The 216,907-nt window shown below is 45.2% G+C and overlaps 1 protein-coding gene across 6 annotated transcripts; it reads right to left on the minus strand.

The window, feature by feature from the left end:
- Window positions 1-1,558: 1,558 nt before the first annotated feature.
- Window positions 1,559-183,406, minus strand: Kif13a (kinesin family member 13A). 6 transcript variants are annotated; one of them, XM_057787259.1, is made up of 41 exons: window positions 183,174-183,406; window positions 182,816-182,906; window positions 109,491-109,503; window positions 93,046-93,106; window positions 81,546-81,638; window positions 79,842-80,022; window positions 76,441-76,528; window positions 74,403-74,537; window positions 72,977-73,089; window positions 67,531-67,642; window positions 66,801-67,013; window positions 65,879-65,989; window positions 64,589-64,723; window positions 61,375-61,505; window positions 59,640-59,726; window positions 59,371-59,537; window positions 53,589-53,802; window positions 52,296-52,458; window positions 50,391-50,531; window positions 48,794-48,943; window positions 46,639-46,800; window positions 44,516-44,689; window positions 41,457-41,608; window positions 39,307-39,439; window positions 38,994-39,140; window positions 36,092-36,130; window positions 34,425-34,524; window positions 32,961-33,087; window positions 30,130-30,185; window positions 29,258-29,382; window positions 28,868-29,044; window positions 26,734-26,826; window positions 26,443-26,595; window positions 24,547-24,624; window positions 20,553-20,600; window positions 19,132-19,237; window positions 16,592-16,743; window positions 15,965-16,069; window positions 15,590-15,631; window positions 7,470-8,258; window positions 1,559-3,108 (listed from the first exon to the last, which is right to left on the minus strand). In XM_057787259.1, the coding sequence occupies exons 1-41, from the start codon at window positions 183,226-183,228 to the stop codon at window positions 3,088-3,090; spliced, it is 5,433 nt and encodes a 1,810-aa protein (XP_057643242.1). In that variant the 5' UTR covers window positions 183,229-183,406; the 3' UTR covers window positions 1,559-3,087. The 6 variants fall into 6 exon arrangements, with proteins under 6 accessions (XP_057643242.1, XP_057643243.1, XP_057643245.1 ...); XM_057787260.1 differs by lacking the exon at window positions 36,092-36,130; XM_057787262.1 differs by lacking the exon at window positions 15,965-16,069.
- Window positions 183,407-216,907: the final 33,501 nt, after the last annotated feature.

Genomic DNA, 216,907 nt, shown 5'->3' on the forward strand with positions numbered 1-216,907 from the left:
TGGAAGCAATGACAAAAGGTTCTCAAACCTGTATCCTTTTCCTTCCCCTCAGAGGATTAGACAAATGACAAGCAGGTTAAGTTTAGACTTTGGGCTTTCATTTTCACTCATATCCAGACTCTGAAAAAGGGCAGATCTTGCTCTTGCTCTCCCCGGCATCTTCTGGTTTCACCTCCCCATGGGAAATGGGGCAGAGAGCTTCAGGACTTCTGCTGAAGAGGCTGTTGCTGTTGGAACTGGCAGTCTCTCTTTAGGCTAGAGAAAACCTGACATGAATTGCAGTACATTACAGATTTAGTGGTTTTTTGTTGTTGCTATTATTATTATTTGAGATGTGGTCTTACTATGCAGCCCTGGCTGACTCTGAACTTGCTGTGGTCCTCCTGCCTCTGCTTCTCAAGTGCTGGGATCATATGCATGTGTCACCATGCCTGTCTTTGCTTTTCTCATTTTTGGTTTTTAATCTGGGACACAAGCAGCACATTACAGAAAGAAGAGTGTCGCTAACACTGTAGGAAGTTTGGGATGAATGAATAAAAAAGCTTTCTATCCAACTGGGTCCCAACTCTTGCTGGTGTTTGCTCCAAACGACAGTAAGGACTCTTGTTCCACCACATCTTTCAAGATCCTTCCATTACACAACTGAAAAGCTTGACTTTTCATTAATTTACTTAATTTTTTTTTATGTGCACTGGTATTTTACTTATATGTATGTCTGTGTGAGGGTGTCAGATCACCTGGAAGTGGAGTCACAGACAGTTGTGAGTTGCCTTGTGGGTGCTTAGAATTGAACCTAGATCCTCTGGAAGAGCAGTCAGTACTCTTAACCATTAAACTATCTCTCCAGCCCCTCAGTTTGACTTTTTAAATAAAGTTTAATCACATAAATAGGTAACTAGTTGGCTCCTCAGTGTTCTAAAGCTCAAATAGCATCTTTTAAAATAAGTATTGCTTGGGAAGTATAATTTAGAAGATAATATCTGTCTGTCATTAATGAATCTTTTTCTAAATTTTATTTATTATTCATACAATGTGCTGCTACAGGAATGCCTACATGCCAGAAGAGGACACCAGATCTCATTATAAATGGTTGTGAGCCACCATGTGGTTGCTGGGAATTGAACTTTTTTTTTTTGGTTTTTCGAGACAGGGTTTCTCTGTAGCTTTGGAGCCTGTCCTGGAACTAGCTCTTGTAGACCAGGCTGGCCTCGAACTCCCAGAGATCCACCTGCCTCTGCCTCCCGAGTGCTGGGATTAAAGGCGTGCACCACCACCACCCGGCTTCCAACTTGCTTCTTGAGGCAGAATCTCTCACTGGTCTGGGATTCACTGATTAGACTAAGCTGGGTGGTAGGTGAGCCCAAGGGATCCACCTATCTCTGCCTCCCCAGGACTGAGATTACAAGCATGCACCACCATGCCCAGCTTTTTTTCTTTAAAATGTGGGTTCTGGGTATTGAACTCAGGTCCCCACACTTGCACAGGCAACACTTTATCCACTAAACTCTGACCCCACCCCATGGCAATCTTATTAAGAACAGACACTCAGTGCTTTAAAATCTGAATTAGACAGTTTGTATTCTAAAACACACACAAATCTGTACCAATTAAATACAATAAAGTTGAAAGGGAATATAAATTACAGCTTTTCTTTTTGTTTTTAACAGAAGATAGTGAAACACTACAGTCAGCTCACTATACACACAAAACAGCAGCTTTTCAATAAAATCTCCCGTATCGCCCTCACCAACGCTAAGGATTTAACAAAAGTACAGCAGGCCGCACACATGCCTCCCTTTCTCTCACAACACACATGTAGCTGTACACGGAGGTCCACTGCACAGGCATCTGCAGAATAAGTACATAAAATATTTTTGTAAAAATTTCCACACGCAATCCTACAATGTCTCTGCTTGCAGGAGAGTTTGAAAATGAAAAATACAACAACGGAGTGGTCCGTATCCAATCCCCCTTCAATCGAGGTGACGTGCAAACCTATGAATTTGATAGCTCAGTCCATCTCGTCATCATTTTCCAGAAGCAAGCAACATGGCAAAACCACACCACGATGGAATTTACCAATCTGAAACAAAGTGATAATGAGAAGCCCCAAACCAAGACTCCTCCCCCAGCGCCCCTCCTCCACTCTTGGTACAGCTTTGGGTTTGCTTGTTGTAATACTGCCCTGTGCATTCCGCCTGCTTGGATGGGCTGCACAGGGTATAGGAAAGCTAGGCTAGAGCAGGAGCCCCAGCCATTGTCAACGGTCGATATCAAGTCAGCAGGTATCAGGCTGGGTGGAAGACCAAAGGTTATAGCTGTGAGATTTCTCAGTGTGCTTAGGAAATGGGACAGGGGACAGGGCAGCACATGGCTGGGTAGCCAAGGGTAGTATGGCACCAGACTGGAAGTGAGTATATACTCACACAAAACAGAGTGGACAGCAAAGACGTTCAGTCTCATAGGAGTTCTTTGGTTATAAAGAACAGCGCCGGCAACCTTCTCTATAAAGAGGGATTTAGAACCTCATTCTTAGATAATAAAATAGTTTTTTTTTCATCTGCTCGTGTCAAAGCAGTCATCAGGTCGCTTTGTAACAAAGTCCAGTACCTTGTGATTTTTGACAAATCACTTATCTGCATTTCAATGTGCAGATATGTCTCTGAACAGACATACCATAGATACACAATTCACATACATAATATATATTATTTATAAAAAGACAAATCAGAGCATTGACTCCAGAAGAAGTAAGAACTGATTAAAAATGTACAAGAATAAAGTTTGAGTCCGTGGAGGTCTTTACACAGTGGGGGCATGTAGGAAGTGCAAACGACAATACTGCCACACAGGTAAGCCGAGATTTCGGTTCTCTTCCTTTCTGGAAAGAGCATAGGCTGTGATTCGCCATGGGACAAAGTGCTGCTTCTCCCACTGGGGAGGGGAAGTGCCAGGCTCCCCCAATGCTGGTCTGAGGTCGTGCTGAGTCACAGCTGTCCCGTGCTGGGTCACACAGGGGGCGTGTACTGTCCCAGGGCGGGAGTGGGGAAGCTGCCGAGCTGTGGCCTGCAGATGCATGGCTGTCTCCTACCATGTGGCCATGGTTTCCTGGAATACAGAGGGTGATGAGTCCAAGCTCCTTGTCCCCATTTCCCTACCCCCACACAGGGCCATCCTCTCAGGGGCTTTCTGACTGAATTTATTATGGAATCTCAGAATCGGGTGAAGCATCTGTAGGAAGTGATCCATGTTCTTAGTAATTTCATCATTTAAACAAACAAAAAAAATTTAGAGAAAAAAGGTTCCCAAATAGACTTTTGGTTTTCTTTTATATCACTTAAGTACTTGAGAGTTGATTTTTTTTTTTCCTCCCAAGACAGGGTTTCTCTGTGTAACAGCCCTAGCTGTCCTGGAACTAGCTCTGTAGACCAACCAGGCTGGCATCAAGCTCACAGAGATCCACCTGCCTCTGCCTCCCAATTACTAGGATTAAATACGTGTGCTGCCACCACGTAAGTACTTGGAGTTGAACCTAGGACCTCACGCATACTCAGTAAACACTATGCCATCAAGCTACACTCTCAGCCTTTTAAACAGCTGTTGCTGTATATGTGTATTTATGATATGTGCACACACATGTGTACTTCATGTGCCTATGCATGATGAAGCCAGAGAATACTGAGTGTCTTATTCTATCACTCTGATTTATTCCCCCACCACCACCCCACAGGTCTTAACAGGTGAATCTGAAATCAATTCAGACAGGCCAGCTAGCCAGCAACTCTAGGACCCGCGTGTCTCTGCCCCTCAATATCAGGATTATAGATGTATACAGCCATGCCTAGCTTTTATATGGGTTCTGGGGACTCAAGCTCCAACACTTACACTAGCATATCTAGTATGGTTTTTTTTGTTTTTTTTTTTTGGTACCCTCTGAGCCATGTCTCCAGCTCTTCAACGACTCATGTTGTCAGATTAGTATACAAACAGGGGTTGTAGCTCATGGGTAGAGCAGCTGCCAAGCATTCAAGAGCTTCTAGACCCAGTTCACACTGCAATCATAACCAACTCCAACATAGAAGAAGCCCTAGTGTCAAGTACTTTTTGTCCTTTGTGTGGTATTTGCACGTGCACTTGTACACGGGTGTGTGTGGAGGCAAGAGTTTAGTGTCCGGTGTTCCTCAGTAGGATTTCACCCTATTTATTTATTTATTTATTTATTTATTTATTTGGTTTTTTTTCGAGACAGGGTTTCTCTGTGGTTTTGGAGCCTGTCCTGGAACTAGCTCTTGTAGACCAGGCTGGTCTCGAACTCACAGAGATCCGCCTGCCTCTGCCTCTCAAGTGCTGGGATTAAAGGCGTGCGCCACCACCGCCCAGCTCACCCTATTTATTGAGACCTGGAACTCATTATGTAGACCTGGCTGGCCTCCAGTTCACAGGAGCAATGCTGCCTCTGTCTCCAGAGTGCGAGAATTACAGGTATGCTCCTCCAGGTCCGACCTGGTAAGTGGGCACTGGGTTTCCAAAGTCAATTCTTTATGCGTATGCAGTAGGCATTTTTACCAGCTGAGCCATCTCCTCAGACACACAGAATTCTTTCTGAAATAAAGGAATGGCCAGTCGAGTGTGGTAGAATGTACTTTTAGTTCCAGAGCTTGGGAGCTGGAGAAGGAGGATCTCTTTGTGAGCTGGAAGCCAACCAGGTCAATGTAGTAAGTTCCAAGACAGCTGGGAGAGAGGCCCTATCAAGAGAGAGAGAGAGAGAGAGAGAGAGAGAGAGAGAGAGAGAGAGAGAGAGAGAGAGAGAGAGAGAGAGAGAGAGAGAGAGAGAGAGAGAGAGAGCGCTCTTCAGCAAGAACTCAATTTTCTGGGATGTTTCACAATGAAACTCTTCTTGTTGTGTTCTGATCCATTGGGGCAATGAAACAGCAAAGACTACATCCCCTCTTTCCTTTTCAACAGCCCAGGCTTCTCACAATGGGACCTCGGACATCCTATCTCTTTGGATGTTACCCCTGGGGTCTGAGCAAACTTTATGTCCCCCGCCCCACCCCTTACAAAGTAGAGCCTTGTGGGTGGAGCAATTCCTGAGGGTTTCATCTATGAGGACTTCTCCATAGTCCTCTAGTGAGTATTTAGGATTGAGAAGAAAACCTAATTCAGGCCGGGCGATGGTGGCGCACGCCTTTAATCCCAGCACTCGGGAGGCAGAGGCAGGCGGATCTCTGTGAGTTCGAGACCAGCCTGGTCTACGAAGCTAGTTCCAGGACAGGCTCCAAAGCCACAGAGAAACCCTGTCTCGAAAAACCAAAAAAAAAAAAAAAAAAAAAAAAAAGAAAACCTAATTCAGATCTAACAAACTGAGCAAAACAAACCAGGCTGGTGATGCAGCACAGCTGGTAGAGGGATCACCTAGCTCGCATGAAGCCCTGGGTTCCATCTCTAGCATAGTGTAAATGGTAGGTGGTCGTGCATGCCTGTAATCCCAGCATGGGACAGGTGGAGGCAGGACAAAGAGAAGTGTGAGGTCATCTTTGCATCCAGGGAATTGAAGACCAGCCTGGGCTAGAGACCCTGTCTCAAAAACAGTACAAAACAAAACAAAGAAACACAACAACAACAAATGAAACAGAGAAGAAGAAAAAAATCAGATGGGCTTTAAGATCAATGTGAAGGACATGGAGGACTTGGTGCAAAGTCACACCGGCTAGCAGTAACAAAGATGAAAAATGAGCTTCTCCAGCTATGTTCCCTGCTACTAGCATTCTTACACACGGGAAGACCTTTTCGGACTTTAACAGACTTCCCTTACCCAGGCATGGGGTTTCTAGATTATACTCTAGCATTCTGGAGGCAGAGGCAGATAGTCTCTGAACTCCAGGCCAGTAGGAGCCACAGAACTGCTGAGTGGACTGTTTGGAGCATTGCTCCAGAAGGCACAGAGAAAAGCACTGACAGGGACAGGGTCTCAGCAAAACCAGGAGTGGCACCATGGGTGTGGCTGTCCTATCTTCCCTCACCAGGCATCGGTGCCTCTCTCCTGTCTGGCAAACTGTTTTGCTGAGCCTGTAGTTTACACAGGCGTGGAATGCAAAAGGAACCGTGAGTGGGAAGAAATGGCAGTCCTTAGGAACAGAACACTTAGCAGCTGAAAATCTATTGCTGTAATCTACTTTTCCTTAAGGAAACCCAGTTTGCTCCAGTATAAAAATTAAACAATGCTGAAATCATCCAAAGCCCAAAGTTCAACTAACTGCTCTGGAAGCAGCGCCTTTCCACCTAAGGGCACCAAGGTATAAAAGGCCAATTCCAAAGCTGGGCGATGGTGGCACACGCCTTTAATCCCAGGCAGAGGCAGGCGGATCTCTGTGAGTTCGAGACCAGCCTGGTCTACAGAGCTAGTTCCAGGACAGGCTCCAAAGCCACAGAGAAACCCTGTCTCGAAAAACCAAAAAAAAAAAAAAAAAAAAAAAAAAAAAAAAGGCCAATTCCACTCTGAAAACTGGTGGGTTTTCATTCATATTGTAACATCACTGAAAGTGTGTGTTTCTCACAGTTACTGATAATGTTTTCTGGGACACAACTCAAAGCCTTGAACATCCCTGAACTATACTAATCCAGCCCACTGTTCTCTTGTGAGTGTGTGTATTTGTGTATGTACATGCACACCAATGAATGCCACATGGAAGGTGGAGGTCATGTGTCTTCCTCTATCCCCACCCTTGACCTCATTTTGTTTGCTCGTTTTATGACAGGATCTTATTATGTAGCCCTGGCTGTTCTGGAACTTCATATGTAAATCAGGCTGCCCTTGAATTTATGGAGTTCCACTTGTCTCTGCCTCCAGAGTGCTGAGATTAATGACATGTAGCTAACCACCTTAATTTTTGAGACAGGACCTCAGTGAACTAGGAACTTGATGTTTTGACCAGCCAGCAAGACCCCATGATCCATCTCCCTGTTCAACCTCGCTGTGAAGAACTGGAGCTACAGAGGAAAACCACTCTGCTTGGCTTTTCCATGGGTTCTGCACATCTGACCTAAGGTCCTCAGGATCCAATACTAATGGAGACTGACACCCAAAGGAATCACAGAACTGATGAACTATGGTAGTGCTACCAGATTGTCTTGAGTTAACCAATAAATACCCGAGGGACCAAACATGAAGATTACCTCTCGAGTCTGATATGGCCCATCCGCCAATCTACCATTTTCCAATTAAAGAACAATAGTAACAACAAAACCCAACAGCTATTGTGATGCTTTGGTTCCCAAACCAGAGCTGTGGTTACACAGCAGGCGAGCAGGACAAGTTGGGAGCTTGCTCTGCAGTGGGCCCATCTTCCGAATCAGAGGGCAGATGAAGCTCTCCTGGAAATCTCACTGTGGTGGACAGCTTTAGTGAGCTGGTGGCCAGTAAGCTGAGTTCACTGAGAACCCAAAGGGCCACCTCTGGGAATGGTTACCTGCTCCTTATCTATCTTGGAATGCAGCTGGTCAGCATCTGGGGGTCCATCTGGGACACTTTTATGGTCTGTTTCGTCTGGTAGATCTGTTCTACCAGAGGGCTCTCCAACAGAGCAACCTGTCAAACCATCGAAGTCTCTGCCATCAGACACACCCATGAACTCTGTGAAGGAATGGTCCTCCAGTATGTTTGTAGTGTGTTCTACAGTCACCTCTCCTGGGCAGAATTCTCTAGCTAGTTGGCCATTTTTGCTGGGGCCAGCATCCAGTTCTGAACATGAAGCAGTCCTGCACGGCATTCTGGAATTTATCTCAGGGATGCTCTGGGGTGACGCATTCCCCTTGGGTAAGGCACTGTTTTCCTCGCGTGGCATGGTGATTGTCTGATCCTTCCCCAAGCCTCTTTCTACTTCGGTAGGCTCTTTATTTGAAGCTGGTCTGAAGTCAGGCATAAGTGCTGGTCCAGAGTGCTCACTACACTCAGAATCCTTTGTGGAGATGGCTAGCTGGTCCGAGCTGTCGCTGGAAGGGACTGCCATGTCAGACAGAGTGGCATTGGAGGCACTATGGGAGAAGTAGCCACTGGTGAGGCTGCTGGTGGTTGGGCTCCGAGACACCGCTTTCTCCAAGACACTTGAGTCTGTCAGGCCTGCTTTAGAAGACCACTCCCTGTTCTCCAAGCTGGCATTGTAAACACTGAAGTCAGCAAACTCCACAGGCACGTAAGGCTGTGGGTGCATCAGCTTCCTGTTAATAGCTTCCAGCTCATTTTCCTCCTCTTCGGAGTCCTACAGAAAGGAAGCCAAAACCAGTTGTTAGCTCCTTATAGCAACTGTCTGATTGAGACATACATCCCCATCCCCATGATCCTTCCCTCCCTCCCTTCATTCCACATTTTTCACATCATTGAGACTGGCCTTGACTGCTCAATCCTCTTCCCTCTCCCTCAGGGAGGAGGGAACTATGGGTATGGATCCCCCACCGGACCTAGCCTCTCTTTCTTAAGTATAGTCAAATCTTGTCATCTATGGCAGTATCTTATTCTCAGAGACTTGTGAATATAAACCCACTGTTGCCTAGCAGGAATATGCATTTATTTCTTCTGCGTCTACTCAATGCTCATTGGAAGGCCATCTGCCTCTGGTTTAAGGAAAGGACCTGGATGGAGGGCAAATGTTAGCTGTGTCATTTCCCCTCTTCTCAGTCAGTGAGCAGAGGCATAGTCTGCCTGGGGCAGAGGAGTGGGCTCCTTTGTTTGGTCTGAGAATCTTCATTCCAGGGAAGCAGAGTGAAGGAGATTCAGGCCCTCTGGGGAAGTTTCTGAACTCATTTACGAGGTCTGTGCAAAGCTGAGAACCCTGCACTCCATATTTCACTAAATGCTTTGACACAGAAACATGCTAACAGTTCATCAATTAATGATTTCCTGGGTCTGTGAGATGCAGAGAGAGGCTTGGCTAGAAAGCAAGGGAGGCAGAGAGTGAATGCAAGAGAATTCTCCAGCATTGAGTAGTTTGGGAACTGGCAAAGATAGTCAGAATACAAAAGGGAGTACAACTCAGTCTCTGTCCAACAAATGATACATTTATTTTGTTTTAAAAATTCTGTAAGGGGCTGGAGAGATAGCTCAGTGGTTAAGAGCATTGCCTGCTCTTCCAAAGGTCCTGAGTTCAATTCCCAGCAACCACATGGTGGCTCACAACCATCTGTAATGAGGTCTGGTGCCCTCTCCTGGCCTGCAGGCATACACACAGACAGAACATTGTATACATAATAAATAAATAAATATAATAAAAAAAAATAAAAATTCTGTAAGTATTTAAATTTGTTTGCCTATTTATTTTATATATGTGAGTGTTATGTATGTCTGCAAGTACATCCGTGTACCATGTGAGTGCCTGACGCCTGAGGAGGTCAGAAGAGGCCACCGAAGAACTATCTGGCAAGCTCTCCCTGCATGCCTTCTGCTGTCCCGAGGGCTGGGAACACAGATGCTGAGAAGGGACATGGTCCCTCCTTCAGTAAGGTATACCTGTGAGTCCTTATTCCAAGACTAGTCCTGAGCTCCACTAACTTAGAAATCACAGAAGCAGCTTTATTTTCCCCATTACCCAGAACATCTGTAGAAACCCAGATGCAAACATCTGCCTTCCTCACTAAGGATGCATAGGGGGTGGGTATATTATTTAGACGAGAAAAAGGGGAGGTCACCAAAATGTGGCAGGTGGCTATTCAAATACAGATATAAATTTCATCTGTTGAATTTTATAGTAATATTTTCTTTTGTATCTCATAAACATATGAGATTTAAATACCCCCAAATAGAGTTGACTAGGGCTGGGGGCATAGTTCAGCTGGTAATCATCCCTGCCTAGCATGCGTCTGATCTCCAGCACTGCATAAACCAGGTGTGGCGGCACAGACTTAGACTCAAGCACTCAGAAGTTCGGAGCTGGAAGATCGGAAGTCAAAGGTCATCTTCAGCTACATAGTGACTCTGAGACCAGCCTGGGCTATATAGTGACTTTGAGACAAGTCTGGGCTATATAGTGACTCTGAAAGCAGCCTGGGCTACTTGTGACTTTGGGATCAGTCTGGGCTATATAGTGACTTTGAGACCAGCCTGGACTAAATAGTGACACTGAGGCCAGCCTGGGCTACATAGTGATTTTGTGATCTTCCTGGGCTACATAGTGACTTTGAGGCCAGCCTGGGCTACATGAGACTCTGGTTTAATTAAAAAAAAAAAAGTTTTTTTTGTATTTTTTTTTTTTTTTTTTTTTTAGTTTTTCGAGACAGGGTTTCTCTGTAGCTTTGGAGCCCGGCCTGGCACTAGCTCTGTAGACCAGGCTGGCCTCGAACTCACAGAGATCCGCCTGCCTCGGCCTCCCGAGTGCTGGGATTAAAGGCGTGCGCCACCATCGCCCGGCCTGGCACTAGCTCTTGTAGACCAGGCTGGCCTCTGTATTTTTTTTTTTTTGTCACTTCAACGTAAAAGTTAATTTTCAAAGTTTTAAACTGTTAACTGAGAACTGGAGGCACATTTGGTGGCACATGATTAGGGCATGCAAGGCCGTGGGTTCAATCCTTAGAACTCTTCCAAAGTGGCTGGGGGGGTGGGTGGGGGTGGGGGTGGGGTGTTGGGGTATAAATTAGTTGAAGAAATCAGCAACCTCAATTCCTTGGCTACTAAAAGGTAAGTATTAAATACCAATGATAAAGTTTTTGAAATTAACAAAACAAAATCTTTGGAATCTTTGGCAACCTTTGTATCTCTTGTTTTGTTCTGAGCCAGGTTTCCCTGTGCAGCCCTGGGTGGCCTGCAAGTTGCTACATAAACCAGGCCAGCTTTAGATTCACAGAGATCAGCCTGCCTCTAATACCCCAGGGATGAGGGTAAAGGTGTGTGCCATCAGGTTCAGTTAGGATACAAGTGCTCTTGTATCCTAATCTTTAGATGCTTTTAAATTAACTCTTGGGCTGGAGAGATGACTCAGAGGTCAAGAGAACTGACTACTGTTCTGGAGGTCCTGAGTTCAATTCCCAGCAACCACATGATGGCTCACACCCATCTATAATGAGATCTGGTGCACAGAATATATATATAAAAAAAAAGAAAGTTAAAAAAATTAACTAAGAGCCGGGTGGTGGTGGCGCACGCCTGTAATCCCAGCACTCGGGAGGCAGAGGCAGGCGGATCTCTGTGAGTTTGAGACCAGCCTGGTCTATAAGAGCTAGTTCCAGGACAGGCTCCAAAACCACAGAGAAACCCTGTCTCGAAAAAAACAAACAAACAAACAAACAAACAAACAAACAAAAAAATTAACTAAGGGGCTGAAGAGATGGCTCAGCAGTTAAGAGCACTGGCTGCTCTTCCAGAGGTCCTGAGTTCAATTCCCAGCAACCACATGGCTCACAGTCAGCTGTAGCAAGATCTGGTGCCCTCTTTTGGCCTGCAGGCACACACGCAGACAGAACACTGTATACATAATGAATAAATAAATCTTTTTTTTTTTTGTTTTGTTTTGTTTGTCGAGACAGGGTTTCTCTGTGGCTTTGGAGTCTGTCCTGGAACTAGCTCTGTAGATCAGGCTGGTCTCGAACTCACAGAGAATAAATAAATCTTAAAAAAAAAAATTAACTAACTCTTTTCTTTTAAAGTAGGGCAGTGAGATGGCCCAGTGGGTAAAGGTGCTTACCACCAAGCTGGTGGACCCGAGTTCAATCCCCAGGACTCACAAGGTGAAAATAGATAACCAATTCCTACATGTTGCCCTCTGACCTCCACACATGTGCTGTGGCATGGGCACATCCACACATATGCATGCATGTACAACTAAATAAATGTAATAAAATTGTATTTTAAAAGCTGGGGGGGGCAGTGCTGTAGTTTGAATGAGAATGGCTCCCATAGGCTCTATGATTGACTACTTGGTCCTCAGTTGGTGGAACTGCTTGGGAAGGGCTGTGGGTGTGGTTTTGTGGAGGAGGTGGGTCACCAGGGGCCAGCTTAGGGTCTGAGACTTAAGCTCTGAGCTCTTCCTGCCATATGTCTTCATGCTGCCATCTCTCTAAAACTGCCAGCCCAGTTACATGCTTTCTATCCTAAATTGCTTTGGTCATGGCAACAGAAAAGTAACTAAAAGTAACTAATGCAGGCTGGGAGGAGTGTAGCTCTCTTGGTAAAGGACTCACCACCATATGCAAGGCACTGAGTTTAACCACTAGCATTAGGAAAAGAAAGGAAAGGATCTCCACCCCCTGGCCAAATGTATATGGGATGGGATGGGACGTTCTTTCCCTGTGTGGTGGTGTTGATCAAAGAATAGAGTCCGAACAGACTAACGGTCTTGTTCATCAGCCCTTTCCTGTATTTTTAGATTCTGGATTCACATATTTAGACTGAAAATTGAATTTCAAGTTTTACTCTTCTTTATTTGTTTAATGTAAGCTAGCAAAAATAATGCAATTCTCTAAGCCCAAGAGTAGCCAGTACAATTAGCCACTAACAAACGATTTATTGTGCAAGGAGAGGCAACTCTCAGCCAAGGATTAGCGGCTTGAGGACTTTCATCTTTCTGAAATACCGTTTGCTGGATGGCATAAGCAGCCATTATTTTAATGAGTAGAACTGTATCAAACTCATTAAGATAAGGATTATTCCTAAAGAATGAGAGTGACCCGGGGAAACCTGAGAATCCATCGACTCTAGGGGAAGAAGTTCAACTAGGAAACAGGCTAAAGATAGAAAAATAACACATGCCAGAAAACAAACCCAAAAACCTCAGTAGGGATTAAATGGTTTACAACATTTAAGAAAGACTGAAAGTTTGCTGAAGAAATGTCTTTTTTTTTTTTTTTTTTTTTTTTTTTTTTTTTGGTTTTTCGAGACAGGGTTTCTCTATGGCTTTGGAGCCTGTCCTGGAACTAGCTCTTGTAGACCAGGCTGGTCTCGAACTCACTGAGATTCACCTGCCTCTGCCTCCCAAGTGCTGGGATTAAAGGCTTGTGCCACCACCGCCCGGCCGAAGAAATGCCTTCAAAAAAGAAAAGGATTTTCTGGCTTACAATGCATGTTGTGGAACTTTAGCTAGATAGGATATGCCAAAGTGTCATTTTCCACTGAATCATGAGGGACACTGAACTGTACCTGCCTACTTAAAAGCAAAAGGAGGGGGGCTGGAGAGATGGCTCAGCGGTTAAGAGCATTGCCTGCTCTTCCAAAGGTCCTGAGTTCAATTTCCAGCAACCACATAGTGGCTCACAACCACCCATAAAGAGATCTGGTGCTCTCTTCTGACCTGCAGGCATACATGCAGGTAGAACAGTGCATGCATAATAATAATAATAATGATGATGATGATGACGACGACAAGTTCAAAGCTGGTCATACTGGTGCGCATGTCTTATCATAGCTACTTGGGAAGCTGAGGCAAGAGGATCGCAAGTTGGAGGCCTTCCTGGGCTACACAGTGAGACCAAAGCCAGCTGGAAAACTTAGCAAGACCTTATTTCAAAATAATAAAAAATAGAGCCGGGCGGTGGTGGCGCACGCCTTTAATCCCAGCACTTGGGAGGCAGAGGCAGGCGGATCTCTGTGAGTTCGAGACCAGCCTGGTCTACAAGAGCTAGTTCCAGGACAGGTTCCAAAACCACAGAGAAACCCTGTCTCAAAAAAAAAATAATAATAAATAATAAAAAATAAAGGGCAGGGATATGACTCAGTAACAGACTGCTTGCCTGACCCAAGCCCTGGTTCTGATACCCTGTACCACAATAAGGGATAAAAATAATGTGATGTTGTTGTTTTTTTTAAATCTTATTTATACAGGTTGAGGCATACACCTGCATATTTTTCTAAGTGATCAGACATCCAAGTTACAAGAGTCAGACATAGCCAGCTATGGTGGCATAAACCTACAATCCTATGCTCTAAAGGCCAAAGTAGGAGGATTGTGAGTTCAAGGTCATTGTAGGCTCCATAATGAGACCCTGTCTCAAAATCAAACAAACAAAACAACAGAGGAAGGAGATAGCTCGTGTCCATTTCTAAGACAGGAAATAAAATGAAAGTTTCCCAAAGAAAATAAAAATCTCAACTCAAACAAGCAAGGCACTCAGACTTTACCAAAACACCCCGGAAAATTGGCAAATGGAACAAAGTAGTGGAACAGCTCTCAGAGACAGTGCATGCACAGCAGCTTCTCCACGGACAGCAGAGGCAGCTTTCTCAAGCCAGATCCCAGCAACAGAAAGGGTACTAGGTACTACTCAACCCTGCGTAGCATCCACACGTGATGCATTTGGTCACACAGAGACGAAGGGCTGCTTGAGGTATCTTGGGTCAAGAGAATCTGGGGCCACTCTCCACTCTGCCTGCGGGGATGGGCTTTCTTTTAAGTTCATTAAAGGAAAGCCAGGGAAGTAACCATGGCAAGCTGTGTGAACCGCACATCTGTGTTAACTGCACATCTGTGGGAACCGCACATCTGTGGGAACCACACATCTGTGGGAACCACACATCTGTGGGAACCGCACATTTGTGTGCCAGGCAGCACCAGAAGGGGCACCTGGCAGTCTCTGGTGGGTGCTGGACCAAAATAAACGGTTTTAATTTTGTGTCTCTACAACCCAGGGGTGAGATTCCTGCCAGCCCACAGACAGACCCAGGCAGACACACAGCCAGACAGGGTAAGGCAGAGCCATCGGCCCTTTGAGTGCACCCAGCAGTTCTCAGTAAGACAGTGGACAGTGAGGCAAGTGGGGACGGCTCTTTGAGACCCATGGTCGTGAAGGAACAGTCTCTGGCATGGACCCTCTGTGCCATCAGAAGCTGGGACAGATGAACAGAACTCAGAAACGGGTGTGTAAGAAAGGGTATGCCTTTTTCCTTCTCCCCTGTGTTAGCAGAGGAGGCATTGCTTTATGACCCAAGCAGCAGCTGAGCATGCAGATGAGAGACCCGCCGCAGGACCCACTGAAGATGCAGTTAGTGTTTGTACAGTGTGGCCGCGGCTAATGGATCTTACACTGATGCACCCATGAAAGGGTCTGACCCTGCTTAGCTGGGAGTGAGACTCCTTGCACGGCTCAACATAGCAGCTCACAGGCAGCAGTGGATGTCAAACAGTCTCCTGTTGCCCCAGGCTGGTGTCCCATCCAGTCCCCACCCCAGGCTAGGAAGCCACAGCAGAGTAAAAGCAGAGTTTCCAGGTTTACAAACCTTCAGGTTAAAAAAAAATGGTTTTAAATGAGGTATAACTTATGATTAAAAGTACCGGGGATAATGGTACTTGAAAAATGACATTTCAAATGTTTATTTTTATTCATTTACTCAGAGACAGGAGCTGGCTCTACAGTCCAGGCGGGCCTTGAACTTTCCATTTCAGGTGTGAGCTGTCCCTTCCAGTCCTTTGAAAACCACTCTAAAAGTCAGGCTGAGAACAAGCAAGTTGGACTTTATTTTGCCAGGTAGGTAACAAAAGCTACGGGGCCTGGAGCGATGGGGATGTGGCTGATGATGATGGCGACAGAGCGGCTACAAGCTACACAGTTATCTTGGTAGCAGCAACACAAGACGCTTTCAAACACACCCACAGCTAAATGCAGGATTACTTACGCCAAGTAAATGCAATTCCTCTAGGTAGATTAACTTCAGAATCTGGGCAGTACGCACAGACACATCAGAGAATTTTGGTATTAGTTCAACTGATTGTGTTACGCTTTCCTTTATAATGACTAGAATCCTCAAAGGTGCCTACCCCCGTTAGCTAAGGAAACTTAACTGATGTAAAAACAAGCTAAATAAACATTTAGAGGAAAATCACAGGTCAAGGTTACATTCATGCAAACGTCATTATCAAGAGTCACATTTCATTTGGAAAGGCAAGGCTCCACACATGTCTTAATTTCTTCGACAACATTTGGAAGGCAGATTGCAAAAGGGTTTCCAACCCACCACCAGGCAATATGACGGAAACATTCCAGAACTTACAATCTTCTCCTCAGGTTTGCTATTGTGTTCTACTGGCATGCTGCTGCCATTGCTTCCTGGGGGTACAATGCAGCCAGGGTTATGTGCCTGAGATGGAGACATGCTCTGCAAAGGTTAAGACACACAGATGCATCACACACAAGAGACGATCACAGCCAAAATATCTACTAAGTACGTGCATGTTAGAAAGAGCAACGACACCACTGTCATTACGTGTGAGTAACGCGGCAGCCAATGTTACGGATCAGAGTTAAACTACTGGTGAAATAGGACCAGAACGCACATATTCTGCAGCAAGATACATCATTAGTTTTATCAACAAGTAAATACATAAAGACCCGTTGAGTTTTCAAAATATCTACTGGGCACCTCTTTCTCTCTTGAAAGATATAAAATACTGAAACACCGTTGATGCAGAGAAGTAAAACCGTGGTAGTAATCATCAAAACCTCCTGCCACCACCCAGCATGCTTGAGAGAAAGGCTTCTGAGAATGGGCTCCACAGAGTGACGTCGTAACCCATGCATATCTGCATGCAGCGTCCAACACGTGACTGCAAACCACTGTTCTCTGAAGGCAGCACCATTCTGTTCGGTTTGGCACAGGACAGAGAAGTCAAGCATTTACCTCTTGGCTTAGGAGAGGTCTCGCTTCAAGGGCTATCCTTTTCTTATGCTCCTCTTTTACAGGCATTAGGGGTTTGAAAAACTTTGGTGGCTGAGGAGAGAACGCTTTAAAAGGGCTGACTGTTAAGGCATGTGGATTCTCAGATGGATAACCTGAGGAATACAAAAAGGACATGAGTTTATGGATAGCCGAGCACGGTCACAGGCACACAGGAAGCCAGGCCATACCCTGCTCAAGGATGTGTTGAGAAATGATTGGATCACAACGGTGTCAGCCTCATCAATGGAGATGCACACTGATGAGAACAGCTGAATGGACCGAGCTGGAGGAAGCAGGGTCACGGGTGGGGGATGGGGGGTGGGGTATGCCTCTGAAGGGTATGGTTTCTGGCTCCTGGTTTTTCTTTCTCTCCCTTGTTTCTTTCTTTTTTTTTTTTTTTTTGGTTTTTTTCGAGACAGGGTTTCTCTGTGGTTTTGGAGCCTGTCCTGGAACTAGCTCTTGTAGACCAGGTTGGCCTTGAACTCACAGAGATCCGCCTGCCTCTGCCTCCCGAGTGCTGGGATTAAAGGCGTGCGCCACCACCGCCGGGCTCTCCCTTGTTTCTTAGGGTGAGAAGTAGCCACCATCATAGCCTCCTCCTGCTCTGATGCTCTGCTCTTCCCTGCTTTAAAGCATCAAGCAAGGTGTTCCTGGAGCACTTTGACGGAACCACTTCGAAACCATGAGCCCAAAGAAACCTTCCTTCCTTAAGTTAGTTTTTCTCAGGTAGCTTGTCACAGCAATGGAAAGTTAATACCCCCATCAGATATATATTCATATATATATCTGATATAATAGCAAAAATAATATGCCAATAATTAGTCCAGCATTCCAATGGATGGAGGCAAGTACAGGGATAAATTAGGCTAGTGAGACAGCTCAGTAGTCAAAAACGCTTGCCGTCAAACCGCTCACCTGAGTTCAATCCCTGGGACCCCCATGGTGGAAAGAGAAAGTTGACTCCCCCAAGCTTTCCTGTGATGTGTGTGCTGTGACACACTCCCACTCCCAACTTGTGCAATACAGGGAAATAATTGTAGTAACAATAAAATAGAATAAAGTTAAGTCTATGAAGTTACAAAGAATTATTAAAAGGCTGATCAGTGACAAAATGAGAAAAAATTCAAATCTTTTCTTTTAAAAACCATCATTATTATTAATTATTATCGTTATTAGTTATTTTATGCATATGGGTATTTTATTTGCACGTACGTTTGTGAACCACATGCATGCCTGGTGCCCAGGGAGGTCAGAAAAGGGCCTCAGATCCCCTAGGATTAGACTTTCAAATGGCTTTAAGCGGCCATGTGGGTGCTGGGAATCAAACCTGGGTCTTCTGCAATAGAGCCAGTGTTCTTCACCATGCAGCCATCTCTCCAGCCCCTTAACTCTTTTCAAGATCTGGCTTCAGTTCCACTTATTAGACCAATTCTGGCTCCCCAAGGTCTCTGGTGTGTATTCTGACATTTATCACTGATTGTTGTATTTGCTATATATAGTTTTTCCTTCAAGATAGGGTTTTCTCTGTGTAGCCCTGGAGACCAGGCTGACCTTGCCTCTGCCTCCTGGGTGCTGGGATTAAAGGCATGTGCCATCACCGCTTGGCTTCTATGGTTATATTTTAAGGACAAACAGAAGCTCACTAGGTATACTCAGGAATGAATATACATTTTCTTGTATATGTTCTTTTTGCCTCAGGCTACCTGGCTCTGTGGGACTACACTGATTTTTTTTTCAACCTTGTCTGGCTTTTGTCTTTTTCCATTTTCTTTCCAGTTCCTGCTACACTGATTCTTGATCTTTGGTAGTTAAAATATAAGATAGAAACTAATAGCAGATTTACATTTCCATAGACTGTTGGTCTCTTCAAGGCACTAGGAGACTGTGAACTTTTTTTTTTTTTTTTTTTTTTTTCCGAGACAGGGTTTCTCTGTGGTTTTGGAGTCTGTCCTGGAACTAGCTCTTGTAGACCAGGCTGGTCTTGAACTCACAGAGATCCGCCTGCCTCTGCCTCCCAAGTGCTGGAATTAAAGGCGTGCGCCACCACCGCCCGGCCGGAGACTGTGAACTTACATGATAATATTGCCACTGACCAAATTAATATCTGCTATCATTTATGAACCTGTGTTAGGTATTAGAGTTGGGTTTCCATAACATTTGAGGGCTACATAAAAGAATGAGAGGTAAATACTCTTTTGGTTAAGAAAACTGAATTATGTGTGTCTCAAAACAAGGTCAGAACAGGATGGATTGAAAAAAGATTTAGAGAATTTGAAAATACAAAAAGGTATTCTCTTAGGCTGGAGAGTGCCTGCCGAGCATGCACGAGGTTCTTGGTTCCATCCCCAGCACTCTGTTTGTACATGCACAACTATTATTTTGCTATATAGAACACACAGCAAAAAGAAACCCAGTAAGGGAATGTGGAATATTCTGGCTAAGAAGACGGGCTTTGAACATCTGCTTGAGGGGATTGTCACCGGAGGCAGTGCCACCACTACCTTCTTTGCTCCTGCGAGGTGAGTCCCTGGGTAAAGTCCCATAGCACGCGACATCCTGGTAACTGGAGCTGTACTCAGACACGTCTAACTGGTTCTCGGGCCAGCCCTGCAAAGTAAAGATATAGGTCACCTGCGATGAAGTTACTCTGGAAAAACGGAAAGGCAGCCGGTATTTCAGTTTCTGTTTCTTTTCTTTCTTTCCTCCCCTCTCCTGCTTACCCTCCGCATTTTTTGTTTTTTGAGACAGGGTCTGACTATGTAGAACTTGTTGGTCTCAAACTCACAGAGATCCATATGCCTTTGCTTCCCAAGTGCCGGGATGAAAGGCATGCACCACTATATCTAACTCTTGCAAATTTTTGTTTGTTTGGTTTTTTAAGACTGGGTTTCTCTCTGTATAGCCCTGGATATTCTGGAACTTGCTTTGTAGACCAGAGAGGCCTCAAATTCACAGAGATCTGTATTTGCCTCCATTTCCCAAGTGCTGGAATTAAAGGCTTGCACCAAAAAAAAAAAAAAAAAAAATTAGTCTGGCTGTAATTTTTTAAAAAATAGTTTCAGTATGTGTTTTCACTTTTATTGCAATTTTTTAAAACATATATGCTAATGCTTAAACATAATTAAAACAAATACTACCGAGTAAGCAAATGTCAGTATATTTTATATTTTAAGATTTAATAAAATCATTACAAATACAATGAAAAAAATTAGGACATAGGCTCTCACTATGTAGCCCTGGCTGACCTCAGACTCATAGAGATCTGCCTGTATCTGCCTCTGGAGTGCTGGGATTAAAGAAGCGACCACCATGCCCTCCATGAAACGACCTTTGAAAGCCTATGTAGCCCCATCCACCTCCCTCCCTCCCCAGAGGCAATTACTTGTATTTATCTGAGCCCTTCTATTCATAATTCTGCACATCCCGAGCTGAGGCTGTCTGAGGTAACTAAAAGGTATGGTTATTTAACCTAAGCCTGAGATGATAAACTACGAACAGACACAGCTGCTGGTGGGCTAACAGGAAACTCACACATCATACGAGCTCATTTCATCTTAGGACTTGCTGCCTTTAAGGAATAAAGTTTATGTTTCTCAAATATGTAAACCAAACCTATAAGCACAGGTGCTGGAGAGATGGTTCAGTGGTTAAAAGCACTTCCTGCTCATCAGAGGACCTGGGTTGTGCTCCCTGCACCCACAAGTGACTCACAACTATTTTGTCTCTCCAGGTCTAGGGAGCTCTAGTGCCCTCTTCTGGTGTCTGTGGGCACTTCATGCAAATAGTGCACTGACATAAGCGTAGGCAAAAACATACATGAAAAAAATCTTTAACACATGCACACACACACACACGTCCACACATAGTATGTTCTCAAGAACTTAGGAGGTGTTGATACTCTAGCTCACTGTAATATACATACCTTATCATCTTCATCAAAGCCAGAGAGATCTGGCCGACTAGAGGAGACCTGTAAGAGATGTACATTTTTACCAATATGATTCATATATTTAATAGTCATCTCTTTTTGAGACGGGGTTTTATAATGGCTCTTGCCAGCCTGGTACTTGCAGAGTTTTCTTGTCTCTGCTTCTTGAGTGCTGGGGTTACAGGCACGTATTCTTAATTTTCTTTTTATTTATAAATATATCTCCCACCAGGCATCTTTTCACACATATTTCTATAATTACATGTACACATATGTTCATAAATAATAAATAGTATTACTTAGCATATTTTATACTATTGTAAGTGCTGTATTACTAGGCATGGTGCTTTATAGTGAGTTTTGGCCCCATTCTTCTACAGATGGCTACTTAGGCTGCTTCTAATAAATTTCTAATATTTAAAATAGAAATTTAGTATTTGTGTATGTCTGTGTGTGCCATGGCATGCACACACAAGCCAGAGGTCATATTTCAGGAATGAGTTCTCTCCTTCCTCACTCTGGGTCTTGGGATTGATCTTGGGTCACCAGGCTTGGTGGCAGGTGCCCTCATCTGATGTCCTGCTTCTTACTTAGTTTTTCATTTACAAAGTATGAAGTAGGTGAGGTGGTACGTACCTATAATCCTAGTGCTTAGGAGGGTTGAGGCAGGAGGATTATGAATCTGAGGCTAGCCTGGGTCACTCAGTGAGACTGATTTGAACCCCAAGCAAAGCACGCTGGCACAGACCTTCCACCGGCTCTGTCCACTACATCTGTGTCCTTATGCCCTGGCTTCCGTACTCCTCACTTTCTCTTTGTTCTGTTGCTGTTTTATGAGACAGTGTCTCACTAAGGGAGTTCAGGCTAGCCTCAAGATGCCAGCCTCCTGCCTTAACCATGTGCCGCCACCATGGCTGGCTCAGTATCAGTTAGTTCTGCATACAGTGTGTCTGTGAGCATCTCCTCACCAGACTTCTGGAGCACAGACTCTGGGCTGCACCAATGAGGCACAGCTAGCAACTCCACTTTTCCAAAGGACAATCTTATAAAATCATGTTGTTTGTTTGTTTGAAGTTCATTTGCTAGACTCTATGCCAGCTGCTTTTTCTGGTGACATTGTTCTTATAAAGTTTCCCATATTTTGGACTTTTTTAAAATTGAATCTCTACATTCTCATTTATTATTATTATTGGTATTCTCTTTAAATATTATTATCTAAATCTAGAGCCTTGATCAGATACAGAACCAACACTTTAATAAATAGCTTTACAATTGTTTTTTTATTTTTTTACGTTAAGCTTTGAATAAATGTCATACCATTGATCAGGATGGCCCCTTCTCTTTTTTTCCCCCTTTAAGATTCTACACAGCATCCGGGCGATGGTGGCGCACGCCTTTAATCCCAGCACTCGGGAGGCAGAGGCAGGCGGATCTCTGTGAGTTCGAGACCAGCCTGGTCTACAGAGTTAGTTCCAGGACAGACTCCAAAGCCACAGAGAAACCCTGTCTCGAAAAAAAAAACAAAAAAAAAACAAAAAAACCAAAACAAAACAAAAAAAAAGATTCTACACAGCACTGGCTGGTTATGTGTGTGGTACAGATGTGTGGTACAGGTGTATGGCACAGATGTGTGGTACAGGTATGTGCCACTGTATGTGCCACTATATCCAGCTCGATTTTTAAACTCTTCTTAATATAAATTTCTTTTTCTTTTCTTTCCTTCTTTTTTTTTTAATGTTTTTTGTTTTTGTGATAGTGTTTCCCTGTGTAACAGTTTTCTGGCTGTCCTAGAAGTCACTTTATAGACCAGGTTGGCCTCAAAGTCACAAAGATCTGTCCACCTCTGCCTCTGAGTGCTGGTATTAAAGGGGTACACCACCACTGGCTGACGAAAGTCATATAAATTTCTTAAAATTTTTACTACATTTACTTATTGTGTGTGTGTAAGAACAGAAGACAATTAGCAGGAGTTGGTATTCTATTTCACCATGTAGGTCCCAGGAATTGAACTCAGGTGGTTATTAGGTGGCAAGTGTTTTTCCTGCTGACCATCTCACAAGTCCTCGATACCTTCCATCCCTTCTTCCTTTTTTTTTTTTTTAATGATTTACTTTTCTGTGCACTGGTACATGTGTGTCTGTGTAAGTTTCCAGATACCCTGGAACTGGAGTTACAGACAATTGTGAGCTGTGATGTGGGTGCTGGGAATTGAACCTGGGTTCTCTGGAAGAGCAGCCAGTGCTCTTAACAATTGAGCCTTCTCTCTCCTTCCTTCCTTCCTTCCTTCCTTCCTTCCTTCCTTCCTTCCTTCCTTCCTTCCTTCCTTCCTTCCTTCTTTTCTTTTTTGAGACAAGTTTTCTCTGTGTAACAGCTCTAGCTGTCCTGGAACTCACTTTGTAGACCAGGTTGGTCTCAAATTCACAGAGATCTGCCCATCTCTGCCTCCTGAGTGCTGGAATTATAGGCATGGGCTACTAATGCCCTCCTCGCCCTTACATTTCTTAATAATAGTTCTTGTTCTTTCATTTTTCTATCCTGTCTAGAATTCTTACTGGCAAGGGGTGAAGTAGGCATTTTAGGGCTCAAGATTTCCATGTAAGTACCACTTTACATTCCGCAAGTACTGGTTTGTGAATGTTTTTATTATCAGTTAGTTCTATATGTTTTAATTTATATTATGACCTCTTTCTTGATAAATAAATTAACTAAGAGAGTGTCTTTTAAAAAATTTAATTAGCTAGACACAGTGGTATACACCCTTAGTCCTAGTGCTTAGGTAGTAAAGGCAGGTGACCGCGGTGAGTTTGAGACCACCCAGGGCTGCATAATGGGACCCTATTTCAACACAAAACATCCAAAAGATAAAACTGTGTACACACACGCATTTCTTCTTTTCTTCTTCTTTTTTTTTTTTTTTTTTTTTTTTTTTTGGTTTTTCGAGACAGGGTTTCTCTGTGGTTTTGGAGCCTGTCCTGGAACTAGCTCTTGTAGACCAGGCTGGTCTCGAACTCACAGAGATCCGCCTGCCTCTGCCTCCCAAGTGCTGGGATTAAAGGCGTGCGCCACCACCGCCCGGCTCTTCTTTTCTTCTTTTGTAGTAATGAGGATTGAATCTGGGACATTGGATCTGCTAGGCAAGTACTCTACCACTGACCTATATCCCCAGCCTCGGAGAGTGCTTTCAATTTGTAACTTGTGAGTCTCTCATTCTCTATTAGGTGTGCGTGTTTAAGTGTGGTGTGAATGTGTATGTACATGTGCGCCTGTCTATGCTCACACATGAAGCGGGCAGAGTCTGACTTCGGGTATCTTTTTCTGTTGCTTTCTACCTTACATTTTTGAGACGGGGTCTTGAATTCACAACTTGCCACTTTTGGCTAGCCTGGCTTTCCCGCACACACCAGGGATCCAGGGTTTGGAGAGCACACCCCCATGCCTGGCTTTTAATGAATCCTAGAGATCCAAACTCAAGTCCTCATGCTTGTGTGGCAAGCACTCTCCTACAAAGGCAGCTCCCACCCCTATTATCTATTTCTAGTGCTTGCACTGTGTCCGCAGTAACCTGCACAGCAGTGAGTACGGATATTTGCTCTGTGGCCTTTCTAAGACAGTTGCTGAGATCAGGAAGGAGGAATTAGGTTTTCCATGGAAATACTACAGTGCCTTCTGTTGCTGGGAAGTGACCACTTTGAAGGGGTCTTTATACTAACCTGCCCTTGCTTCCCTGCTGCTAGAAGCCATCTGTCAAGGGAATTTTCTACACGAATTGGTTGAGAGAGAAGATCACTACAGGCAAATATCTATGGGATCCTGGCTGTCTGGGGTGCACCCCGGTACGGAAAGTCAAGCTCAGCACTTTGGAGTGCCCACTCCAGGACTGTGTGCCCTGTTCCCACCATCCCAAGGATCTTGTGTTGTCCCAGATCCTCCGTCCCCAAATCCCAGATTAAGTCACATGAACATGAGTTCCCTGTAGGTACGTACTCACATTGTGAACGTTTGGTGTACTGAGGCTTCTCCGAATGTGCCGAGCTTTGGTGGAAAGCGCTTCCTTGACTGTGACAGCCTGTAGAGACAGCAACACAAAGATAACAACAGGAATTGTGTCGTCAGATTATAAATGGAGCATGTGTTTATTTTAGAAGATTCAGAAAACACAAGCGTAAAAACCACAGGTGTACACAAAAACAAATCCATACTTATAAGGCTGGTACCCCAACTACATGTGTTTAAAGCAACAACAACAAAACCTGACCTATCAAAAACGTAAAAAACTTAAAGCACAAACCACGAAAGCTGCTAAGCAGCAGACACGCTATAAACTGATGCAAGTGTGCAGAAAAACGAAACGAAGAAACCTAAGAGGAGATGCTGTGGGGTTCTGCTTGCGTCACATTTTGGTGTTTTACAGAAAAGGGAGACTGCTTTGACAAACATGAATCCATCTCCTTGGTCACCCAACATCCTGTCTTCAAAGCCAACTTCTACTCCAAGGAAATGCGCACATGTTACATAACAGTTCATGGTGGCACTGCTGAATGTAGTGTCTTATTAGTGTTATTTATTATATATTTTTTGATATGGAGGCTCTCATGTAGCCTAGAATGGATAATCTTGAACTCACTATGTAGCCAAAGACAGCCAAATTTCAGTGCCTCCTGCCTCTACTTTGCGAATGCTGACATTACGAGCGTGCACACCACTACCATGCCCAGTTTACCCAGTGCTGGAATTTGAATGCAGGGGTTCAAGCTAAGCGCTCCACCAACTCTGAGTTCACTATTTTATATCAATGTCCCACCGACAACTTAGAAGTCTGAATATTGGGAATAAAATGACAAAATGTGGTTCAGCATAAGGTCTCTGGAGTCAGTCTACTTGGGCTCAAATGGCCTTGCTGCGTAGCTTCTCCTGGCCCAGATTTTCTCTTTGGAGAGTGATTTACACTAGTACTTTGGTCCACTGGTGATCTCGACAATTAACCCACACACTACACTTCCATCATTTGAACACGATGCTTGAGGACTGCGTGGTGGCACCCATCTGTAGTTCCAGCACTTGAAAGGCAGAGGCAGGAGGACAGCCACGAGTTGCAGACTGGGCTAGTGTTACACAGTATTTATTTACACGTCTGACAATATGTCACTGTGATTGGTTTAATAGAGAGCTGAATGGCCAGTAACTAGGCAGGAAAGAACAGGCAGGACTTCTGGGCAGAGAGAGAAACTCGGAATGAATCTGGACCCAGGAGAGGTCAGCAAGACACTGAAGTTGGACATACAGTACAGAGGACAGGTAGCAAAGCCACTGACAGAGCATAGATGAACAGAAACAGGTCCATTTAAGTTATAAGAGCTAGTTGGAAAAAAGCCTAAGCTAAGGTCAAGCTTTCATAATTGATAATAAGTCTTGTGAGCTGGCAGTCCAAAGGAAAGTCCAACTACAGGCTAGATTACATACTGAGTTCTAAGCCAGGCAGGCTTCCAGACCAAGACCCTATATCAAAACGAACAAGTGTACACACACACACCCACCCACATACATCACCCACGCCACACATGTGCTTGCAAACCACATACATTACCCACACCCACACCACACTCACATGATCACATCACACACACCATACAAATACACAACACACATCACACATGTACATATACACACACCACACATACACACAAATACACAAATATACATGCACACATCACACATGTAACACATACACACACTCAAACTCTTGTCAGAGTTCTTTCACTAGGGAAATGGCTACCCAAGCAGTCCTCCGCTGACATATTTTGAGAGGTGTGTGCGTCATCTCTGCCCACTGCTGGGGAAGGCTGGTGACGGCATCCTCAGGACTAGGCAGTCAGGTACCACTCACCTGCCGGAGCCGCTCCAGACTCAGAATGTTCTCGACTTGCAGCACCCCACGTGTGTACTTCTCGATATATGTCTCCCCATCTAAGGTGCCCTCGTTCTCACTCCGTGCTGCCAGGAGAGCCAGTGTTTCCCGGTCCTCAATCTCCTCAGTCGCCTAAAGGCACAGAAAGGAGGCGACTGTTTTTTTGTGAATGGCGTTTCCCTAAGTGTTGTGATGTGCTTTCAAAGCACAGTGAACCAACACTCCCCCTCCGCTCTTACATCCGACATCTGCAGAAGCAGCACGTGTTACCTTTGGTATGTTGGACACTATTTCATAGGTCACTCCACAAGAGTAAAATATATTTATCAGAGATATCCTTCTCTTGAGACTCTGGGTGAAACTCTGGTAGGGAAGGAAAGGAAAGCAGGATTAAACTGTGTGACGAATCTAAGACAAACCAATTTCGCATTTTCCAAATTGGAAAATTATTATAAATGATTCTAGTAGTATAGATATATTCAACAAAACAGAAAGGGAACAAAACAAAGGAGGTGGGTATGGTGTCTCACATCTAAAATCTCCATACTTGGGAGTCTGAGGCAGGAGGATTTCTTATCCGTTTCAAAGCCAGTCTGGGTAGCACAGTGAATATAACAGGCTTGAGGCCAGTCCGAGCTACTGAATGAGACCTTGTTTCAAGCAACTAACCAAAATAAATAAATAAATAAATAAATAAATAAAGAAAGAAAGAAAGAAAGAAAGAAAAGAAAAAGAGCAGAAAACAACAAAATCCAACGAGAAACTAAGCCTAAAAATCTTGTCTCTGATTGGCAAGATGGCTCTGTGAGTAAAGGTATTTGTCTCCATGCGTGAGGTCCCGAGTCTGATCCCCAGGACCCACATGAGGGAAAGCATATACTGAGTCCTGCAAGTTGTCCTCCAACCTCCATGCATACTTTGTAGCACGCAAGCCGGCACACACACATACACTAAGTAAATATACATATGTAATAAAACCCACTTTCTGAAACTTCTCGTCTCAGGCTGGGATCTTTAATCCCAGTACTCAGGAGGCAGAGACAGGAGATCGTTGTGAGCTCAAGGCTCTACATCTCTGCGGGCCTGGTCTACACAGGTAGTTCCAACCAAAGCTACGAGCCTGGTCCACACAGGCAGTTTTTTTTTTTTTTGGTTTTTCGAGACAGGGTTTCTCTGTGGCTTTGGAGCCTGTCCTGGAACTAGCTCTTGTAGACCAGGCTGGTCTTGAACTCACAGAGATCCGCCTACCTCTGCCTCCCAAGTGCTGGGATTAAAGGCGTGCGCCACCACGGCCCGGCCACACAGGCAGTTCTAACCCAAGCTGCACAGCAAGAGCATTAAGAGCTAAATGCAGCTCTGATTGGGGTCAGTCTGGCAGAGGTGGGACATCCCTGGGATTCTCATTTTCATTGCTTCCCTTGTGCTAACTGCCCTTCATCTCTTCAGGGGTTAGCCAGCTTTCCTAGAACAATCTGAGGAACCCTGGGGGTCGGTTTTCTTGACAGTACCTCTGACATGGGTTTTAGCAAAGCAGCAGAAGTCTGCTCGGTCCCAGTGTTTTCACTAACATGCCAGGGCCTGCTGTGGAACAATCCTCTTGTACACTGTAAAGATTTGTCACTTGAATTGGTTTAATAAGATGCCAATTGGCCGGTAGCCAGGCAGGGAGAGTAAGTGGGGCGACCAAACTAAGGATGATGGGAAGGAATCACCAGCTAGATGCAGAGGAAGATGAACGTACCATGCTAATAAAGGACCCACCATGTGATAGAGCATAAATAAGGAATAAGGATTAACTTAAAATATAAGAGCTAGTTAGTAATAAGCCTGAGCTATTGGCTGAGCGTTTATAATTAATATAAGCCTCTATGTGGTAATTTGGGAAGTGGCTGCGGGGTATTTGGGAACAGGTGGTGAGGACAGGAAACATCCGTTTGTCTCTGCTGTTGCTAAGACAGTGGCAGCTGCTGCCTACAAATATTACAGGCTCTTCTTTTAAAGAAAAAGTTTATTTCATTTGTGTATGTGTGTATCTCTGTGTGTGAATACATGCACATGTGTGGGGGTGCCCAAGGAGAACAGAAGAGTATGTCAGATCCCCTGGAGCGGGAGTTACAGTCAGATGTCAGACACCTGACAAACTCAAATTCTCTAGATGGGCAAAAAGTGCTCCTAACTGCTGAGCCATGTCTTCAGTTCCAAAGATTATGGATATCCTAACCAGTGAACATGGAAAAAGTTAATGAGTCTTGCATTGACATTTCCTTCTGAAGTCTTCACCTGGCCACTACTACTATGGGCTCCATAACACCCAAGCTGTTTACGAGTGTTACAAAATAGGGTGTGACACAGAGGAGATCATTTTGCCCTTGTACACGCGACGGTAAGTCAGTTCTGCCGCTACCTGTTTGTTATAAATATTGGCTGCAATCCGCTTCCGTAACACTAGCTCCATAGCTGCCGGGTGGCTGAGTTGAACTGTGGTCTTCACAATCAGGTAGATCCTTTCATTCTGTGGCGTGACCCGATTCAGGTGAACAGAGTCGTGGACCGAGGAGTCCCAGGAAGCTGTGGCTGAAACCTGGGAGGAGCAGAATGTTGGGGGACAGACAAGACATCCCAGAGAAAGAAAATCAATTCTACTTGCTGTGACCAAGTAGACTTCTTCCTTCAACTACTCTGAATGGTGACCCAGCCGGCATTTGATCAAAGCCCTCAGGGTCTCTACCTGGGTTTATCAGGCTGATAGGGCTTGTGTGCGTGTGAAGACCCCGAGAGCCCTGGGGTAAATTACCTCATCACCACTGTGCTTTATGATGGGCAGGTAGAAGAACTGACTGCCATGCTCCTTGGGCAGGATGGAGTTCACACCCGATGCGTGGGGGCCCACCAGCTGCTCATTGGCACTAAGGTCATCCGCTGAGCAAGTTCGAGGGGCAAGATGAAAACAGAGCAAAGAAAGTCAGCTTTTAAGCAAACACCAGCATTTAAAAATATGCCTTTAAAATTATTTTTTCCATACTTTTTTTTTTCTTTTTTTCTTTTTTCTTTTTAAGACAGGGTTTCTCTGTGTAGCTTTGTAACCTGTCCTGGAACATGATCTATAGACCATGCTGGCCTTGAACTCACAGAGATCCACCTGCTTCTGCCTCCCAAGTGCTGGCATTAAGGCATGAGCCATCATCTGACTTATTTTATAAGTATTATTTTATACTTTTATTAAAAGTCATGGGTTTCATGAGAGCATTTTCTCCTGCTGCCATGTTACATGAAGTCTGTTACCTTCTCTTTTTTTCCCCACCTTAAGGGCTGAGGGCACAGGGTACCAGTCAGAAATGCAGTTCCTCAGCCCTGGCCAAGCCTAACACAGAATCTTCAGGGGCCATGCCTTTTGCAGGTGATGTCAATCATTCATATCTCAGAGCACATGCTTTGAGTTCTTGTTTGCAGTTTGCAATGCCCTGGTGCTTTGTGGGCAATCAGACCCCCACAGCTCTCCTCCAATGACCGGATGCCATGCTAATGCATATGCCCAGAGCCACACTGTCACCTCATGTGCCATATCAGTAATTATGGGAGTGATTTAGGCACCCAAAAGAACACAAGTCTGAGGAGATGATCTTAGTCAGCATTGATAATCCCGAGATGGGTTAAATACTTACTTACCATTCAGATCTAGGAAGAGAACCGGTATGTGTGTTTCCATTCCAGGAGGCGGGACCCTAAATTCAACAACAAAATTTAACTGTAAGAACAGGTGTGTTTTGGGGGCTGGAGAGATGGCTCAGTGGTTAAGAGCATTGCCTGCTCTTCCAAAGGTCATGAGTTCAATTCCCGGCAACCACATGGTGGCTCACAACCATCTGTAACGAGGTCTGCTGCCCTCTTCTGGTCTGCAAACACACACAGACAGAATATTGCATACATAATAAATAAATAAATAAATAAATAAATAAATATTTAAAAAAAAAGCCGGACGGTGGTGGCACACGCCTTTAATCCCAGCACTGTATTTTTTAATTACGAAAACACTGCAGAGCCATGGAAACAGAAAGACCCCCACTGTGGGGTTGTGACGCCTACTCATGTCACCCCATCGCATCTCTTTGTTATGTTTGTCTTATTGTGTATGTGTCTCTCTGTGTGCGGGGGCACATGTGCCACGGCAGAGGGCAACTTGCAGGAGTCCAGGGATTAAATCCAGGTTGTCAGGCTTGACAGCAAGCAGCACTAAGCCGTATCTCCAGACTCCACCATTTTTAATTTCTTAAAGTAAATTGCTATAAAGACACACCATTTTTTGACTCCCATGTTGACACATGACATGGCAATCACTGTGACATACAAATAAACTACCAGACACAGGTATGAGATGTGAGTAACTAAAACAAAGTTGATTTGAAGCCTTTCAAAAAACAGTTCCGGGGGCCAAAGAGATGGCTCAACGTTTCAGAGAACTTTCTCCTCTCTCAGAGGACTCGGGTTCAGTTCCCAGCACCCCACTGTGACCCACAGCCCTCTATAACTCTAGTTCCAGGGGACCTGACACCCTCTCCTGGCCTCTTCAGACACCAGGCACACATATGGTGTGTATAAAATGCATACAGGTAAAACATTCATACACCTAAGAATAAGAAATGAATGAAATATTTTTGAAGAAAAGAAACAATTCCAGGCACAGGGACAAGGGACCAGGGTGCTGTCAGATGGAAGGGGGTGGATTAGAACCTAGAGGAAGTAAACAAAAAGGACGGGAACCCAGAAAACTCCAAAGGAGTGCGCACAGTCTGTGCAAGGAGGTGGTGTGTACAGCACAGACCAGGCAAACACATTGCTCAAACTGGCCCACATTAGAATCACCTCAGAGGGCTCTTCGAGAGCTCTGGTCATACGCTTCCTCATCTGAAGCAGACCTAGGATGGGACCCAGGGTGACATTTTAGGAACACTCAAGATGATGTGGGGCTGGAAAACATCACATAACGAGGCTGAGGTGAGGACGTTTTACTAGGGAGGGCTTTGAAGACCAGCAAGGTCTGCACAAGCTGACTCCTCGCAGGGAGCACCCTGCAGAGACACTGCACACTACAGACAGGATTCCAACACACAGGCAGAGGCTGCGAGGGGAAGCAGCAGGCACAGCACTTCCTCAGGAAGACCATGAAACTGATGTCACTTCCATGATCCAGAGATATGGGAACATCACTAGCATGTCTATCTGTCCAGAGCAGATCTGGACATGTATACGGTGTTCAAAGGGGATGCTGGGTTTTCTCCTAGCCACTCAGAACAGAGGCTGAGGATGTAGCTCAGGGGTAGAATGGAGGCCCTGAGTTTGATCCTAGCACTACAAAAACAAAACACAAGCAATGACAACAAAGAGGCAGAACCCCCAAACAAAACAACAACAACAAAAACCCAAACAACAAGAACAATGTATAAGTAAATTTCTAAGACATGGCTTAGTAGTAAGAATGAGAATTAGAATCAACAGAGCAGTTGGGCGGTGGTGGCTCACGCCTTTAATTCCGGCACTCTGGAGGCAGAGGCAGGTGGATCTCTGTGAGTTCGAGGCCAGCCTGGTCTGCGGAGGGAGTTTCAGGACAGCCAGGGCCACAGAGAGAAACCCAGTCTCTAAAAATAAAAAAATTAAAAAAGCCAAAACAAAATGAAAAACAAAAAGTCAAAGAGCTACCTTTAAATAAATATACACAAAAGGAATTTTATATACATAATATGCATTATAATAAATAAGCTACATTCAAATGAACAAAGCCTCTTTTTATGTCTGTAAGTCTTACAACAGAACTAAAAACACCATTCTACTCGCATATCAGGAATAAACGCAAGAAGTAGTTCAAGAAATACAAAGAGACTGTGGCTAAGTTGGCAGGAGCACTGGTCTAGAACACATAAAGGCCTGGGTTCAGTGCCCAGCACTGTATTGAAATGAGTGCAGTGGCACAGACCTATAACTCCAGCACTGGGAGGTGGAGGCAGGAGGATCGGAAGCTTACAATTCATGAAAGCAGCAGAACCACAGTTATGAAGTGGCAGGGAAGATTGTTTTATGGTTGGGGTCACCACAACATAAGGAAATATATTAAAGGGTTGCAGCATCAGGAAGGTTGAGGACCACTGCTCTATCCATTAATACCGGCCAAAGTAAGCACGTGCCAGGGCAAATAAGATCTATTTTCTGTGCTCTTTTAGTATATTTTGAAGCCACCTTCTAGCCCAGTACACTTTGAAACCTTCTTCTTAGTCTAGAGGGAAGAAACAGGATCCAAGTTGCTCATTCAGAGGAAGAGGGGAATGCAGCATTTACGCCCAGTCAGGTCACCTCTGGAAGAAGCTGGCTCTGGTGGGGAAGTTACAGAGAAGATGGCATGCTGAAGCTGGGTGGCCCTTCCCTCCGCTGCAGCTAGCTGATACCGAAAGCTATCTGCACGGTGCTTGTCGCAGGTCAAGCCTGGCCTGCATAAAGGGTGGCCTTACCAATCAGCCGGTGCCCCGGGGATCCCACTGCCGGGGGCAGGCACCAGCACTGCGTTCCTCTCTTCCGTCAGCCCCACCCACTGCTCCACCAGCCTGGCTTCCCGCTCCATGTCGTCTTCTGATTTCTCTGTGGAACATCAGGAGGACATGAGTGACAGCAAAAGAGAAGGGACAGTAGCTAAGGGTAACACAACCAGTGTTTACACTCTGGGGCATCCAACATGGTTTATACGGCTACCATACTCCAGAGAAGGAACCGTGGCCCTGAAGATCAAGCATGAACACCAGACAGAGGCAGGATATGACGTCAACTTCAGGTAGAAGCCAGATGAAATACACAGAGCCGGGAGAGTGGCCAGGAAGGGGTTTGTATTACTGGTGCACCATCTGGGGGCAGGGGTTAGGAATATATGCCGTATCTACTTTATACACTTGCTGGAATGAGCCAGTTTATTAATGGGTGTGATGTGGTTTATAAACTGACAAGCCATGTTACAAAGGTAGGGTATTTAAAAGCATTGTATACCTCGCTCCACAAAACATTTTTCTTCAGGCTCACGGTGAAAAGGATTTTACTGGACATATTTTTCTATCTTCATGGTCCAAACTCAATTCTGGGCTTCCCTGGGTATACTCACTGGGTAGACAAACCTACACCATACACTCAGCTGAGATGGTTAACCAAGGTGAATTTTGTTGACACAAAATGGAGCAAAATCCACATGGACTAGCAAAGCATTAAGTACTATGAGTGACTGTGAAGTCAAGTTGAAAGCGTAAGGTTATTTATCCATCCATCCATCCATCCATCCATCCATCCATCCATCCATCCATTCATCCATCCACCCATCCATCCACCCGACCATTTATTTGAGACAGGGGTTCACTATGTAGCCCTGGCTGGTCTGGAATTCACTATGTAGATCACATTTGCCTTGAGCTCATAGAGCTCCACCTGCCTCTGTCTCTCAAGAGCTGGGATTAAAGGTGTGGTTCACACGGATTAGTTGTTGTTGTTATTACCACTGTACAATACTGAAAAAGCTACTCCTGGGAGAGTTTAATCCCATGTACTTTTTTTACATTTATTTATTTTGTGTGTGGGATGGGACAAGCGTGTCGCAGTACATGTGGACACGGGAGGACAGCTTGTGAATGTCGGTTCTCTCTTATCATGAGGGCTCTGGGGACTGAACCTGTGTCATCAGGCTTGGTGGCAAGTGCCTTTATCTGCTGAGCCATCTCCTGCCTGCCCCCCACATACCTTTTTTTTTTAAATATTTATTTATTTATTATGTATACAATATTCTTTCTGAGTGTATGCCTGAAGTCCAGAAGAGGGCACCAGACCTCATTACAGATGGTTGTGAGCCACCATGTGGTTGCTGGGAATTGAACTCAGGACCTTTGGAAGAGCAGGCAATGCTCTTAACCGCTGAGCCATCTCTCCAGCCCCCCACATACCTTTTTTATTGCTGACTTTTTTAATCTGTTCGTCTAAGTATTCCCGCCGTTTAATGAGTGCATCTGACCATCTCTCTCTTACGCAGTTCAAGTCTTCTTCCTGACAAGAGAGGGAAGCTTTTTATTTCTCTATAGAAAGTGTAGACAATGATTCCTTTTGTTTAAAAAAGATATTTAAGTAGATTGGGGGAGCTTTTCATCAGGAAAGGCCATTGCATGTCTCAGTGATTAATTAATAGGTAAGAAAGCAGAGGCCACAGAATACTCCATGCTGACCAAGGATGCTGGTACCCAGAAATCAGAGATCAGGATAGTTACACTAAAAGGCAAGCTTGAATGATGCCAGAGCAGGATGATCTTTATGCTGCAAGGTGATTTTATGTTGCAGGTGTACACACCCACATCTGTGTACATTTGCACGACAGTCACTGAAAGACGTGTGATCTCAAGCAGAAGGCTACCAAAAGCCAAGCTCGAAGCACAGGGCATCAAATGGTAGGGAGAACGACAGATATTTATGTAGTTCAGAGTTCAATGGCCTTGCTATTAATTAATTAATACCAGATTTTTTTTTCTGAAATGCAAAGAATAGGTCAGCAGAAAACTTCCTAAATTTGCTGCGAAGATTTTAACAGCCAACCATCACCGCAAGGATAACCAAACATCTCCCATGCAAAAACTCCACATGCAGTCAGCCATGCTAGAAGAACTCCCAGAAGCAGATGCTGGACTCCACTGTGTGCATGGCAGGAAGCACGCCCAAAGCCACAAGTTAGTTGATGGCACAGCTGAGACCTGAGGGGATCCTGACCTCCTCCCGAGGTCTGTTGTGGTTCAGTTTCATCCTTTCTTAGTAGGGAAGGAAAAACCATCACTTCTACCCCAGACGCTTCTGGGTCTAACTCTCCTAGCGATGATGACCTGATACTAAGAGTGGGAACCTGGAAGCTTCTCCTACAATGTCCCCACAACTGACATCCAGGAAAGCAGTGCAAAGACTGGGAACTCACGCCTGAAACTTTCATCTTGGCTGACTACTCTGACCACGACCCCACCATCATCCGTGGTTGTAAGGCTAGTCGAGGCTGACTGGGTATCTATGGCACATCCACTCATCCCCTCTCCTCCATTTCCAACAAGAGAACGCCACTATTTAAATTCTCAACATGATGAACTAAGGTTGACTCTAATGAGAGGGCCACTGGTTAAATAAAACAAAAGAAAGGTCTATGCTCAGTCTCTAAGCTTGTTGTTCAATAAAAATGGCACTTAGGGTGACAGAAATCTTCCAGAAGTGAGAGGCAAAGTGCAGTTTAGTAGGGGAAAGACGAGACTGGACCAGGGAACTGAACGGAGAGCAGTGTGTTTTTTGAGATCGTTCATCTTTTTACAGCCATCGTGGTCTCGCTCAGCAAGGCTTTGCTAGCTGGTCGCTGGAGCCGGCAGAGCAAACAGTGCAGTGTCTGGTTACAGATTTGGAATCAACAGGAAAATCGCGAGAAATAGTACTGTGACCTTGCTCACATACAAAGCAAACCAAAAGCAAGTGAGAAACTGCACATTCTCACTCCGTGGCCCTGTATCCACCTCCCTGGGCCCTGCTTTGCGAAGGCTGGCGATTAGCGAGAGCTGTGCCCCATGCACAGGGTTGACAGTGGCAGCAATACCTGATAACTATCCATATCATCGCCATCCTCCTCATCTCTCTGGTGGGGAGAAAATAAACATAAAGGACATGCATTTCGTTTTCTCAAACAGCACACAGGGAAAGATAATTTAACACGTTACAATGGACGCCTCGTACAACATTGGCACCGTAAAACATTTCACTGAATCCCAAAAGATAGGAAGGATTAAATTCATCTGTCTGTCTGTCTGTCCATCTGTCTGTCTGTGTGTGTGAGAGAGAGAGAGAGAGACAGACAGACAGACAGACAGACAGAAGACAACTTCTAAGAATCATTTCTCTTCTTCCTCATGTGGGTTCTGGGGTTGTCAGACTTGGAGGCAAGTGCCTTTCCCACTGAGTCATTTTAATACCCCAATAATTTTTTTTTGAAGTAGGAAAATCAAATATTTTTCAAGAGAATTCTCTTAGATAAGGATGGAAAACAACATCCCTGGGCCAGGCCTTGTGCCATTGTCACTGGTGACATGCATTCTGGTGGGCTGTCTGAAGTTTGGGATGATCTTAGCCAGACAGAAGGCTAACCTATGAAGGAGTTAGAGATTCTCTTCTCACAGAGACCCTAGAGGATGGAGGGTTAATCCAAGGTTCACACAGATGGTGGCTGCTCAGGACAGAAGCCGGACCTCCTGTCTCTATCCCCAGCAATCGTTCTTTGGAGAGCATCACTCAGAGGGATGACGTTGCCACAGGAATGCCTGGGGACCCAGGTTAAGGGCATGTAAGGTTCTGTGCTGGTTACTGCAGGGGAAGCCAAGCCGCTGGACTGCATGGGCTACCTGTGTTCTCTATGTATGGACCACAAGTAACCCAAAGGCATGGCTGCATTTTGCAATAGTTACACAAGGTAACAATGTTGGTTAAAAAAAACTTTAGGCAAGAGAAAGAATCAAGCTGAAAACAAGAGTTTAGGTAGAGACAATTTTCCTTAAAAATGAGACTACAGCACCCTCAAGTTATCATTATCACAGCCATTATTGTCACTTTAGAGACAGGGTCTCACTCTGCAGTCCTGGTTGGTCTGGAACTCACTACGTAGACCAGGCCGTCCTTGAACCTACAGTGGTCCTCTTGCCTCTGCCTCCCGAATTCTAGGATTACAGGAATGTTCCACTATCCCCGGTGAATTCTTTTATTTAAACTTATAACAATCTTTTTTAATGACATGAGAGAATATTATAATCATTTTAATTTTGGAAGTCACAACTTAAGCTACATGAACTCCATGTCTTATGCTGAAGATTGATTTTATCATATATCATAACATAGATATATCATATATCATAACATAGTTTTATTCCAGAAAGAAACTGAGAATTGTTGCATCTATTTCATCATTTTGGAAAAGAAAGAAAGAATCTGGTGTTTAAGTGAACCAGGAAATGAATGGGGAACCGGGGTCTCCTGTCTGTAAGTCTTGTGCTACCAAGTAACTTCTGTGGCCGCCCTGGAAGTTACTGGCTCACAAGGGCCTGGCCTGGAGTAAGGATATGCATTCGATTCCTTACTCACAGGCTCTCAACACACAAGTGTGCTAGAGAAGCACCCAGACCACGTGCCCTATCTCCTTGTCCTTTGCTCTCGTTCTCAAGGAAGCACACATACCCTGAGCAGCAGGGAAGTTTGGTCAGACCAGAGGAGGGCAGTGCCGGGCAAAGCCCAGAACTCTGCATTCATCTCCAACTTTCAGAAAAGTCTGCGCCAACACCATGAAACCAAAGAGAAACTGCGGTAGAAGATGAACCGTTTCTCAGGATTGGCTGGGCTCATACCCAGACTCCTCAGAGAAATGGAGGGAAATATTTTCTCTCTGGCAAGGCAGAGAGATCCTCTCTACCACATCTGACAATAGGGGACCCTGGTTCAACTGTGTCCAGTCCCTTGAAACACATACATTATTCCAAGGCACAGTAGGAGGACAGTTATTGAAGTTTATTCTCCTAGGGCACAGAGTAGCTTTCTGTACTGCCCGCCCTCCACAGTGTCTCATGTAGCCCAGGCTAGCCTCAAACTCATTATGCAGCTAAAGCTGAGGATGATCCTGAACTCCAATTCTCCTGCCTCCACATTCTAAGTGCTGGGCCGACAGACTTGTATCATCACAGCCAGCATCCTTTTTATTTCTTAATGAGAACAATGGGCTTGGAGGATGGAGATTTAATGGACAAAATGATCAAGGGCATAGGTTTTTATAATAACAAAGAAGAACAGTACAGACTGGTTTAAAGTGAGGGTATAGAGGAGCAATTTTCTGATAACACTGCAAGTGGACTGGGGCAGCAGTAATGTTCACATCTATTGCACTGGCTATAAAATAAAAGCAGCCCAGAGCAGGCAACCACTAGCGCTTTAAGAAGTAAGCATTACTAAGTAACACTAAGCAAACACAGCATTTTATATTTAGAAGAAAGGCAACAGACGGGGATGTGACTTGGAAGAGATGCAGTTGGTAACTGCTGCTGAATTTCCAAGTAAGATTTCCACTGTACATCAATTTCCTTACTTACACAGTAACTGATTTTTAAATTTCTTCTTTTTAATGAAAATATCTCCTTTTAATTGTGTGTGTGTGTGATCTGAGTGTGGGTATGTGCACATGAGCACAGGTGCCCTCAGAGGCCACTGGATCCCCTGGAGATGGAGTTACAGGTGTTTTGAGCTCTCTCGCATGGGTGCTAGGAATTGCATTTGAGTTCTCTGTAAGAGCAGTATGCATTCTTAATTGATGAGCCAATTCTGCAATCCCTTGATCTTTTTAAAATTAAAATTTAAAAGAAAAAATTGAAGTACTGGGTATTTCTGAGGAAGCTTGGTAAGTGTCCTCCAACGAAGCTACTACATCTCCAGTCCTAGGTACCAATGACCCCAGACCCATGTCTTACCTGGTAACTGTCCAGCCCCCTTTGCAGCTTGGTGGACCTTGCAGTCACGCAGCCAATGGATACCGACAGGATGGCTTCCACCATGAGTGGCAGCGTCCCTGAATGCTGCACAGGTTTTACTGTGACCTGCACTCTACGCGAGTGCCCCTGCGGAGGTGAAGGCAGTGAAGATGCCAGAAATGGGGGTGGGGTTGGGGGAGGAAACAAGGGGAGATAATTTGAGAACAGAAACACAAAATAACTAGGGCATGCCTAGAAACTCTGAGAGTGGAGTAGGGAGGAGATGATAAGCAAACAAATGAAACCTTTCTACCTGTCTGAGTTGAAAGACGCCCCCAGTGTTGACGTCTTTCGCCTGGTGAAGTTCCACGGCGGTGTATTCCCCCAGCTCATTCAGTTCCAATATGGAGACCCACATTTCTATTCTTCGAGTGACTTCATTCCACCTGCAAAAAACCACATCCCGACAAGCCAAGCATCAGCCAGGGCCACTGGTAGCAAACGGTAATAAACGTCCATCTCTGAGCACCTTTGGGCACTGTGCCGGCGGTGTCTCACAGGTTACCTCCTCAATGACCGCTCACACAATCCTGCGGTATGGACTCGCAGGCTGTTTAACTGACCCACACCTTCCATTTAGAGGCATACACAGCTCAGGTGCAGAATTCCAGGGGGGCTGACAAACCCAAGTTAGCTCTGCCTGTTTTAAAATGTCATAAAAATGGAACCACGTGGCGTGGACTCTTGAGTCATTTGGCACAATGGATGGATGATCCTTTCTTTCTTTGACAGGGTCTCTCTCTATAGCCCTAGATGACTTTGAACTCACAGAGACCTGTCTGCCTGTCTCCCAAGTGCTGGGATTTAAGGCATATGTTACCATGCCTGGCCCCAGTGCTTTTAGATTTTAATGCTGACTAAGCTGCTCTTGAATGACTAACCCAGTAATTTGTTTATTCACCTGCTGAAAATACCTGGGTTCATTGCGACACTGGTGTATTGGTAAAGCCCCACGAACACTACTTGTGGACCTAAGTTTTCATTTCTCTCAAGTAAGTCCCCAGGTATGGGGTTGCCGGGCCACAGAAGAGGCAAATGATCAACTTTATAAGAAATTGCCAATTTGCCGGGCGGTGGTGGCGCACGCCTTTAATCCCAGCACTTGGGAGGCAGAGGCAGGCGGATCTCTGTGAGTTCGAGACCAGCCTGGTCTACAAGAGCTAGTTCCAGGACAGGCTCCAAAACCACAGAGAAACCCTGTCTCGAAAAACCAAAAAAAAAAAAAGAAATTGCCAATTTTAGGGCTGAAGCTGAATGGCAGAGTGCTTGCCTGGCATGTGGAAAGAGCTACGTTCTGTTTCTGGAAATGCTATAGTAAGAAAAAAAAAAAGACATTAGGAGCTTTCTCTTAGATCATGGTTGCTTGGTCATTTTCATCGTTCTCTGCCTCCCCAGTGCTGGGATTAAGGGTGTGCGCCACCACCACCTGGCTGTTTATCTTCATGGTTATACCTTTAATGTAGAATTAACTCCAACCTGGAAGTTTTCCCTCCTATGGTTATTGTGGCCTGAGGACCTGTGACCATGTCAAAGTTGTAAAGATGCTATCCCCCTCCAGGCAGCATGGAACAGACCAGTAAAACTAGCACTTGCTGAGGCAGGAGGATTGCGAATCTGAGAGCAGGTGGGTTTTACAGTGAGCACTTGCTTACAATGATACCATCAACAATGACAATGATGAACACTCAGGGCATGGTGGCTCACATCAGCAATTTCAACACTTGGTAGGTCGAGACAGGAGACTACCACAAGTGTGAGGCCAGCCAAACCATATCAACCTCACAAATGTGAGGCCAGCCAAACCATTACAACCAAACCATATCTCAAAAAAAAAAAAAAAAAACCTATAAAGCAATAAAAATTGGTAAAAAGATATTCTACTATTTTCTTCTACCAGATTTATAGATTTTTCTTTGCATTTAAATTTATGATTTGGGTCAACAAGGTAGCCTAGTAGGTAAAAGAGCTTGCCTTCAAACCAGATGACCTGAGTTCAATCCCTGGGAACCACGAGGTGGAAATTGGTAACTGACTCCTGCAAGCTGTCCTCCGACCTCTCTTGGCGCGCACATGCGTGCACGCACAGACACATACACACACACTAATGTAATAAAGACTTTAAAAATAAACATAATTTTTGTGCTTGATGTTAAGTAAACCAAGGATTTTTCCCACATCAGTACAGCAATTACTCCAGTCCGGCTGGTTTCGGTGACTCACTATCCACAGTGTGTTTCGATGTTGGTGGCTTCAAGTGGTGGCTTCTTCTAGTACTACAAAGGAGGAAATGGGCTCAAAGGCTGAGCAACTTCTTCGAAGCCCCAGGGTTTGAAGCCTCAATGCTCACTTAAGGTCATGAGCTGCTCCTGACCCCTGCAGCTAATGCTTGCAGCAAGAACAAACCTGTCATGCAATGTTCTTGTCTTCGCATGGAGGGAGTCGACCTCCCAGATGGAGCGTCCGTTCCCAGCGCACCGGTGGCCCCACACTTCAATCGCCAGCGCGCCATCGGAAATGAACTCTAGGAATTCTTCTGTGACAGTCACCACAAAGTCCTGGGACAAGCAGAAGGCAGGACAGCACACTGAGAGTCTGGTATAATGGCACCCAATTATCTGCTCTCAACCTTAAACCCCATCTCTTCTGTTCTGCAGGAAAGCATCCAGGTTCACAGGATGCCGTATCTGGAAGAAATCTAGGAGGTAACTCAGTTCTAGCAAACAAAGCCGAACTCAAAACTCTGACTTTAGGTGCAGAGCTGGCATCTGCATTCCCTTACTTTGGCTCATGGCCAGCTCCAGTGAACCACTCTGACCTCCGGATAACCCTAGCTGCACTTCGAGACTTACCCCATAAGGGACTTGAACTATCTGATTCCTTCCTGGCCTGGGCTCTTGCTCGTGAGTGTGTCTCTCTTCAATTCCTCACTCTAAATGACAAGCCCACGACTGTAGAAATGTATAGAGTTCCCTGAGAGCTGTAGCTGGTCACCTAGGACACTGAGCAGGCCTAATGCCAAGCCACTTTCCTTCCTATCAGCCTCCTCGGGAGCCCGAGCAGAGACTCAGAGGCAGTTATTCATAGACTCATTGCCAGAAACAGCTACTAAGGAGACTGAGCCTTATTCTATCTACTTCCTATTTCATCTGGAGACAGACCCAGAAAGTTAGGAGGAAAAGAAACACAGTGGTCAGTGAGTCCAATCTATGTTCTTTAGGACTGAAAACCAAAATAAAACAAACAACAAATAAACTAACAACCTCTAAAGTCACACTGTGAACCCAGGGATTTGGGGATCCGTATGTATTTAAACAGTTGTTAAATAGTACACACTGAAAATCCAGCCTTTGTCTTCCTGATATAAACAGCCCTGTGGATCCAGGATGGGGAATATTTAGAAGACGATTAGAAAAACAGTAACAACAAGAACAACAAAATGGGGGGGGGGAATGCTACTTAGGAGGAGAAGAAGCCAGTGTGTGGGGAGGGGATGGGAGAGGACAGCAGCAGAAGGAGATGAGTTAGAACAAGGCATAGAATTCATATGGATGAAAATGCCATAATAAGGCTGCATGTATGTCTGTGTGAGGGTGTCAGATCCCCTGAAACAGGATTTACAGACAGTTGTGAGCTGCCATGTGGGTGCTGGGAATTGAACCCAGGTCCTCTGGAAGAGCAGCCAGTGCTCTTAACCACTGAGCCATATCTCCAGCCCTACTAGCATATTTCTTTCTTTCTTTCTTTCTTTTTTTTTTTTTTGGTTTTTTGAGAGGGTTTCTCTGTGGTTTTGGAGCCTGTCCTGGAACTAGCTCTTGTAGACCAGGCTGGTCTCGAACTCACAGAGATCCGCCTGTCTCTGCCTCCCAAGTGCTGGGATTAAAGGCGTGCGCCACCACCGCCCAGCTACCAGCATATTTCTTAAAAAGAAACATGGCTATACGCTTGTAGAATAAAACTCCAAGCGGAGACGGTTCAGATTTCATTTTATATATTCCCTAATTATTTGAATTTATAATGAGTACATTGGAACTTTACAAAGTCCAATAAAATATTTTGTTCAATTAAAAAGAAAGAAAGAAAGAAAAAAAGGAAGGAAGGAAGGAAGGAAGGAAGGAAGGAAGGAAGGAAGAAAGAAAGAAAGAAAGAAAGAAAGAAAGAAAGAAAGAAAGAAAGAAAGAAACTAACTCACAGGGAAAACTCTTCTGAGAGAGAATCTCCTGTCCTGGAACATGGGATCTTACTGCTTCAGCCTCCTGTGTTCCAGGATTACAGGCATGCGCCACCACATACGGGGAGAACTTCTGAGTCATAAGAAGATTTTAGCCATGCCTAGGGACTCCTGCCTGTAATCCCAGCACTTGGAAGGCAGATGCAGAAGGGTGGCCATGAACTGGAGGGCAGAATAGGCCACATACTGAGTCCTAGGCCTGCTTGAGCTACACAGCAGGACCCTTTTGTGATTTAACAGATTTGGGGGAGAGGGGTATTATTTTCTTTAGGGGTGTGGCCAACAATAAGTTGCCGATATCCAGCCTATAAGCTCCCTCCTATACTTAGGCGAGAAACTCTTAACTCCACCAGTGACACAGGAAGAGGAGAACGAAAGGAGGAGGGGACTTGTGGGAAGAAGAGGTTTCAGTGCAGTAAGGAGATGAGAAAAGGGAACTGAGCATGAAAATGACTAAAACTCTAAAACTGCCAGACAACAATAAAAACATTTTAAAAAAATTAATAAGGGGGGCTGGAGAGATGGCTCAGCGGTTAAAAGCACTGAGTGCTCTTGCAGGGAACTCAAGTTCAATTCCCAGCACCCACATGGCGGCTCACAACTCTCTGTAACTTCAAGATCTGACACCCTCACACAGACATACATACAGGCAAACACCAATGTACATAAAATAAAAAGAAATAAATTATTTTTTTTTAAATTTTATTTATTTATTATGTATACAATATTCTGTCTGTATGTATGCCTGCAGGCCAGAAGAGGGCACCAGACCCCATTACAGATGGTTGTGAGCCACCATGTGGTTGCTGGGAATTGAACTCAGGACCTCTGGAAGAGCACGCAGTGCTCTTAACCGCTGAGCCATCTCTCCAACCCCAAAAAGAAATAAATTATTTTAAAAAATTAATAAGGGAACCTTGGTCCTTAAAACAAGGAAGGAAGGAAGGGAGGGAGGGAGGAAACAAGGAAGGAAGGAAGAAAAGAAGGCAGAAAGGAAAAAAGAAGCTCCACACAGTTGGAAAGTGTCCCGTTCCAAACACCAGAATTGTATGTAATGTTGCAGAGTAAGTACATGGTAATTTTAAAAGTGTGTTCCCAATTCCATTCCCCACTGTGCAGCTGATGCTGATTCTGTTGTGGCCATTCTGCTGGCGGGAACTGACCCAGATCAAGCTCACACTTCACCACAGAGTGTCACCCCGGGCCTGGTACCACTTTGTAACTGCATCCGTACCTTGCGGTGAGAGAAGGTCACAGTGTACTGGGCATCCCTGGACTGCGGAGAAGGCACGTCTGGGTCTACCACTGGGGCTGCCACCGTGGACTCACACTGGTCCCAGAACGTATACTGACAGAAGACGAAATTTGAGAGGCTTAAGGGGAGCCCAGTTGCCTCTTTAATTATCACCTGAAGAGATTTAAAAAAATAAATTATAGTTCTCATAAAAGAAACACTAAAGAATATGTCCTTCCACAGTTCAGTCATCTCTAAGAGAGGATGAAATCAGTCAGTCATCCATTGGAGAATATTTAAGACCATTCATTGCGAGCCAGCCATCTATCTATCTATCTATCTATCTATCTATCTATCTATCTATCTATCTATCGACTGATTGATTGATTGATCTATCATTCACCCATCTATCCACCTATCTATCGCCTATCTTTAGCAGTGAATTTAGGGCCTCACACAGACCGAGCTATATTCCTAGTTCATCCTTTTATAAATCTATAAAGCATGGAGGTCTCAAACTCAGAGATCGGCCTGCTTCTGCTCCTAAGTGTTGGGATTAAAGACATGCACCATCATGTCTAACACATGGACTCATCTTCAAATTTTAAGAAAAATTATATTTACTTATTTGTGAGGAAAAAAGGCACATTCCTGTATAATCTTACTCATGACTGAGTTTCTGATACAGAAGTAACTTTTATTAGGAGAACACAATTCAATAATATATTCTCCATACTGCGACAGACATGACCCTGTCTTTCTGTAGATTTGCCATCTGTGGTTTAGTCAATAGATCAGATATACTCCAGACACTAAATCATACAGACATGTGTAGACTTTATCTTGTCTTATTCTCTAAGCAACTGTTACACGCGGTAAAAACCATGACTAAAAGCAACTTAGGGGAGGAACAGGTTAATTTCAGTTTACAGGGCAAAGAACATCACTGAGGGTAGCCCAGGCAGGAATTTGAAGCAGAAACCATAGAGGAATGTCGCTTACTGGCTGGCTCGTGCTTACCTAGCTTTCTTATACAGCTCAGGACAACCTGCCAAGGGAATGGTGCCTCCCATAGTGGGCTGGACTGTCTTATATCAATTAACAACCAAGACAACCCCCACAGACAGGCCAGGCCCATCAACAATTTCACCAACGCAATTCCTCTCTCAGGTGACTCTAGGCTGTGTCAAATAGAAAATTAAAGCCAACTAGTGCCTGGTGTGGCGGTGAGCAGTTTTAATTCTAGCACTCAGTGAGTTGGAGGCCAGCCTGGTCTACGAAGTGAATCCTAGAACATCCAGGGCTACATAATTGAGAGACCCTGCCTCAAAAAAGTATTACAGAAAACAAATAAATAAAATAAACCTTTAAAAATAAGGCTAACTAGAACTGATATAACTACTACACATCATTTGGACTGCACTTCATGTTATTTTATTGGCAGTTATTAAAAGTGTATAGAATGATGTGCATAGATTATATGCAAACACAGTCCACTGTTGGTGTGGGAAGTCCTTCAGTCTGTGTTTTGCTTTTATTGGTTAATGAATAAAGCTGTTTTGGCCAGTGGCTTAGCAGAATAGGGCTATGTGGGAGTTCCAAGCAGACAGAGGAGGAGGGAGTAGTGGAGTCAGGTAGAAGCCATGTAGTTGCCGCCAGAGACAGACTTCTCTGCTGGAGTCCACTGAAACTTTGCCGGTAGGCCACAACCTTGTGGTGATGCACAGATTAATGGAGATGGGTTAGTTTAGGATATAGGAGCTCGCTAGAAATATGCTTAAGCTATTGGCCAAATAGTATTGCAAATAATATGGTTTCTGTGTGGTTATTTCTGAACTAGCAGCCTCCGCCAACACACTGTGTGGAAGGGACTTGCATACATGTGGATTTGAGTCTGTGGAGGGCTTCACAAAACCAGTTTTGCCTAGACACTGAAGGTAGAGGGTACATGTTTGGGGAATTCCACACACTTGTTCCAAGAGAATTATTCTAGAAGTGCTGCCTACTGCATCTCTCGTCAGACAGTTTAGCTTCTACTGTGCTGGATGGAAAACTCACAGCATTTTGTGCGCACAGTTTGGCATTGCCAGGGTCTATGTGAGCCCCCATCATTGTCCTCTCACCCGGCACGTCAGCTTCTTGACTCGGTGAATGACTTCGCCGCTGCTGTCCACGACTTCAAGACTTCCGCTTTCACTAGAGTTCTCGGAAGAGTCATCCTCTGATACACGCTCCGGAACAGTCCCAGTGACACGCATGACCTCCACGTGGAGACGCCCAGCAACCTGGATCATGGGACAAGAGCATCTCAGAGCTCAGGGCATACCCAGGCAACACTAGCCTGAGAAACAAGTTTACTCTCAGCCCCGGCTGACCATCTCTGGCAGTGTGAGACCCTCCCTCCCAAGCCATTCCCATGAGGGAGACCCAAAACCCACCCTCCGACAGCCAGCCGTGCCCTGCACTGTTCCTTTCTTACTCTGAGTCAAATTTGTCCCTTCACGACTTGTTTTCTAGAACTATCCTTAGGTATACCCATTTTCCTCAGCTCAGGCAAGGAACAGCTTCAAGGGAGCAATCATCGTCTATTGGAATCTTTGATCTTGCAATTGTTTACATAGTTACATATGCATTCATTTGATCATGTACTTGGTTAACCTATTCACCCCACAAAGACCTACTGGAACGCCAAGAAAAGAAGTGGGCTCTGCTGCCAGTGAGCTCATGGCCAGAAAGCAGAGAAGGCAGAACCCAGGAGCAACAGGAAAAGGATCTGACACAGAGGTGTTGGGAGTGTGTAGGGTAAATGTATGCACGTGCATGTGGCAAGTGTTTACTGGGAACAGACGGGGGCAGGACTGTGTTGAGCACTGTGCTTCCAACAGAACACCAGGCAGACCCGGCCCCTAGCTCAGGGAGGATGGATGGTATGTGACATGGAGCTGCATGAAAAAGGGTTCAGTGGGGTGGCAGTGAGCTCTTACTCCAGAAGGAATCACATGAACAAAGCCAGATGGGTATGGGAAGGCAATTCTTCTGTTTGCTTGCTTTTGTAAGTAAGGTTTTGATTTGTTGCGATAGGACTCGCTACATAACCCAGGCTGACCTCACTCACTGCACAATCCTCCTGCCTCAGCCTCCCGAGTGCTTCCATGACAGGTGTGCAACCCCACTCTTAGCTCTGGATAACAATTCTTTTGTTCCACCTATTTTATTTTTTAATTATGTATATGTGTATGGGTCCATGCCCTTGAGTGCTGGTGTCCAAAGAGGTCAAGGGTATAGGATCTCCCTGGAGCTGAAGTCACAGGTAGTTGGGAGCTATCTGATGGGAGAGCTGGGGCTCGAACTTGGGCTCTCTCCAAGAGCAGCAAGCCACTCTTAGCTGCTGAGTCATTCCTCCAGCCTCTAAATAACTGTGCTTTTCAGGCCATTTTTTTATTAGAACATTTCTATTTCCGAGTGCGGAAGTGTTTTGCTGGAGTGGGTCCAGGTTGGCAGTATTCCATTCTCCTTTCTGAGATGGCTCAGGCTGCTCAAATTCTGCCTCAGCTTCTGAATGCTGGGACTGCAGGGACGAGCCACCACACCAGGCTAAGTAAGGAGGATGCCTAATGCTCAGATTCAATCTCCACATAGCATTGGCGCTGGAGACAAGGATCTGAGAGAAGTCAGATGACGGTATCCGAGAAGTGAGGCACACGGGAGGAGCGACCAAGGGAAAGAAGGGTGAAGACACAGCAGTGCAGTGTGTCATATGATGCTTGTTTGGGAACTGAATGCACCTGCATTAATCTGTGTGTGTGTGTGTGTGTGTGTGTGTGTATGCAATAGCACACATGTGACGGTCAGAGGAAAGCATTTGGAAGCCTCTTCTCTCCTTCCTCTCTGAACTTGAACTCAGAGCATTTGGTTCGCATGGCAAGTGCTTGAGGGCTGAGCCTTGAGTGTGTTTTTAATATATCAGATACCCAGAGCCTGCCAGGGACTCGAGACTAAGAGACTCTGAGCGAGGGCCTCAGCCACTGGATCCACTGGCCACTTAAGTTGTATTTTTAGCATGGGGAGAAGCATTGGTGGTCACCAGAGCATAATTATCCCAGGAAGGTACCAGATCCTACACACACACACACACACACACACACACACACACACACACACACACACACACACTCATACACTCACACACGCATGCACACAGAGCATCTTGATCTTCCTCAAGGCAGAGATTAACAAAATTTCACACCTGTCATTTTCTAGGGACTGGTGTGTCCTTACCTCCCCCTGCTGGCTGATGATGGGTACTGCATATTGAAGTTTAACATCACAGAAGAGACATTCCAAGAACACATTAGCCACACCGATGAGGTTGTGATTCTCCTGAGCTTCGTAAAAAGGGTCACCTCGCTTCCCATAGAGCCTCTTGGCCTGAGAAGCAGAACAGGTAATTGAGTGAGGGGTCATAAAAAAAAGCATCAACTGAAATCATGTTATTTCGAACCAGCACTAAACATACTTTTAGAGGAAGCATTCACTGAAATAAACAAGAAATTAGAATCATGCTGACAGATCAGCTCAGCACATGAATGGGGCATGTCTGCTGGGGGCTGTCATGCAGAGGAGCCTCGCCTTCACTCACCTAACACCTACAGCCTGTTTCATGTCATGCCCTGGAACTGGCATCAAATTTTTCTTTCTATTGCTAATGTGAAATGTTAGAAACAAAACAAAACATTACATGCACTACAATTATGTTTAGAAATCTACCCATCCGTGAGCACAGCTGGGGTACACACAGCTAGGGGCACATGAGCTAGGGGCACACACAGATGGGGCACACACAAATAGGGGCACACACAGCTAGGGCACATGCAGATAGGGGTACACGCAGCTGGGGGCACACGCAGCTAGGGGCACACACAGCTAGGGCACATGCAGATAGGGGCACACGCAGCTGGGGGCACATGCAGCTAGGGGTACACACAGATAGGGGCACACACAGATGGGGCACATACAAATAGGGGCACACACAGATGAGGCACACACAAATAGGGGCACACACAGCTAGGGCACATGCAGATGGGGCACACACAGCTGGGGGCACACGCAGCTAGGGGCACACGAGCTAGGGGCACACACATGGGGCACACACAGCTAGGGCACATGCAGATAGGGGCACATGCAGCTGGGGGCACACACAGATGGGGCACACACAGATAGGGACACACACAGCTAGGGGCACACACAGCTAGGGGCACACACAGATGGGGCACACACAGCTAGGGGCACACACAGATGGGGCACAGATAGCTAGGGGCACACACAGATGGGGCACACACAGCTAGGGGCACACACAGATAGGGACACACACAGCTAGGGGCACACACAGATGGGGCACACACAGCTAGGGGCACACACAGATGGGGCACACACAAATAGGGGCACACACAGCTAGGGGCACACACAGATGGGGCACACACAGCTAGGGGCATACACAGATGGGGCACACACAGATGGGGCACACACAGCTAGGGGCACACACAGATGGGGCACACACAAATAGGGGCACACACAGCTAGGGGCACACACAGATGGGGCACACACAGATGGGGCACATGCGCAGATGGGGATGAAGATGAAGTCCACACTGGCTCCAGCCGGCCTGGTTTACCAGGACACAGACCAGCAGCACAGAGAGACTTCTTTCCTCCTCCTTTAACGTGAGAGGCAGTGAAGACAAAACAAGAGCCGCTGGGTGTCCCCTTCACCTGTCTGAATTAAGTGCTCCTGGAGGATCACATTTATCTCCCTAGTGTAAACACCAGAGCATTTTATCTGCGGTTTTAATGCAGCCACATCTCCTTGTTCCTCTTACCTCAGGGACATTTTCTTTCCATTCTTGGTAAAGGTCTCTCATATCAATTAATTTATTCTCCAGCTTCTCGATGGTCCAAATCTGGGTGCTCTTTCCTTTTCTCCTCGCTTGAATGGCAGGCTCACTCACTATCGCCCCTCTCTGTACAATGAAGAGAAACCAAGCAGACGTGGTTTTGACTTCCTTTCTGACAGTTAAAGATTGTCTACATTACAGTGAGGCTGGAGGTTTACACAAGAAGGTCAAATATTACCACCTAGGAAATATTCTGGTCACTTTCTTTTAGATATTCCTGTGCACACACTTATATTTTAAATCACAAACCCATGTAAACACATAGTCACACATCCCAGTCTCCAGTTTTTACATCATGATCAATTCCTTTCATTGACTACTCTTTGCAAACTTGTTTCATAGTAGCATAGAAATTCATCATACAGATTTATCCCATTCTTAATTATTATTCAGTTGCAAGCGTACATGTTTTTGTTATATAAAGGCCACTGTGAGGTAGCTTAGTTGCTAGAGTGCTTGTCTAGCCCTTGGTTATAGCTGGGTGGTGGTAGTACATGCCTATAATCCTAGCACTTGGGAGGCAGAGGCACGCAGGTCTCTGTGAGTTCAAGGCCAACCTATATACAAAAACAAGTTCCAGGAGAGTCAGGGCTCTTACACAGAGAAACCCTGTCTCAGAAAACAAACAACAAACAAGCAAGCAAGCAAAAAGCCCTAGCACCACCTAAAACAGATGTGGTCAGTGTACGCCTGTAATGACAGCATTCAGGAGGCAAAGACAGGTGCAAGGTCATCCTTAGCTACAAATTGAGTTTGAGGCCAGCATGGGATTGTGAGACCCTTCCTCAATCAATCAATCAATCAATCAATCAATCAATCATTCAATATTAAAGAATAAAAGGACTATCAGAGAACCCTTGTGCATAGCCTGAAGGTATGTCCATGCCTATATCTGTGGACTTAGAACTCCAATAACCAGCCGGGTGGTGGTGGCACACTCCTTTAATCCCAGCACTTGGGAGGCAGAGACAGGCGGATCTCTGTGAGTTCAAGACCAACCTGGTCTACAAGAGCTAGTTCCAGGATAGGCTCCAAAACCACAGAGAAACCCTGTCTCGAAAAAAACAAAAAAAAAAACAAAAAAAACAAAAAAAGAAAAAGAAAAAGAACTCCAATAACCAATCAAATCCTTCCTAATTCGCTTTCTTAAATTTATGAAAAAAATTATTTTATGTATATGTGTGTTTTGCCCCCGTGTATGCATGTGTACCACGTGTGTGCCTGGTGCCCCCAGAGGCAGAAGAGGATACTGCACACAATGAAGTAGAGTTACAGATAATTGCGAGCCACTCTGTGTGTGCTAGGAAGCAAACCCTAGTCCTCTGGCAGAGCAGCCAATGGTTAACCGAGCGAGCCCTCTCTCCACTCACCACACTCAACTGCCTTTCTAGCTGTTGGCCGGGTTGAGAAAAAAAGATGAAAATTTATTGTCTTCCAGGTTTCTCTCTTAGAGCAAAACTTCGTTAAGTTTAAGTGATAGGTGTCTTTCAGAAGGCTGCGAGGAGTTCCATACATGCATAGGTTTCAAAGATATTTTCTCCTCAGAGAATTCACTCATAGAAAGGCAATACAACTAGGCATACATACATATTCATTGCATCGGGGCATTTGTGTGAGGAGAAGCAGGCATAATTACCACTTGACCTTCTTCCATTCTAAGGACGCTGCTTACAGCGTATACTCACCCAGGGGGTATAGACCAACTCGAAGGCGTTCAGAGTCAACACCTGGTTCCCCACAGGACCTGCTCACAGAGATGAGCTCTGGACTCCAGTCTGCAGGATCTACAAGCCTACATCCTGCTCTCCCAATCCCTAGGGCCGTGCCTACCTTCCTGTTGGCACTGAGGTTGGCCGCGGGGATCTGAAGAGTCACTTGGTAGTCAGTGAGCTTGTTCATTTCCTCAGCTAGGAAGTTGGCTTCCCTCACCAGAGTGTTCGCTTTCACCAGCTGCTCTCGAAGCTTGGCCAGGCTCTGCCTGAACAGTTCATCCCTGGGGTGTTGAAGAAGAGAGAGCACACACAGGTAAAGTAAACTAGAGTTCCGTTCCTGTCACAAAGTGGTGACAATCTCCATCCACAGCAGCAGCACTCCTTTTAGGAAGTTTTCCCTCCTGTCCACAGAGAGGAGGACCCTGAGAACCACTGCTGGGGACAAAACTGAGGGGTTGAGGATTGATATTAGACAAAGCAACAAACCAACAAACATACCCAGGCACCGCTCAAGCAGAGGCAGGCAGAACTTTGTGAGTTCAAGGCCAGCCTGGTCTACAACAATCCGTTCCACGACAGTCAGGGTGGCCACAATCTTTCATTCCTCTTCACTTCTATTCCTTCATTTTTTCATCCATCCACTCACTCACCTACCCACCCATTCACCCATCCATCCTTCATCTAGCCATCATCTATCTATTTATTTATTATTAAGATCCAGTGGCTATATGATAGTCCTTATAAACACCTGCCTTCCTTAGGCCACTCCTGGGTTCAAGTCTAGCAGGGGAACTGCTTCTTTCAGAGGACAAACCCCAAGCATCCCAGGTTGCCGTCTCTCACGTGCGCTGGGTTGTTGTCTCGCTCATGCCCAGTCTAATGCTTACAGATTGAATTCTTTCGCCTCCTCTATAAGTCACCTCCAGACTCAACCAGACAGCTTGCTCACATGCTTCCAAACACTCCCTGCTCTTCTCTGCTTTGTTCCTGCCAAGCCACCCAGATACAGCCTGGGGCTGGGTGTGTTTTCAGGGGCATGATTAGCATGGGGAAAGCATGGCTCTGAGCACCAAAACCTTCTAAAAGGAAAAAAAAAATCTCCCTACATTCTGTCTGCACATTCAACTGCTGTTGTTAAATAATCATCCAAACTTCTGCCATCTCAAGACCTGCCAATCTAAGTCTTCTACTTTGGCACTATCTGTATTGAAGGATTAGTGATCTGGGGAGGAGGTGGTTTATGGTGGCTGACATTACTGTGACATTATTGGGACATAACTCTCAGATGAAACACCAATGCCCAAACTAGAAGTGGGCCTGCACTCTCCTTTTTCCAGGCGTGTCCTCCCTCCACAGGCCTCTCCAGTTCCACAGCCCCCATTCCTCACTCAGGGTCTGGCCCCATCCTTACCTCTCCTCAGCCCACTGGGTCACCTTCTGCTGGGCTGTCTGGCTGCTGTAAGCCAGGCGGTCGGAGGCACTGCTCGGCGGCTGCCTCTCGGGGGAGAGCTGCTGGCGTAGCTGCTCCAGCTCCCGTTCATACATGAGCCGCTGCTCCTCCAGGGCGGTCCTCTTCTCTTCCAGGTACTGCTTTTCCAGGACCTGAACCACATTCTGAACTGGATCTGGTGAGCCGAGAGAAGAGGCAAAGGGTTGGAAGGAGCTGTTAAAGACAGGAGTCCACACCGGTGCCAGTCAGGGCTACTCTCAGCAAGAAACATCTCCTGCCTCAGACCTGATCTAGCCTGGTCCTGTGCTCTCTGTGGAGCCTGAGGGCTCACAGAGGAAATCCTCCTGGTTTGGTTTGCTTTCGGATAACACTTCAGCTAACTGCTAATTACAAACCTTCACTGTTACCTTCTTCCATGGGATGAGCACATCCTCATGACTAGCTGTGTGTTATCACAAACTTCCTGGTATTTAATGGGGAGGAACTGGATGTGAAACCATTGTGTTATCCAAGACAGCACACAGCTAGGAGCTTGCACGAGTTGATTTTTATAGCACATGCCTTCCACACTCATGTAGCATGGCTTTGTGTGTGACAAACAGGCTTCTGATTGCTCACCACAAACTTCCCTTCTCTTGATGGAGAGGAAATAATCATAACATATGTTTGAAAATATTGATTAGGTATATGACATGGCAATTTCTCAGGTGTTAATTTCTAAGAGGGCAATTAACTTTCATAAAAAAAGAAAAGTAAAAGAAAAGCATGTGTTTGGCAATTTAGTGCTCCAGGAATCTAAAACTTGCAATTGGGCAAGCAGGTACAGACATATCAACAGATGGAGCCTCCATGGATGGCTGCGGTGTGGGTGGGACCTGACTCTGAGGAGCCAATTGACTGGACAGGGCACCAATGTGGTGATAACCAATGAGCTGTATACCAGGTCCAGACAATGGCCCATGAGTAAAGTCACAACACAAATGAGTAGCCTGCAAAGATTCAGTATGCTGACAGCCACACGGTGCAGGGGAGGACTGCCCATCACAGTGTGCATCTTCCAGAAGTCCACGGGACTGTGGGGAGATGCATCTTTAGACCAGTGAGATGTAGATTCCTTCTTGTATGTTGACACATTTGCCTGTGATTCCCCGATAACCTGGGCTGTATTCCCATCCAGTTGTCTCAGTTTCCAGAGAGAATCTGGTTGGTGATTCAGGAGTTTTGTAATCACCTGATCATGGCTATTCAGAGACTCTTCCAAAACACCCCACCAGTTTATGCAATAAACATAGACAATATGCTTTCTATATTAGCATGTAAGAGGAGAGAACACACGAGCCTTAAGAATAAAGTTAACACAGCAAAAACGAGCAGCTTCGTATAATTGCAAGATGCTGTAAGTTGTTTTAATTAAAACGACAGCTACCATGCCAATGTGTCTTTACTGGCTGCATCTCAAGAGCAGGGACCAAACTGACTGCAAGCATGACCTCCAAAGAAACCTGCAGCCCCTCCCCTTCCCTGTGGTGGGTGTCATCTCCATTTTAATGTAGAGGAAACTGTGGTTCAGAAAAATCACACAGATGACCAAGGTCCAATGACAACCAAGGACAGCACCATGTACTGAGCTAAGATTAGAAGCTCAACGTCAACGAGGATCAGACATCAACTTGACAAACAGGTCTTGATGCAATGCTCTTAGCCCGAGAGTCACTTCGTATTAACACTCATCAAAGAACAAAGTCTTCAAAACATACAAGTGTATTTCATTAAATCCATTGTTTCTTCAAAGCAACAGCAGATTTATCACTAAGAAATTGTTTTTTACTGCGTTTTGTGAAGAGACACTGAAAGACATACTAGGGATCGAACCTAGGGTCTTATTCATGCTAAGCAGGAACTGTGCCATTGACTTCTACTGCCTAGGTCCTGAAGAACATATCTATCCACATCTCAGCTTCTTATGCTGTAGAAACACACGTGACCCTGCTGGCTGACACTGTAGGATCTCAAGCCAGGTTCTTTGTCAAAGTGGAGGCCGAGTGACTGAGGCTGCTTAAAACAGCACCAGAAGCCACAGTGACACAGGCTCTATGGGGGCCACAGACCAAGATGCAAATACAGAAGGAGAGCAACTCAGCCCTGCACCTGAGTCCCCCCAACCAGGACTCCCAGGTTACCTCCTCGTCACACACAGTCCTGCTCAGGGGCCAGGTTCTGTTTTACTTCTGATCACCACTAAGGGAACATAGTTCTCTCTTCTTTTTCTTTTATTTTGCTTTATTTTTCAAGTTTATTTTGGTTTTATACACATATATATGTATCTATGTATGTGTATGTAAACATATTGTATGTGGGGATGCCTGTACGATGTGTACATGTGAAGGCCAGAGGTAAATCACCTTTAAAAACATGGATTTATTTAGTGTGTGCACATGCATTCATATTGTGGCACGTGCGTGGAGGAGGTGGCTTTTTCCTTATACCATGTATGTTCTGGGGGAGCAAATTCAGACTGCCAGGCTTGTTACCAAGCACCCTGACCTGCTGAGACACCTTATCAGCCCCCTCTGCCCCATACCCTGTGTTTTGAAACAGGGTTTCTCACTAGCCTGGGGCTCACCAGTTAGTCTAGACTGGAAGTCCATCAAGTCCCAAGATTGCCCCATCTCTGCCTCTCCAGGGCTGGGGATACAGGTCCATGTCACTACCCCTAGCTTTTGGAGTGTTGTTTTTGTTTGTTTAATGTGGGAACTTAGGTCTTTATCAGGAAACTACTGACTGAGCTATCTCCCAAGCCTGTGGGAATATCCGACAATATTCCTCTCGCCTATCAATCAGTCTGATGCCTTTGCTACACTACCCAGCCTCTTTTAAAAGAGGTTTTAATATAGCTAATAGCTTTTTAATGATCCAGAAATTTCTTCTTAATGATTTTTCCTCTCTCCTGAAGACTGCTATCCTGCCCACTACTCAGTCTCATTTATATCAGATCCTCGGAATGCGATTTCTAGCTACAAGGGACATTATAATATTTAATACATAATTTGTGCTCCCACATGCATGCAATGTGGAACTTGACCAGCAGGGGGTGCTATGAAAGAAAATGCTTAGAAAGCAACTGTGTCTACAGAGACTGATCAGAATTTCAGGACTTTGGAGAGATTGGAATGCTGCAGTTGGGTTGAGTTCTAGTCCTCTGGATCAGCCATTCCCTGCCAACTTCTGTGTCTGAATGTATACTCTGTGACTAAAAGATAAACCTTTACCCAATCATTAACTTAATAGATCACTAGCTTCCACCAATCCCAAATCTAAGAATGCCATCAGATAGCATCTTGGGTCTATAGAGACACTCCCCTATCCTGCTGGACCTGCCTCTGATGCACCCCTAATGTGTTTTAAAATAAAATGGATCCAGTTAGCAAGGTAACCTGTCTATGATCTGGCCCAGGACACCCCCTACCCCCACCCCGTGCTTCTTGTCTTCTCTCCCTGCTTCTGAGAATGGAAGCCAGGGCCTCAGGCAATGCTAGGCAAACACTCTACCACTGAGCTACACTGCCACTTCATTTTCCTCTTCTCAAGAGAACCATTTCAAAATTCAGTGCATCTGGTGTCCAAGGCCAGGGTACCAAAGAGTTGGGTTTTTTGTTTGTTTGTTTGTTTGTTTTGTTTTTGTTTTTGTTTTTTGAGGTGATGGGGGAAGAGAAAGGACAGGGGTGCTGGGGAAAGGACAGAATAAGGATGCTGGGGGAGCAGATAGAACTGAGGTGCTGGGGGAGGGGACAGGGTGGAGTGCTGCGTGTTAGGAGAGGGTGTTGGGAATGACCCCCACTGGGATAGAAGGGACGTCTGCCTTTGGGGATGGGGGAGAAGTCTCTAATCTTAGATGTTAGAAACTACCTCACGACCTTTTAACCAGTCCCTAAATACTCCTTATTTTAGAGCTAGCTACAGAAGAAATTGGGAAAAGAGATTAGTGTTTGATTTCTATTTTGAGCCCCTGAAAAAAACGCCATTGTTCATAGTTAGACTTTCTTTAACTTACTTTTTTTTGTTTGTTTGTTTCATTTTGTTTTTTGAGTCAGGGTTTCTCTATGTAGCCTTGGCTGGGTAGACCAGGCTGGCCTTGAACTTACAAAGATCTGTCTGACTCTACCTCCCGAGTGCTGTGATTAAAGGTGTCTGCCACTACCACCTGGCTAAAAAAAAAAACCCTTTTTTTGTATATGTATGAATGTGTACATGTGTATATGAATGTTCAAATGTGTGTGTGTGGGTCCATATGTGTACATGCATATAGAAACTTAAGGCTGACATCAAGTATCTTCCTGTATGGCTTGCTACTTCATATATTAACGCAAGGTCTCTCATTCAAACCCAGGGCCCACCATGTCAGCTAGTCCTGTTTCCACCTCCCATATACTAGGTGACGGATGGGCTGCCATGTCTGCCCAGCTTTCCTATGGGCTCTGTGAACCCGAACGCTGGTCCTCATACCTACACAACAAGCCCTTGACAAGCCATTTTCCCAGCTCCTTTTTTACATTTACATCCAAATGAGCTGGGTTTTAGGTCAGTTCTTACACTAGAGATTCTAGGTGATCACTGAAATGGTGGAGGCTACATTTGGAAGCACCCCTGCCCTGAACTGCCATGCTCCTGCAGTAATGAGGCCATTAGTGACAGAGGCAGCAACACCAAGGACATTTTCCTGTGCTGCTGGGCACGTATGGAAAAGAACAGCTGGGCGGTAACAGAGTTGGAATATGGTTGGGAGATCCTCAGTCATGATCAAGAAGCACTTTGGTCAGGCAGAAAAACCTTTGCTTCATCCCAATACTGCCTGTTAGACTTTGCCAAAGCTTGCAGCAAGCAACGTCCCTCAGTGGTCGCACTGAAAGCCAGCCAGGATCCCACATGCTAAGGCAGCAATTAAGAACCTCTGTCCCAGCGTTGGTGAGCCAGCTTCGTCTGAAACCACAGGAGGGGGAAGAGGATCTTCAAGTAGGACCACCACGGGGAGGACCACCAGGCAGACAGGCTTACGGTCGGGAAGCCACCTAGCAGGAGACGGAATTCTGAGGACGCCAAGGCCATCAGATCATCTGCACCGTGACAGAGGATGCGTGGGTGCCTCAGAGGGAAGCGCCACTTAGGGGAACTGGTGGAGGAGGGAGGCATCGCTCTTTAACACTGGCAAGAGTGAGCCTGGCACAGGAAGCAGGGGTGAGGGAGGCGGAGAGGGTGTAAGGCCAAGAGCCTGGGGAACATTCACGTCAAGCGTTGTCTTTATCAAAGGTACTTGAGCATACCTGTTAAGTAAGTCTCTTCAGAAGTATAATTTCCACCTGAGATGATAGTAAATATTACCTTTTATATCTATGAGAATTCTGGATCTGTATTTTTCTGGGGGACCTTTATCACTCTTCCAGAAAATGACAAGATCAATAATAGAAAATGTGATTAAAAAAAAAATGTCTGTCAAACCCATTTTGTAAATACTGAGACCATGGAAATGCTATCGCGATTGGCTTGAGAACAAGAGATTCCCAAAACGGGGGCCATCTGCAAACTCTCTGGTTCTACCCGAGTTCCGTGAGTTGTCTTGATGCTGCTCCTTGCTGCTGGCCACTGGAAGGAATTATTGGCTTTATGTGTCTAAACTTTGGGGAGACTCTGCTTATCCCCTGTGGGCCCATGTGTGTAAGATCTGCTGCTGCCGGAGAGCGCATCTTACCATTGCTGTTGAGGGTTTTCATGATGACCTCCATCTGTGCGAACTCGTAGTTGTAGTCTGGTTCCGAGGAGGCCTCGCTTGCAGCATCCAGGTCATGCTCTGCCGGACCTGTGTCTTTCTCAAAGTCTCTCAACCAGTCCCGCCGTTTCCTCTTAGGTAAATTAATTCTGTGCGGGTTTTCATCATTAGATAAAATCAGCTTCATTTATACTTAAATAGACAACAGAAAAGAACGCAAATAGAAATATTAGAGAACATGAAGCTGATACCTAAAAAAGTGGTTATTTCCCCATAAGATTCTGTCACCGTGCCAGAGCTGGGTAGTGCTGCAGACGAGAGTGCCATTTACACAGGACCTGAAGGGACAAAAAGGAAGATGTTAGGTGGATGGAAGACAGTAGTCCCAAGATTCAAAGAAGTAACAGGGACTGTTCTCCTAATGAATGTATTCTGGGAAACAGTTGAAGAAGGAGTAACAGAAACCCAGTCTCGGTCTGCCTACTTCGCTAAGAGTGAGGCCCAACTCTGTGTTTCTGATGGAGATATAAAACATCACTAGAGGATGGCTTGCTGACATTTACAAACTGTAGCTGGGGAGACAGCTCATCGGGCAAAGCTTGCGTGAGCACCTGAATTCAGATTCTCAGAATCACATAAAGCTGGGGATAGCAACACATCTGTAATCTTATCATTCCTACAGAGACAAGGAAGGTAGAGACCGAATCCCTGGATGGTCCCAGGTGGCCTAGCCTGGTGTACACAGTACTGAACAGTAGACTGCCTCAAACAAACAAAACAAAACAAAAGCCATGTGATGGTTTGAAAGAATATGGTCCCCAAAGGGAGTGGCACTATTAGAAGGTGTGGCTTTGTTGGTGTGAGTATGGCCTTGTTGGAGGAAGTGTGTCACTGTGGAGGCAAGCTTTGGGGTCGCCTATGCACAAGACATCACCCAGTGTCTCAGATCACATCCCATTCCTACCCAAGATGTAGAACTCTCAGCTACCTCTCAAGCACCATGTCTGCCTGAACGCCACCATGGTCCACCATAATGATAATGGTCTGAACCTCTGAACTGTAGGCCAGCCAATGAAATGTTTTTCTTTATAAGAGTTGCTATGGTTATGGTATCTCTTCACAGCAACAGAGACCCTCACTAAGACATGCTGGTGGTGGTTTGAAAAAAAATGGCCCCCAGAAGGAGTGGTACTATGCGGAGGTATGACCTTGTTGGAGGAAGAGTGTCACTGTGGGAGAGAGCTTTGAGGTTTGTTTTGTTCAAGTTTTCCTCAGTGTGACTGTCAGTTGACTTCATGTTGCCTGCAAGATGTAGGACTCTAGGGACATCTGCCTGCACGCCGTCATACTGATAACTGACTGAACCTCTGAAACTGTAAGCGGCCACCTCGATTAAATGTTTTCTTTGTAAGAGTTGATGTGGTTATGGTGTCTCTTCACAGCAGTAGAAAACCCTAACTAAGACAGCTCCTCAAAGTTCTATACTGCTATCATTAGAATATGAACCGACCCCACAGGTTCCTGTTCTAGAACAGCAGATCCCCAGTGGGTGGCGCTGTATCCTAAAGTTGAGGAATGTGGGAGGTGAAGCCTCACTGGAGGAAGTGGGTCCCTGGGGACAGATCTTAGGAGATAAAGCTACCCTGTGTCTGGACAGGTCTGGTTCTCTCTACTTCCTGATATCAGATGTAATAGTGCCAGCTACTTCATGCTCTCGCTGTCACTCTCAAGAGCCATGCCTCCACCATGACTTCTTAGCCATAAGGACTGTACCATTTCAAACTGTGAACCAAAATAAATGCTTCCTTCCAGGTATATTTGGTTAAGCAATGAGAACAGTAACTAACATATCCTTTGTAAACAGAAAGCAAACCCTCTAGGATACCCGGCATATCCTTAACTTTGATGTAACTGAAGCAAGAAAAGGGAGAGGGCCAGCATCCTGAAAACACGGGAAAGGCAGGCACCTCCACGGGCGTCCCCTACCTTGCATTTTCTTTTGGCGTGAGAGTGATGTCTCCATCTGCGGCGATGTCGATCTCACAGTGCTCGGGCTGAATCCCGATCCCAAAGAGCTGGATGTCCTGAGAGGTATCTGCACCCACGCGGGTGTGATCCTGGAATGCAGAATTGAAGAAAAGAAACCAAGTTCACAAGGCACCCAACCAGAAATGGTCACAAGCAACTGGAATAAATCAAGGACTGTATGCAGTGAACAGCACAGGAGGATCTTGAGCATCAGAAGGCAAAACGTTGGCCAGTGTGATGGCTCAGAGGATAAAGGCATTCACCACCAAGTCTGATAATCTGAGTTCAGTCTCCAAGACCTGTATGGTGGAAGAAAAATGGTCCTCTGACTCCATTCACATGCTGTGGCAAGCGCATGCCCTCCGTAGATAGATAAATAGATTGGTAGGCCGGTAGGTAGGTAGGTAGGTAGGTAGGTAGGTAGGTAGGTAGGTGGATGGATGGATAGATGGATGCAGTAATAATTTTCTTAAGCTAAAAACTTACCTAGAAACAACTTTAAAAAAATGTTTAAATTCAGCTGGGCAGTGGTAGTGCACACCTTTAATCCCAGCACTCAGTAGGCAGAGGTAGGTGGATCTCTGAGCTCAAGGCCTGGTCTACAGAGTTAGTTCTAGGACAGCCAGGGCTACATAGAGAAACCCTGTCTCAAAAAACCCTCAAAAAACCCCAAAACCAAAACCAAACAAAAACACCAAAGGAAAAAAAATGTTTAAAACCCTATCAAAACCAGCTCCTGTATCAACAATGATTATCATTTTAAAACATAAGAAAATTGGACATAGCTATAGCAGACACTGAATTCTAATTCTAGATTGAATTTTTACTATTTGAGTGGGTACCAGCATGCCATTTCATCCTAAGCCTCTATTTCTCTTTCTTTCCTCCTTTCTTTCTTTTTCTCTTTCTTTCCTTCCTTCCCTTTCTCTTGCCCACTTTTTAACAAAACTAAGACAATATTATTTATTCAACCTATTTGACTGGATTCTTTTAAAAAGGACTCCATTTCAGAACCACTAAAAGGCAGTCTCGTGGTTAATTTTACCTCAGTATCCTTCCTTCCCACCTTAGGGCTGGAGATACGGCTCAGTTGGTAAAGATGACCCTAGTATCTATCTATACAAAAAGTCAGACATATTGGTTTTGCCTTCCATCCTGATGTTGAGGAGGCAGAGAAGGGATTCCCTGGGGCTTTGCAGTCAGTTTGTATAGCTTTGGATTCAGTGTTTTTACCCCATCCCAAAAACTAAGGCAGAAAGTAATTGATGAAGACATGACATTAATCTTGACCTGTGTGTGCATGTGTGTTTGCGCACGTGCACATGCATGTGCCTGCACAGACAGACAGACACACACTTGTCAACATTTCTAATGTCAACATTCCATACAGTGGTGAAACCTGTGGTTATATGATGTACAAATCCATGTAGTTTTAATGATCTTGAGTCTTAGAATCTCTTTGGAGACTCAGTTGCTGTGCACCCCTGCTCATTCACAGAGCACCTTCCTATATTGCTCTACAAATCATTTAATCACTGTGGCATTACTTCTGTATGCAACGGAGAAAACGCAACACTAGGTCTTTCAAATGAAGATGTCTGTGCTTGGGGATACAGTTCTGTAGCACAGCGCTTGCCTTCCACACACAAGATCCTGGGTTTACAAACCAGGATCAGAAACAATTCGCTCTCCCTAAATAACGGATTCTAAGCTGACTCATGGAGCCTCGGTAGGTCAAGGGCTAGCTGTACCACATTTTTTACCGCTGAAAAAAGTGGAAGGAAAAAGATCATAGGAGACTGAGGTTCCCTGCTTCAATTCTAGTTCATTCTCCACTGCATATTATATACTCCCAGGGGATCAAAATCCTTACCAAGGTGTTCTTGAAGAAGATGTGGCTTTGGTTCCCAGAACCCATATGGTGGCTTACAACTACCCGTGACTCCAGTTCTGGGGACCTGATATCCTCTTCTGGCCTCTGTGGGCACTACATGCATGTTGTACACACAGAGACAAGCAGGCATACATATATACTCATAAATTAAAAACAAGTCAAATAAATTTAAGAAGACTCCAGGTACCCAATCCTTGACCATCATTTTAATATTCAACTACCGTAACAGGGGGCTGGAGAGATGGCTCAGCTGCTAAGAGCACTAGCTGCTCTTCCAGAGGTTTTGAGTTCAATTCCCAGAAACCACATGGTAGCTCACAAACATCTATAATGGGACCCAATGCTCTCTTCTGGCATATAAATAAACTACCATAACATGCACACTCTCTCTGTGTATGTTATAGTTAAACGTGTTTTGATGGGCAACTGAATTCCCTTTGTCATCTTGCACGAATGCAATCAAGTGTCCTATTTCAACTATCTCTCCATCTCTTCCCTTCCCTTCGGGATAGAGTCCCATATATCCCAGTGTGGTCTTGAACTTGTTATGTAGTGGAGATTGAGCTTAAACTCCCAATCCTTCTGGCCTACGCCTCGCACATACTGAGATTATAGGCATGTGCTACCACACCTGGCTCTGATGCCCCATTTCTTGCTTAATAAAATTGGCCAATAGTTCTACAAATGTAGCCAAAAAACCCTTGACCTCTCTCTGACATTTCAGGAGACTCATGAGGTCCAAATACTTTAGGGGACTAGAGGGGTAGCTCAGAGGTTAAGAGCGCTGACTGCTCTTCCAGATGACCTGGGTTCAATTTCCAGCACCCACATTGCAGCTCACAACTGTCTGTAACTCCAGTTCCAGGGGTTCTGGCACCCTCACACAAATGTACTTGTAGGCAAAGCACCAATGCACATAAAATAAAGAAATAAATAATTTTTAAAAACTACTTTAGGAAGCTGGGCAGTGGTGGCGCACGCCTTTAATCCCAGCACTCGGGAGGCAGAGGCAGGTGGATCTCTGTGAGTTCGAGACCAGCCTGGTCTACAAGAGCTAGTTCCAGGACAGGCTCCAAAACCACAGAGAAACCCTGTCTCGAAAAAACAAACAAACAAACAAAAAGTTATTTTCAGTGATCAGTAATGTGGGATTGCACTGTCCATGGTCTTTCTACTCAGGGTGAAGCTGGGTACAAAAAGCAAAAGCACGAGACCAGGCATCCGGGTTCTGCTGGGATGATGCGGGATGGCAGGGGTCTGCTGATCAGACAGACTCACCTTTAAATAGTAAACCAGAAGCTCGTTGAGGGCGGGGTCTGCGTTCAGGTTGACAAGGTAGCACTTGTCATCCCCCACCTTGATCCCGGAGGTCTCCAGGGAGATGCCCATGCTCTCCAGCTGCCGCTGTCTCTCCTGGTCATGGAAACAGACAAAAGCAGAGACACTCTGTTGTTCGATTCACAAGATGCATCCATGGAAAAAATAAGTCACCATTTCTGGGGACAGTGCCAAAGAGGTGACACATTCTACTCAGCTCGACTAAGTTTGCTAAGTGCCTACAGTGTAGGACATGACACTGTCATAGGGCACCCAGCATGAATCACACACAGTGTCTGGGGAAAAGGACAAGCCCGCATAACTAGAATGTGCAAGAATAGCGGTGTGCCATGGAGGGCTGCGGAGGGCTGCATGCCTTCCCAGGAGGGACAGCATGGATGGGTTTAGAGAACAGGATGGGGGTAGAATATGTGTGGGACAATTCTTGGAGCATTAGATGAATTTTCATAGCAAGAAGCAAGAGCAGTTTCTTGAGGAGTGGTCACAGGAAAGCAGATCCAGATTCTGGGCAGAGAGGATAATTTCAGGAGCCAAGAACTCCTAGCAAATGAGGGAAGCTGTAGGAGCTGGAAGAACAGGTAGAGACCCTGTCGTCACTGGCTTTGAGTCCACCTGTTCATGTAAGACTTAACGATAGTTTAGAGCGTGGTGGGTACTGATCTATGGCTGGGAACACAAGAGCTAAGACAATAAAGTCCTTTTTTCATGAAAACACGTGGTAGTGTTTCAGTGAGACAGTGTTAGTGGAACTAAAATGCCCATGCAATGCAGTGTGGAGTGACCCCAAACACACGCTCCTGCTGTATTACCCTTTGTTGCACGGTCTTACACGGTCTATGCTACTAAATGTTCATATAGAATCTTCTAAGAAGTACACAGAGTCAAATGGTGAAAACCTATTGTGTTGTATGTCTTTCAACTTTCTGCCAATCAGAGTTTCTGAATGCCCTACTCTGCCAAGAGATCTAAAGAAAAACACAGAATCACAATGTGGACCTTAGATCACATGAGGAACAGAAATGACACCCCACCCCCAGTCTTGCTTATTCAACAGAGTATTCCAGCAGCACAGGACCATATGCAGACTGGTGGAAGATGTCAAGTTGGGGCTTTAAAATGAGCTCGGCAGAGAGAACGAGGCCCTGGATGGTTTTGGAGGAGGCAGGCGTCTGACCAGTGGGCACCAGGGGGAAGGAGGCCTTAGTGTTTCAGGCTAATTTATCAGCCCACCTGTGCAATCTCTTCCGTTTTCCTCAGCTTCTCTTCCCATGTCACTGTTAGCTCCTTTATCAGTTTCTCAGATTCTTCGAGCTTCTCCTTCAGCTCGGGGGCCTTCATGGCCTTTAAAAACAAGACCAGAGACATCACCTTTCAAAATCTTTCCAACATTATATACAGTACATATAGAATGGTACCCTTGCCTGTGGTATTGGAGTTTGAACACAGGGCCCTGCACATTCTGTGTGCAGCTCTATGCATTTTCCATGCAGCTATATGCATGTTCTACACAGCTATGGGCTACATCTCAGCAGCCATATGCTCTCCCTCAGCAAGTATTAATAGACTTCAGAAACAATTAAGTCACGCACTGTCAGCGTGGGCCTTGGAATCCTGCTAATCAAAGTAAACGGAAGAGGACATCGTGTTTCTCTTTAAACAAAAAGACTGAAAAAAAAAAGCTAAAGTTTATCTCTGAAATATCTAAGTAGGAAAAAGGTTATTTAAGCAGATTTATCTGTCAGTAAGACAGAAATCAATAATGTCATCCATAAATATCCCGTAGCTACAGTAGCCAGTTAGGACCATATGCAGACTGGTGCCCATCAACAAGACCCAGGCTCCAAGACTAAGGAAAGGAGACCCAACATCTATGAAAGTCTCACGGAAACAATCTATAGCATCAATTAAACACACACACTGTTCTTAGGATTTCCCATTGGAAGTTCAAGGGCCAAGTGAAGGGCTGAAGCAAACAATTAAGTAGTGACAGGAATGACCTCACTTCCTTTCTTGCCGGAAAACGGTTCTTCACAATGCTTCTCAGCCCAGAGCAGATGCCTGCACACACTGAAAGGGTGAACCACACAGCCCTCAGCCACCAGACACCCCAGTCAGGGGACTTCAGGAACTGGGCACGGCAGACTGACGTTACCTCAGCCTGTGAGAGCTGCTCTCTCAGTTTCTCCACTTCCTCTCGCAGTTCCCGGATGACTTTAGCATTGGGGTCCTCATTCACTACAGCGTGGTTCACGATCCTCTTGGCTCGGTCTGCGTATCTCAGTGTGGACAGTGTCTCCTCGTAATTGTCTGCTGCCGGGCTGATGGTGGCTATCATGGAGGTCTGGCTGTTCCCTCCTAAGTTGTCCTGTAAAGGATTTCAGATAGATGTGACCAAAGAGGAAATACCCACACGTGACTTTGTTCTTGGTGTAAAACAAAATGCAACGTGAAAATGTGTATTTTTCACATAATTTTATAAGATGAAACATGGCCTGTCTAAAATAACAATCAACAGTACCTGACAAATGTCACTATAATAGAATAAAAACAATAAGTAGTGTTAGTTTGTGTATGTATGCTGTTGTGTAGCACGTGTGTACATGTGTGTGTGCATGGGCATGAGCATGAAGATAAAAGAAAAAGATGTCGATGTCTTTCTCTGTCACTTCTCCGTGCTGGGGATTTGAACTCGGGCTCTCATGCGTACTCAAGCAAATGATCTTATCTGGTGAGCCCTCCCTACAAAATCACGTTCTTGGCGTGTCACTAAGAACTAGGGTGACGGTGCTGTGTGTGCTTCAGTAGCTCTGCACGCTCCTTTCACAGTTTCACGTCCGAAACAGCAAGGTTTAGACAAAAACGACCCCAAGTCAACAACGTACCTTAAGAAGCCAAGTGAGAACGGAATCTCGATAAGGCACGAATTTGTTTTTGCCTTTGCCAGCGGCCTGGTCGGCAAGTGATGATATAACCAATCCCAAGGTTGTCAGCGATCTGCCACAAAAAGGAGGAAACTAAGCTTTGTGGCGAGCTTGTTTTCATACAATAGCAATCTTTCTAGAAAACGAGAATAAAATACGCAGAGCGAGCAAGTCGACAGCGATGTCTGCAATAATTTTCCCAGAAGCCCAAAACAAAGAAAAAGGTAACCTATTAACATAAAATAATTAATTTAGAATTTCTATAAGAAAATAGTATGCTTAACTGCAGACTTTATAAAACGTACATTTTAAACATGCAATTATAAAATCATACTAGAAAGTACTGGATTACTTAAGCTTTAGGTCAACTCTGGACCATTCAGGCCTCTGCTCTTGCAGACACTCACTGCAACTTAGTGTTTAAAGCTGGGGACGGGATTCAGCACAGGGTCACCACAGCTTCTCAAGAGCTAAGACCTGTGCAAGCAGAGCACAGCACCAGGCCTCACTTACTCAGAGGAGCATGGGTAAAACTCGAGGGCTTTTAAAGAAATCGCAGAAGCCTCTGCAGAACTACTGCATCAAAGGTCTCTCAGGGTCTCTCTCTCTCTCTCTCTCTCTCTTCTTTTCTCTCTCTCTTGCACATGCACAAACACACACACACGTATGCACACAACACAGCTCTCTCCCTTTCTCTCTCTCTCTCTCTCTCTCTCTCTCTCTCACACACACACACACACACACACACACACACACACACAATTTCGAGACCTTGCAGCTGACAATACCCAAGGATGTCTGCATTCTTGGACACCATGATGAGCTGTCTAGACTCATCATTAACAAAGCACAGTCCTGGGACCTCGGTCATCACCATCTTTGGAAACTTGTCAGAAATGCAGACTCTCAGGCCCCACCTCACCCCACAGAAGGACAGACTCCAGCAGGACTCAGCCACCTGTACTTGACAAGCTTTCCTGGCCATCTGATACAAGCTGGCCTGTGGCTCGGCCCTCCCATAAGAAAATGAACATGAGCCAGGTAAAGTATCCAAGAGGGAAAAAATGAAGATTTTATTATTATTATTATTATTATTATTATTATTATTATTATTATATAGTTTTGCAGAATTGGGGACCAATCCAGGCATGTTGCACATGATGTATGCCGAGAGGGGCCACTATTGCCACCTAGGGAGTAGTCAAGGTTGAGAATGTGAGGAAACCATGGTAGGAGTCTGTGGGGAAGCCTTAGGAAGGGCGCTTCATGAACTCAATCAGTTCGTAGAGAAACTGAGGCAGCCAGAGCCCAGTGGCAGGGAAATGGCTCCACCGTCCCACTTTCGCTGGACAGGTGGAGTTGCAGCCTGGCATTCTGATGGACAACTTCTCACCCTGGCACCCTGGGAAGAATGTGTACAGATGAACTACATTTCTCTCATTCCTGGGCAGTGCTGCCACCTGGTGCCTTGGTGCCTTCATTCCTCAAACAAAAGGAGCGCCACACACTGCACTTTAAAGCACTTAGGAGCTTTGGGAGAGGTGAAACCCCTGAATCTGCAGCCCATTAGCAGACACTGATGTCCCCGTGAAGCTGCTGACAGGCCTGCTTAAGAGGATTATTAATGCTGCGCATGAAGAAGCCGGGTGAGAGGCTGAGAGCGCATTCAGGAAGCACATCAGCGATTTCTTTAGCGTTAGCATCCAGCTAGTCACTGATCATGAAGCTTAGAAAGCCATTTGTGGGACTATGAACAGTTTCATCGTATTAAACATTGTTAGCACACGCTCGGCTTCTTGTGGGCCAGCCACTGTCATAAGCACCTTAGGAAAAACCGCTGGCTGAATGTTCACAGTATGTATATCTGACTGACAGCTTCTGTAGCCAAATTTACAGAGGGGGAAACTGAGGGAAGGTCACAGAGCCAGTCTGAATAACCAGGGAATTGCGGGGTCTTCTCGGGGAGACCCATTTTGGCCCCACCACCAGTTTTCACTGGCCTCTGCTGGCTTCTCACTGTTCTTCACATGTTTCCGTGACAATCTACCTCCCAACACAACAGCTCCAAAGCTATTCCCACGCTACCTCATAAGGCCAGGGCTACACCTTACCCAGCCTGTGTTCTAGCCAGCGTCTCATCACTACGCAAGTGCTAAAATGTGTCCTCACGTTTGTATCTGAGATCCTGGAGTGCACGTGTGTCTTGGAATGGAGTCTTTGAGAATTGTGTATTTGTTACATACACACTACAGGACCCCTGGGGGGATCTTGGACAGTCTCCATAATAAATATGAAAACATCCAGGATATGAGTAAAAGATGATCATGTAGAAACAATCTAGAGTAATAGTCTGGAGGCTAAATCATAAGAGCGGGGTGATCTTGATTTGGCTTAGTCTTTCTCTCCTAACCCAGAGGCTCCCTCAAGGGTCACCATCCTGCTGTCACATATTACCATAGATGTCATGATATAAACGTACATGGCATTACAGCTTTGGAGGTCAGAAACCCAGACTGCGGACTACCGAACTAAAGCCAAGGGGTTGGTGGGTCTGCATTCCGAGGGAGCCTCCATTTTCTCCTTCCTTCCATAGCCCACCCTCATTCCTGACTCACAGTCCCTTCTCCTACCCCTTGCTGGTCTCAAGCTCACTTGTTTGCATTCCTCTTTCATGTGTAAGGAGCCCTGGACACATAGGACCAGCCTGGATAATCCCTACTTCTCAAAGACCCAACCCTAATCACACCTGCAAAACCCCTTTGCCTTGTAACACACACATGGGTTTTGGAATTCACAGTGTACAGCGATTTGGTATTATTCTGACTATCATGGTGTTTCAAGTCCTTCTGCACTCCCAGCATCCACTGCCAGGATGGCCACAGAGTCCATGCATGATTCATGTCTGATGGGCTTTCATTTAGATGACAACATTTCATTTAGGTAAACAACATCAGGTTACAAGTCTTTAAGCTCCCTGCTGTATCAACAGACACAAAATGACCAGTTCTGAGCCCTGCACTCTGAAAGTTACAGAGAACACTGAAAAGGGAGGCCCCACCCCACAAAGCGGCAGGAAGACCCACATGCTCTAATGGTCAGGGACCTTGATGGGTAAGTCAGGGAAAGAGTAGGCTGCTAAGAGAACTCCTAGGTCATAATTCAAAAGTTGCAAAGGGATCTAGACTATGTTGCCACGTGGCCCCAGAGTAATCCAGTTCAACCCAGTCAGGACTTCTAAATAGTGTAGTATCTAAATATGAAGGGGCATCATTTGTATCCATGCTAGAAGCCAAGAATCAGCCTCTTCTAGGTAACAACAGACAGCTCTGGAGCGTTCCCACAGCCAACCCCAGGAACCACATCTAGGGGTCAGTGACCTCAGGTTAACTACTTGACTACTGTCTGCCTGGGTTTGCTCATCAGCCAAATGAAGACACAAAACCCATCTTATAATGGTGGCAGTGGGTTAGGGCTAAGAGATGGCTCAGAGGTCAAGACACTGGCTGCTGGGCTGAATTCCTAGCACACACATGGTGGCTCACAACTGCCCATAATATCAACTACAGGGGACCCTCTGCTGGGGGCCCGTCCAGGTCACCTACACAGACACACACAGACACACACATCACCCTATTCCTTTCTCTGTTTTCCCACCCTTCTCTGGGCTCTTAGGAAGAGGAGCTGCAGGGCCATCCTGGCCTCCTGCAATCCCTTGTCATGAAACACATCAAAGCCCCTCCTTCTCAGAGGCATAGACAGGATGACGGGGAGGTGAACCCCCTAGGATGGGGAGACTATCCCAGTGTGTGCAGCCGTGTTGATCTCGCTTTTCTCACTTTCAGTGCCAGTGTGACGCTAAAGTGTGAAGCTGCAGGAACACGCTCCTGAACACGTTTCTGCCTGTCATGTTCTGTTCAGGACAAGACCTCAAATTATAGCTCATCAGCAGGAAGAGAGACCAGATACATACTATTTTCTGTAGAACTTAGAATAATAATAGCAATTATGCTAATTAGAAAACAGCACTGATGTAATGAGTATTTATTCAGTACAAACCACACACCAGGCATTGTTCTAAATACACGATGGCGTTTACTCTTTGACAGTCCGAGGAAGCAGCTACAATTACTTTATTATTCAGCCTCCCCTTTTAAGACAAGGAAAATGAGGCAGAGTAGCTAAGGCATTTGGCCATGATACACATATCTACTACATAGTGAATGCAGGATGAACCCTGGGCAGCCTGGCCCTTGAACATAATTCTGGATATAAAACCTCTTCCCTGTCAATTTGGAGAAGACTTCCCCCTGCATGCCTTCTCATGGCATGAGCCAGTGGGATCCTGTAGACTGAGTCCTTCCTTCCCAAGTTCCTCCCTGTCTTCTATCACTATGCTCTCTCAGACTTTGCAAAGCAACACACACACACACACACACACACACACACACACACACACACACACCACACATATGGAGACTCCAGGGTGGTATTTACTCAATAACCATCAGACTCATCTACATCCTCATACATAAACAGCATCAGCTTTACAAAGGAATTTCAGGTAGGGTTTTCTGTGATACAGTCTGTCCGATACCACTATGGCTTGAAGTTTACCCAAGACTGTATTGCACGTGCTCCCTGAATTAAATGGGGTTAGCTTTAGATAAAGCTATCCTCAGTCAGACACACAGAGTCAAGAATTCAGTTAACACACCTGCCCTAACCGGCATCCCAGCTTAGCAACCCAGCACACTGTCGAGTGTTGGATATGTCTGTCCAGAGAGCTGTGGCTTGTCATCAATCTACCTCAGCCTGGAGGTACAAAGTCAGACTGTGTTGTTCTAGAAAACCTGGAAAATCCTAAGTTCAGCCACTATTTGGGTTTGAGGGTGGTTGAACGTTTTATCCCCAGCTGGTGGTGCTGGGTGACCCTTTAGGAGGTGAACCTCTAGAGATTTATGGCAGCATTCTGCCTCTCGTCCACTCCTCCTGATCCACCCATCCCATAGAGAGCCAGGTCCCATAGCCACAGCCAGGGAACAACTCCTGTCCCCATGCTTTCCGCCACGATGGGCTTTTCACTGTGAGCCCACATATGCTGTTCCCTCCCATCAGTCACCTTAGTTACAATCAAAGTGACAATAAAAGTAACTGTTACTACAGCCACCCTGAGCTGAGGGCCAGCTGTCCACGTGATGATATGCACAGGCATTGTACCACTTGGCAGGGGTGTGGCTGGGCTATACCACGTGACTTGACTTCAATACACGTCACGCACTGGAACAACGGCAGTCTCCCTCAGGCTAAGCCACTCTGTCTAAGAACCACTGGGTCCTCACAATGCAGTGAATCCTCCAAACTCAAAGCAAACAGACTGAAGTCACCCACGCCGTTCCAGTCACCTTACTTGTTAATGTTGCTGCCTTCTTTCAGGCGCTCACCCGCAGCTCCCGTCTTCGACACTCTCTCGCTCCCCGCCAGGTCGACCAGGCTCACCTTACTGACTTTCTCCCCCGAGTTCTAATGGCAGGGAATAAGAGAATCAGCAGACATGAAGGAAAGCCACATGAGTATTGACGTATTTATCAACACTGTGATCCACAACACCATGAAGTACTCAGGCTATGAATTGTAGGTGTGTCACTCAGGGAATCACTTCCTAGAAAAGCCAATTTTAAGTCTTTTTACTTTGCATGTATGTATGGTACACCTGTGTTCCGCCTCGCTGAGGCAGGATCTCCTTTGTTAGCTGCGATGGTCCAGGCTAGCTGGTCCACAGGCTTCTGGGATTCTTCCATCTCTGCTTTCTCTGATTTCAATATAGGAGTGCTGGGATTACAGATGTGCACCACCACGTAGGACTTGATGTGGGTTACGGGGATCCAAACTCTGTCCCCCGTGTTTGTGTGGCTGGGGCTTTACTCACTAAGTCATCCCCTGAGCACCTAAGTCAAAATTGAAAATGGTGTAGAAATCTAACGTTCTGCTCTGCAGCTGGGGAAAAAGGGTTTGAATACCCAGGGCAGTTAACAGAACCTCCAGGGCAGCCAGAAGTCCAGACTTCCTCCAGGACAGTGGCAAGTTAGAGAATTTATGCACCTTGAAGGAAACACCAGCAGATGAAGCTCCTTGGCATTTTGGGTCAAATTCTACCTTTCTGAGATGTGGGTTTTAGATAGAATGTTGTAGTTTCTTTCGTAATATCCCACAGTAGCCATGAAGTAAACTGATTGCTTTTAGGGAAATTTTAGTAAGAAAGAAGACATAATTAAAAATTGTACAGTAGGGGGCTGGAGAGATAGCTCAATGGTTAAGAGCACTGACTGCTCTTCCAGAGGATCCAGGTTCAATTCCCAGCACCCACATGGCAGCTAACAACTGTCTGTAACTCAAAGATCTGACACCCTCACGTAACTATATATGCAGGCAAAACACCAATTCACATAATATAAAAATTTAAAAAAGTTGTACAGTGAAATCATCAGGGTAGTTAGGATGTTTACATACAAAATCCATTTTTTTTTTCAGACAGAGTCTCAAGAAGTAGAGGATGGCTTTGAACTTCTGATCTTTCTGCTTCTAGGCTTTGTGCAGCACTAAAGAACTGAACCCAGGGCTTCATGCATACTCTACTAACTGTACTATATCCCCAGCCCTGAAAAATCCAATTAAAAAATGCCAGTGTAAAAAGGAAGGCCTAACGACCTGGTGATTTAAGCGGCACAAATGGCAGGGCGACAGCACACAGCTCTCAGTCTCTGGATCCAACCATGAACACTTCCCGTTTCCACCCTGAGCTCCCCAACCTCCAGAGGTTCCACCTTGCCTCTCACCCCAGACTGCAGGTCATACAGCGTCTGTGTGATGATGATGTTGAACACAGCATGGGAGCGGCTGCTCTCCTCATTCATGTTGGTTGCAGCTACCGTTCGAGACTTATTTCCCTCAGACATCAGTGACTCAATGTCCTAAAGGCAAAGACCAAGAAAACACTGTGAGATAAGAAAGAGGTGCACCCAGCACCCAGGGGTGTGTTCAGTATGGTCCCATGCCTTGGCCATACCCTTCCACAGAAACAGGCCTAGCCTCTTTCCCATACAGCACGGCTTGAACCTCCTCCCCACACAGAGCCTTCCTTTCTCTGCCCGAGGTCTCTTCTTGCCCTGTCAACATCCCATTGGCTCCTTCATACATTCCCAGAAGAGGGGACACTTACTGAGCACTTCACATGCTTAAGAACAGTAGCCAACTCATTTAATTCCAACTCTCCTGGCACTGTCTCCCTGGTATGGCTGTCTGTCCCATTATCTGTCTCACTCTGCTGACAACTGTGGCTCTATAAAGAGCAGGGAACTGATGTGGGATGCCCCTCTGTATGCTGTGAACGTTTTATTACCATTGGTTAATAAAGAAGCTGATTTGGCCAATAGCCTGACAGTATAGAGCCAGATGGGAAATCTAAGCAAAGAAGGGAAAAAGAAGGCAGAGTCAGGGAGACTCCAGCAGTCACTGGAGAAGCAAGATGTGAGGTAGCAAGCCACCTCGTGGTAAAATATAGAATAATAGAAACAGGTTAATTTAAGTTATAAGAGCTAGTTAATAATAAACCTGAGCTAATAGGACAGAGTATAATTAATATTAGTGCCTCAGAGTGGTTATTCAGGAACTGGAAGTCGGGAGAGATATTTCCAGATGCAAGCAACTTTCTCTGGTATATTTGTAACCTCCTAGTACACACCTGGAGGCCATGAGCTCTTAGAAAACATTTGCTGAATGAGTGCTATGAAAGAAACTCCCCACACACCAAGATGCTGAAGCTCATGGAGGTCATCTGGGATTCCCTGTAACCAGATTCCCGGCTGTCAGGAACAAGTGACAAGATAACAGGGACTGAGCTCCATTGCCGTGAGCCAGGAAACGACTTAGTCAAAGTGCTGTCTGGACACCTTGGAACCAGGCTGTTAAATCTCAGTGCATTTAAAGTGATGAATAAGTACAAATATAACTTGAGAAGTACAATGCTTTTGCTTAAATAGCTGGATGCTGAACCTTATCTTCACTTTAGCTTCACCAAGTCTCAGATGATAATGGGTCTCCTACATCTCTTATATATCAGAAGCAAATATAGAGGTTTGTTCATTTATTCCTTTTCTCATTCATGAGCATTCTTTAGCAAAAGAGCTAGAAATCTGCGCCACGAGACTTCCAGGGTAATGACTACAGAAATAACAGCAGCACATTATGTCTGGGTATAAAAGTCAAGGGCTGGGAGGAATATAGATCAATCCTGGGATAATGGAGTGATCCAGAAACACAGGCGACAGGAGAGTAAAGAGCATTAGAAATCAAAGCAAGGCCTGTGCCTAGAAGGGGATGAGTCACTACCACATACCGCACAGACTACCAGATTTGTTCAGAAGGATGCCACTGAGCACCTCGGGGAGAAGGCTCAACAGAGGCAAGACGGAAACACTCAGCAACTTGAGATCACTGGATGTTTTGGCCTCACTGTGAGCCCTTCACAAGGAGGCAGCCAGAAGTGTGCCTGAAGGACATTTCCCCCCCGGGTGTGCTGTCTGTATGCCTGAGGCTGCGAAGGGCATCAGTATGCCATCACATATCCCTATGGAAACAGCCTCAGCATCACCTATTCTGACTTACTGCCTTTCTTTAATGATTTTTCTTTTCTTTTGGTTTTTCGAGACAGGGTTTCTCTGTGTAATACTGGAGTCTGTTCTGGAACTAGCTCTGTGGACCAGGCTGGTCTTGAACTCACAGAGATCTGCCTGCCTTTGCCTCCCGAGTGCTGAGATTAAAGGTGTGTACCACCACCACCTGGCTTTAAGGACATTTTTTAAAAAGGACTCTTACCTCAAAGCTGGTGACAGCCAGCTGTGACAGACCATCTACATACGGCCCCAGAACCTTATGCTCTCGGACTTTAAGAGATTGCCTACTCCTGTAGTAGGAGGGAGAAGAATCAGAGTGAGCGAATCTTACACACTTGCAAGCTTCTTCTTAGCATTTGGAAATTCAGATTACAATTTCAAAGGGTTTTTTAGTGATTAGAAGGTATTCTAATAGGCACTTTACACGAACTAACAAAGCAGCATTCCACATGAGAAATGGGTTCGACTCTGATTTCAAATACTGATACTATTTTAAAACGTCTCTTTCTCACCCCAAGAAAAGTCAGAGCAGTTAAACCTAGGCTGGGCTCCCCTATGTGAGTAGACAGAGAAGCCTGGACATTCTTCATCAAGAACATCTCAAATTCTTTTTGATAACGTTTTTATTATTCTCTTGAGAAGTTCAAACAATATATTTTGATCATATTCTTTCCCCCCACCTCCTCCCATATCCCCCCTCCCTACCTAGTTTCATGGCTTCTTTCTCTCTTAAAGTTAAAATTTTTGAGAAAACACTGAACAATTATAAAATATTTTTAACTAATTTACTGTTTCAAGTTTCACTGATTTATGTTGGCTGCACGCTGGCAATTTTATAGAGAAAGTCAAATAATAACACAATTGTAGCTATTGTGTCCAATATTTGAACTGGCTCTGCTGAAGACAATTTTGGGGTTGTAATTAATGTGTGGGCATGTGTGCACACACACACGTGCCTCTGTGTGTGTGTGCATGCATGTGTGTGTGTGCCTCTGTATCTTTGTGTGTGCATGTGTATGTATGTGTGTTCCCCCCATATGTGCCCCCCGAGACAGTATCTGAGACAGTACACATATGAATGCCAGAGGGAAATGGGCTCTCCCCTTTTACTGTATGGGTCCTTGGGAACAAATTATGAAGTTGGGGCCAGGAGCAAGTCCCATGAACCATCTCACTGCCCCTTTAGGGCTCTAGAGAATTTTAGATGGTTACCTCTGATTTGGGGCCCATTTGAGACGTTTATCTGACCAATGAGATTCTTCCTGTACTGAATGTCGGTGCCATCCTTTTCACGACACAGGGAATTTAATCGCTTTTCAGAGAGTTAATATTTGGCGTCTCTCAGATGTGGGGAATCCTCGGGGCTTCTGAAAGCCTTGGCAAAGTTTCTGAAGCATTTTCCAGCTGTCCCTTTTAATCTCACTCTTAAGGATGAGAACTCAAGGTAACTATAGCAATTGTGCTGGGCTCAGGTACTAACCAATTTGATCCTCAGGATAGCTACTGTCACATACACACCCCAGCAATGGGCTCCTCCTTACCAACCAGATTCTGTAGTGTTACTCAACAGCAAGACGAAACCCAGCGTACTATCAAGGGCCCTTATGCTGGTATCTGGAATTCCCGCATACTCTTGGTGCTCTATTTAATGAAGCAGGCGTCTCCTTATCTTGTACCTCACAGTCCTATCTGCAGATGAATCCTTTAGAAACCCCTGCACCTATGTGCCAGGAAGCCTGTGTATGGACTCTGCTGTGTGTGTCACTAAGGACACGTGACGCCACGCAAGTGATGAGAAAAGGGGCGAATCCGTTTGATCATGCAACAGATATTAAACAATAGTCAAAACTATCTCATTATTTTCCCATATACAAAAAAATGAATGAAAAAAATCATTGGTGTTGTTTACACAAAGTTAAATCTCCACCAAAATCATGGATATATGCTGCAGAAGAGAGAGAGAGATGGGAAATATAAACTTCCTAACAGCATTGCCTTGGGGACCAGTAGGGAAAGGAGTAAGAATCGAGGGGGACATGTAGGAAGATTAAGAATTACTGGTCAGGGTCCATTTTCTAAGACAATGACGCATAGGTAGAGGCTGATTTTGTTACTTATGCCTCACAAACGTTTCTTTATATAAGCTGCCGATAACTCTTTCAGGTAAACACAAGCAAACAGATGACTGGAGACATTTTTGATGTCTATAATATTATTGCCAATATTCTTGCTTTGATTTGAGGCTATTGGAGTATACAGGAGTATAAATGTTACATATGACACATTTGCTAAAACAACTAAAATGTATTTAATGACAGGGAAAGTGGTCATGGAGTTACACAGGAAATTCAGGTTACTGGGCTGTTATCTATAAGATACTTGAGGATGTATCTTATGATCATATCCATACACGGTACAGATCTGAAACAGTAGGGAGACATACTCAGGTGTTAACTAAGGTTATTTTTGAGTGGTATGATTAAATGTCAGCTTCATTTCTTATAGTTCATAAGATATATGTGTGTTTTCTATATTTTCCCAACTATCTGTTACTTTTAAACCAATGCAAACTTCTGCCTGGCAAAAATGAATTTATGAATCAAACTTACTTGATTTTCAACTCTTAAGTTTTTTTGTTTTGTTTTGTTTGTTTGTTTAGATTTTTGAAAACAAGGTCTCTCTGTGTAACCCTGGCAGTCCTGAAACTTGCTCTGTAGATGGGGCTGGCTCCAAACTCAGAGATCTGTCTGCCTCTGCCTCCCCAGGGCTGGGAATAAAGGTGTGTCACTAAGCCTAGCATCACTTAGCTTTTGAAAAATGTAGATGTCTGGGTTCCCAGCATCGCCCAAATCATTTAGGATGGGGGTGGGAGTTCAAGTCAGTCAAGATCTCCTGAAGAGCATCCTGCATGCTCCCCACACATAACCAGGGAAGGCGGGTGGCTGTAATCCTCCCCCCCGCCCATTTTATTTCTACTTCCGAGCTGCTGTTTTCCATTATGACACAATTTTCTGTTTCTTGGAGACAGTGTCTCACTACATTACTCTGGTCTGAAACTCACAATGCAGCCCAGGATAGCCTAAAACTGGCAGCCATCCTCCTGCTTCAGTCTCTCAGTGCTGGGTTATAAGCATGCATCACATCACTCAACTCGAATGCATGTCTATGCACCATGTGGGTGTAGTACCCACAGATGCCAGAAAAGGGCGACAGATCCCATGGGATCAGAACTGTAGATGACTGCTAGCCACCTTGCAGGTGCTGGGACTGGAACCTGGGTCCTCTGGACGAGCAGCCAGCGTTCTTAAGCACTAAATGCTCCTATAACTTAGTTTTAATGAATTGTCCCTGGTGAGAAGAAATGATACCTGTAGTGAAAACATTTCTCACACGGCGATGTGAGTAACTTTCCACGGCCGTCTAGGAGAAGCTGCATGTGACTGACAGTGAAAGTTCTGGGAAGTCCCCCATTTCCAGTCCATGAGCTGACATCAGAGCAGTGACCAATGATGCAAATATGTACACACCCTTGCGAGTTTAATTTTAAGATCATTTAACATTATTTCTTCCTATTTTCAAGTTTTACTTCAAAGACTCACTTACCCCTTGGGGTCCAAGAGGTCCCGAACTTTCTCATTATAAATTTCCATATATGATACTTCGACTTTAAAGGTCTGTGACTCATTTTGCTCCAGAGAGATCCTTTTAAACAGAGCACAGCAGAGCCTTGGGATAAGGCCTAGCTGCTCAGCATGGCCCATCATGGAGAAGGACTTTCCGGAGCCTGGAAAAGAGCAAGCAGAGAGATGGAAGGGCAGGAGAAAAAGCAAGCGGAACACTTCAGTAATACAAGGTACTCTTGCCTGATAGCAAAAGCCATACAGAAAAAACGAGGTGAGCTTGACTTCCAACCTGGACTCCTGAACAACTGTTACACTTCTCTCCCTTACACTAGAACCTCCGGTCTATTTCCAGCAGATTGGTACTGTCCATTACGTATGAATGAGTATCTAGGAATGCAGTCACTACAAATGCACCCTTGGAGAGCAAGCCTGGTAAAGTTCCACCTGTCTACTGGGTAGTATGGGAAGGGCCGTGTGTGTATGAATGTGTGCACAAGTGCCCAAGCATGTGGAGAGCACAGGGCAACTTCGGGTGTCATTCCCTTTCTGCCATCCTTGTTATTTAAGGCAAGGTCTCTCCCTGGGCCCAGGGCTTGCCAGGTGCATGAGACTGACTGGCTATGAAACTCTAGGGCTTTGCCTGCCTCTGCCTCTGAAGCACGAGATTATACGTGCATTCTACCATGCCTAGCTTCTCTATATGGGTTCTGGTGATTAAAGTGAAGTCCACGTGCCCACACGGCAAGCCTTCTACAAGATGAGCAATTTTCTTAGTTCCAGATCAAGTTTTATTATGCTACAACATTGCATACACAACAAAACCCGGCTGTCCACTAAGCAACACAAACAGTGTGTCATGGTTGGACCCCGTACATGCTACATATCTGCATTCTCTGTCTGGATTCTTGTAGCTAGAGTGTGATGATGCAGCAGGAGGAAGTGTTATTAAGAATTATAATTTATTTCCACTTTGAAATAGCAACAGCTCAGAGTAACAACAGCTGGGTCACAGCTGTATTTTCGATCTGCCCGTTTTGACCAATTGCTAGACCTGCCTCAGTTTGGGATCCATCATCATTTCTGTGCCCATGTGGAAGTCCCAGGCATGGGGGATTCTAAAATTTTTATATTGATTCTATTAAAACTTTTATACCGAGAAACTGGGATTAGCTTTCCAGTTCAAATCCAGGTTGAAACTCTAATTTAGGAAAATGATACTTAATGGTTTGGAACAAGCTACACTCATTAACACTGAAATTAGGCAATTACCAGAACTGATGCATTTTCAAAAAGCAGAATACTTTTGATCACATGAGTCAGTTCAGTCCAAAACAGCAGGAGTTTTCTGGGTTCCTCAAGCTCCCCCTGCCTTTTAAATGCTAAGAAATTACATTTAAGGTATGGCTGTAGCTCAGTGGAACACAATTCATTCTTAGGACACAGGAGGTCCTGGGTTCAATCCCATCCCTCATACCATAAAAAGAGAGGGAGAGAGAAAGGGGTGGGCAGAGAGAGAGAGAGAGAGAGAGAGAGAGAGAGAGAGAGATTTATTGTTTTATTGTTTTATTTAAGGGCTAGAGATTAAGTCCAGGATTTTGCACGTTAGGCAAGCACTTGTTCACTGACCTACATCCTATCAAAGATTTGCTTCATATCATCAACTACAATAAAAGCAACATCTTACCAGTCTGGCCATATGCAAAAATACAAGCATTATATCCCTGAAAGGCTTTCTCAAGAATTCCTTCCCCGAGGCACTTGAAAACGACTTCTTGACCTAGAAAACAAGACAAACATTGGAGACTTATTAGTCTTGTTTTTTTTTTTTTTTTTTTTTTTGACAGGGTTTCTCTGTGGTTATAGAGCCTGTCCTGGAACTAGCTCTTGTAGACCAGGCTGGTCTCGAACTCACAGAGATCCGCCTGCCTCTGCCTCCCGAGTGCTGGGATTAAAGGCGTGCGCCACCACCGCCCGGCTCGAGACTTATTAGTCTTGTGTGCATTTGTGGGTACCTACACAAGCCAGAAGAGGGTATCTGACTCCCTGAAGCTGATGTATCATTCAAAGAGCAGCAAGCACTCTTAACTGCTGAGGCATTAGCTCCCAAACAGATATTTAAAAGTAAAATCAAAAAAGATGATTTGTGTTGAGATGTGTGGTTTCTTTAAAAAGATATTTATTTTTCTGTGTATGAGCATTTAGTTTGCATACATATATGTATACCATATGTGCAGTGCCCTCAGAGGCCAGAAGAGGGCATTGGATCCCTGGAGCTGAAGTTAGAAACAGTTGTGAGTCACTATGTGGGTTCTGGGAACTGGAACCCGGCTCCTCTGCAAGAGCAGCCAGTGGTCTTAAGAGCTGAGTCATCTCTCCAGCCCTCTAACAGATGCATTAGTAACAACCTTCTCCCATCCCCTCCTCTCACAATTTAAAGGTATACACAATGCTTACTCTACACAGTTATACGTAAGAGCTTAACAAATGCATTGTCTTGCAGATGGGGTCTTGCTATATTGCCCAGGTTGATCTCAAACTCACAAGTCCCAGTGACCCTTCTACCCAGTAGGCTCAGGAGCTGAGACTACACACATGAATAACCACACCTGACTTGCAACATCAGTTTTGCTCCTAAACTACAGCTGACTATCTGGATAAAGTCATGGTTCCATACTGTTTCTTCTTCGACGTTTCTCTGGGGATTAAATCCCACTCCTTGTTAGCAGGCTGCATAAAAGCATTGTCAAATTCGATTTCCTCTTCTTCTTAGAGATTCTATCTAAATGTTACTAAATATGAACTGTCTGTCTTGTCTCCCCAATCTGGATCCAGTTTCTAACTAGTGAGAACCATGGCACACACTTCCTTATGTCCACTTCGTCACCGTGGGTGTGTCTTGGTGCAGGGTGGCCTTGAACTTCTGCTTTTACCCTCTACTAGCTCAAGAGCAAATCCAGGCACATTGGTACCTGTCTGGAACCCGAGTGCTTGAGTGGTGGATGCAGACAGACGAGGAGTTCGCAGTCATCCTTGGCTACAAACCAAGTTTAAGGCTGAGGTGGGATGCAGGACACCCTGCCTCAAAAGCAACGACAGCAGTAGCAGCAACAATAAAGACAACAAATGAAAGACAGTGGAGTTTAGTTTCGACTATGTCCAAACTCCAGGAAATACTAGACAATACCGTATTTATCTTTCTGAGAAGAAGGACGTGTGGTCACGCTTTACAGATTTCTATCAGGGGACCCGCACAGTACACACACAGAGCAGATATAAACATGATGACAGGTGACCGGGGTCTGAAAGCCTGTCATCTAAGACCTCACTGCTGGTCACTGTGGCTGGATGGTCACCATAGGCAGGAACCCGTGCTGTGGGTCACTGATAAGTGGCTGGTGAGTGGCCCTCACCCTTGGTCTCCTAGGTTATCCTGCAGCACTGATTGTTTATTGTCTGTCTGTCTGTCTGTCTCTCTGTCACTCTGGCTTCAACCTTCAGACTATGACGACAGGGCTATTGTACCCAGCCAAGTAAAGGTACATAATAGGCGTTTGTATTTGCTGAATTGTTCCTGGGTTGATACAACTGCCCTCAGATTGTGTACTTCTAACTGAGGCTCCTTTCCTAATCACTGATAACTGAGTCATTGAAAGACTGTGCTTTAAGCTTAAAAAGAAATAATTGATTGTTTCATCTACACTGTGGTCAAAGTACAACTATTTCAGTCAGTCCCAAAGGATGAGAGTTGGGAGTCGGCCTCTGGCAAACAAGCCAGACAGGTATGAAGAGATAGGTCAATGGAATATGTTTGGACTGCATGAGGAATTTTTATCTAATAACTTACAAATCAGGCTGGGGAGACAGCTCAGTGGGTAAAGGTGTTTGATTGAAGCACAAGCCTGGGGACCTGAGTTCAATCCCCGCAACCCATGCAAGGGTGGAGGCGGAAAAGCAACTTCAGGAAATTGTCCTCTGGCTTCCAAATGTGCTGCACAGCACATGTAAAGGCATGTATCATACACATGATCATAAATAAAAAATACACATTACTTTTTTACCAATGTAGTCATTTCCTAGGCATCATAACAATAAACATGCACGGAAAATATTACCTATTCTCAGTTCCACTAAGTATACTCATATTGTTTTAAAAGACAATTAGTATTTTTTTTAATGCTACTATGCTTGATGACAGAATGTAACCTAGGCTTGTCAGATTTCCATTTACTTATTTGTGTATACTTGGATGCATGTGTGGAGGTCAATGGACAACTTGCAGGAGACAGTTATCTTCCCTGCTATGTGAGTTCCCGGAATTGAACTCAGGTTCATCAGGCTTGGCAGCAAGCACCTTTACCTCCTAAGCCATCCCACCAGCCCCATTGTTTGTCATATTTAATAAAGTTTTATTCGTAACTGGCAAATGAGAAATATTTGGAAAACAATATATTTATGTGTATATACATATATAAACACATAACACAGATATTTTAGTGTGTTTCTGGAAAGAAATGCCTTTCCTTCTTTCTATCCTTAAATAACTATGTAAGATCAACTCAGGAAAGAGTCGACTAGAAAGAGCTATGTGAGGCTTATGTGCTTTCCCAAACAACTAGGTTCCTAGAGAGACTGGAATACATTTTATTATGACTTCATATCCCAAAGGAAACTTACTCTTTTTTAAGACAAGAACATAGTGACTATTTCCCTCATCCACAGCAGCCTTAGAAAGTCATTTTCTCTACTCTTTCTTCACGGTCCCCTGGTTAAGAGGGAGTGATGGAGGCAGGCAGAGGGCATGGTGTATGTGTGTGTGTGTTTGTGTATGCACACATACACATACCTGGGGAAGGCAAGAAGAAACCGAACATCATTATTTAGGTCAGAGCATGCTACGGTACAGTATCCAGTAAACTAGCCCCGTTTTTGTCTTTGTGACATTAGAAGGTTGCAGGGGAAAGAACACGATATAATGAATAGCATCAATAAAACGGTGAATGGGACCAATTCCATGGACTTCTCATTATTTTTCCACCCTGGGGCTGTGTGAACACATGAACCCTGGGCTGCAGCTATGCTCAACCAATTCTTTTGTTCAGTAACCTTCAGGGAACCGCTATTATAGGAAGAATAGCTGTGGAAGTGGCCAAGATCCAAACTGTTAACCACAAAGTCCTTCCTGTAGCTGTGGTCCAGCCCCTGTCCTCATCAACAGCAGACTCCGCAGGCTGCACAGCAATGGCTTCACTTCATTCTGCCTTAGAACGCAGGGCACCCCAAAGACCACACAAGACCCATGGTGACCCAGACGAATGAAGGTCTTTTTGGCCTTTGCATTACTGGGGACTGAACGCAGGGCCTTGACCACGCGTGGTTAAACGCTCTACCCCTCAGCTACATCCCCAGCAAGGGGGCTTTTTAACTTTTTAGAAAATATTTTGTTTTGTTTACTTCCATTTTCTTTTAAACCTAAGAGTCTCTGTCAGCACAGGAAAAAATGAGTTACCCACTGCTTTTTGAACCTTGACTCATTAAAAAAAAAAAAAAAAAAAAAGAGCAGCTGTTTACGCTGCATGGTGGGAACCAGGGAATTCAAACCCTGCCCGGGCAGCTCTCATAAAAGATGCAGTATCCCCACCCTGAATGTTTCCCAATTACAGTTTACAGTTTACACTCAAGCAGAATGGAGGGCTGTTTTTCTACGGGAAAGTCTACAGGGAAGTTCAGAAGTCCTGTGGGAAACAGGAGGTTCTGTGGGTATTTGTTCCCAATCCAGATGGGCAGAGCAAAGCCACAACACTGTCAAACCCAAGAGGCCTGTGACTTCTTAGCAGAACCAGTGCCAGGGAGGAGGTGTCTCTGGAGACGTCAGCTTCACATGCCTGGCGTGGTGAGTCCACAGGGCATGCCACGTCTGACCTCACTGTTAATAACACGACAGCGATGCCAAGTTCCTTCAGGGTTTATAATCGGACCTCCTATAGCCCATGTGGACAAGTTATAAAACACGGGCATGCCCAGTGAAACCTGTAACACAATGTAAGAGCAGTAACAGGAGCCACTGTGTGGGATTTCTGCAAGCAGTCATGGTCTGAGTCACCTAACACTGAGTCACGTATATGATACAGATCTCTGAAAAGCCAACACCACTAGGTCTCCACATGTGGGCATCCCCTGACCCCTTGGGAACAGCAGCGATGGCCTCCCAGTCACCGTGCAAGGATCCTAGGCAGCTGTCTTTACACAGCAGAATCCTGATGGCAAAGAACTAAAGGAGAGAACTGGGAACAAAGGGAAGACAGCTGGGTCCTGGGTCTGCATCTGCCCACTGAATAAGACAGGACAGAACACGATGGGCTGGGGCCTAGAAAGGAGGAGAATGGAAAGAGAGGGTCTGTCCCATGGTGTTTATAACCCACATTTAAAAAGGCAGACACATAGATACATCATAGTCAACAAAACTCTCAAGCGGGGCACAGCACACTTAACACATAAACAGAATCTCCTTCGACATGGAAGACCATCTAAGACCGGAACAACCATGCTATAGCTGAGATCTTCAATGTCCCCAAAGGCCCACAGGTTAAAGATTGTGGTCCAAGGCAGTACTAGTGGGAAATGGTCTTTAGGGTGTAAGAACCCTTGAGTTATCAGGGGATGCGTGAAGAGGATTTGGAATTCCAGTTTGTCCCTCTTTACTTCTTGGCCTTGAAGTAAGAGGTTTCTTCCACCTTACAGTTCTGTCATTATACGTGGTCTCCCTCAGTTCCAAAGCATGAGGCCTCTAAAGCCTGGGCCTCAGGTTCCCTATGGCCACGGAAGCTAATCAATACAAACACAACCCCAAATCGAATTCCTTTCACAAGCCCCTTCGTTTCTCCGTCTTTTTTTTTCTCTTTGGAGCAAGAGTTGGAGGAGCTTGGCTATGTACTGTAAGTGGCAATTCCTGGGTCTCGTTCTTTACGAAGGTACTTTCCCTTCCGCACAGGGCTGACAGCCACTGCCATTGTGATGAGTCTGGACTTGGCAGAGGCCCAGTTCCAAATCAAAGCACCTGGATGGTGCAGGAACAGACAGGTCTTGCTTACATACCTCAAAGGGAGAAAAGGGCCTTATTTGGATAAGGTTGAAGCAAATTCCTTCCTCAGAGGCCTTTGGCGTGTGGACTTCAGCTCACAAAATTTCTCACATTCAGAGACTTCAGGCCATATTAAAGTTAAATGAACCCAAACTACAGTTCAGATAAAGGAACAAAGACCTTAAGGCTCGACTTGGAGGTACAACATTTAATTCTTAATCAACTTCAGGATTGGTAAAGGTAACTCGAGAAACTGGGCCATGAGCTAAAAGTAAACCACAGCCCACTTTCCACGGTGGCTTCCAAGTGCTATCAGCATTGCCGCCTGGGGAAGTGTCGCTAGTACTGAGCAGGGAGTGACTTACTCCGACAATGTTTCCAGTCCGGGACACTGCTAGGGGTGAGCGCGAGCTGGGCAGCTTTTTTTGCTGCTGGATAAAGTGGCTGACTCACAGGGGAGAGGGGAAGAAAACTCCTCCCCGGGCACCAGTGCCGAGGATGAGAAAAGAAAACAGAGTTGGCTCCACTGGGAAGCCTGACCCCGCACAAGCCGCTGCTGACAGAGAAGCGTGGTCGGCTTTGAAAGCATTTTACGACAGCTCTCCCTAACAAGGTAGCAGACTCAGGCTTAAGGTCACTTCTAGAACTCAGGGCTCCGGTATTCACAGCTCTTGGAGGGGGGCATATTCAAATAAAGCTTGATCAAGCACGTGGGCTCAGGACTTTGGACAACACTTGCCTGGAGGGAGGATGCAATCGTTACTAGCTCTCCCGGCTAGGCTCCACACCAGGACTTAACAAAACCCCTCTAGGGCAGATAAGAAGTGTCCAGGACAGGAGTTGAATCCTCAAGTCATCACTAGCGTACATCACTGGCTCTGACTCAGACTCAGTCTACATTGGCCACTGCTTTCACCTCTGAAAGGCAGTAAGAACCTTCCCGAACCTCGATCTCCTCATCTGCAAAAATGCTGACAGCAGTATTTCCTATCTAATGGTACGCTCTTGTTATTGCATCTCCTCCCGCACATAAAAGGCTCAGCCCCAAGCCAGGAACGCAGCATGTGGACTGTATTTTATAATCACAGTTACTGCTATCTGCCCCTCTAAATACAGCTAAGTTAAACAGTGCTCCCGGGTGCCGGCAAATACTCTAAGGAGTAGATGTGGTCAGAAAGGGAGAACATGAAAGCGGGTAGGGTAGGATTAAAAAGGACATCTGGAGACGGGGCTGCAGCTCAGTCAACACAGGGCATGTCTGGTGTGCACAAAGTCCTGGGTCCCAGCACCAGTACAGGCTACCCCTGTTGTGGGGGATGTGGATATCATTCCACTTGATAGCACTTGGAGGTAAGAACGAGATGTTATAAGTTCAAGGTCATCCTCAGCTTCAAACACAGTCAGCCCAAGATACACAAGACCCTGTCCCAAAATGAAAAAGGGAGCTGGGGAGTGGGGTACGCATTAGATGTAAGAAAAAAAACACAGGCATAATAAATATATATGCTCTATGTATAAATATGCATATGTATCCACTTTTTAAAAGTTAATAAAGTTAACTCATTTGTTTATATTTGGGGCCTCTTTACCAACTAAATATTCCTGACTTGAACTGCATATGTCTGTTCTTGGGATCCACAAACATCAATTACCTGATCCCCCTGAGCCTCCACCAGGTGAGGTATGTTTTATAAAGGTCAGTTGTACTGGCTTCCAAGCTGGTTTATATCTTTGTGATTATATACTTTAATTAAAACAAACGCAAGAGTTTCTGGGCCACTGAGATAGCTCAGGGGATAAAAGGTGCCTGCCGCCAAGCCTGACAACCTAAGACCCACGTGCTGGAAGGAGTGGGTTGATCTAGCAAGCTGTCCTCTGAACTATTCTCTCTCTCTCCCTCTGTGTGTGTGTACACATGCGCACACAAATGTGTGTGTCTATCTCTCTCTGTCTCTCTCAATGACAAGCATAATGAAAAATCAGAAAGAGCTGCTGATCTGAAGAAAACTTCAGAGGCTCAGGCACGATGTGACGAAGGCGAGCCACTAAGAGAACGGCCATGTGCGTAAGACAATTTATAAAGCACCGTAAGAAAGAAATAAAACCTGGATAGAGTTTGTGCTCAGGGTTTTCATTTGGTTAGGGGCTTTCGGGACAGTAGATATCACGTCCAATACATGTCTACTCTAAGGATGCTTAAACAGCCAATCATTAGTACTTCTGATGAGCACACAAAGAACTTTTGCAGCTTTACATAATGGCTAACAATTATCAGCTTTTTTCTGGATGCACAGAATTTGCTGGGAGTCTAAATTCATCCTCTGATTCATGATGGTGAAAGACTGTTATGACTGCCTACCATTTGAGGCCACGATGCCTGACTCCAGGAGCCTGTGCCTTCTCCAAGTAGTTACTAGGAGAATACTTCAATGGTCAAATACTTAGGCCTAAATATGTTAAGACAAATTCATATTGCGCTATTCTGCTGACAATTTGGTTCTAATTGGGCAAACACTGGTTTCTAGAATATTAATTTTGGTAGACACCATCGCTGTCATCTTACTATTCTTGCTTTCCTTAAGGAATGTGAAATTAATCATTCTGATCTCTGAGCACATAAACCCCCATGACAGGCACAGAATCAAACGTGGCCAACCAGCCTGCAGCTCAGCCCTCGCCCTGAAGGTGCTCTTCTATCCTTGCACAGCAAGAACAGAGTGAGGAGGCTGGGAGTCAGCTGGACATCTTTCCTTCCAGGTTGTGGAGTATCAACAAATGCCCAAGAACACATGGCTTCAGCAAATTTGAGCAACACGCCATATGGCAAGAAAGATTACATAATTTCTAGGCCAACGTTCAAAATCTCCCAGGCAAAGGAATGTTATCCACACCGACCCCCACATATACCACCACCAGACAGCTATTCTTTCTTTCCTTTAAAAAATATATTTTTTAAATTTATGTGTCACATGTGTGCTGGTGCCTGCAGAAGCCAGAAGAGACATCAGATCCCTTGGGGTCACAAGAGACTATGAGCCACCTGCATGGGTGCTGGGAACCTAACTCATACCTCCTGGAGGAGCAGAAAATATTCTTAACCCCTGAGCCACATCTCCAGCCCCCAGACTGCTTCTCAGATCTGCAGTAAGAGTTAAAGGTAAGCGGGCAGGATATAAACAACAGAGCTGCTGGAAGTAACTTATCTACTGACAGGGTTCACTTTAGGAAATTATATTTTTAATGTATTGATTCCTCATCAAGAAGGCCTTAATTACCACTAGCAGGATGTAATCATTTACTAAGATGGCTCGAATTTATCTCTATTGATGCTAACACAGTCACTTTACACTCTTTTCATGAGATTTATGTGTGGTTGGTTGCATGCTGGGGTTGGGTTAGAGACGGATTTACGCAGAGAAGCCGTGCTAGAGGTCTCTAACTCTGCAGCCCATTTACTTGTCTGCTTTTCTGTTTCCCACTTAGTCCCAACACAGAGACTTGTGCTTCTGACTCAAAAATACCCGCCATCCAATCAAGAGGGTAAGAGGAGGAAGAGCTCCTTCAAGGGCACAATGCCTCAAAGCACACTTCCACGCAATGCAAAAGGCTGAACAAACCAGCCTTTGATTTGCCTCTGAGCCGCCAGCACAGCTGTGCCTCCCGCACAAAATGGCTGATTCAGCTTGATGGGAGGCATAGCCGCAGCTCCTCCTTTACCTCATCCTGTCCACAGATGAGGAAAAAGGTTATCTTTATCTCACCAAAGCCTAGCAGCTTCTAGCAAAGCCAGGTGCCTTAAATCCCAGCCCAGAGCATTTTCTGGCCCACATACTGATGCTAGCCACTGCGACCCACCCAAGCCCTGAAGTGCCATTATCAATTCCAGAGAACTTAAAGAGTTTCAGGTTGGAAAGCCAGAGGGTAGAGCATCCTGCATTAGCTTTCAATAAACAGCAAAACGTCATTGAGGATTTAATGTTCGGACACAGCACATGACACTTGAGGGCCCTGGCATCTCCGGCTTGCTCAGCCCATGAATCTACCAACCCCCACTCAGCCTGCCAGACCCCAGTTTTGAGAGCCGCTTTGAGAGCCCCGACTCAGACTCAATGAGGCCATTATTCATGGAGCCTGACAAATAGGTTGGTTTCAGGAAATCTGGGCTTCCCTCTCCCCATGTCCCTTATTTCTCACCAGAGAAAGAATGCTTCCCTCTTAATGTTTCTTTTCGCAGTTAAGAGTTGCCATTTCTTTTAAGTGAAGAAAACAGAAATCAAGTTAACACAGAAGCCAAAAATCTCATCTACACAACCAACTTATTTTCTACGCAGATTTTGTGTGATAGTCAAACACCCGAGACAACAGCAACCATGAGTTTTACTTTTGCTGAGAGTGCCATAGTGGTTGTGTAAAATGATGACATCTACAGAATAAGAAAAATCTACCCTCACCGCAGCGTCATAAAGAAGCAATGTTCCGTGAATCAAGAGGCCTTGTTTCAAGGTGAACCGGAATATAGCATTTGAAATGATTATGTAACCAAAAAGCGCATCAATGTTGGTGATCAATACACTAAAAATCATTTTTATCTTTTTATAATTCTGACCACAGGGTTTATCAGATCCTAAATTCCACAGATACTTTCTCATCTGGATCCAATGAAGTTGTACGTGGCTGAAAAGGGAGTTTGTGGGCTCTGAGCACAATATCGCAAGAGGCTACACAGAGTGGTACCTGCAGGCAGCAATGAAGATGTGCACTGAGATGCTGAGGGATGCAGATGGGAGGACCATGGACTCCTCTTCACATCGTCTTAAGCAGCCTGTGCCAACAGCTTCACTGATCTCTACTTCCCAGCTTGGCTTTGCGAATTTCCTGTCATCACTGCCCTGTTATACGCGTTGCTCAGGCCCGATGTCCAGCACCCTCCCTATAAAAACCCCCAATAGAGCATCCTTTACGGGGACCTTCCGTCAGTCAGCATTTAAGGTCCCCAATTAACCTGTATGGCATCTACCTGGCATAGGTGCATAGGAGCTGCCATTTCCACTTTATAGGAAGCAGGATGAAGTATAGAGAAATTAAACACTTATCCCAAGGAGCCAAAGCAGATTCCATATCTGACTTCAAGGTCTGTGGTCTTGCCTTGGTACCAGGACACTTCATGACTGGGTGCCTTCTACATTCCTCTTTGAACAGTATGCTTAACTTATCTTTTTCTTTTTTTCAAATTAACAAGTAAAACTAATATTTATGGCGTTACATACACATTTTAATATAGGTATACCTTTTGGGCTAGTTAAATCAGGTGACCTAACATACACCTAACCTCAATACTTACAAAAGGAAAAATGATATTTTTATTTTTCATTTTTATTTATATACAATTATATGCTAATTTTTAATACCATCTCTATATATCCCTTAGAAACTATAGCCATTCCATGTTGTCTTGCCTCAGGTTTTCTAAACCAGTTAAAACTGCTAAAGTTGCCGGGCGGTGGTGGCGCACGCCTTTAATCCCAGCACTTGGGAGGCAGAGGCAGGCGGATCTCTGTGAGTTCGAGACTAGCCTGGTCTACAAGAGCTAGTTCCAGGACAGGCTCCAAAACCACAAAGAAACCCTGTCTCGAAAAACCAAAAAAAAAAAAAAAAACCTGCTAAAGTTTAGGCTTGACCTGGGAGTTTCTCTGAGGATAACGACATCCTTAGAAGGGGAACAACTAGAAACCTAATGAGGTTTTGAAATTTTGGTGGTGGTGGTGGGGCAGTCGGAGTCTTGCTACAGAACACTGCCTGGCCTAATACTACTTATCCAGCTCGGCCTTGACCTGGCCTTGAACTCGGAGCAGTCCTCCTGCCTCAGCCTTCTCTGTGCTGAGGTCACAGGGGCACACCATCACATGTACCCCTCTATTGAGGTTTTCACACATGGTCTAAGGCTGCTTAGCCAGAACATGGCAGAGTCAGATCACCAACTCTCCAAACACACCCACCAGAATGAGAGAGCGGGTGTGAGCCACATGCAGAAACAAAACTCCAGCATAATAAGAAAAATCAGACGCAATGCAGGAGGCCAGGGGCCCATACAGAACAGCTGACTTACCAGCGTATTTTGTTGTGTTTGATTCATCCATGGACCAAAAGCAATAATCAAAGGCAAACACCTAAACAAAAGAACAAAATATTAAGCTTAATAGTTAGCTCTAGAGAGGTAAATGAGGCTCAGTGAGATGAGAGGCAGCTGAGTAAAACAGCAGGGTGTGGGTGCAACTTCCCTACAGTAATGAACTCACATGGAAGCTACTATCTATCCACAATTTGAACAGGCAAACATATTAACCAGGTGGTTTATTTTTTTTAAAGTATATTTAATAAGAATTCCCTTCCTTCCTCCAAGGCTAGTAGTGTGCATGGAATCCTTTAAATTGGCTCTCCCCTACCTTCTCAAGTCACAGTATACAGGTAGATTTTTACCTACACCAGTTCCTTCCCCTAGCTGTGCATGCTACATCTCTAGCACAGCGAAGGTCGTAATCTTCACAATCTGGGATTCCCTTTTTCCTCACTGTCTCAACATGCAGTCCCTGGCTGAGCATGGCTGGTAACTCAACCATCTGCTCCTGCAGGCACTAACCCTCCATACAGCTACTGAGTGCTGGCTCCTACCTAGCTGCAGGCACTAACCCTCCATACAGCTACCGAGTGCTGCTGGCTCCTACCTAGCTGCTGTCTTCCCACACAGACACCATTACCTGCCCTCAGCCATTACCGCCAAATGCACACTAAACACTTCCCAGACTGTGTTCCAAGGAACACGAGTTCCAAGGGATGGTCCACGTAAGACGATGAAATCACACTGAAAACTGCACACATGGACAGCTGTGGCTGTGTCTGATTCCCAGGGCAAAAGCTTTTGAAAGTCCTCCAGTAAAGAGCCATTTACACGGCCAGCCTTCTCGACTTACACTCCAAGGGAGAAGCACTGAGCAACTCAGCCTGGCAGTCCAGACCAGACACCACTAGCTCCTCGCCAGTTACTTCCCCTGTCCCCTCCCGCCCCAGTGCCCTCTTGGAATGACTATTCTCATTTTCTTCATTTCTGCCCTTCAAAATGCTTCATACTGAAGGTCCAGCTTAATGCATTTTACTCCAGAAAAGACTGCTTGGTTATACCCAAAGGACATATACATACAAACATATATACATACATACATGCATGCATGCATACATCCATCCATCCGTTCGTCCATCCATCCATCCATCCATCCATCCATCCATCCATCCATCCACCCACACATAAGTATATGTGTGTGTGTGTGTGTGTGTGTGTATATATATATATTTCCTTCTCTGAAATCTCCTTTTCTCTGCTCCTATTCCACTTTTTTTCTATTATCTACTAATCATGATACAGGTTTGCCCAACCTTTTGATATAGTGATATACCACTGTCCTCAACAAATGTGTCGGGTTGAATTCACAGCCACCCTGGCAGGCATAAGCCTGAGGGCTGCAGGCTGGACATTTAGGTGGATGATCTGTGGGTGTCTTGGCTCCACCCACTGGTGCCCTAAGTTCCCTGAAGGCAGGAGCTAGAGCTGACTCATCTTTGAAGCCTGCAATATTTATATTCTTTGCCTTGGAATTATTTATCGGATGATTGATGGCATTGAAACTCTGCAAGGAAGCAGGTAGTTTTTATATAGTAAAAGACTTAGATGGGCTGGAGAGATGGCTTAGTAGGTTGAGTGCTCAAGCATGAGGACCCGAGTTCAAATTTCCAAAACCCATGTAAAAAGTTGGATGTGGTCATGTGTACCTGAAACCCCAGCAATTCAGAGGGGTGCAGAGTCAGGAGAATTTCTGTGCTACAGTCTAGCTCCAGGTTCAGCGAAAAACCACCTCAAAGAAGTAAGGGAGAGTGATAAGTTATATTCACCCCCCCTTGCTCTTCCCCACCTCCCTCTCTCAAACATACACATAAATAAAACAAAAGTAAAAGGTTAACTTATGCTTACAACAGTTTCACCACTACACACAGATTCAGGCATACACAATACACATAACTTAAACCACTGACTCCAGATTCAAATTTGATACTGACAGACCCACAAAAACCAGCTTTCAAATGAACAGCTATGAGGCAACGGTTTCAGCCAGCAAAATAATGTTTACTGCCTGCCTGCCAGGGTTCCTTCAATGACTCAAAAGATCACACGGGCATAATCCAGCTAACTTTCAGCCTCTGGGCAGGACTGAACTTCAACACTGCTCTCAAGAGATCTGTGTTGTTTTAAAACATTTCCACAAATGGAGATTCTATGATCTGCCCCCCCCCCACTTTCTTTCTATGAAATCAGAATACACTTATCTCTCCCCCTCGGGCATCTGCCTTGTTTTCCACGTAAGCCAAGGCTCCATCCTGACTGTAAATGGTCAGGAGGGGCTATTTTCCAATTTTTAAATGTCTTTACTGGTATCCTCTGGACGACAATGAGTCTCTTTAGTAGTTCCTAGATAGCGTGGCAGTCACAGGCATCTCTGTCAGACATTTAATAATTTGCCATCTTGCATACTGAGGCCGTCAATCTACCGGTCTAGATATGCACAGCCACTGTTTGAAATAAAATGAGATCTAGCCCAAGCTGGAAGTGCACCTGCCGGTCACAATCACTGCCCATGCCAACAGTTAATTATTTGAAACTATTTCCTCAAATTTTCCATATTTCCCATTTAAAGTCTAGACAAATATGAAAACGCTACCATGGACAAAGGGGTTCCGGAAGCATTGCAAGATGCAGGGGTCCTTTGCCTGCCAAACCTTTAGCTGTGCAAGCTCCTGAATTTCACAGCTGTTGGTCCTAGGCACTTTAGGATAGTGATCCCTCAAGTCAATTATGGAGTGTAGCTTTTATTTTAGTAAACATTTATCAGGAAGAAGTCTGAAGACATGATATAACAGACTAGAGAAGTGTTTCATTTTAGGACTAACTCACATCATTAGAGCACCTCAGTGTCTTCTAATTACTCATTAAGAAGTTGCGTGGATCCTAACTGCAGAGTGGGGGATGGAAAACACTGAGAGCCTGGATGCAGCTGAGCGCTTACATAAAGATGGAAGCTGGGTTTGGCAGCTTACACCTGCAGTCCCAGCACTTGGAGGCTGAGGCAAGAGGGCTGCCATTAAGTCTGAGGCCAGCCTGGGCTACACAGTAAGTTCTGGGTCAGCCTGGGATACCAAGTGATAGCCTCAACAACAAACAAACAGCCTTCTAGTTCTTCACTGCCAAGAGACACCAATCGCTTCACATCTTCCCAATTAGAAATAGAGCCAAATGCACAGATATTCTCATCACTGGTAAAATTAGAAAGCCATTGTTTACCAGCAAAATCCCACTTTTCCCTTAGCTCCCCATGTGCAAAACTCACGCCAGCACTGAATTCCTCACAGCCTGCTGTGCATCTGCTCCAGCTCCATCAGGCCCTTAAAAAAAGTCAGCTCTGCATTTTTGTGAACCACCGAGCATCTAGCAAAGCTGCTACGGCTGTTTTTAATAAGACCAACTCATTGAGTGACAGATATCCTGAAGGAAGGAGGGTCCAGAATTTATGAGCAGCATGCTGTACAAACTCCCTGCTTGTTGAGAGCTGTGATCTCTGATGGCATTTCAGCAAAACTCAATTGTGGTTTAAAAAAAAAAAAAAACTGAAAGAAGCATCCTGCGTATTCTGGGGAGGAGCAGAAGGCATCAGCATTCTGAGAAATGCGGTCTGTAACCAGTTTTCTAACCCTAAAATACTTGAGCCATATACGGTGGAGGCCTGTCATTCCGGCACTTGGGAGGCTGAGGAAGGGAGGTCAAGAATGAGGCTGGCTAGCCTGGGCTACCAGAGAGACCAAGACCTCAGTTCAACAAAGTAATAAAAGCCAAATGTGAAGGCACCTCAGCTGTATGGGATCTATGGACAGTCTCTCATTCCTTCAACCTACTTTTTATTTTCTGTGTATGACTATTTTGCCTACAAGGTGCACCATGTGCCTGCAGTACCCATAGAGACTTGAAGAGGGCATCAGATTCCCGTGGAATCGGAATTACAGGCAGGAGAGAGTTGCGTGATGTAGGTGCTGGGAACTGATCTCAGAACCTGGATCTTCTGCTTTTAGTGCTGAGCCACGACTCCGGTCGCTCTGTGGCCTTCTCTGGTCCTGTCTGGTTTTGCCTCTTCACTGAAGCCTCCAGCCATAATATGTTTACTTTAGGAAGCAATCAGGAAGACCAGCAGCAACTCTCAGGTTGAGTCTCAAATACTTGTCAGTTATATTTTCTGTCCTGTAGTTGCTTAAATCTAGTTAAACATATCAGACAACCTGGCATAGGAGTGCACTCCTGATACCCCAGGACTAGAGGTTGAGGCAAGTGGGCCAAGCCCAGCCTCACCTTTGGAACACAGGGCCCCACCCACCCATTTTCAAAAACAACAAAATGGAAAATAATTATTCCTGACATTTTCACATATTGTTTAAAAATAATTTTAATTTGCCTTTCATCCCTTTCCCAGGTGGAAAATGATTAATCTAATATTGTATTATGATACAATATTAAATTTTACATGGAGAAAAACTTGGAAAGCAAGTATCCATCTTTGCAACCTGAGTCAAAGGCTGTTTCCATTTACCTTTAACTCTGTCAATGCTATCTTAAATGCCACTCCTTTTATGAAAGCTTTATTGAGGATGCTTCTTTTAAAAATTTCTTAATATATCATCATCATCATGGTGTGTGTGTATGTGCGCGCAGGCCCATGTACTATCTAGCACGCATGTGGAGGCCAGAGAACACCCAGTGGGGACCAGTGATCTCATTCTGCCTTTGCCTGGGTCCAGAATTACCCTCACATTACCAGGCCTGGCAGCAAGCACATTTGCCCCTGGAGTCTTCGGGAGCCTAGAAACACTTCTAACTACTTTGAACTCCACGCTGCCTAATCACACGCTGTGCATGTGTAGACACGTATCTCCATTCATCTATGGTTCCCTTTGTTCTGCTATATTAGTCACCATTAAGAGGTCAAGGGCTTTGTTCCTGTGCTTTATGATTCATCAAATAAAAAGACTCTGAAAATGCGCATTTTAGTCTAGAGCAGCTGCTTGATGAATTTGCCTGGCTAGTTCTATGTCAACTTGACACAGACTGGAGTCATGGAGAGGAGAGAACTTCAATAGAGAAAATGCCTCCAGAAGATCAGGCTGCAGGCAAGTCTGTAGGGCATTTGCTTAAGTAGTGACTGAGGACCCACTGTGGGTGCCGCCATCCCTGGGCTGGTGGTCCTGGGTTCTATAAGAAAGCGGACTGAGCAAGCCACAAAGAGCAAGTCAGTAAGCAGCATCCGTCCATGGCCTCTGCATCGCTCCAGACGCCAGGTTCCTGCCCCATTTGGGTTCCTGTACTGACTTCCTTCATTGATGGACTGTGTTGATAGGGAAGTGTAAGCCAAATGAACCCTTTCCTCCCCAAATTACTTTTGGTCATGGTGTTTCATCACAGCAACAGAATCCCTGACGAAGACAGGACAATCTTATCTGGACAAGCTTATGAATCTGCATTTTTACATGTATTTTCACATATAATTATAGCACAAAATCCAGAGTCAGATATAAGAAGTTAATGCTGAAGATCAGAGAAGCAGAGTGGCCAGTCACTAGAGAGTTTTTTTTTCCTCTTTCAATGCACAGACTGAAGGGGTGATCCTGCCCTCAGACTGCATCTTCTGACTGCATCTGTCTCCATCAACCCTCAGACTACCCTGAGTGCCTGTCTCCTCCCACCTTATAGTCCTCCCTCTGCTCAGCCACATCACACCTGTCTCTACCTCCCTAGTGCTGGGACTAAAAGTGTGTGATCCTAAGTGCTGGGATCACCTTTGAGTGAGCTCTGTTTCTTTCTCTTTTAGGCAGACTCGATCTCAGGTAGCCCAGTGTGGCCTTGAACTAACAGAGATCCCTCTGCACCTGTCTCCTGGGATTAGCTCTGCACTCTGACTTTCACGCAGTCTTTATTTTTTAAAACATAAACAAAATATCACAACATATAATAGCACGGATCAGCGAGGGCAAGCCCTTCAGTAACACAGACAGTGAAGATCCATATTTTCTTCAATTACAGGAAGACAATACGGAGCATTTTAAAAAGGTTCATGCAAAAAGGGTTGCTGCAGTTGTATACAGAAAACACTAGTGCAGGACACATGACTTCCTAGTTCCCGAATCTGAAGCTCTGAGTGCTTAAGTAGCCTGCGCCATGTGGAGCTGCTCTGCTCTGCTCTGCTCTGTGTGAAGGCATGGGTCTCTCTCCTCCACCCTGGCTTCATCGCCTCTCAGCTCACATCTGTAGACCCAGCTTCCACAGTTCATCCTGCACAGTCTCCTATCTACGCCCCTGATTGCTCTGCAAACCTCTAGTTCTCCAGGTGTAGGATTATGGGCTTGCCAGGGTCCTATTTGGTTTCCTTTAAAAGAAAAAAAATAAACTTTGGAGATTTACAAGACGACAATAAGAAAGATGTTTCTGGAATGCCCTCATTCACCGCGTGGTGTTATGAGAACTGAGTCACACCAGAAGACTAGGAAGGCTCGACATTCCATCCCATATGGATGCCATTCAATGCCTTTCTCACTTCCCTCCCTCCTACCATCAGAATTATAATAAAACAGCTAACCAGCACTATGTGTAACAAATATATACCAGTTATTATTGTTATTATCATCATCATTATTATTTTAAGCTAAATCTCACTTAGAAGTCTCAGACTGGAACTGCACGGGAAGCCTGTTTGACCCCAGCACTGTCCTCACGGCGGCTGTTTGTAGAAGTCACTGGACTAACCACAAACTTCAGCCTGTGTCTGAACACAGCTACCACCGCCCAGGGAGATGAGCACCAGAGCCACCAGCCTTACTAGCCAGGTCTGTTGACAGACCTCCCTTCCTGTTTAAAAGTCTGTCAAGTCATTGTTGCTTTTTCACAGTGTAATTAATCATTTCCTTCATACCCGCTCGTAAGTACACACCAAATGATATCTTAGGTTACATAGTCAACGGTGTCTGACTGTAGATTCCAAGCAGCTAACAGCAGCTGGGGAAAACCCACAAGAAGTAAGCCCTTGTCCCCTAGCTCAGGGACCTTATCATCCAACACAGGAGGAAACAATACTCTGCAAAGTCCCAGAGATGGGGACTCAGTGATCTAGGAGGGGTGATGGCAAGGGTCTTTTCAGGAACACATCCATATTGTCACCCAACTCAGAAGAAAATTTGAAAATAGCAACTAACTAGTTCTCCCAAATCCTGTGTGAACGCTTTAACAGCAGCCTAGGACTTCCAAAAGACACTGGTGTGTGTAAACCAGCGGTGCTCACTCAATGAAACGTGGGGCCAATGCCAGCTCTTTCGAATACTTAGTTCAGGCCACGTTGACACCTTTATCATCATTCCCTGCTTTTTCATTGGTTTTCCCATGCCCTGATTAAACTTCCTCAATGGTACACTCAGAACTGCAATGTGGGTATTTCTAAAAACAGGGTATTTCTTTAAGAAACACCAGTGAAAGTCCCAAGCATCTGAGCTTGCAGACACAGCCCGCCCACCATCTTGACAAATGGCCACTGCCTGTCACGAAAGAAAGAATAAAATTCACCCTGACATCAGTTACAACAGGGGGCATTTGGACCTGAATCCAAAGAGCTCACCTAGTATGCTTGCCACACCCTGTGGAGTAAAGCCCTCTTCTCTCTACCCCCGGAGAGAAAAGGAGTTGGGCTGGCTTCAAGGCACCAGGTCCCCAGACACTAAGGAGCTGAGGCAGCCTAGTGGTTGCAGACACAGGAAGGGGCAGAGGGAGAGTTCACTCTGCTAGGGGAGACCTGGGCAGGATTCCAGAGGCTTTCGCTGTTCTGGAGAGGAAGATGAACCATGGACAAGAGACACGAGAGATGATAATTTTCTGTTTGGGGATGAGAAGGGAGCAACCCAATGCCCTACCATCCTCATCTACGGGCATCCTTGGCCACAGAACACAGTCAGAACAACTGGTTCCAAATAAAGCCAGGCACAAAATGGCTGAGATGTGAAGTCTGCAGAAACAGTAAGACAAAAATACACAGTGATTTGTTTCTGAAGGTTTTGGAAAAAAATTTTTTTAACGTGTTAGAATGACAAAGTGTGGAAGATTTGCACTACTGTTCCAAATGACTCCCTGCACTCACTGAAAGGGTTACATGTTCCCACTACGGCCATGTTACCTGTCAGACCTGCAGAAGCAGACTGCAATTCCTGACCCCACTGATACCAGGTTGGCCGCATCACTGGCTTTGACCACGTGCATGCGTTTGAGCAAAGCACTGGCTGCAGGTTCTGAGGGGCGGTAGATTGTAAGCCTCTGCCCCAGCATAGTAAATCCCAGGCAGGAGCAGATTCCTCCGACTAAAGCCACAGGTGACAGGGGACTGATACAGAGAAGCAGACCATTGCCATTTCAAGGCACTGAGCATTTAAGGGTGTCGCCGCTGCGTCACCTGGCATGAACACACCAACACAAGGCAGTGACTGCGCAACAGAGCAGCATTACTGTCTACCCAGGGTTCTCTAGTCACCAGTGTTTCTTGCATCTGCAGCCTGGTCAATGTCTCACATGCATGCCTCTGCTTATATAACCTGAATACATGCAAACCCTAAATGATCTTCCTGACCTACCAGAGTAAGATCTGACTCTATACGCTATCTTTTCTCTCCGTTTTCTAATCCACAACTTTTTCTTTCGTGTAACCTACACTAGCCAGAGTGTGTACAAGTCATGACACCTTCCTTTTCTTCCCCTCACCCCCAGCACTGGGGACTGAACCCAGGGACTCAGGCACACCAGGCAGGGGTGCCCCCAACTGAGTTACATTCCCAGCCTTCATTACTTCCTAATGCATTGATTGCTTCCTAATCTCTGCCCCATGTACAGCATGATTCCTACCCTGAAGTTCTGCCCCTGAAAACTTTACACATGCACGCACGCACGTACTCAGGCTATCCTGAAGCTCCATGTTCAGCTCTGGGCTTTTCTTCCCGTGAAGTCATGAAGACTGACATGGTGACGGACGGTGGGCAGCAAAGCCCATCCTCTGTTACTTAAAATACCACGTCCCTCTGGTCACTCATGCCACACTGAATTCTAGAGAGCAGACACCGGTGCCATGAGCACTCTAGGGGGATCTAGGCAGATGGGGAAGGGTAGGTTGCCAATGCACTTGCATGACAGCAGGACATCAAGACCCAGACACCAGGACAGAAGTTTAACCAGGAAAGAAACCAGCCCAAGCTAAGACCAGGTGCTTGTGATCACCATGTTACTATGAAGCTATGTGTTTGTTCAGAGCAGAGCAGTCCAACAAGAAGGCAATGGGAACCACATATGTAATTTAAACTGTTTTCATGACATATTCATAAGCAAAAGGAAGACAAAATTGGTTTAATGACATATTTTAAGTTAACCTACTATACCCTACATATTTGTGTGCTTCATTTTTTCATTTACCCTTGTATTAAGCCCTAGAAAACTGCTATGTATTTTACACTTACTACTCAGCTCAAATCAGAACACCCACATAGTACATGCCTAATAGCCTGACCCAAAACTTTGTTCTCAGCAAAAGAGAAGATGCACCACAGACCCCAAGACCAGACTGAACAAAACCAAGTCTCAGATGGCAGAGTTGTGCGTGGTTCCCTTCCTTCCCGAGAAACGTGAATAAAGTCAGCTTTGGGTGTTTATAGTGTACCTTTGTTTTTGGAGACCGGGTCTTACTGTAGCCCAGGCTAGCTTCAAACTCTGGATCCTCGGCTGTGTACTCAGTACTGGTATTACACACATACCACCAAACCTGGGTCTTCAATGAGCATCTTTAAACAATGGGCAGGAGCATAGCTCACTGCTTAAGTGTCTGCCTACCATGTATAAAGCCCTGAGGTTGAGCCTCTACAGTTTTTTTTTAAAAAAAACTGAAAATAAACTTAATTCACAAGGTTGAGATAGTAAAATAAATCATGCAGTAAACTATAAGATATTGTGCTCATAAATTTACAGTGAAAACATTGACTAAAAAGAGAGATGACTTAAATAAGATGATTGGCAGATATTTTTATTTCTTCCCAAATGCTTCCTTCTTATTAACCTGCTCAATAAAACACAATAGATAAAACAACCTTTCTTTTCCATGTGTACCAGTGCCCGCCAAAATCCAGTTTACCAGAAGACGGCTCAACCAATAAGCAACTGCAAAAGTACCTCTGCACTACGACAGACAGACACACTTCTCAGGCTCTGGTGCTCATACAACAAAGGCTCTTTTCTTCTGAATCTACAGACATATAAACCAGTGTCTCCATGTTGGTCTAAAGGGCCATTGTTCTGGAGGGACACAGACCTCGCTCCCATAAGCACTGTAGAGCGTTCATCAGGTCAAAGGATTAACAGGCAGGTAGGCGGGCAGTATCTGAGATGAATGCTTCTCCACTGAGAACTTAGAAAATCTGACACTTACCAGACAGAGAAATCCAAAAGATTAGGGACATAGCAATCTACGTTTGGGGTGTGTGTGTGTGTGTGTGTGTCATTCTCTGTCATGGTTCTGTCCATCAGCAAGGGAGGCATAACCTTCTCCAACTGACTTGCCTGTTGAACATTCCTTGCTTCACTGAGTAGTTTGTCTGAGCTGTGGTCACTGTCTTGAGGAACCATTGTCTTTTTTTAATCGGCATATAGTTTTGCCTACTCCAGAACATCATGGATTAATAGCAGACTCTTAGAGCATTGAGCCTTCTCAGGTTGGTTTTTTACACTTATTAATACGAACTGGAGGCTCCACGGTGACTTTTTGTGCGTGGATAGTTCATTTCTCTTTTATCTTTGAACAATACTGCATTAAGAGCCTGTACCAGGATTCATTACCCATTCTCCTGCAGGAGGTCATCATTGCTTTCGCATTTGGCCATCATGAATCAAGCTGCCATAAACACTTGTGCGCAGTAGATCCAAAATTTTGGTTGTCTGCGTAAACAGCTAGAAGCTTCATCACTGGGGTCATGTGGTAAGAATATAATTAGGTTTTTCAGGAGTTGTGGGCTGTTTTTCAGAACGTCTGGACCATCTGCCTCCTTTTGCCAGCAATAGCAGAGGTCCTGCTGCTCCACGGACTTCCTTTTGGTTTTATCAGACTTGGAGATTTTAGGCATCCTATAGGTGTGCCGTGGCATGTCACTGCTATTTCCATGTTAATTCTCTAAGGACATGATGGTGATTTATTGACTTACCATTCATTCTTCCATTCATTCATTCATTCATTCATTCATTCATTCATTCAATATCCCTACATCTTCTTTAGGAAAATGTCTATTCAGATGCTTTTATCCATTTTTAAATTGACTGTTCAGATGTTTTTTATACATTTTAAACTATTTTTTAATTTTTCTTTCTTTTTTTGTTGAGTTTTAAGCAAAAGTGATTTGGATACAAATCATTTATTGGGTATTTTCTAAACATTTATCCCAGTATACAACTTTTCTTTTTACGTAACATTGTCACCGGCAATGCCACATTCGTTTGTAGTAAAAGACCCTGTCTTTTTCTCTTGTGCTTTCAGCTTTGTCTTCGAAAGGTCATCACCGAGCCGCGGCACCTCCTCCCTGTCATCGTCTGAAAGCATTCCCGTTGTGCATTTTACATCGTGGCCTGCGATCCACTTTGAATGAGTTTCCCTGAAGAATGCAAGACCGGAGTTTACTTTTTAAAAAATGTGGATCTTCCATTGTTTCCACATCCTTTGTATCGCTAGCATCTCGCTGTATCTTATCTGCTAACTTATCTTCCGGTTCCGTAAGCCTCTATGTTCAGTTTGATGTAAGCTGCTATAGAATCCTAACACTAAATTCCCAGTTTAGGTTTTGGACGTTTCAGACTGAGAATTTTTAGTGGGTTATTGGTTTCTTGAGTTATATAACATCCATTTCTTGCTATCATTTTTCAATCTGATTCTTTTTTTAAAATCTCCTTAGACATAACAAGTGCATTTAAAGTTTGGGCCTGACAATTTGATATCAGAAACACTCATAGGTCTATTTTGTTTTACTTTTATTTCTGCTGGTTCTTATTATCTTGTGTGTAGTTTATCTCTGAATGTGCGTTTCACTTTGTGCAGCTATGAATGGAACCTGGGACCCTGTGCACACTTGGTGAGCCCTCTGCCACAGAGATGCACTCACGGCATTGGACTTTATGTTCTTAATGGTGGCTGTGGAATCCTTAAAGACAGGAACTTCATCCGCTTCCTCCTGTAGTTTCTAGGCACCTGAATTCTGGGATTGTTTCCATATGACTTCAGTCCGTGAGATTTCTGGGATCACGAAGTGACCTGGTGTGTGACTTGTTTAATTACTGATTTCTGTTAGTCCATTTGCTTCTGAGACAGTGTCAAGGTCTCACCATGAAGTTCTGGTTGGTCTGGATTGGCTATGTAGACCAGGGTAGCCCTGAATTTGGGGTGATCCTCCTGCCTCTGTCTCCTGAGTGCTGGCATTATAGGCTTTTGTTTTGTCTAACTCAGAGTCTCACTTTGTTGCCTAAGTTGGCTGACTCAGTCTCCCGAGTGTTGGGATTACAGGAAAATGCCACCACACTGTAACACAATGACTTAGATCTGACAGTAATCCACCTGGGGGCTGATTTGTTTTTGGTACTGTCATGTGTCCCCCAAGGTCTGCTCTCAACCCACTGTGCTGAATACAGTACATGGAGTTTAGCAAGGACTTCAGTTCTGGCTTTATGTGAATTAGCTGTAGACACAAGTTTCTACTCTGCCTTGTCCTGCAGCCATTCAGTCCCAAAGAAACACACAGAGGCTTATATTAATTACAAACTGTTTGTCCTCTTAGCCCAGGCTTATTATTAATTAGCTCTTACAACTTAAATTAACCCATAATTCTTTATGTGTTTAGCCGTGTGACTTGGTACCGTTTCTTAGTGAGACATTCTCATCATGCTTCTGTAAATGGAGAATGCATATTGGTTTCCTGGCTGCTTAGACCCAAATAATCACACAGAAACTATATTAATTACAACACTGTTTGGCCAACAACTCAGGCATATTCCTGGTTAGCTCTTATATTCTAAATTATCCCATTTCTTTTTTTTTTTTTTTTTTTTTTTGGTTTTTTCGAGACAGGGTTTCTCTGTGGTTTTGGAGCCTGTCCTGGAACTAGCTCTTGTAGACCAGGCTGGTCTCGAACTCACAGAGATCCGCCTGCCTCTGCCTCCCAAGTGCTGGGATTAAAGGCGTGCGCCACCACCGCCCGGCTAAATTATCCCATTTCTATTAATCTATGTACCACCACGAGGTTGTGGCATACTGGTAAGGTTCCAGCATCTTTCTCCTTTGGCAGCTGCATGGCATCTCCTTGATTCCACCTACTCTCTTTATCTCTATTCAGACTTCCTGCCTGGCTTTACTCTGCTAAGCCATTGTCAAAACAACTTTATTCATTAACCAATAGAAGCAACACATACACAGAAGGACCTCCCACAGCAGCTTCCTCTGCCTTTTCTCTTCCCAGAATTCTCCTAGTCTGGGTTGCACCACGTATACTTCCTACCTGGCTACTGACCAATTAGCATTTTATTAAACCAATGCAAGTAACAAATCTTTACAGTATACAAGAGCATTCTTGCATAGCAATGAGCCCCTATACCTTGTCCTGCCCCATAAGGCTGCCAGTACCTTGCTCTCTTCAAAGCTGTTTCCACTTGAGTGCTGCACGTGAAACATTAGATTTGTCTCTCTAAATTTCCAGGGTCCTTTAGAACTTCATTTAGTAATCCCTCACTAACCCTGATGTACGTCCAGTTTCTTTAAGCACAGGCTTAAGGAACTATAATCACATTTATGTATCTGTGTTTGTATGTATGTGGGAGGGTACATGGATGCCTGGGTACATGTATGGAGGTCAGAGAATATCTGGGAGTCTACTCTCTCCTCCCACCACATGGGTGGGCCTGGGTCTTGAACTTAGGGCAGCATCCTAAGCATAGGCTTGAAGTGTTTTCAGTTTAACTTAATGGAGGAGGTGATACTGATTCCCTGGTGTGTCATTTCTGACTTAAAGGTCAGAATGGGAATGTGTATACTATGATCTTCAGACACTTGGCTCCCATGACCCCAGAACAACAGTTTTCATAGTGCACACATACACAGCCCACCACCATCACAATGCGAAGACTAAGCCTGCCTCATGGACGAGTTGCTCCTACTTGAAATATTAGCTAAGGTGAATCACCCCGTCTGTCCTGAGCTCTCCAATCACTGAGGCCTAAATCTCAGTCTTACAAAGCATTAAAAAAGCATCTTTGGTTTTCCCACTTGTTTTCAATATACACATGCCCTAAATCAACTTCTGTGTCTTAATATATTTTACTCTATTTTATCAATTATTTGATTTCAAAACAATGCTTAGGCTTCCCAAATGTACCTCATAGAGTAGATGTCAGCTATTAAGTATTTTTAAAAAACATATATTAAATATACTTTGAAATACTTTTAAATATTTCAAAGTATATCTATGTTTGTTTCCAGTTTTTTGAGACAGGGTTTCTCTGTGTAGTCCTGACTGTTCTAGAACTCACTCTGTAGACCAGGCTGGCCTCAGACTCACAGAGATCCACCTGCTTCTGCCTCCCAGTGCTGGGATTAAAGGTGTGCGCCACCACCACCCGACTCACACTGGCTTCTTTGTGGGAAACAAAGTTAGTTTATTGCCAGAATGAGACTATATGCCTTGAACCCTCTGGGAGCAAAGAAAACAGACAGGCTAAGGGAATGTATATCCTTCACAGACAAGCTAAGGGAATATATATCCTTCACAGACAAGCTAAGGGAACGTATATCCTTCAGGGGCAGCAAACGTTCAAGGCTGTGAATTTTAGGAATCACAGTCACCCCAGGGAGGACTGCCATGATTCTCCAGATCTGATCACGATGGCTGGCCCAGCTCACTCCAGAAACATCAGCTACTTCCTCTTTCTTAAGCATCGCCCATTATTTATTCAATGCATGCCTTCCTTGCTGGAGTTCAAACTCTCAGTGCCAAAGACAACATGAATGATGCTTTCAATAAATGTAAAGCATGAAATAACATTTTATCAGTTTTCCATAATCCAGAGCTATATTAAGTGTCTTCTCCATAGCCCCAGGGCTATGAAGTAAGCCTTTCTCGTCTCTCTTCCACACGCTCACGTGTCCTAGATTCTGACCTTATGAGAAAGTGTCTGCCCTAAACCTACCTTAGGTAGCATGGCTGTAATCAGTGACATCAGCCAGGGCTGGTCAAAATTTCTGGTGGCTTATAGAACTGAATGCCTCTCTAACACTCAGCAACATGTTCCTTGGTGCTGACAGCAGCCTTCACTTATTCATGGGCTGTCTCTCAAACGCCCACTCCATTTACTCTTGAACCTTTGGGGATTCCACCAGTAAACGTGCTAATCAAAAGTTGGCCAAGGTGGCAGAACAGCCCCAACTAGCAGTCACTGTGACCAGCTAAGAATCTGACAGAGCACAGAGCATTAGCACGGGGATGGCTAATCTCTATCTGAATGTGTGAAAAACCTTTCGATTCTTCTTGGCAAGACAGAAGACTGTCTGTCTGAGCAAGTTATCAAGTTTCAACCTGGAGGACCCATTTTTATTCTTCTGCTTCCTTGAATGGCCATTGTCTTAGTTATTGCTGTGGTAAAACACCATGACTGAAAACAACATGGGGAGGAATGGATTGATTTCAGCTCGTATCTTGAGTCTATCATCCAGGGAGGTCAGGGCATGAGAACCTGGAAGCAGAAACTGATACAGAGGTCATGGAGAGGTTCTGCTTACTGGCTTGATCCTCATGGCTTGCTCAGCCTGCTTTCCTATAGAACCCAGGACCACCTGTCCATGGATGGTACCACCTGCAATGGCTGGGCCCTTCCACATCAATTACTAATTAAGAAAATGTCCTACAGATTTGCCTACAGGCTGGTCTTATGGGGGAACACTTTCTCAATTGGGAGTCCCTCTTCCCAAATGACTCTCGCTTGTATCAGGTTCACATAAATCTAGCCAGCACGGTCACGCCAACCACCTCAGCTCACCCACTCTCAGCCTATGAACCAGCAGCTGCCGCTGCTTCTTGCTAAGCTCCCTTTTGATATCAACAGGACAGAACCAATCCCTGACAGGCAGGTCGACAGATTCAAGCATCTTCCAAGGATGCAGCAATGGGTGAGTACACTCTGAAGAGTAAGTAATAGGCTGCTCTTACATCAGCACCAACACAAACTCTTGACCCAGGCTTACAGTTTAAGTTAGAATGTTAATCTTATTTCCTAGGTGGCCAGGGATTAGCCATGGGCTCCTGTGATGAGTTAGGATCTTAAGTGCACACCAAGTCAGTACTGATGCCCACTTCCACGCCAGTACTTACCTTGGGAGGCTTTCTTCATGACGCAAAGAAAAAAATTCAATAGCGGAGATACAGAAGGTTGTCAACACAATGGCCACATCAGAGGGAAACAATGAAAGAGAAAAAGAAAAGAAAAAAAAAAAAAACAAATTCAGCAACTTTGTAATGGGATCTGAAAAATCACACGTCACTAACTGCCCACAGCAATAACCTCCTGTGGCTCAGAATCTTCGCAAATAAAATAAACATCTCCTGGGCTCTAATAGGATGGATCTAAACATTCACTGAGAGATGTCTTTAATGATTCTAAGGAAGGGCAGCGAAAGAACATGGAGAAATGGAAATCCTGTAACCATTACCGCTAAATTCTCTTAAACCAGTTTTACACGTAAATTTTCTTCCTGGCTCCCACCTTAGTTCTCTGAGACAGGGTTTTATGTAACCCAGGCTGGCCTTAAACTGGGAATGACAAGGGATGACCTTGAACTTCTGATCCTCTTGCCTCTACCACCTGAGTGCTAGAAGTATAGGCAGGTATCACTAAGCTGATTTCTGTGGTGCTGGGGATCGAACTTGGGGCTTCGAGCAGGACAGGCAAGCACTCTACCCCCTGAGCTCCATCTACAGCCAAACCACCGTGAACACACCAGTCTCATCCAGTAACTAAGCTAGATGCCCAACCTTATATTTAAATTTTTGTAGGTCAGTGTGGAAGTGCATATCTATTTTCCATTGTTAGGCACATAAAATATAATATATATGAAGTTTCAGATTTCAAAAACACGATTCTAGATGACAAGTTTTGCCTATTTCAACACCGAAGAGAACTTTTAAACCAAGTCTGGCCTTCTCCCAACATCAACCACATAGAACTTTTCAGAATGTTAATTTTTTTTCAGCACTGAAAAATCAGACCAAGCAGCTGGCCTGTGCTAGGAAAATTTGCTCTACTACTGAGCCACACCACCAGCTCTGCAATATTCATTTTTGCGTGTGAACAACTCAGAAATGACTGAAATTATACTCAGCGAAACACTGGAAGTTGAAGGTTTCAAAGGAAGAAAATAGGAGGTTGCTGTGCTCTGCAAGTATTTCCCTTACGTGTAAAACTCAGGACCTGAATTTTGATGTCTAGGGTGTACAATCCTACAATAGTTCTTGGCCTTCCTGATGTAATTATTCCCGATCACCTCTTATAATACTAATTTATAAATGTAAATCAATTCTCAAGAAACGGGGAGCTTTCCCTGTGCCTTCCCAGCAACCAGAGTCATGGGGGATCAGAAGACTAAGCTGAGGTGTGGTGGTACACACCTCACACCTGTATTCAAGTATTTCAAAGGCACAGTGGCAGGAGGACCACCACAAGTTTAAAACCAGCTTGGTCGACACAAATTGCAAGCCAGGACTACAAAGCAAGATTATGTATCATGAGGGGATAGATTAATTAATTTAATTGAAATTCAAGGCAGAAGGTGTGAGAATCAAAAGGTTCAGACAAACATGACATGTGCTTTCTCCAGCACTAGGTTCAACAATCTCCACAGAACTCTGAGAGCCCCTTGGAAAGTCCAGAGCTCAGACATAGAGAAAGAAGGTCCTTGGAATCACAGACAGGTGGGCAGTTCTGCACTTCCAAATGCAAGCAAAGAAAATCATGGCCTCCTTCTTGTGTTGAAGCTGAAGCATTATTCTCTTGGAATTTCATGAATTGGTCAGAAGGAAAAGGCTTGTATACCTATCCCAGTACCGCAGGCAGTGAGGCGCACTGGGAATTCGGGTTTTGTCCTCTAGCATTTTGTCTGGTCTACCGGGTGTCTCCAGCTGTTACCAAGTCCCATCACACAAGCGAGTCCACCCATCCAAACAAGACAGGCTGTGTGGATGCCACCATAAAAACACACAAGTGGTTTTAATTCCAAGAAAGCCAGGAGTTTCATTCTATACACAAAGTTTACGTCTTCTGCCGAGAACTTTCCCTAAGTGGAGACTGTCTGGACTCATCTGCTCTGTGCAGGGAGAACAAGAATGAGAGCTTCTGCCCCATTTGATGAAGCCGCTCGTTTTACCTGCTTTTTTAAAAAAGTTCTTTAAATCACCCATTTATTTGACAAAGGAAAGTCACTTGGGTTACGTTAGGCAGTCACATGAAACAGCATATGCCAAGTTAATAAAATACAGTTGTCCCCTGGGGATAGATCCTCAACTCCATGGATGCTCAATTACCTTACATAAAAGGGTATGGTACTTGCATATGACCTATACACATCTTCCTATCGACGTAAACCATCTCTAGATTACCTAATATAACAGTGCTACGTAAATAGGTGTCGCACTAGATTGCTAAGGGAATAATCTAAAAAGTGTCTACACAGTTGGTACAGGCACATTTTTTCCCTGAATTTTTACGATCTGTAGACAGTGAATCTGAAGGTATAGAGCCTATTGAGGGCCAACCACACATTTCTCATTTTGGCTATGGTGAACCAATTAACCTAGTGAGGTGAGCCAGGGACCTCGTGGAACCCTCCAGAGTCACCACAGCGTGGCTTCCTCTACAGTCCCATAATGTTCATGGCTAGATCCACAGAACAGTGTGTTGGTTTGTAGCCAATAGTACTTAGCTGGCAAAAAATACCCTTCTCCTTTCTTCACTGACATTCCAACAGTGGTTTTGTTTTTTAATGTCTCCTGGAAAAACCAACCCCATATCGGCCTTTTAGGTGCTTTGAAAAGGGCATTCCTGCCATTGAACCCAATCTGCATAAGAGCAGCAAGTGCTCCAAATGCTGAGCCAGCTCTCCAGGCCCTGCTGGCTTTTCGTTTGCTTGCTTGTTTTTTTTGTGAACTGGTCTTGCTGTGTACTACAGGCTAGCCTTGAACTTGAAATTCTGCCACCTCTGCCTTTCCAGTTCTGGGATTATAGACACGTACCACAGTACCTGGCTTCGTAAGGGTCCCTTTAATTGTTTGTTCTTTCTGTAAACAAGCCAAGATCTTGGGCTCGGTAAGTCTTGCCTCCTTGATTGATATGTGTCAGCTCTTTCCCTGGTGCTGAAGCTACACTGACTACCTGCCAAGGCATCATTGTCAACCCTCATGTCAACCCGGCTGCTCTGAATACCCCATGCGCACCTGGAGGAAGCTACATTGTAGTCATAGCTGCCTCAAAATGCTCACAAAGTCTTTTCTTCTCTTTTCCGTTCTCAATCACAAGCCTAGGTCTCCAGCCCTTGACTTTTCTGGGTCATATCTATATATCTATAATGTTCACCCTGGAGAACCACGCAGTCCGGCACAAAACAAATCTTATAATGGTTTGGGTAAGTTTCTAATGTTGTGGTGGGCTGCTTTCATAGCTATCCTGGGTCCCATCTAGCCTCTGCAGTGGGTCCTTGCCCAGTCGGTCCAGCAGCTATATTCACCCTTGCCAAAAGAGGGGCACTTTCCCTGGTGCCCACAATAAGGCCTATGATGAAACAAACATGACCTCTTATTTGCATGTAAGATTATGCTTGTGATTGGTGCAAACAAAATCCTTCATTTGCACAGAGGCTCACCTTGGCCCCCTTTCCACCTATATAAGCAGATTAACTCACCTTTCCAGTCAGTCAGGAGAGACCCTCCTGTGCAGACCCCTTACTCCTGAACTGAAGAGTTCAGAGAGTGATCAGGTAAAATTAGGGGGTGAGGCACAGCACAGTGGAGACAGTGAAGGATGTCAGAAGAGAGGTAAAGTGAGAGAGGGTGAAGGGAACTCTGGGTCCCAGGCACCCTAACCCTAAGAGTTGCAACCGTATGGCCTCTGTCAATGGCTGATAATACCAACGTGGTAGAAATAAGCAGTGTTAACACTAGTTGCCTAGCGCGCTAACACCACAGTAAGACTGAACCCGAGAGCCATTCAAAAGCTTTAACACTGCTGCCGCCAATTATTGCTGTGGGAAGCCAGGGATTGCAATAGCTGTCAAGTGCTGGGGCCACTAGCAACTAAAGTCCGGAGGAATAAGTCTTCAACCTAAACATTGAAAACCCAAAAGCATTCTTCGCTTGAAGCTATAAGCTTCTGGGTTTGTCAGGTTAGACTCTAGGCCTTGGCCATTCAACACTTGGATTTCCCAAGAGCGGAATAGTTTTGTGTCGTCTACTCACGATTTCTATCCAGGTAGATACAGCTGAAAGACCCACCCAGCTGACTAGTAACGGCTGTCTGCCACTCATCTATGGTGATGAAGAAAAATTTTCCTTCTTTTGTGTTTTTATATTCCTTAGACAAGATCTTACTATGTCGACCTCGATGGCCTTGTACTCAGAGTTCAGCCTGCCTCTGCCTCCCAAGGGCCAGGATTAAAAGTATGTACCATCACACTGGATTCTTTTCTTTTGCTTCTTAATTATGGTTTATGTGTATGGGTATGTGTGAATGCATAGGCCAGAAGAGAGAATCAGATCATCCAGGGTTGAGTTTAGACAGTCGTGAGTTGTCCGATGTGGGTTCTAGGAACCAAACTTGGGTCCTCCGTAGGGGCAGTGTATGCTCTTAACACTGATACCATAATAAAATACAGTACACATGCCATCTTTGGGGCTGGACATTTTGTGATATTACAACCTGGAGATAAACTGTAGACAAACTATAAAAATGATTCTAAAGGAGGCCTTGAGGCTGAAAAGGTACCAATGCCCCAAGTTTCTACATAAGAAAAATGAAGAAAGCTGAGACCATTCCACAAGGATGACTGAGGATTGGCTGTGTTATCAGGGGCTTTCTGTCAGGACATACCAAAGAGGCAACTGTTGAGACTTTGTTTCTCGGCTCTGCTTGAGAGTTCATGCGAAACATTTGCCTTCCTGTGGCTTTGACGGAGCATCCCCAACCACTTTGCATCTGGAACAGCTCAACTGATAAATCCCTATGTGCACTAAGGGTTAATTATCCCACTTTCTCTTTCTACAACATGGAAAAGGGGAAAATAAGGTGAAGAAGACAAACATCCAGCACCTTCAGTTCTAAGTACAGCCGTGCACCACACACTAACACTTACGTCCAGGATAAACCAACAGAGGACACTGGTCCCAGAAGGCAGTATCACCAGGGACACTGAATCATCTTAGCTTGTGTGCATGCGCTCGCTCTATGGCGTTCAAATGACTTGGGGTCATTCTCATAGAACCCACTCATGCTGCTAAGTGCTGGGCGCCCTCCCTCAGGCTTAAAAGTTATGACCCCAACAAGATACAGGCTAGCTGGCAACTTCTTATCAAATGGAGCATTCAGTGAATACTGGCTTGAAGGTGTGTTCACTACTGGCATTCTTCAGTGCCTGATTCATCCTTAAAAAACAAAACAAGCCTCACCAAGCAAGAGTGGGAAGCAGGTTCAATTAACAAGGACAACCAGACAACTCTATTTCATATCTCCTTCTCTAGGAATATTCCATCCCTCCTCACTATTGTCCTTACACCCTGCAGGCCCTGGGTGAATTCTATTCAGAGTGTGTGTGTGTGTGTGTGTGCACGCGCGCGTGCACGAGAGAGAGAGAGAGAGAGAGAGAGAGAGAGAGAGAGAAGAGAGAGAGAGGAGTGTGATTTACTTATTTGTGAGTGGAACAGGAGGTCAAGAGTGTGAGAGTTGGTGCTGTCCTTCCACCTTGTGGGTCCCAGGAATTGAACTCAGGTCATCAGGCTTGGCAGCAAGCTCCTTTACCTACTGAGTCATCTTGCCAATCCAGACACTAACTTCTTGAGTTTTAAGTTTTATCTCTTATATTTGAGTGTTCCTTTTCCACCTCCGAATCTATGTTAAGTGTCTTATAGCTACGGACATCTGGGATAAAAGCTCAGAGGGAAATAACGTGATTTAGAATTACCCAGACATATCCTTATTTCCCTGGCCATCCCGTCCACCCAGTCAGAGCCCTGAAAACATACTGATGGTAAAGGTGATACAAAGGAAAATCCCTACGATTCCTCCTTCTGGGAACTACTACACAATTTTAGACCTTCTCACATTCCTTTCCTCCACCTTGGAGCTTCAGAGTAAGCTGAGGCTGGAACTCTGACCTTGGAATAGCATGGGCGGGTAGGAGCAGGGAGCGAGAGGAAGCTGATGCCAGGACTGATTCCTGGAAAATTCCATACATTTTCCAAACCAGAAATCTAGAGTTATAGTAAACTAAAACTTTACTCACAGTGGGCTCTCCGTCCCTAAGCATTCCCCTCCCGGTGGACTGACTTTCATATTTTTAATACAACCCTGCAGCCACGGGCACTTTACACAGTTCTTGCTCTTACAGCAGGGCTGTGTAACACAAAACTGGAGCCTGTTCTGGGAAGTGCACCGCAGGAAGACAACACTTGCTCTGCCGGAAGTTCCATCCAGTAGAGGGCTGGGTGACTGTTCCCAGGCAAGTGAGAACAAACAGCTGTCTGTGTCTCCAAACTCATTCATCTCGAAGAACCAGAGGGAGAGCTTGGCGGAGCCCAGGAGGGCGAAGAGTATGGGAGAACTATCGGGTGTGGATGGGAACAGTGATGTGTTGGACAAAAAAGGACTCAGCCCCTCTCCTGGACTGACTGAGCCAGCTGCTAGTAACTGTTAGAGCTGAAGGAACAGCCACAGGGGCTCAAGTTGATAGAGACCCAAAACTAGACAGAAAGGAAGCTGAGACCAGCCTACGTGAAATCTTGAGGCCCCACTTGGTGCGGGATGAGTGGCAGTTCTAGAGATCTGATCCATCTCTCATTATGCATTAGCAACTCTCGGCTTTCTGTTGTGGGGGAACTGCCACGGTGACCCCCCCCCCAAATCTTTCAAATTATCCGGTCATGACCGATTGGGATGCAAGGCAAGAAAGAAAACAGCCTGCCACAGACTTCTGAAGCGCTAAGTGGAAGGCTGTTTCCCAGGTCTGGAAGTTCAAGGCTCAGCTGTGCCACACATAGAGTTAATTCAAGATGAATGCAGGTAACTCAAAGTTAGAAGGGGCGGGGAAGGCTTAGGTCAGTGGAAGAGCATTTGTCTAGCACATGTGGGGTCCTATGTTTGATCTCTAGCACCAAAAAAATGAAAGAAAGAAAGAACTAAACAAGTCTCTCTGGGACTGAGTGGTATGATGCTTGTTTTATACTAAAAAAAAAAAAAAGCAGCATTTTCTCTTCTGAAACTTTTTGTTGCTGTTGTGTTTCTAATTGCTAATGAACTCATTAGTTCATTTATCTGTGTTCAGGTGATTAATAAAGTTTACAGTAACATTCCAAACATGAGTGACTTTGTACGAATATATTCACATGATATTAGTTTAAAACAATGGTGACCATGGTGTCTTCTATGTACTTTTCCAAAATTGAAACGGGTCCACACATGGCACCTTTTACAATTATATGACGCTGTAGTATACATCAAGACTGGTTTCTCTGGCTTGTTCCCAAACATTTTCAAGGGGATCAACACCCAACTCGGTCCTCCGGCAGCACAGCCAGAGTCACAGGCGCCAGATAAGCCCACGTGCAAGGCCAGGATCCCTGCGGAGTATGCCTTTGGTGTGTTCACAGGCAACTTGCATGGTCCTGCTCCTGATCGCTATGACGACGATTCCCCAAGGATAGAGAAACCTAGCAAGAACTCACACCGGGCTTAACCAAAACAAAATTAAGTGGAGGAAACAGTGGTCTTGGGCAGTTTTCTTGCCCTCTTTTCAAAGCAATACACGGTGGAGTTTGCAAACCACGACAGCACAGAGCACATACACTAGACTCAAGCCAGAAGTGAACGGGGCGTGTCGGCACACGTGACTGTAGTTCCGGTTATCCAGGAGGCCGAGGCAGGAAGATTACTTGAGTTCAAGTAGAACACCAGCTCAAAACCATGACTATGATTACCACAGATCAAGAGCGAAGCACTCTCTGAGGTCGTTCTTGATTCCAATTAATTTTCTGTTATGACTTTTATCTCCAAATGAACTTTGCATTCACATGAAATCTTGTGCCACTTGTCCATGATACCATAACAATAATATCCTTTCCTGCTTGCTGTACTGGGGAGCAAAACCAGGGCGCCTCATACGTTAGAGGCAAAGCACTCTGCCACCGGATGACATTTGATTTTCCTCCATTAAGGAGTTAGAAACTAATACCCAGCTCCATGAAACAGTTCCTGTAGATTCAAGTTAAGATCTACAGCCTTTTGTGAGAGCCTGCCCCAGCACGGTGCTTACGGGCATGGATGCTGATGCAGAGCCTCACCCGGTCCCACCCCAGCAAGGTGACACTGGACGTGGTGCTTATGTGAATGCCCCCTCAGCTGCCACATACAAGGTGCAGCGGGGGTTAGCTGCATCAATATTCAGAAAGAATTTGGAGGCATCAGCTTAACACACAGTCTCCAAGAGCCTCCGCTATCAGCAGCTTCTTTCCCTCACAAAAGCCTTCTCTCCACCCGCCACCTGCCCTTGCTGGTGCCAGATGCCCCTTAGCTTTGACAGCGGGCAGGACAGGCCACTTGAGGAGCTCCACACCGGGAGGCCCCTGCCTCAGCAGAGCACTTACTCACAAAGCATCTGTGCAGAGCCGTCTACTTTCAAGGTCACACTGAGCTGAATCACCAAGGCCGGAAATGATATCTATTAGAGAATGAGATTTTAGGAGGCGTGCTGACCGGGCAGGATGTCATTTTTCATCCCATTTCCAATACAGACCTGGGAGCTGCAAATGAAGGCGCCAATGATATGTCTGGGACAAAAGCCACACCGGTAGCTAGCATTTTACAGCAATGTCATCCTCCAGGTTAGAATGTACATGATTTAAAAAAAAAAAAAAAAAAAAAGGCATGACGGGGATAGAAATCCTTGATTTTAAACTTAAATATGCTTAAAAAAAATGTTAAGGAGAGACCCCCAGGTCTATTTTAAACTCCGCCCACCACAGAAAAAAATGAATGGGGAAAATGAATGGGGAGCAATACTGGGCTCAGCAGAAGCCACAGGCAGGAGAGTCCGAGGCCAATTGCAAAGGTTCAGGATCCCTAAAAGGCAGCTGCAGACTTCTCTTCCCACTCCGCCACACACTCTAGCACACCAGCTGTGACACCCACATTATTTTTGTTACTTCCATATGAATTACAAACGTCTCATTTGCATGTGCTATTTATGTGGTCAAACGCAAACAAACAAATCATTTGCCCATTAGGCAAGCTGCCAGCATGAACCCAAAGAAAGCCTTCATGATGGAATTCTTCAGTATCTCACAGGCCCCTGAAAGGCCTGCTGGGATTCCATAATTTGTGCAAAAAAAAAAAAAAAAACAAAAAAATTGTGTGTGGGGGGATTCAAAATAGAAAAGTCCACATACGAGAAGAATTCTGTCATCTAACTCCCAGCTGAGGAGAATTCTGGCGTCTGACTGAGCCTGGGTATGAGCACAAGAGGCCCCAAGGCCCAGCAGCTTCTCCTCTGCTATGACCTGAGCTAGTTATCTGCGAACAGGCAACTAAAGCCCACGTGGAAACTTCCATCCCACCTTCAAAGCATCAAGAGAACTCTGAATTGAAGAAAAAAAGTGGTTGTTTGTTTGTTTTTAAGTTCTCTAGCTGGACGCTGCACCCATAACTTCACAGAGCAGTTAGAGGGGCCTGTGAGACCACCAGAGACGCTGCTGTGTATCCATGACAACAGAAAATTTTCCGCATCTACCTCAACCTCTCTGAGAGCTTGACACTGGCATCATGGAGCATAATCTGTATGTTGCAGATGGGTCCTGCTACTTCATCTAAGAGTCCTCACCTGCGTGGGGAGTGGGAATCACTGCCTAGTTTCTCAGAGGAGTCAACTCCCATAAGTGTAAGCGCATGGGTATCAGCAGGATGGCTCAGGTGGTAAAAGCACTTGTTGCAAGCCCAAAGATCTGAGTTCAAATCCCCAGGGCTTACATGGAGGGGGTAGAAACCAGCTCCCACAAATGATTGCAAGTACACACCATCTTAGAATGCTTGACATGAATTTCAGTTTTTCATTCTTTCTTCTTTTTTTAATCATTAAATAAGTTTTGGCATGGGATGATAAGAGAATTTCCAACAATTACTGAAATGGCTCCAAACATTCATCTGCTATCCTGTACTGTGTGTTTATGTGAAGCAGTGTTCTCACCGCCGACAATTATAAAATCAAAATATTGATCAACTCTAAAAATCAACGAAGATGCTTGATTTCCCGAGTCAAATATTCAGGAAGGTTTAATCCTTTATGAAAAAACAGAGCAGCGCATCAATCTCATTAGAGCACAAATTGGTTGTCAACTTTATCATGCATGTATAACCTAAGAACTGCTCAAACATAAACTGGCTACTCACTCTCAGTGTCTGAGTGATGTAGCCGTGGTATATAGCTACCACCCTGGGTCACACAAGCACTTCACGGACAAAGTTTAAGAAGCCCTAGCCTGTCCCACACCAGGCACGTGGTAGGCAAGGCTTAGACAAGGCTGGCTGACACTCGCCCTGGGCTCTCGCCTGTTGGGCCTGGCTCAGTGCCTGGGTGTGGGAGAGAATGTTTACAGAAAATAAATGACAGGTAGAGAAATAGCAGAACTGTGTATCAGAAGGATGCCACCACACAGAGCAGAGCAGCCCATGCTGATATAAAATGGGAGGATGCATTTTACCAATGCAGAAAGAAATGTTCTATTTTGATTAACCACCAAGTCCATGGTCTTTTTAAAAGTTTTAAAGAATTATTGTTTCACAGTGTCTCTCACACACACTCATTACCTTCTGTTACGGCCCCCGGTTCTCCCCTACAGCTCCCATCTTAGCAGAAGTCTTTTCCATAAGCACTTGCTTGCCGGCTTACCCTGGATTTTCCACAGTTATTAAGGTAGCAGGCGGTCGACAATGCCCAGTCCTTGCCCGCAGTGGGCTTGTGTGTCCCACGAACTAATGGACCTCTTGTGCTCTGAGCTGACCTGCTACTGGGGAGAAGTTAATTACCACGCAATGGGCATCTGTTTGTGAGGCACCTCCCTGCCTCCAGTGCCTTCCCCAAAGTTCGTTCTCCGTTCCCCAAGTCTTCCCTTTAGGGGAGCCTTCCTCAACTTACCACCTCTATCCCCGCCTGTCCTATCCCTCATTCTCGTGCTAATGTGCTTAGTTTTCCTTACACCATCGGAAACCACGCCACTGGATTCTTTGTTTACCTGACTACAGGGCAGCTTAACCCAACCAATAGCTATTAGAGCCATGGAAGCAGGAGCTTCATCTAGCTTGTTCCCTGCTGCCGGAATAGTGGCTCACGTCTGTCACCCAAGTTGAAGCAGAGGGGCCAAAACAGGTGGATCATAAGTTCCAAGCCACCCTGGGCACAGAGTTAGATGAGACCAGCCTGAGCTATATAAGCAAAACCATGCCTCTCTACATAGAGACTGTACATACATACATACATACATACATACATACATATGTACACATATGCATTGCTGTGTGTGTATGTTTGTATCGTCTCTTTTATTACTAGTAACTAAAACATGGCTCACACTACCTAATATATGCCTGCTAGATGAATACACGAAGGAATAAATTCCTTGGCTCATACCACTGACTTATGAGTAATATTTGAGGCATCACTGACAATTTTATTTGAAGCCCAGTCAAACACACATGCTGTAGGGCTGGGTGTGGTGGTGCACACCTTTAATTCCAGCAGAGGCAGGCAGATCTCAGCTTTGAGGCAAGCCACGTCTACAGAATGAGTTCCATGCCGGGGCGGTGGTGGCGCACGCCTTTAATCCCAGCACTCGGGAGGTAGAGGCAGGCCTCTGTGAGTTTGAGGCCAGCCTGATCTACAGAGCGAGTTCCAGGACAGGCGATAAGGCTACAGAGAAACCCTATCTTGAAAAAACAAAAAATAAAAACAAAAATAAAAAATAAAAAACAGAATGAGTTCCACAACAGCCAGAACAGAGACACCCTGTCTCAAACCAAACAAAACAAAATGCTGTGCTGTTTTTGCGTCCAGTCTGTCAGTGAAAGACCTAACTCATGCATGGGAGTATATGTGTGTGTGTGCATGTGCGGACAGGCAGAGAGTGACTTAATACGCTGAGAACAAACTCTTCTCCGACCTTTCCCACACGTGGTACTCAGTCCTACACAGTAAAGTCCACAAGCAACTCTGCTCTAGACTGCTCCAGGATTCCAAATGCTTTACTAATGATGTAGATTCGGCTGAGAAAAGAAACCTGTGGGTTACAAAGCTCCCAGACTTAGGTTTTCCTGGCTTTGATGAGTATTGTTCCTTTTCCAAGGATATCATATCTCTGCATTTTGAGCAAGTGCCTCCAGGCACCAGAAACATATTGTCACTGTTCCACAGCCCCAGGGGTCAGCCAGCCTCGCTGCTGATACAGAGGGCTGCGATGACCCCTCTACCTGCTTATCACGCGCTTCTGAGCACACACAGTGCCGGAGACGGCTAGGGAGGACTGTGTCAGGTGGAGTTCCTGCTGCCATCTGGACAGGTGGGCGAGAGGCAGAAGGTGAGAACAACCAGCCCCAGCTACCTCAAGCCTCAGAGGTTGGCAAACCAGGTAAGAACTAGTATTTGAAGGAATACACTTCAGTTATTCAGAAATTTCATCAAATTACTTCTGGGTGGGGAAACATGAATAGCTTGTGGAGATGGAGGTCTTATGGAAGAAGAATCATTAGATAAAGAGATCAGACCATTTTCAAATGCTCAAGATCGAGCTTCTTGGGCTCATGTTTGAGTATCTGGAGCAAAAGGGTATGAATGACCGCATAGGTTTCACCTAAGCATCAGGCTCTGTTGCAAGTTTGAGGTCAAGAAAATATACAAAGGGAGCTAGAGAGATGGCTCAGCGGTTAAGAGCACCGACTGCTCTTCCAGAGGACTTGAATTCAATTCCTAGCACCCACATAGCAGCTCACAACTGTCTGTAACTAGTGTTCCAGGGCATCTGACGCCTCACACAGACACACATACAGACAAAACACCAATGCACATAAAATAAAAACAAACTAAAAAAAGCACATGTAGAAGAAAAAAAGAAAGAAGAAAATGTAGAAAAACAATACATATTCCAACAGGACACAAAATAAAAAAAAATGTGTTCTAATATACCTAAATCACTAGGCTTGAAACACACTGTCAGCATGTTTTCAAAAACAACAAAAAGATAACTCAGGGCTGAAGAGATGGCTCAGGGAGAAAAGTATTTGCTGCACCAACATGAAGCTTGAGTGAGGATTGTCGATACCCACACACAATGCTTCCAACCATCACACACACACACACACACACACACACACTTATAAGAAGGAGTCATCTTCATCACTTTCTATGTACAAAATCCCTCTCTAGATATTCATAAAAAGAGGAAAAAAAGTCCAAGTCAAAATGTTTTATGATTCTTCTACATTTGTGGGAACAGCAGTCCAAAGACAATGAATATTCTTTAAAGATTTATTTTTATTTTATGTGCATGAATGTTTTGCTTATGTATATGTATGTGCATACTATATATGTGTGCCTGGTACCCACAGAGGCCAGAAGAGGGTTTCCAGTTCCCTAGAGTTACAGGTGTTTGTTAGCCGCCACGTGGGGACTGGCAACAAAATCTATAGAACAATAATAAGTGTCTGGAATCTCCAGCTTGGGGGTGGGGGGTCAGAGGGTGGGCTGGTGTGGTGGCATTCTAGACCCCGCCCTCAGCTCACGAAGCAGCAGCTCCCTGGAACTGCCTCATTCCAGCCTCTGCCCCTGAGAAAGCCCGCCATGGGCTGGGGAACGGGGTGACTCCTCTGCCGGGAAAATATGTATTCTGTCTCCTGCCTTCAGGAGAGTCACCCGGGGATGGACTGCTTTGCACTGTCCTGTTTATTAAGTCTGGATTTATTAATTCAGTTAGATTTGGCTTACTGCATCGGAGGCGGAGGAACCCAGCAACTGGGCACCTAATACTTATCAATAAGTATTGACAAGTACATTTTTAAAATTTATTTATTATGTATACAGTGTTCGGCCTTCATATATGACTGCAGGCCAGAAGAGGGCATCAAATCCCATTACGGAGTGTTGTGAGCTGCCATGTGACTGCTGGAAATTGAACTCAAGACCTCTGGAAGAGCAGCCAGCGCTCTTAACCGCTGAGCCATCTCTCCAGTCCCTGAATACTTTTTAAAAGCTGAAACTTCAATCTTTTTACCAATATGCAAAAGGATGTCTTCACTCTACACTCATTCAAAGGTAAAAGGCTGTTTGGAATAATTCAAAAGTGAACTGAAAACAGTCTGCTCTGAAAGATTCCCATTTTCCTTAGAAAAAAATTCCAGGTAATCCCAAGACCTGGCCTGAGGAAACCAATATGAATAATCAAAGACATATAAACAATGTCTGTTGCAAGGCAACAGCACAGGAGGGGCCAGCATAGGATGCCCAGCGGCAGGAAGGCTGAGGGTGAGGGTTGGGAGGCTTCAGCAAACAGACTTTTAACACACAGAAAGTTGGATGAGATATCAAAGGCTCTGGGAAACTCTGCAGTAAATAAACTGATTTAATTTTATTTTACCTTAAAACCATTTTTGCCTCTACAACAGCACATGGAAAGGTGGACAAATCCTAGGTAACACTAGCCAGATGATACGGGAAAATATATTCTTCGTCTTTGCTTTATGAAGAAGAAAAAAACTTACGTACCGAACTACTTTTTAAATGATGACCCAAGTAACCCCTTCATGTAATCATTTTGGAATTTTCTAAATTTGAAAATAAACGCAAACAGCTGAATGTTTTATGAGTGCTGTGGTCATTTCCATAGGGGTGTTTCAAAATGAGACGATGGGTGTGCCCCTTTGCTGGCTCCCTCGGAGAGGACACAATGGAAGGGAACATCTGCCAAAAGCAAGGAGAAACAAGGTGGAGAGGAAGGGAGGAGAAGCCAGCAAGGCCAAGCAGGAAGAAAAATCTCACCGTCTTCCTGTGCAGCCAGCCTGCTTCTCTGGGGTTCCGAGCCGGCCCCTAACTACCTTAAACTTAGAACTAATAACCGTAGAAGGAGTGACGCAAAAAGAAAGGCCTTGGGCTGGGGAGATGGCTCAGTTAATGAAGTGCCTTCCATGCCAGCGTGAAGACCTGTGCTCCACCCCGAGAACCCACACTTAAAAACAGCTGGGGGAGGGCCAGCGAAATGGTTCGGCAGATAAAGAACTTGCCACAGAGACCAGTGATCCAAGCTTGATCCCAGATCCCATGCAGTCGCAGGAGAGAACTGACTCCCACAACCAGCTCTCTGACCTCCACATATGCTTTGTGGCACCCACACCCACACGCAAGTGCTAAATAAGTATTTTTTAATCTGGGTGTGGTAGCACCCAGTTATAATTCCTGTGCTAGGGAGGGAGGCCGAAGCAATAGGCAGACCCCTTGGGCTCGCTAGCCATCCTGCCTAGCAGACCTGGTAAACTACAAGACAGTGAGAGAACTTGTCTCAAAGAGCAAAGAGGATGGTAAAGCTAACCTCTGGCCTTGACATGCATACACACCTGTACACACGCACACACATATACACCTGTACACACACCTGTACATACGCACACACATATGTGCACATGCACCTGTACACACACACGCAAAAAACCCCTGTACACATGTGTACATACACCTGTACAATGCACCTGTACACACCTGTACACATATGAGCACATAAACCTTACACAAGTGTGTACATACACCTGTGCACATGCATCTGTACACCCATATGTACACATATACCTGTAAGCATACACCTGTTTACACACACATGCACACACACACCTGTCCACACATAAGTGCACACACACCTGCACATACACCTGTACACACATATGTGCACCTATACCTGCACATACCACATGTACATACGTACTAAAAAGAGAGGAAAGGGGGAGATTTTGCAGAAATGGGGCTTTATTTTCAGATTGAGAACACTCAAGTCAAGAGCTGGAGAAGACCCCAAACAGCCCTTTCTCTAAAGATTAAGAAAAGAAAAAGGAATACCCACAGTTAGAGTAATGAAATTCCCATCCTGGGCTACAGATCTGGCCAGCCATCTGAAAAGCCAAACTCAAGAGGACAGAAAAATGATCTGATCCTGTGTACAAGACAATCCTTTACGTCATGGCTCCCATCTAAAGTGACAAAGAGCCCCCAAACCTAATGGCGAATGAAAGACCTCTTTGAATAGCATATTTGGTATGATTCCATTTACATAAAACTTCAAAGAAAAAAGGTCAAAACTAAAAATAAACCGCTTGAGGGATCCTGGTTTAATGTAAAACCATTTTACTAAGAACAACAAAGGAAAAATGACCGACAAAGTCAGGAAAACAAGGTTAGCGGGGAGGGGATGCAACTTAGTGCCCACACCTCTTTTCTTTTCTTTTTTTTTTTTTTTTTTTTTTTTGGTTTTTCGAGACAGGGTTTCTCTGTGGTTTTGGAGCCTGTCCTAGAACTAGCTCTTGTAGACCAGGCTGGTCTCGAACTCACAGAGATCCGCCTGCCTCTGCCTCCCAAGTACTGGGATTAAAGGCGTGCGCCACCACCGCCCGGCCCCACCCCTCTTTTCTGAAGACTGGCTCTGCTTCTTTGGCCGGACACAGGGCGACACAGGTGTATGCTTGTCTGGGCTACACGGGTACATGTCTGTGCTCTTATTCTTCAGCTGTGCACAGTTCCCACACTTTCAGAGATAATGTCATTGGTTTGTTTTAGTAACTTTCTTTAAGTCTTCAGAAGAAAACAAATTTAAAATATACAGTGGACGGGTCAAGAGAATTCAATTACTAGAGATTTGTCAACCCCAGTGAGGTCGAGAATGGCCCAGGAATTTAGTTAAGTCTTCACAATTAAGACAGGAAATTCTATTAAGTCTCCCCTGGTCTAAACACTAGGAGGGTGCCAGGCACTGCTCCCCAGTATTGTAGTGGTGGTAGGTAGTCTTATCTGGCTTTATTTTATTTTTTTTTTCAGATTGTAGTGGCATTTCATTTGTATAAATAAAGCTTGCCTGAAGATCAGAAAAGTAAAGCAGCCACACTGGCCAGCCTTACAGACCAGGCATCAACGACACACACCTTTAATCCCAGTAGCCACACTGGCTTGCCACAGAAACCAGGCAGTAGTGGTGCACCCCCCTAATCCCAGCACTAGAGAGGATTATAAAATGGGAGGAGACAGCTCTCAATCTCATTCTGAGGTTTCTTGGAGGTAGAATCACCATTTTCAGACGGAAGGAGAGGTAAGGGCCAATGGCTGGCTGCTTTGCTTTACTGATCTTCAGGTTGAACCCCAGTATCTGCCTCTGAGTTTTTATTTATCGTGCTTCCTCAGATGTGTGGAGAGGCAACACATAATTAAAGGGGAAGCTCTTCACAGTGACTCTGGCAAACAACACGATTCTCCAAAAAACAGCTTCAACTACCTGGGCCAGCATGAGGCAGCGGGTGCAGGCTCTGTCCAAGCTCTGAGAATTCCACACAAGCCCCTTAACATTTTCCCAAAGCCCCTAAATCTCAAGTCAGCTTTTTCCTACATCTGAGCTGCAAACCCGATGGAAGTCTTCATTTCTTATCTCGGGTATCAGTGAAGACGAAACTCCTCAAGTCACTAAGATGGGGTAGCTTAGCAACGCCTCCAATATCTACAGGGTAAACTGTCTCAGGCCGTGTTGCAAGCCTTCATTCAATACCCATACACCAAGGTACATAAAATGCTTTACTTTAATGTCCAACCCTGGAATTTTAAAATCATTTTTATATGTTGAAACTATAAGGTACCATGGGCAGAGATGCTACTTACACATTTGAGCTATGATTTATTAGGATGCCAAGAAATGTCACACAGTCAGGTAGACAAGAATCCAGTCTTGATTTGAAATGTTTTCCTGACAATCAATTACAAGTCTAGCCACAGCTCCTTATAATTGGATGATTTTTCTGTACAACATGGAACTGTGATGTGCCCACAGGATATTCTGAACACTGTCAACTCGAAATTCAATGTATGGCTGTGACCTTCTTTGTCTGGTATAAAAGTTTGACATTTCTCCTTGAAATAATCAATAGGAGTTCTTTTCAAAGTAAACTCTGTAATAATAGGACTTGATTGGTCAAATGAAATACCTATAACAACAAATAAAATTTCTGCCAAGGGCAGTTCCCTCTTAAAGTTTGCTCCAATGGTGGACTTAATAAACTCTTTTGTCCAATGGTTATTGACTACTGAGCAAGGACAAAGACTTTTGGGAACGACAGAAGCTTGGAAGAAGTGGATCAGAGGAGGCAAAAGACAGGAGAGTGTGATGACAGTGTAACCCAAGCACTCAGGAGGCTGAGGCAGGAGGGTTGCTGTGAGTTCAAAACTAGCCTGGGCTATACATTGAGGTCCAAATTTTTCTGATTGCTGGTCGTAGCTGGATATGAAGAAGGCTTAGCTCTTTCAGAAGCGACAGTAACAAATCTTTACCAAAACCTAGGGAATGGGCTCTCCCTGTATCTTTTTATGCCACATAGCATCTGAGATGCATGGGTCTATTCCTAAGAGAACACCTACACATGAACCACATCTGATTTAAATCCTCCTCCTCTCCCACTAAATGTGTTTTCCAGAAGAAAGAAAACATCAACAAAAGTGTCACATCCATTCACATGACATTATTTTGTGACACGAGACCCAACGAGTGCAGAGGCTAAAACATGGCTGGAAGAGATGGAAGGTCACGGCGACGGCACAGGTGTGGAAGGTCAGAGCAAGCACGTGTGCTGGTGAAGTAACGGGAAGTGGACAAGGGCGAGAAAACCCAATGAAGTTGGGCATAGTGGCTCACATCTATAATCCCAGCACCTATGAGACTGAGGCAGAAGGATGATCATAAACTTCAGGCTAGCTTAGCCACATGGTGAGTTCTAAGCCAGTTTGAGTTACACAGCAATATCTTGTCTTGAAAAATACAAATAAAAGTAAGAAACCATTTTTTTTTCCTGAATGAAATGAAGAACGGAGCTGTCTTAGACTAAACTGTGAAGCCGTGGGAAGAGCTGGTGTACCGGTGTGGATGAGGCATTTGGTTATGACAGTGCTAACCCTGACACTTAAATAGCTCCACGTGAAGGAAGCAGCCACCGTAGGTACGTGAGAAGTCAAAGTAAAGACACGTAGAGGCCTGAACCTGATAAGAGTGCTCCGGTACATCAGATGGCCCAAGGTGAATGCATACAGGGGCTTCTCACTCTGAAGAGACCGTCTCTAGGATGCTGCCATGAGAAAGCAACCGATTCCTGGATGCTTGATGAGGAGGTAACACCAACAACCATGGGAAGGAGCAGGTTATCCATGGTGCATGCACATGTTTGTATATATATACACGTGTGTGCACACACTTATGCACGCTTGTGCACACGCGTAGTCTACACTGCTTTTAAATGAAGCTTTCTACCACAATAATCAGGGAACATGTTTGATAACCAGCAGTTATTCACTCAGAACAGGCAGCTATTACCGTAACGGTAAACACTGGCAGTGCAATTTGTCCTGGGGGTCTGTTCATGAATTAGGAGACACGAGAATGTCAGACCTGGAAATTAGTTATTAATGAAGAAGATACTTTGGACGAAGAGAAGCAAATGGTGAAAACCCTGTGCCGCTGCACAAATGGCTGTGCTTATTAAACACATCAATCATTCTTATCCTAACCCCAGCTGACTGACACCGCACCACAAGAGGCTGCCGTCCTTACAGCCTGCATAAACCAATTATCGTATGACAAAGGTGCAGGACTGGGCGCAGAAGAATCAGTCCTCATGCCAAGCTGCTATTAATTCTGAGAAGAAAACATTTATCTTTTGTTAACAGATATGGAAGCCGAAAGATTTGGTTCCTGTAGAGTATCCACGATGTCCTCGCAAGTTTGTGTGTCTCCATCGCTCTGGTAGTTGTGTGAACACATTCTTAGAGTTTGTTTTCCAAAATGTCCAAAACAGTTCAAACCTGTCTCAGATGAAGTTTAAAGAAATCTTCCTTCCACGCTAGTCAGAAGAGACCACAGGAAGCTGAGCAGTGGTGGCACAGCACTCAGGAGGCAGAGGAAGGTGGATTTCTGAGCTCAAGGCCAGTCTAGTCTATAGGTTTATACAAAGAAACCCTGTCTGAGGGGAGGAGGGAGACCAGGGAAGAAGAGAATGAGTATTTCTAGAGACAGGCAGCTCAGGATATGGGGACATCACTCAGTCAGCCATGGCACTACCCAAAGCTACAGGAGCCATGATGCATTACATTTCGCTGACCAAGTAGCTTTCAGGACCGAGAAGGGAAGAGGAAATTCAGAATATATTATCTTCTGCTCCATCTTGTACACTAGAAGCAGACTGCATAGCAACACTGGGCCTCCCTGTGAACCTGCTCTCTATGGCCTGTGTCACAATGCCCATGTCACTGGAACAGCAGAACACCAGGCAAGAAAGGTATCTACCAAACAGCATCTCAAGATAACCTTTCGAAAATGTTATTATGTTTAAAAGGACATTTGCAGCAAAAACACATAGCCAGGGTCATAGCAAATCTTCAATTTCAACTTCAGAATGACCTGGGTCACACTAACCACTCAGCATGATTTTGGAAAGACTGGCAGATAATAGAAATGTGAAGGAATGTTAATAAAGATCGAGGATGCTAAAGATGACATAAAAACTAACCGCAAGATTACAAGTCAGGGCTGGAGAAATGGCTCAGCAGTAAAGGTGCTCGCCCCCGCACCAACCACCAACCGCTAGAGTTTAGTCCTTGGGAACTGCATGGGAGGAAGAGAAAGGCAACTCCCTAGAGTTACCCTCGACCACTACATGTGCATCAATCATGTGTACACGCAACACAGACATGTTAAATAAACATGATAAAAAAGATTGTGAACAATTGGGACTTTGTGAACATTCTAGAAAGATCTCCTTTCACAAGTGACTCAAAAGTTTCTTTTGGGGAAGGGAGAGTGGGGGAGTGGGAGGGAAATGGGAGGAGGGGAGAAAGTGGAAATTTTTTTTTTTTTTTGGTTTTTCGAGACAGGGTTTCTCTGTGGTTTTGGAGCCTGTCCTGGAACTAGCTCTTGTAGACCAGGCTCGTCTCGAACTCACAGAGATCCACCTGCCTCTGCCTCCCAAGTGCTGGGATTAAAGGCGTGTGCCACCACTGCCTGGCCGAGAAAGTGGAAATTTTTAATAAATTTTAAAAAAAGAAAAAAAATTTCTTTAAAAAACAAAAGAGCTCTTTAAGAAAAAAATAGTAATATCACTATCATCACCATCACCACCATCATCATTACCACCACCACCACCATCACCTTCACAACCATCATCACCACCATCACCTTCACCACCATCATCACCACCATCACCATCACCACCATCATTGCCACCATCATCACCACCATCACCACCACCACCATCACCACCACCACCATCATCACCACCATCATCACCACCATCACCATCAACACCACCATCACCATCACCACCACCATCACCACCATCATCATCATCACCACCATCACCACCATCATCACCACCACCACCATCACCACCATCATCACCACCATCAACACCACCACCATCATCAGCATCACAATCAACACCACTACCACCATCACCACCACCATCACCACCATCACCACCACCATCACCATCATCACCACCAGCATCACAATCACCACCACCACCATCATCATCATTGGTTTTTTAGAGACAAGATCTTCTGATGCCCCACCAGACTGGCCTCAAATTCATGATCCTCCCACCTCGACCTTTCAATGGCTGGGAGTATAGGCATGCCCCATCACATCTGGCCCATAATTAATTGTCTACTGTTAACTGTTTTGTAATGAATAGACTCAAGAGCACTGTATTTGTTTTCTAGTTCCTGTGTTGCCATACCCAGTAAGGAACAGCTTAAGGGAAGAAGGCTTCAATTTGACTCGAGTTTAAGAAAAGGTACAGGGCATCATACTGGAGAAGGCATGGCAGCAGGGACAGAGCCTGCTGGTCACACGCTGTTAGAATTAGAAAGCAGAGAATGAATAAAAAGTGAGGTCAGGCCTATCAACTCCCAATCCTACCTCTAACGACCTACTTCTTCCGAAGAGGCTCCACCTCCTTCAAAGACAACGCCCCCACCTAGGGACCAAGTGTTCTAACATATGAGCCTGTCTTAGTCAAGTGTTCTATTGCTGTGAAGAGACACCATGAGCAAGACAACTCTTATGAAAGAAACCACTTAATGGGGTGGGGTCTGCTTACAGTTTCAGAGGCTTCGTCTGTCATCCTGGTAGGGAGCATGGCAGCATGCATGGTAGCATGCATGAGGCTAGCACAGTAGCTGAGAGCTACATCCTGATCTCTAGGTAGCAGACAGAGAGACATCTCCAATCCCAGTCCTCAGTGTCATGCTTCCTCTAACAAGGCCACACCTCCTAATCCTTCTCAAATAGTTCCACTCCCTGGTGACTAAAGCCTATGGGACCACTCTTCTTCAAACCACCACTAAGCCCCTGGAGAAGAGTTCATATTTAAAGCACAACATCCATTTGGGGATAAAGTTGAATCCAGGACTTGGTCTTACCCTGCCCTGTTTGTCAGTGAAGAGGCCTCACATTGAGGCTTGCCTGCACATGAATCCACCACCATGATGACCAACAGCCATCAAGGACACTCAGGTGAAAGAGGGGAGACTATAAGGTAACTGCTACATGAGACCCTAACAAGGCCTAAGTTAAAGAAAGAGAAGAAAAGGAGGATGGCCCCAACTTGGAATGAGTGAAGATAGCATGTGTGACATGTATTGGCCTTTCGTCCTATGAGGGTGGAAATGAATGACTTGCTGCCCCATTTATGGTCATGAGCAATGGAAGCCAGGAACCAGGGCCAGAGTCGCAATTTATTTTGAAACTTTCATCCACGGTCACCAAGCCACTCTGGAGCATTTACTTGGGAAGTCAACAAGTTGTCTGTGAGCTACCTTACAGACGGCTCACAATGTGCCTACCCTCTCAGTTTCCTGATGCAGCCAGTGGATAAGGAAATGACAAACACATTCCCCAGGTGAGGGATCAGCTTTATGTAATAGACTCAGGGATTTCCATGGAGACAGTAAATACTTGAATTTCCTGGAGACCCGGTTAGGAAAAGAACTTAGCGCTATCAGGGAAAACACGGCTCAGAGGCTGTCTTGTTTTTCCTCAAACTGCCTGACCTCACTGGTCACTCAACAGCCAATGTCACTGCCAAACTGGCTGGGTGGTGTGTAAAGCAGAACAGAACTTAAGACCTGCCAAGCTTCTAGAACCTTCCTCAAGACAGGAGACTGGGGAAGTAAATAAGTTTCTATAAGCAAGGTGGTTGTGGGTGTTGATCCTGCTGCTAGGGCTGGGGACCCTCCCTGACTTAGGGCTCAGTAGGGTTAACATGCTCCTAACCAGCCTCTCTCTGGCCTGGGATCACCTGGTCTTTAGTGGCAATCCACAGCGTTCACAAAGCTGACATCTCCATTTATAGACGAGGGCCCAAATGAAGACAGCACTTGACTGGTGTGAATTCTGTTAGACTCAAACCTAAACATTACTCCTCTGGACTCTAAGTCCTGTGTTTTCCCAACTAGTTGACATACAAGTTTATTTTCAATTGAGATGGGGCTTTCCTAAAAATACCAACGAGACATACACATAGACACAGTTGTGGGTAGACATGGCGCTCTTGAGGTGTCCTCGAGAGCAGTGATAGGCACACGCCAATCCTGAGACCACAGGGCCAGACACTTCCGTGACACAGTGCTATTTCTGGTGCTGGAACTTCGCTATTGGCTCATTGGTTACTGGCTTATTCTGAGACCAAAAGCAGACTTATCATCTGGGTCGTGACTTCTACTACCTTAGTCAGATTCTTCACTTTCTTTCAGGTTCTGAGGAAGGCTTCTCTCTTCCAAAGGGCTATTAAAGACAACTTATATGTATGATACAGCCTTAATGGAGAAATGCAGGGCATGGCCAAGAGTTGATTCTATGTGGAGTTATAAAGTATCTACTGAACAATGTGCTCACCAACAAGAACTGACCTAGGAGATCTCTGGGAGAAGTAAGATCCCTTTTAACAAAAGATTCATTTTGATTTTTATATGTGTGTACCTAAGTGTAAATATGTATACCACACACATGCAAGAGTCCACAGAGGTAAGAGAGGGTACTAGATTCCCTGGAACTGGAGTTACAGGTAGTTGTAAGGCACCATGTATACCAATAATAAGTTCTCTTAACCCAGAGGCCATGGCTCCAGTCTCAAATAAGGTCCTCCTATATGGCTACATTGTGGCAAGACCAGGGACAATACACTGCACCATGGAGTCTTTGTTTTGATAATGCCAATATGATAAAGCTGGACAGCAGAGGACAAGAAACAATGTATGTGCTCGGGAGATGTCAAGACACAGCCTCAAAATAACTACACTTCTCCTTCTGATGATAACAGCCACACCCTGTCGCTGGAAACAACAAATGCAGGAAAGCGCAAAGGCAAAATAAGAAGCCTTCATAATCCTACTGCCTGCAGATGGACGCTGCGGGTGATACAATGGTGAGTACTCCTTCTAGATTTCTTTCTCCCCCACGGTGCTTCCCCTGGTCTCCAGGCTCAACCATACCAGCATCAACTACAACCTTTCTTCAATAATATACCTGCCCATTGCAGACCTTCTGGACATGATGCTATAGGGGCGAGACACTGTCGTGGTTTTTGTTTGTTTTGTTTTTGATTTTTAATGTGCATTAGTTTTGTTCCTGAATGTATGTCTGTGGGAGGGTGTCAGATCTCGGAGTTACAGACAGTTGTGAGCGGCCTTATGGGTGCTGGGAATTGAACCAGTGTTCTCTGGAAGAGAAGTCAGTGCTCTTATCTGATGAGCCATCTCTCCAGCCCCACAGCCACGTGTTTGTAACAAGTCCTCAAGATTATGATACTGTGGCATGTTATATGCTGTGCACACGTGTACACATGCAGATACATGTGCATACAACTCCTGTCTCTCCAAAACGGGAATGTGGAGCACAAAGTGCTTAAAATTTAACCACTTGGCACCAAGTTCCTATTTTGAAAGCCACCTAAATATTGCATAAACACTTTACCGTACGCCTGAATGCCTTGCACACGGGTCAGCAGTACTGCGAATGGTTCATATAGCAAATGCAATTAAACACCAAGAGCCAGTCAGACCAAAACACTGGTGGCTGAATATACACATCATTTAGTAGTTCTAGGGGCTGATGAAATCCATTTTAGCCACATCTGAGCAGTCCCATAAGGTGTTGGGATTATTTTTAAAAATAAGGAACATTTGCATTGGCTTCTCTGCATCCCTGCCCATGATCTATTTTTGATTCCTTAGAAACCTGACTTGCTGTCCAACATTCCAGCACTGAACAAACGCTTCTTGGCTCATCAATGTGACATACGGGAACTGTCACCTAAACACTTTGGCTGTGTCCCACTCCCCAAGCACAGCAGAGTGTTACTGCACAGTCCTCGGATGGAACTTCCACACAGCCAGGAAGGTCTCACAGGAGACCCAGACTTAGGAAGGAGGGTGCCTGAGAACAGAAAGGAAGAAAATGGGGTAGGAGGAACAGTGGCAAGAGCTCAGGGAGATTTAGTGGTTGGCTTGGCCAAGTTATTTTTCTAGTTCTAGAATACCATGCCGTCTAAACATTTTACAAACTCCAGCAAAACCACAATTCGGTAAAGCTGAAGAAAGGGTCAAGCTTTTGTTTTCTTTTCCTCAAGGTCACCAAACAGCTCATCTTAACTGGAAGAAAGAATAGAGGCAGAAGAAACCTCAAGGGTGCCCCTGCTGGTTTACAAGAAAACCAAAACAAAAAACAAGCCAAGCTTTGTGACCTTGGCCTTGTCATTACACGTTTCTGTGCCTCAGTTTTCTCTTCCATCACAGAGTGGAATGAGTGTAATGTGCACACCTGTATTTAGAGCCAGGCAGATTTCAAGTTCAAGGCTAACAGGACCACAGCATAAGAGCCCAGTGTTAGCCAGTATCACACAGTAATGCAACATAAAGTGAGAGGATGAGGAGGAAATGCTAGGCATGGTGGTGGCGTAGACGATAAATCTTATCACTTGGCAAGTCTGGCTTGGGCTGCATATCAAGACTTTGTCTTTCTATGTTTTTTTGTTTGGTTGGTTTTTAAAACATGACATGAGCCAGGCGGTGGTGGCGCACGCCTTTAATCCCAGCACTCGGGAGGCAGAGGCAGGCGGATCTCTGGGAGTTCGAGGCCAGCCTGGTCTACAAGAGCTAGTTCCGGGACGGGCACCAAAGCTACAGCGAAACCCTGTCTCTGAAAACCAAAAAAGAATAAAACATGACATGATTAGCTGCTGGGACTTTAAGAGTCACCTAGATGGGACCTGTGCGGCATGTGCCACTGAGCAATTTTTCCTCTTAACAACAACAACAAAAAAAGACATTCCAACTGTACCCATCTGCATGAGCAACTCTAAAGAAGCACTAGACAGCATGGCAGACACTGAAGGGAAGGCCTTCCAGGTTAACCCTCGGATAGAGCCGAGTACCAGCGCTCAGAGCTGATTACACCGCTTTCCAGCTGAAGACGGGCAAATCCCAATCCCACTGAGCCTAGTTTCCCCATCTAGTGAGGTTCCTAGGGTCTTAAGGGGGTTAAATGTCTGCATGAAGTGCTTGGAGCAGGAGCCCGTCTATGCATGCATGAGTCTGAGAAAGCGCCTGCTATGAGCATTAATCATATTATTGGGAATATCAGAGATCCCCACCTAAGACACAGAGGACAAACGGTGCCAAAGTCTGGGGCAGAACTCTTGCTTAGCATGTATTAGGTCGGCTGGGCGGTGGTGGCTCACGCCTTTAATCCCAGCACTCGGGAGGCAGAGGCAGGCGGATCTCTGGGAGTTCGAGGCCAGCCTGGTCTACAAGAGCTAGTTCCGGGATGGGCACCAAAGCTACAGAGAAACCCTGTTTCGAAAAACCAAAAACCAAAAACAAACAAACAAAAAAACCCCCATGTATTAGGTCCTGGCTTTCATCCCTAGCACCACACAAATGCCTGCAAACATCATTAGTATCCCAGAAACCACAAAATGCACCTACAGGACCAGGACCTGACATCATCAGAAAAGTGGTTTAGGCTAAATGAGCACTGGGCCAGCAAGACGGTTCAGAGGGTTTAAAACTGCTGACTGTGCAAACCTGATGACCTGATTTGGGGAAGGAAAAAACTGAATCTTAATGATTGTCTCCTGATTTCCACACGTACAATGTAACGTGTGCACACACAACACACACACTAAAAGTTGTGGGGAGCAGTCACTGGGGCTCACATCTGTGCTCCTATGGCAAAATGGAGGCAGAGGTAGGAGAATGGCCAGGAAACCCTTGGGCCAGCTAGCCTGGAGTACACAACGAAGTGGAAAGACCGTGTTCAAGGAGGTGAGAGAGAATTGACTCCTTAAGGTTTTCCTCTGACCTTCACTCTAGTAATGCATGCTTGCACACATGTGTGCGCACGTGCACATGCTCACACACACCTTGAGTATTAAGAAAATTAAACCACACTAGAATTAAGTATGCAATCCTAGCAGTGAGTGAGGAGCACAGCGGTCTCTTCCTAGGGGCAGGAACCAGGGACCAAGGACTCAATGTAGCTCAAACAAAAGTCACAACATTATGGGTCATAACTGAGCCTGGATTCAAACCAATGCCTCCACCTGAGCTATGCTGCTTCTAGGAAGTTATTTAAGCACACTACCATGCCAGCACTCAGGAGACAGAAGCAGAGGAATCCGAATTTCAAGCTCATCCTCCACCACACAGAGAGATAGAGGCCAACCTGGGATGCGCAGACACCGTCTCCAAAATGAAAAAGAAATATTTTGGACAAAATGCACAGTAACTGATGAAAACAAAACAAAAACAAACAAACAAAAACTCAACCAATACAAACAGAAGAAATAAAAAGCTGAGGCCACTCAACCTAAAGTCTCCAGTACTCTATTTGAATAAAGAAAATAATCGGATGAATGACAGCTAAAGCAGGAACAGAAATGAAAACAGTTCAACAACTGGAACGTTTACAGGTTTACAGTTTATTGGGAAGCTCCTGATCACAGTCTGAACAGGAGAGTCCTCTGCAGGTGTGGCTCTCAGGTACTGGTGAACTGGAAGCCCTTGCGCGAGGGGCGTCCCTCCCTTCGCCCATCTTTACCCGCAACATAAAGCACCAGAAAAGCTTGTCTTCTGCTGGAAAATTCTGACTGGCTCACCCTGAGCTGCCTCAGCAGTAACCCTCGCAGGTGGCTTCAGAGCCACGGCACCTCCCAGGGTCCATCAAGTGCCTTTCAGACATAGCCCTCTGCCCTGTTCTATGGAAGGACAATGCAGTGTAACCATGGCAACACAGCATTGGAGTTTTATTTTCTCTTGAAAGCCAAGACTTTTGTAATTCAATTTCATCTATACTGTGCCATTCAGGGTTGAGATTGATTTATTTATTTACTCATTCAGAGTGGAGGAAAAATAAGCATTTAAGTGAAAAGAATAAAAGGAAGGGTTTTTTTTTTTTTTTTTTTTTTTTTTTTTTTTTTTTTTTTAAATCCAGAGAAGATTTTCTGTATCATGACAAAGAAAGCTATGTTTGATCTCTTCGGTCCTGGCCACAGGGAATTGGCCTGAAGTGACCTTGTGAGATGGGGGCAAAGGGTGGAGCGGACGTGCAATACTCACTTGTTCTTGGGCAAGAGTGATGCCACAGAGCTTGCACGGGAAAAGAGGCTGACTGAATGCCATCAATTTCTTTATTTTTTCCTCTCCCCTCATCATGCCCCCGAGACAGGGTTTCTCTGTGTACCAGCCTTGGCTGTATTGGAATTCACTTTGTAGACCAAACTGGTCTTGAACTCAAAAAGATCCACCTGCTTTTGCCTCCTGAGCACTGGGATTAAAGGTGTGCATCCAGTAGACCACTTCCTAAATATAACCCCAGTAGCACAGACACTGAAAGAAACAATTAATAAATGGGACCTCCTGAAACGGAAAAGCTTCTGTAAAGCAAAGGATACGGTCAACAAGGCAAAACGTCAGTCTACAGAATGGGAAAAGATCTTCACCAACATCACATCAGACAGAGGTCTGATCTCCAAAATATACAAAGAACTCAAGAAATTGGTCATCAAAAGAACAAATAACCCAATTTAAAAAATGGAGTACAGGAATCTAAAATGGCTGAAAGACACTTAATGAAATACTCAATATCCTTAGGCATCAGAGAAATGCAAATCAAAACAACTCTGAGATTCCATCTTACACCTGTAAGAATGGCCAAGATCAAAATTACTGATGATAACTTATGCTGGAGAGGTTGTAGGGTAAAGGGAACACTCCTGCATTGCTGGTGGGAGTGCAAGTTGGTACAGCCCCTTTGGATATCAGTGTGACGATTTCTCAAAAAATTAGGAAACAACCTTCCTCAAGACCCAGCAATATCACTTTTGGGTATATATCCAAAGGATGCTCAATCATGCCACAAGGACATGTGTTTAACTATGTTCATAGCAGCATTGTTTGTCATAGCCAGAACCTGGAAACAGTTTAAATGCCCCTCGACCAAAGAATAGATAAAGGAAATGTGGTACATTTACACCATGGAGTACTACACAGCAGAGAAAAATAATGACATCTTGAAATTTGCAGGCAAATGGATGGAGCTAGAAAACATCATATTGAGTGATGTAACCCAGACACAGAAAGACAAATATCAAATGTACCCACTCATAAGTGGTTTTTAGACACAAAGCAGAGAAAACCAGCCTACAAATCACAATCCTAGAGAACCTAGACAACAATGAGGACCCTAAGAGAGACAGACATGGATCTAATCTACATGGGAAGTAGTAAAAGACAAGATTTCCTGAGTAAATTGAGAGCATGGGGGTCATGGGAGAGGGCTGAAGGGGAGGGGAGAGGCAGGGAGGGGAGCAGAGAAATATGTAGAGCTCAATAAAATCAACAACAACAACAACAACAACAACAAAGAGCTAGTTCTAGGGAACTAGGGGGAAAAAAGGCGTGCATCATCACTGCCCGGTGCCATCCCATTTCTAAACAGGAACCTGGCTTTGGTATAATTTGCGCTTGAACTTACACGCTTCGTGCATGCTAGGCAAGCTCTATCACTGAGCTAGGTGGGTCCCTGCTCTTTTTTCGTCTCCTCCACGCTTCTGAAACTAGAAAGACAACAGAAACAAACGCTCTGACAGACAGCATTCTTTCTCACAAGCAGACTCTCATTATTACGCCAAAGAGACAATAATACTTTAGGGCTGACTGCACGTCAATACGACCACCATCCTCTCTCATGTGCAACTCCACTTTTATCAGCCATTTCCATGTATAAAGACTGGACTGTGGCGGTCCTGGAAGGACTGACGTTGTTCTAAAGCAAGACAACATCTGTGTTCATCTCATCGGTGATCCCACGACCGACACGACTGGAATTTCCCCCAGAACTCTGGGAAAGGCTGAGACCTGGTGTCAACCACAGGAGGAACATGTGTTCCAGAAAGAGTTCACATTTTAACAATTGACTGGGCCACCCTGCAAACAGGACAAACAAACCAAGACAATGATGGCCCAGTGGTGGGCGGGGCCACATCTGGACCAGCACTACTTCACTATACATACCTCTTGCCCTCTACTTAAACCTAACTGCGACATGATGACACCCCCAAACCGCACTTGGGAGTCATTAGCTTCCCAATGTGGACACTGAATCAACCTCCTTGATCTGCTGACTGAGGACAAGTGGCTCTGTCTGCCTTGTGAGGGCTGCCAGGGCCCAGACTCGGACCCTCAAAAGTTCAGTAATGGCAGGAGACGCACCAGGCTTCCTTGCTTCCTTGCCATCAGCACCCCTTAGAGTATGGACTTAAATCTTGGAGCAAACTCCTTGATAGTTGGGCCACAGCAGGCTACCTCACTAAGGCCTGCAGCAATTATACGTGTGGATCCAAGATAATCAGTCAGCAAATCAAGCTGATTTGGGGCTGTTTTGATGTCTTAATCGCTGACCTGAATAAGAGGTTAAATTGTTCGTGGTGATTCTCTTTGAATGGGTGATATTGAAGCTATTTTTTTTTTTTTTTTTTTGTTATGCCCCAGGTATCAAATTCTCCATCATAAATCTTTTGGTGATTTTGAAAACTTTTTCTTTTTCTTTTTTTTTTTTGCACATTAGCTGCTGTCCTAAGGAAATGTCACAGCCAGTTTGAAGCTCAAGCCCTGCGTCAGTTCAGTGGTATCACCCTCCACCCCCACCCCCCAGGCAGTCAGGTCACTGAGGGAAGCTTAATGCTAGGGTTCCCTGGAGGGGCTCTGACTCTGCTGAGTTTGGGCATCACTGCCCTGAAAGCAGATTCTGGAAGCAGCCTCCTTTGGCCCCTCCTGCTGGCCACCCCAATTCAAGGAAAGCAGCCCTTTTGTACTCAGCTGTCTCCTCCTGGGCTCAGAAATCCAGGGGCTTGATATGTGCAGCACTTAGACACCCTGAACTGGTCAGCCGTCTCTCTCTAACTTTGGCCAACCTGCATCTTCATTGTCTCTGATTCCTTTTCCCCTGAAGCTTCCTGGGGATTTCCCTTGTTTACTTTAGATTTAGCCCAGATTCATCAAGACAGACACGATTGTCCTCAAATCCCCTTACAGATGCAGGAGGGTTATACTCCTGCCACAGGAATACTCTGACATCACTCCTGGAACTCAGAGGGACCCTCTCCAAACCACTGTCTGTTCTGTTCTCTAGCTCACTTAAGTCCCCCCAAAATTCACACACACACACACACACACACACACACACACACACACACACACACCTTGTCTCTTTCCCCTTTATTATTATTTATTATGCATTATGCCTCATCCATCTGGCTTTCGAGTTTCACACTTCCTATGGCTCCTGTGCACATTAGTAAGTGAAAGTGCCCTTTCTCCTGTCAATTAGTTTAAAAAATTAATCAACTGGCCGGACAACTGATCTCAGTACCCAGGGGGCAGAGGCAGGTGGATCTCTGAGTTCCAAGCCAGCCTGCTCTACAGAATGAGTTCTAGGATGGCCAGGACTACACAGAGAAACTCTTGTCTCGAAAAACAGAAACGAACAAACAAAAAACCAACAAAATGAATTATCAGAACTTCAGGAGAAAAGTGTGACCTTCCCTGAAGTTTCCAATACACAACCCTATCAGGTGTGCAAATCAATAGACCCCATAGAAATCAAAGGGTGGGGGCTGGCAAGATGGCTCAGCAGGCACTTGCTACCAAGCCTGATGACCTAAGTTCAAGCCCTGAGAGCCACATGGTAGAAGGAAAGAGGCAATTCCTACAAAGTTGTCTCTTAACCTCACATACGCCTCATGGCACATGACACCCACCCCAATAAATAAAGTTAAAAAAAATCAAAGCAAAAGAACGGTGGTATATATCTCAAGAGGTTAAGAAGCAGAAGGAATACCACAAGTTCAAGGCCAGCCTGCCTACATAGAAAGACCCTGCCCCCCAAACAAAAAACAACAAAAACAAAAAGGCAAAGAAATTTCAGTTCTCTCAAATCCAGCTTCCTTCTGCACATGAAAGAAGAAATGGGGGTGGGGTGGAGGTGCTCTCATCTACAGTCATATAAGACTGCTGTCTAATCAACAGAAATATACTTACATCATTCGGATATATAACCAAAAGCCAATTTATTCTACATTGATTAATACAAAATGAAGCTTTTAGGAAGACAAATTAATCGTTTTCAGCCAAATTAGAATGTAAGATAAAATATGAACGTTTTACCAGCATGAAAGAGACCCTTAAGAGGTAAGCACAAAGGCCCGTGCTTACAATCAGAGCACTTGAGAGGCCAAGGCAGAAAAAATGCTGGCCACCCTAAGCTACATCATGGGTCCCCCATCTCAAAAAAGCTAAGGAAGGGGGGGGGAGACCTTTCCTGCTGCTTTTATCTTACACTGAGTGCACAGGAGATGTTTGGGTTTTCGGGAGGGGGTTCTGAGAGAAAAAACACATGTGTGCACGCATGTATGATGTGGAATTGCCCTCTGTATGCTATGAATATGTTTTATTGCCACTGGTTAATAATATAGAAACTGCTTTCAGCCAATGGCTTAACAGAATATAGCCAGGCTGGAAGACATATAGAGAGAATAGATGGAGTCAAGGAGAGACTGGCTGCTGCAGGAGACAGACGCCGGATGCTGGATGGAACCTTACCGGTAGACCACAACCGGGTGACAATACACAGATTAATAGAAATGGGTTAATTTAAGATGTAAGGGCTAGATAGAAATACGCTTAAGCTATTGGCCAAGCAGCATTGTAATTAATACAGTTTCTATGTGAGTATTTTGGGTCTGGGTGGCCAGGAACTGAACAAGCAGTCTCCCCGACACATGTACACATGCATGCAAGCAGGCAGGCACCCACAAACGCACTCATGAACCCCTCGGATCTCACACACATATGGATGCATGATAGGTCCAAGCAAGTCTGCAAGAAGGAAAAGGGAAGAGGGTAAAGAGAGTTGCAGGTTTGGGGCCAGGCTGGTGCCAAGTACCCACACACACTGTTTCACTAAACCACAGCCATCCTGTAATATAGCTGTTATTACCCCAATTTACAGATGAGATTCAGTGGGTTAGAGCGTAGCTCAGGGGTAGAGCACTTGTCTAGCATGTATGAAGCTCTAGGTTCAATCCCCAGTATCACACAAACACAACAAATGAAAGGAGTCTCGTGAGGCTCAGACATAAGCACCATGAGATGGACCAATGTGACAACCCCAAACTCTGGATCCCTGTAACAACAGTAAGCCATAAAAATAATTTTCTTAAGAAGCATAGCATTCATTTGACATTCATGGGAGTGGGGTTTCCATGGAGATGGATATGTCATATGTAAGGGTGAGAGGAGCCCCTCAGAATGAAAAGGGTAGTGGTACCCAGAAAGTTGTTAGGTAAAATGGGGGACTGGCCGCCAACCATCCAGTGTGGACAACAGCCACTGAAAAGTCCGGAGTTACAAGAGTAGTCATCACCAGAACTCCAGGGGACAGCACATTGTAACCACAGAACAGACTGGTGAATGGGGACAACCTTGGAAGTGACTTCAAATGTGGCCCTCGACATCCTGTAACTTCTGAGCCAAGCTCGCTGACCCTGTCGTCCTGAGGACATAGGGACTCTGAAGGTGCTGCCAGGAGGATGTGACAGGTGATTTCTCCATGCAGACACAGGAGGCAAAGGTGTCTCAGAAACAGCTCTGGGTAACTCAGCTTGAGAAGCGGGACTCGAGAACCGCAGATGGGCCTCGGCGCTTCAGACACTGCAGCCCATTAGAGTTCCCTCTAACTACCGAGATGAGATACCATCCCAGAGCGCAGGGACTGACACACAGTTACATGCTCAACAAAGACACCCAAGAATGGGATAAATGAATAAAGGGAGGAAGGGACAGGTAAAGAAACAAGCATCCAAAATGCTCTGACTGGACTGAGAAAGGAAGGCCTTCTTCCTGGAGCTTGGAGGGTGGAGACAGAGAACGGGAGGACAGACATCAGCTGGCTACAAAAGCCTGGAACTCCAGCTCCAAGAGTTCCAACACACAACACCCTCTTCTGACCTCCAGGGCCAAACAGTCTCAACAATCTCTCTCTCTCTCTCTCTCTCTCTCTCTCTCTCTCTCTCTCTCTCTCTCTCTCTCTCTCTCTCTCTCACACACACACACACACACACACACACACTCACAAATAAAAATAAAGAAAAATCATGAAAAATGTCACAAATAAAGGAGCGCCCCCATCGGCTCTGTTATATTGTATATAGTGGTGAATTGAGCTTATAGTGTATAATATGGCAGACTTGAGGGGTGTGCTTCTGTGCTTCTGACTTGGACCTAAAACTAACTTCACACAAAGAATGAAGTTGCACTGTTGTTTGAAGAACCTCTCCTTTCACAATTTGGCAGCCACGTGCACTGAAATGCCAGTAATTAATATCTTAGCCTTCTGAGCAACTATGGATTCAACACGGTGCTTTACAGGAAAAAAAAACTCTCACCTCCGCTCTCTCAGCAGATGCAGCTTCCCTTCAGTCTGCTCAGGACGGAAAGCCCTAGGAATTGAGGTCCCTTCAGTACCTGCACCAGCACACACCCAGTCAAACAGGGGAGGGGGCGGTGACGACTATTCTTTACAAGCAGAGTGTATGCAATTAATTTTTATTTACACATTCCATAAAACCAGTTAAATGCAGCCAACCCATCTCATCAAATGTTATAGCCCACCATGACAAAACTCCCATGACGACAAGGACATGGGTCATTTAGCTCTAATATAAATGCAACCGTAAAGCAATCAAATTGGCACAAACTGCTTCAAGGCTCCCATTAATTCGTTCTAATTAAGAAAAGAGACACAATTTAAATCTTAGAAAAACTCTTAAGATACACCAGGATGCCAGGCCGCCGTCTCTTCTGCCTGGTTCCCAGGCATCTGCTACAAACATTAGCAACATTGTAACAACAGAAGATGTCTGCAGACAGCACTTCCTGCGAGGAAGACATAAAGCATTCTGGGCGTATCTTCTGAACAGATGTTTCAATCTCTGAAATCCAGGATTCAGCAAAGCCGCCAGGATGAAACACAACAGAGAAATATGTTGCCTTTGATATGTTTGTATTTGTAACAGTCCCTCAAGGCCATTCTATTCAAGCTGATTACTCCTTCAAGGAGGGCTGTCACTACACAGATCTTTAAGAGTCTGAGAGTACAGTTGTTTGAAATGGAAATGAGTCCCACAGAGGCTGTGCTGGAGTACTCCACGCACACACTTACAGGTAGAACACTAACAATTTCTTGGCTGAATTTTCTGCCTGTGTGCACGATGTCCTAAGTCTTCACCGCTAGTCACTGGCCAGCTGGGTGGGGACTGGAAGCACTCACTGTCGCCCAAACCTGACCAGGGCTCTCTTGATAAGGAGACAATGACTTCCTGACTAGGACCTGGATCCTGAGCACTGCAGGGAGGATGCTTCACTGCAGGGTAGACATAAACTTCTATATGTTCTTTACAAGGCCAACAACAAACCAATGTGTGATTGGACCAACCCAGCTTGGGGAACCAATAAGTCTAGGGCTTACTTACAGAGTACAGGGAACCCTCAGGCAGCCACGCCACTCAGCATGGATGCTGACTTCCTCATCCATAGCTGCAGAGAGGGAGTTCCCTTTTAGTTCTGTCTTAGGTTAATCCTCCACAGTCCATGAGCCTTAACATCTTCAGAGACCACATGATCACATGCAGTTATGGCAGAATTACATACAAAGGGCCAAGAGGTGCAGGAGGGAGTGGCCAAAGTCTCAGGTGAGGTGGTCCAGTGATATTTCTCCGCCTCCTTCTGAGAGAGAATGCCAGGGCATTAACAAGCCTATTGCAGGGATCTGTTGATGAAGACAACGGCTGTTCTACGGAGAAGATACGGTTCCACATCTCTCCACCTCCCTCTTTCTCCCATCTTTATGTTCTTTCCTCCCTATTATGTGTGCGTTTCCTAAGCCTCGGAGGAGGACAAAGATGCCTGACTATTCTCTTCCAGGCCTTGCCACATCAACAACGGTCATTTGATCTCAGGGGTTTGGCTTGTTATGAGTCTCTGGAGAGACTCCCTGTGAAAAGCAACTTTCCAAGCCAAGGCTAACAGCAATAAACAAACATTTAGAAGATAATTTGACAGACACATCACATTCATTTAACAAAACAATAGCAATTGCTTCCCCATTGGGATCTATGACCTTCTTGAGCCATAAGTTTTATACTGAGCTCATAGTAACAGATGTTACTTTTCCCCTTCGGAGTGGGCCCTAAATTTAACCAGGAAATGAGTTACATCCCTAACACTCTATGCCACTATTGTAGCAGCTGGCAGGCCCAGACTGGTTTTCCCAGGTTCTACAATCAAAGCATGAGAAGCTGTCAGCAATTCTCATCCATGCTCACTTACAGATCAGAGCTGGGGGCTGACTTATGGGAGCACAGGGAACTCAGCCTCACCTGAGAGTCTCACCCCCAGCATGGATGATGACTTCCTCATAAAAGGAGTCCCTCCTTTATTAACTCTTCAGTCTATATACCCCCAAATCTCATGAGCCAAGAGCTATTAGGGTATGATTATACGCAAATGGTATAAGTGGGAGGGGCTAGAATCTCAGGTAACAGTCCAGGGACTCTCCCCAGCCTTCCAGATAGCAGGGAACACCAACAGTCAACAAGGCCAATTTTAGGGGTCACTTGTATATACATAGTCACGGCTGCTCTGGTGGTGGCATTCTCAGAATTTAGCATTCTACCAGTCTCTTTATGGCAAAGAAGTGTAAAAGATTCACACATAATTTTTCTCCAGTAAGCTGTCACCTGAAAGGTTTACACGAGGCTTTGATTTCAGAGAGTTTAAAAATGGGGGTGAGTTGAAGCTGGGGGGATGGAGCAGTGGTTGTGAATAGATGGGAACTAATATGACCCACAAATGGAGAATGTGCAGAGACTGAGGACACTTGGAACCCTCAGTCCTAAATGGGGCATCTCCATCAAATCCCTCCCCTCAGGGTTCAGGGAACTAGGTGGAAAGACTGTGAGAGCCAGAGGGGATGGAGAATACCAAGGACAGACACAACAGGGCCTACACACACAGGAACTCACAGAGACTGTGGCACCATGCACAGGGCCCACACAGGTCCAAATAGGATGGGCTCTCAGCACCGAGAAGGGGAAGTGGGCACAAGCTCCCATCCCCAACCAAGAAGCTATTTCGAATTCACAACATCTCTCAAAGGAAAAATTGGTTTCTCACTAAAAAGTTAAAGTCTCACTGGATATTCGAACCACACCTAAGGGCAGACCCCATGCCCAGCAGCAGATGGTCAACACAAAATGAACTCAAAGGTATTTCTGGACTTTTTTTGTCTTGTATTCTTTGTTTGGTTTCCCACCCACACCCCACGTGTCTTTTTCTTGTATATTATAGTTTCCAATTTTGAGTTTTTGTGTGTTTTTTGGTGTGTGTCTATCTGTCTTACTAGTTTTGCATGCTCTTAGTTTTTTTTCCCCTTTGGTTTGCTTATTAGTTTCTTTTGTTTTATTCCTGCTTGTCTTTTTTATATGCTCCTTTGTTTTGCTGAGAAAGAGGCCAGGTGGTGGTGGCACACACCTTTAATCCCAGCACTTGGGAGACAGAGGTAAGCAAATCTCTGTGAGTTTGAGGCCAGCCTGGGCTACAGAGTGAGTTTCGGGACAGCCAAGGCTACACAACGAAGTCCTGTCTTGAAAAATTGAGGAACTGAAAGAGCGAGAAGGTAGAGAGGGGAAACCGTCATCAAAATATAGTTTATGAAAATAACCTTATTTGCCGGGCGATGGTGGTGCGCGCCTTTAATCCCAGCACTCGGGAGGCAGAGGCAGGCGGATCTCTGTGAGTTCGAGGCCAGCCTGGTCTACAAGAGCTAGTTCCAGGACAGGTTCCAAAACCACAGAGAAACCCTGTCTCGAAAAACCAAAAAAAAAAAAAAAAAAAAAGAAAAGAAAAGAAAAAGAAAATAACCTTATTTTCAATTAAAAAAATAAGGGAGCTTGCTGTGCTCCTAGAGGAGTGAGGTTTAATTCTCCCAGCACCCACATTGGGTGGCTCCCAGCTACCTGTAACTCCAGCTCCAGGAGATCCAACGCCCTCTTCTGGCCTCTACGACCACCTGCACTCAGGTGCACATATTCACTGATACATATAACTATATCTACAGCTATAGCTATAGCTATCTATCCATATATCTAGATGTAATAAAAATTAAAATCACATCTTAAAGAAGTTGGGGTGAATTATCTGGGGTATCATATCTGCATTCAGGGTGAGACTTGACTTTTGAAAAGAAATCACCATAGTAGTGGAGGGGCAGGAGAGATGGCTGGGCAGTAGGTGTGTGTGTGCGCGCGCACACACACACACACACACTTTAACAAAAAAATTAAAGTATTAAAAAACCCAAATGCATTACAACCGAAAGGAAGAAAGGAAAAATCCAGCATGGGTACATTTTCTGAAAAGAGCCATTAACAGCTAGGCGTGATAGTTCACACCTGCCAGCACTCCAGAGGAGGAAGCCAGAGGATCAGACGCTTGAGGCGAGGCTCTGCTGATAGCAAGTTCAAGGCTAGCAAGGACTACTTGAGACCCAGTCTCCAAAGAGCAGGAACAGAACAACAAAGGAAAGCGTCCACTTAAAGTGTTGCCATCATGGAGCCAGCGCCCAGCCTCTCAGGATGGCGTGTGCAGGCTGCTCGGGAATGTGGTAACACACCGTATTTCAGTGCAGCGCACCTGGTGTGGGGCCTGGGCGCCTGCGTGGTCTCAGAGCTCCCAAAGTGGGCCAGTTCTACAGGTCTGTGAGACCCTGAGTGAAGACGGATTAGAGGGTGGAAAGCATTTGTTGTGGAGCAAATGTGACTGCCCAGCTGACTACCCTGGGGAGGAAACACCGCTGCCAGTGAACCCACGGACCAACCTCGGAGGGGTCAAAGCTCACTCACACAGCCTTTCTCCTCCCAATTCCTGTTTCCCACTTTCAAGATGCAACTGCAGAATTGAGACGAGCTCCTTGCTCCCATTCCCAGACTCAGTGGATGGTTTTTCCAGAACAGACTCGCAGTGGCTGTGTGAATAGGCTTTGCATGTGGGCACATGATTAACTTGACGGCAAGTAACAATTATTTACATTTAAGTCTCTCTCTCCAACAAGAATTTCTGCAGTTTTTAATGACAAACTTTTTAAGTAGTTATGGCTTAGCATATGTAATTGTGCAGTAAGCTTTAAACTAGCGTCTTGAGGGTGGAATCCATTAGGCAACTCAAGTACGTGATCCTCATAAATCTATTAAAAAGCTGGTTCACTCCTGCTGCATTTCGGGGAGCCTGATCTGCCAACTCCTGTCTAATCAGAGTGGAGAAAGTGAGAACGATATTCAAGCCACGTATATGAGGGAGTCTAACCAAGATCAAGTAGACCGCAAGCTAATTTAAATAAACATTTGCTCAATACGAAAGTTGAGCAAACAGGTGGTAGAAAGTGCTAAAAGTACAATTTCATTCATTTAAAAAAAAAGATAAAAATCAGAGGCTGAGGAAATGACCCAGTGGCTAAGCACAAAAACCTGAGTTCTGTTCCCCAGCACCCACACTAAAATGTCAAGTGTGACGGCACAGTCTCCTGCACTCCTAATGCTGTGGTTGGGGTCTGGGACAAGAGCGGCTTCAGCTTGGCTGGTGACCAGCCCTTCAGTGAGAGACTGGCTCACAGGATTAAGGCAGAGTCCAATAGAGAAGGCCACCCCACAGCCTCTGCACCTCTACACATGTATACACATTACACACAGCACACAGAAACCCAAACCAAACAAGGGGCTGGCACAGTATAGGGGGCAAAGCACCAATGGCCTGAGATAGATCCCAGAACCCACACATGCACCAGGGCATGGAAGCGCTCGTGTGTGCCCTCAGAAGGCACCACAAGTCCATCACAGGGCAGAGGCACCCTGAGGTTCACAAATTCCTGATGTAAAAAAAGGAGTCGTTTTCCCCCTCTCAGAATGGAAAAGACAAGCAGTCAAACGGCTCAACTGCACATCAGGGGCAGACGACAAGGATCAATACACCCCTCCACAATGAAGGCTTTTCCTCCAGTAAAATCGAGTACCATGTGGATGGATGCTGAGAGACAGTCCCAAAGCTGCCACAGGACTGGCCACGGTTCATCTTTGATTCTTGTGTAACATATCAGGGCATGGCAAGAGCAGGTGCAAGGTGGGCTCTTTGAAAGTAAAACCCACAGTGGGTATTTTCCAACTGACAGTAACTCTGGGCTTTCCTTTTTCCTTTTCCTTGAGACAGGGTTTCACATTATACCCTAGGCTGTCCCGGACCACGAACTCAATATTTAGTCCCTGCTGGCCTCAAATTCTTAGCAATCCTCCTGCCTCCATCTCCTAAGTGTGGGGTTTAAAGACGTGAGCCACCAAGCCTTGCTTTTTGCTCTGACATTATAATCAATGTGAGCACGTAAGTCACATACACAACACATGAGGGATGAGAGGAGAATACAGACACCCAGCGGATGCTCAAGTTTGCTGCCTTCATATATATATATATATATATGGATATACCACAGCTCATTAAAAACCTGCATTAATCTCCTCTGGGTCAAAAGAGTACTCTGCATAGAAAAACTGATCATGCCCAGGATAGCTGTAAGTATAAATCTTTATGGAAAAAGTCACCAGAGTGTACCACTACTCATTGGCAAGCTAATTATTAGGAGATAGATCATATACCAACAGCTTTGGGAAGCCTCTGCTTTGTATTTCTTGTGGTAAACAAAGAGACCTTCCTGCATGAGTTAAAGCCACTGATAACATTTTAATTCCATCCACAGAGAGACTACGGACATAATACACCACTACTCACACACTCTGGCACTTTAATAGAAACAACTCTGCCGTCTAGAGACCTCAGCTGGAGGCAGGGGACTCTGAATATACCTTGGATTCTAGTGTATGCCTCCTAAGGAAGGTAGGGTGATGGGGAGTGTTATTTTAAGGTGTGTTACTTTGTTTATGCTGTGGAACATTTGTTTAAGGATGTAAAAATGTGTTTCTTTTGTTTACGCTGCATTTGTTTAACTCTGTGAAGCTGTGCTACTTTGCCTGTGGAAAGCAACCGATGGTCTAATAAAGAGCTGGGCCAGGTGGTGGTGGTGGTGGCGCACGCCTTTAATCCCAGCACTTGGGAGGCAGAGGCAGGCGGATCTCTGTGAGTTCAAGGCCAGCCTGGTCTACAAGAGCTAGTTCCAGGACAGGCTCCAAAACCAGAGAAACCCTGTCTCGAAAAAAACAAAAAAACAAACAAACAAACAAAAAAAAAAAGAGCTGAATGGCCAATAGTGAGGCAGGAGCAGGGACAGGTGGGGCTGGCAGGCAGAGAGTATAAACAGAAGGAGAAACGAGGAAGAAAAGGAGCAAGAGAACAAGGGGAGGAGAACCTCAGGGGCCACCCAGCCAGCCATGGAGTAAGAGTGAAAGTAAGATATTCAGAAGAAAAGGAAAAAGCCCAGAGGCAAAAGGTTATTGGGATAATTTAAGAAAAGCTGGCAAACTGGGCGGTGGTGGCGCACGCCTTTAATCCCAGCACTCAGGAGGCAGAGGCAGGCGGATCTCCGTGAGTTCGAGGCCAGCCTGGTCTACAAGAGTAGTTCCAGGACAGGAACCAAAAAAAAAAAAAAAAAAAAAAGCTACGGAGAAACCCTGTCTCGAAAATAAAAAATAAAAAAAAAAAAAAAGAAAAGAAAAGAAAAGCTGTCAAGAAACAACCCTAAGCTAAGGCCGGGCGTTCATAACTAAGAATAAGCCTCTGTGTGTGATTTATCTGGGAGCTGGGTGATGGGTCCCCCCAAAAGCTAAAAGAGTAAAGAGTAACAAGCAACCAACTACAGCAGGGCAAGAAAAGAAAATGCGCTTGGAAGCACAACCACGGACTGACCACCTGGATGCCAGTGCTCCAATCTCCCAGATTTGTGGGAACCTTGACAAAAGCATATGAACTTTCCTCCTTGGAAAGTTCACACACACAAACATGTCACTTTGCAACTGTAAAAAGTGAGCCTTTCATGCCAAAAGAAGAACAAGTTTGAGCGCTGAAATGAGACTGAGCTGAAAGGCTGAAGTTCACAGCCGTTGGACTTTGATACTGATAATTACAACGGCTTTTATAGTCCACTGTCATGATATATTTCCTGCAAAATGCCTTCACAAATTTACTCTGGCCAGCTCTCCTCCAAGCCTTGCACTAAAACAAATCATTAATTACAATCCGTTTACTGGCCATTCATAACTCAAGAGTCTATGAAGAATGAAAAAGGAGTGACCCCAATAGTTCCTGGGGGTAGAGTCTGGAGGGGGGGACAGTCTGCAGCTACAATACTAATTGTTTCCCTCCATCTTCCTTTGAAATCCTTTTTCAAATGTAAATTACATCTGGCAGAGGCCCCCAGAGTGGCGTATAGGCTCTTCTCTCTTGAGCTCAGTAAACATAAAATTGAAAATCTTTGCTTCCTCACTTCAAATACAAGAAAAGCCAAAAGCAAGCTGATTCAGTTCCTACAAGTGAGAGGGGATTTGAATGAATCGGAAGGCAAACATTTGTGTTTGGTTAGAGAGACAGAAGATTAAAAATAACAACCACCGAAATGCATGTGTTGTGATAAAGTGATCCGTTAGCGACTCAGCAAATAAAGCACCGTGATTATGGCTCTCACTGGCCAAATTTACTTTCTGATACTAACAGGCAGACAGCAGACCCTGCATACAGTCCTTCCCTATGTGCCACCTACTGGAGGAGTTCCACAGAATTTTATACCTTTATTTATTAATATATACAAACACACACGTGTGTTTGTGTGTGCGTGCACATGTGTGTGCAGTTGCCTGCAGAGGCCAGAGAGGGTGTTAGATTTCCTGGAGCTGGAGTTATAGGTGGTTAACCATAAGCCACCTCATGTGTGTGCTGGGAACTGAACTTAGGTCCTCTGGAAGAGCAGCAAGTGTTCTTAATTGCTGAGCATATCTCTAGCCCCAAGCCCCTGCAGAAATTTAACAATGCTTTATTTATTCCATTCTTGGGAACCTCAAAAAGTATAATGCAAAAACTACCTCATTCTTGGGAATCTGCTAATATTTACCTAGCAGTTCTCAAATATGCTTTTTCCTTTTTTTTGTTTTTGAGACAAGGTCTCACTTGACAGCCCAGGCTAGCCTTGAACTCACAGTAATCCTGCCTCTAGCTCCTGCTCAAATCAAGAAAAAAAAAAAGAAGAAAAGAAAAGAGAAACAGCCGGGCGGTGGTGGCGCACGCCTTTAATCCCAGCACTCGGGAGGCAGAGGCAGGCGGATCTCTGGGAGTTCGAGGCCAGCCTGGTCTACAAGAGCTAGTTCCAGGACAGGAACCAAAAGCTACGAAGAAACCCTGTATCGAAAAATCCAAAAAAAAAAAAAAAAAAAAAAGAAAGAAAAAAAAAGAGAAACAAAAACCCAATAACAAAAAACAAATGTAATATCAAAACACATAAAAATACTTTAAAATAACCCTAGCAACCCACAGAGAGAACACTGAATTTCTAAAACTTTTAAATTGCTCATCATTGGGGCTGAAGAGATGGCTCAGTTAATGGTTTGAACTGTCCTTACAGGGGACCCAAGTTCTGTCCCCATGTTGGGCAGAACTCCAACTCCAGGGGATCCAAGTTTGGCCTCTGTGAACACTCACACTCACATGGACATAAAAAGAAGAACTTTTGGAAGAAACGCTTGCCTGTAAATGACTAAACCCTAAGGAGTTTATCCTCTGTCGCATCTAGCCAAACATCCACTTCTTTATAGGAGAGTGGGGAAGAAGACTCCAATAGAAAAGCTGCTCACCGTACATCCTCAATCAGCGGACAAGCCAGGACTAGAAACAAGACTTGGTTGTTACCTGTTTTTATTCAAACTTAACAATGAATCTACAGTATAAGTCATTCACTGGGCAATCTGCTTGCTTTTGCTTTTGAAGCATTTAGCCCAATGACCGAAAAGGCAAAGTTTCCGCAGACCCTTCTGCCCTTAGCCCAGGGCATGCATATCTGGCCAAATTATACATGCAAGTAAAACCTTCCCTTTAATTTTCACAAATATACTTGAACAAATGTTTTTCTTGAACACATGCAGCATGCATTCACTAAGTTATATGCAATGCATAAAGAATCCATCCTGGTCAAATGTTGTCTCATTTCAGTACACTGAGTGGTGTAATCATTATGGTTTGGCTGTTTGACTAACAGAACATGGGCAACCATGAATTTGTTTGCTTGTTGTGTACGGGGATGGTGGCGTTAGAGCTGGTCGGTTTGCAGTAGTCTCATCCAGTGGCTAGCCTGGCCTTGCACTCACAAAATCCTCCTGTATCAGCCTCCCGAATGCTGGGATCCCTCGGCTCAGCCGCTGTTGATTAAACCAAAGGTGCTTCATTGTAAGTACCTGTCAGTCCCTTCTTGCGACTCTGACTCTTCCCAAAGTCCCCGGGTCAGCCTGGAGAACTCAGTGCCGTTTGCTTCCCCACATTAACCTAAAAGGTTAATTTACACCACTTTGTTGCTCATCATCCTCATTGCTGCCAGCATCCTAGCAAATTTAATCATTTCATCAGCCACTCTTCTTTTATATTTAATGATAATGCTACTGATAGAGACTGCTGTCCTCATGAGCAGACTTACCTAATCTCCATATTTTCCAGACCCTAATTAATCACAGTGTGCTAAGTTTCTTCACACTACCTTAAGGGCAGGGGTCAGCAGAGCAAGCTAATTCAGGTTGCCAGTGCCGGGCTCTGCTCCGAGCACTTGAGCATTGAAACCCATCTAACCTTTGCACCATGTGCACATCTTCACTGACAAATGAGAAAACTGAGGCTTGGTGAGGCCAGGCAACCTGCGCAGGCCACACAGTGAAATGTCGATCTTGAGCACACACAATTTGGTGCCAGTCTCTGCTTTCCCCGCTGTTTGGGTGAAAGCTGTCACTTTTAAGACAGATTCACAGTGAAGACAAGTAATTAATAATAATAATAATAATAATAATAATAATAATAATAATAATAGTGTACATACTGCTTCAGAGCCTCACCCCTGTGTGGGAGGGTGACAGAGAGGTCACCTCTTTACAAATTAAGTAGGAAAAAGTGTTATCTGTTTTCTACTTTGCCCCTAGCCTTGAAAGAACAGACAAGATGGAAATAAGAAATCTATAGCGTGGTTCCAATATGCAAAAACCGTAGCATCCTAATGAGGAAGGCAAGCTACCCCGGTATAATAGAGAGGAAGCAGTATCTGTCATAGCAGTGTAGCCAGCACGTGCGCAGAATAGTCAACACGACCCCCTAGGGCCCCACCCCCACACACCCCGCCCTCTTCAAGGCAGAATAGTCAACACGACCCCCTAGGGCCCCACCCCCACACACCCCGCCCTCTTCAACGCAGAATAGTCAACACGACTCCCTAGGGCCCCACCCCCCACACACCCCGCCCTCTTCAATGTCATCATGAAGTTCAATACCATAGCAGCTTCACGCACACATTCAAAAGCCCCAAGAGCACAGTCCTAGGTTGAGGGCCTGCCTCCCTCTAGAAAACATTTTCAGGAGGCTTTTCCAATGGCGAAATGTCTCTCAGAGCTGTCACCAAACCCTGCTACTGAGCCCTCTGTCCAGGAACCCAATACAGACAGAGAGGACACAGAACGCTCTTCGTGTAACAGACACCGCCCTGGGCAGAACCTGTGGCTTCTGTAGTTACACTTCACCCTCTCCCGTGGCGAAAGTCAACCATAGCATCGTCACCAGACACACTCATCCACTGATATTTGTCTGTCTCTGGTGACAGTCACTTCATCTGCTATGGCTTCAGGACCATCAAGCCAACCCAAGTCCTCCAGCTCCTGACGGGGCCTGTTTCCAAAACCTCTGAATATTTTTTTTTTTCTCTGCTCTTGCATTCCTTTCTGCAGAAGTGCTTGTTCCAAAGTCTTTTAAGGACGTCCATATTTGGGGAGAGATGGCTCATCAGCTGAGCATACATTACAGCTCTTTCAGAGGACTGGACTTCAGTCCCTAGCACCCACAATGAGCAGCTCACAACTGCCTGTAACTCTGGTTCCAGGAGGATTTGACACCTCTTCTGGCCACTGCAGGTATGTGCACATAACCTATACGCACAAACTCCTATACACACAAACCCCATAGGCACAAACCCCTATACATACAAATATTATTTTTAAAAATTTAAAGAATATCTATACTGGGAGGCAGCAAGATGGCTCAGTGGGCCAAAGGGCCTGCTACTCAGTCCAACAGCCTGTGTTGGTTCCTCCAGGTCTCACATGGAGAAAGTAGAGAGCTAACTACAGCAAGCTGCCCTCTGACCTCCTCATGCTATATCCCCCTCCAAGAAAAGAGAAACTTAATGTCAAAAAGAAGAATGTCTATACTTGTACAGTGTCCCAGGAAGCATGCATCCAACTATACATATCTACTTTTTAAAAACCTAGATATTATGAGCGCTTTGAGGATCTGTAGTTGTTAAATAAAACACTTATAAATATCCAAATACATAGTTGTTGCTTATAACATCAGCTCACAAGCTATAAATAGTAAAGTATTTTCTATAAATACAGAACAGCTGTTATTTGAATTATGAAAGTCAAGGACTACATTTGGGTACTCTAATAATACTTGTTTTTTAAAATTCAACTATTCCATTCCTTTAGCTTTTTTTCAAATATATAATGTAATGATCCCAATGAATTTCTCTTGTGCAATTTATTCTATTTTAATTTCAATTATTCTATCTCATCATTACATTATCAAGGTTCTTTTTTAATCCCCCAAACACTAAACTGGTTTTAACCTATTATTGATGCTCTTCAATATATTCAATATATAATTTTAAAAATCCAGTTATATTATAACATTATGTAAACAATGCTAACATTGCTGTGTCAGTTATATGTAAATTTTAAAAATTATACCCAGGCACAGTAGTATATGCCTGTAACACCTAAATTTTGGGTTCAGGAATTAAAAGTCATCATTGGCCTCATAGAAAATTGAAAGCCAGCTTAGCCTTCATGTCACACTGTTTAAAACAAATACATAAAAAATAAAAATTTACTGTCTGTGAGCAGGCTTTCCCAGACCTTTTACAGATCACTATACAAACAAAATAAGAACCCAGAGCAATGGCTCTGAGGTTAACGGCTTGCCACTCTTTCAGAGGACCTGAGTTCAGTTTCCAGCACTCCCATCTGATGGCCTCCTATGCCCTGTAACTCCAGCTCTGCCCCTCCTGGTCTCCATGGGCACTGCACTCATATGCACAAACACACATATACTCATGCACATAAATAAGAAAACGAAACTAAAAAATTACTATAACTGCACATTTTTACCAGGTCTTCGTGTCACCTCCCAAGGTCACTGTATAAGGAGCAACAAGTACGTCACCATTCGTTCAGTGTTGACTGGACACCTTGGTAGCAGGCATACACTGACAAGCCACATTGGCAGGATGCCAGAGCCTCCGAAGAGGTTCCCATACTATCATTTATAGCCACACCCTTAACAAAGTCGAGCATCTTCTGCCGATCGGGAGAACTCCATCAATTGTCCTGCATTATATCTGGAGATACCACACGAAAGGTTTCATGAAATATTCAACAGCCACCAAAAATAAAATTCGCGGGATACCAGATGTTTCTCTGTATGAGCACAAGAGAGTCAAGGGTCGGAAGGCAGGAGAGGAAAGAATGTATTCTTAGAAAAATAAACTGGCTAGAAACAGGCAGGCCGTGCAAACAACCCCAAACAAACCCGTCTAGACAAGGTCCATTTAAGCAAAGAGAACAGCTCTTCCCAAGCTCATCACCAAGTGGGGAAGGTCACTTTTAACTGAATTTGCTAAAACCTCGTCTTAACCTTAAAACTCGTGTGAAAGTCAGAGACATCTGCAATCTGTGTCCCTACTGGATAAAAACTCTCTGCTGCCACCAACCAAGGTGCTCGCCAAAAGGGTAGGACAGCAGTTAAGACATCTTCATTTTAAGTGGCATTTGTGGCTTTTCGACCTTCAAGGGGTGAGAGACGCCAACCGGGTAGAATCTTGCAGAAAAGGTGTACTCAACAACAGGGTAATGCTTTTCGAAGTTAAAACACAACCAACGAAACCAATAGAACAGTCTTGAAGAGGGAGCCATGGAAAACCACTTCAGGTTTTGCTTTGATAGGAAACACTGATGAACCTGCCTCTGGCTCCACGTGTGTGCGGACGAGTGTAACTAGAAATAACAGTCTTGAAGTCAATATCAATATGCTTGGCTAAGCAAAACACTTCCCCCAATAAGAAACTCTTCTTCTTCCAATAGTCTAAGTTACTTTATAAATGAGACCAGGCTAGCCAACAAATAAATGGCCTTTTTAGAGAAACAGCCTTCAACAGTATTAGCTGAAGGAGCATCAGTTACAGCTGGGCTGGGTATGGGGAAGTCGCCTCCCTTTCCCAAGTGGATATATTAGATTGTTATCTCTCAGCAGAACACAGGGTGGTTTTAGAGGGGCTGGAGAGATGGCTCAGCAGATAAAAGTACTGACTACTCTTGCAGAGGGTCTGGTTTGGTTCCCAGCACCCACATGTCGACTCACAACCATCTACAACTCCAGTTCCAGGGGACCCAGACCCTCCTCTGGCTTCCATCAGCACCAAGCACACTGGTGCAGAGCACTTATGGACATGGAGCCAAAACATTCATACCTATAAAAGAAGACTTTAAAACACTGTTTAGAGTAGTGGGGATTAAACCAAGGGCTCGTGCATTCTGGGCAGGTGCTCTACCACTGAGCTGCACCCTGCTTTGAGAGACATTCCCAGCTATCACTCTGAGGGACAGGCCTAGGAGAGTAAGTGAAACGCTGAGCTGTACATCCATCCTAGAATAGTGGGGGAGAAAAAGCAATGGGAAAGTGATGGAAGCTGAGCGGCACTGACGTCATTGTCAAGGGATCCATTCAGAGGACCGATTGTGCATCCATAATCCAAAATCTGAAATACGCCAAAACTCCAAAACCCTTTCCCTTTGTTCTTTTTCCACTAGGGATCAAACCCTAGGACTTGTGAACGCAAAGCACCTGGTCCACAATTGAGCTGCACCTCCAGCTTCAAGCATCTGACCTCACGGGGTATAAACCACGTTCCGAAAGCACACACATGGCTGGAGCTGGACCTCAGGTGTGTATAGTGCTTGCCTCATACAGATGAAGCCCTGGGTTCAACCCCTCCTGCTGCCATATGCAGGCACATAAAAACACTGTACGCCCAGGCGTGGTGGCACACGCCTTCGATCCCAGCACTCACGGGGCAGAAGCAAGGAGATCCTTGAGATTGCTCTCGTCTATACAGTTTCAACTCTGTACAGTTGCTACACAGTGAAACTCTTTTTTAAAAAAAAAAATATAAAACTGCCTTGTGGGTATGTGTATAAGATATGTGTGAACATATATGAGTTTTGTATTTAGATATGGCTCTCACTCCTGTTTTATCCAAAATCTGAAATAAATCTAGTGTGGAAACAGTGTGCACCTGGCAATTAAGAAAGTTCAATGGGTCCACTGGCAAGTTCCTCCTTCTTTTGTGGGACCTAGATACTGATCTGTCTTAGATGGTGAACAGATGGCACTGAATTGGAGAACAGGTTTCAAATAGCCACCAAAAGCCATGTTTTTTCCTAGAAATGCTGAGACTTTAGGAGAAGCAGCAAGTCTAGAGAGAAAGGCAGCAGGTGAGGGGGCAGCCAGTGACCCTACCTGATGAGATGAGAGAGCCAGGACGAGGCGTCAAGGGCTGTGTCTGGGGATGGGTGGAGTAGGACACTCCACAGCACGTGGACGCACACCCAGCCCTGAGAACAACCATGCTTGGGAAGGTGGACTGCAGGCCTGCTTCAGTCTGTGTGTGTGCTCCAGGGATTCTGCCTGGGAAATTCCCATGATCCTCTCCTCCTCCTTTTCACTTTCCTCTGGGCTTCCATACATTAGAAGAAAAACACAGCCAACCCTACAGCTGTCCACTCAACTGGAGTCATATACCCCTGCTCGACTCACGGTGGATTTCTTCCACTAGTTTTGGCTTCTTAATGACAATGTGATTAACGGGACAGGGCTTATTTTATCCGCCAGCCCCAAAGCTCCTTGTGTGGGTGCTGTTGATTTGATTATTTAAATTGCAGATCTCTCTGTCCCTTTACCTGCTACCCTGCTCAACAGGCAGAAAGACTATCTTTATCCCACAGAGTTTAATTACATAACCAGGAAATCTAGATAACAGAGAGCTTGCTTCTTGTGACAAGCTGAGACCAAAGAGAAATGGGAAGGAGCTAGGCATGATGGTGGAATCTCAGCATTTGGGAGGTAGAAGCAGGAGGGTCAGGAGTTCAAGGCCAGCTTGATATACAAAGTGAGTTCCAGGACAGCTTGGGATACATGAGACCCTGTCCAAAAAAAAGGGTGTGGGGAGGGAAAATGAAATAAAGAAAAAGTTGTTTGAGGCTGGAATGAAGCTCAATGGAAAAGCACATCCCGGATGCGCACGCTGCTGGGTTCAGTCCCTAGCACAAGAGAGAAGATGGCAAGAGAAAGCATGAACGAGCGTAAGAGAAAGTGAGCATGCTCAAGACAGAATGAGAGAGGAAAATTCTGTATTGAGGGCCATGAATGGAGAAGGTTTTACATGACAGAGGGTTCGCCAATGACTCACAAGGGTCCCAGAAACCATCTGGGTACAAGAGTGTCCAACACCTTGATGCTGGTGGTGGCTACTGGGTACAAACTCAACAAGGCCACCCTTGGATGGGTGTATTTTCTCTCAAGGGTAAATTATACCTTAATAAAGTTGGGTTTAAAGCCTGTTATCCAGGACCTCATTACTCAGGGCAAGTCAGTTCCATTAACCCTTTCGTTTCATTTAAGCTGCCTACATTGTAGGTGCTTCATTCATTCTCATATAGAACAGGAAACTTGAAAACTCAGGCAAAAATGCCAATGTTATTGAGCTAAGCCCAGTTTTCTAGTTTTCACAAGCTGTGATCCTTTGCTGGCCTGAAAAGGTGGCCTAATAAATGTTATCTGTGGTTCTTAAAGATTGACATCATCAACTGAGGGTGTGGCTTGCTGTCCATTAGTCTATACTTCAGAAGAGAGATCAAATAATGATAATAAAAAATAATAAATTAGCCGGGCGGTGGTGGCGCACGCCTTTAATCCCAGCACTCGGGAGGCAGAGGCAGGTGGATCTCTGGGAATTTGAGGCCAGCCTGGTCTACAAGAGCTAGCTCCAGGACAAGCACCAAAGCTACAGAGAAACCTTGTCTCGAAAAACCAAAAAAAAAAAAAAAGAAAAAGAATACTGTGAGACTCTGTTCAAAGTTAAAAATAAATAACTAAAGAGAACTCACAGGCAGAATGCTTGCGTAGCACCCACCAGCTCTAGATACAATTCCTAGTACTGAAAAGGGGGGAGGGAGGAAGGGAGAGAGGGAGGGAGGGAGAGAGGGAGGAAGGGAAGGAAGGAGGCGGGGGAAATGTTTTGACCAAGGACCATCTGAAACCTGACTCCCCAAGAACAGAGATTTCGAATATGAAAATGAAATGTGGGAAGAAAGAGCTCTTGTCTCTCACAATGTCTTCAGCAGGCCATTTCAACAGCCAGCAGCTTACTGAGAGAACCCAGACTCCAAATGCAGAAACTTGTTTCTGGTCTTTACAAAATTTCACATAGCTTTCACTGAGTCAAAAGTTCCATTCTCTTTTTAGCAGCAGGAGAGGGGGAAAATATTACAAGTGACTCAAAACAAAGCAATCTGACCGTGCTTCGTTAGCGGGCGTTTCCAGGGCGACTCAGGGTGCCTGTGATGCTAACCCCCATGCCTGACCCAGCATCAGGCTGGGCCTTGCTTGTTTCTTTTAGATTCGTCTTTATAGTAACAGATACACTCATTTTAGTACTAACTTCGAACTAATGTAATAACCACAAACTCAGCGAATTAAAAGGTACTGATTTGGGCCCACAGAGATGGCTCAGCAGTCACAGCACCTGTTGCAAAGTCTGTCGTTTAATCCCTGGGATCCACATGCTGCAAGCTGTCCTCTGACCTCCACAGGTGCGCCGTGCATGCAAGCACCTTCCCTCAGGCACATACATACACACACATAAATAAATATAATTTTTTAAAAGTACTAGTTTGGTACAGGGCTAAAATTTTGTATCTACATACGTAGAAAAACAGAATTGAAGCTAAAACGTAAACCATCAATGTTAACTCATGAACATTCTGTGTATTTTTTCATTTCTTCTAAGGTGGTTCCACAGAGCAACTTGAGAATACATGGGAAAGAGCCCGGTGTGCTCATTCAGAGATAGTTCCTAATATTTTTTATTTCACTAAAAGGATATATTTTTTGAAAAAGTAAGTTTTAGAAAAAAACATGGTTTTGACAGTGAGCAAATCCAAAAGTTCTGAGAACAGGTAAAGGAACTCTCAAGCTGGGCATGGACGGGCACACCTGTATCCCAGTACTGGGGAGGATCAGGAGTTCAAAGTTAGTCTTGGCTATATAGTGAGGTCAAGGTCAGTCTGGGCTATATGAGACCCTGTTTCAAAAAGTTGGAGTGGGAGGAGGAGGGAGAGGAGAGTAATGAGGAGGGAGAAGAGAGAATGGAATGAGAGAGGAGGAAGAGGAAGGAGAAGAGAGAGGAAGGAAAAGGGGAGGGGTGAAAAGAGGAGAGGGGAAGAAGGGGAAGGAAAGAAGGACACACACACACACACACTAATCTTGTGAGTCAAGCATGACAACTTGTGCAGGAACAGAAAAAAAGAGGGTGACTAATAAACTGAGCATCTATGACATCTGCTCTAAACACGTGACGTGGCTGGCGGTTTCTACATGGACCAGGCACAGAGTCACCTGGGTGCATCCTCCCACCTGATAGCTGGGAACAGTGACTTCGAAGAATTTTTGTTCCCATCATTCTACGGTGTCATGTCATCCCTCTGCCTCAAGGCTCAGGTTCTCACGCAGAGCTGTCAGCACTTTTGCTGACTTGAAGTTGCAGACGACAGCACCTGGAGCAGAGGCAGCTCACCCGAGGTCACCCCGCTTTAGCATGGTCAAGTACCAAGAGCCACACCTAGGTGGGCAACGAGTTCCTGGCTAGTGTTTTAACCCTGCCTCTTCACTAGGAGCAACAGAAAACCCCACAGGTCCATCAGAACCCAGCCCGGCTCGGTGGGGGGCTGGCTCCCTGTGGTCTGAGTACTTTCTCAGAAGCAAAGTAGTCTGAGGAGAAAAGTTTGTAGAAAGGAGATGCTAACGAACGAGTGAGAGAAAACTCCTACAAGACAGAACTGTGGCTCAGGCTAAACGTCTGGCGCAGCCTGACGCTGTTACTACCTGCAGGCTGAGCAGAGCGACCATTTCCGGGGCTTTAAGAAAGGAGTGACGCTTCCCAGTGGTATAAATTACCACACATCAACCATGGGATGCATTAAACTGATGGCAGTGGGATGAGCAAACAGTATTTTATCTCCAGCCTATATTTCCTAAGGTGCCACGATTATAGTGAGAACAAATGACATTAAAAACAAAGTTACGCTTCCTTTCCACCATTCTGAGGAGGCCGCTTTCTGCCTCTCTGTCTCTCTCTCCCTCTCATTCTCTCTTCCCTTCTCATTCCCTTATTTCAATAAACTACACACTCAGAAAAAAACAAATAAAAGAAAAAAGCACAAAGTTACTTGAGCTTAAAAAAAAAGATAGGTGCCATTCACAGGCAAATGTTAGCTGTCATTTCCTGAAAAGCCATTCAGGAATAATAGTAATGATGATAATAATAACAACAATACTAGAGAACCAGAGTGATAGTTTAGAAAGGAATGAACTTAGCATGAGTGAAGCCACAACTTGATCCCCAACCCCCTAAACAACAAGGACGACGACAGAACTAGAACCATTTTATCCACGGCTTTGCCATTTGAAAAGTGCTGGGAATAAGGGAAGACAGAGAGAACCAACTCACGCTCAACCACCCAGAAAAGACAGGAAACCACATTTGTCTCGGGCAGAGAGAAACAATCAAAGACTTCGTAACGAAGACTGTAGGTGCCAGGAGGCAAGACACCTGCTTCCTCATCTCCATGGTCACAAAGCACCTCAGCATCCAAGCTGCCAGGGCCACCACTTCCCAGCAAGTTTGACTTCCCAGACCTCTCACTGTGGTTCCTGCTCTGACTGGCCAGCTGCAAGTCTTCTGCCCTCCTGCTGTGACTCCAATCCATGGGCCTCTGCTCCTGCTCGGTAATCACTGAATGATGTATCACCAGCAACTTACCGGCAAGGGGCTTGCTAAATAAAATGTAAAACTGTGCTTGCTCAACTCTGGAACGCACTAATAAAGACCTGAAAAGTCTACCAGTGGCTTTCTTCAAAACACAAACATGAACAGATTCTAAGTTCTCCATGCAGCAAGCCATTCTCATGTGACTTCCATGCCAATGTCTACACTCTTGGGCCACATGTTGAGAATTTCCCATAATGCTGAGAATACTCCGGGGAGTGACATATTCAGGAGCATCACTGGCCTGCAGGCTCCAGACAGGAACATAAGACTCTGACAAGCCTGCTTTGCAAGGATGACGCGCAGCACAGATCCAGCTGCCGCCTAGTAACTGGAGGATGAGAAGTGCCCAGAGATGTCCTCGTTCCCCAGGAGGAAGATGGTAGCAGGGAGGGCATTCACAGGCCATGGCTCCAGGTGGAGCAAGCTCGACATGCTGACAACTGGACAGTCTCTGCTTCCTCTTAACTCTCTCCCTTCTTTCCCTCTCTTCCCACAACAAGGGAGGCTCACAGGAACACCCAAGTCAAAGAGATGTAGCCTCCTGTCCTACCAAGTCTGAGACCACATTCTATGCCAAGGTCAGAAGACATCATCGGCTTGGGCATTCCTGGAAACGAATTCCTAGTTTCAGGACTTTGCCTAGAGCACAATTCTCTCCCACTAGCTCCTGTATAAACCTCAAGTCGGGGCTGCCATGTAGGCTGTGAAATCAGTAAACCTGTACAATGTGAACGTCTGCCAAACACTGGGTGACCCATTAGCTGGAAGGACCGTCATTGATGTCATGGAGTGCTAAGTGGTGTCAGCTTCTGCTTGCCAGCCCAAAGCAGTGACTGTCGGTGGCATAGTGCTCCAGAGCGGCATTGGCACCGTCACATTCCAGCTAGCTCAGTGGTGGAGCGCGTGCCAAGCATGCACACAGCCCTGGAGCCCACCCCCAGCACCACAGAAAGCTCAAGGAAGCTACCAGCCCTCCATACTGCTATGATCCCAAAAGCCACACGACAGCACCGAGCCCGTTATTATGTAGTAATCTGATGCAGGGATTAGAGGCCTCCCGAGGTCCACAAGTGACATGACAGTCTGAGGATCACTCCACTGCAGACCCGTGGTCCTGGGCACCGAATTTGTATGGTTTGCCATACTCCATCTCACAGCATCTAGAAAATGTGCCTGCTATGCACACGCATGTACCAACTGTTAGGAGAAGGGAAAGCAGAAGAGACTCCGCCTGCCAGAGGGTCTAGGAGGGGATTCTTCTCTCATAGATTGGGCTATTGTCTTTTATTCCAAAGCAACGGGGCTTGGCCATGTGGCTGGAGGAGGGGCACAGTGATGCTCAAATGAACGGATGCATGGATTTTTAGTGGCTCTACCTATCTGCTCACTATTACTATGTAGCTTACCGTTGACCTGACTAGAAAGAATTCAACAATTAAGAGGCTTGGGGGAGGGGTTCCCTGTCACTAACCTTCATGTTCACAGCTATCAAAGAACCAAATGTGTAAGTCAGAGATTATAGTTTGAATCATTTTTTTTTTAAACCAGTCACTGAAGCAGACAAACTGCAGGAGGCATACAGGGCTATCAAACTCATTTCTTTCCACGCCACCATTGATCTCCTTTCAGAATCTGGCCACGCAAACATACGCATGTAGTCTGCGTCATGCTTGAAACGGTTTCTGTCAGGCTCTGCTTAGCTGCTAATTAGTAAGGATAATTGGACAAGTTCAAGGCTTTCTCTTTCTGATGTGAAACCCAAGGTGACCTAAGGCATACTGCAGACGCCTTACCCTGTTAGCTGCAGGACCAGGTACAACCTAACCTCCTCTCCTGGAGCCCAGCCTGCTGCTGCCTCTGGAGGACAGCTGTGAGGGCAGGCTGGACCGCCAGCGTCATCAGGACTTAGGCCTCTTCTCTCCCTTAATTCTTCTTCATTCCACGGCTGCCTTCTCCTCTTGGCCCCCATCATGTTATTTCTTTGCTCCCAAGGTGAGACTGAGGAGGGATAGCTCGGTGAGAGAAAGGAGGGGCAAGCTGAACTAAGAGTCAGGCATCTGTCCCATCAGTTAGGGTTCTATTGCTGTGATAAAACCATGACCAAAAGCAATGCAGGGAGGAAAGGGTTTATTTCTGTTTACCGCTTATAGCTCATCATAAGAAAGTCACGGCAGGAAACCGCAGGCAGGAACTGAGGCAGCGGCCATAGAGGGGTGCTGCTTGCTGGCTTGCTCCTCATGGCTAGCTCAGCCTGCTTTCTTATACCATCCAGGACCACTTGTCCAAGGGTGGCACCTCCTACAGTGGGCTGGACCTTCCCACATCAATCATTAATCAAGAAAATGCACCACAGAGTTGCCTTCAGGTCAATCTGATGGCAGCATCTTCTCAGCTAAGGGTCCCTCTTCCCAGATGACCCTAGCTTGTGTCAAGTTGACAAAAACAAACAGTACACCTGTGTGTGCTCTTCACTTAGCAAACCACGAAACCTGAATAGAGCCAAGACAATGCACACGGCAGAGAGGGGAGGGAAGCTGTAACATGCATGTAAAGAGAGTACTTTGCACACTAGATAGACTGTGGTGCACCGACATTTCCCCTCCATCTTCTTCCGCAGCTTTGGTGCAGCACCCCCGTACCCCAGCTTCATTCATTAGGCACACACTTTCCCTCAAGAACGCTTGCTTCTGGCAGGCATTCACGGGCAGACTCTAGCTACAAATTCATCACCTAAACTAATGACTGCCAACTGCCCGAGAGACAGGAATACCCACCAATAAGGAGGTTCTCCCTCTCCACAAACACATCGTGCCCTGTCCGGAGGAAGCAGCGTGCCTATCAGCTGAGAAGTGGGATGGACCTGACCACAGACCTGCCAGAAGTCCTTACAATGAATGCTGTAGCCAGTAGGATTTACTGAAGGAAGCAAAGGCAAGAGGATCACAAGTTCGAGGCCAGTCTGGGCTACACACATTTTTAAAAAATGCATGCTGTAGTCTAAAGAGAAGGCTCAGTGGCTAAGCCACGCTGGTGGAGAACAACCATCTGTAACTCTAGTTTCAGGAGGACCCAGTACTCCCAGCCTCTACAGTCACCAGCACTCAGTGTATTTCCATAAACATCCACATAGCTAAAAATAATAAAGCAATTCTTTAATGCATGCTTTATTTAAATAAAAGGTCAATAGAAAATCACAAGACTTGTGGATAAAATTGTGAGACTCTTTTATTTATCCTAACCCTTATTTTGAGGCTGGTTATCACCGTATGACCTAAGTGGCCCTGACCTGGCAGCAACTCCTCTGCCTTAAGTTTCCCCAGCACTAGGATGGCAGGAGCAGGCCACACGACACTTCACTGAAGCTCTCTCTTTCTCTCTCTCTCTCCTTTTTTTTTTTTTTGTTGCTATTTTTAGGTATTAGAGAACTTTCTTTCTTAAACCTGAAATGAGTAAGATACAGGAGAAGCAAAACCAGGTTGGCAACCCTTACCTGTCCCAGGGTGGTAAAAACAAAACTGTGGACACCTGACATGCCTCACAAGCCTGCCTCACGGCCCTCTAATGTCTGCCCTTCCATTGCTACGCTCAGCCAGAGAAGCTGAAGCCCTGGGGACCAAGTTAAGGTTCCACCCTGGATTTCCCAGCTAGAAAGTGGTAGAATCAGACTCATGGAAGCAGCCTGCCTCCAAGTCCACACTCCTGGGCCCTGACATGGTCAACCTGCCTCCAGTTGCGTGTGGCAAGGATGACCGAACGTGGCCTGACTCAGAACTGTAAAGGAGCTTTTTCCATATGAATATTGTTTATAACTATCGTGTGGTTCTCTCGGGTGACATTTGTAGATGACAGCCTTGCCACATAATGACAAAAGCTTGTACGTATCTCTCCAGGGTCTAGGCTAACAGGCAACAGCGTCACACTCACCTGAGGGATTGCATAAGGCCGCTCTTACATCACACTGATCTCCATAGAAACACCGCGAAAGACCAATAAGGAATTTCTTTTCATCCAGGGTAAAAGCTATGGCTTGGGCGCAGATTAAATGGTTCTGATTGAAGCATCTGAAATCCAAATTTTCCAAAACACAAACCTTGAAAGCGGCCATGTGCCAAGTGGAAAATCTACACCTGACCTCATGAGACAGGTCACAGGCAAGTCACATGGACACTGAAAGTATTGCATGAAGTTAGCCGCAGGCTATGTGTAGAGAGTGTAGATGAAACCAATGAGCTTAGTGTTGAGACTGGGCCCCATTCCCATGATGCCTCATTATGTGTACATAAATACTCTGCAGTTTGACAAAGTCAGAAGGCTGAAATATTTCTAGTCCCAGGGATGTGCAACCTGTCTATGCGTATCTTACAATAATTTAATATCTTAAAAAATTCTGCTTAGTCTAACTTTGTAAATGATGGATTGGCTCAATACATCAAATTACAAATAGAAAGACATAGCCCACCACTTAGAAAATCCAAAATGTCAGGCTGTAGAGACAGCTAGGTGGGTAGAGGCACTCACTACCAGGCCTAATGACAGCAGTTCAACCCCTCAGATGGAAAGAGAGAACTGGCTCCCCCAGACTGTCCTCTGATCTCTACATGCATGCAGCAATACGACCACACACACGAAAAAATAAACAGGCAAATGTAAATCTTTTTTTTTAAAAATTCAATAAAGGCAACTCCATGCTCATTTTTTTTTTTAACCTAGGCTGGCCTCCAACACCTGGGCTCCAGCAATCCTCCTGTCTCAGCCTCCTGAGTAGTTAGGACTAAAGACACTTGCTACCTGGTCAGTGTTTTAAGGAAGTGAAATCCTGTAACAGTGTGTTCTGCAATGGCTTGAAGGACCCATAGAATCCAAGAAACTCAAAATTCTGCTGATCAATAGGGTAGACATCAGGGAAATCCAACTGTAAGCTGTCCAGGGCTACCTATACTAATGTTCCCTTCAGTATCCAGGAAAGGAAAAATGAATGTGTTAATTTCCAATAAAAGGAGCCAGGCATAGTGGCACACAACTTTGATGTTAGCACTTGGGAGGCAGATGATCTCCGAGTTCAAGGCCAGCCTGGACTACACAATGATTCCAGGACAGCCAGGACCCTGGAGAGAGACCCTGTCTCAAAACATCAAAAATAAGAAAATTTAATTTTTTTAATTTAAAAATTCAATAAAAGTAAACGTGGCCAATGTTAAATTCTACTGTTGTGAAGCTACCCTTCAGTAAGCGAGGCATCAGGACAAATGGATATATTTTGCTCTTAATGGTGCTTACTGCGAACAATTTAAGGGAAGCTGGAAACTACATCTTATTTCTAGGGGTGTGGAATTTTTTGTTTTGTTTTGTTTTGATTCTCCGGTCTGAAAACCTAGGATAGCTGGCTGTCAGTCTTGGGAGAGAAAACAACTGGCTAAATAATAACATGACTAGAGCGTATTAAAAATAAAAACACTGTTCAGGATAACAGTAGACCAGCAAGTCTGGAAGTTTCCTCTCCCCTGTGTAACTAATCTGGACATCGAAGCCAGCAACACTTCAAGACAACTTTACAAGCAAGCTCTGCCATGCTAAAGTTTCCTATTTGTCCTCTCTTTGTAACTCTATATCAAAACTCCAGACGTTTAAGCTGGGTCCTTCCATGCTGCTTAACTGCACACCACTGTCTTGATAAGCCCACCCTTCCACAACTCTTCCCCATCCCTTTTGAAAGCAATGGCCTCAACAGGAGGCATTCCTCAGAACCTTCCTCAATGTCAACAGCACTACCACGCACATATTCTACCTCCCCATTCCAATTTGTTCCGCGAGTCCTGCGCTCCACTTAACTACATGAACAGAGGTGGTTAAAGCTAGAGAGTGAGACGGGACCATGGCACCAAAACCCAGGTCCACCTAAGCCCTCTCACCATAACTCCAGCTATAAATCTTTTACTTTAAGACTTAGTGCTTTTAAATGGATGTAAATATGCTGTTGCGTATCTGTGTGTATATGTGCATGTGTATGCAGGTGTGTGTAATATCTGTGTGTATATGTGCATGTGTGTGTGTGCAGGTGTCTGTATCTGTGTGTATATGTGCATGTGTGTGCAGGCGTCCATAGGACCCAGAAGGGGGTGTCGCCACTTAGAGCTCAAGTCGCAAGAAGTTGCAAGCCATTCAATGCAGATGCAGGGAATGGAACTCTGGTCTTATGCAAGAACAGCAAATAGTTTCTTCTTAATTTTTGACTTTTTATTTATTTTTAAAAGATTTACTTTTGTCCTCCTTAATTATGCATATGTGCACGCGTGTGTGGGAGTATGTCCATGTGTGTAGGTACTCAAGGAAGTCAGAGGTATTGGACTCCATGGCCCTGGAGTTACAGGTGGTTGTGAGCTGCCTGATGTGGGTCTTGCAAAACCAAACTTGGATCATCTGGAAGAACAGTACGTGTTCTTCACTGCTGATGCCACTTCGACTCCTCCTATTTTTAGTTTTTTATTTATATACACGTGTATATGTCTGTGTGAGCATGTGCCAAGTGTACGTAGTCTCCCAAGAGACCCAGAAGACGGCCTCAATCCCACGGAACTGGAGTGATAAGCAATTGTGAGCCACCCAACACGGATGCTCTGGACAGATAGCAAATGCTCATGACTTCTGAGCTGTCTCTGCAGCCCTCAGCCACAAATTTTAAATATTCCCCTTCGAGCTGAGCTGGTAAGGTAGGTGGGTACAAAGAGCATCAGTTGTGAACTGTTTCATTAAGCTCCAGATTAGAATGTAAAGTGTTTTCAAAGGCTTCTTTACCTTTTTCAACAAACTACATGAAACTCTTCTCCCAGAGCTCAGGATAAATTTATTCATAAAAGTATTCAAGACAGAAAGCCTGCATAGTTCGCCATCATTCACCCACCCTGCTACTCCTCTGAGTCTCCCAGTGTAAGGGATGGGAGTGTCTGTGGTCTCTGGTTACGGGTGTACCTCTAGGGAGTGTCTCTCAGAGACAGCACAAGCTGGCTGCAAAAGGCTTTCCTTTCCCCGGAAGCTTCCTTCCGTTTCCAAAATAGAAAAAAATCAGAAAGGCCTAGATCTTGCTTCCTCCCTCACAGAATGGTAAGCAGATGCCTTCCTTGAGCCTGACTGCAGAAAAGCTCCTCATACCTACAGACCAGACTCTAAGGCCACAGGGAACCAAAGCCTCCATCCTGCTTCCTGGAGAAAGAGGGCAAAAGCCTCTTCTTAGCTCTCAGGAAGTAGAGGCAATAGGCTCTGAAGTTCAAGTCAGCTTTGACCTCGTAGAGAGCTCAAGGATAGCTCCTGCTACGTGGGACCCTGTCCAAAAACAAACAAACAAACAAAGGAATATGTATATAAACCAGAGAGCGCGCGCGCGCGCACACACACACACACACACACACTTCATCCCATAACAGAAACAGTAAGTACTAGTAGAATTAGTAGGATTGCTCCTCTGGTTTTGTTTTGTTTATTTTGTTTTTCAAGACAGGGTTTCTCTGTAGCTTTGGAGCCTGTCCTGGAACTAGCTCTTGTAGACTATGCTGGCCTCGAACTCACAGAGATCTGCCTGCCTCTACTTCCCAAGTGCTGGGATTAAAGGCGTGCGCCACTACTGCCCGGCACTCCTCTGTTTTTTTTGTTTTGTTTTGTTTTGTTTTGTTTTTTGTTTTTTTTTTTTTTTTTGACTAAGATCAAGTGTAGAAATATTAGGGATAAACTAGAGTTTAATGAAGTTCTAACAAAACCCTCAGAAACAAAACAAGCTGGGGCTTGTTGAAACTACCGACTGTTCCCGCAGAGGATCCACATGTCATTACCAGCACCATAACCATTGCCTCACAACCACCACCTACAACTCCAGATCCGGGGGACCTGATGCCCTCTTCTGGCCTTCTCAGGTACCTACAGTCCATGTGCATAGCCTACCACACATACACATATTATTAAAAAGTAACAACAAACAAAAACAACTTTTTTTTCTTTTTATAAAACAAGAATTGGGCATGATAGCCTGAATCCTAGCACTTAGGAGACAGAGGTAGACAGATCTCTGTGAGTTCAAGACCAGCTTGGTGTATACAGTAAATTTCAGGCCAGCCAGTACTATACAGTAAGACCTTGTCTTACAGGGGGAAAGAAGTGGGGGGACAAGAAAGCTTTATGTTAGCAGCTCTGAGAATGTCATCTAGTACAACCTATATAATATTCCACGATGCCTTACTGCACAAAACAGCTACACACACACACACACACACACACACACACTTGTACAAAATGGCACATAATCAGAAGGTTCAAATCAAATGGTTTTTATAATGTCCTATAGGCACATGGGAAAGCCACCTTTCTTGCCAAGAAAGAAGACAGACAGAGTATCTGAAAGCACCCCAGGCCCCCAGCCAGCCAGCTGATAAGAACCTCAGTGTCTGGAGCTGGCGGCTGTTTTATTTCACTTGACACCTTCAAGCCTCAGCTACTGCAGACCAGCAGAGCCTCCCACCAATGGCCTCCCTGTCCTTCTCAGGACTCCTGACACTCTAACAAGATGCAAATGAAAAGGCAGCCCATTTCAGCCGCTACGACTGCTGCGTTCTTTGTCTAACTTGGTTCTGTATTTAAAAGCATTGTACATGGATAAATCTGGATGCTAGAACTTGGAAAACAAGAACAAAAGTGACCTTACAAATGATCTAGTCCAGAGTCATCTGTACCAACGAAGGAACTTCGAGCAAAAGTGGTCCATCAGTGGCTAGCTCAGAGATACAGATCCCACAGAAGCAGTGCTAGGCAGCCCCCAGAATTCTCACTTCACTACAGTGCAGATCTGACCATTGGTCTCCCACTGGGTAACCAGAGAAAACCTTAAGCAGGGAACTGGGGCCCACGAGTCTGAACCTAGAAAAAAAAAAAACCTGTCCCTCCACAAGTCAGAATCCAGCAGGTTCACAGCACCCAGGAGACTTCACTGAGTCTCTCCCCTTTCTCCCCAACCCAAGTAAAACAGAAGCTGAGGGTTTCGGTCAGACACACCTGGCTGAAGAACCCCTGGCTTGTTAAACTAGGCTAATTGCTTACAACAGTGGTGGCTCACAAGACGCAAGCATCAAGCTTGTGAGGTAAGGGAAGTGCAATTTAATTCGGCATTTTGGATTAAAGATAGGTGTTGAAGCTATTCGGATGGCTACTCCCCAGACAGTAACGCAAAGCAGGATGATGTCTGCTTTGCCCTTTCCAAGTCCTGACCTACAGAATCCACAGAAGCAACAGCGTGGCTGGTTCAACCTGCCGCACAGAGGTCTGTTAAACAACAGTCACTGGACCACCTGGGAAGGCTTCTTAAAAGAGGCCAAGTAAACCATTGCTCATTGTGCTGGCTAGTTTTCTGACAACTTGACTCAAGCTAGAGTCATCTGAGAGGAGGGAAGTCAACTGAGAAAAAGCTTCCATTCAGAGTGGCAGTAGGTAAGCGTGTAGGGCACTTTCTTTATTGACTGATGGGGGAGGGCTCAGCTCCTTGTGGGTGGACTACCCCTGGGCTGGTGATCCTGGGTTCTATGTGCAATCAAGCTGAGTAAGCAAGGAGGAGCAAGCCAGCAAGCAGCACCCCTCCATGACCTTTGCATCAGCTCCTGCCTCCAGGTCACTGCCCTGACTGCCTCCAATGATGAAGAATAAACAAAACAAACCCTTTCCTCCCCAAGTTGCTTTTGGTCACAGTGTTTCAACACAGTCATAGAAACTCTAGACATTCAGTACAGCCAGAATCTCCTAAGATAGAAGCGGGTATCATTTCTAAGTATCCCAGGATATAATGTGCAGTCACTGTTAAGAACCACTGTCTTGGAGCCACGGAAACGGTTCGGCTGTTAAAAGCACTGGCTGCTCTTCTAGATAACCTGGGTTTGATTCCCAGCATCCACATGGTGGCTCACAAATGTCTCCAGGGAATCTGAAGACCTCTTCTGACATTCCTGCATACTGTATGCACATGGTGTATATCACATAAATGTGCAGGCAAAACCCCCATACACATAAAGTAAAAATAATAATAAAAAATTCTCTTAACCGACATTGCCCAGTACAGTACCCAAGTGCCACACATAGCTGTCTAAATTCATAAAAATTAAACCAAGTTTAAAGTTCAGCTCCTCAGTTACACTAACCACATCTCAAGGACTTAACAATCCTGTAAGTCTAGTGGACAGTGGCGAATAGAACCTTTCTGTTATCCAGGAAATTCCAGTAAGCAGTGCTTTAATAGATTTTGTGGGGTTTTTGGTTATTTTTTTCCCCTTAACTGAAGTTCCTTAAAGCAAGGTTCAGAGCATTGCAAGCATCCGGGTCACTTGGGAACTGGTCAGAAACGCAGATCTTTAAGTGGACTGATGCCGAGCACTGTGGTGACTTGATGGGCATTCGCGCTTTGGGGTGGACAGAGAGGAGAAATGGCAGAAGCCGGCTTTCCAGTTGTCTTTTTCCATGCCCTCTCTCATCTGTGGCTCTAAAGATCATCAACTTTCAGCTCCATTATAGCAAAAGAGAATAATAAGTGGTTTATCATGTCTAAGCTGGGAGAAATCCCCTCCAATGTCTTTAGTGTGCTTCACATGACTGCAGGGGAACCAAGAAGGCTGAAAGAAGGTGTCAGATCCTCTGGAACTGGTGCTTCAGGCAGTTATGAAGTTATGAGCTGCCCTGTTGCAGCTCGAAACCAAACCTAGGTCCTCTGCAAGAGCACTAAGTGCTCTTACGCCCCGAGCCCTCTCTCCAGCCTCTGTGCCATCTATCAGTTAAGCAGAGAAATTACTGTTATTTATGCAATCACTAAGAGAAACAACTATAAGTTAGAAAAATATGGAAATGGCTAAAGAGACTGAAATGCAACAAACCATTTAATTATTAAATTGAAAACTATGAAAGTCATGTAGTATGGCAAAACACAAGCGAAAGAAAAGCTTTTGTAACTGAAATATTCATATGACAGAAGCAAGGGCAAAGGCAGAATGGTTGATCTGTTAGGACTGCGACTTTTTGTTTCTTCTTGAGGACTGAAGCAACCTTATAGAAACACACGAGTGTGCTTTAATATGAAAAGCCACGATAAAGATAGTTTGGAAAAAACTTCACTTTACCAATGACTTTGAGCAACCATGGTAACATAGTAACATCACTGGATCATCAAGAAGGGGATGACTGCTACTCTCAGATTCTCCTACTCTGGTGTGATAGGAATACAATGGCAACTAAAAGGCCAATACTTGAGACATAGGAGTTGGGAAGAAAAAATCAGGTGTATTGAAGAGCTGGAATCTTGAGAAGAAAGGAGCTCAGCATGAGAGCTCCATCTTGGGGGATTGATGGGGCAAAAAGGGCTCATGGGGTCAGAGAAAGGAGAAGCAGGGCAGGAAGGCTATATGTTGTAATATACTGGTGGAGATTTAGGAAGTGGTGCCTGGCCAGTGGAAGTAGGGGGCTAGGGGGTGGGCCTTCGAAAGTCAGAGCCCAGGCCTTGACGCCCGCTGCACTCTGGCATGCATTCCTGCTGTCGGGATCTCTGCCATGCTTTCCTTGCCACACGGACTGAAACCTTCCGAAAGTGTTACACAATATAAACATTTTCTCTCTTCCTTTGTTCCTGCCAGGTATTTGGTTCATAGCAACTACACAAAAGCGATTAACACACGTGTTTGGACCCGTGAACTCTCGGGATCTTTAGCCTGAATCAGTGATGCTGACCACCACTCAAAGGCCAGTGTTTGAGAGGCTTACGTTGATTTGAAGGAATGAGGTGTATTTCGGGGCCAGCAGTCTTGCCCTGAGTTCTGTGACTCTGAAGAAAGAGTTAGCTGTTAACATTTTGACTCTTTAGGTGGGGCTTCTATTTAGAACATAGAATTGAAGGTGCTGGGCCAAAGAGGACAGAATTAGAGAGAGATGACAACTTCCAAGAAGGACAAAAGGAATAAAGACCAAGTGTCCATAAGGACCACCCCACTTTCCCTGAGGGTCTACGCGGACCACCCCACTTTCCCTTCTGCACCTTAAATCGGCAAATCCAAGACTTACTTACTCCTTTTTCCAAATGAAATTTTAGAGAAAGATACAAAAACCTGACTCCATGTGTGTTACTATTGTGGGTGGTAATGCCATCTAAACTAACTTCCAAAGAGGAATTTCTTTTCCTACCTTTCCAGTGTAAATTTCCTGAAAGATTTAAACTGTGATCTTCTTTTAAAAGACCAGTGATGAATCTCACAGGTCAACCCTGTTTATTTATTTAAAATTATTTTTTAGGAAGGTTCTTGTATAACCCAGGCTGTGTAGGGGAGGATGGCTTTAAAACCCTAATCCTTCTGCCTCCGCCTCCAGAGCCCTGATTACAGGCATATACCACCACTCCTAGCTAAGTCAACTCTTGATTATTTGAAAATGTTTGCATACAAACTTTAGCACCATTTCCCTACTGACTGCTCTGCTCTTGGTTCTAGATAATTCCCTACACTGTTGAGATACAAAGTGATCAGAGCATTTCTGTGTGTCCTGGCGACTTCTCAGCTGGTCTGTTTCCTTTGCGGAGAATGTTCTGGAAACAGCTTTAAATTCTAAACACATAAACACCATCTCTGCCCTGCCTCCCAGGAAGATCTGAGGAAAGGCAGCTTCTGTTGGCTAATTCTAGGAAATGCTGATATCTCTGGGATGCCTACTATTAGATTTAACTTGTTGTTGTAAAGTTTCTTTAATATGTGAGTACACGGCACGTGAAATTATTTTACTGACAGTTGAAAACAACCCAGCTTTCCGATTTATCTTTGGATTTTGCCAGACTGGTAGACCAGTACACGAGCCAGCATGGTGTCATACTCTGACTATCTTAGGACCTTCCCTCCCACCTTACAGCCCAATAAGCATACACCTCTTAAATTAACAAGAATAAAACAATTTCTTAATAAAATTTTTGCAGTAGCAGTAGTAATAATAATAATAAACCCTGATTAAAGGGGGGGGGTTCTTCCCTAGCATTTTGTCCTAAGCACAGCTAATGATCCTTATGAATGGAAGTCACTGAGAATAATGCACAAAGCTGCTATGCTCACCTGTAGCCTTTACCTATGCTCTTACTTAAGCAGACAGAGGGGCTAAGCAAAGCTTTCAATAGTAAATAATCACACCAGCAGACAGAATTTACAAAATGCTTTCTGAGCGCTGGGAAGGAAGAGGCTGAGCACTGAAAACTGAGACAAAGGCTGACCCTTGTCCCACAGACACCAGAGTCTAGATGAGGTAAGGCGCACATCGAAGATGTCTTTGACATAAGGGGCCAAACTGACGCACTGTGGTGGAGGGGGACAGACTGCACAGAGAAAATGGTCGTTAGCATCCTCAGACAGAGAACAACCACAAGCAAAGAAGATACTATTTTTTAAAAATATATTGTCAGGCAGTGGTGGCGCACACCTTTAATTCCAGCACTCGGGAGGCAGAGGCAGACGGATCTCTGTGAGTTTGAGGCCAGCCTGGTCTACAAGAGCTAGTTCCAGGGCAGGCTCCAAAGCTACAGAGAAAAGAGAAACCCTGTCTCAGAAAAACAAAACAAGAACAAAAACAAAACAAAACAAAAAACCCTGCTACATCCAATTTGCCCAAGTAATTTTAAAATCACTTTATGTCAGATGATAATTGTTTTTTATTTTCTTTTTAAAGTGAGATTTCAATGAAACTTTATTTTAAAACAAATTAAACATGCAGACAGCTAATGAAAATATCCCATTGTCATTCTCCTTCAAACATCAATATCACGCAAGAAGAACATGTCCTCCTGTACCAGCAAAACCTAAATTACCTTGCACCCATATACCAAACCCTGTAATAAAGCCAGAGAGACGGGTAACAACACAAAATGGGCCAGAACTCAGGTCCTCAAAATGACTTCATAATGTGGAACCCTACTGACTCTTAGGGATCTGCCCTGCTAATTTTATATGACTGCCAGTAATACTTGAACAGAGGAACCATTCTGGAAGCATCCATCATACGATGTGTGAACTGGACCACACACTGTAGCTGGCTAAGCAGCATGCATACATTCCCATGGTCCACTGGGCTCCTTGCAACCTGGAAAGAATGGGTAGGAAATGAACGACTTTGCAGCTCCCTTACTAGGAGTCTATATTCTACCCAGTTTGCCTTTTTTTCTTTTTGACAGAATCTCACCATCAGCCCTTGCTAGTCTAGAACTCACTATATAAAACAGGCTAGCCTCAAGCTCACAAAGATCCCCCTGCCTCTGCTTTCTAAAAGCTGGGATTGAAGTCCCAGTCAGAATGGCTCTTTTCCTTCTTGGCTAGGAAGGGATATAAACTTCACTATGATGCTTTATGCCCAACTTACTGACATAAGATTATAACAACATATCCTAAGGAATGTGTTTATTAGATTATTTTGCTGATAACTGTAAGAATCAGATCTATATCCCAACGACCTGTATCTTTTAAAAACTGCTCCTATCATCCAGGATAGATGTCAAAACAAGAGTTCCTATATGGATACTAAAAGATATCAAAATATTATTTAAATACACATAAGCATGATACATGCTTCTGTGTGTGGTATAGATATATTCCTATACTTTCAGCAAAATGAATCATAAACAAATGAGCCAGACAGGATGGCACAGGCCTGTAATCCACCACTTGGAAGACAAAGAAAGAGAACTGAGAGTTCAAGGACAGGCTCCACTACTGAGCTCCGCATGAGCTACATGAGACCTTGTCATACAAACCGAAATGAATAAAATAAACAGGGTAAGAGGGTGGGACAGTCGGGATGAAGGCAGCAGAGCTGAGGAAAAGATTCTGCGTGGCAGATTTCACCATATGGACACACTGGAGAGTCTCACTCAATTCCCACTCAAGGTAAACTGCCTGGCCAGCACATCCCACTCCTTACCCCCACGTTCCTACAGAGAGAACTGCCCGGAAGCAAACCGTGGCAGGAAAGCTTTCACCTTCCTTAATAAGGGACTTTGGCCTCCTCTTGCCAAGTGAACTTACCTAAGAGCGGCCTGATGCCAGCTGCCTCAGCAGGCTGCCTACCCTGGGTGGCAACTATAGCCTTTGTCGTATGGCAGCTGTTCTACCTCAGGTGCTGTGTGGGGACTTGGGCACAAGGAAAACCAGTGCAAGGTACCTGCCTTCAGGGAGTGCACAGCCTCCAGCAAGACAGAAGTGGGGAATCACCAAATAGGATATACACAAAGGCAAAGCACACACCTCTGCCATCACTATAGTGCACTTAAAATATCTTCCTCTTTCTTTCCACAACTCTCAATGGTGAGGGACCTGGCATAAGCACCAATCCGCAGTTACCTTTGGTTCCCCTGGGCCAAGCCTGGTGCTGGCAGGAACTTTCCAAGTGTCTCCCTATTAGCAATGCCACGGCCTTACAAGCAACAAGCCATACAAGTCCTGGCACTGCGGAGGGAGGAACGGTCCAAACGGCCAGCTACGAACCTGGACCTATAAGGGCTACAATGCTGGAATTTCAGCATCAAAACAAACATCTTCAGCCTGAGAAATCCTCCGATCTTTTGGCCTCCCCAAATGCAGTCCCATAAAAGACAGGTATGAAAATGAAGCCTGTTTATTTTCCTAGAAGTCAATATTTATTCTCTCTCGTTCTTACTGGTAAAACTAAAAACTTTGACTCGGTAACTTGGAGCTTCTATGAATGCGTGGGTAATCTTTTGCAACTTCAGAAAAACAATGCTTCTCAGCCTGATAACAGGTAGCTGATATTTATTGAAGGACTTCTTACATTTCAAACCTGGGAATTCCCAGAGGATTTAATTACATTCTCTGTATTCTACCCACTCACCCTTGTCCCAACCTGAGCTCTATCCAAAAACCGATCGACAGAAATGAATTGCAAATATACCATAAAGCACAGATGTGATTTACAAGCCACAGCCCAAGGGAGGAATTGTTTCTATTTTTAAATGCACTGTCGCTTTAAGGGGAAGTTCCTGGAAGAAATATGAAACCAGATGCAGAGTGGACATCAAAATGCACTTGGTGTCTTCATTCTGGCAAAGACAGTCATCCTGACCTGAAGGGAGCACTGCTGTGTTATCTCAGAAAGTACCCGGGCAGACCACCCATGGGCCACACAAAAAGTCGGATCTGTCAGCCCAGAACAACGAAGCACCCTACGGTTCAACACAATTTTTATAGCACCAGATACGGGTCTATCCAAGTCAGCATGCCGATGGCTAATGCCCAGGACACACTCCACAAATCTTCACCTAAAGGATCTAATACAGTGGCCCTAAGAATGTCCAAGTGCGCTTTAACATTTATCACCATCTACCCAGAGTTATCAATGCTCTGCCCCAAAACAACCTTTTTCTATACACAAATGACGAGGCTTCATTTCATTCAACAGTAGAGAACAGTAGCATTCTTTAGGGTTTAAGACAGGCAAGGAGAGCTGAGCACAGTGGCTGGGAGTCTATATCCTACCTATATCTGTGCTCCATCCCCAGCAACTCGGAATGAATGGATGAGTGGACGAATGAATGAATGAACACACTCACTCACTCACACACACACACATACACACAAACAAACATACATGGTTACAAATATTTAAAGAATGGGGATGAGTGGTAAGTGGGTACCAAGCCATGAAGTGAAACAGGAGCCGTCCACCTGCTCCCTAGGCTGCCTTGAAGAACCAGAGCCAAAGAAACGGTCTTCTGAAATCATACAAGATCCAGTTTTGGGGGAAAAAAAAAGGATATAAGAGGCATCTATAAAATATACCAGCTACACTGCTATCCATATGTCTAAATATACTGTAAAATATTTAATGTGCCTAAAAATACTGTCCAAGGATATAGCCATGACAATAAAAGTACTTGACACATCTTTAAAATAACTTAGCCATTAAATGCCACTATAAGAATCTGCTGGGGGAAGCAGAGTGCTTGCAAAGTGAATGAAACACTCCAGGCTCAACACTAAAGTCAAAGAATCCCCGATCTTCTCCCTTCTAACAATCTTACCCCAAATTTAGCAAGGCTGGACTGCATCGCAGCTCCATTATAGAAGGAAGCAGCTGCCTCGGTTAGCAATAAAGTAACAACCCCTACTTCACAGTCTGACTCAAGGAAACTCTAGAGACTAAAATTCACTCCTTATGTAGCACTTAGATCAACAGGTGATTTTTCTGAGGCAAACTCATACTCATTTCCAAGCTGAATTGGAATAATCTCGGTTTTCTTTTCTATTTTTTTTTTTTTTACAAGCTCCTACAATGCCATACTGAATGAATTCCAACCTATTTCTTCTCAGGAGCTTACCAGAAAAATGTCAAATATTCACATTATTTTAGGGCATTTTCCCATACCATTGCATGGGACGCAGCAGAATTAATAAGGATCCCACAGTTAGGACTTTTCAAATGCAAATGTCTTGCCATCTAGAAAATGCAGCCCTCTTTTAGACATTCCCCCATCCCTGTGTCTAAACAGCTACCTTTCAGGGCTCTATTTGTTTCCATGAAAATAAAAATCCCCGCACTACTTTCAGACACCATCTCAGCTCACCACCTCCAACAACCTAAACATTTTAAAAGACCTAGCCTTGTACCAGGGTGTTTGCTTTATCGGCTCTTAGCCTCCATTTCACATACAACATCCCTAAGCCGTTCTGCTGAAGTGGACAAATAAGCCAGCGTAAGAACCGCGGGCACTGGACCCCATCAATAAGGTCTTGGGTTGGTCATTTGCACGCTTCAGACATCGGTTTTCCTATCTGTAAAATGTAGTCTGAGCTACACATCTCCAGTTCTCCATCCGGTCCCTTCACGTTCTGGGAGCCTCTGAAGGCAGCCAGAAGAGGGGATTCTGGCCAGGGTTCCCTGCTGGGGGACACCGCTCTGGTTGAGAGGGGACAAGAGAAGGACACAGAAAGAGGAGGAACCCTGCACTTGCAACCGCTTCCCATATAAGCGTGGGACAAACTTGAAGCCACCCTTTCTAACAATGGGAACGCGCACTCGGGTTTTCCTGGCTCAAACTTGGCAGGAGCCGGCGGGGTGGGATTTACCTTTCTCCCTGCTTGGTGTTGGAAGGAGGAGGGTGCAGGACCGTCTGGTTCCCTTCCATCTCCACCACGCACTTGGTGTTCAGTTCCAACTCTGAAAGCACAGGGGCAAGGAGACGTTGCAAAGTGGAGCATCCGCGGCCACCGGCGCGCGTGGCTCGGTCCCGGGCAGGCAAGGAGACGGCGCCCCGGGCACACAGTGGTGGCTGCCGGAGCCTGGGAGCTGCCTCCTCCCGGGGCCACACTGGGCCATCACAGTGTCCCCGACCCCCGCCGCCCAGCAGTTTGCAAAGTTGCCTCCCTACACCCTCCGCCCTCGGCCCGAGCAAAAATGCAAAAGGAGCTGAGGAAAGCGGCTCACCTCTTCGGTTCATGGGCCGGACCCGGACGGCAACTTTTACCTTCGTATCCGACATGTTGGCGGCGCCCTGTTCCGCCCGACGCGGCCCCTTCAAGCGCCGCGCCGCCGCCGCCGCCGCAGCCGCAGCCGCGCGCCCCTCGAGCGCGGCCGCCGCCGCTCCGCCGAGAGCTCCGAGACGCAGCGCCGAGGCGCGCGGGCCATCCCGGGGGAGCGCGACGCGGGGCACGGCCGGGCCCGGGGAGGGGCGGGCGCGGGGCGGGGCGCGGCGGCGGGAGGAGGCCGCGGGCCCAGGCGCCGCTCTAGCCGCTCGGGCCGGGCCGTGCGCGCAGCACCGCGGCCCCTCGCGGCCGCCGGGAGCCGGGCAGCGTCGCCATCTTCCGCTCCGGGGGCCGCGCCCGGGATTACAGGCCGCTGCAAACGGGAACTGGAAGCCAAGAAGGGGCGTTTTACAAAGGCGATCAGCCCTGGACTCTGGGACCCGGCAAGAGGCGCCTGCAAAGGCAATCGGCCCCGGGCTCCGGGACCCGAGAAGGGGCGCCCTGCAAAGGTGATCGACCCCGGGCTCCCGGCAGCTGGGAACCGGGAAGGGGCGTTTTACAAAGAAGATCAGCCCCGGGCTCTGGGCAGCTGGGACCCGGGAAGGGACACCCTGCAAAGGCGATCGGTCCCTAGCTCCGGACAGCTGGGCCTGGAGAAGGGAACCGTTGCTTTCCCTGCTCCAGAGCCTACGGAGACCTCACGGACACCGCTTGGATCTCGAATCACCTTCAGAGACCGCTGTCACCCTCACAGCCAGGGCCCTGGGGCGGTATGAGGGGCTTGGAGCGGGTGCCGGGTGCGCAGGCCTAATTCACACCAGCCATACGCCTTCCCCGAAATCCACAGCGCGCCGCCCCTCGGAGCCCCACACCGAGCCTTGCACCGGTATTTTAAGATCTTTGTGGTGAACCGAGATTAGGAATGAATTTGAAGTGAACCACCAAAATCATATATTTGTAAATACTGCGCGCATTTTCTTTCCCTTGTAATGGGAGGGGTCTGGAGGACCGGGAGGCTTCACCGGCTCTTACGTAAGAATGTAACCGCAACGCGGTCGGTGGATGCTTTGGCCAAAGCCAGACCTCCCTGTCTGGGCGGAACTGAGGGAAGCAGATTTACTCTGTTTGGTTCAACAAGTGCGCGAGGGCGGCGCTTACTTTGTGCCAAGCCTTTTGAAACGTGCTCCAGTCTAAAAGCCAGAGAGCTTGGCTCTGGAGAATCTCGATTTTGCGTGAATGTCCAAATTCACTCATTCACGAACTGCTTCATGGAGACTTTTTATTGAACGCGCCCTGTGTGCGGTGCCGTGCTATAGAGACCACACAGACTTCAGCAGCTTTGTTCGCCCTGTTCTCCACCGGCCACTCCGAGGGCAGAGAGATACTTATTATGGTAAACCACGTGTGGCAGGTGATCTAAATAGGAGGGATTCAGTCTGTCACCAACTGGTACCCTGTGATACGACAGACTTGCATATGCGGTCTACCGCTGTCCCACTGAATCACACCCCCGGCTCCGAGGAAGCCTGACTCAACAACTACTGCTTCGCTGTTCCTTAGTCACCCCCATCTTGTTTCAGGGCCAACTTACTCAGGCCATCAGGAGGGTCCTGCTGCAGTTTGCCCCTCCATTCCTAGAGAGCTGCAAGCCTACTCTGACTCCCCATTCAGCTCTTCAACAAATGTGTGTTGAGCGCGCACACACACACACACACACACACACATGCACGTAGGCACACGCATAGAACAATTTTGTAGGCTGTTGGCTAGAGGCCCTGGGCTATTTCTGCTACAGGATTCACAAGCCTCTGGGGCTCACAGTCTAGCTCTGTATCTCAAATCTCACCTTTAGATTGCTGAGACATTCTCTTCCCTAAAGGAGCTTCCTATACTGTCCTGAACCCAGCTGTCAGGAAATTAAAATTCTATTATTTGATTATGTAAGTTTGGGATTTTTTTAATCCCTCTTGCTGGCCCTATTGAATATTTCCTCCTGTTATTCTCAAAATTACTCACTTCATCCAGAACTATTTAATAAGGAAGATGCTGTCCCTGTGCTAAATTTTTCTGGCACTTTTCAACGGTGACCGTTGTAGAGTACTGAGAATCAAAAAAAGACACATCCAGGGCTGGAAAGATGGCTCTGAAGTTAAGAGCACTGGCCACTCTTCCAGAGGACCTGGGTTCAATTTCCAGGACCTATATGACTTGGCATCTCACAACCAGTTCATAAATCACCTGTAACTCCTGTTCCCAAGGATTCTGCTCCCTCTTCTGGCCTCTGAAGGCATTTGTACAAACATGGTGCACAGACACACATGCAGATATAACACCCCTACACATAAAATACAAATAAAATCTTTAAAGAACAATAATAACGACAACAACAAACCATACATCCAAGGGGCTGAGAGGTGCTTCAGGGGTTAAGACACTTGCTGCTCTTTTGGAAGACCAGCACCCAGCTGCTCTCGACCAATTGTTACTCCAGTTTCTAGGGAATCCTATGCCCTCTTCTAGCCTCTTCAGGTATACACATAAACATACGTGCAAGTAAACACTTGCATAAATGAAAATGGAGGACTGCTCGGAGCTAGCAGAAGCTAGGAAAGACAAGGAGGAATTCTTCCCTGCAGCCTCCAGAAGAAATATAGCTTTGCTAAAACCTTAAATTTGGGGGTCTAGCCCTATGCCTGTTTTATGCCATAATGTTCATAGTATACTATGGAAGTCGTGTGTGTGTGTGTGTGTGTGTGTGTGTGTGTGTGTGTTTGAGACACAGTTTCTCTGTGTAGCCTTGGCTGTCCTGGAACTTGCTCTGTAGACCAGGATGGACTCAAACTCAGAGATCCACCTACCTCTGCCTTCTAAGTCCTGGGATCAAAGGGGTGGGCTACCACCACATGGCCATATTATGACAATCTTAAGAAGCAAGTGCAAGAAGTGAGGCTTGGCAATGCTCACCTATAATCCCAGAATCCCAGACACCAAGGCATGAGGATCAACAAGAGTTCCAGGGCAACCTGGGTTACAGTGAGACCGTGTCTCAGAAAGGAGAGAAGGAGAGAAAGAGAGAGAGAGAGAGAGAGAGAGAGAGAGAGAGAGAGAGAGAGAGAGAGAGAATCCTCCTTGCCCATTTCCATTTCTTCTTCTTCCCTTTCATTCCCTACTAACTCATGAAAGTTTTTCTTTCTTTTTTTTTTTTTTTAACAATGCTTGGCACTGCACCCAGAGCCTTGAGCACACTAGCCAAGTTATCAACAGGCACTGGCACACTGGGGGGCAATCTCTTTAGGTGGTTCATTTGCAGCCTTCTCTCCATTGAGAAGGCTGCTGTAGACTTCCAGGTGAGAGGCCACGATGGCATGAAGAAAGTCAATGGTGCTGCAAATGGAGCAGAAGAAACAGAGGCGGGGCGCTGCCTGTAGAGATTAAGTGGGGTGACTTAGCAAGCCATAGATGTGAGATGTGAAGGAAGCAAAGGAGTTCGCAATTAGCAAAGGCCCCTGAATGGGTAAGAAGAGGTCTTCAGGGGAGAGGGGTGTGATTTAAGTGTTGCTGGTTAAACAGTTCCACCGTAAGTAGTCCATCCTACTTCTGCAGCCTTCACGGACGTGAAAGGCCCCATCTACTCTTTACCTCTTCCAAAAAGTTTGCGAAAATATGTGCTCTTCAGAGCCTCTTTAGCTTTGCTTATTAAGAATTCCGCTTCAGGGACTGGAGAGGTGGCTCAGTGGTTAAGAGCACTTGTTGTTGTGGCAGAGGACCTGGGTTTGATTCCCAGCACCCACCTGATGGCTCACAAATGTCAGTAACTTCAGTTCCAGGGGATTCGATGCTCTCTTCTGGGCTCTGCAGGCACCAGGCATGCACGCGGTGCACCTACGTACATGCAGGCAACATATTCATGCACATAAAATAAAATTTAAAAATCTAGGAAAAAATATATCTTGGGCCAGTGAAAAGGGCTCAACAGGAAAAGATGCCTGTTGCTAAGCCAGCCTGAAAACCTGGGTTCAATCCCCAGGAACTACCTAGTGGAAGGAGAGAATCAATTCCCCTGGTTGTCACAAGTACCTCTGCGCACACACACACACACACACACACACACACACATACATAAACATAATAAAATAACTACAACTTTTAAGAGCTACATTGTATCTTTGGAAATCTGCTAGACATTTCTTCAGTCTCCCCCAAGGTTGCCATCCAAAAACTTCAGTTCCAAGCACACGGTCAGGTGACCCATTTGAAAGTGCTGTCCTCAGAGAGGGTCTCTGTGACGTGCCAAACTTGCCCCTCCACCAAACCCACAGGGGCTCTGAGTGCTGTCTGTCACAGCTTCACACTTCAAGTCTGCCTCCTGTACACACCCTATCTTTCAGATAGTTGCAGGCAGCACTCACGACCCTCTGGAGACTTCTGGAACTCAGTGGACGCTGTTGTATGCGAGATCGGCCCCACCCAAGCTTTAGCAACTCTCAATGACAGCCACAACAACCCTGGCAGCTCCAGTGAGTCATGAACTTGAGGACATCTGGCTCTAGTCTCACCATCGGTGTGTGCAGATGGCACACTAGAGCCGTGGGCGATGGGAGCAGTAGAGCTGAATGAACATTTCCCATCTCAAGCCTTCTCTGATGGACTCTGCAGGCATGGGTATAAAGTTTAGATCTTGAATGACTTCCAGACTTCATGTGTTGAAGGCATGGTCCCCCGCTGCTGGCGAGACTGGGATCTGATGGACCCTTTAAGTGTTAGAGCATAGTGGAAAGAAATCAGGGCATGGGTGTTGTTATGTTAAGAGGTTAGCCCCCTTCTGCCTTCTGTATGGTTTCACGGTCACCGCCTGATGAGCAGCTTTGCTCTGCTAAACACTCTCTGTCATGGTGGCTGCCTTACCAAAACTTAGAAGCCGGCAGACCCCTCACTATAAGCCCTCCTTAGATGTTGCTCATCTCAGATATCTTGTCAACAGGAATGGAAGGCTAGCCACACAGTAGGCTGTGAATAAGGTAAGCATTTCAAGCGCCCCTGGAATGTCTCTCATCTTTTCTGGCCTAACCAAGCTGTTATCAAAAATCTCCCTACCAAAAAAAGCCCAGGACCAGATGGTTTCAATGCAGAATTCTACCAGAACTTCCAAGAAGACCTAATACCTATGCTCCTTAATGTATTTCACAATATAGAAACAGAAGAGTCATTGCCAAATTCCTTTTATGAAGCTACAGTTACCCTGATACCAAAACCACAGAAATTCTATGGTAGTATGTCTGCCGTCACCACAGGGCCTCTTAGATTCAAGCCCCTTATCTCCATGTGGCAATGTCAAAAGTTACACTTGAAGAGGAACATCTAGAACAGGAGATATTTGTTATACCCCCCCCCCGTTTTTTTGAAAATGTCACGTCACATAATGTGTTCTGTCCCTCTCCCACCATTCTTCCCGGACAGCGCGCTGTAAGAAAGGCCTCAGGAGCCTTATCTTGCCTCGCTCACTAACGTGGAGCCTGAAGCAGCTTAATCTTCAGCTGGTTCATGAGTAACAAGCAGGGAATCTGGACTTCCACCACCCATGAAGAAGATTCCATTCTGAGAACCGCTGCTCCTTCCTCCTCCACACCCCACCCATCGGTTCCTTGTACGGCTGTGTTGGTGCGTTTGTGCTGTGTGATACTCACCCCTGCCCCGGATGCTCAGTACAATAATTCTTTTCTCACACAGTCTGTCAGACTTTTCCCTTTGGGTATCTGGGCCTGAAGTTCAGAGGGTGGTGAGGGTGGAGCTCTTGCATGCAGAATGTCAGGTATGAAACCGGAAACCTCCCTTTCTGGACAAGCGAATCTGGACGGACTCCTCAGAGCCCTGATTTCCTGATTTTGACCAAAAGGATGGGGAAGTGATACTAGTGGAAATATCTCCTCCATAGGGCCATGGGGGTAAGACCAGTGACATCTGCGAAGTTCTCATCACAGACTGTGAACAGCTGGTCCCTCCTGAAGTCATCCTGCGGGTGGTAGAGTGGCTGTACTGTCAATGTCCCAGGTAGGACAGGAAAACTGCTCTGAGTAAGGACAGTGGAGCGGTTGTCCAGGGACATTTAGAGTAAAGAGGGCTCTCTGGACTTTTGCAAACCACTCAGCCTTCAAATCCAAGCCCTGGGACGGTCTATTTTAATTGCCAGCTTGATTGGATTAAGACATACCGGGTGCATTAGGAGTCAGACTTTTGGGTGTGTCTGTGAGGGCATTTCCAGAGAGGATTAACTAAATATGAGCAACACCATCCCAAAGTGTGGGGGCCCAGACCAAATACTAAAGAGCAACAGAGAAGGCCAGATGGCACCAGCATTCACCATCTTCTGCTTCCTGGGTGCTCACTTTGCAGCTACCATGCCTTCCCTACCATGGTGAACTGTATCACCTCAAACCATGAGCCAAAATAAATTCCCCCAGGCTGCATCTTTGGAGTCATGGCAGTAAGAAAAGTAACTAATAGAGAGTGAGTGGTGTCCCTGCCCCTAGATTCTTTATGGTGAGAGTGGAGTTAACACGAGAAAGCACATCGAAACCAGGAAGATGGGAAGCTCAGGGGACAGAATGTTACATGAAGTGCCAATAGACGCCACAGACTAGTGCAAACCCTGATCTTCTACCCTGAGTGCAGCTCTCCATCACTGAACTCCTTTCAGTGAAGGCTCAGTGGAATTGGATACATACGATAAATGTGACCGGACATGGAAGGTACCAAGATTGGGAAGAGAAAGAATTCACCAAGGGATTATGCAGTCCAGATTTACACTTCAGCTCCGCCACTTGCAAACTGCGTGACTTTGTTTAAATCCTTATCCTATCTCTTTCTCCATTCCTGATCTCTATAATGGTAATAATTATGGTACTTCTGTTGCTGAACCACACTCAGCTAGAGAAGTATCTGGCGTATGTATGGTAAGGGTTAAATATCAAATCGTATAATTATCTTCATTAGCATCACCAGTATCACCACAGTCATCATCAGCATCGTCATCATCATCACCACCACCATCATCACCATCACATCCACTTTTGAAAGATGTTTTTACTCCATATATGTGTTTTACATGCATGGATATAAACAGCTACATGTGTGCAGTGCATGCAGAGGTCAGAAAAATCACAAATGTGGGTGCTGGGAATGAAACCCCAGTCCTCTGCAAGAGCTTGAGTGTTTCTAACTTGTGAGACATCATTCCAGCCCTAACATCAACTAGTATTCACTGACCCAGGATTTCTTCCTTCTGTGAGCCTAGACTACTCACAGTAGATGGTACCTACCATTGTTGGTACCATTTCCCTGTCCTGACTACCTGTTTCCAAATAACAAGCAGCTCTTCCCCAAATAACTCAGCTGGAGACTTAATATAAAATATAAATGCTTGGCCAATAGCTCAGGCTTATTACTATCTAACTCTTACACTTAAATTCACCCATTTTTCTTATCTATGTTTGCCACGTGGCTCATGACTTGTTACCTCATTTTCTACATGTCCTGCTTCCTCGGCGACTGACTGGCATCTCCTCTGACTCTGTCCTTCTTCATCCCATCATTCTCAGTTTGGCTTTCCTGCCTAACTTTATCCTGTCCAGCTATTGGCCAATCAGCTTGTTTACTAAACCAATCATAGTGACATATATTTACACAGTGTACAGAAGGAGCATTCCATGCAGCATACCATACTTCTGAAGTTCACAAGGTGTGCCATCTTGTGACCTTAAAACCAACCCTGAGAGGATAATGTTGCCCCACCATACCTAAAGGCCCTTCGACTAGCCCAGTAGCCACTGGAGGCCACAGACAAACCTCTTGCCCAATGAACTGTTTAAACTCCTTTGACTGTAGGATCTAAGGTATGTGTTCCCACCCCACCCTCAAAATATTCAAGTAGTTATCTGTCTAAGAAGGCCATAGAGTCTAACCAGGTGGACTTCCAACAGAGAACCTGTAACTCTCTGAGTTGGTTTGTTGTTGTTTTTCTTTCCTCAACCTTGCTTAGCTAAGCTGAAATAATCAGCACAAAAGCAAGAAGGCCTCTAGGGCAGTAGTTCTCAACTCGTGGGTTGAAATCCTTCCACAGGGTCACCCAAGACCATCGGAGAACACAGATGTTTACGCTAGGATTCATAATAGTAGCAAAATTACAGTCATGAAGTAGCAACAAAACAATTTTATGGTTGGGGGTTACTGCAACATGAGGATCTGCCTTAAAGGGTCACAGCATCAGGAAGGTTGAGAACCGCTGACCTAGGATCTGGACAGATAAGTAGCTTATTAGAGATTCAGTCTGAGGAAATCACAGTCTGTTGGGTAGAGAGGTAGGTTCCCCCCCAAAAGTCCTAGATTTGGAGGTAGGCTTGAGACAGATGGTGACAGCTCCCCCACAACACAGCCTGGCCCAGATGTTCTTCAAAACCACCTCTGCATTTCTTAAAGTCCACCATGACCAACCACTGCAGCAGCTGTGAGTTAGCTGGTGGGAGGGCCTTTGCCTACAAGCTCTTGTATTAGCCAGAAAGTTCCAGCTGGTACAGCTTTACCTTAGAAACAGGGAGGCTGTGGTTTCTGAGCACAATTGATGGCAAGCATTCAGGGACTCTCTGACCACCTGATTTCTGTGAGACTAAGTCCAAAAGCTATTTCGGTCAGTAGTAGGCTGTCTGGATGACCTGAAAAAATTGCTAATGGTTTAACTCAGTAGAGAATCAAAAGGTAATCCCAGGGCAAGCAAATACTTCCTAAGAGGCTTTCTATAAATCTAGTTAAGCACTGTACCCATCCATTTAGGCTGAGTTCTCTGTGGTGACCAGAAACCTTCTAATCTTGGTGGCTTCAAAAGCAAAGATCAAGGCCTCCTTCCCGTGATTCCCCATCACCGCAGGGTGTGGCTCTGCTCTCATAGCTGAGACAGGGCTGGCTTTGGGGCAGAAGGAAAAGGAAAAGATCGCTGAACGGTTCTTCATATCGTGCCGACAATGGACACGGAGGACTTTAGTGTTTTTTCTTGAATTTTTCGACAATTATTTTTTCTTTGAACTTTGTTCAACAAATGTTGCCATTTCCAACAATATAAAGTCATGTCAGGAGAACTATTGAAACTCGTCCTCCTGATATCATTGTTTTCCGCACTCATGATGGTGTCCACACGAGAGTAACAGAGGTAAGCCTGGTAGAGCCCTGCCTGCCGGCTGCAAGGCCTCAGGGAGGTCTCTTCGCCTATTCCTGAACACTGAACTCTTTACTCAATTGTTTCTACAGCAAGATTTGAAAATCTGTTTACAAAGCATAAAATTTTTATTGAAAATATATTTTTATACACTATATTCTGATCATGGTTTTCCCTCCTCCACTCCTCCAAGTTTCTCCCCACCTCCCCATATACCCATATCCACACCTTGTTTCTCTCTCTCCTTAGAAAACAAACAGGTAAAAATAATTAGAATTAAAAAAAAAAATCAGAGTTAAAAAGAAAAAGCACAAGAAACACACAGAGAGAAAAAACTCATAAAAACTCAAAATCAGAAACCATAATATACAAACAAAAGACAAGTAAGATAAAAACTGCCCAGTCAAACCAATAGGAAACCAAAAATCTACATAAATACCATTTAGTTTATTTTGTGTTGGCCATCTACTGCTGGGCATGGGGCCGGCCCTTAGGTGTGGTTTGTGAACACAGTGAGACTCATGGGAGAAGTCCAACTTTTCTTTCGCCAGTTGTCATTTGGAGATATCTTCTTGGTTAGAGCTGGGACCTTGTGTATGTGCATGCTGCCACAGTCTCTGTGACGTCATAAGAGTGTCAATCCTGTTGTGTCTGGAAGACACTGCTTCCCTGTTGTCACTATCCCGTGACTCTCAGGCCTTCCGCCTTCTCTTGGGCATAGTTGCCTGAGCTCTAGGACGAGGTGCTGGATGAAGACATCCATTTAGGACCAGATGTTCTGACGTTTCTCTCTCTGCACACTGTCCAGCTGTGGGTCTCTTCCTGATGCTGTGACCCTTTAAGGCAGATCCCCATATTGTGGTAACCCCCAACCATAAATATTCAGGTAAATTGTGAATTTCATGATCTCATTTTGAATGGCTGAATAATATTCCATTGCGTTAACGTACATATTTTCATTATCCATTCATCTGTTGATGGACATCTTGGCTGTTTCCAATTTCTGGCTGTGAACACAGTTGAGCAAGGGTCTCTGTAGTAGGATGTAGAATCCTTTGGGTATCTGCTCAAGTGGTATAACTGGATCTTCAGATAGATCGCCTGTGTAAAAATCCTTCCTGGGGAGATGAAACACATTCACCTACTTACTCCAGTTAGAAAACCCACAGCAGACCAAAGAACAGATAATACCAAAGTCCAATTTGGTGAACCAATGAATCTCATTGGAGTTGCTTACAAGAGCGGAAGTGATTCAAAGACAACTGCACCACAAGGCCCGCCCCAACATGAGTGACAGCTCACAGAAGCTGGGGAGCCTGGAGTGCACACACTTTACAACCTGCAGGCCACCTCAGCAGGCCTGGAAAAGTCCTTCCCAGGTGCCAATGTTTTAATAACCTCCAGGAATCCTGGCTGGTTTCTGCTTCTACCAGGCAGTTGATCTGGTCTCAGAATCTTCTTTGCTGTTCAACATTTTTTTCCTTCTGAGAGGACTCTCCCCTTCTATTGTTTATTCTGACAGGGAGGGGCCTAGTGAATCTCAGTTTCAGGGACTTCCTGAAGCTATTTTGAATTGTTTACCTACCTGCTTAAGGAGGTCCTCTGCTGGACAGAATGTTTTCATCTCAGAGGAAACTGTTACACAGCAAGATCAAGTCCCATCTTTGCAAGGAACTGACACATTGATTTGCATAGTGTCTGCAGGCTTTATAGTTTTCAATGGATAAAATAAGTCACATGATCTATCCAAGTGTGACTAAAACAAAGAATAATTCTTGCCTAGAAAATAACTTACCGCAAAAAATTTATATTTTACAATAGTTAACAATAGAGAACATCCCTCAAACCTTGACTGTTCACCAAACACAGCCCTATTATTTAATCCTCACAATAACCCTGCAAAGTGCATATGATTATTAATGTCCTTTAACATACTGATGAATCAAAATAAAGAGAAAATGGGGGCATGATGGCACATGCTGGCAATCCCAGCACTTGGGAGGAGACAGGAGCATAGGGGCCAGGGATAAGGGAAAACCACCCTACAACCTGGCTTGACCCTGAGCTCCTGAGGCTTGGAAATCCCCACCCCCATATTTGAGGATACAGACTCCCAAAATAATCACACTCCAGGCAGAAGCAATTTAGGCGGTTGGGAGGGGGGGGAAGGCTTAGTTCTGTCCACACGCTGTATCAATCTACTGCCGACTTCATCCCAAAAGGTTAATTTATTCGATGGAAAACAAACGCAGCATCCTCACACAGCAGTCAAGCAATGAGGTCATCCAGGGACTCCTGCTCCTGGGGTCCTGCCTGCTGTCTCCTTTCTAGGTGGGAACTGTGTCTATGCAACACAGGAAGTGGCTCGCAGAGAGAGCAGAGAACCCCCTGAAATCACACGGGAGAAAGCGAATCTGCTGTTGTCTCATAACTTCTCCATATTTTGAAAAGTGACCAGGAAGTTGGATGAGGAAAGAGCGGCTGATAACAAAGAAATGGCCTAGACTGCACTTAGGAGGCTGAGGCAGCAGGATAGCCATGAGGCCAAGACCAGACTGGACCACATAATGAGTTCCAGACCACCCCAGGCTACAGGATAAGGCCATTATTTGTTTGTTTGTTTGTTTGTTTGTTTATTTTTGAGACAGGGTTTCTCTGTGTAACAGACCTAACTATCTTGGAACTAGCTCTTGTAGATCAGACTGGCCTCGAACTCAGAGATTCGCCTGTCACTGCCTCCCAAGTGCTGAGATTAAAGACGTGTGCCACCACTGCCTGGCTAGACCATACCTTAACACACCATCCAAAAAAGGAAGAGAAGAGGGAATGGGGGGACATTAGGGGAGGGAGTCTAGAAAACATGGGACCAAGAATGGAAATTCTCTCACTGTCTTGTCACTTACTGGTCACAAGCAAAATGTTGTGCCCTCAAAACTTCCAGACCTTTTGAGTTCTGGAAATGGAAGAAAGGACGAATAGTCCTGGGTGGGAAGATGACTCTGAGGCTGCGTTCATTTCTGCATGCCATGGTCACTCGGGATACCAACCACCCTTGCTCCCGTCTCCAGGAATTCTTACCAGCTTCGCGACTAGTCAGTGCATGTCCTATCACTCTCCAGCATGGTCCAAATCTCTGATGGGGTAGAAAGATCTAGCAATACACCCCTTGTCTGTCATTGCTCAAGAACAACCACCCTTTGTTTGTTTGTTGTATGCCTATGGCAAGGTTTCATGTATCCCAGGCTATATTGTCAAACTTGTTATATAGTCAAGGATGACTTTGAATTTCTCGTGTGTGTGTGTGTGTGTGTGTGTGTGTGTGTGTGTGTGTGTGTGTGTACGTGCACACGTTAAGCCCGGAGGTCAATGTCAGGAATCTTTTTCTATCTTTTTCTCCACCTTAATATTTGGGACAACGCTTCTCACTGACTTGGATAAACTGGCTGGCCAGCAAGTGCCAGGGATCCTCTTGTCCCTGCCTTCTGGGTGCTGCAATTACAGTCACACAATAATGTACTTTTATATTGGTATTACAAATCAAACCAGATCTTTGTGGTTGTATGACAAGAACTTTGCTCAGCTGAGTTATTTTCCCCAGTTCCTGAACCCCTCTTTAAATGACAAAAGATTCCAAAATATCCCAAACTGTTTGTGAGGTATTTTTTGCTTTGTTTTATATTGGATTACTTAGTGTGGTGGTGTGGGTGGGTACACACACGCCATGGCGTTTGTGTGAAGGTCAGAGAACAACCCGTGGGAAGACTTCAGTTTTCTTCTTCTACCATGTGTCTTCTGGGAACCAAGCTCATCAGACTTTGTTGTAACCTTTTTGTACTGCTCCATCTCACCAGTCTTTGTTTGTTTTGAGACACGATCTCATGTACGCCAGACTAGCCTTAAGCTTGCTATGCCAAAGATGATCTTGAAGTTGTGACCCTCTTACTCCCACTTTCCAATTGCTGGGGTTACTTGCATGCACCTCCATGCTTTGTCCATATGGTGCCGGGGATGGAATGCAGCCCCTTATGCATGCTAGGCAAGCATTCTGCCAGCTGAACTACATCTGCAGGCCCAAGGAACAGTTGATTTTAGTATTATATATAAATATGCTGTGTCAGCAGTATATGGGACCCTGCTGTGTCAGCATTAGCTATGAGTGTGCTGTGTCAGCATTAGATATGAACCTGCTGTGTGACCTTGAGGGAGTTGCATGGCTTTGCCGTCTCGATTCCTCACCTACAAAATGCCACTGATAGCAAGAATACTTTACAGACTTATTGTTAAGATGAAGTGAGATAAAGCCAGGGCTCTCCAGAGAACAAGACCAATGGAACTGAAGAAGTCTGTTCTGGAAATAAGATGTTGATAATGTGACCTATGCAACCTGCCACATCTCCCAAGTGCAAGGCTCTGAGAACAGGGAGTTAATGTCGTGAAAGGACAGAAGACTTAGGGCCCAACCTTTCAGCAGAGAGAGCCAATTCAACCTCCTGGCCTTTTACTCTATCTAGATTCTCAGTGGATCGGACGGTGCCTACACACAGTAGGGAATGAGGTCCTCTTTACTACATCCACCAGTTCAGATATTAATCCCCTTTAGAAACACCTGCAGAAACATCCAGAAACATTTGTTTAAATACTGAGACTCTATGGGACCCAGTCAAGTTGACACACAAAAAAAATTAAACATCATACAATATAACGTGCCTAGCATCATACCTTCCTATAGTGACTGGTAATTGTTAGCTGTACTGATCAGGGCCCATTGTAATATGCTGATTTAATTGTCTGTTTCTCAGGTAGGACTCTGAGCTCTTTAAGGAATTAGAGTTCAATACAGCTTAACAGAAAAAAGGAATCCAAATGACCTGATTCAAACCCAAATGACCTGGTTAATGAATGCACAAAGGCAGCAAAATCGGCAGTGAAAATGCAATATTGAATCACCTGTGGAAAGGGTACTTTGAATTTCACTAGGAATGTGTTTAAAGTGGGTCAAAGCTCTGATTGTGAATGAGTTCAAAAGCAAGCACTGAAAAGATTGACTTGGGGGACAAGTCTTAGCAAGTAGGCAAGTTTGTAAAAATGAAAGCAGCAAAAAAATTAAGATTGTCTGTATACCCCATCAAAAAAAAAGAAAGAAAGAAAGAAAGAAAGAAAGAAAGAAAGAAAGAAAGGACTATGTAAAGGACTTGAATGGATACTTCCCAAAGACCAACGGACAACAAATATTTGGGAAGGTGATGGGCATCACTAAATGTCAGACGAACATCAATCAAAACCACAATGAGACATCACACAGCACCCCTTAAGATGCCTATTGTCAGGTAGATCAGAGTTGGCAGGTGTTAGTGAGAACATAAAGGAAGGATTGCACTTTGTTGGTGGGAAGGCAAAGTGATGAGAAACAGCACAGAGTTTTCTTCAAAAATTAAAAACAGAGCCGGGCGGTGGTGGCACACACCTTTAATCCCAGCACTCAGGAGGCAGAGGCAGACAGGTTTCAGTGAGTTCAAGACCAGCCTGGTCTATAAAGCAAGTTCCAGGATAGGCAGGACTGTTAAAGAGAAACCCTGTGTCAAAAAAACAAACAAAAAACAAAAAAAAAAAAAACAAAAAAACACAAAAAAACAAGAAACAAATAAAAAATTAAAAACAGAAGTATGCCATATTCTATACACAGACATAGAATATGCTATTCATATTTGTGTCTCTCCTCTCTCTCCATGTGTGTTTGTGTTGTGTGTGTGTGTGTGTGTGTGTGATAATCCGTTGGAGGCCTGCTTCATAGGAGGAAATTATCCATGTACTGTAAGCCTCAACAAAAGCTCGTGACTCAGGAGGTCATAGGCTCTAGGGGAGACCTACCAGTATTGGTTTGTTAAATGGACATATTAAACTGCTTTCTAAATAATTAAGTTATTTGACCAGTAGTGTAGCATGAATTCTAATTGTTCTTAATAATAAAAACCCAGAGTCAGATATCAGGGGGTGAAAGCTGAGAGATCAGAGAAGCAGTGCAGCATCCACTAGAAAGACCCTTTACCTCTACCGAATCCTCAGACTGAAGGGGCGAACCAGTCTCTATGAATCCTCAGACCACATCTGAGCTCCTGTCTCCTCCTGCCTTATATTCTTCTCTCTGCCCAGCCATATCCCTTTCTGTCTCCACCTCCCAAGTGCTGGGATTAAAGGTGTGTGCCACCACTGCCTGGTCTCTATGGCTAACGAGTGGTTCATCTCTGTACTCTGATCTTCAGGCAAGCTTTACTTGTTAGATTACAAACAAAATACCCCTGGCCTGAGAGGCATCCTTTGGAGCAGTCAAAATTAGTTCAGAGAATCATAATTGGTCAAAGGCTGAAATATGTGACTATTGAGTGGTCATCCCTAAATGGGACATCTGTATCAATGCACCAACAGGGAGGCCCAGGGAACATTGTGGAATGGCGGGGTGGGAAGAACATAAGACCTGGAGGATGAAGCAGTGCTGTGTAAGGCTGTCTTCTGGACACAACATGGCTGCTGCGGTCATAATTGCACAGCCAGCTGTGGTCACCTGCACACCATCCTTGGTCAGCAAGGTCAGCCAGCATTACAACAGGCAGCACTAGCTGGACTTAGAAAGGCCATGTCTGTCTCTGTTCAGCCATCACAGTGATCTTAGCAGTGAGGTACTGAGATCTCTGTATCTTGTTTGGGTTCAAAGCAGCCATAACTTAAGCAGTATTTCCATCTTCTCAGGAGGGAAAAGACCCCTTTGTTTCCCCCGGATGTGTCTGCCCCTCTAACCTAGAAATCCTGCGCCCCCAGGGCCTTGCTAAAGCCTCCTGAGCATCTTCACAACTGTTGCAGTTCCTAGTCTTTCAGGTTAAAGGGACTCAATAATCCACAGACACTCTGGCTTTCCCTCCCAGAGAAGGGGAGGTATTCAAATTTCTGGGCCAGGCCCCTGTGGCTGCTTTCTTTCCTGGCTCTCCGTTTCTGTGTTCCAAGGACTGCCACAGGTATGGTTTGTAATTTTAGAATGTGTTACTGTGGGGGCCTTGCCACAATCCTGAGATGAGCGGAAGGAATATAACTCTAAAATATGACTTTTCTCTTCAGAAGACGGAAATCCCCCACAGCTGTGGAGGGAGATGCGCGTGGTAGCGGCAGCCTGCTGACGTGTTTCTAAAAATAAATGGGAAAGAGGCATGCGTGAGGTTATGGAGTCTCTCCTTGGCTGTGTGAAGGGCTTCTCACAGTGAGCACAATGAAGGACAAACATCTATTGATCTTCAAAAGGCTGTAGCTACATAGGTTAATTGCTTCCACACTTTGTAAGACGTTACCATAAGAGGTCCAAACGCTTTCACGTTTTTGAGGGAAAGGGAGATGAGCGACAGGTCCCCTGTGAGAACTCGTAGGGCAAAGCGCAATGGAATGCACCAACACTGGGCCTGGGTCAAACACACCTACCGAGGGGAGGAACGTGGGGACCAGCAAGAAAAATTTCAGTTCACACTGATTATGTGATCATGGTTCAGGAATTGCTGTTGATTTTGTGATATGTAATAATAGCATTTTGCTTGTGAAATTACATACCCCACATTAGAAAGATGTCCACTCGAACAGTTAAAAGTTACTTACCTAAGGTTTGCCTGCCTTTCCTTAGCAAGTGGGCACAAGAATGGGACAAAAAGGGTGACATGCCAATTATAAATGTAGCAAATTGCTCTTGTGGAGTTTTCGATGAAGATAAATTTGTAAATACTTTTAAATATTGTAAGATTACGTATTCCAAAGATAAATGCAAACCTCCATCTTCAAAGAGGAATTCCAATACTGAAGAGCCACAGGAAATAGATACCTTTGTGAATTAAACACCAACCCAAGGAGCCTGAAGTAGGGCATGTGGAAGCCCAGTGCAGAGCAAATTAAGTTTTAAAGAGCCTGTTGTCAATAATTCATGATCAGGCAGAAGTGGGTAGTTAACACATGACCACGGCAAAGCAATCCGAAAGTTCAACTAACAATGTTTCACTTCCATGAATCCCCAAATGTTCTTTGGGAAATACAAAGAAAGCGGGTCAGAACAGTAACTTAGTATGTCTTTGGTGATTTGTAACAAAAATTGTTCTTCTGTGTAAACATAGGCTGTAATCCTACTCGCCTGGAATTTTAGAAAGAGGTGATTAAAGGCACAGTTTTTTTTTACATTAGTGACACTCCCCTTCCCCCCCTTCCCCCCCAGGCTGTAGGAATCTGAGTCCCCATCAATCATCAATCATCAATCATCAATCAGGAGTGAGATTGTTTCATCAGTGTTCCACACAGTGAAGCAGACCCCCACAGAACTCTGTGTGTGACAAGGACCACCTTGTCTCTCAGGATGCTGTTAATGGGAACGAGGTCGCAGCCCCAGTGGACTCTGCATAGATGGAACGGTCCTGCCTCTCTAGCTCGATCACAGTCCTATCGGGGCGGCTACTAGAATGGGAACAGAAAGCACATTTGCTGCAAGATGAACTGGTGGGGCGGGGTGTGCACATGAAGGAAAGATGAAGAGCCTCCTGAACCAAACTATTACTCCAGAGTCCATTGTAGATCCGGGTGCTGGGATACATACCCCGAATCCCTGCAGAATCCCACCAGAAGGAGGACCGTGGGTTTGATGCCAGCCTTGGCTACCACCGTGTGCGTTACTTTTCCCGTTGCTGAAATAAAGTACCTGACAAAGCAACTCAAGGAAGGAGGGTTCGTTTTGACTCACAGTTTGAGTATGTGGTCCATCACGGTGGATGAGGCATGGCAGAAGGAGTCGGAGGCAGCCGGCCACAGTGCAGCTGAAGTCCGGAAACAGGTGAATGACGGTGCTCAGTTTGCTTTCTTCTTATTATTCAGTCTCCAACCCCGGCCATGGGATGGTTCTGCCACGTTCAAGCAGAGTGCCCCCATCCTCAGTGTAACCTTTCTGGAAACGTCCTTACAAACACTACCACAGGTGTGTGTCCACCGTGACTCTAGATGGGGTCAAGATGAGCCGCAGCTGCATCTCCAGGGGCATGGACTCAAGAAACGGAAAGGAGCCAGGCAATGGTGGTGCACTCCTTTAATCCCAGCACTTAGGAGGCAGCGGCAGAGAGATCTCTGTGAGTTTCGAGGCCAGCCTGGTCTACCAGAGCTAGTTCCAGGATAGACTCCAAAGCTACACAGAGAGAAACCCTGTATCGAAAAACAAAACCAACCAACCAACCAAACAAAACAAAACACACACACACACACACACACACAAAATAACAGAAAGGAATTATTTACTTATAGAATGGTGGTGATCAACTTTGATATAATTCATCAATCTGGTAATCAGAAAGGCAAAGCAAAGGGCTCCGGGAAATTAAGATCACTTCAGAAGACCTTGAGAGTCTGCTACCGACATACTTTGCATGGGGGAAACCTCAGGAACTATCGGACCAGGGAGACCTTGGCACACTGTATATTGCGGCACTCAGAAGGTAGACCTGAAATTCAAGATCACCTTGGCTACAGCGGAACGTTAGAGCCAGCCTGGGCCACTTGAGACCCTGTTTCAAAACAAACAAAAACCAAGGATTTGGGGGCTAATTCGGTCTACTGATGCTCCCCACACAAACATGAGGACCCGAGTTCAGATCCCCAGCTCAGTTACATACATTTTTAAAATTATGCACAAAGTTGGGCATTTTCATCCGCAGGAGCATTTTGTATTTTTCCCCTGTAGCTGTCTGTATCCTTTACCCTTTTCTTCATTAATTAATACCCTTTTTAAAAAACTAATTTGTAGGTTTTCATTCTATTTCAGGGAAGTCGGATTTTTAGCAACAGGGTTTGTAAACTGCCTTTCACAGTTTATTTTTGTGGTTCTGGTTAAAGTATTTTCCCGTGCATAAGTGGCTTTTTAAAATCAAATTAATTTTTCTATCTTTTTCTGGCATCTGGATTTTGCTTCACATTTTAGAAGTCCTTTATCTCATGCTAAAAATGTCCTATTAGTTCTTTTATCTATGTTTTAAAAATGTATTTCTTTATGTATAGGATTGTTTGGGCTGCATGTGTGAGCACCGTGTTTGTGCTTCATTCTTTCAGAGGGAAGAAGAGGGCCTCATGTCTCTTGGAACTGGAGTTACAGGTGGTTGTGAGCTACCATGTGGGTGCTGGAAACTAATGTCAGGACCTCTGCAAGAGAGAAGCATGTTCTCTTAACCACCGAGCAATCTCTCCAGCCACTGTGTTCTCTCTCCTCCCTCATCTCTTAAAATATTTTGCAATCTACCTTATTTGTGTGTGTATGAGTGTTTGCTTGAATGTATGTATGTATGTATACCATGTCTATGCCTAGTACCCACAGAGGTCAAAAGAGGGCATTGGATGCCCTATAACTAGAGCTCTGGATGGTTGTGAACTACAGAACTACAGTTTGGGTACTGAGAATGGAACCCCAGTCCCGTGCAAGAACAAGAAGTGCTCTCTCAACCACTGATCCATCTCCTAACCCCCAAGTTCTTTCATTTTTAACGTTCAAATCTTTAATCCATCCTAAATGGATTCTGATGTAACTTCTGAGGTAAAAATAGATTTTTCCCCCAGATGGCTACCAGTTGATTCAACACGATTTATGAAGTGACCTTTTCTCTACTAATTGGAAAATGCCGCAGTTATCAAGTAGTGAATTTCTATCAGCGTTTGATCGTCTACAGCTCCATCTCAGCCAGAGAGTTTGGCCTGCATTTTGTTATAAAAATTAATAGGCAGATATCCAAGACTTTCACACAGATTTACCCACACTTTGCCCAGAGCAATACAGCCAACAGATGAATTGTTCTTTGGGGGGAAATATCCCAAAAATCCCCATCTGCTCAAATCTGATCCTCTTACTATGTTGAGGCTGATGTCCAAACCAGCACCACCCCCAGCCTTTGGAATCAAATTTGATTACTGGAGAGAAATGGCCAATGAGGGGGCTCGACTCTGCTGAATTAGCACAAGGTAGGCTATGCTCACAGTTAGGGTGTGAACCATCAATCACTGCCCTCCTAAACACACACACACACACAGAGTCAGGGTATGAGCATCCCCTTTCAGTGCTAGGACTCAAATCCAGGGCCTCACATGTGTTAGGCAAGAGCCCAATCCCAGTCCCTGAGCTGCATTCCCAGGCTTTTAGTTGTTGCTGTTTGGGGAACTAGCCTATAACTCATGATCCTCCTGCCTCAGTCTCCCAAGTGCTAGGATTACATGTATTTGCCATCATGCCCTGCTCTGCTCACTCACATTCTTCTCAGGGAAATCCCAGACACATCTCTGGATGCAGCCTTTGTTTCTCGCCAGCCACCAGCTTATGCTTAGTTTCTAGTGTAAGCACACACTGCCTCTTCTTAGTATTGGTACCATTTTGATTTGCGGGCTGCTCTGAGGCAGCCTCAAGATTATGTATATGCCTCCAGCCTAGGGAACTGTGGCTGACCAGCTAGACTCCGAAATCCTTTGGTTATCTGTGCTGAGAGAACACATCTCCAGGGCTACAACTCCTAGGCAATGCCAGACAGGCAGAAAGCCAGTTCTGAATGTCAAGTATGTCTCTCTAGCTGCCTGATCTTGCTGAACCTCTTCCCTTCCCTTCCCTTCCCTTCCCTTCCCTTCCCTTCCCTTCCCTTCCCTTCCCTTCCCTTCCCTTCCCTTCCCTTCCCTTCTCTTCTCTTCCCTTCCCTTCCCTTCCCTTCCTCTCCCCTTCCTTTACCCCCTCTCCTCCACTCCCTTCCCTTCCTTTTCTTCCATTGCCCCCTTCCCTTCCTTCCCCTCTCTTCCTCTTCCCTTCCCTTCCCCTTTCTTCTCTTTCCTTCTCTCTCTCTCTATGAAGCCCAGGCTGACTTGGAATTCAATATGTAGCCCAGCCTAGCCTCAAACACACCTCAATGCTTCTGCCTCAGCCTCCCAAGTGCTGGATCACAGACTGTGACCATAGGAGGCATGGACCTTTAATGACACCAGAACACCTGCCCACCCCTTTTTCCTCAGGGTCATATTCTCATGGTGGTGCAAAGGTTCCCCAGGCTCTCTCAGCATGTGCGCTGCCCCAATACAACCCATGTGCGGTTCATCTCAATTTGACATCTGCTTCTTGGCTCTGAGTTAGCACAAGCTACCGGTCCCTACAGGCAAGCAATGCATTCACGGCAATCCCTCCCTCCCCTGCCATCTGTAACAGCACCGGTGCTGTGTTAGATCCTGGGCTCTTCACTCTGTTATTAACAGCTTTTTCTGGGCTGAATAAAGCATTCCGCCTCCTCACTGTTGAAAGGCAATCCGAGACAAAGGTGTGTATGACAGTGAGTTAGGACTTCTAGTCGTTAGTGGTCACATGGCCCAGATGAATGGGGTATTCATCTTAAGAACAATGGTGTCTGACCAGTAATTCAAAGAGGTCACAAGGGCGTATCCAGACATCAGGGCTGCTCCCCTAGGCAGACCGTCTGCTTTGCCTGCAGGTGCAGCAGATGCAGCAGGATTCTGTGGTGACTGATGAGTAGACACACCCTGGAGCTTAGGGTCACACTCATTCTCCTGTCTTGGAGCCTCGTTGTCTTCAGGGCTAGAATTTAGCCCTCCATGTCCCTCTCCCCAGCTCCAGGAGTTCAGATAGTCTGGAGAAAGCAGGTGTTATCTAAGAGTTGAAATTCCATTTATGAGTTCATTCTCACAGTTCAGGGTAATACCATCCATTAGAGCCCACAGTGCTTTCAGAGAGCTGTTGCTGTCTGGTCCGACCAACTTTTTTTTCATGTTGTGGCGTGTAGGACGCACAGCCCTCTTGGAATGCTTCTTGGATGACAGATGACTTAGGCTTTCCCTCCGTATCTTTGGACGAGACCTGTCATGTCCATTTCACTGCCGATGAGCTGTCTGTATGCAGAAGAATTCTTGAACCGCTTATGTAACAGCTCTGATTAACACTGAGTATTCTGGTCCTAACGTGTTACAGACATTTAATCTCTGATCATTCGAAGTGCTTGCTTCATTCACTGCAGGGAGAGAGAGATTTATGAGCCACATGGGTGGAGTTGATCCCACAAAGAATTTAGGGAGGGGAAAATTACATAATCTGTAATCATTTTTAGGGAGAGCCTGGATCAACCTCTGTGAGTCTTCTGTTGGTCTGCTCAGCAATCCCTGCCTGATTATTGCCTATTCCGTTGTTAGATGAGAGCTCAAACCATGTGCAGTGTGTGGTCCTATTTTCTTCTGGTCTTATCCTTTAGTGGCAGTGAGATGGCCCTATTTCAGGCAAATTTCCATAGCATGCCACTCTTTAGATGGGGCTTCTTGAGCAAGCCAGTGCTGTCCTTCTCCATGCTGGGTCCGCACACTGGAGTGGGCCCTCGAGGACGTAGCTACCATGTTGCTCCTGCAGTGGACAGTGCTGCCAAGACCCACAGCAATGGGCCAAATGCAGATGGACTGTGAGCCGACGCATGTCTTTCCTTCCCACAGGCTGTTTTTAGCAGGCGCTTTGCTGGGACAGCACAGAACTGACTAATTAATGACCAGATCAAGATAATTTGCTTTCCCCCTTTGGGGGGTGTGATTCAAATTCCTTTCTTCTTGTTTCTCTATTATATATATATATGAATTGTTGTGAACGATCTTCATCTTATTATGATGTGGCACATCACAACCTACTCCTTCCACTTAATTGTATTTTGGTACCAATCATCCAGCTCACCCTATTCCTTCCTTATCTTCTCCTTTCTTGGATCTAGTGACCACCTTCACTTTCTCCCTCCCACTTGTGGTTCAGAGGACTAAACTCAAGGTCTTGTGCTTGCTGGGTAACCACTTTACCTCTAAGTCACATCCCCAACCCCATTCTACTATGTAGTACACAGCATATTCAAAATGTATTTCACCGTCAATGAATAGGAGTGGTCACAGAAGATGGAGATAGATATTGGTTTTTGAGACAGGGTTCTCTGTGTAGCCCTCGTTGTCCTGGAACTCACTCTTTAGACCAGGCTGGCTAAACTGAACTCAGAGATCCACCTGTCTCTGCCTCCCAAGTGCTGGGATTAAAAATGTGTACCATCATCACCTGGAAAGAAGATGTATATTTTAATAGGTGGTCAAGTAGTCCTCAAAAAACAAACAAATAAAACAACACAGATGTACAAGGCTATTAGAAATAAGTAACATGTAAGAATATACACACACACACAATTGGGAGTCACTCTCAAATACAAGGAAGAGTCCAAAAATGTATCAATATCAAGGACATAGCTGAGTTCTAATTAACAAGACTTAAGAAGGAGAAACAAGCTAAGTGTGATGATGCAAGGCTAGCCTGAGCTACATGAAAATAAGCACGGGGGAGGAGGAAGGGAAAGGAACAGAAAGAGGGTGTTCTAAGCTTTCTGGGTCTTGCTTGTCTCTTGCTAATTTCTTGAGAGCCCCTTTCTTGGCCATCCTCCCTCCCTCCCTCGGGGCCACAGACCTTTGATGCATATCATCACTGCACATCCTCCACTGCAGGGAAGTTTGGGAAATGCTAACCCAGGTCCACCCACTCTCCTCTCTCCAGACAAGGGATTCTAAAGCATCTCCAACTACAGTAACATTTGGAAGTGTCCATATTACAAAGCCCTAAATCCCTTGACAAACAAGGCCTATGCTTATATTAGGTGTCTCGAGGGCTCACTAGCCTTGGTTTAGCTGGTAGCAAATGTGTCTGGGCTGCCTGTTTTTCCTTCCTCTGACACCTGAGAGCCGCACCCTGGAGGAGGGAAAGCACCTTCCAGTCAGGTGCCCTGACTTACTCTTTATACCTCACTGACTTGACAAGCTGAAGAATGCTTGCCTTGAAGTCATAGTGATCCCCAGTCAGCTGGGGGAAATCTGGTTTTTTTACTGGAAGCAAGGCCTTATTTCTCCCTGCCTTGGGCCCTTCACTTAAATGAAGCCCTTTTGCAATTTTTTTTTTAATTTTGATACTCTTTCTAAATCAATATTTGATATAATGGCATGATCAATCTAGAACCCAGGGCTTCACACAGGCTAAAAAATTTCTTTACCAGTGGGCTGGGAGCTCCATCCCTGGCCCCTATATGCTCTTTGCTTGTCCCAGGAGCCCCCACTGGATGCCATACTCTTTGGTATGGGAAGCCACCAACCTGAAAGATAGATGAGAGCTAGAACCCACCTGCTACACCCACCAAGCATCCAGAGCCTTGCTGCCTAGCAACTGGACTGCAGTCAACAATTGTTGAGGGTTGGGTGCTTAAAGGTCTATGCAGCAAGCACTTGGCTAGCAGCCCTTGCTAAGCAGCATTTGTTTCAATGAGGTGGCAGAATGGGGCAGGAAGGGAAAGCACCGCCCACAGATGTTTGGCTGCAGGCATGCACAGCGGGGCTTGGTTTCAAACTCATTCTCAATCCTTCTGGCGAATACTCAGCATCCCTGGAACAATGTGAGCTGTTTCTTGTGGTTTATTTGCTGGTTTACTATTAGCTGTTTCTGCAAGAGCATGGCAAAGGGAGCTCAGGTGCAAGTTCATCCCAGAATCCCTGAGTTCTCGACAGTGCAGGGGAAATCATAAACACAGCAAAGACATTCAGAGAAAGAATTTCTTAGTCAGTGATGGCTGCCAGTCTTTCTGGTGATGCTGGGGAAGGTGAGGACTTTTAAAGATAGGACCCAGGAGGCAAATGAGGAAGGGATGGTGTGTGTGTGTGTGTGTGTGTGTGTGTGTGTGTGTGTGTGTACAAGCACTCTTTATTACAGTTGCATTAGCGCAGGGAAGATCAGCCTGGTTCTGTGGGAATCAGGATGGATGAGTGATCCATCGTTGTCTGAGCTGTTAATGCAGAAGCCGCCAGGAAGGAGGGGCTGTATCCCTTTTTCCCCCAGTCTCTCCAGAACCCTTCCTTGAGTGTTTGCTCACCTAGCTCCTTATTGCTATAAGGAGTGGCTAGAGGGCAGGACAACTGGAAGTAACCCCCGCCAGTTCCTTATCTGAATCTTAAACACTGCTCTAGTCTAGTCCGAGGTGGGAGGACAGAACAGCTTATGAACACTGGGGACAGGATGTCAGTATCATCACTGGCTCCTTGGAACACTGCGCTGTTTATCGCGGGGAGCCCATCTGTTCGGGTTAGGGGACTGTGGTTTGCTTGAAGAGGAGAGGAAGACCGGAGAGCAATCTCCCATAGTGTTTTCATTAGAGTATGAAGAATAATAGCCTTTCAAATGAAAGACACCTTTATATTCCAATTGAGTTACGAGCCTCAGAGCGTGACGAAGCCGTGATTTATTCACCGCATTACTCAAGCCTCCAGACCTATCCTTTGAGAATTCTGTTCTCTTAATGAATTTCCTGAATCTAGTAATTTTTTTATGCCAAAAATGGGGGAAGAAAGGGAGGGGGAAGGTTTGACTTATTTTATGGGAAGGAGGATTTAAAGGGGAAAGGACATAAAAATATCATGGCTTTAGATAAGAGAAGATAACAGTTGGAGGAAATTGGTCCATGTTCATCTGTCTGTGAAAGAATGGTCTTTAAGAACTCCTTTCTAAAATTAATTTCAAAGCCACCCTTTCATTTATGAAAATCTGGGAGGATGTTCTGTGGTGTGACATATTATCACCACCAGCATCAATATCACCGCCAGCATCACCATCTTCTTTGTTGCTATAATGAGGGCAGTGTGTGTGTGTGTGTTTGAGTGCTTACGCGCGTGCGTATAGAGGCCAGCTGTAAACTTACGGTGTCCTTCCTTAAGTGATGCCAACCTTGTTTACTTAAAACAGTGTCTCTCACTGAACCAGAAACTCACCCATCACTTAAGGCTAGTTGGCCAGCCCCAAGGAGCTACCATCTTCACCTTCCCAGCCCCGGCTGACAAGTGTGCACCACCACACCCAGCTTTCTATGCAGGTTCTGGAGCTGGAACTCAGGTCCTCAAGCTGGCGCAGCAAGCTGATTATTGCCCAAGCCAGCTCCCCAGCTCCTTTGCTATCGCTCTGGGCGTCTGTGCTCCCTGTAGGAAGCACATGCGCTGTAGTTCTGGGCAGCACTGCATCATTATTTTGGAGACACTTCTTCTGTATGTGGTATCTTCTGGATGAATTTTGAGATTCTCAGAATGATTCTCCAATTTTCTTATTCTCTACCACCATTCTCCATCCTGGGATATTTGGAGCACCATTAGTATCTGACATTTCTATTAAATAACTCAGTGTTGTTCATCTGTTCCATTTTGTAAGCTTTACTTGTGTGTGTGTGCGCGCGCGCGCGCGCACGCGCACGCGCGCGTGCACACATATGTCATGCCACCAGTGTAGAGATCAGCAAACAACTTGTGGAGTCAGCAAATAGCCACGTGAGTCTTGAGGGCTGAACCCAGGTGGCCAGGCTTGGCAGGAAAGCATCCTTACCCACTGAGTCAAATCACTAACCTCTTATTGTTATTATTTTAATTCCCGGGAACCTTTTCCTAAATTTTATCCTTCTTTTTTATTATTACCTTGTTCTTGTTTTCTCTTATGGGTCTGAAGTCATCAAGTCTAGTTTTGTTTTTACAATGTTCTTTCTCTTCTTTCATTGTTTTAGTTTATTCTAATTCACTTTGGTTTTTGAGACTCTTCTGTGACTAATGATGACAAGTCACCACCTATCCTGGATATAGATGCTTTTCTCTGCAAACCTTACTTTGACACAAAAGGAACAACCGGGTTCCTTGTTTGAGGACCTGCTGAGCTACAAGCATCTTCTTCACTCGCCTATGGGCCCACCCTGAGCAGGCCTGTGGCACTGAAGCCACTGGAGCTGACATGCTGTATCAAGCCACCAAAGTACCACCCATGCATCCTTCCTCTTCTTCCTCTTCCTCCTCTTCTTCAGTCCTCTGCTTAAGAATGCCACTAGGCTTGATTTTCATCACTTCATGCACATGGTCTCTTGGGAATTCTGAACCTGCCATATATTGCCTGGTCTCAGTGGGTTTCTATAATCTTGGTCAAGCTCTGTGACCCAATAACTGTTGCGTTTCGCACACTTGCAAAGCCAGTACCATATGAATGACGTTGTGGTTCTATGTCAGCCCAACATGCAATATGGCCCCCTTCTGCCAAATCTGTAGAGGCGTCTGTGTTCCTTGGCAGCTGAACTTGGGAACACTTCTCTAGGGGACTGTTTTTGACCAGGTAGATTCTTCAGTGGCATTCCCAACACAGGCTGCCTCCTTTCCCGTGAGCAGCCATTTCCCTGAGTCGGAATCTTCAGTGGGTGTGGTCTTGCCCTCCGTGCAGCTTCCCTATTTCCTTACATTACAGCCACTTTCCCTGCATCCACCTTGTCGACATCTTTAAACTCTCTCATTCTCTTTCCCTTGCCGAACTCCACATCTTTCATATCCTTCTGCTCTCGCTCGCCCCCAGGGACCTCCACAGGTTTGTCTCTCTGGAAGCTCTGCTAATAGAAAGTTGGCAAGGCCTTCCTGTCCAGATGCCTTCTGGACTCTCTGTGTAGCTGCAGAGTTGATTGCTTACTTGCTGGTGAAGAGAAATCTTCCTTGTCTTGGACAGGCTCTCCTTATATTGGTTTTCTCGTCTTAAACAGTATCTCAGGGTTTCTTCCTACCTAAGAGGCCTCTTGGGCTAATTAAAGATAAACCGTTTAAATCGGCTTTGCTCACGTCCTTGGGTTAAATAGATTTTTAAAAATGTCCTAGGTGTGCTTTTCTTCGGGCATGTCTCTCCTTGTCTGTTCCTGCTACCTGTCACTAAGATTTCGTGGGTTGATATGAAATTAACAGCTCGGGGGGGGGGGGGGGGGGACTAGAGAGATGACTCAGCGGTTAAGAGTACTGACTGCTCTTCCAGAGGGCTTGGGTTCAGTTCTCAGCACCCACATGGCAGCTCACAGCTGTCTCTAACACCAGTATCTGACACTCTCACACAGGCATACATGGAGGCTAAACACTAATGCAAGTGAAATAAAAATAAATAAATTATTAGAAAAAAGAAAACAGCTCAGAAACAGGGGTATGACAAATTGACAAATGAATTTTAACTTGTCTGTCACTCTCATTGGTTTTTTTTTTTTTTTTTTTTTTTTGTAGTTACTTCAAGAGCTGGTCTACTTTTTTTTTTCAATTACATTTATTTAGATGTGGGTGTGTGCATGCCACAGCTTGTATGTGGTGTTCAGAGGACAACCTGTGGAAGCTGGTTCTCTCCTTTCACCATGTGGAACCCTGAGGAACTGAACTCAGGTTGTTAGGCTTGGCAGCAGGTCCCACCACCCCCTGTGCCATCTCCCTAGTCCTCAAGAGCTGTTTTGAGAAAAAACTCTTAAGATTTATCCAGGCTCTTAGGTAGGTAACACGCCCAGTTAGTAGCACATTCTGCGCTGGTCGCTATTCAGAGCCTAAGATTCAACATTGTTTATAGAGGTGTTCTTTATTAGACCTTGCCTTGAGAAGAAAATATGTAAGGGAATGAAGAGAGAAGAATAAGATGCTCCAGTAGTCACCAAAGTCTCCAGAGACTCTGTTGAGCTTGGGTCTCCCAAAAGAGGCAAAGGTGCCAGTGCACAGCATTGGTCGTGAAGAGCTGTACCCTTGGGAAAGAGATGCAGTTGTGCTGATTCCCTCTCCTTCCTCCATTTTTCCTTAATAACTTAAGAACTCCTAGGCCTGGTCAATGGGTGGTTTTCCCCTGCTTAAACCCCTTTTGACCAGCAGAAGTTTCTCTTTTATTTTTGTCTCTAGTTCATGACTAGTTGAAGCCTTTTGTCTGGAGTCTGGGAGCTCTGCATATAAAATGAAAAGTCTACATTTTTTTGCTTGGGATTTATGTTTACTTTATGTGTATGTGTGTATGCCCGCATGTATGTACATATATCATGTGTGTGCCTGGTGCCTGCAGAGGTCAGAAGTAAGAGTTGGACCCCCTAGGGCTGGAGTACAGATGGTTGTGAGTTACCACATGGGTGCTGGGAACTGAACCCTGGTCTTCTGCAAGTGCTTCTAACGGCTGAGCTGTCTCTTCGGCCCCAAGTTTAGAGGTCTAGTGTGTCACCTCATCCCGATTGCACAGACAGGCACTGAGCTTTTATCCTGTCATCTCCTGTGAGCTGAGCATTAACCTTTCCTCTTAGGAATGTTACATTAAAAAAAAAAAGGCCAATTTGCGTTGAATGCACAGTCCTCGCTCTGTCAGTGACAACTGGTGTTGCATTTGCAGAGCCTTGTAAACCACGGGGTCTCTCATTTCTAACATGTACAGCAAGGTTGGGCTAAATCATTTCTAACATGTACAGCAAGGTTGGGCTAAATCAGGCCCATGTGGAAGACAGATGGCGCTCACCAATGAAATCTCTTCCCTGCTGAGTCAGGACAAGGCTCCAGGCAGCACCAGCAATGACAGACTTGGCCAAGCAGGAATCTTGCTCGCATCTCCTAATCTCCCAGGTTATTCCCAGTTTTGCAAACACAATTACAAATCACATTTTCTGTAGTTGACTTTTTTTTTTTTAACTCTTTGGGGGCCTGCCACCTAACTCCCAAATAAGTCTACAGAGACTTATTCTTACTTATGAATGCCCGGCCTTTGCTTGGCTTGTTTCTAGCCAGCTTTTCTAACTTAAATTCCATTTCTCTTCTTCTACATTTTGATGCTGGGCTTTTTACCTTTCTTTATTCTCTATGTCTTTCTTCCCTTCTTACTCTGTGGCTGGTTGTAAAGCTAAGTGGCTGGCATCCTCCTCTCTTTTTCCTTTTTGCTCCTCTCTCTCTCTCTCTCTCTCTCTCTCTCTCTCTCTCTCTCTCTCTCTTTCTCTCTCTCTCTCCTCTCTTTCTCTTTCGTCTAGTTCCCTCTTAATTATTCTCTCTGCCTGGAAGCCCCACCTATTTTTCTCTCCTGTTTAGGTATTGGCCTTTCCGCTCTTTATTACATCAATCAAGGGTTTAGGCAGGCAAAGTAACACAGTTTTACAAAGTTAAACAAATGTAACATAAAAGAATGCAACACATCTCTGCATCATTAAACAAATATTCCACAGCGTAAATGAATGTAACACATCTTAAACTAATATTCCACAACATTCTTCAGATGGGAAGGGGGATTAGAAGCTCTGTGATTTAAGAAGGAGCTATGTGTGGTATGATATCCTGAAATGATGAAGGCTAATGCCCCCTAAGTGGAGCTTTGATTGTATACAAGAGAATCCACAAAGTCAAAGTCTAAATAACAACCAACCCTAAGGGAAGACAATGACAGTGGATTTCTGCAACTAAGATTGTTCTGCTGTGGGTGGTGGCTCACACCTGAAATCTGAGCATACGGGGGTAGGTGCAAGAGGGTCGTGGGTTTGAGACCAGCCTTGGCTATACTTGGTGAGCTGAGGACCTACCTGAGGGATATGTGGAAACCATCTTAGAAATCAGTTCCCAAATATCTGACAGGGAGCAACTTTTAAGAGCAAGGCTCTGTTTTGTCTTAAGAGTTAAAAAGGGCACAATTAAGCCAGAGTGATGGTGGCACACCGCTTTAATTCTAGCATTTGGGAGGCAGAGGCAGGTGGATCTCTGTGAGTTCGAGGCCAGCCTAGTCATCTACATTGTGAGTTCCCCGACAGCCAGAGCTACAGAGTGAGACTCAGCCATGTTCCCCCGCCTCAAACACCACACACACACACACACACACACACACACACACACGAGAAAGGAAGATGAGGAGGAGGGAGGAGTGGGGGGGAGGGAAAGGAGAAAGGAGTGGGAGAGGAGGGGGAGGAAGAGGAGGAAGGAGTGGGAGTTACAGCCCATCATGGTCAGGAGGGAATGGTGGCAGGAGTCTGGGGTAGCTGGTCATGCTGTGCCCGCCCCCACCCCATTCACTTCCTTTAACAAGGCTCTACTCCTGAAGCTTCCACAGCCCTCCAAAACCAATGCCACCAGCTGGGGCCCAGTTGTTCAAACAGGTAGCCAATGGGAGACATTTCACGTTCAAACTATAACAAAATGGAACCAGTAAGAGGGGGAGAAAAGAGATCAGGTAGAGTAGAAAGGTAGGATGATACATATGTATGAAGAGGTCATAACAAAACCCATTATTTTATATACTAATTAGCCCCAGGCATGTAGTGCATGCCAGTAATCCCAGTTCTCAGAGTAGGAACACACAGAGGCAGGAGGATTGCTACAACTTCGAGGCCAGCCTAGTCTATATATGAGTTCCGGACCAGGTAGGTCTACATAGTGAAAACCTGTCAATAATGATAATAATAATGTAACAATAATGATAATAGTAATAGTTTGTGTTATGATATTTTATATGTTTTAGAATAGTTTCTCTTTTTGTATTTTATTTATTTATTTATGTGTGTGTGCCTGTGGAATCGGCTGTCGCCTTCCATCACTGGGTCCCGGTGTTTGAACTCAGGTTGTCAGTCTTGGCAGTGGATGTGCCTCCCACTGAGTCATCCCGCTGGCCCATCTCTATGCACGTAATAAAGAGCAGGTGCCTTCTTCTTCCTCTTTCTTCCTTCCGGAAACTCCTGTTTGAAAACTGTTGCTAAAGTTACCCGCACTAGCATTGGTATAGACGAAGTGTCTGCAAGAGCCTTCAATTCTACTGGGACTTGTACAGCCCCCATGAAGCGGTGCTGTCAGAGAGGATGGGAGAGGGGAAATGGCACAGGAGCCACAGGTTCTGAACCAAAACCAGTGAAAACTTAGCAGAGCAAAGCATCAGGAGGTGGCGCTGGAGCTGGGCAAGATCTTCCTTCTCCATCACCCCATCACATCCTAGCTTCACCGGCCTTGTACCGCCACTCTGGACTTCCAGGGCTAGGTTTTCAACATAGGTGTCCTGCCAGCTTGATAAATAAGCCCAGTAGTTTTCGAGAAGGGTGGGGATTTAGGACACTTCCTGTTCTGGTTATAATTTAACATCTCAAGTGTTTTCTGGCCAGAAATGTAAGCTGAACAAAGAAAGTATAATTCAACATGTCATGAAGTGGAAGAAAGATTATTGGAGCTTGGATACTTTCGATGCTGAAAGGCCCAGTAAAACTGTCTTGAGAAAGGTAGGGTTTAAGCCAAGGTGGGTGGTGCATGCCTGTAATCTCAGCACTTAGGAGGAGGAAGCAGTCGGAAAAGGAGTTCAAGAACAGCCACAGCTATATAGTGAATTCAAGGACATTCTGGGCCGTGTGAGACCCTGTCTCAGCAACAACAACAACAACAACAACACACACACACACAGTGTTTTTATAATACTAAATGCTGTCCTAGAGTTGGCTCAGAGGCCCTGCTACACTTTACATCTCTTAGGGACAGGGGCTCTTTCTCTCCTTGTAGCTGTCTTCTCTCTCCTAGGTGTTTCTTCTCATTACTCAGTTTCCCCTTTTCTTCGTCCTGTCGTTTTAATCACATTGGCACAATCCTACCTCGGCATCGGTCTCTGCTATGACTTCCTCTTCTTTTCCTCTCTCTTTTCTCCTCTCCCTTCTCCTCCTCTCCCTTCTCCTCCCTTTTCTGCCTTCCTACAACTAACTGACTTCTTTTCTCCTAACTCTGCAGCCTGAATGACTTACTGACCAAGAAAATGTCTGGCCTTGTTCAAGTTCTCTAAGTAAGTCACGTCCTCACCCCTGCGGAGACCACATCTGCTCTGGCAGACAGGGCCTGGCCTGCTCTGCAGTAGTTACTTTTCTCACTGTTACAATCAAATACTTAACATGAAGCAATTTAAAGAAGGAAGAGTGTTTATTTTGGCTCACAGTCTGAGGCAGAGGGCTGAGGGTTCTTGGCTGCAGGAGTGAGTAACTAAGGCAGAACTTGGGAGCAGCAGAGGCAGTTTCTGTGAAGTTCACCGTACTGTGTCTTCAAGGACTGAGGGAGACTTTTAGAACTGCGGAGTAGATAGGCCACGAAATGCTGCAAGCGGGGCTTAATGGGTGATTCTAGGGGGGATCCTGGAAGATTAGGGTTGAGAGTAATGTATACAGTGGAGGCCTAGTGTGTGAGGTTTCAAAGGGGAAGAAGAAGGATTCTTTAGCAACCAGGCTAGAGGCCACTCATGTGATACTTCGTAAAGACTCTAGTGGCCTTCTTTCCATGTTTGGGGAACTTGCCTGAGGCTGAATTTGAAAGTACTGGAGTCATATATTTGGTGAGGGAAATTTTCCAAGAGAGAATTATGTTGAGTCTCTGGCATGGTAATTACTGATAATTTGTATTGATGGCTATGGCGAGAAAGAGCAACAAGTAAGGAAGAAAGCAAAGAAAAATGTGCAGCTTGGAGAGAAAAGGGAACTAGGATGCTTAAGTCAGCTCAGGAGAGGCGACCTTGCTAGCAGCCGGATTTACACCTCTGGCCTCCAATCTGTGAGAGATTAAATTAATGTTGCTTAAGCTCCCAAATGTGGAGTAATTTGTTGTGACAGCTTCAGGAAATAAATGATTTATATTTGTGGGTG

Source organism: Chionomys nivalis, chromosome 13 (genome assembly GCF_950005125.1).
Source record: "Chionomys nivalis chromosome 13, mChiNiv1.1, whole genome shotgun sequence".
In the NCBI taxonomy this organism is placed as follows: domain Eukaryota; kingdom Metazoa; phylum Chordata; class Mammalia; order Rodentia; family Cricetidae; genus Chionomys; species Chionomys nivalis.

Bases quoted from the DNA above. Each gene is read 5' to 3' on its own strand.
- Kif13a (XM_057787259.1), bottom strand. From the start codon at position 183,228: ATGTCGGATACGAAGGTAAAAGTTGCCGTCCGGGTCCGGCCCATGAAC. The intron at 16,070-16,591 runs GTAAATGCTTGA...TAACCTTTGCAG, and splicing joins GACCTCTCCTAAGCCAAGAG to AGCATGTCTCCATCTCAGGC. The intron at 8,259-15,589 runs GTAAGTAATCCT...TCCTTTCTGTAG, and splicing joins AGGAATTGCATTTACTTGGC to GACTCCGAAGAGGAGGAAAA.